Source organism: Conger conger, chromosome 1 (genome assembly GCF_963514075.1).
Source record: "Conger conger chromosome 1, fConCon1.1, whole genome shotgun sequence".
NCBI classification, from domain to species: Eukaryota; Metazoa; Chordata; class Actinopteri; order Anguilliformes; family Congridae; genus Conger; species Conger conger.
In genome coordinates, this window is record NC_083760.1 from 2,064,072 (window position 1) to 2,346,817 (window position 282,746).

Below are 282,746 nucleotides of genomic sequence, written 5' to 3' on the forward strand. Positions count from 1 at the left end.
ACAGGAACTTCTTATTTCAACTCTGTTCAATCACCAACCGTTACTCTTTCTGTGGACCAGGAAATACTCTGGGCCTCGTGCCCGGAAATATCTTTGTAAAGTTTCAAATGGCATGTCGCCATCTGCCGTTTAAACCTGCTGCGTGTAGTTGAACGTTACCTGAATATTTATTCTGGCGCTACGTCTGAAATTAGCTGACAATTTAGAATGCCAAAACGGTATTAGTATGTCCATACTTGCATAAAATAGTATACTAAACCCACATGTTTTTTGTTTTTTTCTCTTTCAAAAGATTAATGTCAAAAGGATTCGATAACAGATTTATGTAGAAGCGCAATGCTATGAAAAAGTCGTTTTCGCCCATCCAGGTTGTCCTCCATTATTGCATATTTTACATCTTTAGTCCAAAAGTCATATTAGACAAAGGGAACCTGAAAAAACACAGGACACATTAAATATATATATATTACTTAATTTATTTAATGGAAAATGTATCAAACAACCATGATAAAACGTAATGGGCCCCTTAAATGTAGTAAGTGGTTGCACCACTTTTAGCCTGTAATTTGATATAATTACATTACATTACAGTCATTTAGCAACCTTATATCCTTCACAGGTGGAGGTTCGTGTAGGACTTTTGACTATATACTGTGTTATCTTCTACTTCCCTGTTTGCCACCTTCTGATCCTTGCCTGTCCTTGCCCATCTGCCAATATTTCTATTGGAAATACTTCCGAGTTCGCTACTGGTTCGATTGTTCTGAAGCCTGACATTTAGTAGGTGTTACTTCTGGCTTCATATTCAGTGCCAGGTGCTACCCAGTTTATTGTACTGTAAGGTGCAGGTGTGGGAGTCAAGCTTGTTCTCCATGACTTTTGTAACCTGTCATTAGAGGATTCGAGGAGCTTAAACTAAGCCAGGAGGAATTTATGGCTAGCCAAAATAAACTGGAGGGATTTCCTGCCTTCACAAATCAGAAGGGTGCATTCTGATCACTTCATTCAAGGTATAATCTAGCCAGATCAGATTGATTAATACCAGTGTTGACAACTAACGTTAATGTTAGTATCCCGTTAGTAAAGCTGGGTAACATTAGTCGGCTGGTAACGTTAGCTAGCGTTCACAAACTTACGTGAACGTTAGCAGAGAGAGATCCTTATCTCAAAGGAGCACACTAGCCACTCTCCTAGTAATCTTGATTTGTCTTTCATATGGCTAAACAGCTCTGTGCCTCTAATAAATGTGTTGCAAGATTAATCAGCTACATTTATGATATCTCCCCTTTATTTCTCTTCATGTGAAGAAAAACGGTTTCGAAATGTGCAAGCACTAATTCCTGATGATTTAACCCTGGGCACCCAAGAGTTTAATCCGCACACAAAACATGCAAGTCAATGCTTTACATTCAATTTTATTTGATGCGCTACAAAGAAAATCAAACAGTAAATCGACTTAAAGAAAGAACAGGAGTAGAACTCCAGCAGGTGTTGCGTACATGAAAAGCAGGAAATAAAACTTGATCCCAAGATTGATTTCTTTACCCAATTTCTTACAGACTACACCGGGCTAAAGTGACCAGCCTTAAATGGGGTATCAGCCACAAAAGTCAGCGGGAGGAAGCAAAGCGTTCACTTCCACTTCACAGAGATGAAGGTAGTTCTCTCCTGGAAGGTGCACCGTCACGTAGCGTCCCAGCATTAGCCCGGGACAGGGAAAGGTTTTAGTCTCTCCTGCTGTCATAGTTTCAATCTTGCTGCACCTGCAAGAGGGAACAGAAAAAAGTTGCTAAGTGGCTTATTTTTAATAATAATTGTCTAATTATTAATAGTCCTAACTATGAATATGATGCTGCCTCGGTTACAGTAGCTAGCGTGTGATGAGGGGGAAGCTTATTGTGCGGATGGGCTGGTAATGGAAATGATCTGTCAGTGTGGGCTGGTCTGTACTCTGGTCTGTACTGCAGAGTTAAGTACCTGTTAAGCCCTGGCCATATTTTCAGAAAAAACGCCTAAAAAGACATACCCAAAGTAAATGAAGAATTGCTCCACAATAGTAAGGTTCATATGCATGTTCTTGGTGTCTATGGACATCTAGGGACCTCAGAGATGTATTCCCAATGTGTGAAAAGATTGTGACTGTTACTATGCCTGAGTAAATTGGAATAAACCAAAGGAGAAATGTGAAATTTCTATCCTCGCCTGTTTTCCCCCCCTATCTGACAGAGGATAACACCATGCCAACAATGATTCCATGTAGACAGATACCATTGTTCACCAAGTCCTTGACTACAAATGTACCACATTTAGATAGAATTTGAGCAAAGGGCAAAGCCTCCACAAAGGTTTTACTAAGGATACTACCAGACGGACACTCAATTTGGCACAATTTGGCACCAAAGTGTGCCAACTGGGTTATTTTCCACTTCCAATGGAAACTGGCTGGAAAATACAACTTATGTCCATTACAGGAGTCTATTGCCATCTACTGGAGCTTTTGGATATTACATTTACCTTGCACAGCCTTGTGCACAGTATAATATCAATAAAATAAAAAATAAAATGTATCATTTTGTCTCCAAATGGAGTAGTTTTATTATACCAACTAAATATAATATACAATAATATAATATCCAAATATAAAGTAAAAACGAATGCCAATGTGCAATATAAAATGTCCACTCCAATAATAGAATAACCAAATATAAACTGATCAATGTCAATGTGCAATTAGAAAAGAAAAATATCACAATTAGTGTAAACAATGTACTCTTGAAAACAACTATTGCACATTCAAATAACGTAAACAGGAACAGTCTTTGCGTTTGCCCACTGCACTCCGTGGCTGTTTCAGGCTCCACTGTAATAACATCCCCTCCCCCTCCCCCTCCCCCTAGGCCTGGGCTTTCTGGGACAGCCTAGTGCGAACAGGTCCTCCTCTTCTGAGGCGATTTCATTCGTAGTTGCCGAGTCTGACCGACTCATAATCTCCGCTAAAATCTCGGCCATGTCCTTGTCGGCGTTATACACTTTCACAGCGCCACAGCGTCGAAACACAGCGTCAAATAAAACTCTCTAAATCACCAAAAACTTTCGAAACGGCCGTGCGCTCCGACTTCTTCCTTTAGCTTGTTTTTTACGCACATGGAGTAGTGTCTTTACGCCTGGATGTGAGGTCAGCTGGGTATTGTAGTCTATAGAATGTTTTATCTCATTCGATTCAGTAGCTTCTCCCCTTTCAAAGGACAACAAACATGGCCGCACCGCAGCTGGCTGTTCGACGGTAAAACCATTTCTTTCTACTTGTCCGACATTTGTAAATATCGTGTATTTGCGGTTTTAAGGTTAAAAATCATTTCTAAATGCACTAAAATACACTTTCGATCGTGTTTTGTGACGAACATTTGAACATTAGGGTCTAAACTTTGAGCAACAGTTGAAAATAAACACCATTGCCCTGTTTTATTATGTTTTCTAGTGGATGGATCAAGCCGGTATTTTTTTAGGCCTGCCGGCCGATCCGGCTTAACAGGAACATTTAGTCCCTGCTGCTTTAATTATCATTTAAAAATACTTTAGTTTCTGCCCATAGAAAATGTTCCTTGTAAAGAGCAATCGGGTGTAGTCTGTCATTGGTTAATTTTCATGAGTATTACTGGCGTCCTCTGCAGGCTAAATAACGTGTTTACAACCCGGATTAACAAGGAGTAAATGGAGCATATACTTATACTGTACATGTCTATGGGTTTGAAAGAGTTGGGCTGCACAATGAAGTAATGTGACATTGTTGTACTCCTGCGAAGTACAGGTACTAGAGATGACGGAAAACTTATATTCAAAATTAAGGATCAGAAATTAACATTGAAGTAACAATGGAACTGTACTCCTGAAATCTGCACTTGCGACAACCCCGGCAAAATCCTAACGTCAATGTTAGCTATTGAACTGTTAACGTTAATTTAAACAGTGGCTAAAGCTGGCAAGCTTGTTATCTACCATAATGGCTGATTTTTTAATTAGGCTACTTTTAAAACGTGGCTTAAACCGAAAGTCATATTCTTTAAAATAAATAGCAAATAACCACACTAATGACTTAGTGACTTAGTTTTATTTAATTGTTGTAATTATATGTTGTACATATAATTTAATAGTTAGGGTTTCGCTTGGCATTTTGGCCGGGTTTAAGGTTAGCTAACTAGCTTGCTAGCTTCCAACCAGTAACGTTAGCTACCTGCTGTCGACGGAGGGAGCTAATGTGGCACCGATATTAGGACCAGTATGTAATTGCGAGACAGAATGCTTGTGAGACCTGTAACTACGCGAGGCTAGATGGTCCAGCAGTGTGTCTCCCACAAAGTTTAAATTAAACAAAACAGCGCCTACGGCTATCGTGGTACCCGGCTTCAGTAGCCAACCTGTGCTTGTCTCTGCTAGCGATAGCTAACGTAACTCACGTCAGTTTGTTTATTCAAGTTACCTTCGAACCTGGGCGATACGGGAGTGAATTCGAAGCGAGAGAAGTAAAGGGACCACCTAGAGTGTCGTAGGTTCAGACGTTTGACCGTCCGTATATACTCCAGGCTAAGGCGATCCGTCAGCACAATGAAAGGCTCTGGCCCCCTCCAGCCAATGTCTCCACTCCCAGAGGTTGTTTAAGCAGTTTAGGCCTGGCTTCAAGTGGTTCACAATTGAGCTGCTAGGCTTTTAACCATGAACAAATAAGATATCATACATTATCCTAATTCTAACTATATTACACATGTTACCAGTCGCTTGAGTCAAAATCGTATTCATTACTTACCCTCAGATACATCATTATTAGCCATTCCAGAGTCTAGGCTGAAGAAAAAGGGTGATCGTGCCATTTCAGTTACAGCCACTAGACTCTCGAACGGTCTCCCTCTGGTCATTAGAACAGCTGAGCCAGTTTCTTCTTTTACGACTAATCTGAGCACCCATTAAGCTTTTAATGGATTTGAATTTGTTTTATTTGATTTTTAATCTATAGATTAGCCTTTATTGGATTTTAATTTGGCTTTTCTTATTGTGCGCCTCTCCCGTGGAACAAATTGTCTGCTCATGTTCTGGGTGCAGACACTATCAGGCTTAAAACATATCCTTTTAGTCTATCCTATAGTTGAGGTGCAGGAGTGGGTGGCTTGCATAAGCTCTAGAGTCTCTGGTGGATTTAGCAGTCAGTGTTGTCACAGGATTATTGTTGGTAGTGCTGTGTTAAGCTGAACCAGTCATGGTCTGGGGGTGATTGTCTCAAGCCTGCCTTCATGGCTGTGTTGGCCACTGCCTCTGTTTCCCTGAGCCATGCTGCCATAGCCTTATTCTGCCTCTGTTTCCCTGAGCCATGCTGCCATAGCCTTATTCTGCCTCTGTTTCCCTCAGCTATGCTGCCATAGCCTTATTCTGCCAGGGTTCTCCTTCCCGTACGTACCTCTCTCTCCTACTGTGATTGATAAATTACCTGAACCCCCTAACAATGTTACTTTCCTCTGCTCCCCACTCCCTGCACCTGCCCAGAGCTCTAGCCCACCTTTACCTCTGCTTGGACTTTTAATTAATTTGGAATTCATTCGGATGTACTAATTAATCTGTTTATTTTTACAACCATTTTTCCAAAAAAACGATGTCAACCTGGGGCAGATGGGTTCCCCCTCTGAGTCAGGTTCTGCTCAAGGTTTCTTCCTGTCAGCCAGCTTTGTGACAAAGCCCCTTTGTTAAAAGCACTATGCAAATAAAAATTGATTGATTTTGGGGACACTTCAGGACAGTGTTTGGGAAATCTAATGTGGAATTTGAATGGTTGTCAATATTTTTTACACAAGTTGCATTAAGTTTGTGCACAAATATAATGTAGTTCTGGGTTGGTCCTTGACTTAGAAAAAATATTTAAACAATACATTTTGTAGTATTTTTATTTATTTGAATGGGACAAGCCTCTTCTTTAATTTCTCTTCTTTAAAGTCTTAAACCATGCATGTGCATTAAATAGTTTTTGAGATATTGACCGCTTTATAGGACTAGCACAAAACAGTTAGATATAATTGCCCTCTTGGGGGGCAAAGTGGAAACGGTTAATCATCTTAATGCAAAAGTGTTGAAGTAAATGGGAAATTTATTATTGAACAAACTGCAGCAAAAAACCCTGAACACATTGCGTCAGTAGTCCTATCTGTCTTGTCAGTTAGAAGCCAAATTTGTATTTGAAAGAGTTTCAGTGTAGGCGATCAGAAATAAATAATAGCCTAAGTAGGCTGGCTTATAGCCTCTGGTTTGGTCAATAGCCTCAGTCAGTCACAATTAAAGCAGAAAATGTTCAAGCAAGTAATTTCTTCATTTTCTCTTTACTTTTTGCACCAGATTTATACCAGATGAATTCCTGCCTGGCTTGGAACACATGTTGGCTAGCAGACACAACAGCGACTGGTCTCAGGCATGTTTTGTCTCACAGAAACAGAAAAGGCAGCCCCATATCTGCTCGTAGGTGTACCCTTTGGAACGCCCACTCATTCCACTTCTGGCCCAGAGTGAAGGCTTTTAAATACCGCAGAATGGGAGGCACGCCCAAAAAACCGGAAACTGATTAATCAACCCCCACTCATTCCGCTTCTGGTGCATGCCAAAAACAAAAGGTTACTTCACAATTCAAGCAGCAGTGCAAGTTAGACTTGCAAGTGTAGCGTTAAGCAAGTGAAGTATTGTGCATGAGAGGTGTTGGAAACACGGACCATTACCACAACAGTTTGATATAAAGCATTAACAAAATATTAGTCTGAAGTTTTGGCAGAATATCTGATTGTCCCTGCAAGGAAGCTAAGACTTGGTCATATTTTCCAGCAGGACAACAACTCCAAAGATACATCACAATCCACAAGAAATTATTAAGTGAGAACAACATATAAAGTAATAAACCAGGAGTGCCAATAATTGTGAAATCAGTTTTTTTGGGGAAACAAATTTTGTTTTGGAATAATGTACGACTTTTGTTGATTCCATTGAATCATTAATAATACTTTACACTTGTTCGAAAACATTAACAGATAATGTTAATGTAAATAACATTGTATTATTGTATTATTTGTTAGTTTGCAGTGTTTGTGTATGTACTGTAGGAAGCCACTGTATACACTTCCTTACATTAACGGGGGCTTGTGAGTTATGTATTGAAACACACAAAGCTGGGACTGTGTTCACATAGTGCAGCTTTCAGAGGCCTGTATGTAATAGCAGACTGCTGAACTCAAACAACCCCACTGTGTCACACAGATCATTGTTAACAATACAGTAAACAGAGCGCTGTAATACAATTCAGATTTTTGCTGCTGTTGTTGCCTATCCACTTTGAGGTTTGACGCATTGTGTGTTCAGAGATGCTCTTCATCATACCACTATTGTAATGCATGGTTATTTGTGTTACTGTCACCTTCATGTCAGCTACATTTTATGCTATATAAATATATTATTATTATTATTATTATTATTATTATTATTATTATTAATAATAATTGGGTTTATGAGTTGGAGGGAAAGGTTTGTCAGGCATAATATGAGTCTGATATGTGAAGCTGGCTTTCATGCTTAAACGTTTAGTGAACCAATAACATGAAGTTAAATTCCACAAGGTCTGATATTACTTCAGTTAAATCATGTCAGAGGCAATAGTATCTGAATTGAATTGTACATATATTCAAGTGGTAAAAACATTTGCCTTTGGTCAACATTTCCAAACACCAATTTTTTTATCTCACTCGGAACATTAATTTCAGACAACTGATCCAAATAGATATGGATAAAGATTGATGAAGACTTTTTCAGCGAAACACCTGTACGCTTTCATGTACAGGTGATTTCCATGGCAGTGCATGTGCATGGGGTGAAGTGTACCTTCTGTAAATCCTGGAGGAACTGAGCCTGGCTTGACGGCTGAAAGTTCCGCGATCTGAACAAGTAAGATTATCACCTTCATCCTGGAAAAGAGGGGAGAGATTGTAGAGCAGAGATCAACCAAGCAAGTACATTTTGGAATTATTCTGGGGAAAATGTACATCTTAAAACAAATATTGAGTTGACGTGGTTCTACATGGTGCTTCCTCAATTTCAGAGATTTCAAACAGAAATTTCAAACAGATTTTTCTTCCAATGCAAAGCATTATGAAGATAATGTGTGCTAGCTAACTTAGCTTAGGTAACCAGATAGCCAGCATGAACCACCAATGATGAGAACATTGAAGGAACATTGAACATACAAAATATTTTTTTACAAAGAGATTAACTCACTGTGAAGATCACGGGTTACCCCATTTAGGGTTAAGCAATTTGTAAACATAGGATACAACATTGCGTCATGGCTACATTTTCTCAGAGAAATAAACAGTGAAATCGAGTACAACTAATGTTCAATAAAATGTTTGAAAGCTTACAAAAGCTTCATCATTCATTTTTGAAAAATTGCTAATAGAGAGATTTTCAGGTGGATCTGCAGGTAGATCTAGTCTGTAAACTCACCTGTCAGTAAGGTAGCAGGTTCACAGGTAGATCTAGTCTTTCGAGAGCACACCACTGGGGTCGAACAGCCAGTGCGCCGGCGCCAAGCGCTGGGGAAAATAATTAACGGCGAATATTTTCCCCTGACGTATCTAAGAGCGGCACCGTGGAGAGAGGCCGGGAGGAGGGTCAGCACCGAGGACAGCGGCCCCGAGACGAGACGCGTGAGGAATGGGACGGGAAATTACTAACCTCCTCTAATTACACAGGCACAGCTGCGCCGAGTTCGCGGAAGGGCGCGGCAGCGTTTAAAAGGAGAAAAGAAACGCCAAGCGGGGCTCAGCACGGAGGAGGGTTACCTGGAGCCGGAGTGAGTAAAAACCCTACTAGGGAAGCCCGAGCTAAACCAGCAACAGGAGAAACGCCAAGAGCCTGGACGGACCGCGAGAGCCCAGGGGCACTGAACGAAAGTCCGCAAACGAAACCTGCAACAGCAAAGACGCACGTGAGGAAATCACCCCCCCCTAACCCCGCTAATCTCTCCCTCTCTGCATCCAGCACGACGCCTCCCGGACGGACGACTAGGCAGCCGGAAAGCCGCAGGACCCGCCCCAATCCCACGGACGGAGGAAAGACGCACCGAATTCCCGCGTCCCTAATTTTGTGGCCGATGACTTTTTTCCGGTCTTTTTTTCGTTTTGAGTTTTTGATTTTTTCCTTTTTGATTTTTGAGTTGTGGGACAAGAAAAAACCCCTGGCTGAGCTAAATAGCTTGGCAGTGCCCTGAAGGCACGTGTGAACAGAATAAAGCACTGTTTTGCACCAATTTTTCTCTCTCTCTCTCTCTCTCTCAACCAGCAGCCCGCCACATATGGTGGAGAATGCGGGCACAGTGAACCGAGCTACCACGAGAGAGAACCGGGCCGAAAGAAAGGTCAGACCCACTGACCATGGAGGAAGCGATGAACGCCCTACTGCGCTCCCAAGGCGCCCTGCAGAAGGCGGTGGCAGAACTGTGCCAGAAGGCGGGTACAGCCACCTTCCCCAGAGCTCCCAAGGATGTGCTGCTGAAGCAGACGCCGGATGACGAGGTCGAGGCGTATCTGGAGACATTCGAACGAACAGCACATCTGGAACAATGGCCCTGTGAGGCCTGGGGCTCTATCCTGGCTCCGTTTCTCAGCGGAGAGGCCCAGAAAGCCTACCGAGGCCTTCCCCCTCCTGAGGCTCATGACTACCCCACCCTGAAGGCTACCATCTTAGCCCAGTATGGCTACAGCCTACCAGCCCGGGCCCAGAGATTCCATCAGTGGGGATATGACCCCGCCCTCCCGGTGCGGGCCCAGGTGATGGACCTGGGGCGGCTGACCAAGAGCTGGCTGGTAGAGGGCGACGGACCATCCCTCCTCGACCGGGTGGTGCTGGACCGCTGTGTCCGGGCCCTGACCCCAGAGATTAAAAAGCATGTGGCCCAGCAGGGGCCCCGGACCATTGACAGCCTGATCAGACTCCTGGAGAACCACCAGGTGGCGCAAGAGATGATCCGGATGACCAAACCGGACAGCCCAAGAAGACTGCCAGCGGTGGTCCGACCTGAACCGCGGACCAGACCCCCGTGGAAGGAGAACGACCGGGGGGAGGCTGCCCGAAACAGGGAGATGAGGCGGTGCTTCGCCTGCGGCCGGGAGGGCCATCTGAGCCGGGACTGCCCCGGCCGGGAGGAATCCATGGCCACCGCCCCAGAGAGTGGCCGACCCTGCCATTACCTCACCACGTGCTGGGCTCACCAGGGCACGGGCGCCCCGAGACTACCCATCCGGATCGGGGGCCACGACGCTGAGGCCCTGTTGGACTCGGGGAGTGCCATCACGCTGGTGAGGCCCGCACTAGCGGGAGAGAGGCGAGGCGGCACAATCGCCGTCACCTGCATCCATGGTGACGTGCGCCACTACCCCACCACCGAGGTGACCATAACCACCCGTAGGGGGCAATTCACAGGGAAGGTGGGGGTGGTAGAGAATTTGCCAGTCGGGGTGTTGTTGGGGAGAGACTGCCCACTGTTCCGTACCTACTGGGATGAGGGGCCGACAGCAGAGAGACCAACCACCACCACCCCAACCCGCCGTAGGGGCCACAGGGAGCCCCACCCGGCCTGGGTAGCCCAGTCCGGGGAGAGTGACGCGGAGGAGACCCCAACCCCCGGGACGAGAAGACCGACATCCCGACCCCCCACAGGAACCACCGACACCGCCCCGGAGGGCCCGACCCCACCACCCCCCCTGGTGGCCGAGCCCAGCAGCACGGGAGAATTTTCCGAATTCCGACCCGAGGCAGAAAGGGCCCCAACGGATTTCGGCGCCGCCCAGCTACAAGACCCCAACCTTACACAGGCCTGGAAAACCGCCGCCTATGTCGAGGGTGTCCCACAAGAGGGGGTGAGTAGGCCGGCGTTACCCTACTTTCAAATCCAGAACGGGTTCCTATATCGGGTTTGTAGGGTGAACGAGGAGAAGGTGGAACAACTGCTGGTGCCCCAGACCCACACCGCCAAGGTCCTGTATCTGGCCCACACTCACCTGCTGGGGGCGCACCTGGGGCGGGAGAAGACCCAGGAGAGGATCCTGTCCCGGTTCTACTGGCCGGGGGTCAAGAGGGCCGTGGAGGATTATTGCCGGCAGTGTGCGACGTGCCAACTGCACAGCCCGAAGGTGACGTATCGAAACCCCCTAATACCCTTCCCCATCATAGATGTGCCGTTTCGCAGGATAGCCATGGACATCGTGGGACCCCTACCCAAGTCCAGCCGGGGCCACCGCTACATCCTGGTGATCCTGGATTACGCCACCCGCTACCCTGAGGCCGTGCCATTGCGGGCCGCGACAGGGAAAAGTGTCGCGAGGGAGCTTTTCCTGTTGTTCAGCCGGGTGGGGATAGCGGAGGAGGTGCTAACCGACCAGGGGTCGTGCTTCATGTCTGGGGTGATGAAGGAGATGTGTCGACTGCTCCAAATTAAGCAGCTACGGACCTCGGTCTACCACCCTCAGACCGACGGGTTGGTGGAGCGGTTCAACAAAACCCTGAAGGCGATGATGAGGAAGATGATCGACACAGACGGTAAGGACTGGGATCACTTACGACCCTATTTGCTGTTTGCTATCCGTGAGGTCCCCCAGGCATCTACCTGGTACGCCCCCTTCGAACTACTCTATGGGAGGCGACCCCGGGGCCTGTTGGACCTGGCGAAGGAGGCCTGGGAACAGCAGCCATCCAGACAGCGCTCCCTGGTGGAGCATGTGGTCGAGATGGACCACCGGATGGCGAGAATCTGGCCGATGGTCCGGGAGCACATGACCCAGGCCCAGGCGGAGCAGGCCCGGCTGTATAACAGGAATGCCCAGGTGCGTGAGTTCCGACCCGGAAACAAAGTGATGGTCCTAATCCCCACCAATGAGTGTAAGTTCCTGGCCAAATGGCATGGGCCCTATGAGGTGGTGGCCAAGGTAGGGCCAGTGAACTACACCATAAGACAGGTAGGGAGGAGACACACCCTCCAAAAATACCATATCAATTTGCTGAAAAGATGGCATGAGCCGGTGCACAATACGGCTCCATCCTGTCTGATAGTAGGGGGCGCCACCGGAACTCCAGAGGTGGCCATGGGAGACCTACTCACCGACCGACAGCGACAAGACCTCCGGGAGATGGTGAGTCAACACCCGGACGTGTTTTCCCCCCTCCCAGGCCGGACAACCCTGGTCCACCACGACATCGTCACCGAGGCCGGGAAGAAGGTACGGCTGCGACCCTACCGGATCCCGGAGGCTAGAAGGCAGGCTATCCGGGGGGAGGTGGCAAGGGGTGATTGAAGGGGTGATTGAAGAGTCACAAAGTGCCTGGTCCAGCCCGGTCGTGCTGGTGCCAAAACCAGATGGCAGCTGGCGTTTTTGTAATGATTTTAGACAGCTGAACGAAATCTCCCAGTATGATGCCTACCCCATGTCCCGGGTAGATGAACTGATTGAACGGCTGGGACCAGCCCGATACATCAGCACTCTAGACCTTACCCGAGGGTACTGGCAGGTACCCCTCACCCTGCGGGCGAGGGAGAAGACAGCCTTCGCCACCCCCGATGGTCTGTTCCAGTACCGAGTGCTACCGTTCGGAGTCCATGGAGCCCCCGCCACCTTCCAACGCCTTATGGACAAGATCCTGTGACCACACAGGGAGTATGCCGCCGCCTACCTGGATGACATTGTAATCCACAGCGCTGACTGGGAGAGCCACCTGAGGAGGCTGGAGGCTGTGCTGAGGGCCCTCCAGGAGGCTGGGCTAACTGCTAGTCCCGCTAAATGCCGCCTGGGTCTGGAGGAGGCTGACTACTTGGGCCACACGGTGGGACGAGGATGTGTTCGACCCCAGAGCCGGAAGGTGGACGGAATCGCTCACTGGCCACGACCCACCACCAAGAGGCAAGTCCGGGCGTTCCTGGGATTAGTGGGCTATTACAGGCAGTTCATCCGGGACTTTGCCACGAGAGCAGCCCCACTACACGAACTGACCAAAAAGGGCCGAGGCCATACCGTGAAGTGGTCGGAGGAGGCGGACCAAGCCTTCCTGGACCTGAGAGCGGCCCTGGGCCAGGAACCCGTTTTAACCACCCCTAACTTTACCCAGAAATTTGTGTTACAGACAGACGCCTCGGAGACAGGACTGGGAGCCGTCCTATCACAGGTCCAGGATACAACGGAGCACCCCATAACCTATATCAGCCGGAAACTGTTAAAACACGAGAGCAACTACAGCACCGTGGAGAAGGAGTGCCTGGCCATCAGGTGGGCTGTGGGCAAGCTCAGGTATTACCTCCTGGGGCGGGAGTTTGTCCTCGTCACTGACCATGCCCCCCTAACCTGGATGTATGGGTGCAAGGACACGAACGCCAGAGTGACCCGGTGGTTCCTGGAGTTGCAAAGCTTCAAGTTCAAGGTGGAACACAGAGCCGGGAAACTCCAGGGTAATGCGGACGCCCTGTCCAGAATGAATGAGGGCCTGTTTTGTAACGCTCCCGCCGAGGGCTGGGAGCTGAGGGGGAGGAAATGTGGTGGCCCGACCTGCGATCGGTACACCACTGGGGTCGAACAGCCAGTGCGCCAGCGCCAAGCGCTGGGGAAAATAATTAACGGCGAATATTTTCCCCTGACGTGTCTAAGAGCGGCACCATGGAGAGAGGCCGGGCGGAGGGTCAGCACCGAGGACAGCGGCCCCGAGACGAGACGCGTGAGGAATGGGACGGGAAATTACTAACCTCCTCTAATTACACAGGCACAGCTGCGCCGAGTTCGCGGAAGGGCGCGGCAGCGTTTAAAAGGAGAAAAGAAACGCCAAGCGGGGCTCAGCACGGAGGAGGGTTACCTGGAGCCGGAGTGAGTAAAAACCCTACTAGGGAAGCCCGAGCTAAACCAGCAACAGGAGAAACGCCAAGAGCCTGGACGGACCGCGAGAGCCCAGGGGCACTGAACGAAAGTCCGCAAACGAAACCTGCAACAGCAAAGACGCACGTGAGGAAATCACCCCCCCCTAACCCCGCTAATCTCTCCCTCTCTGCACCCAGCACGACGCCTCCCGGACGGACGACTAGGCAGCCGGAAAGCCGCAGGACCCGCCCCAATCCCACGGACGGAGGAAAGACGCACCGAATTCCCGCGTCCCTAATTTTGTGGCCGATGACTTTTTTTCCGGTCTTTTTTTGGTTTTGAGTTTTTGATTTTTTCCTTTTTGATTTTTGAGTTGTGGGACAAGAAAAAACCCCTGGCTGAGCTAAATAGCTTGGCAGTGCCCTGAAGGCACGTGTGAACAGAATAAAGCACTGTTTTGCACCAATTTTACTCTCTCTCTCTCTCTCTCTCTCTCTCAACCAGCAGCCCGCCACAATATATATATATATATATATATATATATATATATATATATATATATATATATATATATATATATATATATATTGATATAGCATAAATCATCGAGAGTTTTGGAGGAACCAGCCTGCTCATCAAGGTGGAGTCTGATTTTGACTTGTGATTGTTTATCATGCTTTTAGGAGGGAGATCTTTTGTTCTGTGAATTTCCCCCTACAATACTAACGGCTCCGGATCAGGGAGTAGACAACTGCACAGACTTAAGGAATGCAGTGATAGTAGAGAACAGGTTTCACTTCACAGAATTAAGGCAGCCAATCAGAGAACAGGGAGGTGGAGCTACAGAGCAGTGCAGAAATTGGGAGAATGTTAATATTTTAGTTACGTAATTAGTGAATATTAGTTTGCTAGTAAGATAATGTAGGGACTACAACTTCCACATTCCCACAGGAAAATTCTGCGACGTCCACCACGAATGACGTCTAACTTGGTTCAGCCAATCCCGTAATGGCGGGAGCAATAAACGGTCCCGTATAAGAGCAAGACACGTTCTTGGGATCTCTCTTCTGTCTCTTCTGGCTCTTCTGCTTCTTCTTCTGCTTCTTCTCTTCGACGCACCCTTTTTGGCCATTCGCTTCAGCTCATCTGCTCCGAGACTCGGACAGAGGCTGAATGCTGCACAGCACACTACCAGGCCTACGGACACACCCAGTTACCTCGCAGTAACTTCGTGGCCTATAGCGAGTGGAAACTGGTGTACGTGGAACGCTACATCAGTTTACTCCTGCAAAGCTCACAACAACGAAACAGCAACAAACTTTTACACCTGGAAAAGGACCAGCGGATCAGACGACAACGCGCTGCTAAGACGGGAACACCCCAGCCTGCGCATCTCTCCCGGACACCATTCACAGCACCATCTACAAGGACAGCATGTCTTTTGGATCCAGCAATGCGTATGGACTCAGTAAGAAAACAAACATTCAGGCATAGCCAGTGTTTAGTTTAGTCTTAACTGTTTTTGTGAATCTGTGTTTCAATATTTACCATCCAACCATTGTAATGTGTTTGGTTAGCTACATATATATGTACGTGAATTGATTCGCCGTCTTTTGCGCATATATAGAGTAAAACTACGCAAGTAGTCCCTTCTCACAGCTGACTCTAACTCATTACCACACCCAGAACTCTAGCTTACTCAAGCTAGCTACTCCCACCTTTCCTTTGTTCAAGCGCGCCACACACACACGCACACACACATACCCAACTAAATTTCTCTGCTAATTCCCGTTCGTTTATCTGTTATGTGTTTGTATGTTTGTTTAATAAATATATTTTATTAAACCCCGGTGTCCGTTTTGGAATATCATAGACATGAGAGCCGAGTTAAAGCAGTCTTTCGAAGAACTTCCAACCTTCAGGTTATCGGTATGTTTAATCATTAATATTGGTTATTTTAATTATTAATTAAAATACTAAATTTGTGGTTAGATATTTCTGATAATAGTAATTTTATTATAATATGTAGTTATACTGCTACACAACATTTAACTGGCGCCCCGGTTTCGTAGAGAGTAAAATCCCTGCGTTATTTGGCGGCCCGTGCGAGGACCCTACATAATTTGGAGTCCCGTGCGAGGACCCCTACAATAAACATATTAGTGTGTTAATATAATTGGTACTGAACAAATTCTATGTTAGTTGGGATTTGTAAATGAGTGCTATCTACAAACATGAATGCCGGGGAGAACAGAAGAACCTAAAGCAGACAGGGGTGCCGAAAAAATGGCAGGTTTAATTGCAAAAGCAGGGGTAGACAGAGTGGAGTCAAAAAACAGGCCAAGGTCAAAAACCAGGGGGTCAGTCCAACAAGGCAGAGGTACCGATATCCACAACAACCAAAGAAGAGTCCAGGGAAGCAGGCAGGGGTCAAAACCGGAAATCCAGATAAACAAGGGCAAGGACTCAGGAACAAGGGCAAGGAAATAAGGAGGCTAGAACTGGGGGAAGGAATAAAGGGCTCGGGACTCAGAAAACAGGACAAGATGAACCAGCAGTGTGCAACTGAAAAGGACAGGTATAAATACACAGGGGAATGAGACAAACTAGGCGGGGCATGGGAGTGATGTGTCTCACCTGAACTGAACATCAGGTGAGCACTTGAAAGGGTGATAGCACAATAACGAGGGGGAAATGAAAACGCGGACTGGATTCACAAAGACACACATGTAATACAAATGGCTCCAGACTAGAGAGTAGACTATTTGCAGAGAATCAGGAGAGGCAGAGATCTCTGACAGGTGCGAATACTTCGCTGAAACTAAACAAGTAATCAGTGATAGAATAGGGAGGCAGAGTTACAGAACAGAATTGAAACTGGAGAGGCAATTAGTAAGGTAGTGATTTAAATCAAAAATTCCCAAAACCTTTATTTATAAGCATACTGAATAATAATAAAATGTTTAGAGAATATATTTAGATGCCCATCTAAATATAGAACATAGAACATAGAATATAGAACATCTCAGAAGTATTCAATCCAAAATATTTTTTTTGTTGTAAAACATCAACCTTTTTTGGCATAAAATCTCAAGAAGTGTTTTTGAAATGTTACGCTGGCGAAAAAATGCTGTGTTGTTTTATGCAAGCCTAACAAATTATACACCGTTGGAAATGTAACGTGATTCGCTAAAATAGTCATCACTTCAATAACATGCCGGTAGTCAGTTCTTTGATGAGCTGAAATTATACTGAATTATCTTACACATGGATGGGGGTAACACATTTCTCTGCAACTATGTTACATTTTCCCTGTGCGACATGGCTCAGGCAGTAAGAGCAGTCGTCTGGCAGTCGGAGGGTTGCCGGTTCGATCCCCCGCCTGGGCTGTATCGAAGTGTCCCTGAGCAAGACACCTAACCCCCAAATGCTCCTGACGAGCTGGTCGGGGCCTTGTATGGCAGCCAATCACCGTCGGTGTTTGAGTGTGTGCATGAATGGGTGAATGGAGAAACATCAATTGTACAGCACTTTGGATAAAGGCGCTATATAAATGCCTGCCAGTTACAAATGGACGGTTGTAGTTGGGCATGTTCGTGAGAGCCAATAGAATGGATAAGCTAACTATATAACATTATTACCACTACTAAACACTGCACACCCTGTTTCCATCAGATACCCATGAAACCTGGGAATGTCATTTAAACTAAACTCGGAGCAGTGCAAAATAGTATACTGGATGATTTTTCCAAACCTGCATAAATTCATATCACATTAATAACTTGAAAATCCAGATCAAACGGAAGCCCCACAAATGACACATATGAGAAAGCTTACCTTGAATTCAGCAGAGACTCTGATATCGATGTGTGGTCTGTGCTCATTATATAGGCGATATGTTGACCCATTGTGTATCTAAGCTTTGGCAAATAGATATAATATTTGTTCAGTTGAGCTTTGACTATGCATTATTCTTCAGAAAAGTAACCGGAGACAGGAGATCCGGGCTGGGAGCTGGTGAATGAGTTTATTATTTTGAGCCTTTAATCCAACCCTTACACAACCTGTGGCAAGGAGATATTTGTTTAAGTCTTCAATTGCACTTTGATTTTGTGCAAATTCAGAAAAATAACAGGACATTTTTTGCATTAGAAATTGTGATTCACGGTGGTCCCTATGTTTAGGCCTTCTGGGATCATGTGTGACTTCCTGGATGAGTCATCGCTGGGTCCATTTGTCTGGCCAGCCACTCGCCACAGATAATGACTCTCACCAGGAAGTTCACTGGACCAAGACGTTCAACAGACAGCACACCAACCAGGACAAACAGGGAATGTTTGCCTCTGGAACATTGTGAAGAATTGACATGCCCCCATCTTGTGATCAGTTCAGATGGCATCACATAACATATCTATCAGGTGATCTCCCTTTATTCAAGGTGTGAATCCAACTGTATACTTCCTCCAATGAAAACCAGATCACCTAGCATAGAAGCAGATGGCGCAAGACGGCAGAACACAAACAGAATGTTTGCCATCACATGCCTATGCACATGTCTATCTGGTGACCTCCCTTTATTTATGGTGTTCAAGGTGTGAATCCATCCGTATACTTCCTCCAATGAAACCGGATCACCTAGCTTTGCAGCAGCAGTGAGAGGCCAGAGAAGCATTTGCTGAAATGATGCATGAGGCAGTATATCACAGATGACCTTGCCCATGACCACTGTGGAATGTGAACAGAGAATGTGGAATGAGGGTAAAGCCAGAAAAAAATATGGTGCAGAATCTTCAGAGAAGGACTTGAAAATGAAAATTGACTATTTATATATTTATTAATTTCCTGAAAAGATAGTCTTGCTTTCTTCAAAAAGCACAGCACTGTTATTTTACTAAATGTGTGCATATGCCCAGGCTTTTTTCAAATGTTTCATTGGCTCTAGCCAATTGATTTAATGATACAATTAAACACAATAATATCAGGAACATGGATCAAAAGAGACTGGAAGTTCTGATCACCCGGATGTGACTGCATAAGCCTCTGAAAAGTGGCAGGGGCATTACTCAACCCAAACGTCATTCTACTGAACTCATAGAGCCCCGTGAGTAAAAGTCACTGGGGTGCGATGGCACCAGCCAGTATCCACTGGTGAGGTCGAGGGTGGAAAAGAACCTGCCCTTCAAGAGCAGAGTGCAAGACTCTTCTATCGCGGGGCCAGGGGAAGGCATATTTGGAGGTTACAATGTTGAGTTTACGATAATCTATGAAAGACGTTAAAGTGCCATCTTTATTGGGCACTGAGACTATAGGTGATGCCCAAGAGCTGGTGGTCTTGCGGATCACTCCTGCCTCCAACATGCCTTGGATCAATGTACGCACCTCCTGGTAGAGATTTGGTTGGGTTTGTCAGTGGTGCCTGCCCTGTGGAGATTGGGTGAAACACTGCATCGGCCTGTACACAGTCATGGGCAGACATGGAGAACACCTCTTTGTGCTCGCATAGAAAAGCATTTACCTGCTGTGTCTGTTCTGGGGTATGGTCTGCTCCACTCAGGCCCGCTGGGATGTAGACATCACTTGGGGTTTGCTGGACATTATTTTCATGTGTTGTTGCAGAATACAATAAAATATGAGCACCTGGATATCACAAAGTGTCATTATTCAAGTGTGCAACAATAACTCGGGACAAGCAGGCAACCTTTTGATGCCGTTTCAGGTATACTGGCGCTGTACCCAGAGTGTTCAGCCTCACTGGCACCCTACCACCCTCAGCGTGGACCACAGCCCTGGCCACTAGTCAGGAACAGTCTTGCTTGGCTTGATCAGACAATGGCTCCACCAGGTCCAGGTACAAGTGTCCTCCAGCGCCCCCCCAAACCCTTCCCATGAATACTACTTCCTGCTTAGGTGGGGCAATAATATTGTACAGTGCACACACATACCCCACTTCACCATCTGATTGGGTAAACCTGGAGGCAGGCGGATAGCCAGCGCTTCTCTGCACGCTTGCTGGCCCACTGGGTTGGCGTGGAGGGCTAGTCCGGTCTTTAACGTGTCATCCTCCAGCTGCCTCGGATAATATTCTCTCCCAAGAGGCCTGGTGTCTGTAGGAGACAATGATCTTTCACAATAATAATGCCACATTTTGGAAGTAGAGTGGTGCCAGTGCCAAGATTTACCTCCATACAGCCAACACAAGGATCCTGTTGCCCATCGGCTGCCTTTAGCCTCAGCCAACACAAGGATCCTGTTGCCCATCGGCTGCCTTTAGCCTCAGCCAACACAAGGAGCCTGTTGGCCATCGGCTGCCTTTAGCCTCAGCCAAGCGGAGGGGCCTTGGAGGCCGGCTCCCAGCTCACCAAATAATTGACGGAATGTGCTTTGTTTGAGCATGGAGACTTGTGAGCCTGTATGAAGGATAAAGGGACTATCTTCTCCTGACATCATTACCTTGACAACTGGCCAGTCTCCACTGAGGCCTCTCTGCACACATTGTAAAAGGTCGGCGTTTATATAGCACCTTTATCCAAAGCGCTGTACAACTGATGATCCTCATTCACACACACACACTCACACAACAACAGCGATTGGCTGCCATGCAAGGCACCGACCAGCTCATCAGGAGCATTTTAGTGTTAGGTGACTTCCTTAGGGACACTTCGACACACCTAGGGTGGGATGGAACCAGTAACCCTCCGACTGGCAGCCAACAGATCTTAGCCAATGTCGCCTGTCGCCCTCATCTGTGGCCTCTGGCAGAGGGGATTAGTAGTTTAAAGGCGGCTGAGAAGAAGGCTGATTTCTCCGTCGTGGGCAAAAGCGCTGAATGTGTCCAGAGGTTTGACACTGGTTACGAAATTGGCCTTCCTTGCTCATCATACTGGAACTGGTTGACTGAGGGAGGGGGAGGGGTGCTCTGACTAGGCCCCTGATAAACACATCAGCACAAACTTCCTGGGTCATCCTACACCTCACACATTGCACAAATATTTGTCCTCAGTTTCAGATCTGTAGGGAGTGCACTCCCATTCTGGGGTATTTAAGAGGGTACGTTGCACTGGAGACCAAATAACTACCAACGATCTACCTGCGAACCTGCTGCCTTACTGACAGGTGAGTTTACAGACGAGATCTACCTGTGAACCTGCTGCCTTACTGACAGGTGAGGTTACAGAATAGATCTACCTGTGAACCTGCTGCCTTACTGACAGGTGAGTTTACAGACGAGATCTACCTGTGAACCTGCTGCCTTACTGACAGGTGAGTTTACAGACTAGATCTACCTGCAGATCCACCTGAAAAGCTCTCTATTAGCAATCTGACCAAAATTAATGATGAAGCTTTTGAAAGCTTTCAACCATTTAATTGAACATTAGCTGTGCTCAGTTTCACTGTTTATTTCTCTGAGAAAATGTAGCCATGACGCAATGTTGTGTCCTATGTTTATAAATTGCTTAACCCTAAATGGGGTAACCCGTGATCTTCACATTGAATTCATCTCTTTGTAAAAAAATATTTTATATGTTCAAGAGTTATGTTCCTTCAAGGGTCTCATCATTGGTGGTTCATGCTGGCTATCTGGTTACTTAAGCTAAGTTAGCTAGCACACATTACCTTCATAATGCTTTGCATTGGAAGAAAAATCTGTTGTGTCAAATTCATGAATTAAATTGAGGATGCACCACGTAGAACCACATGTCAACTCAATATTTGTTTGAAGATTTGACTTGTGAAATGTACATTTTCCCCAGAATACTTCCAAAATGTACTTGGTCTCTGCTCAATAATCTCTCCCCTCTTTTCCAGGATGAAGGTGATAATCTTACTTGTTCAGATCTTGGCACTTTCAGCCGTCAAGTCAGGCTCAGTTCCTCCAGGATTTACAGAAGGTACACTTCACCCCATGCAAATGCACTGCCATGGAAATTACCTGTACATGAAAGTGTACAGGTGTTTTGCTGAAAAAGTCTTCATCAATCTTTATCCATATCTATTTGGATCAGTTGTCTGAAATTAATGTTCTGAGTGAGATAAAAAAATTGGAGTTTGGAAATGTTGACCAAAGGCAAATGTTTTTACGACTTGAATATAAGTACAATTCAAGTCAGATACTATTGCCACTGACATGATTTAACTGAAGTAATATCAGACCTTGTGGAATTTAACTTCATGTTATTGGTTCACTAAACGTTTAAGCATGAAAGCCAGCTTCACATATCAGACTCATATTATGCCTGACAAACCTTTCCCTCCAACTCATAAACCCAATGAGCCAAAGTGATCCGATGGCCAGTGACTTACAGCCTCTGCCGTGGAGAAATTGGCTGAACACCCAAAGGCATGATGGGTAATTTCACAGTACTGCTGCAGTTGCACAGGACACAGAGTTTGTCCAGGGTGCTAATAAAGTAACAGCATTTTACAGCCATGTTGGCTCAATTGTGTTAATTTCCCCCTGCAGAGAACGTGGCTTTACGCGGCAAGGCCACTCAATCAAGGCTTCCATCAGGCCCTGGGGCAGTGTTCAGCCTGGCAGCCTATGCCATTGATGGAAACCGAGATTCTGATGCCAGGCATGGGTCCTGTGCCCACACCGCAATCGGTCCCAACGCCTGGTGGAGGGTGGACCTGCTGAAGTCCTACTTAATCACCTCCGTCACCATCACCACCCGAGGAGACTGCTGTGCAGAAAGGATCGGTGGAGCTCAGATCCTCATCGGCGACTCCCTGGAGAACAACGGCATCAATAATGCACGGTCAGTAGCCATCTTTACACGCAGAGCCTCATATTTACAAACACTTTTTTGAAATGCCTGGTCATCTTCATAATGTCTGTCTCACCTCTGCAATGCCCTCTTTCTATTTGGGGCAGAGCAGATAAGTGTGTCCTTCAGAGAGAGAGAGTGCTGCCAACAGCCCCCTCTGTACAGAGTACAGACCTTCCCACAATTTAACTCCGCAGAACAGACCAGAGTACAGACCTGCCCACACTTTAACTCTGCAGTACAGACCAGAGTACAGACCTGCTCACACTTTAACTCTGCACTACAGACCAAAGTACAGACCTGCTCACACTTTAACTCTGCAGTACAGACCAGAGTACAGACCTGCCCACACTTTAACTCTGCAGTACAGACCAGAGGACAGACCTGCTCACACTTTAACTCTGCAGTACAAACCAAAGTACAGACCTGCCCACACTTTAACTCTGCAGTACAGACCAGAGTACAGACCTGCTCACACTGACAGATCATTTCCATTACCAGCCCATCCGCATGATAAGCTTCCCCCTCATCACACGCTAGCTACTGTAACCGAGGCAGCATCATATTCATAGTTAGGACTATTAATAATTAGACAATTATTATTCAAAATAAGACCAAAGTCAATGAGCCACTTAGCAATTTTGTTCTGTTCCCTCTTGCAGGTGCAGCAAGATTGAAACTATGAGAGCAGGAGAGACTAAAACCTTTCCCTGTCCCGGGCTAATGGTGGGACGCTACGTGACGGTGCATCTTCCAGGAAAGAACTACCTTCAGCTCTGTGAAGTGGAAGTGAACGCTTTGCTTTCTCCCGCTAATGTGGCTGATACCACATTTAAGGCTGGTCATTTTAGCCCAGAGTAGTCTGTAAGAAATTGGGTAAAGAAATCAATCTTGGGCTCAAGTTTTATTTCCTGCTTTTCATGTACGCAACACCTGCTGGAGTTCTACTCCTGTTCTTTCTTTAAGTCGATTTACTGTTTGATTTTGTTTGTAGCGCATCAAATAAAATCTAATTTAAAGCATTGACTTGCATGTTGTGTGTGCGGGCATCGGGAATTAGTGCTAGCACATTTCGAAACCGTTTTTCTTCACATGAAGAGAAAAATAGTCCATAGCACATGGATAAAACAAAACTTAAAGCCACATCGATTTGCCTGGAAATAAAGGGGAGATATCATAAATGTAGCTGATTAATCTTACAACACATTTATTAGAGGCACAGAGCTGTTTAGCCATATGAAAGACAAATCAAGATTACTAGCAGAGTGGCTAGTGTGCTCCTTTGAAATAAGGATCTCTCTCTGCTAACGTTCACGTAAGTTTGTGAACGCTAGCTAACGTTAACCAGCCGACTAATGTTACCCAGCTTTACTAACGGGATACTAACATTAACGTTAGTTGTCAACACTGGTATTAATCAATCTGATCTGGCTAGATTATACCTTGAATGAAGTGATCAGAATGCACCCTTCTGATTTGTGAAGGCAGGAAATCCCTCCAGTTTATTTTGGCTAGCCATAAATTCCTCCTGGCTTAGTTTAAGCTCCTCGAATCCTCTAATGACAGGTTACAATAGTCATGGAGAACAAGCTTGACTCCCACACCTGCACCTTAGAGTACAATAAACTGGGTAGCACCTGGCACTGAATATGAAGCCAGAAGTAACACCTACTAAATGTCAGGCTTCAGAACAATCGAACCAGTAGCGAACTCGGAAGTATTTCCAATAGAAATATTGGCAGATGGGCAAGGACAGGCAAGGATCAGAAGGTGGCAAACAGGGAAGTAGAAGATAACACAGTATATAGTCAAAAGTCCTACACGAACCTCCACCTGTGAAGGATATAAGGTTGCTAAATGACTGTAATGTAATGTAATTATATCAAATTACAGGCTAAAAGTGGTGAAACCACTTACTACATTTAAGGGGCCCATTACGTTTTATCATGGTTGTTTGATACATTTTCCATTAAATTAATTAAGTAATATCCATCCATCCATTATCTGAACCCGCTTATCCTGATCAGGGTCGCAGGGGGGCTGGAGCCTATCCCAGCATACATTGGGCGAAAGGCAGGAATACACCCTGGACAGGTCGCCAGTCTATCGCAGGGCACACACACCATTCACTCACACACTCATACCTATGGGCAATTTAGACTCTCCAATCAGCCTAACGTGCATGTCTTTGGACTGTGGGAGGACACCGGAGTACCCGGAGGAAACCCACGCAGACACGGGGAGAACATGCAAACTCCGCACAGAGAGGCCCCGGCCGACGGGGACTCGAACCCAGGACCTCCTTGCTGTGAGGCGGCAGTGCTACCCACTGCACCATCCGTGCCGCCTAATTAAGTAATATATATATTTTTAATGTGTCCTGTGTTTTTTCAGGTTCCCTTTGTCTAATATGACTTTTGGACAACCTGGATGGGCGAAAACGACTTTTTCATAGCATTGCGCATCTACATAAATCTGTTATCGAATCCTTTTGACATTAATCTTTTGAAAGAGAAAAAAACAAAAAACATGTGGGTTTAGTATACTATTTTATGCAAGTATGGACATACTAATACCGTTTTGGCATTCTAAATTGTCAGCTAATTTCAGACGTAGCGCCAGAATAAATATTCAGGTAACGTTCAACTACACGCAGCAGGTTTAAACAGCAGATGGCGACATGCCATTTGAAACTTTACAAAGATATTTCCGGGCACGAGGCCCAGAGTATTTCCTGGTCCACAGAAAGGGTTGCTGATTGAACAGAGTTGAAATAAGAAGTTCCTGTTATAAAACGTTTTGATTGAGAATGGAAGTAATTTCTAACCAATGAATTACGTAATATTTTATCTCCGCCGGTTACAAAGAGAGAATTTACTGTCATGGTTACTACCCACATGTGTCTGCAGAAATACTAACATTTACTTCAATATGGTTACGGCTTAACCTGACTGAGGTTTTATCCATGGTTTTATACTGGCAAAACTCCCAGTCAGCATCTTAAAATACCTTTTGAATTCCAAATCACAAGAAAACATTTCACTATTTCACATTTAAAATGAGTTTGCAACACTATGAGTATTTCATTATACGGAGGGTGAGAGACATAGACGTTAAATAATAACTTGCTAATAATTTAATTCCACTGTAGTAGTTCATGGTATACATCAGTGTAAAGGATTGTTAGTCCCCTAATGTTTACTGATTTTTAAGAGGAGGATAATTTGTCACTGAATGAAAGTCCTGGATTATCGCGAACATGACGTAGCATAAATGTTTATTAAAAAAAAACACAGCTACTGCTTCTATGTTTACACCACTGGTGATTAATGATGGTTCAGCTTGTGACTTTGCAAGTGAGCATGTCTCTAATTTTGGTTTAAGAAGTTTAAAAGGAAGTGAACATTGACTGAGTATCTGAGCTGAGGGTGAGTGTGGAAGGTTCTGGTCTTTGTGAGTTTGTGACACCAGTCTGCGGGGTTGGTCTTAGACTCGCGCTCTCCCACACTGAAAGCACCATGCCTGGGGTCCTGTTCATGTGACGTCCTCCCCGGGTAGTATCCACGAACATGAACACAGGGAGATGTTTTCAAAGGCAGAAAAGATGTAATATTCTTCCATCTCGCCGCAGATGACAGCCAACTTTTCTCACTCATAATTATAGTATCCCAGCATGACGCTGCATTAGCTAATAATGATAATAATAACATATAATCACACATTCCATCCTTTTATCAAATTCAAACACAATTCATATCTTAGATAGCCGTAATTAATTGTAGTGTAGCCCCAGTTTACAAACAATGTAACACACTATAACCAGACGGTAGGTAATTTGTGTCTTGTAGAAAGCAGAGGTTGCCACATCATTGGCTGAGAGTGCATGAATCTGGCACTGATATGGTCATTCCATGACAGAAAGGCTCAACGACATGCTTTTATTTGTACATTGCAGTTTAATAAGGCTCAAGCAACTACCATAGTTAATAAAGGAGGTTGCTACTCAGATCAAGGTTCAAACATTTACATAGGTTTCAATTTTTTTTTTTTTTGCCATCGATGCTTTAAATGCTACTCTAAAAAAACTATGTTGTTGGTTTCTGCTCTTGATGAGGGTAGACTGCAGCACCCTCTATACCTTTGTGTGAGCGTATTTCTACGATGATATTTCACTTCAGCTCGTGCCAAAGAACCTGCAAACTGGCCGACTATAACAGGACACAGAATGATGGTTTCATGTTTCCTGCCGTGGCCGGGGCTCTCCTGCTCCTGTGGGGTGTCCGGCGCGGACAGTTTAAAGTTTTCTCGGTTGTAAACATCAGGGTGCCGCCGGCACTCATCGACACGCAACTCCCCTTCTCTGACCCCCCTCCCCCTCCGCCTGCCTCTGCTCTTAACCAATGTGATGAACATGCTCCCCCTTCGCCTGCCTCTGCTCTTAACCAGTGTGATGAACATGGGAGAGGGGCCCTGTGAGTCAACACACACCCACCACAGAATGTCTCACGCAGAACGTCTGCCGCAGAACATCTGATGCAGAACGTCAGCATTCTGTCTTCCAGCTGCTCTCACTGCTCTCTGTCCCAAACACACACACACACACACACCATATACATGTACACACACACACACACACACACACCATATACATGTACACACACACATCATATACATACACACACACACACACACACACACTGCTCTCTGTCCCAAACACACACACACCATATACATGTACACATGTACACACACACACCATATACATGTACACACACACACACCATATACATGTACACACACACACACCATATACATGTACACAAACACACACACTCACTGTTCTCTGTCCCAAACACACACACACACACACACACACACACACCATATACATGTACACACACACACACTCATGTTGTTTAGTTTATTTCTTGTTACGATTTATTTTCTCGTCATGTCTAGTTATGTTTCGTTACGATTATATTACCTTGTTATGTTGAATGGTTATCGTCTTAGTTTCCTTTTTTAATTTTTTTTTTGATTTATGTTTATTGTTACGTTAACTGGTCGTTGTTTATGCATACACTTTTACATGTCTTTCCGCAAACCTTGCGTTCCGCCTTTTCTCTCTCGCTCCTTCTGTCATTCACTCCCTAATTGTTTCCATTTGTCTATTTACTAAAACGACTAATGCTAGATCAGGATTGGGTAGAAACTAACAAAACTAATCATGTGTTCATGTTACCTTACGTTTCTCGTGCATGTCATTTACTAATTTACTAATGCTAGGGCAGGATAGGTTTATTACTAACGATTACTAATCTCCTTGTTAAACTTGTCATCCATCGCACCTGTTTTCCATTTCCTTGCTACAATCTAACTAATTGTCTACACCTGTCTACACCCGCATTTATAGCCCAGTCGCGCAACTGTTCTTCGCGAAATTGTCTGCCTCTAGTTTTACTACGCAACGCTTGAGAATTATTTTCTGATTGATTCACGTTAAGAGCCAAGCCTGGTTTACCGACCATCGTTATTGATTTCTGTTTCGTTGACCATTGTTTGTTTTTGACCACGTCCTCGCCTACCGTCTTTGTAGTTTTGCCTCGCTGATTGTTTTATGGTTTCGACTTCCGCATCGCCCTCGACTACGACTCTGCCTGCCGTCCGCCTGTACATCTGCCCCGCTGACAGCTCTCCTGCTACCGGACCTCCCTGCATGTTTGCCTCTTCCCTCGACACCGTGCTGTTTGTTTGTTTAATATTTGTTTGGCTGGATCTACGTGTATGGACATTGCTTGTTGTGACTACGCTCCTGGGATTCGTCCCGAATAAAGCCCTGATGGGACTTTATCTAACCTTTGTTTCTGAGTCGTGCATTTTGGGTCCAACCCCCACGCACCCGTCTCAGTTTAGACTCACATCCCCGGGCGCTGGCTGTATTAAAGCCTGGGGCTTAAATTTGGGTCTGCTGTGTGGATGAACACCCAGAAGCCATGTTAACTTGCTGAGAGAATATTTTGCTGTTCCATAGAAACTACATTCCATTCCAAATATTGACTTTAATGTTGTATTTACATGAAACACAGGACAGTGTCTAATTAATACCATTAACATGTTATAAATTGCATATTATTCAAGGACATGTAAAATGGTAAGCGCCTTTATATAGCGCCTTTATCCAAAGCGCTGTACAATTGATGCTTCTCATTCACCCATTCATACACACACTCATACATCAACTATGATTGGCTGCCATGCAAGGCACCGACCAACTTGTCAGGAGCATTTGGGAGTTGGGTGTCTTGCTCAGGGACACTTTGACAGCCTCGATCGAACTGGCAACCGCCAGATGACCATACACACACACCATATACCTCTTACCTCCTGAGCCAATGTCGTACAGGTAAACCACCTTTTTGATGAGCATGTGCATGGGCATATGTGTGTGTGTGTGGTTGTGCATGTATGTGTGTGAGTGTATGGTTGTGTGCCTGTGTATCCAGAATCCACAGTGAACGTTCTGGAAAGACCCCAGTGAACGTCCTGTAAGAGATTCTGATTTTCATTAAAAAGGGCTAAATCAGCAAATCAGCTATAATATAAATATATAATTATAATATAAAGTTATTTCCCACTGCCAGTCTCTTCACATTTCATTCAAAATAAACTGTCATTTAGGAAACAGAGAATTCCTGAGCTTTAAATGTAAAAAAACAGCGCCCTCTTCTGGTAACATTTGGAAGTACAGTCCTCCTGGGCGACAGAGCAGTGCTACTCAACCCCCACGTCCTACAGTGTCTCTGTATGCAGGATTGAAGCTAATAAAAGTTATATTTAAATGTGCAGGTTACACACAAACACCACAGCAATGGGAATTGGTCAGAACTAGTGGGATGTGTGTTGGGGTGCTAAGGAGATGTGTGCGGAGTGTGTAGGAATGATTATCAGGCATTCGATGGATGTCACTGTTGTATAGGTAGCAAGGTAATCTAAGCTAAGATACTGAGATACAAGGGTACACATGCAAGCTAACGATGAAGTCAAATCAGACATAATTCAATGGGAGAAACCAAATTGCCTAATAGGCTTCTTTTGGGCTCATAAACTAAAATAAAAAATAAAAAAAGTTTAAAAACAAAAATGACATTTCTCATTACATTACACTGCATTGCATTGGCTTAAAGACAATATTATCCTGACTTACAGAAGGGAAGAACATCAGCGTAACTCGTACAATCAACCGTGGTCTAGAATAGTCATACACTTACTTGTGCAATGCCAAACTTCATCCATAAGACGTCAGTCCATCTGCTGGTCAGGAGTCATGACTATGACCTCCAAGTGCTCAGGTTTAAACTGTGCATCCATTTTAACAGAAAACTGCATAAAATTAGTTTTTATTTCTGTTGCATTTTCAAAAAATAACTGCACTTGCCTGCAGCACTACATTGCACTCATCCTAGATCATCTGTTGTTTAAAAAAGCGCCTTATTTTTGCATGACTTGGATGGAAGACCCGTGATTGTCCAACACAGTCAGAACAGATGCTCTTATTTTTAGAGATGAAAATTATAATGATGTGATGGGGACTGAAACATTTCCTTTCTAACACTCAGCAATTACAATTTCAATTACAACCACAACCACCCCCAGTCCCTATCCCCTCCATCTCCACTTACGTTTTGACGTGCGTTTGTTTTGGCCCGCTGTGTGACCACAGCATGAAGGGGTGGGGGGGTGGGATCTCTGTGCCTGTGTGCTCAGGTGTACCGGGGGGTTGGGTTTCGGGTTGGGGGGTGGGATCTCTGTGCCTGTGTGCTCAGGTGTACCGGGGGGTTGGGTTTCGGGTTGGGGGGTGGGATCTCTGTGCCTGTGTGCTCAGGTGTACCGGGGGGTTGGGTTTCGGGTTGGGGGGTGGGATCTCTGTGCCTGTGTGCTCAGGTGTACCGGGGGGGTGGGTTTTGGGTTGGGGGGTGGGATCTCTGTGCCTGTGTGCTCAGGTGTACCGGGGGGTTGGGTTTCGGGTTGGGGGGTGGGATCTCTGTGCCTGTGTGCTCAGGTGTCCCGGGGGGGTGGGTTTTGGGTTGGGGGGGGGGGGTGCACGCCCCCCTCCCAGTCCTCCGCTTGAACGCATAGGTGGAAAAAAAGGCACAAAAATGAAAGGTGTGGTATGAGCAGGAGAGGGATGATCTCTGAACAGGAGGAGAGCAGTCAGTAAGAGCAGTCAGTAAGAGCAGTCGTCTGGCAGTCGGAGGGTTGCCGGTTCTGATGAGCTGGTTGGTGCCTTGCATGGCAGCCAATCGCCGTTGGTGTGTGAGTGTGTGTATGAATGGGTGAACGAGAAGCATCAATTGTACAGCGCTTTGGATAAAGGCGCTATATAAATGCCAACCAGAACCAGAGGAGGAGAGGGCTGATCTCTGAGCAGGAGGAGAGGGGTTGTCTCTGGGCAGGAGGAGAGGAGATCTCTGAGCAGGAGGAGACTCTGACAGTTCCTGCCTAAATTGGGGAGAAGAGCGGTGGAGCAGGGGCCCGAGGCTCGTCTTAGGGACAGTGTTTATGTTCGTGATGTTCTGGCCGGCTCCAGCAGCCTGACAGGAGACAGCTTGGTCTCACGTGTGCGCTGAATATACGCCACCTTTCTGTCGTCAGGGAAAGCAAAAAAGCGAGTTTGGTGTTGGGCCTTCAACAACAACTTCCACTTCAGTGGTCTTCCTCCGTCTTTTTTTTCTGGTTAATAATGAACCAGACTGTTGACTTGGGCATGCCCAGGGATACTGCAATGATCCTGATTGATTGATTTTAATTTCTGAGCCTCCTGACGGCAGCTTAATTTGCATCTTCCTTGTGTTGTCACATCCCAAACACAATCTCCAAAGGCAATTACAAAGTCTAGAATCAAGGCGAGACATCAACAGCTCTCTTCTGCATTCACTAATGACACAAATTATGTCTATGAAGCCAATTCGAAAAATACTTTTTGTACCTTAGAAATTGGGGTACCATGTACAAAAGGTGCTAAGCGGTTCGTTCGTTCATAAACTCAAATTAAAACTCACGGTCTGCACTTCAACCTCATTGCCACTGATTCCTTTCAAACTCAAAGGGCTAGAGTAGAGAACCAAAAAATGTGCCACTGTCCCATGAATTGTGGTGCTCGACGTATTGTCGAGGACCCGGCCCTAGGCCCTCCTGATGAGAGATTGACGGGGGATGGGTTAGAAAGGAATGCATTGTTAACCCCTCGCACACGCCATCGAGGTGGTAGTAAGAACGCCCGTAAGAAGAAAAATATGTGGTTCAGAGAATGAGCAGCCATGCTTGTCAGTAGAGGAGTCTGAAGTCGGGGGACTTAGATTTAGGGTTTTAAGGAGCAAGGTTAAAGTTCTGACTGAGAATACCCCAACCCTACAGGGGAGGGGCACAATGCCTGGCTAAAGAAAAACAAAAATAAGGAAAACGGAAGGGATGTCAATACCGAAAGAAAATTAATGATTAATGGCGGATGATTTACACTCAGCTATTAGCTGGATGTCCTTTGTAGATCCCTTAAGGCGCCACAAAAAGGGGCACCTGAAGAGGGTGTTGGGATGGTGGCAGGCTTTAACGTCTGGCTTACATGAAATCAAAGTTTGGAGGAAGTCAAGGAGAGATTATGAAACTGACACAGACACCAGTGATGAATAGGTTCATTAAAAACAACATAAGGGCTAGTGTTTTTCCACTCATATATTAAGATGGGGGAAATTCCCAAACCAGAGGGGCCCATGAAATAAAATATTGGGGACAGTTCTTTGGAGGTATGAGAAAATGACAATTGGAAAAACAGAAATAATTAATATGGTCATTAAAAAACAGGTTATATAAAAGATAAATGTCTTCCCGCTTGACATAATGGGGGCATTTCTTATCAAAAAAGGTACACTTTTGTATGCAAAAAAGATATATAAGGGATAAGTTTTTAGACCTTAGGGCAGGATCCCAGAATTTGGCTTCAGAAGATATCTACGAGCTGTTGAAGAGAGAGCAACGCAAGACAGTCAAGCTGGAGTGGCGCGCTCCCTCTGCGCGCCACTCCAGGATATGGATATGGAGAGAGGAGTGACGTACGCGGTGCGGACTCAGGTGAAGAAAGAGCCACGCAGAACAATTATAACAAAGCTGGAGTGGTAATTATAATCTATATTACTTGTAGAATTAGGAAAAGTAACATATTATAAGTTTACTTTTATATATCTTTTATTTCTTATTAGGATACTATATAGAGTAGAAAAATGTAGAGAAATTATCATATTTAGATAAATATAATATTATAGGAATAGTTTCTTTTTAAACGTCAAGAAGGGGGAGCTATAGGATAAGGCTAAGGCCAAAGAGGATGGATATAGGAAGGGTGTACCTTGATTTTTAAACATCGTGGTGGAAAGGTAATTTAGAAAGAGCTAAGAGGGGTATATGTAACTTGCATGTGATTAGCAAACTGCAAAAGATGATATGTACACTGTAATCTGTACAACTCTATTCTTTTGATTGATTATAATAAAATATATCTTACTATAATCATATGTGACAAAGAGTCTTTAGAGGAAATACATTGAATACAGGACATCGATTACCAGATTTGCATCACACCCTTCACTTCGAGACTGGGCTGGAAGTTCAGTAGAACTTACCAGGGCTCCAGGACGTTCGGAGTACTTGAGTTCGTCCCCGAGACACCTCATTGTGAGGTACTGCTCGTGGGAACGTGAGGTCTGAGCTCGGCAAGGGGTCCGTGGCTCACGACAATTTTGGCGCCCAACGTGGGGCTCGAGCAGCAGAGAATTGCTCACGGCCTATTGAGGCATTGTCCGAGTGGATTCCTACTCGAGGGTCTCGAGTTGATTACTGGCACTGAAGAGAAAGGTGATAGGCACCTAAGTAGTGAAACCGTAAATACTCGAACTCAAAAGGAATCGAAGTAATTTAGAATAAGTTACAATATTAGAAAACTGTATAGGACAGTAAATTCTAATAAAGTAATAGTATACATATCAATCTATAAATAGGTGGGAAAATGGCTGTCAGTGATATGCCAGACCCACATATAGAAGAATGGCCCATAGTAGGGATTAAACAAGTCGTGCCTCCGACAGAGGGAGAGGCGATGGTTCGGAAAATACATGAAGAAAATGGACATTTCTCTTATAATGTAATTAAGAACCAGTTGGAACAGAATAGGTTACATATACCCAAGCTGAAAGAGGTAGTGAAGGGAGTAGTTAAGAACTGCTCACAATGCCAGATGATTAATACACCACACGGCCTGTGGAGTGCTGGATTAACTATAAGGTCGGGAGTACCCTGGGGAAGTAGTTGCATGGACGTGGCCGGTCCTGTAGTACGATCCACAGGGGGGCACCGATACTTGCTGATAATAGTTGATTCGTGCACTGGGTACACCCTGGTCCATCCTCTGCGGCAAGGTACGGGGAGACAGATTCTAGCCAAGCTAGAAAGCACAGTAATGGCAATAGGAAAACCTAAAGAAATTAGATCAGACAATGGAGCACATTTCAAGAATACCCTTATCAATAAATGGTGTATCAAAAACAATATAGAAAGAATATTTTCCCCACCCTATCATCCCCAAGCAAATGGGATAGTAGAGAGGAAGATACAAACAGTGAAGAGATTAATAGCTAAAACTTGTAATAGCAAGGATTGGGATCAGAACCTCATAAAATTACATGAGCAGATAAATGACTATGACACTACGGGGGGGGGGCACGGCCTTTTATAAAATGTTCCAAAGGGAATATGAAACCAGAGAAACAGGGAGACCAGTAGTGAATACCGCTCCTCTGTGCCCCTTACAGGTAGGAGATCAAGTCAGAACTAGAAATCAAGGCCCACAACCAGGTGTCCCTGTAAAGGTGAGGTTTGGACCTATAGATAGGGTAGAGAAAGTGTTAGATAAAAACACGGTAGAATTAAAAAAGGGAGGAATAACCTCAGTAGCACAGTGTAAGAAAATATAATGGAGATAGGATCACAGAAATATTTACTGCCTAAAAGCTTGTTCCCTAAAGTCTGGGTCAAGGTGGTCAGACAGACAGAGGGAACATTTAGAGTTTTAACAGCTAGAAAAGGTCATGACCTGGCACAACATGGGGGCCAGAAATTAATAAAACCTTGTCCAGTGCTGGAAGAAATTAAAGGACCAGGCTGTTGCATCATGTGTTCATGTAATGAATTAAGGCCAGGATATCAGGGACCTGGTGGGGCAAGAGTACCCCCAAAAATAGAGGGGTTACCAGGGGACGCCCTATGGGGAATGACAACCCAGACAGGGCATTCTCCAGTAGTAATGATGCACAGATTAGTGGTCTGTGGACAGTGCAGGATTAGCATTGCGACAAATACCACTTTTCTCATGGCCAGAGAAATAGAGGGGCCTGAGAAGGGGGGGCAGCCTAGGAAAAAATGTAGCTGCCTTGAAACAGCAGAAGGGGAACTTGTGACATGTAATGAGTGCAGAGAACTCACTTTCGAGGGATCAGCTGTAGCAGCGGGCCTCACTCATGCATTGATCCCCTATGATAAAAATGAGACCTCCAAAGGTCAGGAAAAGTCAACATATGCCCAGCCCATTATGGGTAGACAAAGAGACGACCAACTAAGAAATGTTATTGAACAGACATACAATTATGGGCCCACCTGGCTGCTGATGGTTAACCGAAGGGGAGAGACAGATACCAGACCTATGAGGTTTAGGCGAAAAGCCATAAATAGAGAAGGAAGAGTAGTATGGAGATTAACAGATTATAAAGAGGAAGTTAAAAATTGTCTGTACCCACCAGAAGATGCTGAAATACTAGACATACCTTTTGGGGATTATAAAACCAGAGCATGGTACAGCAGTGATACAGATTTATTAATGAGAAAGTTCAAAGCTAAAGCACAAAAAGTAGGGCAAGTGGCATACTTCAGGTTACATGCTTTCCCTGTAGAGGGGATATTAAAAGGGGTGAGAAGACAATTAATTGTGTGTGCAGAAGGCCTAATTGATGATAAAGGGCAAGTGAGAGAAACAATTGTGGTTGAGGAATCTCGGAGGGGAGCCACAGGGCGGATAAACCCTCGCCGCAACCATTCTGATGATAAAGACGAGGCCACAGGGCCTCTTTACATACTAACCATAACAGTCACCACCAGAGTTGGGGTTGGCGAAGGTGTATACTCTGTTTCAGCTAGGCACTCAGTGGAACCCCTGTCTACAGACGCGGACGGAAAAGCAGCTGAACCTGTAGTTCCAGACCCCGAGCCAGAGTACAAGGACGTCCACGATTTTGCTACTACAATACCACTGAGAAATAACCCGAACAATGGAGGACCTAGAGATGCTTCTCAGCAACGATGCACAAGGAGGCCGAGAATGTCGTGCTTCAGCGGGTGTTTCCGATCAGGAAATGCTGACAGAGTACATGAAAATCCGAAATCAAAAGAAAAATCAACAAATCCTGCGCAGTGAGTCTTTGAAGAAGGGACAAAATCGGGAAAAGAAAGGGTTAGCAATACTAGGGTTAATAATTTTTGTAGTAGGAATAGGATTAGGAAATTATATAATGAAATATAGAGTCCCTTACCAATACACATGCGTTACTAAGGAAATAAATGTGATCTGGTGTGAATACAACATGACATCACCAGGAAGTGAAAATAGTACTGAAAATTGCGGTCAGGAAATGAAAAACGAAACATGCTGTCACTATTTGACTCAAGGAGGTCGGAAATCCAGTATGATAGAATGCGATGTCAGCTGTATCAACACAGACGGGAAACAGAAATGTTCAAGAGGCAGGCAAACTCGATATTATCCAAGCTCATTGGGGCATAAAGTAAAGCGGGAGGTCCCGACAAAAAATACTCAAAAGGCAAGGAGATGTGAGCTTAGATACCCCTTGCTTATAAGGAAAGGGTTACCGAGTTACACTGGACTTCGATGGTCACAATTAGAACAACGAGGAATAATATGGGGACCCACAACACCACTACTCACTAGTCTATATATAGGGGACCCGCAACAATATCCCAAAATAGATAAATCAATAAAGATGCAAAATGAACTAGGGTGGACAAATACATATGTATATCAGAATAGAACTTTACTGTGTACATTAGCCTATTGGAGTCAAGATAAATTTCGAAAGGGCATTTGGGCTGCTGATACAATCCAAGCAATGCCATCGTTATTGATTAAGACAGTAATACCTTCTCGAGAAATAGTAGAGAAGATACTTCAGAAAGAAAGGGAGATGATAGAAGAAATGAGACAGTATGCAATATCAGTATATATAGAAGACGAAAAAGATATAAGGGAAAAATCAATCTCTAAAAACGACATTAAAAAGGGTGTAATGACAATGGCATGCACCTGGGAAGATGATGAATACGTAACCTTCAGATATAGGCCCGTAGAAGAACAACTTAGGAATTGGATAAGTTGGTACTGGAACAAAGTTATGAAAGGAAAAGATCCTAAAACAGATTACAAGGAAGAATGGATTCATTATACGTTAATGAGTGGTTGGTTGGAGGCCGATGCTGGAGATAGAGGGAATAATGCACAAAACCAGGACTATTTTAAAAATTATGTCCCTGACCACTTCGTGCCACCGCTCAGAACTAAGCAAGAACAGGGAAGCAAGAACATGGAGCTAAGCCTCAACTAATATATTTTAATGACAAATTTGGGAAAAGGTTGTATATAGTAAATCAGACTTCTGGGGCCCTACTTAAAAATATGGGGGTCATAACCCCAGATAACACCTGTAAGAGAGGAAAAGAGTTAATATGGCAACAACCAGCTTGTGACCTTCGAGACGACTTGCGTCTGGTATGGAAAGCTTGGAAGGAGATGATTAATGCAGGACATGTATACGAAGGATATAAGTGGATGAGAAACTTAACTCTTTATAGCAATACAAGTAAACGTATTTTTATAGGGAGAGGAGGGGTCTCTAATGTGATCAGAGCAATCTGGACAGGAGTTAAACAAGGAGTGAATAATGGAGTAAATATGTTTAAAGAAACCACTCCTAATATCATGTCCTGGGGATGGGACACTATTAAATCCCTGTTTGGGCCCTGGGTATGGGTTATAGGAGTTGGAATATTAATCATAGGAATAATATATGTCATTTTTGTATGCTTAAGGTGCAGGCGTCATAGACAACAGTATGCATATCACAAGCTCGAGTCTCAAAAACAAGAGCATGAGCATCAGCGTACTTTTGCTGAAATCTTGACCCGACGACCCCGGCAAGAAATCACTAACTGTTAAGGGAGGCCTAAGATAGACATAAGGAAAAGATAGAGGGGTGAAGGATACTGACCTCAAAAACCAAAATGGCTACCCAAAACACAAACAGATAAGGTATAAAGCCTGGAACAGTCAGAGACACAGGTCACAGCAGAAAAACAACTGAGGCAAGCATATTGGAATAATGGCAACAGTTCCTATGAAACCATGAGCCTAATCGGGAATGTATCAGGGGAAGGAAATCTGGGAGTGCGGGATAACGGTGAAGCAATACCGTTAGCTCTATCCATGGTGAGTTCCCTCCTCCGAGCTCTTGATTTGAATCTTGGTAACATAGTAACAGTAATTAAACTCATTAGGAGTAAGAATTGTTAATTTAATTCTAAAATCAAAATATGGTTTTATTTGGAATGCGGATTTCAGGACAAGATTTCAGACAAAGATAACAAATGTAATTTGAATGCTGAATGAGATTTGATTTTTTGTCAATAACGGGCACCTTATGAATACAAATATGGAATTACAAATTTACTAAATGGCTAGTATTAACACAACATGCATTGGCTATGGGATATCTAAAGTCTAATTTTTTTAATAGGCAGGTATTAAGAAATAATATAAACGCTATACCTGATCATGCTTGTGTTCGATGGGTCACAAATAATAACAGTCCTCAGTTGTATGTCCATGGAAATGCAAATACTTGTGAATCCAAAATGTAGGGGTAGGAGCCCAAAGAATGATTTATATATCTTGTGTACTTAAAAATCAAAATTGACACCTGAGGCATAGGGCCTCCAAACAAAGAAGGGGATTCACAGGAATCCGCACACTGAAGTTACAAATTCAAAAATGAACTCCAAAGAGAGATGTCCCGTGTAAGAATAGTTGCATGGCCTCCTGCACCAAACCAGCAAACCGTATACATAAATCTACGCATCCAACAGAGATGTAACTTGATCCGTTGGACGTTTAAGATTGATTGGGAAAATCCTGCTGGTTAATAAATAACCATTCTCACAAGGAAAAGAGAAATCTTGTAGTGTATATCCATAAAAAAAGTAATAATAATAATAAACCCCTAAATAATTCACCGGGCCTAATCGAAACCGTGTAAATATATAAAAGAATTAAGTTCCTAGGGAATATAGATAATCAAAAGCTTATATATTTTAGTAGAGGTATGATGGAAAAAGAATATAAAATAAAGAAAAATTGTATTTGATCTCTTACAGAATAAAACCGGGAAATGGATTGTGGAAAAAGAACAAGTGGAAGCCAGTGAATCACAATTCCCAGTGACAGCCCTAAAAGAGGGGTTCGCAAATGAAACAGATACACCCAGAAATCCCATAGAATTAGGAGGGTATCGTAATCATATAGTGAATACTTTGTTTGCTTTTGGAGATAAGAAAAGGTTATTTAACACCTGCAACCTCAAATACCCCCCACTAGATTCCTGTCTGAACTGTGAGAAAACCGTGAGGTTTAGGAGGGGGGCCAGGGGCCTATACGGTAGTCTCTGCACCCCATGCTTTATCTTGAACAAGAATGAATGCATCAATATTATCAACCTAGACAATCACAGAGAAAAATTTGAAATTTTAGAGAATACAATGACTGTATATACAGACATTCCAAATTACCCATTGTCAGAGGGATTATTCACACCCATAACATGTATCAGCATGATTAAATTCTATCCTTATAATGAGGAAAAACAAGATATTGTGACAATACGCAGAAATATGTTTCCGTATATCTACGAAGACCTTGAAGGGAAACAACAAACTAAATATATAATCAAGAGAAAAAAAGTACCCTCTCGACAGCTGTAAAAACACTCGAACGGGGAGAACTATGTGGGGAAGGGGTTTGTATTATCTATATATTATTTTATTTTTAAAGACAGTTTGGGGTAAACCTCTGAAGGAGAAGTACCAACCAAGGACCGGAGGTGGTGATGTGTACAGAAAGGCTTTCCTGGAACAACAAGCCTTCCTCGATGGAAGGAACAGTTTCCAGATTACACGCTGTATCCCTGAACCTGAAGGAGGAAAGATCCCAAGGAGTCGGTGCATCATCTGCTTTGAGGATGTGAGAGACATTGCCCATTTCACGCTGCGAGGAGGCATGCGGGGATGCCTGGAATGCATCTGCTTCAACCTGAAGACAACGCTCAGGAATGAACAGGACTTTGGATATGAAGCCACTATTGAGGAGTGGCTGTATGACTTTGTGGACATGGGGGTGTTAGGAGAAAAAACTAGAGTACCTGAACAAATATTGTGCGATTTTATGTTGCCTACGAGAAAAAGAGTGTCGATAATTAAAACAAAAGGGGGACCCATGTTAGATATTGTTACACAAAGACTGACAGATGGGAGCCCAGTCAGTACTTGGTACTCCTTACCATTTGATCCCTGGATGATAAAGCTATGTGAGTTAATTGAGAAGCACTTACAGGCTAGGATTGGCTTAGTGCGAGGGGTTGAAGGGGGTGTCGAGGACCCGGCCCTAGGCCCTCCTGATGAGAGATTGACGGGGGATGGGTTAGAAAGGAATGCATTGTTAACCCCTCGCACACGCCATCGAGGTGGTAGTAAGAACGCCCGTAAGAAGAAAAATATGTGGTTCAGAGAATGAGCAGCCATGCTTGTCAGTAGAGGAGTCTGAAGTCGGGGGACTTAGATTTAGGGTTTTAAGGAGCAAGGTTAAAGTTCTGACTGAGAATACCCCAACCCTACAGGGGAGGGGCACAATGCCTGGCTAAAGAAAAACAAAAATAAGGAAAACGGAAGGGATGTCAATACCGAAAGAAAATTAATGATTAATGGCGGATGATTTACACTCAGCTATTAGCTGGATGTCCTTTGTAGATCCCTTAAGGCGCCACAAAAAGGGGCACCTGAAGAGGGTGTTGGGATGGTGGCAGGCTTTAACGTCTGGCTTACATGAAATCAAAGTTTGGAGGAAGTCAAGGAGAGATTATGAAACTGACACAGACACCAGTGATGAATAGGTTCATTAAAAACAACATAAGGGCTAGTGTTTTTCCACTCATATATTAAGATGGGGGAAATTCCCAAACCAGAGGGGCCCATGAAATAAAATATTGGGGACAGTTCTTTGGAGGTATGAGAAAATGACAATTGGAAAAACAGAAATAATTAATATGGTCATTAAAAAACAGGTTATATAAAAGATAAATGTCTTCCCGCTTGACATAATGGGGGCATTTCTTATCAAAAAAGGTACACTTTTGTATGCAAAAAAGATATATAAGGGATAAGTTTTTAGACCTTAGGGCAGGATCCCAGAATTTGGCTTCAGAAGATATCTACGAGCTGTTGAAGAGAGAGCAACGCAAGACAGTCAAGCTGGAGTGGCGCGCTCCCTCTGCGCGCCACTCCAGGATATGGATATGGAGAGAGGAGTGACGTACGCGGTGCGGACTCAGGTGAAGAAAGAGCCACGCAGAACAATTATAACAAAGCTGGAGTGGTAATTATAATCTATATTACTTGTAGAATTAGGAAAAGTAACATATTATAAGTTTACTTTTATATATCTTTTATTTCTTATTAGGATACTATATAGAGTAGAAAAATGTAGAGAAATTATCATATTTAGATAAATATAATATTATAGGAATAGTTTCTTTTTAAACGTCAAGAAGGGGGAGCTATAGGATAAGGCTAAGGCCAAAGAGGATGGATATAGGAAGGGTGTACCTTGATTTTTAAACATCGTGGTGGAAAGGTAATTTAGAAAGAGCTAAGAGGGGTATATGTAACTTGCATGTGATTAGCAAACTGCAAAAGATGATATGTACACTGTAATCTGTACAACTCTATTCTTTTGATTGATTATAATAAAATATATCTTACTATAATCATATGTGACAAAGAGTCTTTAGAGGAAATACATTGAATACAGGACATCGATTACCAGATTTGCATCACACCCTTCACTTCGAGACTGGGCTGGAAGTTCAGTAGAACTTACCAGGGCTCCAGGACGTTCGGAGTACTTGAGTTCGTCCCCGAGACACCTCATTGTGAGGTACTGCTCGTGGGAACGTGAGGTCTGAGCTCGGCAAGGGGTCCGTGGCTCACGACAGTATATCCCCTCTGTAATTAACAGCCGATTCTAACGCTACACGGAGCACGTCGTGGACGGCTGACAGGGAGAAGTCTGGAGTCTCCACTCATTGCAGAAACTACGTAGGAGTTGATCTATGGGCATAGTTTTCAATCAGCAAGAAAGTAAATATGCCGGGGATTACAAAGGCGACAGGATCTGAGAAACACTGAGAAACTGAGAAACTGAGAAACACCATAGTCAAAAATTATAGAAGCAAACAAACAGCCATTGCAGAAACTACGTATGAGCGATCTATGATCTATAGACATACATTTGACCCAGTTTGTGTCAGGTAGTCAATGACGGGGCCCCACTGGAAAACAAAACCAATCACTGGACAACAGTAGATTTAGCCGTCACGAAACGCCCTTCTTTTGAGTAGCCACTCAATGGATATCGATAGATTACAAATACAAAGATTCACTCATTATCTTGCATTGTACTCGGAGTACTGTATTTAACTGTGAAAGGTCTTTACACAACGGTATTTTAATGTTAAAATATTTTAAGGCAAACTTTGAATGTTTATTGTATTTTATATTCTCTAAAACCATTGCCATAAGCTACCTCAACAGACCAGCGGTCTATGTGTGAGTTTTGTTTTATCAGCGAATCTGTGGGAAAATCTAGAGCAAACACTCAAAAAAGAGTGCCATCATTTTTCCCAGTTATTTCAAACAGGCTACCAACTACAGGTCAGCGTTCACGTTATACTATAAAGTATGAAGAGCCATAACAATACCAACTAGATTAGGTTATTTAGAGATTCAGGCTACCATACTTCAGCGATCATCACCTAAAGTGATTCTCGAACGGAGAGACACAGTCGACAAGTCTCTGTTCCGAACGCTGAACTACCTTCGCCGTCTGCAGGTCGGGAGAGGCAGAGTTTGCGAACAGGGCGGGATCTTGTGACTCACGGACTTCCTCGACGGCGTAGTAGCGCACAGGATCAGTATATCATTATTCGTCATTGTCAAAGGTTAGAGGGAAAGAGAAGAAAGCAGACGCATTGTACGCCCATTTGCCACTCGCAGTAGCGACCAGGCTTTGCACACCGCTGGGTTTGAATGTCTGGAGACGGTGCGCGAAACGGGAAGGGCTGCTTTTCCAAAGAGGAGCTGGCTGAAGTGTCTGACGTTTCACCGGGTAAGAAAAAACATCACATTTAATACTTTAAGGGAAAAAAGTTTGTTGTCACAATACTCGCAAAGATCATGTTTGATCGCTTATTATCTGTAGTATAGAAACGTTACATTTCTGGGGATCTGCAGGGGATCTGCAGCACAGCCCTGGACTGGATCGAGCCCTACCTCTCAGGTCGCTCCTTCCAGGTTGCCTGGGCTGGTACAGTATTGACACCTCGGCCCCTTGCCACAGGAGTTCCCCAGGGCTCAGTCCTTGGCCCGCTTCATTTTTCCCTTTACACTAAATCCCTTGGCCATTATTACTGCTCATGGTTTGTCTTATCATTGCTATGCTGATGACACCAAACTGTTTTTCTCATTCTCACCATCTGACACAGGTTTCAGCCTGCATCTCTGCTTGTCTGAGTGACATCCAGAGTTGGATGGACAACCACCACCTACAGCTCAACCCAGGTAAGACAAAATGATCTTCATTTCTGCTCTAACCTCTCCCCTTCATGATTTCTCAATTTCCCTAGTGTGCCTCTCCAAGAACATTTGCGGCAGTGACCCTGTCCTGCAGATTCTTCCTATCCAACATCTGGAGAACCCCCCCGCCCCCTTCGCACCCCCTCCTCGAACCAGCTCCTGGTCCAAGTGATGGTACTGTCCCACCGGGACTACTGCAACTCTCTCTTGGCTGGCCTACTGGCCTCTGCCATCAGACCTCTCCAACTCATCCAGAATGCAGCAGCTCGTCTGGTCTTCAACCTTCCCAGATGCCTCCAACATCACCCCCTGCTCACTTCCCTCCCCTGGCTGCCTATCATGGCTCGCATCAAATTAAAAGCATCAAAAAAAAAAAAGAAAAGAAAAAAGATCATCAGCCCCTACACCCCTGCCAGACCTCTCCGTCCGGCCTCCACAGGCTGCCTGGCGCCTCCCCCTCTCCGCACTTCCATCGCCCGCTCACGACTGCTGTCTGTTCTGACTCCACGGTGGTGGAACAACCTCCCCGTGGAGGTCAGAACAGCAGAGACTTCTTCAAGCACAGACTGAAGACGCACCTCTTCTAGCTGCACCTCTCTCCTCCCCTCCCGACAATCTCTAATTAACTGTTAGCTGTTTAGCTATTCTTATTGCTGCTATGTAAGCTGTTTATTGTTGTCCCTACATGAGTGCATATTATTCTTTAGCATTGTGTTTTGTAAAACAGTTTTATAGATGTCATCGTTTGTCAGATTAATCTACAAGGCCCAAGGCCTTATCGTATCTTATTGTATTGTCAGCACTTGAAACTGTACTTCCCTCTACGGTCTTTCAGCGCACATGTCCCTGGTTATGGGTATGCATTTTGTTGTACGTCGCTCTGGATAAGAGCGCCTGCCAAATGCCAATAATGTAATGTAATGTAGGGGGGTAGTTGGGGCAGTAAGTGATGACCTCATTGCAGGGAACAGGGGCTCAGACAGGGAGGGGTGGGGCCAGACTCTGGTTTAAAACAACATCCCACAGGTGAGAAAGATCCGTGCTGTAGATCACCTTTCCCTCCTAAAAACTCTCTCACACCCAAGCCGCTTTGCAGCTTCGCCAGAGTCAATACTGGGCCCATCTGGAAACCCTTATAAAACAGTAGACAAATGAATTCCGGCCCGTATACTTTTGTTTATGTATATGCATATGGGTGTATGTATACAAATGTCTATGTATGTGTACTTGTACTGTATATATGGGTGATAATAGTTTGAAGCATAAGTACAAATACACTAATAAATATGAAATTACAAATTGGAACACCACCCAAATCAGGAGCCTTTCCGCTACACACTCTCTCCCTCTCTTTCCCCGACTTAAAAATGACCTTTAACCTTACAGAAAGTCACACTGGCCTGCACTGGATTTGGAGTGGGTTTATTTACTACATTCATTCCATTTTTTTTACAGTGAAATTTTCTATCAATGCAGTCACAGGATATACCATTAAAACTCAAGTTCTATCTCTATGAACTGTCTAACAATGCCAATGTTTTAGCAATGATGGCTCCTTATTTTGTAACATGCGGGGAAGCAAAACAAGCTTTGGGCAGTCCCCACCTTTGATTGTTTTGGAAATCCGCATACGGCATGAATCATGGTAAAGTCAGTATGCTTTTCAGAGCAAGCATCCAGTGTACAAAACCCAGAGCAGTTTTAAGGAAACATTTTGTGGGAAGGTGCTAGGAATTATCACTGTTGTCTGTTTCCTAAACACAATATACACGCTAAAGGTTGTAGAGGCTCTCTGGAACAAGACGAGACCAGCTAAAGGTTTCTCAGAGCAGTGCAAGCAACGACTCAACCATCCATTACAATACATTCTATTTAGCAGATGCTGTTATCCCAAGCAACGTACAAAACCATGCATATAAAGGACATTTGAACATACAGAGCAGGTTGGATAAGCTACAAATCACACAGAAACCACTGTATAGCCATGAACATCATTTCCAGTACACATGGCAAATAGGCCAAGGAATTAGGACCAAGACAGTACACAGAAATACAAATGCAAATACAATATAAATACAAATACAACTGCAACTATATTAGACTACAATGTAGTTTGCATGTGCATGTGTGTTTGTGTGTGTGTGCGTGTGCATCTGCAGAGTGTCTGTGTGTTCATGCATGCCTGTGCGTGAGTGTGTGTGTGTGTGTGTGTGTTATAGTATCCAAAATAGACAATCGCTGTGGATGGGTTGATGATACATACATAGAGCGGGTATTGTCATTCAATCAGAAACTCAATTTTTCAAACCTTTTCATACAGCCCTCAGATGACACAAAGTAAAAAAAGAAAAGAAAAAAGCCAAAATAATGAAAGCTGGCATGTATGAATTTTGCCATCTCTCTCTCCCTCTCCATCACTCTCTCTCTCCCTCTCCATCACTCTCTCTCTCTCGCTCCCTCTCTCTCTGCTGTAATCCAGCCCTGTGAGTTGGGTGAGGCTGCACACATGCTTGTCTCCTGCTGTAATGTGTTCCTGTATAAAGATTATTTCCTTTATTTTCTAATGTGAGCCAGGAGGAATACTATTACACAGTACTGCTGGGGACTCTCACACGCACACACACACTGAGACAGGCACACACACACAACACTGAGACAGGCACACACACACACACACACACACACACACACACACACTCACTCACACACACACAACACTGAGGCAGGCATACACACACACACACACAACACTGCGACAAGCACACACACACACACTCACTCACATACACACACAACACTGAGGAAGGCATACACACACACACACACACACACACAACACGCGCACACACTTGCATGCATGCACACACAGAGACACACACACATGCATAATCCAGACACTGTCTCTCCATAGCATTCTGCATTCTCCCCCCTGAGCACCAACATAAACACATCTGCCCCCCCCCCCCCCATTAACCCACCACCAATGCTCCCCTACTGCCCCCTAACAAAAATGCTTTGAGCATATTACTAGCTTCTCTCCATTGGCTACCCATTACATTTCACATTGTTTTCAAAGTAGTGCTCCTCACATTTAAGGAATGGGCTTGCCCTTCCCTATCTTAAAGGTACAATAGGTAAGATTTGTGTGTTAAAACATTGTTACAAGACCATTGTAAATCCCTTCCTATCATTGAAAAAGGCTCACTGACATGTTGACTCGCCCTCTACCGGGTTTCAAAATATGCAGTGACTGGCCGGCACTCTGTACCAACACATCTATAGCTGTACAATAATTCAAGCTCATTGGTTGAAAATTGGTTCTAACTGCCACAGCCAAAGGAGTTTCAACCTCAGCGCGTTCACGGGGAAGGGGGAGGGATAAACAGTGTTGTGGTTTGAGCGTATTTGTTGCTGCAATTCCTCTCTTGACCGTTAGAACTCCTAAATGACCTATTGTACCTTTAAGGTCTTTCTTCACCCTCGTATTCCCATTGACCCCTCTCCTGTGGAATGACTTACCCGGTGAGATTCAGGGAGCACTTTGCATCTTTAAATCTAGGCTCAAAACAGATTTTTCACCCACCCTATTATGAGCAGTCAAACAGGTTGTTATGGGTCCACAGATCGGAGTAGCTTGGGTTCCGTTAACTGGTTTGTTATTTATTATTTATCTGTACTTACGTAATCGTATAAAATGTGGGCTGGAATGACTATTCTGTGTGACTATAATGACACCTGGTGGCAGTTACAGGAATTACAGTTTAAAATGGCCGGAGAGCGACAGAAAAACACACAGGAAGGGTGTGAAGATGGCGTGCATCACTATCACATTCTCGGCCGGTTTAAGGGATCAGGGATCTCCACAGGAACCAAGACTGAATTCAGGTTTCACACGTAATAGACCAGGGCTTCAAAACTCCAGTCCCGCAGAGCCCCAGTGTCTGCTTGGTTTCGCTGCGTTTCAGCAAATGCATAAAATATAGGCCTCTGTCCCCTGGTGCTTTAATTATCATTTAAAAATACTTAAGTTTCTGCCCATAGAAAATGTTCCTTGTAAAGAGCAATCGGGTGTAGTCTGTCATTGGTTAATTTTAGTATTTAGTATTACTGGCGTCCTCTGCAGGCTAAATAACGTGTTTACAACCCGGATTAACAAGGAGTAAATGGAGCATATATACTTATACTGTACATGTCTATGGGTTTGAAAGAGTTGGGCTGCACAATGAAGTAATGTGACATTTTTGTACTCCTGCGAAGTACAGGTACTAGAGATGACGGAAAACTTATATTCAAAATTAAGGATCAGAAATTAACACTGAAGTAACAATGGAACTGTACTCCTGAAATCTGCACTTGCGGCAAACCCCGGCAAAATCCTAACGTCAGTGTTAGCTATTGAACTGTTAACGTTCACTGAAACAGTGGCTAAAGCTGGCAAGCTTGTTAGCTACCATAATGGCTGATTTTTTAATTAGGCTACTTTTAAAACGTGGCTAAAACCGAACGTCATATTCTTTAAAATAAATAGCAAATAACCACACTAGTGACTTTTAGTTTTATTTCATTGTTGTAATTACATGTTGTACATATAATTTAATAGTCACGGTTTCGCTTGGCATTTTGGCCGGGTTTAAGGTTCGCTAACTAGCTTGCTAGCTTCCAACCAGTAACGTTAGCTACCTGCTGTCGACGGAGGGAGCTAATGTGGCACCGATATTAGGACCAGTATGAAATTGCGAGACAGAATGCTTGTGAGACCTGTAACTACGCGAGGCTGGATGGTCCAGCAGTGTGTCTCCCGCAAAGTTTAAATTAAACTAAACAGCGCCTACGGCTATCGTGGTACCCGGCTTCAGTAGCCAACCTGTGCTTGTCTCTGCTAGCGATAGCTAACGTAACTCACGTCCGTTTGTTTATTGAAGTTACCTTCGAACCTGGGGGATACGAGAGTGAATTTGAAGCGAGAGAAGTAAAGGGACCACCTAGCGTGTCGTAGGTTCAGACGTTTGACCGTCCGTATATACTCCAGGTTTAGGCGATCCGTCAGCACAATGAAAGGCTCTTTGGCCCCCCCCCAGCCAATGTCTCCACTCCCAGAGGTTGTTTAAGCAGTTTAGGCCCGGCTCCAAGTGGTTCAAAATTTAGCTGCTCGGCTTTTAACCATGAACAAATAAGATATCATACATTATCCTAATTCTAACTATATTACACATGTTACCAGTCGCTTGAGTCAAAATCGTATTCATTACTTACCCTCAGATACATCATTATTAGCCATTCCAGAGTCAAGGCTGAAGAAAAAGGGTGATCGTGCCATTTCAGTTACAGCCACTAGACTCTCGAACGGTCTCCCTCTGGTCATTAGCTGAGTCAGTTTCTTCTTTTATGACTAATCTGAGCACCCATTAAGCTTTTAATGGATTTGACTTTGTTTTATTTGATTTTTAATCTATAGATTAGCCTTTATTGGATTTTAATTAGGCTTTTCTTATTGTGTGCCTCTCCTGTGGAACAAATTGTCTGCTCATGTTCTGGGTGCAGACACTGTCAGGCTTACAACATATCCTTGTAGTCTATCCTATAGTTGAGGTGCAGGAGTGGGTGGCTTGCATAAGCTCTAGAGTCTCTGGTGGATGTAGCATTCAGTGCTGTCACAGGATTATTGTTGGTAGTGCTGTGTTAAACTGAACCAGTCATGGTCTGGGGGTGACTGTCTCAAGCCTGCCCTCATGGCACAGTGTTTGTTTCCCTGCCACTGCCTCTGTTTCCCTGAGCTATGCTGCCATAGCCTTATTCTGCCTCTGTTTCCCTGAGCCATGCTGCCATAGCCTTATTCTGCCTCTGTTCCCCTGAGCCATGCTGCCATAGCCTTATTCTGCCTCTGTTCCCCTGAGCCATGCTGTCATAGCCTTATTCTGCCTCTGTTTCCCTCAGCTATTCTGCCATAGCCTTATTCTGCCTCTGTTCCCCTTAGCCATGCTGCCATAGCCTTATTCTGCCTCTGTTCCCCTTAGCCATGCTGCCATAGCCTTATTCTGCCTCTGTTCCCCTTAGCCATTCTGCCATAGCCTTATTCTGCCTCTGTTCCCCTTAGCCATGCTGCCATACCCTTATTCTGCCTCTGTTCCCCTTAGCCATGCTGTCATAGCCTTATTCTGCCTCTGTTCCCCTTTGCCATGCTGCCATACCCTTATTCTGCCTCTGTATCCCTGAGCCATGCTGCTATAGCCTTATTCTGCCTCTGTTCCCCTTAGCCATGCTGCCATACCCTTATTCTGCCTCTGTTCCCCTTAGCCATGCTGCCATACCCTTATTCTGCCTCTGTTCCCCTTAGCCATGCTGTCATAGCCTTATTCTGCCTCTGTTCCCCTTTGCCATGCTGCCATACCCTTATTCTGCCTCTGTATCCCTGAGCCATGCTGCTATAGCCTTATTCTGCCTCTGTTCCCCTTTGCCATGCTGCCATACCCTTATTCTGCCTCTGTTCCCCTTAGCCAAGCTGCCATAGCCTTATTCTGCCTCTGTTCCCCTTAGCCATGCTGCCATAGCCTTATTCTGCCTCTGTTCCCCTTAGCCATGCTGCCATACCCTTATTCTGCCTCTGTTCCCCTTTGCCATGCTGCCATACCCTTATTCTGCCTCTGTATCCCTGAGCTATGCTGCCATAGCCTTATTCTGCCTCTGTTCCCCTGAGCCATGCTGCCATACCCTTATTCTGCCTCTGTTCCCCTTAGCCATGCTGCCATAGCCTTATTCTGCCTCTGTTCCCCTTAGCCATGCTGCCATACCCTTATTCTGCCTCTGTTCCCCTTAGCCATGCTGTCATAGCCTTATTCTGCCTCTGTTCCCCTTTGCCATGCTGCCATACCCTTATTCTGCCTCTGTATCCCTGAGCCATGCTGCTATAGCCTTATTCTGCCTCTGTTCCCCTTTGCCATGCTGCCATACCCTTATTCTGCCTCTGTTCCCCTTAGCAAAGCTGCCATAGCCTTATTCTGCCTCTGTTCCCCTTTGCCATGCTGCCATACCCTTATTCTGCCTCTGTATCCCTGAGCCATGCTGCCATAGCCTTATTCTGCCTCTGTTCCCCTTAGCCATGCTGCCATACCCTTATTCTGCCTCTGTATCCCTGAGCTATGCTGCCATAGCCTTATTCTGCCTCTGTTCCCCTTAGCCATGCTGCCATAGCCTTATTCTGCCTCTGTTCCCCTGAGCCATGCTGCCATAGCCTTATTCTGCCTCTGTTCCCCTTAGCCATGCTGCCATAGCCTTATTCTGCCTCTGTTTCCCTGAGCCATGCTGCCATAGCCTTATTCTGCCTCTGTTTCCCTCAGCTATGCTGCCATACCCTTATTCTGCCTCTGTATCCCTGAGCTATGCTGCCATAGCCTTATTCTGCCTCTGTTCCCCTGAGCTATGCTGCCATAGCCTTATTCTGCCTCTGTTTCCCGCAGCTATGCTGCCATAGTCTTATTCTGCCAGGGTTCTCCTTCCCGTACGTACCTCTCTCTCCTACTGTGATTGATAAATTACCTGAACCCCCTAACAATGTTACTTTCCTCTGCTCCCCACTCCCTGCACCTGCCCAGAGCTCTAGCCCACCTTTACCTCTGCTTGGACTTTTAATTAATTTGGAATTCATTCGGATGCACTAATTCATCTGTTTATTTTTACAACCATTTTTCCAAAAATACGATGTCAACTTGGGGCAGATGGGTTCCCCCTCTGAGTCAGGTTCTGCTTAAGGTTTCTTCCTGTCAGCCAGCTTTGTGACAAAGCCCCTTTGTTAAAAGCACTATGCAAATAAAAATTGATTGATTTTGGGGACACTTCAGGACATCCATCCATCCATCCATTATCTGAACCCGCTTATCCTGATCAGGGTTGCAGGGGGGCTGGAGCCTATCCCAGCATACATTGGGTGAAAGGCAGGAATACACCCTGGACAGGTCGCCAGTCTATCGCAGGGCACACACACCATTCACTCACTCATACCTACGGGCAATTTAGACTCTCCAATCAGCCTAACCTGCATGTCTTTGGACTGTGGGAGGAAACCCACGCAGACACTGGGAGAACATGCAAACTCCGCACAGAGAGGCCCCGGCCGACGTGGATTCGAACCCAGGACCTCCTGTGAGGCGGCAGTGCTACCCACTGCACCATCCGTGCCGCCCACTTCAGGACAGTGTTTGGGAAATCTAATGTCTAGACTTCTCTTCTTTAAAGTCTTAAACCATGCATGTGCAGTAAATCGTTTTTGAGATATTTACAGCTTTATAGGACTAGCACAAAACAGTTAGATATAATTGCCCTCTTGGGGGGCAAAGTGGAAACGGTTAATCATCTTAATGCAAAAGTGTTGAAGTAAATGGGAAATTTATTATTGAACAAACTGCAGCAAAAAACCCTGAACACATTGCGTCAGTAGTCCTATCTGTCTTGTCAGTTAGAAGCCAAATTTATATTTGAAAGAGTTTCAGTGTATGCATCAGAAATAAATAATAGCCTAAGTAGGCTGGCTTATAGCCTCTGGTTTGGTAAATAGTCTCAGTCAGTCACAATTAAAGCAGAAAATGTTCAAGCAAGTAATTTCTTCATTTTCTCTTAACTTTTTGCACCAGATTTATACCAGATGAATTCCTGCCTGGCTTGGAACACATGTTGGCTAGCAGACACAACAGCGACTGGTCTCAGGCATGTTTTGTCTCACAGAAACAGAAAAGGCAGCCCCATATCTGCTCGTAGGTGTACCCTTTGGAACGCCCACTCATTCCACTTCTGGCCCAGAGTGAAGGCTTTTAAATACCGCAGAATGGGAGGCACGCCCAAAAAACCGGAAACTGATTAATCAACCCCCACTCATTCCGCTTCTGGTGCATGCCAAAAACAAAAGGTTACTTCACAATTCAAGCAGCAGTGCAAGTTTGACTTGCAAGTGTAGCATTATGCAAGTGAAGTATTGTGCATGAGAGGTGTTGGAAACACGGACCATTACCACAACAGTTTGATATAAAGCATTAACAAAATATTAGTCTGAAGTTTTGGCAGAAAACTGATTGTCCCTGCGAGGAAGCTAAGACTTGGTCATATTTTCCAGCAGGACAACAACTCCAAAGATACATCACTATCCACACAGAAATGATGAAGTGAAAACAACATATAAAGTAATGAACCAGGAGTGCCAATAATTGTGAAATCAGTTTTTTTGGGGAAACACATTTTTTTATTTGAATAATGTAAGACTTTTGTTGATTCCATTGAATCATTAATAATACTTTACACTTGTTGGAAAACATTAACAGATAATGTTAATGTAAATAACATTGTATTATTGTATTATTTGTTCGTTTGCAGTGTTTGTGTATGTACTGTAGGAAGCCACTGTTTACACTTCCTTACATTAACGGGGGCTTGTGAGTTATGTATTGAAACACACAAAGCTGGGACTGTGTTCACATAGTGCAGCTTTCAGAGGCCTGTATGTAATAGCAGACTGCTGAACTCAAACAACCCCACTGTGGCACACAGATCATTGTGAACAATACAGTAAACAGAGCGCTGTAATACAATTCAGATTTTTGCTGCTGTTGTTGCCTATCCACTTTGAGGTTTGACGCATTGTGTGTTCAGAGATGCTCTTCATCATACCACTATTGTAATGCATGGTTATTTGCGTTACTGTCACATTCATGTCAGCTACATTTTATGCTATATGAATATATTATTATTATTATTATTATTATTATTATTATTATTATTATGACTGAATGAAGTGCTCAGTGATTTAACCCTGGGGACCCAATCAGCACACACAACATGTAAGTCAATGCTTTAAATGATATGTTTATTTGACGCGCTACAAAGAAAATCAATCAATAAACGGACTTAGAGAAAGAACAGGAGTGCAAGTGTTCAGCAAGTGTTGCGTACATGAAAAGCAGGAAATAAAACTTGATCCCAAAATTGATTTCTTTACCCAATTTCTTACATACTACACCGGGCTAAAGTGACCAGCCTTAAATGTGGTATCAGCCACAAAAGTTAGCAGGAGGAAGCAAAGCATTCACTTCCACTTCACAGAGATGAAGGTAGTTCTTTCCTGGAAGATGCACCGTCACATAGCGTCCCACCATTAGCCCGGGACAGGGAAAGGTTTTAGTCTCTCCTGCTCTCATAGTTTCAATCTTGCTGCACCTGCAAGAGGGAACAGAACAAAGTTGCTAAGTGGCTCATTGACTTTGGTCTTATTTTGAATAATAATTGTCGAATTATTAATAGTCCTAACTATGAATATGATGCTGCCTCAGTTACAGTAGCAAGCGTGTGATGAGGGGGAAGCTTATCATGCGGATGGGCTGGTAATGGAAATGATCTGTCAGTGTGGGCCGGTCTGTACTCTGGTCTGTACTGCAGAGTTAAAGTGTGGGCAGGTCTGTCCTCTGGTCTGTACTGCAGAGTTAAAGTGTGGGCAGGTCTGTACTCTGGTCTGTACTGCAGAGTTAAAGTGTGGGCAGGTCTGTACTCTGGTCTGTACTGCAGAGTTAAAGTGTGGGCAGGTCTGTACTCTGGTCTGTACTGCAGAGTTAAAGTGTGGGCAGGTCTGTACTCTGGTCTGTACTGCAGAGTTAAAGTGTGGGCAGGTCTGTCCTCTGGTCTGTACTGCAGAGTTAAAGTGTGGGCAGGTCTGTACTCTGGTCTGTACTGCAGAGTTAAAGTGTGGGCAGGTCTGTCCTCTGGTCTGTACTGCAGAGTTAAAGTGTGGGCAGGTCTGTACTCTGGTCTGTACTGCAGAGTTAAAGTGTGGGCAGGTCTGTCCTCTGGTCTGTACTGCAGAGTTAAAGTGTGGGCAGGTCTGTACTCTGGTCTGTACTGCAGAGTTAAAGTGTGGGCAGGTCTGTACTCTGTGCTGTTGGCAGCACTCTCTCTCTCTCTGAAGGACATACTTATCTGCTCTGCCCCAAATAGAAAGAGGGCATTGCAGAGGTGAGACAGACATTATGAAGATGACCAGGCATTTCAAAAAAGTGTTTGTGAATATGAGGCTCTGCGTGTAAAGATGGCTACTGACCGTGCATTATTGATGCCGTTGTTCTCCAGGGAGTCACCGATGAGGATCTGAGTTCCATTGATCCTGTCTCCACAGCAGTCTCCTCTGTTGGTGATGGTGACAGAGGTGATTAAGTAGGACCTCAGCAGGTCCACCCTCCACCAGGAGTTGTGGCCGATTGAGGTGTGGGCACAGGACCCATGGTGGAAATCAGGATCTCGGTTTCCATCAATGGCATTGGCTGCCAGGCTGAACACTACCTCAAAGCCTGGTAGAAGCCCTGATTGAGTGGCCTTGCCGCGTAAAGCCACGTTCTCTGCAGGGGGAAATGAACACAACTGAGCCAACATGGCTGTAAAATGCTGTTACTTTATTAGCACCCTGGACAAACCCTGTGTCCTGTGCAACTGCAGCAGTACTGTGAAATTACCCATCATGCCTTTGGGTGTTCAGCCAAATTCTCCACGGCAGAGGCTGTAAGTCACTTTCATTGGGTTTATGAGTTGGAGGGAAAGGTTTGTCAAGCATAATATGAGTCTGATATATGAAGCTGGCTTTCATGCTTAACTGTTCGGTGAACCAATATCATGAAGTTTAATTCCGCAAGGTAAGATATTTCTTTAGTTCAATTATGTCACAAACAATATTATCTGAATTGAATTGCACTTATAGTTAACTGATGGTAAAAACACTTTGCCTTTGGTCAACATCTCGCTCTGAACATTAATTTCAGATAAATGATCCAAATAGATGTACATGTTAAAGGATAAAGATTGATGAAGGCTTTTTCAGAGAAACACCTGTATGCTTTCATGTACAGGTGGTTTCTATGGCAGTGCATGTGCATGGGGTGAAGTGTACCTTCTGTAAATCCTGGAGGAACTGAGCCTGGCTTGACAGCTGAAAGTGCCAAGATCTGAACAAGTAAGATTATCACCTTCATCCTGGAAAAGAGGGGAGAGATTGTAGAGCAGAGATCAACCAAGCCAGTACATTTTGGAATTATTCTGGGGAAAATGTACATCTTAAAACAAATATTGAGTTGACGTGGTTTCACTTAAACTCACCTGTCAGTAAGGTAGCAGGTTCCCAGGTAGATCTAGTCTTTCAAGAGTTTACACTGTGGTTTCTTGCGTTTTTATAAGCCCAGCTGTAACGAAAATGTTCTAGGTTCATAACAAGCAGCGTACATGTGATATATTGATTACAGGCAGTATTTATATATATATATATATATATATATATATATATATATATATATATATATATATATATATCCATCCCATCCATCCATTATCTGAACCCGCTTATCCTGAACAGGGTCGCAGGGGGGCTGGAGCCTATCCCAGCATACATTGGGCGAAAGGCAGGAATACACCCTGGACAGGTCGCCAGTCCAGCGCAGGGCACACACACCATTCACTCACACACTCATACCTACGGGCAATTTAGACTCTCCAATCAGCCTAACGTGCATGTCTTTGGACTGTGGGAGGAAACCGGAGTACCCGGAGGAAACCCACGCAGACACGGGGAGAACATGCAAACTCCGCACAGAGAGGCCCCGGCCGACGGGGATTCGAACCCAGGACCTCCTTGCTGTGAGGCGGCAGTGCTACTCACTGCGCCATCCGTGCCGCCTATATATATATATACAGTATATAATATATATATATATATATAAACCAGGGGGTCAGTCCAACAAGGCAGAGGTACTGATATCCACAACAACCAAAGAAGAATCCAGGGAAGCAGACAGGGGTCAAAACCAGAAATCCAGATAAACAAGGGCAAGGACTCAGGGGCAAGGGCAAGGGCAAGGGCAAGGGCAAGGGTAAGGGTAAGGGCAAGGGCAAGGGCAAGGGCAAGGGCAAGGGCAAGGAAACAAGGAGGCTAGAACTGGGGGAAGGAATAAAGGGCTCGGGACTCAGAAAACAGGACAAGACGAACTAGCAGTGTGCAACTGAAAAGGACAGGTATAAATACACAGGGGAATGAGTCAAACTAGGCCAGGCATGGGAGTGAGGGCGGTCTAACAAATAAACATCAGGTGAGACACATGAAAGGGTAATAGGACAATAACGAGGGGGAAACGAAAACGCGGACTGGATTCACAAAGACACACATGTAATACAAACGGCTCCGGACTAGAGAGTAGACAATTGCAAAGAGTCAGGAGATGCAGAGATACAGAGAGACAGGTGCGAATACTTCGCTGAAACTAAGCAAGTAATCAGTGATAGAATAGGGAGGCGGAGTTACAGAACAGAATTGAAACTGGAGATGCATTAGTAAGGTAGTTAAGTGATTTAAATAAAAAATTCCCAAAACCTTTATTTCTAAGCATACTGAATAATAATAAAATGTTTAGAGAATATATTTAGATGCCCACGAACATGGAACAACTCAGAAATATTCAATCCAAAATATTTTTTTTGTTGTTAAACATCAACCTTTTTTGGCATAAAATCTCAAGAAGTGTTTTTGAAATGTTACGCAGGCGAAAAAATGCTGTGTTGTTTTATGCAAGCCTAACAAATTATACACCGTTGGAAATGTAACGTGATTCGCTAAAATAGTCATCACTTCAATAACATGCCGGTAGTCAGTTCTTTGATGAGCTGAAATTATACTGAATTATCTTACACACGGATGGGGGTAACAAATTTCTCTGCAACTATGTTACATTTTTCCTGTGCGACATGGCTCAGGCAGTAAGAGCAGTCGTCTGGCAGTCGGAGGGTTGCCGGTTCGATCCCCCGCCTGGGCTGTGTCGAAGTGTCCCTGAGCAAGACACCTAACCCCCAAATGCTCCTGACGAGCTGGTCGGGGCCTTGTATGGCAGCCAATCACCGTCGGTGTGTGTGTGAGTGTGTGCATGAATGGGTGAATGGAGAAACATCAATTGTACAGCACTTTGGATAAAGGCGCTATATAAATGCCTGCCAGTGACAAATGGACGGTTGTAGTTGGGCATGTTTGTGAGAGCCAATACAATGGATAAACTAACTATATAACATTATTACCACTACTAAACACTGCACACCCTGTTTCCATCAGATACCCATGAAACCTGGGAATGTCATTTAAACTAAACTCGGAGCAGTGCAAGATAGTACACTGGATGATTTTTCCAAACCTGCATAAATTCATATCACATTAATAACTTGAAAATCCAGATCGAACGGAAGCCCCATAAATGACACATATGAGAAAGCTTACCTTGATCTCAGCAGAGACTCTGATATCGATGTGTGGTCTGTGCTCATTATATAGGCGATATGTTGACCCATTGTGTATCTAAGCTTCGGCAGATAGATATAATATTTGTTCAGTTGAGCTTTGACTATGCATTATTCTTCAGAAAAGTAACCCGAGACAGGAGATCCGGGCTGGGAGCTGGTGAATGAGTTTATTATTTTGAGCCTTTAATCCAACCCTTACACAACCTGTGGCAAGGAGATATTTGTTTAAGTCTTCAATTGCACTTTGAGTTTATGCAAATTCAGACAAATAACAGGACATTTTTTGCATTAGAAATTGTGATTCATGGTGGTCCCTATGTTTAGGTAAAATGGACTGCCTTGAAACCCTCTTGATCAAGAGTTACCATGGTTAAATGGTACCATTTGATTTATGACCATTTGAATGTGTTATTTTGGTTGTAGGGGGCATTTTTCTAACAAAGATAACTTTTGACCAATAACACCTGTAAGGGTAATTTTCTTAATTGATTCTTAATTGACAAGGTGTGTTAACATAAAGACAATTACATGATTACAAATAACCTTTTAGTGATAATCCTTATTACTATTAGACCACTTTCTGAATTAAGTGCTTACTATGAGTCTTTCTCTGTCTCTCTCCAGCAGACAGACAGCCTTTGACCTTAAGGTCTCTGCTTCTCAGCTAGCACATTCTGGTCTTACAGCAAGGTCAACAAGGGGTATTCAGAAGACAAATTACTGATAAATGTTCGTGGCCAGCTTCATGTCTTTTTGTTTTGGTAAAGCCCCCCCTTCTGGAAAAGTGTGTATAAGAGTCGTATTATGTCTGATTCAAATCAGAAAGCCGGTAAGCTTTCTCACTTTCTGTCATTTCTTTGCAAATAAATACGAAAGTTAAACTCAAGTATAGCTATTAATGTTTTTTACTGGATCTGTTTCATCGGACAATTCTCACCTGTGATATCTTATTTGTGCATTTTTCCCTGCACACACCACATATACTATGGTTCATAATGTATAAAACAAAAATCCACAGACAATTTATTATAGGAATATTAGTTCTGATATTAGTCCTTAATAGTCAGCTAATGTAATGAACAAGAACAAGAGACAATTGATACCTGATTGTGTAGGCTGCAGTTCCTTCATTTTTGGCAAAACATAATAACATAGCAGCATTTTTTACTCATCTGTCCATATAACATAATCCAAAAAGGCCTGGGGATCATCCAGGCACTCTGTTTGCGAATGTGAACTGAGCATTTAGGTTTCTTTCGGTCTTTTGCTTCTCTCCCATGAAGACCATTTTGCCCAGTCTATTTCTAATTGTGGAGTCAAGAACACTGGCCTTAGCTGAGGCTACAGAGGCCTGCAGGTCTTTGCATGTTCTTCTGGGATCTTGTGTGACTTCCTGGATGAGTCATCGCTGGGTCCATTTGTCTGGCCAGCCACTTGCCACAGATAATGACTCTCACCAGGAAGTTCACTGGACAAAGACGTTCAACATACAGCACACCAACCAGGACAAACAGAGAATGTTTGCCTCTGAAACATTCTGAAGAATTGACATGCCCCCATCTCAGATGGCATCACATGCCATATCTATCAGGTGATCTCCCTTTATTCAAGGTGTGAATCCACCTGCCAAATGCCAATAATGTAACTGTATACTTCCTCCAATGAAAACCAGATCACCTAGCATAGAAGCATTTGCCAAAATGATGCATAAGGTCATATATCACAGAAGACCTTGCTAATGACAATTCTACATACATCACCTGTAGAAATGTTGGTGTTATTTGTAAACTGGTAATCTCGATTGGTAACTTGTCCTGTAGCCGTGTGGACAACGATTCAAAGTTTTCAGCTGGAATGACAGAGTGGAATAATAAGGCTTGAAAAGACTGAAAACTCTGCCGTACAGACCGGAGTACAGACCTGCCCACACTTTAACTCTGCAGTACAGACCAGAGTACAGACATTGACTGAAAAGTTAAACATTTGAATATACAGGGTGGCCTCTCCCAGGGTGACTCAACCATTGCATTACATTACATGGCATTTAGCAGATGCTCTTATCCAGCGCGACGTACAACGAAGTGCAAATCAAACACAACTGTGAAGAGGACCTGAGAGGACAGTACAGTTCCGAGTCCAAGTGTAAACATACAGATAATCAGAACCCTTGAAGTGTACAATCAACTTCCAAACTAGCATACCACAGTTGGCAGCCAGAATACAACAATACAACAGCCAATAAAAAACAACAATATCTATACAAGTAACAATATCTATACAATCTATACATAAATGCCATGACAGTCTAAGGCTAATCATGGTGGTGAGTTAGGGAGGGAGGGCGGCCTTTAGCGTAGTGGTTAAAGTACATGACTGGGACCGCAAGGTTGGTGGTTCTAATCCCAGTGTAGCCACAATAAGATCCGCAGAGCCTTTGGCCATTGAGCAAGGCCCTTAACCCTGCATTGCTCCAGGGGAGGATTGTCTCCTGCTTAGTCTAATCAACTGTACGCCGCTCTGGATAAGACCCAAAATGCCAATAATGTAATATACTGTATTCCAGCACATGGCACAATAGTGTGTAAGAAAGAAGTTGAAATTGTACAATTCTGGGCTGTAACATGAAGTAGGGATGTCTGTGGCTCAGTGGCTGTAGAACAGTTTAGCAGCAGCAAATATAGAGCTTGTGAATAGCATCACTGACTCCCCTGAATGAGTTCAGAAATAAATATCAAAGAACAGTGTCGTATCACATTAAAAACAAAAAGGTATGCAATTTATCACAACATTTCCTTAATAACGTTACATATTCACCTCACACAGGTTGCATGTGTTGTGGCTTTCTATTTCTCCATTCCCTATATAAAGGCAATGTGAGTGTCATTAATGATTACTAAATGTGCTATAAATCCTTTTGGCAGGCCTGCCACTCCCCACAGATAATGACTCTCACCAGGAAGTTTACTGAACAAGGCAGCATCAGTACACCAAAAAGGACTCAGCCAACACAAACGGAGAATGTTTGCCATCACATGTCATGTCTATCTGGTGACCTCCCTTTATTTATGGTGTCCAAGGTGTGAATCCAACGGTATACTTCCTCCAGTGAAACCGGATCACCTAGCTTTGCAGCAGCAGCGAGAGGCCAGAGAAGCATTTGCTGAAATGATGCATAAGGCAGTATATCACAGATGACCTTGCCGATGACCATTGTGGAATGTGAACAGAGAATGTGGAATGAGGGTAAAGCTAGAAAAAAATATGGTGCAGAAAGATCTTCAAAGAAGGACTTGAAAATGAAAATGGACTATTTATATATTTATTAATTTCCTGAAAAGATAGTCTTGCAGTTCTCTAACTCTCTTCAAAAAGCACAGCACTGTTATTTTACTAAATGTGTGCATATACCCAGGCTTTTCTCAAATGTTTTATTGGCTCTAGCCAATTGATTTAATGATACAATTAAACACAATAATATCAGGAATATAGATCAAAAGAGACTGGAAGTTCTGATCACCCGGATGTGACTGCATAAGCCTCTGAAAAGTGGCAGGGGCATTACTCAACCCAAACATCATTCTACTAAACTCATAGAGCCCTGTGGGCTTTGTCAAAGTCACTGGGGTGCGATGGCACCAGCCAGTATCCGCTGGTGAGGTTGGAAAAGAACCTGCCCTTCGAGAGCAGAGTGCAAGACTCTTCTACCGCGGGGCCAGGGGAAGGCATATTTGGAGGTTACACTGTTGAGTTTACGATAATCTATGCAAGATCTTAAAGTGCCATCTTTATTGGGCACTGAGACTATGGGTGATGCCCAAGGGCTGAAGGTCTTGCGGATCACTCCTGCCTCCAACATGCCTTGGATCAATGTACGCACCTCCTGGTAGAGATTTGGTTGGGTTTGTCAGTGGTGCCTGCCCTGTGGAGATTGGGTGAAACACTGCATCGGCCTGTACACAGTCATGGGCAGACATGGAGAACACTTCTTTGTGCTCGCATAGAAAAGCATTTACCTGCTGTGTCTGTTCTGGGGTATGGTCTGCTCCACTCAGGCCCGCTGGGATGTAGACATCACTTGGGGTTTCAGGTCGCACCACCTGTTGCAGCTGGACACTCATGGTGTTCTGTGATTCCAAGATCAAGTCCACCCTCTCTGAGAAAAACATCAGTAGACATAATGTTAGCATAGCCACGTGGCTCAGCAGGGAGAACAACGTTAGACTAGTGAAGTTGGGAGTGAGCTGTTGTTTCTGGGTTTAAAGGCGCAGTATTGGTAATGTCACAGCATAAAAGTTAAACCGTGAATGTTATAAAATATGGTGCTAATAGTAGTAATAGCTGGATTATTGTTATTATTTCATTTTCTTGTTTTACTGAAATGGCTATGTCAGGATATGCGCATAGAGATTAATATCGGCTGAATGAAACTAATGACAGTATAAGCAACTGTGGTTTAGTTTCGTATAATAGTATATATTTAGCATTTTCCTAACAAAGATTACTTTTGACCAATAACACCACAGATATTACTATGGTTCATAATGTATAAAACAAAAATCCACAAGCAATTTATTATAGGAACATTAGTTCTAATATTAGTCCTTAATAGTCAGCTAATATAATGAACAAGAACAAGGGACAATTGATACCTGATTGTGTAGGCTGCAGTTCCTTCATTTTTGGCAAAACATAATAACATAGCAGCATTTGTGACTCATCTGTCCATAGAACATAATCCAAAAAGGCCTGGGGTTTGAAACTCAGGACTTTTCTTTGGAGTGTAATAATGTGCTGGAGACCATTTCCACTTCTGACCAGAGTCTTGGGGTGTGAGTTGACCCCTTTAAGATCCAGTCATTATTTAAACGATTATGCATAAAGAAATCCTCAGGCCCAGACGGCATCTCTGCCTTTCTTCTGAAAACCTGTGCAGAAGAACTCACTCCAGCATGGTGTCCCATCTTCCAGAGGTCAGTGGACTCACATATTGTCCCTGCATTCTGGAAGAGATCTATAATTGTTCCAGTCCCAAAGAAACCTTGCCCAACTGAAAATAATGACTATAGACCTGTGGCTTTAACTAGTATTGTTATGAAATGCTTTGAAAGGTATATGGTATCTGTGTTGAAGGAGGAGGTGAAAGATCAACTAGACCCATTCCAGTTTGCCTATCGGCAGGGGTGGGGCACAGACGATGCCATTAACAGCATCACCCACTTTGTTATTAAACACTTAGAAGACCCCAAGTCATACTCACATTTACTATTTGTTGACTTCAGCTCCGCCTTTAACACGATGCAGACACATCTACTGGTCACGAAACTGAAACATATGAGTGTTAACCCCTTTGTAATTAAATGGTTTTTTTTCTTTCTTAACCAATCGAATTCAGCAAGTCAGAGTCAACAACACCCTTTCGGGAGCTAAATCGATGAGTACAGGTGCCCCTCAGGGCTGTGTCAGTTCACCGGTTCTTTTCACATTATACACAAATGACTGCAGGAACAGCTGCCCCAGGAATCTTATTTTTAAATTCTCAGACGATACTGCTATCCTTAGCCTGCTGCACAAGGACACACGTCCCACAGCTTACTTTGATGAGATAGAGAAGTTTGTGCATTGGTGTGACACTAATCACCTCATCCTTAATGTGAGGAAGACTCAGGAGATGATCTTAGACCCCAAGCTAGTGGGGGAGCATAGTTCTGTAGTGATTCATAATGAACCAATTACTCAGGTCTGCTCATACAAGTATCTGGGTGTTCATTTAGACAACACATTCAGCTGGAATACACATTTGGAGAGTCTGTGCTCACGTCTCCAGCAGAGACTCTACTTTCTTCGTAGACTTAGAGTACATGGCGTAGACAACAGGATTATGTTTATTTTTTATCAAGCTGTGCTAGAGAGCATGGTCAGGTATGGGATGTCAGCATGGTATGGCAACCTGACAGTAAAATTAAAATCTAAGCTGATGCGTCTAGTACAGACTGCCATGAAGGTCATGGGGAGGAAGGAACAGTCTGTCTCTAGTCAGACGCAGAGAATACTGTCTGACCCATCCCATGTCCTCCATAGTGAATATGAGCTCTTGCCTCAGGCAGACGGTATAAGGTACCTAGATGGAAGCTTAACCGGTTAAGATATTTGTTTGTGCCTACTTCCATCAGATTTTTAAATACTGTATAGTTTGTCAGATTGTGTCATGTGTGTTTGTTAGATAGTGTCATGTGTATTCAAGAGATGGTGCAATATATGGGATGGTGCAATATAAGGATTGGTGCAATATATGGGATGGTGCAATATATTGCAATATAAGGGATGGTGCAATATATGGGATGGTGCAATATAAGGGATGGTATGTGTACTTTTTGTAATGTGTTGTCTGTTATCTTCTTTGTAGAGCCATTGATAAGCTGTATGTAGCCATGAGTCCAAGACAAATTTCCCTAAGGGGCTTTAATAAAGTGTATCGTATCGTACCTCTTTGTGCTCGCATAGAAAAGCATTTACCTGCTGTGTCTGTTCTGGGGTATGGTCTGCTCCACTCAGGCCTGCTGGGATGTAGACATCACTTGGGGTTTCAGGTCGCACAACCTGTTGCAGCTGGACATTATTTTCATGTGTTGTTGCAGAATACAATAAAATATGAGCACCTGGATATCACAAAGTGTCATTATTCAAGTGTGCAGGCAACCTTTTGATGCCGTTTCAGGTATACTGGCGCTGTACCCAGAGTGTTCAGCCTCTCTGGCACCCTACCACCATCAGTGTTGACCACAGCCCTGGCCACTAGTCAGGAACAGTCTTGCTTGGCTTAATCAGACAATGGCTCCACCAGGTCCAAGTACAAGTGTCCTCCAGCACCCCCCCAAACCCTTCCCATGAATACTACTTCCTGCTTAGGTGGGGCAATAATATTGTACAGTGCACACACATACCCCACTTCACCATCTGATTGGGTAAACCTGGAGGCAGGCAGATAGCCAGCGCTTCTCTGCACGCTTGCTGGCCCACTGGGTTGGCATGGAGGGCTAGTCCGGTCTTTAACGTGTCATCCTCCAGCTGCCTCGGATAATATTCTCTCCCAAGAGGCCTGGTGTCTGTAGGAGACAATGATCTTTCACAATAATAATGCCACATTTTGGAAGTAGAGTGGTGCCAGTGCCAAGATTTACCTCCATACAGCCAACACAAGGATCCTGTTGCCCATCGGCTGCCTTTAGCCTCAGCCAACACAAGGATCCTGTTGCCCATCGGCTGCCTTTAGCCTCAGCCAACACAAGGAGCCTGTTGGCCATCGGCTGCCTTTAGCCTCAGCCAAGCGGAGGGGCCTTGGAGGCCGGCTCCCAGCTCACCAAATAATTGACGGAATGTGCTTTGTTTGAGCATGGAGACTTGTGAGCCTGTATGAAGGATAAAGGGACTATCTTCTCCTGACATCATTACCTTGACAACTGGCCAGTCTCCACTGAGGCCTCTCTGCACACATTGTAAAAGGTCGGCGTTTATATAGCACCTTTATCCAAAGCGCTGTACAACTGATGATCCTCATTCACACACACACACTCACACAACAACAGCGATTGGCTGCCATGCAAGGCACCGACCAGCTCATCAGGAGCATTTTAGTGTTAGGTGACTTCCTTAGGGACACTTCGACACACCTAGGGTGGGATGGAACCAGTAACCCTCCGACTGGCAGCCAACAGATCTTAGCCAATGTCGCCTGTCGCCCTCATCTGTGGCCTCTGGCAGAGGGGATTAGTAGTTTAAAGGCGGCTGAGAAGAAGGCTGATTTCTCCGTCGTGGGCAAAAGCGCTGAATGTGTCCAGAGGTTTGACACTGGTTACGAAATTGGCCTTCCTTGCTCATCATACTGGAACTGGTTGACTGAGGGAGGGGGAGGGGTGCTCTGACTAGGCCCCTGATAAACACATCAGCACAAACTTCCTGGGTCATCCTACACCTCACACATTGCACAAATATTTGTCCTCAGTTTCAGATCTGTAGGGAGTGCACTCCCATTCTGGGGTATTTAAGAGGGTACGTTGCACTGGAGACCAAATAACTACCAACGATCTACCTGCGAACCTGCTGCCTTACTGACAGGTGAGTTTACAGACGAGATCTACCTGTGAACCTGCTGCCTTACTGACAGGTGAGGTTACAGAATAGATCTACCTGTGAACCTGCTGCCTTACTGACAGGTGAGTTTACAGACGAGATCTACCTGTGAACCTGCTGCCTTACTGACAGGTGAGTTTACAGACTAGATCTACCTGCAGATCCACCTGAAAAGCTCTCTATTAGCAATCTGACCAAAATTAATGATGAAGCTTTTGAAAGCTTTCAACCATTTAATTGAACATTAGCTGTGGTCAGTTTCACTGTTTATTTCTCTGAGAAAATGTAGCCATGACGCAATGTTGTGTCCTATGTTTATAAATTGCTTAACCCTAAATGGGGTAACCCGTGATCTTCACATTGAATTCATCTCTTTGTAAAAAAATATTTTATATGTTCAAGAGTTATGTTCCTTCAAGGGTCTCATCATTGGTGGTTCATGCTGGCTATCTGGTTACTTAAGCTAAGTTAGCTAGCACACATTACCTTCATAATGCTTTGCATTGGAAGAAAAATCTGTTGTGTCAAATTCATGAATTAAATTGAGGATGCACCACGTAGAACCACATGTCAACTCAATATTTGTTTGAAGATTTGACTTGTGAAATGTACATTTTCCCCAGAATACTTCCAAAATGTACTTGGTCTCTGCTCAATAATCTCTCCCCTCTTTTCCAGGATGAAGGTGATAATCTTACTTGTTCAGATCTTGGCACTTTCAGCCGTCAAGTCAGGCTCAGTTCCTCCAGGATTTACAGAAGGTACACTTCACCCCATGCAAATGCACTGCCATGGAAATTACCTGTACATGAAAGTGTACAGGTGTTTTGCTGAAAAAGTCTTCATCAATCTTTATCCATATCTATTTGGATCAGTTGTCTGAAATTAATGTTCTGAGTGAGATAAAAAAATTGGAGTTTGGAAATGTTGACCAAAGGCAAATGTTTTTACGACTTGAATATAAGTACAATTCAAGTCAGATACTATTGCCACTGACATGATTTAACTGAAGTAATATCAGACCTTGTGGAATTTAACTTCATGTTATTGGTTCACTAAACGTTTAAGCATGAAAGCCAGCTTCACATATCAGACTCATATTATGCCTGACAAACCTTTCCCTCCAACTCATAAACCCAATGAGCCAAAGTGATCCGATGGCCAGTGACTTACAGCCTCTGCCGTGGAGAATTTGGCTGAACACCCAAAGGCATGATGGGTAATTTCACAGTACTGCTGCAGTTGCACAGGACACAGGGTTTGTCCAGGGTGCTAATAAAGTAACAGCATTTTACAGCCATGTTGGCTCAGTTGTGTTCATTTCCCCCTGCAGAGAACGTGGCTTTACGCGGCAAGGCCACTCAATCAGGGCTTCCATCAGGCCCTGGGGCAGTGTTAAGCCTGGCAGCCTATGCCATTGATGGAAACCGAGATTCTGATGCCAGCCATGGATCCTGTGCCCACACCACAATCGGCCCCGACGCCTGGTGGAGGGTGGACCTGCTGAAGTCCTACTTAATCACCTCCGTCACCATCACCACCCGAGGAGACTGCTGTGCAGAAAGGATCGGTGGAGCTCAGATCCTCATCGGCGACTCCCTGGAGAACCACGGCATCAATAATGCACGGTCAGTAGCCATCTTTACACGCAGAGCCTCATATTCACAAACACTTTTTTGAAATGCCTGGTCATCTTCATAATGTCTGTCTCACCTCTGCAATGCCCTCTTTCTATTTGGGGCAGAGCAGATAAGTGTGTCCTTCAGAGAGAGAGAGTGCTGCCAACAGCCCCCTCTGTACAGAGTCCAGACCTGCCCACACTTTAACTCTGCAGTACAGACCAGAGTACAGACCTGCCCACACTTTAACTCTGCAGAACAGACCAGAGTACAGACCTGCTCACACTTTAACTCTGCAGTACAGACCAGAGTACAGACCTGCCCACACTTTAACTCTGCAGTACAGACCAGAGGACAGACCTGCCCACACTTTAACTCTGCAGTACAGACCAGAGGACAGACCTGCCCACACTTTAACTCTGCAGTACAGACCAGAGTACAGACCAGCTCACACTGACAGATCATTTCCATTAACAGCCCAACCGCACGATAAGCTTCCCCCTCATCACACACTAGCTACTGTAACTGAGGAAGCATCATATTCATAGTTAGGACTATTAATAATTTGACAATTATTATTCAAAATAAGCCCCTTAGCAACTTTGTTCTGTTCCCTCTTGCAGGTGCAGCGAGATTGAAACTATGACAGCAGGAGAGACTAAAACCTTTCCCTGTCCCGGGCTAATGCTGGGACGCTACGTGACGGTGCACCTTCCAAGAGAGAACGTCCTTCAGCTCTGTGAAGTGGAAGTGAATGCTTTGCTTCCTCCCACTAACTTTTGTGGCTGATACCACATTTAAAGCTGGTCACTTTAGCCCGGTGTAGTATGTAAGAAATCGGGTAAAGAAATCAATCTTGGGATCAAGTTTTATTTCCTGCTTTTCATGTACGCAACACCTGCTGAAGTTCTACTCCTGTTCTTTCTCTAAGTCGATTTACTGATTGATTTTCTGTGTAGCGCATCAAATAAAATCTCATTTAAAGCATTGACTTACATGTTGTGTGTGCTGATTACACTATTGGGTGCCCAGGGTTAAATCACTGAGCACTTCATTCAGTAGTAATAATAATAATAATAATAATAATAATTTATTTATATCGCATAAAATGTAGCTGACATGAAGGTGACAGTAACGCAAATAACCATGCATTACAATAGTGGTATGCTGAAGAGTATCTCTGAACACACAATGTGTCAAACCTCAAAGTGGATAGGCAAGAACAGCAGCAAAAATCAGAATTGTATTACACTGCTCTGTTTACTGTATTGTTCACAATGATCTGTGTGCCACAGTGGGGATGTTTGAGTTCAGCAGTCTGCTATTACATACAGGCCTATGAAAGCTGCACTATGTGAACACAGTCCCATCTTTGTGTGTGTTTCAATACACAACTCACAAGCCCCCGTTAATGTAAGGAAGTGTATACAGTGGCTTACTACAGTACATACACAACTAACAAATAATACAATAATACAATGTTATTTACATTAACATTATCTGTTAATGTTTTCCAACAAGTGTAAAGTATTATTAATGATTCAATGGAATCAACAAAAGTCTTACATTATTCAAATAAAAAAATGTGTTTCCCCAAAAAAACTGATTTCACAATTATTGGCACTCCTGGTTCATTACTTTATCTGTTGTTTTCACTTAATCATTTCTGTGTGGATAGTGATGTATCTTTGGAGTTGATGTCCTGCTGGAAAATATGACCAAGTCTTAGCTTCCTCGCAGGGACAATCAGATATTCTGCCAAAACTTCAGACTAATATTTTGTTAATGCTTTATATCAAACTGTTGTGGTAATGGTCCGTATTTCCAACACCTCTCATGCACAATACTTCACTTGCTTAACGCTACACTTGCAAGTCAAACTTGCACTGCTGCTTGAATTGTGAAGTAACCTGTTTTTGGCATGCACCAGAAGCGGAATGAGTGGGGGTTGATTAATCAGTTTCAGATTTGTAGGGCGTGCCTCCCATTCTGCGGTATTTAAAAGCCTTTACTCTGGGCCAGAAGTGGAATGAGTGGGGGTTCCAAAGGGTACACCTACGAGCAGATATGGGGCTGCCTTTTCTGTTTCTGTGAGACAAAACATGCCTGAGACCAGTCGCTGTTGTGTCTGCTAGCCAATATGTGTTCCAAGCCAGGCAGGAATTCATCTGGTATAAATCTGGTGCAAAAAGTAAAGAGAAAATGAAGAAATTACTTGCTTGAACATTTGCTGCTTTAATTGTGACTGACTGAGGCTATTTACCAAACCAGAGGCTATAAGCCAGCCTACTTAGGCTATTATTTATTTCTGATGCATACACTGAAACTCTTTCAAATACAAATTTGGCTTCTAACTGACAAGACAGATAGGACTACTGACGCAATGTGTTCAGGGGTTTTGCTGCAGTTTGTTCAATAATAAATTTCCCATTTACTTCAACACTTTTGCATTAAGATGATTAACCGTTGCCCCCCTAGAGGGCAATTATATCGAACTATTTTGTGCTCGTCCTATAAAGCTGTCAATATCTCAAAAACAATTTACTGCACATGTGTGGTTTAAGACTTTAAAGAAGAGAAATTAAAGAAGAGGCTTGTCCCATTCAAATAAAATAAAAATACTACAAAATTTATTTTTTTTTATTTATTTTTTCTAAGTCAAGGACCAACCCAGAACTACATTATATTTGTGCACAAACTTAATGGCAATGACAACCATTCAAATTCCACATTAGATTTCCCAAACACTGTCCTGAAGTGTCCCCAAATCAATCAATTTTTATTTGCTTAGTGCTTTTAACAAAGGGGCTTCGTCACAAAGCTGGCTGACAGGAAGAAACCTTGAGCAGAACCTGACTCAGAGGGGGAACCCATCTGCCCCTGGTTGACATTGTTTTTTTTGGAAAAATGGTTGTAAAAATAAACAGATTAATTAGTACATCCAAATTAATTCCAAATTAATTAAAAGTCCAAGCAGAGGTAAATAAGGCAGAATAAGGCTATGGCAGCATAGCTGAGGGAAACAGAGGCAGAATAAGGCTATGGCAGCATGGCTCAGGGAAACAGAGGCAGAATAAGGCTATGGCAGCATAGCTGAGGGAAGCAGAGGCAGAATAAGGCTATGGCAGCATAGCTGAGGGAAGCAGAGGCAGAATAAGGCTATGGCAGCATAGCTGAGGGAAGCAGAGGCAGAATAAGGCTATGGCAGCATAGCTGAGGGAAACAGAGGCAGAATAAGGCTATGGCAGCATGGCTCAGGGAAACAGAGGCAGAATAAGGCTATGGCAGCATAGCTGAGGGAAACAGAGGCAGAATAAGGCTATGGCAGCATGCCTCAGGGAAACAGAGGCAGAATAAGGCTATGGCAGCATAGCTGAGGGAAACAGAGGCAGAATAAGGCTATGGCAGCATGCCTCAGGGAAACAGAGGCAGAATAAGGCTATGGCAGCTTGGCTAAGGGGAACAGAGGCAGAATAAGGCTATGGCAGCATAGCTCAGGGGAACAGAGGCAGTGGCCAACACTGTGCCATGAGGGCAGGCTTGAGACAGTCACCCCCAGACCATGACTGGATCAGCTTAACACAGCACTACCAACAATAATCCTGTGACAGCACTGACTGCTAAATCCACCAGAGACTCTAGAGCTTATGCAAGCCACCCACTCCTGCACCTCAACTATAGGACAGACTAAAAGGATATGTTGTAAGCCTGACAGTGTCTGCACCCAGAACATGAGCAGACAATTTGTTCCACAGGAGAGGCGCACAATAAGAAAAGCCAAATTAAAATCCAATAAAGGCTAATCTATAGATTAAAAATCAAATAAAACAAATTCAAATCCATTAAAAGCTTAATGGGTGCTCAGATTAGTCGTAAAAGAAGAAACTGGCTCAGCTGTTCTAATGACCAGAGGGAGACCGTTCGAGAGTCTAGTGGCTGTAACTGAAATGGCACGATCACCCTTTTTCTTCAGCCTAGACTCTGGAATGGCTAATAATGATGTATCTGAGGGTAAGTAATGAATACGACTTTGACTCAAGCGACTGGTAACATGTGTAATATAGTTAGAATTAGGATAATGTATGATATTGTAGTGGCCACTCTTTAGCAGGACAGTGTGTTTCAGTGGTTTAGACTTCACTGCGATCTAGCCCTTGTTAACGTTACTATGCAACTACATTATCCATGTTCCTTAGCGGTAAAGACTTTCAGGAAGTGTTGCGAGAGAGGGTTCGTGTGTTGTGAGTTTTGAATGAGAGAATGCAATAAACAACACGTTTATTTTCTCCGTCCACAAAAAGCCTCCTTTGCACCTTTTTGTTCCCATACTCCCACAATATCTTATTTGTTCATGGTTAAAAGCCTAGCAGCTCAATTGTGAACCACTTGAAGCCAGGCCTAAACTGCTTAAACAACCTCTGGGAGTGGAGACATTGGCTGGAGGGAGCCAGAGTTGTGCTGACGGATCGCCTTAACCTGGAGTATATACGGACGGTCAAACGTCTGAACCTACGCTAGGTGGTCCCTTTACTTCTCTCGCTTCGAATTCACTCCCGTATCGCCCAGGTTCGAAGGTAACTTGAATAAACAAACTGACGTGAGTTACGTTAGCTATCGCTAGCAGAGACAAGCACAGGTTGGCTACTGAAGCCGGGTACCACGATAGCCGTAGGCGCTGTTTAGTTTAATTTAAACTTTGTGGGAGACACACTGCTGGACCATCTAGCCTCGCGTAGTTACAGGTCTCACAAGCATTCTGTCTCGCAATTTCATACTGGTCCTAATATCGGTGCCACATTAGCTCCCTCCGTCGACAGCAGGTAGCTAACGTTACTGGTTGGAAGCTAGCAAGCTAGTTAGCTAACCTTAAACCCGGCCAAAATGCCAAGCGAAACCCTAACTATTAAATTATATGTACAACATATAATTACAACAATTAAATAAAACTAAGTCACTAAGTCATTAGTGTGGTTATTTGCTATTTATTTTAAAGAATATGACTTTCGGTTTAAGCCACGTTTTAAAAGTAGCCTAATTAAAAAATCAGCCATTATGGTAGATAACAAGCTTGCCAGCTTTAGCCACTGTTTAAATTAACGTTAACAGTTCAATAGCTAACATTGACGTTAGGATTTTGCCGGGGTTATCGCAAGTGCAGATTTCAGGAGTACAGTTCCATTGTTACTTCAATGTTAATTTCTGATCCTTAATTTTGAATATAAGTTTTCCGTCATCTCTAGTACCTGTACTTCGCAGGAGTACAACAATGTCACATTACTTCATTGTGCAGCCCAACTCTTTCAAACCCATAGACATGTACAGTATAAGTATATGCTCCATTTACTCCTTGTTAATCCGGGTTGTAAACACGTTATTTAGCCTGCAGAGGACGCCAGTAATACTCATGAAAATTAACCAATGACAGACTACACCCGATTGCTCTTTACAAGGAACATTTTCTATGGGCAGAAACTTAAGTATTTTTAAATGATAATTAAAGCAGGCGGACCGAAAAAAATACATCCACTAGAAAACATAATAAAACAGGGCAATGGTGTTTATTTTCAACTGTTGCTCAAAGTCTAGACCCTAATGTTCAAATGTTTGTCACAAAACACGATCGTGTATTTTAGTGCATTTAGAAATGATTTTTAACCTTAAAACCGCATATACACGATATTTACAAATGTCGGACAAGTAGAAAGAAATGGTTTTACCGTCGAACAGCCAGCTGCGGTGCGGCCATGTTTGTTGTCCTTTGAAAGGGGAGAAGCTACTGAATCGAATGAGATAAAACATTCTATAGACTACAATACCCAGCTGACCTCACATCCAGGCGTAAAGACACTACTCCATGTGCGTAAAAAACAAGCTAAAGGAAGAAGTCGGAGTGCACGGCCGTTTCGAAAGTTTTTGGTGATTTAGATAGTTTTATTTGACGCTGTGTTTCGACGCTGTGACGCTGTTAAAGTGTATAACGCCGACAAGGACATGGCCGAGATTCTAGCGGAGATTATGACTAGGTCAGACTCGGCAACTACGAATGAAATCGCCTCAGAAGAGGAGGACCTGTTCGCACTAGGCTGTCCCAGAAAGCCCAGGCCTAGGGGGAGGGGGAGGGGGAGGGGGAGGGGATGTTATTACAGTGGAGCCTGAAACAGCCACGGAGTGCAGTGGGCAAACGCAAAGACTGTTCCTGTTTACGTTATTTGAATGTGCAATAGTTGTTTTCAAGAGTACATTGTTTACACTAATTGTGATATTTTTGTTTTCTAATTGCGCATTGACATTGATCAGTTTATATTTGGTTATTCTATTATTGGAGTGGACATTTTATATTGCACATTGGCATTCGTTTTTACTTTATATTTGGATATTATATTATTGTATATTATATTTAGTTGGTATAATAAAACTACTCCATTTGGAGACAAAATGATACATTTTGTTGTTTTTTTTAATGATGTTATACTGTGCACAAGGCTGTGCAAGGTGAATGTAATATCCAAAAGCTCCAGTAGATGGCAATAGACTCCTGTAATGGACATAAATTGTATTTCCCAGCCAGTTTCCATTGGAAGTGGAAAATAACCCAGTTATTTGCCAAATTGTGCCAAATTGAGTGTCCGTCTGGTAGTATCCTTAGTAAAACCTTTGTGGAGGCTTTGCCCTTTGCTCAAATTCTATCTAAATGTGGTACATTTGTAGTCAAGGACTTGCTGAAGGTGAACAATGGTATCTGTCTACATGGAATCATTGTTGGCATGGTGTTATCCTCTGTCAGATAGGGGGGAAAAACAGGCGAGGATAGATATTTCACATTTCTCCTTTGGTTTATTCCAATTTACTCAGGCATAGTAACAGTCACAATCTTTTCACACATTGGGAATACATCTCTGAGGTCCCTAGATGTCCATAGACACCAAGAACATGCATATGAACCTTACTATTGTGGAGCAATTCTTCATTTACTTTGCGTATGTCTTTTTAGGCGTTTTTTCTGAAAATATGGCCAGGGCTTAACAGGTACTTAACTCTGCAGTACAGACCAGAGTAAAGACCAGCCCACACTGACAGATCATTTCCATTACCAGCCCATCCGCACAATAAGCTTCCCCCTCATCACACGCTAGCTACTGTAACCGAGGCAGCATCATATTCATAGTTAGGACTATTAATAATTAGACAATTATTATTAAAAATAAGCCACTTAGCAACTTTTTTCTGTTCCCTCTTGCAGGTGCAGCGGAATTGAAACTATGACAGCAGGAGAGACTAAAACCTTTCCCTGTCCCGGGCTAATGCTGGGACATTACGTGACGGTGCACCTTCCAAGAGAGAACGTCCTTCAGCTCTGTGAAGTGGAAGTGAATGCTTTGCTTCCTCCCACTAACTTTTGTGGCTGATACCACATTTAAAGCTGGTCACTTTAGCCCGGTGTAGTATGTAAGAAATCGGGTAAAGAAATCAATCTTGGGATCAAGTTTTATTTCCTGCTTTTCATGTACGCAACACCTGCTGAAGTTCTACTCCTGTTCTTTCTCTAAGTCGATTTACTGATTGATTTTCTGTGTAGCGCATCAAATAAAATCTCATTTAAAGCATTGACTTACATGTTGTGTGTGCTGATTACACTATTGGGTGCCCAGGGTTAAATCACTGAGCACTTCATTCAGTAGTAATAATAATAATAATAATAATAATAATTTATTTATATCGCATAAAATGTAGCTGACATGAAGGTGACAGTAACGCAAATAACCATGCATTACAATAGTGGTATGCTGAAGAGTATCTCTGAACACACAATGTGTCAAACCTCAAAGTGGATAGGCAAGAACAGCAGCAAAAATCAGAATTGTATTACACTGCTCTGTTTACTGTATTGTTCACAATGATCTGTGTGCCACAGTGGGGATGTTTGAGTTCAGCAGTCTGCTATTACATACAGGCCTATGAAAGCTGCACTATGTGAACACAGTCCCATCTTTGTGTGTGTTTCAATACACAACTCACAAGCCCCCGTTAATGTAAGGAAGTGTATACAGTGGCTTACTACAGTACATACACAACTAACAAATAATACAATAATACAATGTTATTTACATTAACATTATCTGTTAATGTTTTCCAACAAGTGTAAAGTATTATTAATGATTCAATGGAATCAACAAAAGTCTTACATTATTCAAATAAAAAAATGTGTTTCCCCAAAAAAACTGATTTCACAATTATTGGCACTCCTGGTTCATTACTTTATCTGTTGTTTTCACTTAATCATTTCTGTGTGGATAGTGATGTATCTTTGGAGTTGATGTCCTGCTGGAAAATATGACCAAGTCTTAGCTTCCTCGCAGGGACAATCAGATATTCTGCCAAAACTTCAGACTAATATTTTGTTAATGCTTTATATCAAACTGTTGTGGTAATGGTCCGTATTTCCAACACCTCTCATGCACAATACTTCACTTGCTTAACGCTACACTTGCAAGTCAAACTTGCACTGCTGCTTGAATTGTGAAGTAACCTGTTTTTGGCATGCACCAGAAGCGGAATGAGTGGGGGTTGATTAATCAGTTTCAGATTTGTAGGGCGTGCCTCCCATTCTGCGGTATTTAAAAGCCTTTACTCTGGGCCAGAAGTGGAATGAGTGGGGGTTCCAAAGGGTACACCTACGAGCAGATATGGGGCTGCCTTTTCTGTTTCTGTGAGACAAAACATGCCTGAGACCAGTCGCTGTTGTGTCTGCTAGCCAATATGTGTTCCAAGCCAGGCAGGAATTCATCTGGTATAAATCTGGTGCAAAAAGTAAAGAGAAAATGAAGAAATTACTTGCTTGAACATTTGCTGCTTTAATTGTGACTGACTGAGGCTATTTACCAAACCAGAGGCTATAAGCCAGCCTACTTAGGCTATTATTTATTTCTGATGCATACACTGAAACTCTTTCAAATACAAATTTGGCTTCTAACTGACAAGACAGATAGGACTACTGACGCAATGTGTTCAGGGGTTTTGCTGCAGTTTGTTCAATAATAAATTTCCCATTTACTTCAACACTTTTGCATTAAGATGATTAACCGTTGCCCCCCTAGAGGGCAATTATATCGAACTATTTTGTGCTCGTCCTATAAAGCTGTCAATATCTCAAAAACAATTTACTGCACATGTGTGGTTTAAGACTTTAAAGAAGAGAAATTAAAGAAGAGGCTTGTCCCATTCAAATAAAATAAAAATACTACAAAATTTATTTTTTTTTATTTTTTTTTTCTAAGTCAAGGACCAACCCAGAACTACATTATATTTGTGCACAAACTTAATGGCAATGACAACCATTCAAATTCCACATTAGATTTCCCAAACACTGTCCTGAAGTGTCCCCAAATCAATCAATTTTTATTTGCTTAGTGCTTTTAACAAAGGGGCTTCGTCACAAAGCTGGCTGACAGGAAGAAACCTTGAGCAGAACCTGACTCAGAGGGGGAACCCATCTGCCCCTGGTTGACATTGTTTTTTTTGGAAAAATGGTTGTAAAAATAAACAGATTAATTAGTACATCCAAATTAATTCCAAATTAATTAAAAGTCCAAGCAGAGGTAAATAAGGCAGAATAAGGCTATGGCAGCATAGCTGAGGGAAACAGAGGCAGAATAAGGCTATGGCAGCATGGCTCAGGGAAACAGAGGCAGAATAAGGCTATGGCAGCATAGCTGAGGGAAGCAGAGGCAGAATAAGGCTATGGCAGCATAGCTCAGGGGAACAGAGGCAGAATAAGGCTATGGCAGCATGGCTCAGGGGAACAGAGGCAGAATAAGGCTATGGCAGCATAGCTCAGGGGAACAGAGGCAGAATAAGGCTATGGCAGCTTGGCTAAGGGGAACAGAGGCAGAATAAGGCTATGGCAGCATGGCTCAGGGAAACAGAGGCAGAATAAGGCTATGGCAGCATAGCTGAGGGAAGCAGAGGCAGAATAAGGCTATGGCAGCATAGCTCAGGGGAACAGAGGCAGTGGCCAACACTGTGCCATGAGGGCAGGCTTGAGACAGTCACCCCCAGACCATGACTGGTTCAGCTTAACACAGCACTACCAACAATAATCCTGTGACAGCACTGACTGCTAAATCCACCAGAGACTCTAGAGCTTATGCAAGCCACCCACTCCTGCACCTCAACTATAGGACAGACTAAAAGGATATGTTGTAAGCCTGACAGTGTCTGCACCCAGAACATGAGCAGACAATTTGTTCCACAGGAGAGGCGCACAATAAGAAAAGCCAAATTAAAATCCAATAAAGGCTAATCTATAGATTAAGAATCAAATAAAACAAATTCAAATCCATTAAAAGCTTAATGGGTGCTCAGATTAGTCGTAAAAGAAGAAACTGGCTCAGCTGTTCTAATGACCAGAGGGAGACCGTTCGAGAGTCTAGTGGCTGTAACTGAAATGGCACGATCAACCTTTTTCTTCAGCCTAGACTCTGGAATGGCTAATAATGATGTATCTGAGGGTAAGTAATGAATACGACTTTGACTCAAGCGACTGGTAACATGTGTAATATAGTTAGAATTAGGATAATGTATGATATTGTAGTGGCCACTCTTTAGCAGGACAGTGTGTTTCAGTGGTTTAGACTTCACTGCGATCTAGCCCTTGTTAACGTTACTATGCAACTACATTATCCATGTTCCTTAGCGGTAAAGACTTTCAGGAAGTGTTGCGAGAGAGGGTTCGTGTGTTGTGAGTTTTGAATGAGAGAATGCAATAAACAACACGTTTATTTTCTCCGTCCACAAAAAGCCTCCTTTGCACCTTTTTGTTCCCATACTCCCACAATATCTTATTTGTTCATGGTTAAAAGCCTAGCAGCTCAATTGTGAACCACTTGAAGCCAGGCCTAAACTGCTTAAACAACCTCTGGGAGTGGAGACATTGGCTGGAGGGAGCCAGAGTTGTGCTGACGGATCGCCTTAACCTGGAGTATATACGGACGGTCAAACGTCTGAACCTACGCTAGGTGGTCCCTTTACTTCTCTCGCTTCGAATTCACTCCCGTATCGCCCAGGTTCGAAGGTAACTTGAATAAACAAACTGACGTGAGTTACGTTAGCTATCGCTAGCAGAGACAAGCACAGGTTGGCTACTGAAGCCGGGTACCACGATAGCCGTAGGCGCTGTTTAGTTTAATTTAAACTTTGTGGGAGACACACTGCTGGACCATCTAGCCTCGCGTAGTTACAGGTCTCACAAGCATTCTGTCTCGCAATTTCATACTGGTCCTAATATCGGTGCCACATTAGCTCCCTCCGTCGACAGCAGGTAGCTAACGTTACTGGTTGGAAGCTAGCAAGCTAGTTAGCTAACCTTAAACCCGGCCAAAATGCCAAGCGAAACCCTAACTATTAAATTATATGTACAACATATAATTACAACAATTAAATAAAACTAAGTCACTAAGTCATTAGTGTGGTTATTTGCTATTTATTTTAAAGAATATGACTTTCGGTTTAAGCCACGTTTTAAAAGTAGCCTAATTAAAAAATCAGCCATTATGGTAGATAACAAGCTTGCCAGCTTTAGCCACTGTTTAAATTAACGTTAACAGTTCAATAGCTAACATTGACGTTAGGATTTTGCCGGGGTTATCGCAAGTGCAGATTTCAGGAGTACAGTTCCATTGTTACTTCAATGTTAATTTCTGATCCTTAATTTTGAATATAAGTTTTCCGTCATCTCTAGTACCTGTACTTCGCAGGAGTACAACAATGTCACATTACTTCATTGTGCAGCCCAACTCTTTCAAACCCATAGACATGTACAGTATAAGTATATGCTCCATTTACTCCTTGTTAATCCGGGTTGTAAACACGTTATTTAGCCTGCAGAGGACGCCAGTAATACTCATGAAAATTAACCAATGACAGACTACACCCGATTGCTCTTTACAAGGAACATTTTCTATGGGCAGAAACTTAAGTATTTTTAAATGATAATTAAAGCAGGCGGACCGAAAAAAATACATCCACTAGAAAACATAATAAAACAGGGCAATGGTGTTTATTTTCAACTGTTGCTCAAAGTCTAGACCCTAATGTTCAAATGTTTGTCACAAAACACGATCGTGTATTTTAGTGCATTTAGAAATGATTTTTAACCTTAAAACCGCATATACACGATATTTACAAATGTCGGACAAGTAGAAAGAAATGGTTTTACCGTCGAACAGCCAGCTGCGGTGCGGCCATGTTTGTTGTCCTTTGAAAGGGGAGAAGCTACTGAATCGAATGAGATAAAACATTCTATAGACTACAATACCCAGCTGACCTCACATCCAGGCGTAAAGACACTACTCCATGTGCGTAAAAAACAAGCTAAAGGAAGAAGTCGGAGTGCACGGCCGTTTCGAAAGTTTTTGGTGATTTAGATAGTTTTATTTGACGCTGTGTTTCGACGCTGTGACGCTGTTAAAGTGTATAACGCCGACAAGGACATGGCCGAGATTCTAGCGGAGATTATGACTAGGTCAGACTCGGCAACTACGAATGAAATCGCCTCAGAAGAGGAGGACCTGTTCGCACTAGGCTGTCCCAGAAAGCCCAGGCCTAGGGGGAGGGGGAGGGGGAGGGGGAGGGGATGTTATTACAGTGGAGCCTGAAACAGCCACGGAGTGCAGTGGGCAAACGCAAAGACTGTTCCTGTTTACGTTATTTGAATGTGCAATAGTTGTTTTCAAGAGTACATTGTTTACACTAATTGTGATATTTTTGTTTTCTAATTGCGCATTGACATTGATCAGTTTATATTTGGTTATTCTATTATTGGAGTGGACATTTTATATTGCACATTGGCATTCGTTTTTACTTTATATTTGGATATTATATTATTGTATATTATATTTAGTTGGTATAATAAAACTACTCCATTTGGAGACAAAATGATACATTTTGTTGTTTTTTTTAATGATGTTATACTGTGCACAAGGCTGTGCAAGGTGAATGTAATATCCAAAAGCTCCAGTAGATGGCAATAGACTCCTGTAATGGACATAAATTGTATTTCCCAGCCAGTTTCCATTGGAAGTGGAAAATAACCCAGTTATTTGCCAAATTGTGCCAAATTGAGTGTCCGTCTGGTAGTATCCTTAGTAAAACCTTTGTGGAGGCTTTGCCCTTTGCTCAAATTCTATCTAAATGTGGTACATTTGTAGTCAAGGACTTGCTGAAGGTGAACAATGGTATCTGTCTACATGGAATCATTGTTGGCATGGTGTTATCCTCTGTCAGATAGGGGGGAAAAACAGGCGAGGATAGATATTTCACATTTCTCCTTTGGTTTATTCCAATTTACTCAGGCATAGTAACAGTCACAATCTTTTCACACATTGGGAATACATCTCTGAGGTCCCTAGATGTCCATAGACACCAAGAACATGCATATGAACCTTACTATTGTGGAGCAATTCTTCATTTACTTTGCGTATGTCTTTTTAGGCGTTTTTTCTGAAAATATGGCCAGGGCTTAACAGGTACTTAACTCTGCAGTACAGACCAGAGTAAAGACCAGCCCACACTGACAGATCATTTCCATTACCAGCCCATCCGCACAATAAGCTTCCCCCTCATCACACGCTAGCTACTGTAACCGAGGCAGCATCATATTCATAGTTAGGACTATTAATAATTAGACAATTATTATTAAAAATAAGCCACTTAGCAACTTTTTTCTGTTCCCTCTTGCAGGTGCAGCGGAATTGAAACTATGACAGCAGGAGAGACTAAAACCTTTCCCTGTCCCGGGCTAATGCTGGGACATTACGTGACGGTGCACCTTCCAAGAGAGAACGTCCTTCAGCTCTGTGAAGTGGAAGTGAATGCTTTGCTTCCTCCCACTAACTTTTGTGGCTGATACCACATTTAAAGCTGGTCACTTTAGCCCGGTGTAGTATGTAAGAAATCGGGTAAAGAAATCAATCTTGGGATCAAGTTTTATTTCCTGCTTTTCATGTACGCAACACCTGCTGAAGTTCTACTCCTGTTCTTTCTCTAAGTCGATTTACTGATTGATTTTCTGTGTAGCGCATCAAATAAAATCTCATTTAAAGCATTGACTTACATGTTGTGTGTGCTGATTACACTATTGGGTGCCCAGGGTTAAATCACTGAGCACTTCATTCAGTAGTAATAATAATAATAATAATAATAATAATTTATTTATATCGCATAAAATGTAGCTGACATGAAGGTGACAGTAACGCAAATAACCATGCATTACAATAGTGGTATGCTGAAGAGTATCTCTGAACACACAATGTGTCAAACCTCAAAGTGGATAGGCAAGAACAGCAGCAAAAATCAGAATTGTATTACACTGCTCTGTTTACTGTATTGTTCACAATGATCTGTGTGCCACAGTGGGGATGTTTGAGTTCAGCAGTCTGCTATTACATACAGGCCTATGAAAGCTGCACTATGTGAACACAGTCCCATCTTTGTGTGTGTTTCAATACACAACTCACAAGCCCCCGTTAATGTAAGGAAGTGTATACAGTGGCTTACTACAGTACATACACAACTAACAAATAATACAATAATACAATGTTATTTACATTAACATTATCTGTTAATGTTTTCCAACAAGTGTAAAGTATTATTAATGATTCAATGGAATCAACAAAAGTCTTACATTATTCAAATAAAAAAATGTGTTTCCCCAAAAAAACTGATTTCACAATTATTGGCACTCCTGGTTCATTACTTTATCTGTTGTTTTCACTTAATCATTTCTGTGTGGATAGTGATGTATCTTTGGAGTTGATGTCCTGCTGGAAAATATGACCAAGTCTTAGCTTCCTCGCAGGGACAATCAGATATTCTGCCAAAACTTCAGACTAATATTTTGTTAATGCTTTATATCAAACTGTTGTGGTAATGGTCCGTATTTCCAACACCTCTCATGCACAATACTTCACTTGCTTAACGCTACACTTGCAAGTCAAACTTGCACTGCTGCTTGAATTGTGAAGTAACCTGTTTTTGGCATGCACCAGAAGCGGAATGAGTGGGGGTTGATTAATCAGTTTCAGATTTGTAGGGCGTGCCTCCCATTCTGCGGTATTTAAAAGCCTTTACTCTGGGCCAGAAGTGGAATGAGTGGGGGTTCCAAAGGGTACACCTACGAGCAGATATGGGGCTGCCTTTTCTGTTTCTGTGAGACAAAACATGCCTGAGACCAGTCGCTGTTGTGTCTGCTAGCCAACATGTGTTCCAAGCCAGGCAGGAATTCATCTGGTATAAATCTGGTGCAAAAAGTAAAGAGAAAATGAAGAAATTACTTGCTTGAACATTTTCTGCTTTAATTGTGACTGACTGAGGCTATTTACCAAACCAGAGGCTATAAGCCAGCCTACTTAGGCGATTATTTATTTCTGATGCATACACTGAAACTCTTTCAAATACAAATTTGGCTTCTAACCGACAAGACAGATAGGACTACTGACGCAATGTGTTCAGGGGTTTTCCTGCAGTTTGTTCAATAATAAATTTCCCATTTACTTCAACACTTTTGCATTAAGATGATTAACCGTTGCCCCCCTAGAGGGCAATTATATCGAACTATTTTGTGCTCGTCCTATAAAGCTGTCAATATCTCAAAAACAATTTACTGCACATGTGTGGTTTAAGACTTTAAAGAAGAGAAATTAAAGAAGAGGCTTGTCCCATTCAAATAAAATAAAAATTCTACAAAATTTATTTTTTTTTATTTTTTTTTTCTAAGTCAAGGACCAACCCAGAACTACATTATATTTGTGCACAAACTTAATGGCAATGACAACCATTCAAATTCCACATTAGATTTCCCAAACACTGTCCTGAAGTGTCCCCAAATCAATCAATTTTTATTTGCTTAGTGCTTTTAACAAAGGGGCTTCGTCACAAAGCTGGCTGACAGGAAGAAACCTTGAGCAGAACCTGACTCAGAGGGGGAACCCATCTGCCCCTGGTTGACATTGTTTTTTTTGGAAAAATGGTTGTAAAAATAAACAGATTAATTAGTACATCCAAATTAATTCCAAATTAATTAAAAGTCCAAGCAGAGGTAAATAAGGCAGAATAAGGCTATGGCAGCATAGCTGAGGGAAACAGAGGCAGAATAAGGCTATGGCAGCATGGCTCAGGGAAACAGAGGCAGAATAAGGCTATGGCAGCATGCCTCAGGGAAACAGAGGCAGAATAAGGCTATGGCAGCATGGCTAAGGGGAACAGAGGCAGAATAAGGCTATGGCAGCATAGCTCAGGGGAACAGAGGCAGTGGCCAACACTGTGCCATGAGGGCAGGCTTGAGACAGTCACCCCCAGACCATGACTGGTTCAGCTTAACACAGCACTACCAACAATAATCCTGTGACAGCACTGACTGCTAAATCCACCAGAGACTCTAGAGCTTATGCAAGCCACCCACTCCTGCACCTCAACTATAGGACAGACTAAAAGGATATGTTGTAAGCCTGACAGTGTCTGCACCCAGAACATGAGCAGACAATTTGTTCCACAGGAGAGGCGCACAATAAGAAAAGCCAAATTAAAATCCAATAAAGGCTAATCTATAGATTAAGAATCAAATAAAACAAATTCAAATCCATTAAAAGCTTAATGGGTGCTCAGATTAGTCGTAAAAGAAGAAACTGGCTCAGCTGTTCTAATGACCAGAGGGAGACCGTTCGAGAGTCTAGTGGCTGTAACTGAAATGGCACGATCAACCTTTTTCTTCAGCCTAGACTCTGGAATGGCTAATAATGATGTATCTGAGGGTAAGTAATGAATACGACTTTGACTCAAGCGACTGGTAACATGTGTAATATAGTTAGAATTAGGATAATGTATGATATTGTAGTGGCCACTCTTTAGCAGGACAGTGTGTTTCAGTGGTTTAGACTTCACTGCGATCTAGCCCTTGTTAACGTTACTATGCAACTACATTATCCATGTTCCTTAGCGGTAAAGACTTTCAGGAAGTGTTGCGAGAGAGGGTTCGTGTGTTGTGAGTTTTGAATGAGAGAATGCAATAAACAACACGTTTATTTTCTCCGTCCACAAAAAGCCTCCTTTGCACCTTTTTGTTCCCATACTCCCACAATATCTTATTTGTTCATGGTTAAAAGCCTAGCAGCTCAATTGTGAACCACTTGAAGCCAGGCCTAAACTGCTTAAACAACCTCTGGGAGTGGAGACATTGGCTGGAGGGAGCCAGAGTTGTGCTGACGGATCGCCTTAACCTGGAGTATATACGGACGGTCAAACGTCTGAACCTACGCTAGGTGGTCCCTTTACTTCTCTCGCTTCGAATTCACTCCCGTATCGCCCAGGTTCGAAGGTAACTTGAATAAACAAACTGACGTGAGTTACGTTAGCTATCGCTAGCAGAGACAAGCACAGGTTGGCTACTGAAGCCGGGTACCACGATAGCCGTAGGCGCTGTTTAGTTTAATTTAAACTTTGTGGGAGACACACTGCTGGACCATCTAGCCTCGCGTAGTTACAGGTCTCACAAGCATTCTGTCTCGCAATTTCATACTGGTCCTAATATCGGTGCCACATTAGCTCCCTCCGTCGACAGCAGGTAGCTAACGTTACTGGTTGGAAGCTAGCAAGCTAGTTAGCTAACCTTAAACCCGGCCAAAATGCCAAGCGAAACCCTAACTATTAAATTATATGTACAACATATAATTACAACAATTAAATAAAACTAAGTCACTAAGTCATTAGTGTGGTTATTTGCTATTTATTTTAAAGAATATGACTTTCGGTTTAAGCCACGTTTTAAAAGTAGCCTAATTAAAAAATCAGCCATTATGGTAGATAACAAGCTTGCCAGCTTTAGCCACTGTTTAAATTAACGTTAACAGTTCAATAGCTAACATTGACGTTAGGATTTTGCCGGGGTTATCGCAAGTGCAGATTTCAGGAGTACAGTTCCATTGTTACTTCAATGTTAATTTCTGATCCTTAATTTTGAATATAAGTTTTCCGTCATCTCTAGTACCTGTACTTCGCAGGAGTACAACAATGTCACATTACTTCATTGTGCAGCCCAACTCTTTCAAACCCATAGACATGTACAGTATAAGTATATGCTCCATTTACTCCTTGTTAATCCGGGTTGTAAACACGTTATTTAGCCTGCAGAGGACGCCAGTAATACTCATGAAAATTAACCAATGACAGACTACACCCGATTGCTCTTTACAAGGAACATTTTCTATGGGCAGAAACTTAAGTATTTTTAAATGATAATTAAAGCAGGCGGACCGAAAAAAATACATCCACTAGAAAACATAATAAAACAGGGCAATGGTGTTTATTTTCAACTGTTGCTCAAAGTCTAGACCCTAATGTTCAAATGTTTGTCACAAAACACGATCGTGTATTTTAGTGCATTTAGAAATGATTTTTAACCTTAAAACCGCATATACACGATATTTACAAATGTCGGACAAGTAGAAAGAAATGGTTTTACCGTCGAACAGCCAGCTGCGGTGCGGCCATGTTTGTTGTCCTTTGAAAGGGGAGAAGCTACTGAATCGAATGAGATAAAACATTCTATAGACTACAATACCCAGCTGACCTCACATCCAGGCGTAAAGACACTACTCCATGTGCGTAAAAAACAAGCTAAAGGAAGAAGTCGGAGTGCACGGCCGTTTCGAAAGTTTTTGGTGATTTAGATAGTTTTATTTGACGCTGTGTTTCGACGCTGTGACGCTGTTAAAGTGTATAACGCCGACAAGGACATGGCCGAGATTCTAGCGGAGATTATGACTAGGTCAGACTCGGCAACTACGAATGAAATCGCCTCAGAAGAGGAGGACCTGTTCGCACTAGGCTGTCCCAGAAAGCCCAGGCCTAGGGGGAGGGGGAGGGGGAGGGGGAGGGGATGTTATTACAGTGGAGCCTGAAACAGCCACGGAGTGCAGTGGGCAAACGCAAAGACTGTTCCTGTTTACGTTATTTGAATGTGCAATAGTTGTTTTCAAGAGTACATTGTTTACACTAATTGTGATATTTTTGTTTTCTAATTGCGCATTGACATTGATCAGTTTATATTTGGTTATTCTATTATTGGAGTGGACATTTTATATTGCACATTGGCATTCGTTTTTACTTTATATTTGGATATTATATTATTGTATATTATATTTAGTTGGTATAATAAAACTACTCCATTTGGAGACAAAATGATACATTTTGTTGTTTTTTTTAATGATGTTATACTGTGCACAAGGCTGTGCAAGGTGAATGTAATATCCAAAAGCTCCAGTAGATGGCAATAGACTCCTGTAATGGACATAAATTGTATTTCCCAGCCAGTTTCCATTGGAAGTGGAAAATAACCCAGTTATTTGCCAAATTGTGCCAAATTGAGTGTCCGTCTGGTAGTATCCTTAGTAAAACCTTTGTGGAGGCTTTGCCCTTTGCTCAAATTCTATCTAAATGTGGTACATTTGTAGTCAAGGACTTGCTGAAGGTGAACAATGGTATCTGTCTACATGGAATCATTGTTGGCATGGTGTTATCCTCTGTCAGATAGGGGGGAAAAACAGGCGAGGATAGATATTTCACATTTCTCCTTTGGTTTATTCCAATTTACTCAGGCATAGTAACAGTCACAATCTTTTCACACATTGGGAATACATCTCTGAGGTCCCTAGATGTCCATAGACACCAAGAACATGCATATGAACCTTACTATTGTGGAGCAATTCTTCATTTACTTTGCGTATGTCTTTTTAGGCGTTTTTTCTGAAAATATGGCCAGGGCTTAACAGGTACTTAACTCTGCAGTACAGACCAGAGTAAAGACCAGCCCACACTGACAGATCATTTCCATTACCAGCCCATCCGCACAATAAGCTTCCCCCTCATCACACGCTAGCTACTGTAACCGAGGCAGCATCATATTCATAGTTAGGACTATTAATAATTAGACAATTATTATTAAAAATAAGCCACTTAGCAACTTTTTTCTGTTCCCTCTTGCAGGTGCAGCGGAATTGAAACTATGACAGCAGGAGAGACTAAAACCTTTCCCTGTCCCGGGCTAATGCTGGGACATTACGTGACGGTGCACCTTCCAAGAGAGAACGTCCTTCAGCTCTGTGAAGTGGAAGTGAATGCTTTGCTTCCTCCCACTAACTTTTGTGGCTGATACCACATTTAAAGCTGGTCACTTTAGCCCGGTGTAGTATGTAAGAAATCGGGTAAAGAAATCAATCTTGGGATCAAGTTTTATTTCCTGCTTTTCATGTACGCAACACCTGCTGAAGTTCTACTCCTGTTCTTTCTCTAAGTCGATTTACTGATTGATTTTCTGTGTAGCGCATCAAATAAAATCTCATTTAAAGCATTGACTTACATGTTGTGTGTGCTGATTACACTATTGGGTGCCCAGGGTTAAATCACTGAGCACTTCATTCAGTAGTAATAATAATAATAATAATAATAATAATTTATTTATATCGCATAAAATGTAGCTGACATGAAGGTGACAGTAACGCAAATAACCATGCATTACAATAGTGGTATGCTGAAGAGTATCTCTGAACACACAATGTGTCAAACCTCAAAGTGGATAGGCAAGAACAGCAGCAAAAATCAGAATTGTATTACACTGCTCTGTTTACTGTATTGTTCACAATGATCTGTGTGCCACAGTGGGGATGTTTGAGTTCAGCAGTCTGCTATTACATACAGGCCTATGAAAGCTGCACTATGTGAACACAGTCCCATCTTTGTGTGTGTTTCAATACACAACTCACAAGCCCCCGTTAATGTAAGGAAGTGTATACAGTGGCTTACTACAGTACATACACAACTAACAAATAATACAATAATACAATGTTATTTACATTAACATTATCTGTTAATGTTTTCCAACAAGTGTAAAGTATTATTAATGATTCAATGGAATCAACAAAAGTCTTACATTATTCAAATAAAAAAATGTGTTTCCCCAAAAAAACTGATTTCACAATTATTGGCACTCCTGGTTCATTACTTTATCTGTTGTTTTCACTTAATCATTTCTGTGTGGATAGTGATGTATCTTTGGAGTTGATGTCCTGCTGGAAAATATGACCAAGTCTTAGCTTCCTCGCAGGGACAATCAGATATTCTGCCAAAACTTCAGACTAATATTTTGTTAATGCTTTATATCAAACTGTTGTGGTAATGGTCCGTATTTCCAACACCTCTCATGCACAATACTTCACTTGCTTAACGCTACACTTGCAAGTCAAACTTGCACTGCTGCTTGAATTGTGAAGTAACCTGTTTTTGGCATGCACCAGAAGCGGAATGAGTGGGGGTTGATTAATCAGTTTCAGATTTGTAGGGCGTGCCTCCCATTCTGCGGTATTTAAAAGCCTTTACTCTGGGCCAGAAGTGGAATGAGTGGGGGTTCCAAAGGGTACACCTACGAGCAGATATGGGGCTGCCTTTTCTGTTTCTGTGAGACAAAACATGCCTGAGACCAGTCGCTGTTGTGTCTGCTAGCCAACATGTGTTCCAAGCCAGGCAGGAATTCATCTGGTATAAATCTGGTGCAAAAAGTAAAGAGAAAATGAAGAAATTACTTGCTTGAACATTTTCTGCTTTAATTGTGACTGACTGAGGCTATTTACCAAACCAGAGGCTATAAGCCAGCCTACTTAGGCGATTATTTATTTCTGATGCATACACTGAAACTCTTTCAAATACAAATTTGGCTTCTAACCGACAAGACAGATAGGACTACTGACGCAATGTGTTCAGGGGTTTTCCTGCAGTTTGTTCAATAATAAATTTCCCATTTACTTCAACACTTTTGCATTAAGATGATTAACCGTTGCCCCCCTAGAGGGCAATTATATCGAACTATTTTGTGCTCGTCCTATAAAGCTGTCAATATCTCAAAAACAATTTACTGCACATGTGTGGTTTAAGACTTTAAAGAAGAGAAATTAAAGAAGAGGCTTGTCCCATTCAAATAAAATAAAAATTCTACAAAATTTATTTTTTTTTATTTTTTTTTTCTAAGTCAAGGACCAACCCAGAACTACATTATATTTGTGCACAAACTTAATGGCAATGACAACCATTCAAATTCCACATTAGATTTCCCAAACACTGTCCTGAAGTGTCCCCAAATCAATCAATTTTTATTTGCTTAGTGCTTTTAACAAAGGGGCTTCGTCACAAAGCTGGCTGACAGGAAGAAACCTTGAGCAGAACCTGACTCAGAGGGGGAACCCATCTGCCCCTGGTTGACATTGTTTTTTTTGGAAAAATGGTTGTAAAAATAAACAGATTAATTAGTACATCCAAATTAATTCCAAATTAATTAAAAGTCCAAGCAGAGGTAAATAAGGCAGAATAAGGCTATGGCAGCATAGCTGAGGGAAACAGAGGCAGAATAAGGCTATGGCAGCATGGCTCAGGGAAACAGAGGCAGAATAAGGCTATGGCAGCATGGCTCAGGGAAACAGAGGCAGAATAAGGCTATGGCAGCATGGCTCAGGGAAACAGAGGCAGAATAAGGCTATGGCAGCTTGGCTCAGGGAAACAGAGGCAGTGGCCAACACAGTGCCATGAGGGCAGGCTTGAGACAGTCACCCCCAGACCATGACTGGTTCAGCTTAACACAGCACTACCAACAATAATCCTGTGACAGCACTGACTGCTAAATCCACCAGAGACTCTAGAGCTTATGCAAGCCACCCACTCCTGCACCTCAACTATAGGACAGACTAAAAGGATATGTTGTAAGCCTGACAGTGTCTGCACCCAGAACATGAGCAGACAATTTGTTCCACAGGAGAGGCGCACAATAAGAAAAGCCAAATTAAAATCCAATAAAGGCTAATCTATAGATTAAGAATCAAATAAAACAAATTCAAATCCATTAAAAGCTTAATGGGTGCTCAGATTAGTCGTAAAAGAAGAAACTGGCTCAGCTGTTCTAATGACCAGAGGGAGACCGTTCGAGAGTCTAGTGGCTGTAACTGAAATGGCACGATCAACCTTTTTCTTCAGCCTAGACTCTGGAATGGCTAATAATGATGTATCTGAGGGTAAGTAATGAATACGACTTTGACTCAAGCGACTGGTAACATGTGTAATATAGTTAGAATTAGGATAATGTATGATATTGTAGTGGCCACTCTTTAGCAGGACAGTGTGTTTCAGTGGTTTAGACTTCACTGCGATCTAGCCCTTGTTAACGTTACTATGCAACTACATTATCCATGTTCCTTAGCGGTAAAGACTTTCAGGAAGTGTTGCGAGAGAGGGTTCGTGTGTTGTGAGTTTTGAATGAGAGAATGCAATAAACAACACGTTTATTTTCTCCGTCCACAAAAAGCCTCCTTTGCACCTTTTTGTTCCCATACTCCCACAATATCTTATTTGTTCATGGTTAAAAGCCTAGCAGCTCAATTGTGAACCACTTGAAGCCAGGCCTAAACTGCTTAAACAACCTCTGGGAGTGGAGACATTGGCTGGAGGGAGCCAGAGTTGTGCTGACGGATCGCCTTAACCTGGAGTATATACGGACGGTCAAACGTCTGAACCTACGCTAGGTGGTCCCTTTACTTCTCTCGCTTCGAATTCACTCCCGTATCGCCCAGGTTCGAAGGTAACTTGAATAAACAAACTGACGTGAGTTACGTTAGCTATCGCTAGCAGAGACAAGCACAGGTTGGCTACTGAAGCCGGGTACCACGATAGCCGTAGGCGCTGTTTAGTTTAATTTAAACTTTGTGGGAGACACACTGCTGGACCATCTAGCCTCGCGTAGTTACAGGTCTCACAAGCATTCTGTCTCGCAATTTCATACTGGTCCTAATATCGGTGCCACATTAGCTCCCTCCGTCGACAGCAGGTAGCTAACGTTACTGGTTGGAAGCTAGCAAGCTAGTTAGCTAACCTTAAACCCGGCCAAAATGCCAAGCGAAACCCTAACTATTAAATTATATGTACAACATATAATTACAACAATTAAATAAAACTAAGTCACTAAGTCATTAGTGTGGTTATTTGCTATTTATTTTAAAGAATATGACTTTCGGTTTAAGCCACGTTTTAAAAGTAGCCTAATTAAAAAATCAGCCATTATGGTAGATAACAAGCTTGCCAGCTTTAGCCACTGTTTAAATTAACGTTAACAGTTCAATAGCTAACATTGACGTTAGGATTTTGCCGGGGTTATCGCAAGTGCAGATTTCAGGAGTACAGTTCCATTGTTACTTCAATGTTAATTTCTGATCCTTAATTTTGAATATAAGTTTTCCGTCATCTCTAGTACCTGTACTTCGCAGGAGTACAACAATGTCACATTACTTCATTGTGCAGCCCAACTCTTTCAAACCCATAGACATGTACAGTATAAGTATATGCTCCATTTACTCCTTGTTAATCCGGGTTGTAAACACGTTATTTAGCCTGCAGAGGACGCCAGTAATACTCATGAAAATTAACCAATGACAGACTACACCCGATTGCTCTTTACAAGGAACATTTTCTATGGGCAGAAACTTAAGTATTTTTAAATGATAATTAAAGCAGGCGGACCGAAAAAAATACATCCACTAGAAAACATAATAAAACAGGGCAATGGTGTTTATTTTCAACTGTTGCTCAAAGTCTAGACCCTAATGTTCAAATGTTTGTCACAAAACACGATCGTGTATTTTAGTGCATTTAGAAATGATTTTTAACCTTAAAACCGCATATACACGATATTTACAAATGTCGGACAAGTAGAAAGAAATGGTTTTACCGTCGAACAGCCAGCTGCGGTGCGGCCATGTTTGTTGTCCTTTGAAAGGGGAGAAGCTACTGAATCGAATGAGATAAAACATTCTATAGACTACAATACCCAGCTGACCTCACATCCAGGCGTAAAGACACTACTCCATGTGCGTAAAAAACAAGCTAAAGGAAGAAGTCGGAGTGCACGGCCGTTTCGAAAGTTTTTGGTGATTTAGATAGTTTTATTTGACGCTGTGTTTCGACGCTGTGACGCTGTTAAAGTGTATAACGCCGACAAGGACATGGCCGAGATTCTAGCGGAGATTATGACTAGGTCAGACTCGGCAACTACGAATGAAATCGCCTCAGAAGAGGAGGACCTGTTCGCACTAGGCTGTCCCAGAAAGCCCAGGCCTAGGGGGAGGGGGAGGGGGAGGGGGAGGGGATGTTATTACAGTGGAGCCTGAAACAGCCACGGAGTGCAGTGGGCAAACGCAAAGACTGTTCCTGTTTACGTTATTTGAATGTGCAATAGTTGTTTTCAAGAGTACATTGTTTACACTAATTGTGATATTTTTGTTTTCTAATTGCGCATTGACATTGATCAGTTTATATTTGGTTATTCTATTATTGGAGTGGACATTTTATATTGCACATTGGCATTCGTTTTTACTTTATATTTGGATATTATATTATTGTATATTATATTTAGTTGGTATAATAAAACTACTCCATTTGGAGACAAAATGATACATTTTGTTGTTTTTTTTAATGATGTTATACTGTGCACAAGGCTGTGCAAGGTGAATGTAATATCCAAAAGCTCCAGTAGATGGCAATAGACTCCTGTAATGGACATAAATTGTATTTCCCAGCCAGTTTCCATTGGAAGTGGAAAATAACCCAGTTATTTGCCAAATTGTGCCAAATTGAGTGTCCGTCTGGTAGTATCCTTAGTAAAACCTTTGTGGAGGCTTTGCCCTTTGCTCAAATTCTATCTAAATGTGGTACATTTGTAGTCAAGGACTTGCTGAAGGTGAACAATGGTATCTGTCTACATGGAATCATTGTTGGCATGGTGTTATCCTCTGTCAGATAGGGGGGAAAAACAGGCGAGGATAGATATTTCACATTTCTCCTTTGGTTTATTCCAATTTACTCAGGCATAGTAACAGTCACAATCTTTTCACACATTGGGAATACATCTCTGAGGTCCCTAGATGTCCATAGACACCAAGAACATGCATATGAACCTTACTATTGTGGAGCAATTCTTCATTTACTTTGCGTATGTCTTTTTAGGCGTTTTTTCTGAAAATATGGCCAGGGCTTAACAGGTACTTAACTCTGCAGTACAGACCAGAGTAAAGACCAGCCCACACTGACAGATCATTTCCATTACCAGCCCATCCGCACAATAAGCTTCCCCCTCATCACACGCTAGCTACTGTAACCGAGGCAGCATCATATTCATAGTTAGGACTATTAATAATTAGACAATTATTATTAAAAATAAGCCACTTAGCAACTTTTTTCTGTTCCCTCTTGCAGGTGCAGCGGAATTGAAACTATGACAGCAGGAGAGACTAAAACCTTTCCCTGTCCCGGGCTAATGCTGGGACATTACGTGACGGTGCACCTTCCAAGAGAGAACGTCCTTCAGCTCTGTGAAGTGGAAGTGAATGCTTTGCTTCCTCCCACTAACTTTTGTGGCTGATACCACATTTAAAGCTGGTCACTTTAGCCCGGTGTAGTATGTAAGAAATCGGGTAAAGAAATCAATCTTGGGATCAAGTTTTATTTCCTGCTTTTCATGTACGCAACACCTGCTGAAGTTCTACTCCTGTTCTTTCTCTAAGTCGATTTACTGATTGATTTTCTGTGTAGCGCATCAAATAAAATCTCATTTAAAGCATTGACTTACATGTTGTGTGTGCTGATTACACTATTGGGTGCCCAGGGTTAAATCACTGAGCACTTCATTCAGTAGTAATAATAATAATAATAATAATAATAATTTATTTATATCGCATAAAATGTAGCTGACATGAAGGTGACAGTAACGCAAATAACCATGCATTACAATAGTGGTATGCTGAAGAGTATCTCTGAACACACAATGTGTCAAACCTCAAAGTGGATAGGCAAGAACAGCAGCAAAAATCAGAATTGTATTACACTGCTCTGTTTACTGTATTGTTCACAATGATCTGTGTGCCACAGTGGGGATGTTTGAGTTCAGCAGTCTGCTATTACATACAGGCCTATGAAAGCTGCACTATGTGAACACAGTCCCATCTTTGTGTGTGTTTCAATACACAACTCACAAGCCCCCGTTAATGTAAGGAAGTGTATACAGTGGCTTACTACAGTACATACACAACTAACAAATAATACAATAATACAATGTTATTTACATTAACATTATCTGTTAATGTTTTCCAACAAGTGTAAAGTATTATTAATGATTCAATGGAATCAACAAAAGTCTTACATTATTCAAATAAAAAAATGTGTTTCCCCAAAAAAACTGATTTCACAATTATTGGCACTCCTGGTTCATTACTTTATCTGTTGTTTTCACTTAATCATTTCTGTGTGGATAGTGATGTATCTTTGGAGTTGATGTCCTGCTGGAAAATATGACCAAGTCTTAGCTTCCTCGCAGGGACAATCAGATATTCTGCCAAAACTTCAGACTAATATTTTGTTAATGCTTTATATCAAACTGTTGTGGTAATGGTCCGTATTTCCAACACCTCTCATGCACAATACTTCACTTGCTTAACGCTACACTTGCAAGTCAAACTTGCACTGCTGCTTGAATTGTGAAGTAACCTGTTTTTGGCATGCACCAGAAGCGGAATGAGTGGGGGTTGATTAATCAGTTTCAGATTTGTAGGGCGTGCCTCCCATTCTGCGGTATTTAAAAGCCTTTACTCTGGGCCAGAAGTGGAATGAGTGGGGGTTCCAAAGGGTACACCTACGAGCAGATATGGGGCTGCCTTTTCTGTTTCTGTGAGACAAAACATGCCTGAGACCAGTCGCTGTTGTGTCTGCTAGCCAACATGTGTTCCAAGCCAGGCAGGAATTCATCTGGTATAAATCTGGTGCAAAAAGTAAAGAGAAAATGAAGAAATTACTTGCTTGAACATTTTCTGCTTTAATTGTGACTGACTGAGGCTATTTACCAAACCAGAGGCTATAAGCCAGCCTACTTAGGCGATTATTTATTTCTGATGCATACACTGAAACTCTTTCAAATACAAATTTGGCTTCTAACCGACAAGACAGATAGGACTACTGACGCAATGTGTTCAGGGGTTTTCCTGCAGTTTGTTCAATAATAAATTTCCCATTTACTTCAACACTTTTGCATTAAGATGATTAACCGTTGCCCCCCTAGAGGGCAATTATATCGAACTATTTTGTGCTCGTCCTATAAAGCTGTCAATATCTCAAAAACAATTTACTGCACATGTGTGGTTTAAGACTTTAAAGAAGAGAAATTAAAGAAGAGGCTTGTCCCATTCAAATAAAATAAAAATTCTACAAAATTTATTTTTTTTTATTTTTTTTTTCTAAGTCAAGGACCAACCCAGAACTACATTATATTTGTGCACAAACTTAATGGCAATGACAACCATTCAAATTCCACATTAGATTTCCCAAACACTGTCCTGAAGTGTCCCCAAATCAATCAATTTTTATTTGCTTAGTGCTTTTAACAAAGGGGCTTCGTCACAAAGCTGGCTGACAGGAAGAAACCTTGAGCAGAACCTGACTCAGAGGGGGAACCCATCTGCCCCTGGTTGACATTGTTTTTTTTGGAAAAATGGTTGTAAAAATAAACAGATTAATTAGTACATCCAAATTAATTCCAAATTAATTAAAAGTCCAAGCAGAGGTAAATAAGGCAGAATAAGGCTATGGCAGCATAGCTGAGGGAAACAGAGGCAGAATAAGGCTATGGCAGCATGGCTCAGGGAAACAGAGGCAGAATAAGGCTATGGCAGCATAGCTGAGGGAAACAGAGGCAGAATAAGGCTATGGCAGCTTGGCTAAGGGGAACAGAGGCAGAATAAGGCTATGGCAGCATAGCTCAGGGGAACAGAGGCAGTGGCCAACACAGTGCCATGAGGGCAGGCTTGAGACAGTCACCCCCAGACCATGACTGGTTCAGCTTAACACAGCACTACCAACAATAATCCTGTGACAGCACTGACTGCTAAATCCACCAGAGACTCTAGAGCTTATGCAAGCCACCCACTCCTGCACCTCAACTATAGGACAGACTAAAAGGATATGTTGTAAGCCTGACAGTGTCTGCACCCAGAACATGAGCAGACAATTTGTTCCACAGGAGAGGCGCACAATAAGAAAAGCCAAATTAAAATCCAATAAAGGCTAATCTATAGATTAAGAATCAAATAAAACAAATTCAAATCCATTAAAAGCTTAATGGGTGCTCAGATTAGTCGTAAAAGAAGAAACTGGCTCAGCTGTTCTAATGACCAGAGGGAGACCGTTCGAGAGTCTAGTGGCTGTAACTGAAATGGCACGATCAACCTTTTTCTTCAGCCTAGACTCTGGAATGGCTAATAATGATGTATCTGAGGGTAAGTAATGAATACGACTTTGACTCAAGCGACTGGTAACATGTGTAATATAGTTAGAATTAGGATAATGTATGATATTGTAGTGGCCACTCTTTAGCAGGACAGTGTGTTTCAGTGGTTTAGACTTCACTGCGATCTAGCCCTTGTTAACGTTACTATGCAACTACATTATCCATGTTCCTTAGCGGTAAAGACTTTCAGGAAGTGTTGCGAGAGAGGGTTCGTGTGTTGTGAGTTTTGAATGAGAGAATGCAATAAACAACACGTTTATTTTCTCCGTCCACAAAAAGCCTCCTTTGCACCTTTTTGTTCCCATACTCCCACAATATCTTATTTGTTCATGGTTAAAAGCCTAGCAGCTCAATTGTGAACCACTTGAAGCCAGGCCTAAACTGCTTAAACAACCTCTGGGAGTGGAGACATTGGCTGGAGGGAGCCAGAGTTGTGCTGACGGATCGCCTTAACCTGGAGTATATACGGACGGTCAAACGTCTGAACCTACGCTAGGTGGTCCCTTTACTTCTCTCGCTTCGAATTCACTCCCGTATCGCCCAGGTTCGAAGGTAACTTGAATAAACAAACTGACGTGAGTTACGTTAGCTATCGCTAGCAGAGACAAGCACAGGTTGGCTACTGAAGCCGGGTACCACGATAGCCGTAGGCGCTGTTTAGTTTAATTTAAACTTTGTGGGAGACACACTGCTGGACCATCTAGCCTCGCGTAGTTACAGGTCTCACAAGCATTCTGTCTCGCAATTTCATACTGGTCCTAATATCGGTGCCACATTAGCTCCCTCCGTCGACAGCAGGTAGCTAACGTTACTGGTTGGAAGCTAGCAAGCTAGTTAGCTAACCTTAAACCCGGCCAAAATGCCAAGCGAAACCCTAACTATTAAATTATATGTACAACATATAATTACAACAATTAAATAAAACTAAGTCACTAAGTCATTAGTGTGGTTATTTGCTATTTATTTTAAAGAATATGACTTTCGGTTTAAGCCACGTTTTAAAAGTAGCCTAATTAAAAAATCAGCCATTATGGTAGATAACAAGCTTGCCAGCTTTAGCCACTGTTTAAATTAACGTTAACAGTTCAATAGCTAACATTGACGTTAGGATTTTGCCGGGGTTATCGCAAGTGCAGATTTCAGGAGTACAGTTCCATTGTTACTTCAATGTTAATTTCTGATCCTTAATTTTGAATATAAGTTTTCCGTCATCTCTAGTACCTGTACTTCGCAGGAGTACAACAATGTCACATTACTTCATTGTGCAGCCCAACTCTTTCAAACCCATAGACATGTACAGTATAAGTATATGCTCCATTTACTCCTTGTTAATCCGGGTTGTAAACACGTTATTTAGCCTGCAGAGGACGCCAGTAATACTCATGAAAATTAACCAATGACAGACTACACCCGATTGCTCTTTACAAGGAACATTTTCTATGGGCAGAAACTTAAGTATTTTTAAATGATAATTAAAGCAGGCGGACCGAAAAAAATACATCCACTAGAAAACATAATAAAACAGGGCAATGGTGTTTATTTTCAACTGTTGCTCAAAGTCTAGACCCTAATGTTCAAATGTTTGTCACAAAACACGATCGTGTATTTTAGTGCATTTAGAAATGATTTTTAACCTTAAAACCGCATATACACGATATTTACAAATGTCGGACAAGTAGAAAGAAATGGTTTTACCGTCGAACAGCCAGCTGCGGTGCGGCCATGTTTGTTGTCCTTTGAAAGGGGAGAAGCTACTGAATCGAATGAGATAAAACATTCTATAGACTACAATACCCAGCTGACCTCACATCCAGGCGTAAAGACACTACTCCATGTGCGTAAAAAACAAGCTAAAGGAAGAAGTCGGAGTGCACGGCCGTTTCGAAAGTTTTTGGTGATTTAGATAGTTTTATTTGACGCTGTGTTTCGACGCTGTGACGCTGTTAAAGTGTATAACGCCGACAAGGACATGGCCGAGATTCTAGCGGAGATTATGACTAGGTCAGACTCGGCAACTACGAATGAAATCGCCTCAGAAGAGGAGGACCTGTTCGCACTAGGCTGTCCCAGAAAGCCCAGGCCTAGGGGGAGGGGGAGGGGGAGGGGGAGGGGGAGGGGATGTTATTACAGTGGAGCCTGAAACAGCCACGGAGTGCAGTGGGCAAACGCAAAGACTGTTCCTGTTTACGTTATTTGAATGTGCAATAGTTGTTTTCAAGAGTACATTGTTTACACTAATTGTGATATTTTTGTTTTCTAATTGCGCATTGACATTGATCAGTTTATATTTGGTTATTCTATTATTGGAGTGGACATTTTATATTGCACATTGGCATTCGTTTTTACTTTATATTTGGATATTATATTATTGTATATTATATTTAGTTGGTATAATAAAACTACTCCATTTGGAGACAAAATGATACATTTTGTTGTTTTTTTTAATGATGTTATACTGTGCACAAGGCTGTGCAAGGTGAATGTAATATCCAAAAGCTCCAGTAGATGGCAATAGACTCCTGTAATGGACATAAATTGTATTTCCCAGCCAGTTTCCATTGGAAGTGGAAAATAACCCAGTTATTTGCCAAATTGTGCCAAATTGTGCCAAATTGAGTGTCCGTCTGGTAGTATCCTTAGTAAAACCTTTGTGGAGGCTTTGCCCTTTGCTCAAATTCTATCTAAATGTGGTACATTTGTAGTCAAGGACTTGCTGAAGGTGAACAATGGTATCTGTCTACATGGAATCATTGTTGGCATGGTGTTATCCTCTGTCAGATAGGGGGGAAAAACAGGCGAGGATAGATATTTCACATTTCTCCTTTGGTTTATTCCAATTTACTCAGGCATAGTAACAGTCACAATCTTTTCACACATTGGGAATACATCTCTGAGGTCCCTAGATGTCCATAGACACCAAGAACATGCATATGAACCTTACTATTGTGGAGCAATTCTTCATTTACTTTGGGTATGTCTTTTTAGGCGTTTTTTCTGAAAATATGGCCAGGGCTTAACAGGTACTTAACTCTGCAGTACAGACCAGAGTAAAGACCAGCCCACACTGACAGATCATTTCCATTACCAGCCCATCCGCACAATAAGCTTCCCCCTCATCACACGCTAGCTACTGTAACCGAGGCAGCATCATATTCATAGTTAGGACTATTAATAATTAGACAATTATTATTCAAAATAAGCCACTTAGCAACTTTTTTCTGTTCCCTCTTGCAGGTGCAGCGAGATTGAAACTATGACAGCAGGAGAGACTAAAACCTTTCCCTGTCCCGGGCTAATGCTGGGACATTACGTGACGGTGCACCTTCCAAGAGAGAACGTCCTTCAGCTCTGTGAAGTGGAAGTGAATGCTTTGCTTCCTCCCGCTAACTTTTGTGGCTGATACCACATTTAAGGCTGGTCACTTTAGCCCGGTGTAGTCTGTAAGAAATTGGGTAAAGAAATCAATCTTTTATTTCCTGCTTTTCATGTACGCAACACCTGCTGGAGTTCTACTCCTGTTCTTTCTTTAAGTCGATTTACTGTTTGATTTTCTTTGTAGCGCATCAAATAAAATCTCATTTAAAGCATTGACTTGCATGTTGTGTGTGCGGATTAAACTCTTGGGTGCCCAGGGTTAAATCATCAGGAATTAGTGCGTGCACATTTCGAAACCGTTTTTCTTCACATGAAGAGAAATAAAGGGGAGATATCATAAATGTAGCTGATTAATCTTACAACACATTTATTAGAGGCACAGAGCTGTTTAGCTATATGAAAGACAAATCAAGATTACTAGCAGAGTGGCTAGTGTGCTCCTTTGAGATAAGGATCTCTCTCTGCTAACGTTCACGTAAGTTTGTGAACGCTAGCTAACGTTAACCAGCCGACTAATGTTACCCAGCTTTACTAACGGGATACTAACATTAACGTTAGTTGTCAACACTGGTATTAATCAATCTGATCTGGCTAGATTATACCTTGAATGAAGTGATCAGAATGCACCCTTCTGATTTGTGAAGGCAGGAAATCCTGCCTTCACAGGATTACACAGTATATAGTCAAAAGTCCTACACGAACCTCCACCTGTGAAGGATATAAGGTTGCTAAATGACTGTAATGTAATGTAATTATATCAAATTACAGGCTAAAAGTGGTGCAACCACTTACTACATTTAAGGGGCCCATTACGTTTTATCATGGTTGTTTGATACATTTTCCATTAAATAAATTAAGTAATATATATATTTTTTATGTGTCCTGTGTTTTTTCAGGTTCCCTTTGTCTAATATGACTTTTGGACTAAAGATGTAAAATATGCAATAATGGAGGACAACCTGGATGGGCGAAAACGACTTTTTCATAGCATTGCGCTTCTACATAAATCTGTTATCGAATCCTTTTGACATTAATCTTTTGAAAGAGAAAAAAACAAAAAACATGTGGGTTTAGTATACTATTGTATGCAAGTATGGACATACTAATACCGTTTTGGCATTCTAAATTGTCAGCTAATTTCAGACGTAGCGCCAGAATAAATATTCAGGTAACGTTCAACTACACGCAGCAGGTTTAAACAGCAGATGGCGACATGCCATTTGAAACTTTACAAAGATATTTCCGGGCACGAGGCCCAGAGTATTTCCTGGTCCACAGAAAGAGTAACGGTTGCTGATTGAACAGAGTTTAAATAAGAAGTTCCTGTTATAAAACGTTTTGATTGAGAATGGAAGTAATTTCTAACCAATGAATTACGTAATATTTTATCTCCGCCGGTTACAAAGAGAGAATTTACTGCCATGGTTACTACCCACGTGTCTGCAGAAATACTAACATTTACTTCAATATGGTTACGGCTTAACCTGACTGACGTTTTATCCATGGTTTTATACTGGCAAAACTCCCAGTCAGCATCTTAAAATACCTTTTGAATTCCAAATCACAAGAAAACATTTCACTATTTCACATTTAAAATGAGTTTGCAACACTATGAGTATTTCATTATACGGAGGGTGAGAGACATAGACGTTAAATAATAACTTGCTAATAATTTAATTCCACTGTAGTAGTTCATGGTATACATCAGTGTAAAGGATTGTTAGTCCCCTAATGTTTACTGATCTTTAAGAGGAGGATAATTTGTCACTGAATGAAAGTCCTGGATTATCGCGAACATGACGTAGCATAAATGTTTATAATAAATAAAAAAAACACAGCTACTGCTTCTATGTTTACACCACTGGTGATTAATGATGGTTCAGCTAGTGACTTTGCAAGTGAGCATGTCTCTAATTTTGGTTTAAGAAGTTTAAAAGGAAGTGAACATTGACTGAGTATCTGAGCTGAGGGTGAGTGTGGAAGGTTCTGGTCTTTGTGAGTTTGTGACACCAGTCTGCGGGGTTGGTCTTAGACTCGCTCTCTCCCACACTGAAAGCACCATGCCTGGGGTCCTGTTCATGTGACGTCCTCCCCGGGTAGTATCCACGAACATGAACACAGGGAGATGTTTTCAAAGGCAGAAAAGATGTAATATTCTTCCATCTCGCCGCAGATGACACCCAACTTTTCTCACTCATAATTATAGTATCCCAGCATGACGCTGCATTAGCTAATAATGATAATAATAATAATAACATATAATCATAAATTCCATCCTTTTATCAAATTCAAACACAATTCATATCTTAGATGGCCGTAATTAATTGTAGTGTAGCCCCAGTTTACAAACAATGTAACACACTATAACCAGACGGTAGGTAATTTGTGTCTTGTAGAAAGCGGAGGTTGCCACATCATTGGCTGAGAGTGCATGAATCTGGCACTGATATGGTCATTCCATGACAGAAAGGCTCAACGACATGCTTTTATTTGTACATTGCAGTTTAATAAGGCTCAAGCAACTACCATAGTTAATAAAGGAGGTTGCTACTGAGATCAAGGTTCAAACATTTACATAGGTTTCAATTTTTTTTTTTTTGCCATAGATGCTTTAAATGCTACTCTAAAAAAACTATGTTGTTGGTTTCTGCTTTTGATGAGGGTAGACTGCAGCACCCTCTATACCTTTGTGTGAGCGTATTTCTACGATGATATTTCACTTTAGCTCGTGCCAAAGAACCTGCAAACTGGCCGACTATAACAGGACACAGAATGATGGTTTCATGTTTCCTGCCGTGGCCGGGGCTCTCCTGCTCCTGTGGCATGTCCGGCGCGGACAGTTTAAAGTTTTCTCGGTTGTAAACATCAGGGTGCCGCCGGCACTCATCGACACGCAACTCCCCTTCTCTGACCCCCCTCCCCCTCCGCCTGCCTCTGCTCTTAACCAATGTGATGAACATGCTCCCCCTTCGCCTGCCTCTGCTCTTAACCAGTGTGATGAACATGGGAGAGGGGCCCTGTGAGTCAACACACACCCACCACACAATGTCTCACGCAGAACGTCTGCCGCAGAACATCTGATGCAGAACGTCAGCATTCTGTCTTCCAGCTGCTCTCACTGCTCTCTGTCCCAAACACACACACACACACACACACACACCATATACATGTACACACACACACACACACACACCATATACATGTACACACACTCATCATATACATACACACACACACACACACACACTGCTCTCTGTCCCAAACACACACACACCATATACATGTACACATGTACACACACACACCATATACATGTACACACACACACACACCATATACATGTACACAAACACACACACTCACTGTTCTCTGTCCCAAACACACACACACACACACACCATATACATGTACACACACACACTCATGTTGTTTAGTTTATTTCTTGTTACGATTTATTTTCTCGTCATGTCTAGTTATGTTTCGTTACGATTATATTACCTTGTTATGTTGAATGGTTATCGTCTTAGTTTCGTTTTGTATTATGTTTTGATTTATGTTTATTGTTACGTTAACTGGTCGTTGTTTATGCATACACTTTTACATGTCTTTCCGCAAACCTTGCGTTCCGCCTTTTCTCTCTCGCTCCTACTGTCATTCACTCCCTAATTGTTTCCATTTGTCTATTTACTAAAACGACTAATGCTAGATCAGGATTGGGTAGAAACTAACAAAACTAATCATGTGTTCATGTTACCTTACGTTTCTCGTGCATGTCATTTACTAATTTACTAATGCTAGGGCAGGATAGGTTTATTACTAACGATTACTAATCTCCTTGTTAAACTTGTCATCCATCGCACCTGTTTTCCATTTCCTTGCTACACTCTAACTAATTGTCTACACCTGTCTACACCCGCATTTATAGCCCAGTCGCGCAACTGTTCTTCGCGAAATTGTCTGCCTCTAGTTTTATTACGCAACGCTTGAGCATTATTTTCTGATTGATTCACGTTAAGATCCAAGCCTGGTTTACCGACCATCGTTATTGATTTCTGTTTCGTTGACCATTGTTTGTTTTTGACCACGTCCTCGCCTACCGTCTTTGTACTTTTGCCTCGCTGATTGTTTTATGGTTTCGACTTCCGCATCGCCCTCGACTACGACTCTGCCTGCCGTCCGCCTGTACATCTGACAGCTCTCCTGCTACCGGACCTCCCTGCATGTTTACCGACTACGAGTTTGCCTCTTCCCTCGACACCGTGCTGTTCGTTTGTTTAATATTTGTTTGGCTGGATCTACGTGTATGGACATTGCTTGTTGTGACTACGCTCCTGGGATTCGTCCCGAATAAAGCCCTGATGGGACTTTATCTAACCTTTGTTTCTGAGTCGTGCATTTTGGGTCCAACCCCCACGCACCCGTCTCAGTTTAGACTCACATCCCCGGGCGCTGGCTGTATTAAAGCCTGGGGCTTAAATTTGGGTCTGCTGTGTGGATGAACACCCAGAAGCCAACTTGCTGAGAGAATATTTTGCTGTTCCATAGAAACTACATTCCATTCCAAATATTGACTTTAATGTTGTATTTACATGAAACACAGGACAGTGTGTCTAATGCCATATTAACATGTTATAAATTGCATATTATTCAAGGACATGTAAAATGGTAAGCGCCTTTATATAGCGCCTTTATCCAAAGCGCTGTACAATTGATGCTTCTCATTCACCCATTCATACACACACTCATACATCAACTATGATTGGCTGCCATGCAAGGCACCGACCAACTTGTCAGGAGCATTTGAGAGTTGGGTGTCTTACTCAGGGACACTTTGACACAGCCTCGATCGAACTGGCAACCGCCAGATGACCATACACACACACCATATACCTCTTACCTCCTGAGCCAATGTCGTACAGGTAAACCACCTTTTTGATGAGCATGTGCATGGGCATATGTGTGTGTGTGGTTGTGCATGTATGTGTGTGAGTGTATGGTTGTGTGCCTGTGTATCCAGAATCCACAGTGAACGTCCTGTAAGAGATTCTGATTTTCATTAAAAAGGGCTAAATCAGCAAATCAGCTATAATATAAAGTAATTTCCCACTGCCAATCTCTTCACATTTCATTCAAAATAAACTGTCATTTAGGAAACAGAGAATTCCTGAGCTTTAAATGTAAAAAAACAGCGCCCTCTTCTGGTAACATTTGGAAGTACAGTCCTCCTGGGCGACAGAGCAGTGCTACTCAACCCCACGTCCTCCTGAGGTATTGAGTAGTGCTACTCAACCCCACGTCCTCCTGGGCGACAGAGCAGTGCTACTCAACCCCACGTCCTCCTGAGGTATTGAGTAGTGCTACTCAACCCCACGTCCTCCTGGGCGACAGAGCAGTGCTACTCAACCCCACGTCCTCCTGAGGTATAGAGCAGTGCTACTCAACCCCACGTCCTCCTGAGGTATAGAGCAGTGCTACTCAACCCCACGTCCTCCTGGGCGACAGAGCAGTGCTACTCAACCCCACGTCCTACAGTGTCTCTGAATGCAGGATTGAAGCTAATAAAAGTTATATTTAAATGTGCAGGTTACACACAAACACCACAGCAATGGGAATTGGTCAGAACTAGTGGGATGTGTGTTGGGGTGCTAAGGAGATGTGTGCGGAGTGTGTAGGAATGATTATCAGGCATTCGATGGATGTCACTGTTGTATAGGTAGCAAGGTAATCTAAGCTAAGATACTGAGATACAAGGGTACACATGCAAGCTAACGATGAAGTCAAATCAGACATAATTCAATGGGAGAAACCAAATTGCCTAATAGGCTTCTTTTGGGCTCATAAACTAAAATAAAAAATAAAAAAAGTTTAAAAACAAAAATGACATTTCTCATTACATTACACTGCATTGCATTGGCTTAAAGACACTATTATCCTGACTTACAGAAGTGAAGAACATCAGCGTAACTCGTACAATCAACCGTGGTCTAGAATAGTCATACACTTACTTGTGCAATGCCAAACTTCATCCATAAGACGTCAGTCCATCTGCTGGTCAGGAGTCATGACTATGACCTCCAAGTGCTCAGGTTTAAACTGTGCATCCATTTTAACAGAAAACTGCACAAAATTAGTTTTTATTTCTGTTGCATTTTCAAAAAATAACTGCACTTGCCTGCAGCACTACATTGCACTCATCCTAGATCATCTGTTGTTTAAAAAAGCGCCTTATTTTTGCATGACTTGGATGGAAGACCCGTGATTGTCCAACACAGTCAGAACAGATGCTCTTATTTTTAGAGATGAAAATTATAATGATGTTCCAGCAAGCGCCCCAAGTTCCACATCCCACAGGCCAGAGTCATTCCAAACCGTGCCCTCGGTCAGGACTGATCTCAGGTCAGCGCTCAGCGGTGGGAACGGGACAGCGGCTGCTCCCTACACCCCCATCCACTGATCTGGAGTCAGCGCTGCAGAGCGACAGTGCGAAGAACGTCTGGACATGGGTTTGGAATGCAGCCCTCATCTCCCTCTGGAGCGTAAACAGAGTGGTGCTCCGGGGAAGGCCACTCCAGCTCCTGCCCGCTGTATTGTCCCCGGATGAGACCGGGCCGCTTATTCCCCCAAACCTGCTTGTGCAGGGCTGGATCGTCCATATCAGAGTGTAAAATTGGAATTCATAACTGGTCGGGCTGGGGCACATTTTCCAATAGCAGGATATGGCATGGCAATCAAAACATATCAGGAAAGGACTCTCTATCCACATTCTCCTTCACCCATGGTGAGGTCACAAACAGGCGATTTGAACGTTGCTAACTGAACATTCTAATGCTGCTGATGTAACAATCACTGCTGGTGACTGAAAGCAACGGAGCTCTAGAACACTGGAACCTTGGAATTGGAATTTTTTTAATTTAAACATTCCAAAGAGCCGACTCTTCCAAAGGATGGACAAAAAACAACAGCAAAGCAACAAGATTCCCTCATACCCTCTCAGTAACAGGTAGCCCACAGGAGCCCACATGCATGGGACAGTGGGGTAGACAGGCATCGATCACCAGAAGGTCAATGAGCACTTTGACAGGATTCCTTTTCTCACAGCACAGTAGCAGTTTGTGCACATGGGCCACTAGCATCTGCTGCTAGACTGCCAGCTAATCTCCTCTCTGTGTAGGTTTGGGGGTGTTGGGGGTGTTGAGTGGGTGGGGGTGGGTGTTGGGGACTGAAACATTTTCTTTCTAACACTCAGCAATTACAATTACAATTACAATTACAACCACAACCACCCCCAGTCCCTATCCCCTCCATCTCCACTTACGTTTTGACCTGCGTTTGTTTTGGCCCGCTGTGTGACCACAGCATGAAGGGGTGGGGGGGTGGGATCTCTGTGCCTGTGTGCTCAGGTGTACCGGGGGGTTGGGTTTCGGGTTGGGGGGTGGGATCTCTGTGCCTGTGTGCTCAGGTGTCCCGGGGGGTTGGGTTTCGGGTTGGGGGGGTGGGATCTCTGTGCCTGTGTGCTCAGGTGTCCCGGGGGGTTGGGTTTCGGGTTGGGGGGGGTGGGATCTCTGTGCCTGTGTGCTCAGGTGTCCCGGGGGGTTGGGTTTCGGGTTGGGGGGTGGGATCTCTGTGCCTGTGTGCGCAGGTGTACCGGGGGGTTGGGTTTCGGGTTGGGGGGGGGGGGGGTGCACGCCCCCCTCCCAGTCCTCCGCTTGAACGCATAGGTGGAAAAAAAGGCACAAAAATGAAAGGTGTGGAATGAGCAGGAGAGGGATGATCTCTGAACAGGAGGAGAGCAGTCAGTAAGAGCAGTCAGTAAGAGCAGGCAGTAAGAGCAGGCAGTAAGAGCAGTCAGTAAGAGCAGTCGTCTGGCAGTCGGAGGGTTGCCGGTTCTGATGAGCTGGTTGGCGCCTTGCATGGCAGCCAATCGCCGTCGGTGTGTGAGTGTGTGTATGAATGGGTGAATGAGAAGCATCAATTGTACAGCGCTTTGGATAAAGGCGCTATATAAATGCCAACCAGAACCAGAGGAGGAGAGGGGAGATCTCTGAGCAGGAGGAGAGGGGTTGTCTCTGGGCAGGAGGAGAGGAGATCTCTGAGCAGGAGGAGACTCTGACAGTTCCTGCCTAAATTGGGGAGAAGAGCGGTGGAGCAGGGGCCCGAGGCTCGTCTTAGGGACAGTGTTTATGTTCGTGATGTTCTGGCCGGCTCCAGCAGCCTGACAGGAGACAGCTTGGTCTCACGTGTGCGCTGAATATACGCCACCTTTCTGTCGTCAGGGAAAGCAAAAAAGCGAGTCTGGTGTTGGGCCTTCAACAACAACTTCCACTTCAGTGGTCTTCCTCCGTCTTTTTTTTCTGGTTAATAATGAACCAGACTGTTGACTTGGGCATGCCCAGGGATACTGCAATGATCCTGATTGATTGATTTTAATTTCTGAGCCTCCTGACGGCAGCTTAATTTGCATCTTCCTTGTGTTGTCACATCCCAACAACAATCTCCAAAGGCAATTACAAAGTCTAGAATCAAGGCGAGACATCAACAGCTCTCTTCTGCATTCACTAATGACACAAATTATGTCTATGAAGCCAATTCGAAAAATACTTTTTGTACCTTAGAAATTGGGGTACCATGTACAAAAGGTGCTAAGCGGTTCGTTCGTTCATAAACTCAAATTAAAACTCACGGTCTGCACTTCAACCTCATTGCCACTGATTCCTTTCAAACTCAAAGGGCTAGAGTAGAGAACCAAAAAATGTGCCACTGTCCCATGAATTGTGGTGCTCGACGTATATCCCCTCTGTAATTAACGGCCGATTCTAACGCTACACGGAGCACGTCGTGGACGGCTGACAGGGAGAAGTCTGGAGTCTCCACTCATTGCAGAAACTACGTAGGAGTTGATCTATGGGCATAGTTTTCAATCAGCAAGAAAGTAAATATGCCGGGGATTACAAAGGCGACAGGATCTGAGAAACACTGAGAAACTGAGAAACTGAGAAACACCATAGTCAAAAATTATAGAAGCAAACAAACAGCCATTGCAGAAACTACGTATGAGCGATCTATGATCTATAGACATACATTTGACCCAGTTTGTGTCAGGTCGTCAATGACGGGGCCCCACTGGAAAACAAAACCAATCACTGGACAACAGTAGATTTAGCCGTCACGAAACGCCCTTCTTTTGAGTAGCCACTCAATGGATATCGATAGATTACAAATACAAAGATTCACTCATTATCTTGCATTGTACTCGGAGTACTGTATTTAACTGTGAAAGGTCTTTACACAACGGTATTTTAATGTTAAAATATTTTAAGGCAAACTTTGAATGTTTATTGTATTTTATATTCTCTAAAACCATTGCCATAAGCTACCTCAACAGACCAGCGGTCTATGTGTGAGTTTTGTTTTATCAGCGAATCTGTGGGAAAATCTAGAGCAAACACTCAAAAAAGAGTGCCATCATTTTTCCCAGTTATTTCAAACAGGCTACCAACTACAGGTCAGCGTTCACGTTATACTATAAAGTATGAAGAGCCATAACAATACCAACTAGATTAGGTTATTTAGAGATTCAGGCTACCATACTTCAGCGATCATCACCTAAAGTGATTCTCGAACGGAGAGACACAGTCAACAAGTCTCTGTTCCGTACGCTGAACTACCATCGCCGTCTGCAGGTCGGGAGAGGCAGAGTTTGCGAACAGGGCGGGATCTTGTGACTCACGGACTTCCTCGACGGCGTAGTAGCGCACAGGATCAGTATATCATTATTCCTCATTGTCGAAGGTTAGAGGGAAAGAGAAGAAAGCAGACGCATTGTACGCGCATTTGCCACTCGGAGTAGCGACCAGGCTTTGCACACCGCTGGGTTTGAATGTCTGGAGACGGTGCGCGAAACGGGAAGGGCTGCTTTTCCAAAGAGGAGCTGGCTGAAGTGTCTGACGTTTCACCGGGTAAGAAAAAACATCACATTTAATACTTTAAGGTAAAAAAGTTTGTTGTCACAATACTCGCAAAGATCATGTTTGTATATGTTAGTTGGAAGTCCTTCCTTGATCGCTTATTATCTGTAGTATAGAAACGTTACCCATCGTTCGTGGATGATTGCTGCGTGATTTTCTTGAATTCTGTAAACGGGTCGCAATTTCTTAAATTACTAGACTTGAAACTAACTGTCACTTAAATATGGTGTTTTGCAAACAAAATAAAATAAAACGTTTCTTTGGTTTAATACATGTCTGTAAGCAAGCATTTGCAAGATGTGCAATTTAATTTCATCAATGGGTTGACCCAAGCCTCCTGGAGTCGTGAACGCTGTGGACATAGTTTTCATCACCAGAAACTTAATATGCCGGGGATTACAGAGGCGACATGATCCAGACGAATCCACAGTACCCGAAGAATTTGGTTCACAATGAATGAGAAAAGAAAACAGCAACAAATATCACAGGATGTGCAAACGTGTAACGATACAGTTAAGAGTTAGAGTTAGAGTTCTCTAAATTCTCTAAGTTAGAGAATTTACTCGATCATTTCCATAAGATACTGTAATTCATTCCACGAAGTCCACATTGTATGGACAATCGGAGCGTGTATACATCAGTGCGTAGGTACACTGTAAAATGTAGGCTAGTGTGTCAAATAAACTCAAGAGTGATGATGATCGCATACGTTTCTGACTCGTGTTAAAGCTGTATACGGCTGCAAGCGTCGCCTAATAGCCCATTTCGTCGTTTTTGTGGACTAACTGTGCCAAAGACGAAGTTGTTGTTGGTAAAGAGAGGCAGCGCGTACTCTTACGTGTAACGGAGATTCTAGCCTATGGCAACGCGCACAAGTAAGGACACCAGACACCTTTTTTGTTTGTGGCGTGACGGGACCGCCGGTTGCGACCTGGAGCTGACGAGATCAAAGACGACTCTCTTTGATATACCCCGTACAGATTCAGTTTACACTTGACGGCCAATTACCTTTTTTCCCATTGTTAGAAAATTCCAACGCTGCCAAAAGTTTATCATTGTCCGTTATCAGGGAAAGGTCTGGAGTCTACCAGGCTGCACAGTTGTTGCGTCGTACAGCAATGCAAATGATATAGCCACGTATAAATCCCATTTTTCATGTACGAGACTCATGGTTTTTTTTCCCCAGGCCTCAGTCCTTGGCCTGCTTCTTTTCTCCCTTTACACTAAATCCCTTGGCCATTATTACTGCTCATGGTTTGATTTATCATTGCTATGCTGATGACACCCAACTGTTTTTCTCATTCTCACCATCTGACACAGGTTTCAGCCTGCATCTCTGCTTGTCTGAGTGACATCCAGAGTTGGATGGACAACCACCACCTACAGCTCAACCCAGGTAAGACAAAATGATCTTCATTTCTGCTCTAACCTCTCCCCTTCATGATTTCTCAATTTCCCTAGTGTGCCTCTCCAAGAACATTTGCGGCAGTGACCCTGTCCTGCAGATTCTTCCTATACAACATCTGGAGAGCCCCCCCGCCCCCTTCGCACCCCCTCCTCGAACCAGCTCCTGGTCCAAGTGATGGTACTGTCCCACCGGGACTACTGCAACTCTCTCTTGGCTGGCCTACTGGCCTCTGCCATCAGACCTCTCCAACTCATCCAGAATGCAGCAGCTCGTCTGGTCTTCAACCTTCCCAGATGCCTCCAACATCACCCCCTGCTCACTTCCCTCCCCTGGCTGCCTATCATGGCTCGCATCAAATTAAAAGCATCAAAAAAAAGAAAAGAAAAGAAAAAAGATCATCAGCCCCTACACCCCTGCCAGACCTCTCCGTCCGGCCTCCACAGGCTGCCTGGCGCCTCCCCCTCTCCGCACTTCCATCGCCCGCTCACGACTGCTGTCTGTTCTGACTCCACGGTGGTGGAACAACCTCCCCGTGGAGGTCAGAACAGCAGAGACTTCTTCAAGCGCAGACTGAAGACACACCTCTTCTAGCTGCACCTCTCTCCTCCCCTCCCAACAATCTCTTATCAACTGTTAGCTGTTTAGCTATTTTTAGTTCTCACAATTGTGTGAGATAATGAGGTTATTACTACAATTTTGTTTGCTAGGATGGTTTTATTGCTGCTTTGTAAGCTGTTTATTGTTGTCCCTACATGAGTGCATATTATTCTTTAGCATTGTGTTTTGTAAAACAGTTTTATAGATGTCATCGTTTGTCAGATTAATCTACAAGGCCCAAGGCCTTATCGTATCTTATTGTATTGTCAGCACTTGAAACTGTACTTCCCTCTAGGGTCTTTCAGCGCACATGTCCCTGGTTATGGGTGTGCACTTTGTTGTACGTCGCTCTGGATAAGAGCGCCTGCCAAATGCCATTAATGTAATGTAATGTAGGGGGGTAGTTGGGGCAGTAAGTGATGACCTCATTGCAGGGAACAGGGGCTCAGACAGGGAGGGGTGGGGCCAGACTCTGGTTTAAAACAACATCCCACAGGTGAGAAAGATCCGTGCTGTAGATCACCTTTCCCTCCTAAAAACTCTCTCACACCCAAGCCGCTTTGCAGCTTCGCCAGAGTCAATACTGGGCCCATCTGGAAACCCTTATAAAACAGTAGACAAATGAATTCCGGCCCGTATACTTTTGTTTATGTATATGCATATGGGTGTATGTATACAAATATCTACGCATGTGAACTTGTACTGTATATATGGGTGATAATAGTTTGAAGCATAAGTACAAATACACAAATAAATATGAAATTACAAATTGGAACACCACCCAAATCAGGAGCCTTTCCGCTACACACTCTCCCTCTCTTTCCCCGACTTAAACATGACCTTTAACCTTACAGAAAGTCACACTGGCCTGCACTGGAGCTGGAGTGGGTTTATTTACTACATTCATTCCATTTTTTTTACAGTGAAATTTTTCTATCAATGCAGTCGCAGGATATACCATTAAAACTCAAGTTCTATCTCTATGAACTGTCTAACAATGCCAATGTTTTAGCAATGATGGCTCCTTATTTTGTAACATGCGGGGAAGCAAAACAAGCTTTGGGCAGTCCCCACCTTTGATTGTTTTGGAAATCCGCATACGGCATGAATCATGTTAAAGTCAGTATGCTTTTCAGAGCAAGCATCCAGTGTACAAAACCCAGAGCAGTTTTAAGGAAACATTTTGTGCGAAGGTGCTAGGAATGATCATTGTTGTCTGTTTCCTAAACACAATATACACGCTAAAGGTTGTAGAGGCTCTCTGGAACAAGACGAGACCAGCTAAAGGTTTCTCAGAGCAGTGCAAGCAACGACTGTGTGTGTGTGTGCGTGTTATAGTATCCAAAATAGACAATCGCTGTTGATGATACGTACATAGAGCAGGTATTGTTATTCAATCAGAAACTCAATTTTTCAAACCTTTTCATACAGCCCTCAGATGACACAAAGTAAAAAAAAAAGAAAAGAAAAAAGCCAAAATAATGAAAGCTGGCCTGTATGAATTTTGCCATCACTCTCTCTCTCTCTCTCTCTCTCTCTCTCCATCACTCTCTCTCTCTCTCTCCCTCTCTCTCTGCTGTAACCCAGCCCTGTGAGTTGGGTGAGGCTGCACACATGCTTGTCTCCTGCTGTAATGTGTTCCTGTATAAAGATTATTTCCTTTATTTTATAATGTGAGCCAGGAGGAATACTATTACACAGTACTGCTGGGGACTCTCACACGCACACACACACTGAGACAGGCACACACACACACGCACACACACACACACACACTCACTCACACACACACAACACTGAGACAGCCAGACACACACACACACACTCACTCACACACACAACACTGAGACAGCCAGACACACACACACACACAACACTGAGGCAGGCATACACACACACACACACACACACAACACTGAGACAGGCACACACACACACACACACTCACTCACACACACACACACACACACACACAACACTGAGGAAGGCATACACACACACACGCAACACGCGCACACACTTGCATGCATGCACACACAGAGACACACACACATGCATAATCCAGACACTGTCTCTCCATAGCATTCTGCATTCTCCCCCCTGAGCACCAACATAAACACATCTGCCCCCCCCCCCCATTAACCCACCACCAATGCCCCCCTACTTCCCCCCAACTGCCCCCTAACAAAAATGCTTTGAGCATATTACTAGCTTCTCTCCATTGGCTACCCATTACATTTCACATTGTTTTCAAAGTACTCCTCCTCACATTTAAGGAATGGGCTTGCCCTTCCCTATCCTAAAGGTACAATAGGTAAGATTTGTGTGTTAAAACATTGTTACAAGGCCATTGTAAATCCCTTCCTATCATTGAAAAAGGCTCACTGACATGTTGACTCGCCCTCTACCTGTGATATAGCCCTTAAATCCGGGTTTCAAAATATGCAGTTGACTGGCCGGCACTCTGTACCAACACATCTATAGCTGTACAATAATTCAAGCTCATTGGTTGAAAATTGGTTCTAACTGCCACAGCCAAAGGAGTTTCAACCTCAGCGCGTTCACGGGGAAGGGGGAGGGATAAACAGTGTTGTGGTTTGAGCGTATTTGTTGCTGCAATTCCTCTCTTGACCGTTAGAAGTCCTAAATGACCTATTGTACCTTTAAGGTCTTTCTTCACCCTCATATTCCCATTGACCCCTCTCCTGTGGAATGACTTACCCGGTGAGATTCGGGGAGCACTCTCTCTCCCTATCTTTAAATCTAGGCTCAAAACAGATTTTTCACCCACCCTATTATGAGCAGTCAAACAGGTTGTTATGGGTCCACAGATCAGAGTAGCTAGGGTTCCGTTAACTGGTTTGTTATTTATTATTTATCTGTACTTACGTAATCGTATAAAATGTGGGCTGGAATGACTATTCTGTGTGACTATAATGACACCTGGTGGCATTTACAGGAATTACAGTTTAAAATGGCCGGAGAGCGACAGAAAAACACACAGGAAGGGTGTGAAGATGGCGTGCATCACTATCACATTCTCGGCCGGTTTAAGGGATCAGGGATCACCACAGGAACTAAGACTTAATTCAGGTTTCACACGTAATAGACCAGGGCTTCAAAACTTCAAGACCCCAGTGTCTGCTTGGTTTCGCTGCGTTTCAGCAAATGCATAAAATATAGGCCTCTGTCCCCTGCTGCTTTAATTATCATTTAAAAATACTTAAGTTTCTGCCCATAGAAAATGTTCCTTGTAAAGAGCAATCGGGTGTAGTCTGTCATTGGTTAATTTTCATGAGTATTACTGGCGTCCTCTGCAGGCTAAATAATGTGTTTACAACCCGGATTAACAAGGAGTAAATGGAGCATATACTTATACTGTACATGTCTATGGGTTTGAAAGAGTTGGGCTGAACAATGAAGTAATGTGACATTGTTGTACTCCTGCGAAGTACAGGTACTAGAGATGACGGAAAACTTATATTCAAAATTAAGGATCAGAAATTAACACTTAAGTAACAATGGAACTGTACTCCTGAAATCTGCACTTGCGATAACCCCGGCAAAATCCTAACGTCAATGTTAGCTATTGAACTGTTAACGTTAATTTAAACAGTGGCTAAAGCTGGCAAGCTTGTTATCTACCATAATGGCTGATTTTTTAATTAGGCTACTTTTAAAACGTGGCTTAAACCGAAAGTCATATTCTTTAAAATAAATAGCAAATAACCACACTAATGACTGAGTGACTTAGTTGTATTTAATTGTTGTAATTATATGTTGTACATATAATTTAATAGTTAGGGTTTCGCTTGGCATTTTGGCCGGGTTTAAGGTTAGCTAACTAGCTTGCTAGCTTCCAACCAGTAACGTTAGCTACCTGCTGTCGACGGAGGGAGCTAATGTGGCACCGATATTAGGACCAGTATGTAATTGCGAGACAGAATGCTTGTGAGACCTGTAACTACGCGAGGCTAGATGGTCCAGCAGTGTGTCTCCCACAAAGTTTAAATTAAACTAAACAGCGCCTACGGCTATCGTGGTACCCGGCTTCAGTAGCCAACCTGTGCTTGTCTCTGCTAGCGATAGCTAACGTAACTCACGTCAGTTTGTTTATTCAAGTTACCTTCGAACCTGGGCGATACGGGAGTGAATTCGAAGCGAGAGAATTAAAGGGACCACCTAGCGTGTCGTAGGTTCAGACGTTTGACCGTCCGTATATACTCCAGGTTAAGGCGATCCGTCAGCACAATGAAAAGCTCTTTGGCCCCCCCCAGCCAATGTCTCCACTCCCAGAGGTTGTTTAAGCAGTTTAGGCCTGGCTTCAAGTGGTTCACAATTGAGTTGCTAGGCTTTTTACCATGAACAAATAAGATATCATACATTATCCTAATTCTAACTATATTACACATGTTACCAGTCGCTTGAGTCAAAATCGTATTCATTACTTACCCTCAGATACATCATTATTAGCCATTCCAGAGTCTAGGCTGAAGAAAAATGGTGATCGTGCCATTTCAGTTACAGCCACTAGACTCTCGAACGGTCTCCCTCTGGTCATTAGCTGAGTCAGTTTCTTCTTTTACGACTAATCTGAGCACCCATTAAGCTTTTAATGGATTTGACTTTGTTTTATTAGATTTTTAATCTATAAATTAGCCTTTATTGGATTTTAATTTGGCTTTTCTTATTGTGCGCCTCTCCTGTGGAACAAATTGTCTGCTCATGTTCTGGGTGCAGACACTGTCAGGCTTACAACATATCCTTTTAGTCTATCCTATAGTTGAGGTGCAGGAGTGGGTGGCTTGCATAAGCTCTAGAGTCTCTGGTGGATTTAGCAGTCAGTGCTGTCACAGGATTATTGTTGGTAGTGCTGTGTTAAGCTGATCCAGTCATGGTCTGGGGGTGACTGTCTCAAGCCTGCCCTCATGGCACAGTGTTTGTTTCCCTGCCACTGCCTCTGTTTCCCTGAGCTATGCTGCCATACCCTTATTCTGCCTCTGTTCCCCTTAGCCATGCTGCCATAGCCTTATTCTGCCTCTGTTCCCCTTAGCCAGGCTGCCATAGCCTTATTCTGCCTCTGTTTCCCTCAGCTATGCTGCCATAGCCTTATTCTGCCTCTGTTCCCCTGAGCCATGCTGTCATAGCCTTATTCTGCCTCTGTTTCCCTTAGCCAGGCTGCCATAGCCTTATTCTGCCTCTGTTCCCCTTAGCCAGGCTGCCATAGCCTTATTCTGCCTCTGTTCCCCTTAGCCAGGCTGCCATAGCCTTATTCTGCCTCTGTTCCCCTTAGCCATGCTGCCATAGCCTTATTCTGCCTCTGTTTCCCTGAGGCATGCTGCCATAGCCTTATTCTGCCTCTGTTTCCCTCAGCTATGCTGCCATAGCCTTATTCTGCCAGGGTTCTCCTTCCCGTACGTACCTCTCTCTCCTGCTGTGATTGATAAATTACCTGAACCCCCTAACAATGTTACTTTCCTCTGCTCCCCACTCCCTGCACCTGCCCAGAGCTCTAGCCCACCTTTACCTCTGCTTGGACTTTTAATTAATTTGGAATTAATTTGGATGTACTAATTAATCTGTTTATTTTTACAACCATTTTTCCAAAAAAAACAATGTCAACCTGGGGCAGATGGGTTCCCCCTCTGAGTCAGGTTCTGCTCAAGGTTTCTTCCTGTCAGCCAGCTTTGTGACAAAGCCCCTTTGTTAAAAGCACTAAGCAAATAAAAATTGATTGATTTGGGGACACTTCAGGACAGTGTTTGGGAAATCTAATGTGGAATTTGAATGGTTGTCATTGCCATTAAGTTTGTGCACAAATATAATGTAGTTCTGGGTTGGTCCTTGACTTAGAAAAAAGAAATAAAAAAAAGAAATTTTGTCGTATTTTTATTTTATTTGAATGGGACAAGCCTCTTCTTTAATTTCTCTTCTTTAAAGTCTTAAACCACACATGTGCAGTAAATAGTTTTTGACATATTGACAGCTTTATAGGACGAGCACAAAATAGTTCGATATAATTGCCCTCTAGGGGGGCAAAGTGGAAACGGTTAATCATCTTAATGCAAAAGTCTTGAAGTAAATGGGAAATTTATTATTGAACAAACTGCAGCAAAACCCCTGAACACATTGCGTCAGTAGTCCTATCTGTCTTGTCGGTTAGAAGCCAAATTTATATTTGAAAGAGTTTCAGTGTATGCATCAGAAATAAATAATAGCCTAAGTAGGCTGGCTTATAGCCTCTGGTTTGGTAAATAGCCTCAGTCAGTCACAATTAAAGCAGCAAATGTTCAAGCAAGTAATTTCTTCATTTTCTCTTTACTTTTTGCACCAGATTTATACCAGATGAATTCCTGCCTGGCTTGGAACACATGTTGGCTAGCAGACACAACAGCGACTGGTCTCAGGCATGTTTTGTCTCACAGAAACAGAAAAGGCAGCCCCATATCTGCTCGTAGGTGTACCCTTTGGAACCCCCACTCATTCCACTTCTGGCCCAGAGTGAAGGCTTTTAAATACCGCAGAATGGGAGGCACGCCCTACAAATCTGAGACTGATTAATCAACCCCCACTCATTCCGCTTCTGGTGCATGCCAAAAACAAAAGGTTACTTCACAATTCAAGCAGCAGTGCAAGTTTGACTTGCAAGTGTAGCGTTAAGCAAGTGAAGTATTGTGCATGAGAGGTGTTGGAAACACGGACCATTACCACAACAGTTTGATATAAAGCATTAACAAAATATTAGTCTGAAGTTTTGGCAGAATATCTGATTGTCCCTGCGAGGAAGCTAAGACTTGGTCATATTTTCCAGCAGGACAACAACTCCAAAGATACATCACTATCCACACAGAAATGATGAAGTGAAAACAACATATAAAGTAATGAACCAGGAGTGCCAATAATTGTGAAATCAGTTTTTTTGGGGAAACACATTTTTTTATTTGAATAATGTAAGACTTTTGTTGATTCCATTGAATCATTAATAATACTTTACACTTGTTGGAAAACATTAACAGATAATGTTAATGTAAATAACATTGTATTATTGTATTATTTGTTAGTTGTGTATGTACTGTAGGAAGCCACTGTATACACTTCCTTACATTAACGGGGGCTTGTGAGTTATGTATTGAAACACACACAAAGATGGGACTGTGTTCACGTAGTGCAGCTTTCATAGGCCTATATGTAATAGCAGACTGCTGAACTCAAACATCCCCACTGTATCACACCAATCATTGTGAACAATACAGTAAACAGAGCAGTGTAATACAATTCAGATTTTTGCTGCTGTTGTTGCCTATCCACTTTGAGGTTTGACGCATTGTGTGTTCAGAGACACTCTTTAGCATACCACTATTGTAATGCATGGTTATTTGCGTTACTGTCACCTTCATGTCAGCTACATTTTATGCTATATAAATAAATAATAATAATAATAATAATTATTATTATTATTATTACTACTGAATGAAGTGCTCAGTGATTTAACCCTGGGCACCCAATAGTGTAATCAGCACACACAACATGTAAGTCAATGCTTTAAATGAGATTTTATTTGATGCGCTACACAGAAAATCAATCAGTAAATCGACTTAGAGAAAGAACAGGAGTAGAACTTCAGCAGGTGTTGCGTACATGAAAAGCAGGAAATAAAACTTGATCCCAAGATTGATTTCTTTACCCGATTTCTTACATACTACACCGGGCTAAAGTGACCAGCTTTAAATGTGGTATCAGCCACAAAAGTTAGTGGGAGGAAGCAAAGCATTCACTTCCACTTCACAGAGCTGAAGGACGTTCTCTCTTGGAAGGTGCACCGTCACGTAATGTCCCAGCATTAGCCCGGGACAGGGAAAGGTTTTAGTCTCTCCTGCTGTCATAGTTTCAATCTCGCTGCACCTGCAAGAGGGAACAGAACAAAGTTGCTAAGGGGCTTATTTTGAATAATAATTGTCAAATTATTAACAGTCCTAACTATGAATATGATGCTTCCTCAGTTACAGTAGCTAGCGTGTGATGAGGGGGAAGCTTATCGTGCGGTTGGGCTGTTAATGGAAATGATCTGTCAGTGTGAGCTGGTCTGTACTCTGGTCTGTACTGCAGAGTTAAAGTGTGGGCAGGTCTGTCCTCTGGTCTGTACTGCAGAGTTAAAGTGTGGGCAGGTCTGTACTCTGGTCTGTTCTGCAGAGTTAAAGTGTGGGCAGGTCTGTACTCTGGTCTGTACTGCAGAGTTAAAGTGTGGGCAGGTCTGGACTCTGGTCTGTTCTGCAGAGTTAAAGTGTGGGCAGGTCTGTACTCTGTACAGAGGGGGCTGTTGGCAGCACTCTCTCTCTCTAAAGGACACACTTATCTGCTCTGCCCCAAATAGAAAGAGGGCATTGCAGAGGTGAGACAGACATTATGAAGATGACCAGGCATTTCAAAAAAGTGTTTGTGAATATGAGGCTCTGCGTGTAAAGATGGCTACTGACCGTGCATTATTGATGCCGTGGTTCTCCAGGGAGTCGCCGATGAGGATCTGAGCTCCACCGATCCTTTCTGCACAGCAGTCTCCTCGGGTGGTGATGGTGACGGAGGTGATTAAGTAGGACTTCAGCAGGTCCACCCTCCACCAGGCGTTGGGACCGATTGCGGTGTGGGCACAGGACCCATGCCTGGCATCGGTTTCCATCAATGGCATAGGCTGCCAGGCTTAACACTGCCCCAGGGCCTGATGGAAGCCCTGATTGAGTGGCCTTGCCGCGTAAAGCCACGTTCTCTGCAGGGGGAAATTAACACAATTGAGCCAACATGGCTGTAAAATGCTGTTACTTTATTAGCACCCTGGACAAACCCTGTGTCCTGTGCAACTGCAGCAGTACTGTGAAATTACCCATCATGCCTTTGGGTGTTCAGCCAAATTCTCCACGGCAGAGGCTGTAAGTCACTGGCCATCGGATCACTTTGGCTCATTGGGTTTATGAGTTGGAGGGAAAGGTTTGTCAGGCATAATATGAGTCTGATATGTGAAGCTGGCTTTCATGCTTAAATGTTTAGTGAACCAATAACATGAAGTTAAATTCCACAAGGTCTGATATTACTTCAGTTAAATCATGTCAGTGGCAATAGTATCTGAATTGAATATTACTTATATTCAAGTGGTAAAAACATTTGCCTTTGGTCAACATTTCCAAACACCAATTATTTTATCTCACTCGGGGCATTCATTTCAGACAACTGATCCAAATAGATATGGATAAAGATTGATGAAGACTTTTTCAGAGAAACACCTGTACGCTTTCATGTACAGGTGGTTTCCATTTCAGTGCATGTGCATGGGGTGAAGTGTACCTTCTGTAAATCCTGGAGGAACTGAGCCTGGCTTGACGGCTGAAAGTGCCACGATCTGAACAAGTAAGATTATCACCTTCATCCTGGAAAAGAGGGGAGAGATTGTAGAGCAGAGATCAACCAAGCAAGTACATTTTGGAATTATTCTGGGGGAAAATCTTAAAACAAATATTGAGTTGATGTGGTTCTACATGGTGCATCCTCAATTTCAGAGATTTCAAACAGATTTTTCTTCCAATGCAAAGCATTATGAAGATAATGTGTGCTAGCTAACTTAGCTTAGGTAACCAGATAGCCAGCATGAACCACCAATGATGAGACCATTGAAGGAACATTGAACATCCAAAATATTTTTTTACAAAGAGATTAATTCACTGTGAAGATCACGGGTTACCCCATTTAGGGTTAAGCAATTTGTAAACATAGGATACAACATTGCGTCATAGCTACATTTTCTCAGAGAAATAAACAGTGAAATCGAGTACAACTAATGTTCAATAAAATGTTTGAAAGCTTACAAAAGCTTCATCATTCATTTTTGAAAAATTGCTAATAGAGAGATTTTCAGGTGGATCTGCAGGTAGATCTAGTCTGTAAACTCACCTGTCTGTAAGGCAGCAGGTTCACAGTTAGATCTCGGCTGTAAACTCACCTGTCACTAAGGTAGCAGGTTCACAGTGTAGGGTTCCTCGCACGGGACTCCAAATTATGTAGGGTCCTCGCACGGGCCGCCAAATAACGCAGGGATTTTACTCTCTACGAAACCGGGGCGCCAGTTAAACGTTGTGTAGCAGTATAACTGCAAAAAGTAATCAGTCTCATAAAATTACTATTATCAGAAATATCTAACCACAAATTTAGTATTTTAATTAATAATTAAAATAACCAATTTTAATGATTAAACATACCGATAACCTGAAGGTTGGAAGTTCTTCGAAAGACTGCTTTAACTCGGCTCTCATGTCTATGCGATTCCAAAACGGACACCGGGGTTTAATAAAATATATTTATTAAACAAACATACAAACACTTAACAGATAAACTAACGGGAAGTTAGTAAGGAAATTTAGTTGGGTATGTGTGTGTGCGTGTGTGTGGCATTGTCTGATCAAGCCAAGCACGACTGTTCCTGACTAGTGGCCAGGGCTGTGGTCAACACTGATGGTGGTAGGGTGCCAGAGAGGCTGAACACTCTGGGTACAGCGCCAGTATGCCTGAAACGGCATCAAAAGGTTGCCTGCTTGTCCCGAGTTATTGTTGCACACTTGAATAATGACACTTTGTGATATCCAGGTGCTCATATTTTATTGTATTCTGCAACAACACATGAAAATAATGTCCAGCTGCAACAGGTTGTGCGACCTGAAACCCCAAGTGATGTCTACATCCCAGCGGGCCTGAGTGGAGCAGACCATACCCCAGAACAGACACAGCAGGTAAATGCTTTTCTATGCGAGCACAAAGAGGTGTTCTCCATGTCTGCCCATGACTGTGTACAGGCCGATGCTGTGTTTCACCCAATCTCCACAGGGCAGGCACCACTGACAAACCCAACCAAATCTCTACCAGGAGGTGCGTACATTGATCCAAGGCATGTTGGAGGCAGGAGTGATCCGCAAGACCTTCAGCCCTTGGGCATCACCCATAGTCTCAGTGCCCAATAAAGATGGCACTTTAAGATCTTGCATAGATTATCGTAAACTCAACAGTGTAACCTCCAAATATGCCTTCCCCTGGCCCCGCGGTAGAAGAGTCTTGCACTCTGCTCTCGAAGGGCAGGTTCTTTTCCAACCTCACCAGCGGATACTGGCTGGTGCCATCGCACCCCAGTGACTTTGACAAAGCCCACAGGGCTCTATGAGTTTAGTAGAATGATGTTTGGGTTGAGTAATGCCCCTGCCACTTTTCAGAGGCTTATGCAGTCACATCCGGGTGATCAGAACTTCCAGTCTCTTTTGATCTATATTCCTGATATTATTGTGTTTAATTGTATCATTAAATCAATTGGCTAGAGCCAATAAAACATTTGAGAAAAGCCTGGGTATATGCACACATTTAGTAAAATAACAGTGCTGTGCTTTTTGAAGAGAGTTAGAGAACTGCAAGACTATCTTTTCAGGAAATTAATAAATATATAAATAGTCCATTTTCATTTTCAAGTCCTTCTTTGAAGATCTTTCTGCACCATATTTTTTTCTAGCTTTACCCTCATTCCACATTCTCTGTTCACATTCCACATTCTCTGTTCACATTCCACAAGGTCATCTGTGATGTGCTGCAGGGTTAAGGGCCTTGCTCAATGGCCAAAGGCTCTGCGGATCTTATTGTGGCTACACTGGGATTAGAACCACCGACCTTGCGGTCCCAGTCATGTACTTTAACCACTACGCTAAAGGCCGCCCTCCCTCCCTAACTCACCACCATGATTAGCCTTAGACTGTCATGGCACTTATGTATAGATTGTATAGATATTGTTACTTGTATAGATATTGTTGTTTTTTATTGGCTGTTGTATTGTTGTATTCTGGCTGCCAACTGTGGTATGCTAGTTTGGAAGTTGATTGTACACTTCAAGGGTTCTGATTATCTGTATGTTTACACTTGGACTCGGAACTGTACTGTCCTCTCAGGTCCTCTTCACAGTTGTGTTTGATTTGCACTTCGTTGTACGTCGCTCTGGATAAGAGCATCTGCTAAATGCCATGTAATGTAATGCAATGGTTGAGTCACCCTGGGAGAGGCCAACCTGTATACTCAAATGTTTAACTTTTCAGTCAATGTCTGTACTGCAGAGTTAAAGTGTGGGCAGGTCTGTACTCTGGTCTGTACTGCAGAGTTAAAGTGTGGGCAGGTCTGTACTCTGGTCTGTACTGCAGGGTTAAAGTGTGGGCAGGTCTGTACTCTGGTCTGTACGGCAGAGTTTTCAGTCTTTTCAAGCCTTATTATTCCACTCTGTCATTCCAGCTGAAAACTTTGAATCGTTGTCCACACGGCTACAGGACAAGTTACCGATCGAGATTACCAGTTTACAAATAACACCAACATTTCTACAGGTGATGTATGTAGAATTGTCATTAGCAAGGTCTTCTGTGATATATGACCTTATGCATCATTTTGGCAAATGCTTCTATGCTAGGTGATCTGGTTTTCATTGGAGGAAGTATACAGTTACATTATTGGCATTTGGCAGTTGGATTCACACCTTGAATAAAGGGAGATCACCTGATAGATATGGCATGTGATGCCATCTGAACTTTTCACAAGATGGGGGCATGTCAATTCTTCAGAATGTTTCAGAGGCAAACATTCTCTGTTTGTCCTGGTTGGTGTGCTGTATGTTGAACGTCTTGGTCCAGTGAACTTCCTGCTGAGAGTCGTTATCTGTGGCAAGTGGCTGGCCAGACAAATGGACCCAGCGATGACTCATCCAGGAAGTCACACAAGATCCCAGAAGAACATCCAAAGACCTGCAGGCCTCTGTAGCCTCAGCTAAGGCCAGTGTTCTTGACTCCACAATTAGAAATAGACTGGGCAAAATGGTCTTCATGGGAGAGAAGCAAAAGACTGAAAGAAACCTAAATGCTCAGTTCTTTTTCATTTACATTTACATTTTAATCATTTGGCAGACGCTTTTAATCCAAAGCGACTTACAAGTGCATAGGTTCTACCAAAAGTCAGAGCATCACATCCAGAAACTAGCAAAATACACAGGAAATGCTGTTCTAAACATAGTTGTCATCAGAAGTGCATTTTTTTTTTTTTTTGGGGGGGGGGGGGGGGGGGGGGGGGTTAGACAAGGATAGGGATATCAGAAAGGAGGGGCAGGGGAAATCAGGAGGGAGGACTAAGGTAGAGTTTGAAAAGGTGGGTTTTGAGTCTGGGTCGAAATAGGGGGAGGGATTCTGCTGTTCTGACAGTGGTAGGCAAGTCATTCCACCACTGAGGAACCAGAACGGAAAACAGGCGTGAACGTGCAGCTCGACCGCCAGGTGCACGTAGAGAGGGAACCGTAAGGCGACCAGAGCTGGCAGACCGGAGTGGTCTAGCTGGGGAGTAGGGAGTGATCAGGGATTGTATGTAAATTGGGGCAGTCCCCTTAGCAGCCTGAAATGCCAACACTAGGGCCTTGAAACGGATGCGTACGGCAATAGGAAGCCAGTGGAGGCCAATGAGAAGCGGAGTGACATGAGCCGACCTGGGCGGACTGGTGATCAGGCGGGCTGCAGCATTCTGGACCAGCTGGAGGGGCTAGATAGCACATGCTGGGAGACCGGCTAGGAGGGAGTTGCAGTAATCCAGGCGGGAAATGACGAGCGCCTGGACTAGGAGCTGGGTGGCTTTCTCAGTCAGGAGATGACGGATACGGCGTATATTATACAGAAAGAACCTGCAGGTTCTGGCAGTGGAGGATACTTGTGGAGCCAGGGTGAGGCAGTTATCAAGAGTCACCCCAAGATTCTTTGCCGTACGGGAGGAGGAAACTACAAAGTCCTCAACAGTCAATGAGAGGTCGATTGACGGAGAGGACTTAGCAGGGATGTAGAGAAGCTCAGTTTTGGCAAGGTTGAGCTTAAGGTGATGGGAAGTCATCCACGCAGAGATATCAGCCAAGCAGGCAGAGATCCGTGTGGTGATTTGGGTGTCGGGGGGGAAGGAAATGAAGAGTTGGGTGTCATCAGCGTAGGAATGATAAGAAAAGCCGTGGGAAGAGATAACAGAACCAAGAGACATGGTGTATAGCGAGAAGAGGAGAGGCCCAAGAACCGAGCCCTGCGGGACTCCAGTTCGTAGGGGGTGAGGGTCGGAGACTGCACCCCTCCAAGTCACCTGGTAGGAGCGACCAGAGAGGTAGGAGGAAAACCAAGCGAGTGCAGAACCTGTGACACCCATCCCAGACAGCGATGAGAGCAGAATCTCATGCTTGACTGTATCGAAGGCGGCTGACAGGTCGAGGAAGATGAGGACAGAGGAGAGGGTTTTTGCTTTAGCAGAGTGGAGTGCCTCAGTGACCGCGAGCAGGGCGGTTTCAGTGGAGTGGCAACTCTTGAAGCCAGACTGGTTGGGGTCATGGAGATTGTTCTGGAGAAGATAAGTGGACAGTTGGGAGCAGACCGCCCGTTCCAGAGTTTTAGCGAGAAAGGGAAGAAGAGAGACAGGCCGGTAGTTGTTCAGGGCAGAGGGGTCAAGAGTAGGTTTTTTGAGCAGGGGAGTGACTCTGGCCCTCTTCAGGGAAGAGGGCATGGTGCCGGAAGAGAGGGAGGTGTTGATTAGAGAGGAGAGAAAAGGGAGAATGTCATCAGATATAGATTGTAGGAGGGGAGAGGGGAAGGGGTCAAGAGGACAGGTGGTTTGGCGGTGGGAAGTAAGGAGTTTCAGTGTGTCGGCGTCAGAGAGGGGAGAAAAGGATAACTTTTTGGGGGTAGGAGGGTCAGCAGGGGTGGAGGGTTGGGAGAAGGAATTGCGAATAGCATCGACCTTCTTTTCAAAGAAGGAGACAAAGTCATCAGGTGTGAGTGATGAGGGGGGTGGGGGGGCCAGAAGAGAGGAGAAAGTTGAAAACAGTTTGCGGGGATTAGAGGCGGCCGCGTTAATTTTCGAGTGAAAGAAGGAAGATTTAGCTAGAGAGACAGAGGAATGGAAAGATGATAAGAGGGCATGGAAGGAAGCCATATCACTGGGGAGACAGGACCTTTTCCATTTTCTCTCCGCCGCCTGCAGTTCGGTTCGGACAGCTTGTAGAGCATCAGAAAGCCAAGGACTGGGGGGGGGAGGCCCGAGCTAATTTGGTCGTGAGGGGACACAGAGAATCAAAGGAAGATGAGAGGGAGGACATGAGAGTTGTAGCCGCATCATCGGGAGACAGTCGAGAGAAAGACTCCGCAGATGGTAGGGAGGAGAGGATTGTAGATGAGAGGGTGGAGGAAGACAGGTGGCGTAGGTTCCGTCGACAGGTGACAGTGGATGGTGGGAGAGATGGATGGGTGTTAGAGGAGAGTGGAAGAGAGAAAGAGATGAAGGAGTGGTCAGATATATGGAGTGGTGTTACAGAGAGGTTGGTTGTTGTGCAGCTCCTTGTGAAGATGAGGTCAAGAAGGTTGCCTGCTTTGTGGGTGGGAGGGGAAAGAGTGAAGGTAAGGTCAAAAGAAGAGAGGAGGGAGAGAAAGGTAGACTGGGTGGACTCTGAGTTGAGGTTGAAGTCACCCAGGAGGATCAGGGGGGTGTCATTGACAGGTGAGGAGCTGAGGAGGATGTCCATCTCATCCAAAAAGTTCCCCAGAGGACCCGGGGGGCGATAAACAACAATAATAAACAGTTTGCACGGCAGAGTAAGAGAAACCGCATGAAATTCAAAAGAGGAGAAGGAGAGGGATGAGGAGAAGACACTAGATCTCCATGAGGATGAGATTAGGAGACCTGTGCCACCTCCTCTGCCAGAGGATCTGGGTGTGTGGGAAAAAGAGAAGGCAGAGGAAAGGGCAGCCGGGGTGGCCGTGTTCTCTGGTGAGAGCCACGTTTCAGTTAAAGCAAGAAAGTCAAGGTTGAGGTGGGAGGCATAGGCAGATATGAAGTCTGCTTTCTGGACGGCGGACTGGCAGTTCCAGAGGCCACCAGCCACACAGAGATCAATACCAGGGGATCTGGGAGGAAAGATGAGGTTAGAGATATTCTGCCCATGTTGGCGGGAGGCGAACCTCCTACCTGACTGGGACCTGGGGAGAGGAGAGAGGACAGGGATGGGAAGGAAACACATGGAGGGAACTAGGGAGGACAAGGGGAATACTACACAGTGGAATGAGGGCAGGCAGCAAAAACAAAATCAAACATCAGGCTCTCGGACAGCCTCGATGGACACCCGTAGATAGACACCCTCGACTTTGTACACCTGCGACTTCGTACACCGAGGCAAGTAGAAGAGGCCGCCGCACACAGCTGCCGCTGGTGCGCTACACAACTGCTTAAATAACACTGACGCTGAATACAGAAAATGCAACCAACCCACTGCAGAACAATAATGCACACTGAAGTGAGTTCAGGTGTGCCAGTAATAATAGCCTGAGCAGGGTGCAAAGTATTGGCTCCTCCTACAACAAAAGCTGTGGCCTGCCAGCCAGTAAAACAATAGCCTAACTTAATAGCCTAGCTTACCTGAGAGAAACAAACACCTAACCCAGTTTCACTGAATCTAAATAAACACCACTTGTAATAGCTAACAAACAAACAAGTACACAACAGAACACTATAATGACAACTAAACTGAATTTAGAATCAGCAAGCAAACAAATAATACTTAACGAATCCAGGAGAAAATGCAACCAACCCACTGCAGAACAATAATGCACACTGTTCACATTCGCGATGATCCCCAGGCCTTTTTGGATTATGTTCTATGGACAGATGAGTCACAAATGCTGCTATGTTATTATGTTTTGCCAAAAATGAAGGAACTGCAGCCTACACAATCAGGTATCAATTGTCCCTTGTTCTTGTTCATTATATTAGCTGACTATTAAGGACTAATATTAGAACTAATGTTCCTATAATAAATTGCTTGTGGATTTTTGTTTTATACATTATGAACCATAGTAATATCTGTGGTGTTATTGGTCAAAAGTAATCTTTGTTAGGAAAATGCTAAATATATACAATTATACGAAACTAAACCACAGTTGCTTATACTGTCATTAGTTTCATTCAGCCGATATTAATCTCTATGCGCATATCCTGACATAGCCATTTCAGTAAAACAAGAAAATGAAATAATAACAATAATCCAGCTATTACTACTATTAGCACCATATTTTATAACATTCACGGTTTAACTTTTATGCTGTGACATTACCAATACTGCGCCTTTAAACCCAGAAACAACAGCTCACTCCCAACTTCACTAGTCTAACGTTGTTCTCCCTGCTGAGCCACGTGGCTATGCTAACATTATGTCTACTGATGTTTTTCTCAGAGAGGGTGGACTTGATCTTGGAATCACAGAACACCATGAGTGTCCAGCTGCAACAGGTGGTGCGACCTGAAACCCCAAGTGATGTCTACATCCCAGCAGGCCTGAGTGGAGCAGACCATACCCCAGAACAGACACAGCAGGTAAATGCTTTTCTATGCGAGCACAAAGAGGTGTTCTCCATGTCTGCCCATGACTGTGTACAGGCCAATGCTGTGTTTCACCCAATCTCCACAGGGCAGGCACCACTGACAAACCCAACCAAATCTCTACCAGGAGGTGCGTACGTTGATCCAAGGCATGTTGGAGGCAGGAGTGATCCGCAAGACCACCAGCTCTTGGGCATCACCCATTGTCTCAGTGCCCAATAAAGACGGCACTTTAAGATCTTGCATAGATTATCGTAAACTCAACAGTGTAACCTCCAAATATGCCTTCCCCTGGCCCCGCGGTAGAAGAGTCTTGCACTCTGCTCTCGAAGGGCAGGTTCTTTTCCAACCTCACCAGCGGATACTGGCTGGTGCCATCGCACCCCAGTGACTTTGACAAAGCCCACAGGGCTCTATGAGTTTAGTAGAATGATGTTTGGGTTGAGTAATGCCCCTGCCACTTTTCAGAGGCTTATGCAGTCACATCCGGGTGATCAGAACTTCCAGTCTCTTTTGATCTATATTCCTGATATTATTGTGTTTAATTGTATCATTAAATCAATTGGCTAGAGCCAATAAAACATTTGAGAAAAGCCTGGGTATATGCACACATTTAGTAAAATAACAGTGCTGTGCTTTTTGAAGAGAGTTAGAGAACTGCAAGACTATCTTTTCAGGAAATTAATAAATATATAAATAGTCCATTTTCATTTTCAAGTCCTTCTTTGAAGATCTTTCTGCACCATATTTTTTTCTAGCTTTACCCTCATTCCACATTCTCTGTTCACATTCCACAATGGTCATCGGCAAGGTCATCTGTGATATACTGCCTTATGCATCATTTCAGCAAATGCTTCTCTGGCCTCTCGCTGCTGCTGCAAAGCTAGGTGATCCGGTTTCACTGGAGGAAGTATACCGTTGGATTCACACCTTGGACACCATAAATAAAGGGAGGTCACCAGATAGACATGACATGTGATGGCAAACATTCTCCGTTTGTGTTGGCTGAGTCCTTTTTGGTGTACTGATGCTGCCTTGTTCAGTAAACTTCCTGGTGAGAGTCATTATCTGTGGGGAGTGGCAGGCCTGCCAAAAGGATTTATAGCACATTTAGTAATCATTAATGACACTCACATTGCCTTTATATAGGGAATGGAGAAATAGAAAGCCACAACACATGCAACCTGTGTGAGGTGAATATGTAACGTTATTAAGGAAATGTTGTGATAAATTGCATACCTTTTTGTTTTTAATGTGATACGACACTGTTCTTTGATATTTATTTCTGAACTCATTCAGGGGAGTCAGTGATGCTATTCACAAGCTCTATATTTGCTGCTGCTAAACTGTTCTACAGCCACTGAGCCACAGACATCCCTACTTCATGTTACAGCCCAGAATTGTACAATTTCAACTTCTTTCTTACACACTATTGTGCCATGTGCTGGAATACAGTATATTACATTATTGGCATTTTGGGTCTTATCCAGAGCGGCGTACAGTTGATTAGACTAAGCAGGAGACAATCCTCCCCTGGAGCAATGCAGGGTTAAGGGCCTTGCTCAATGGCCAAAGGCTCTGCGGATCTTATTGTGGCTACACTGGGATTAGAACCACCAACCTTGCGGTCCCAGTCATGTACTTTAACCACTACGCTAAAGGCCGCCCTCCCTCCCTAACTCACCACCATGATTAGCCTTAGACTGTCATGGCATTTATGTATAGATTGTATAGATATTGTTACTTGTATAGATATTGTTGTTTTTTATTGGCTGTTGTATTGTTGTATTCTGGCTGCCAACTGTGGTATGCTAGTTTGGAAGTTGATTGTACACTTCAAGGGTTCTGATTATCTGTATGTTTACACTTGGACTCGGAACTGTACTGTCCTCTCAGGTCCTCTTCACAGTTGTGTTTGATTTGCACTTCGTTGTACGTCGCGCTGGATAAGAGCATCTGCTAAATGCCATGTAATGTAATGCAATGGTTGAGTCACCCTGGGAGAGGCCACCCTGTATACTCAAATGTTTAACTTTTCAGTCAATGTCTGTACTCTGGTCTGTACTGCAGAGTTAAAGTGTGGGCAGGTCTGTACTCCGGTCTGTACGGCAGAGTTTTCAGTCTTTTCAAGCCTTATTATTCCACTCTGTCATTCCAGCTGAAAACTTTGAATCGTTGTCCACACGGCTACAGGACAAGTTACCAATCGAGATTACCAGTTTACAAATAACACCAACATTTCTACAGGTGATGTATGTAGAATTGTCATTAGCAAGGTCTTCTGTGATATATGACCTTATGCATCATTTTGGCAAATGCTTCTATGCTAGGTGATCTGGTTTTCATTGGAGGAAGTATACAGTTACATTATTGGCATTTGGCAGGTGGATTCACACCTTGAATAAAGGGAGATCACCTGATAGATATGGCATGTGATGCCATCTGAGATGGGGGCATGTCAATTCTTCAGAATGTTTCAGAGGCAAACATTCTCTGTTTGTCCTGGTTGGTGTGCTGTATGTTGAACGTCTTTGTCCAGTGAACTTCCTGGTGAGAGTCATTATCTGTGGCAAGTGGCTGGCCAGACAAATGGACCCAGCGATGACTCATCCAGGAAGTCACACAAGATCCCAGAAGAACATGCAAAGACCTGCAGGCCTCTGTAGCCTCAGCTAAGGCCAGTGTTCTTGACTCCACAATTAGAAATAGACTGGGCAAAATGGTCTTCATGGGAGAGAAGCAAAAGACCGAAAGAAACCTAAATGCTCAGTTCACATTCGCAAACAGAGTGCCTGGATGATCCCCAGGCCTTTTTGGATTATGTTATATGGACAGATGAGTAAAAAATGCTGCTATGTTATTATGTTTTGCCAAAAATGAAGGAACTGCAGCCTACACAATCAGGTATCAATTGTCTCTTGTTCTTGTTCATTACATTAGCTGACTATTAAGGACTAATATCAGAACTAATATTCCTATAATAAATTGTCTGTGGATTTTTGTTTTATACATTATGAACCATAGTATATGTGGTGTGTGCAGGGAAAAATGCACAAATAAGATATCACAGGTGAGAATTGTCCGATGAAACAGATCCAGTAAAAAACATTAATAGCTATACTTGAGTTTAACTTTCGTATTTATTTGCAAAGAAATGACAGAAAGTGAGAAAGCTTACCGGCTTTCTGATTTGAATCAGACATAATACGACTCTTATACACACTTTTCCAGAAGGGGGGGCTTTACCAAAACAAAAAGACATGAAGCTGGCCACGAACATTTATCAGTAATTTGTCTTCTGAATACCCCTTGTTGACCTTGCTGTAAGACCAGAATGTGCTAGCTGAGAAGCAGAGACCTTAAGGTCAAAGGCTGTCTGTCTGCTGGAGAGAGACAGAGAAAGACTCATAGTAAGCACTTAATTCAGAAAGTGGTCTAATAGTAATAAGGATTATCACTAAAAGGTTATTTGTAATCATGTAATTGTCTTTATGTTAACACACCTTGTCAATTAAGAATCAATTAAGAAAATTACCCTTACAGGTGTTATTGGTCAAAAGTTATCTTTGTTAGAAAAATGCCCCCTACAACCAAAATAACACATTCAAATGGTCATAAATCAAATGGTACCATTTAACCATGGTAACTCTTGATCAAGAGGGTTTCAAGGCAGTCCATTTTACCTAAACATAGGGACCACCATGAATCACAATTTCTAATGCAAAAAATGTCCTGTTATTTGTCTGAATTTGCATAAACTCAAAGTGCAATTGAAGACTTAAACAAATATCTCCTTGCCACAGGTTGTGTAAGGGTTGGATTAAAGGCTCAAAATAATAAACTCATTCACCAGCTCCCAGCCCGGATCTCCTGTCTCGGGTTACTTTTCTGAAGAATAATGCATAGTCAAAGCTCAACTGAACAAATATTATATCTATCTGCCAAAGCTTAGATACACAATGGGTCAACATATCGCCTATATAATGAGCACAGACCACACATCGATATCAGAGTCTCTGCTGAGATCAAGGTAAGCTTTCTCATATGTGTCATTTATGGGGCTTCCGTTCGATCTGGATTTTCAAGTTATTAATGTGATATGAATTTATGCAGGTTTGGAAAAATCATCCAGTGTACTATCTTGCACTGCTCCGAGTTTAGTTTAAATGACATTCCCAGGTTTCATGGGTATCTGATGGAAACAGGGTGTGCAGTGTTTAGTAGTGGTAATAATGTTATATAGTTAGTTTATCCATTGTATTGGCTCTCACAAACATGCCCAACTACAACCGTCCATTTGTCACTGGCAGGCATTTATATAGCGCCTTTATCCAAAGTGCTGTACAATTGATGTTTCTCCATTCACCCATTCATGCACACACTCACACACACACCGACGGTGATTGGCTGCCATACAAGGCCCCGACCAGCTCGTCAGGAGCATTTGGGGGTTAGGTGTCTTGCTCAGGGACACTTCGACACAGCCCAGGCGGGGGATCGAACCGGCAACCCTCCGACTGCCAGACGACTGCTCTTACTGCCTGAGCCATGTCGCACAGGAAAAATGTAACATAGTTGCAGAGAAATTTGTTACCCCCATCCGTGTGTAAGATAATTCAGTATAATTTCAGCTCATCAAAGAACTGACTACCGGCATGTTATTGAAGTGATGACTATTTTAGCGAATCACGTTACATTTCCAACGGTGTATAATTTGTTAGGCTTGCATAAAACAACACAGCATTTTTTCGCCTGCGTAACATTTCAAAAACACTTCTTGAGATTTTATGCCAAAAAAAGTTGATGTTTAACAACAAAAAAAATATTTTGGATTGAATATTTCCATGTTCGTGGGCATCTAAATATATTCTCTAAACATTTTATTATTATTCAGTATGCTTAGAAATAAAGGTTTTGGGAATTTTTTATTTAAATCACTTAACTACCTTACTAATGCATCTCCAGTTTCAATTCTGTTCTGTAACTCCGCCTCCCTATTCTATCACTGATTACTTGCTTAGTTTCAGCGAAGTATTCGCACCTGTCTCTCTGTATCTCTGCATCTCCTGACTCTTTGCAATTGTCTACTCTCTAGTCCGGAGCCGTTTGTATTACATGTGTGTCTTTGTGAATCCAGTCCGCGTTTTCGTTTCCCCCTCGTTATTGTCCTATTACCCTTTCATGTGTCTCACCTGATGTTTATTTGTTAGACCGCCCTCACTCCCATGCCTGGCCTAGTTTGACTCATTCCCCTGTGTATTTATACCTGTCCTTTTCAGTTGCACACTGCTAGTTCGTCTTGTCCTGTTTTCTGAGTCCCGAGCCCTTTATTCCTTCCCCCAGTTCTAGCCTCCTTGTTTCCTTGCCCTTGCCCTTGCCCTTGCCCTTGCCCTTGCCCTTGCCCTTGCCCTTGCCCTTACCCTTGCCCTTGCCCTTGCCCTTGCCCTTGCCCCTGAGTCCTTGCCCTTGTTTATCTGGATTTCTGGTTTTGACCCCTGTCTGCTTCCCTGGATTCTTCTTTGGTTGTTGTGGATATCAGTACCTCTGCCTTGTTGGACTGACCCCCTGGTTTATATATATATATATATATTATATACTGTATATATATATATAGGCGGCACGGATGGCGCAGTGAGTAGCACTGCCGCCTCACAGCAAGGAGGTCCTGGGTTCGAATCCCCGTCGGCCGGGGCCTCTCTGTGCGGAGTTTGCATGTTCTCCCCGTGTCTGCGTGGGTTTCCTCCGGGTACTCCGGTTTCCTCCCACAGTCCAAAGACATGCACGTTAGGCTGATTGGAGAGTCTAAATTGCCCGTAGGTATGAGTGTGTGAGTGAATGGTGTGTGTGCCCTGCGCTGGACTGGCGACCTGTCCAGGGTGTATTCCTGCCTTTCGCCCAATGTATGCTGGGATAGGCTCCAGCCCCCCTGCGACCCTGTTCAGGATAAGCGGGTTCAGATAATGGATGGATGGGATGGATATATATATATATATATATATATATATATATATATAAATACTGCCTGTAATCAATATATCACATGTACGCTGCTTGTTATGAACCTAGAACATTTTCGTTACAGCTGGGCTTATAAAAACGCAAGAAACCACAGTGTAAACTCTTGAAAGACTAGATCTACCTGGGAACCTGCTACCTTACTGACAGGTGAGTTTACAGACTAGATCTACCTGCAGATCCACCTGAAAATCTCTCTATTAGCAATCTTTCAAAAATGAATGATGAAGCTTTTGTAAGCTTTCAAACATTTTATTGAACATTAGTTGGACTCGATTTCACTGTTTACTTCTCTGAGAAAATGTAGCCATGACACAATGCTGTGTCCTATGTTTACAAATTGCTTAACCCTAAATGGGGTAACCTGTGATCTTCACATTGAATTCATCTCTTTGTAAAAATCTTTTGTATGTTCAATGTTCCTTCAATGTTCTCATCATTGGTGGTTCATGCTGGCTATCTGGTTACCTAAGCTAAGTTAGCTAGCACACATTATCTTCATAATGCTTTGCATTGGAAGAAAAATCTGTTTGAAATTTCTGTTTGAAATCTCTGAAATTGAGGAAGCACCATGTAGAACCACGTCAACTCAATATTTGTTTTAAGATGTACATTTTCCCCAGAATAATTCCAAAATGTACTGGCTTGGTTGATCTCTGCTCTACAATCTCTCCCCTCTTTTCCAGGATGAAGGTGATAATCTTACTTGTTCAGATCTTGGCACTTTCAGCTGTCAAGCCAGGCTCAGTTCCTCCAGGATTTACAGAAGGTACACTTCACCCCATGCACATGCACTGCCATAGAAACCACCTGTACATGAAAGCATACAGGTGTTTCTCTGAAAAAGCCTTCATCAATCTTTATCCTTTAACATGTACATCTATTTGGATCATTTATCTGAAATTAATGTTCAGAGCGAGATGTTGACCAAAGGCAAAGTGTTTTTACCATCAGTTAACTATAAGTGCAATTCAATTCAGATAATATTGTTTGTGACATAATTGAACTAAAGAAATATCTTACCTTGCGGAATTAAACTTCATGATATTGGTTCACCGAACAGTTAAGCATGAAAGCCAGCTTCATATATCAGACTCATATTATGCTTGACAAACCTTTCCCTCCAACTCATAAACCCAATGAAAGTGACTTACAGCCTCTGCCGTGGAGAATTTGGCTGAACACCCAAAGGCATGATGGGTAATTTCACAGTACTGCTGCAGTTGCACAGGACACAGGGTTTGTCCAGGGTGCTAATAAAGTAACAGCATTTTACAGCCATGTTGGCTCAGTTGTGTTCATTTCCCCCTGCAGAGAACGTGGCTTTACGCGGCAAGGCCACTCAATCAGGGCTTCTACCAGGCTTTGAGGTAGTGTTCAGCCTGGCAGCCAATGCCATTGATGGAAACCGAGATCCTGATTTCCACCATGGGTCCTGTGCCCACACCTCAATCGGCCACAACTCCTGGTGGAGGGTGGACCTGCTGAGGTCCTACTTAATCACCTCTGTCACCATCACCAACAGAGGAGACTGCTGTGGAGACAGGATCAATGGAACTCAGATCCTCATCGGTGACTCCCTGGAGAACAACGGCATCAATAATGCACGGTCAGTAGCCATCTTTACACGCAGAGCCTCATATTCACAAACACTTTTTTGAAATGCCTGGTCATCTTCATAATGTCTGTCTCACCTCTGCAATGCCCTCTTTCTATTTGGGGCAGAGCAGATAAGTATGTCCTTCAGAGAGAGAGAGAGTGCTGCCAACAGCACAGAGTACAGACCTGCCCACACTTTAACTCTGCAGTACAGACCAGAGTACAGACCTGCCCACACTTTAACTCTGCAGTACAGACCAGAGGACAGACCTGCCCACACTTTAACTCTGCAGTACAGACCAGAGTACAGACCTGCCCACACTTTAACTCTGCAGTACAGACCAGAGGACAGACCTGCCCACACTTTAACTCTGCAGTACAGACCAGAGTACAGACCTGCCCACACTTTAACTCTGCAGTACAGACCAGAGGACAGACCTGCCCACACTTTAACTCTGCAGTACAGACCAGAGTACAGACCTGCCCACACTTTAACTCTGCAGTACAGACCAGAGGACAGACCTGCCCACACTTTAACTCTGCAGTACAGACCAGAGTACAGACCTGCCCACACTTTAACTCTGCAGTACAGACCAGAGGACAGACCTGCCCACACTTTAACTCTGCAGTACAGACCAGAGTACAGACCTGCCCACACTTTAACTCTGCAGTACAGACCAGAGGACAGACCTGCCCACACTTTAACTCTGCAGTACAGACCAGAGTACAGACCTGCCCACACTTTAACTCTGCAGTACAGACCAGAGGACAGACCTGCCCACACTTTAACTCTGCAGTACAGACCAGAGTACAGACCTGCCCACACTTTAACTCTGCAGTACAGACCAGAGGACAGACCTGCCCACACTTTAACTCTGCAGTACAGACCAGAGTACAGACCTGCCCACACTTTAACTCTGCAGTACAGACCAGAGTACAGACCTGCCCACACTTTAACTCTGCAGTACAGACCAGAGTACAGACCTGCCCACACTTTAACTCTGCAGTACAGACCAGAGTACAGACCTGCCCACACTTTAACTCTGCAGTACAGACCAGAGGACAGACCTGCCCACACTTTAACTCTGCAGTACAGACCAGAGTACAGACCGGCCCACACTGACAGATCATTTCCATTACCAGCCCATCCGCATGATAAGCTTCCCCCTCATCACACGCTTGCTACTGTAACTGAGGCAGCATCATATTCATAGTTAGGACTATTAATAATTCGACAATTATTATTCAAAATAAGACCAAAGTCAATGAGCCACTTAGCAACTTTGTTCTGTTCCCTCTTGCAGGTGCAGCAAGATTGAAACTATGAGAGCAGGAGAGACTAAAACCTTTCCCTGTCCCGGGCTAATGGTGGGACGCTATGTGACGGTGCATCTTCCAGGAAAGAACTACCTTCATCTCTGTGAAGTGGAAGTGAATGCTTTGCTTCCTCCTGCTAACTTTTGTGGCTGATACCACATTTAAGGCTGGTCACTTTAGCCCGGTGTAGTATGTAAGAAATTGGGTAAAGAAATCAATTTTGGGATCAAGTTTTATTTCCTGCTTTTCATGTACGCAACACTTGCTGAACACTTGCACTCCTGTTCTTTCTCTAAGTCAGTTTATTGATTGATTTTCTTTGTAGCGCGTCAAATAAACATATCATTTAAAGCATTGACTTACATGTTGTGTGTGCTGATTGGGTCCCCAGGGTTAAATCACTGAGCACTTCATTCAGTCGTAATAATAATAATAATAATAATAATAATAATAATAATAATAATATATTCATATAGCATAAAATGTAGCTGACATGAATGTGACAGTAACGCAAATAACCATGCATTACAATAGTGGTATGATGAAGAGCATCTCTGAACACACAATGCGTCAAACCTCAAAGTGGATAGGCAACAACAGCAGCAAAAATCTGAATTGTATTACAGCGCTCTGTTTACTGTATTGTTCACAATGATCTGTGTGCCACAGTGGGGTTGTTTGAGTTCAGCAGTCTGCTATTACATACAGGCCTCTGAAAGCTGCACTATGTGAACACAGTCCCAGCTTTGTGTGTTTCAATACATAACTCACAAGCCCCCGTTAATGTAAGGAAGTGTAAACAGTGGCTTCCTACAGTACATACACAAACACTGCAAACGAACAAATAATACAATAATACAATGTTATTTACATTAACATTATCTGTTAATGTTTTCCAACAAGTGTAAAGTATTATTAATGATTCAATGGAATCAACAAAAGTCTTACATTATTCAAATAAAAAAATGTGTTTCCCCAAAAAAACTGATTTCACAATTATTGGCACTCCTGGTTCATTACTTTATATGTTGTTTTCACTTCATCATTTCTGTGTGGATAGTGATGTATCTTTGGAGTTGTTGTCCTGCTGGAAAATATGACCAAGTCTTAGCTTCCTCGCAGGGACAATCAGTTTTCTGCCAAAACTTCAGACTAATATTTTGTTAATGCTTTATATCAAACTGTTGTGGTAATGGTCCGTGTTTCCAACACCTCTCATGCACAATACTTCACTTGCATAATGCTACACTTGCAAGTCAAACTTGCACTGCTGCTTGAATTGTGAAGTAACCTTTTGTTTTTGGCATGCACCAGAAGCGGAATGAGTGGGGGTTGATTAATCAGTTTCCGGTTTTTTGGGCGTGCCTCCCATTCTGCGGTATTTAAAAGCCTTCACTCTGGGCCAGAAGTGGAATGAGTGGGCGTTCCAAAGGGTACACCTACGAGCAGATATGGGGCTGCCTTTTCTGTTTCTGTGAGACAAAACATGCCTGAGACCAGTCGCTGTTGTGTCTGCTAGCCAACATGTGTTCCAAGCCAGGCAGGAATTCATCTGGTATAAATCTGGTGCAAAAAGTAAAGAGAAAATGAAGAAATTACTTGCTTGAACATTTTCTGCTTTAATTGTGACTGACTGAGGCTATTTACCAAACCAGAGGCTATAAGCCAGCCTACTTAGGCTATTATTTATTTCTGATGCATACACTGAAACTCTTTCAAATATAAATTTGGCTTCTAACTGACAAGACAGATAGGACTACTGACGCAATGTGTTCAGGGTTTTTTGCTGCAGTTTGTTCAATAATAAATTTCCCATTTACTTCAACACTTTTGCATTAAGATGATTAACCGTTTCCACTTTGCCCCCCAAGAGGGCAATTATATCTAACTGTTTTGTGCTAGTCCTATAAAGCTGTAAATATCTCAAAAACGATTTACTGCACATGCATGGTTTAAGACTTTAAAGAAGAGAAGTCTAGACATTAGATTTCCCAAACACTGTCCTGAAGTGGGCGGCACGGATGGTGCAGTGGGTAGCACTGCCGCCTCACAGCAAGGAGGTCCTGGGTTCGAATCCACGTCGGCCGGGGCCTCTCTGTGCGGAGTTTGCATGTTCTCCCAGTGTCTGCGTGGGTTTCCTCCCACAGTCCAAAGACATGCAGGTTAGGCTGATTGGAGAGTCTAAATTGCCCGTAGGTATGAGTGAGTGAATGGTGTGTGTGCCCTGCGATAGACTGGCGACCTGTCCAGGGTGTATTCCTGCCTTTCACCCAATGTATGCTGGGATAGGCTCCAGCCCCCCTGCAACCCTGATCAGGATAAGCGGGTTCAGATAATGGATGGATGGATGTCCTGAAGTGTCCCCAAAATCAATCAATTTTTATTTGCATAGTGCTTTTAACAAAGGGGCTTTGTCACAAAGCTGGCTGACAGGAAGAAACCTTAAGCAGAACCTGACTCAGAGGGGGAACCCATCTACCCCAAGTTGACATCGTATTTTTGGAAAAATGGTTGTAAAAATAAACAGATGAATTAGTGCATCCGAATGAATTCCAAATTAATTAAAAGTCCAAGCAGAGGTAAAGGTGGGCTAGAGCTCTGGGCAGGTGCAGGGAGTGGGGAGCAGAGGAAAGTAACATTGTTAGGGGGTTCAGGTAATTTATCAATCACAGTAGGAGAGAGAGGTACGTACGGGAAGGAGAACCCTGGCAGAATAAGACTATGGCAGCATAGCTGCGGGAAACAGAGGCAGAATAAGGCTATGGCAGCATAGCTCAGGGGAACAGAGGCAGAATAAGGGTATGGCAGCATAGCTCAGGGATACAGAGGCAGAATAAGGGTATGGCAGCATGGCTCAGGGATACAGAGGCAGAATAAGGGTATGGCAGCATGGCAAAGGGGAACAGAGGCAGAATAAGGCTATGACAGCATGGCTAAGGGGAACAGAGGCAGAATAAGGCTATGGCAGCATGGCAAAGGGGAACAGAGGCAGAATAAGGCTATGACAGCATGGCTAAGGGGAACAGAGGCAGAATAAGGCTATGGCAGCATGGCTAAGGGGAACAGAGGCAGAATAAGGCTATGGCAGCATGGCTCAGGGGAACAGAGGCAGAATAAGGCTATGGCAGCATGGCTCAGGGAAACAGAGGCAGAATAAGGCTATGGCAGCATGGCTAAGGGGAACAGAGGCAGAATAAGGCTATGACAGCATGGCTCAGGGGAACAGAGGCAGAATAAGGCTATGGCAGCATGGCTCAGGGAAACAGAGGCAGAATAAGGCTATGGCAGCATAGCTCAGGGAAACAGAGGCAGTGGCAGGGAAACAAACACTGTGCCATGAGGGCAGGCTTGAGACAGTCACCCCCAGACCATGACTGGTTCAGTTTAACACAGCACTACCAACAATAATCCTGTGACAGCACTGACTGCTAAATCCACCAGAAACTCTAGAGCTTATGCAAGCCACCCACTCCTGCACCTCAACTATAGGATAGACTACAAGGATATGTTGTAAGCCTGACAGTGCTAGCTGATCGCCTTAACCTGGAGTATATACGGACGGTCAAACGTCTGAACCTACGACACGCTAGGTGGTCCCTTTACTTCTCTCGCTTCAAATTCACTCTCGTATCCCCCAGGTTCGAAGGTAACTTCAATAAACAAACGGACGTGAGTTACGTTAGCTATCGCTAGCAGCGACAAGCACAGGTTGGCTACTGAAGCCGGGTACCACGATAGCCGTAGGCGCTGTTTAGTTTAATTTAAACTTTGCGGGAGACACACTGCTGGACCATCCAGCCTCGCGTAGTTACAGATCTCACAAGCATTCTGTCTCGCAATTTCATACTGGTCCTAATATCGGTGCCACATTAGCTCCCTCCGTCGACAGCAGGTAGCTAACGTTACTGGTTGGAAGCTAGCAAGCTAGTTAGCGAACCTTAAACCCGGCCAAAATGCCAAGCGAAACCGTGACTATTAAATTATATGTACAACATGTAATTACAACAATTAAATAAAACTAAAAGTCACTAGTGTGGTTATTTGCTATTTATTTTAAAGAATATGACGTTCGGTTTTAGCCACGTTTTAAAAGTAGCCTAATTAAAAAATCAGCCATTATGGTAGCTAACAAGCTTGCCAGCTTTAGCCACTGTTTCAGTGAACGTTAACAGTTCAATAGCTAACACTGACGTTAGGATTTTGCCGGGGTTTGCCGCAAGTGCAGATTTCAGGAGTACAGTTCCATTGTTACTTCAGTGTTAATTTCTGATCCTTAATTTTGAATATAAGTTTTCCGTCATCTCTAGTACCTGTACTTCGCAGGAGTACAAAAATGTCACATTACTTCATTGTGCAGCCCAACTCTTTCAAACCCATAGACATGTACAGTATAAGTATATATGCTCCATTTACTCCTTGTTAATCCGGGTTGTAAACACGTTATTTAGCCTGCAGAGGACGCCAGTAATACTAAATACTAAAATTAACCAATGACAGACTACACCCGATTGCTCTTTACAAGGAACATTTTCTATGGGCAGAAACTTAAGTATTTTTAAATGATAATTAAAGCACCAGGGGACAGAGGCCTATATTTTATGCATTTGCTGAAACGCAGCGAAACCAAGCAGACACTGGGGCTCTGCGGGACTGGAGTTTTGAAGCCCTGGTCTATTACGTGTGAAACCTGAATTCAGTCTTGGTTCCTGTGGAGATCCCTGATCCCTTAAACCGGCCGAGAATGTGATAGTGATGCACGCCATCTTCACACCCTTCCTATCCCTTCCTATCCCTCCCCCTTCCCCGTGAACGCGCTGAGGTTGAAACTCCTTTGGCTGTGGCAGTTAGAACCAATTTTCAACCAATGAGCTTGAATTATTGTACAGCTATAGATGTGTTGGTACAGAGTGCCGGCCAGTCACTGCATATTTTGAAACCCGGTAGAGGGCGAGTCAACATGTCAGTGAGCCTTTTTCAATGATAGGAAGGGATTTACAATGGTCTTGTAACAATGTTTTAACACACAAATCTTACCTATTGTACCTTTAAGATAGGGAAGGGCAAGCCCATTCCTTAAATGTGAGGAGCACTACTTTGAAAACAATGTGAAATGTAATGGGTAGCCAATGGAGAGAAGCTAGTAATATGCTCAAAGCATTTTTGTTAGGGGGCAGTAGGGGAGCATTGGTGGTGGGTTAATGGGGGGGGGGGGGGGGGGGGGGCAGATGTGTTTATGTTGGTGCTCAGGGGGGAGAATGCAGAATGCTATGGAGAGACAGTGTCTGGATTATGCATGTGTGTGTGTCTCTGTGTGTGCATGCATGCAAGTGTGTGCGCGTGTTGTGTGTGTGTGTGTGTGTGTGTGTGTATGCCTTCCTCAGTGTTGTGTGTGTATGTGAGTGAGTGTGTGTGTGTGTGCTTGTCGCAGTGTTGTGTGTGTGTGTGTGTATGCCTGCCTCAGTGTTGTGTGTGTGTGAGTGAGTGTGTGTGTGTGTGTGTGTGTGTGTGTGTGCCTGTCTCAGTGTTGTGTGTGTGTGCCTGTCTCAGTGTGTGTGTGCGTGTGAGAGTCCCCAGCAGTACTGTGTAATAGTATTCCTCCTGGCTCACATTAGAAAATAAAGGAAATAATCTTTATACAGGAACACATTACAGCAGGAGACAAGCATGTGTGCAGCCTCACCCAACTCACTGGGCTGGATTACAGCAGAGAGAGAGGGAGAGAGAGAGAGAGAGTGATGGAGAGGGAGAGAGAGAGTGATGGAGAGGGAGAGAGAGATGGCAAAATTCATACATGCCAGCTTTCATTATTTTGGCTTTTTTCTTTTCTTTTTTTACTTTGTGTCATCTGAGGGCTGTATGAAAAGGTTTGAAAAATTGAGTTTCTGATTGAATGACAATACCCGCTCTATGTATGTATCATCAACCCATCCACAGCGATTGTCTATTTTGGATACTATAACACACACACACACACACACACACTCACGCACAGGCATGCATGAACACACAGACACTCTGCAGATGCACACGCACACACACACAAACACACATGCACATGCAAACTACATTGTAGTCTAATATAGTTGCAGTTGTATTTGTATTTATATTGTATTTGCATTTGTATTTCTGTGTACTGTCTTGGTCCTAATTCCTTGGCCTATTTGCCATGTGTACTGGAAATGATGTTCATGGCTATACAGTGGTTTCTGTGTGATTTGTAGCTTATCCAACCTGCTCTGTATGTTCAAATGTCCTTTATATGCATGGTTTTGTACGTTGCTTGGGATAACAGCATCTGCTAAATAGAATGTATTGTAATGGATGGTTGAGTCGTTGCTTGCACTGCTCTGAGAAACCTTTAGCTGGTCTCGTCTTGTTCCAGAGAGCCTCTACAACCTTTAGCGTGTATATTGTGTTTAGGAAACAGACAACAGTGATAATTCCTAGCACCTTCCCACAAAATGTTTCCTTAAAACTGCTCTGGGTTTTGTACACTGGATGCTTGCTCTGAAAAGCATACTGACTTTACCATGATTCATGCCGTATGCGGATTTCCAAAACAATCAAAGGTGGGGACTGCCCAAAGCTTGTTTTGCTTCCCCGCATGTTACAAAATAAGGAGCCATCATTGCTAAAACATTGGCATTGTTAGACAGTTCATAGAGATAGAACTTGAGTTTTAATGGTATATCCTGCGACTGCATTGATAGAAAATTTCACTGTAAAAAAAATGGAATGAATGTAGTAAATAAACCCACTCCAAATCCAGTGCAGGCCAGTGTGACTTTCTGTAAGGTTAAAGGTCATTTTTAAGTCGGGGAAAGAGAGGGAGAGAGTGTGTAGCGGAAAGGCTCCTGATTTGGGTGGTGTTCCAATTTGTAATTTCATATTTATTAGTGTATTTGTACTTATGCTTCAAACTATTATCACCCATATATACAGTACAAGTACACATACATAGACATTTGTATACATACACCCATATGCATATACATAAACAAAAGTATACGGGCCGGAATTCATTTGTCTACTGTTTTATAAGGGTTTCCAGATGGGCCCAGTATTGACTCTGGCGAAGCTGCAAAGCGGCTTGGGTGTGAGAGAGTTTTTAGGAGGGAAAGGTGATCTACAGCACGGATCTTTCTCACCTGTGGGATGTTGTTTTAAACCAGAGTCTGGCCCCACCCCTCCCTGTCTGAGCCCCTGTTCCCTGCAATGAGGTCATCACTTACTGCCCCAACTACCCCCCTACATTACATTACATTATTGGCATTTGGCAGGCGCTCTTATCCAGAGCGACGTACAACAAAATGCATACCCATAACCAGGGACATGTGCGCTGAAAGACCGTAGAGGGAAGTACAGTTTCAAGTGCTGACAATACAATAAGATACGATAAGGCCGATGACATCTATAAAACTGTTTTACAAAACACAATGCTAAAGAATAATATGCACTCATGTAGGGACAACAATAAACAGCTTACATAGCAGCAATAAGAATAGCTAAACAGCTAACAGTTGATTAGAGATTGTCGGGAGGGGAGGAGAGAGTTGCAGCTAGAAGAGGTGCGTCTTCAGTCTGCGCTTGAAGAAGTCTCTGCTGTTCTGACCTCCACGGGGAGGTTGTTCCACCACCGTGGAGTCAGAACAGACAGCAGTCGTGAGCGGGCGATGGAAGTGCGGAGAGGGGGAGGCGCCAGGCAGCCCGTGGAGGCCGGACGGAGAGGTCTGGCAGGGGTGTAGGGGCTGATGATCTTTTTTCTTTTCTTTTTTTTTTTTGATGCTTTTAATTTGATGCGAGCCATGATAGGCAGCCAGGGGACGGAAGTGAGCAGGGGGTGATGTTGGAGGCATCTGGGAAGGTTGAAGACCAGACGAGCTGCTGCATTCTGGATGAGTTGGAGAGGTCTGATGGCAGAGGCCAGTAGGCCAGCCAAGAGAGAGTTGCAGTAGTCCCGGTGGGACAGTACCATCACTTGGACCAGGAGCTGGTTCGAGGAGGAAAACAGTTTGGTGTCATCAGCATAGCAATGATAAGACAAACCATGAGCAGTAATAATGGCCAAGGGATTTAGTGTAAATGGAAAAATGAAGCGGGCCAAGGACTGAGCCCTGGGGAACTCCTGTGGCAAGGGGCCGAGGTGTCAATACTGTACCAGCCCAGGCAACCTGGAAGGAGCGACCTGAGAGGTAGGGCTCGATCCAGTCCAGGGCTGTGTTGCAGATCCCCTGCAGATCCCCAGAAATGTAACGTTTCTATACTACAGATAATAAGCGATCAAACATGATCTTTGCGAGTATTGTGACAACAAACTTTTTTCCCTTAAAGTATTAAATGTGATGTTTTTTCTTACCCGGTGAAACGTCAGACACTTCAGCCAGCTCCTCTTTGGAAAAGCAGCCCTTCCCGTTTCGCGCACCGTCTCCAGACATTCAAACTCAGCGGTGTGCAAAGCCTGGTCGCTACTGCGAGTGGCAAATGGGCGTACAATGCGTCTGCTTTCTTCTCTTTCCCTCTAACCTTCGACAATGACGAATAATGATATACTGATCCTGTGCGCTACTACGCCGTCGAGGAAGTCCGTGAGTCACAAGATCCCGCCCTGTTCGCAAACTCTGCGTCTCCCGACCTGCAGACGGCGATGGTAGTTCAGCGTACGGAACAGAGACTTGTTGACTGTGTCTCTCCGTTCGAGAATCACTTTAGGTGATGATCGCTGAAGTATGGTAGCCTGAATCTCTAAATAACCTAATCTAGTTGGTATTGTTATGGCTCTTCATACTTTATAGTATAACGTGAACGCTGACCTGTAGTTGGTAGCCTGTTTGAAATAACTGGGAAAAATGATGGCACTCTTTTTTGAGTGTTTGCTCTAGATTTTCCCACAGATTCGCTGATAAAACAAAACTCACACATAGACCGCTGGTCTGTTGAGGTAGCTTATGGCAATGGTTTTAGAGAATATAAAATACAATAAACATTCAAAGTTTGCCTTAAAATATTTTAACATTAAAATACCGTTGTGTAAAGACCTTTCACAGTTAAATACAGTACTCCGAGTACAATGCAAGATAATGAGTGAATCTTTGTATTTGTAATCTATCGATATCCATTGAGTGGCTACTCAAAAGAAGGGCGTTTCGTGACGGCTAAATCTACTGTTGTCCAGTGATTGGCTTTGTTTTCCAGTGGGGCCCCGTCATTGACTACCTGACACAAACTGGGTCAAATGTATGTCTGTAGATCATAGATCGCTCATACGTAGTTTCTGCAATGGCTGTTTGTTTGCTTCTATAATTTTTGACTATGGTGTTTCTCAGTTTCTCAGTTTCTCAGTGTTTCTCAGATCCTGTCGCCTTTGTAATCCCCGGCATATTTACTTTCTTGCTGATTGAAAACTATGCCCATAGATCAACTCCTACGTAGTTTCTGCAATGAGTGGAGACTCCAGACTTCTCCCTGTCAGCCGTCCACGACGTGCTCCGTGTAGCGTTAGAATCGGCCGTTAATTACAGAGGGGATATACGTCGAGCACCACAATTCATGGGACAGTGGCACATATTTTGGTTCTCTACTCTAGCCCTTTGAGTTTGAAAGGAATCAGTGGCAATGAGGTTGAAGTGCAGACCGTGAGTTTTAATTTGAGTTTATGAACGAACGAACCGCTTAGCACCTTTTGTACATGGTACCCCAATTTCTAAGGTACAAAAAGTATTTTTCGAATTGGCTTCATAGACATAATTTGTGTCATTAGTGAATGCAGAAGAGAGCTGTTGATGTCTCGCCTTGATTCTAGACTTTGTAATTGCCTTTGGAGATTGTGTTTGGGATGTGACAACACAAGGAAGATGCAAATTAAGCTGCCGTCAGGAGGCTCAGAAATTAAAATCAATCAATCAGGATCATTGCAGTATCCCTGGGCATGCCCAAGTCAACAGTCTGGTTCATTATTAACCAGAAAAAAAAGACGGAGGAAGACCACTGAAGTGGAAGTTGTTGTTGAAGGCCCAACACCAGACTCGCTTTTTTGCTTTCCCTGACGACAGAAAGGTGGCGTATATTCAGCGCACACGTGAGACCAAGCTGTCTCCTGTCAGGCTGCTGGAGCCGGCCAGAACATCACGAACATAAACACTGTCCCTAAGACGAGCCTCGGGCCCCTGCTCCACCGCTCTTCTCCCCAATTTAGGCAGGAACTGTCAGAGTCTCCTCCTGCTCAGAGATCTCCTCTCCTCCTGCCCAGAGACAACCCCTCTCCTCCTGCCCAGAGACAACCCCTCTCCTCCTGCTCAGAGATCAGCCCTCTCCTCCTCTGGTTCTGGTTGGCATTTATATAGCGCCTTTATCCAAAGCGCCATACAATTGATGCTTCTCATTCACCCATTCATACACACACTCATACACCGACGGCGATTGGCTGCCATGCAAGGCGCTGACCAGCTCATCAGAACCGGCAACCCTCCGACTGCCAGACGACTGCTCTTACTGACTGCTCTTACTGACCGCTCTTACTGACCGCTCTTACTGACCACTCTTACTGACCGCTCTTACTGACCGCTCTTACTGACCGCTCTTACTGACTGCTCTTACTGACTGCTCTCCTCCTGTTCAGAGATCATCCCTCTCCAGCTCATTCCACACCTTTCATTTTTGTGCCTTTTTTCCCACCTATGCGTTCAAGCGGAGGACTGGGAGGGGGGCGTGCACCCCCCCCCTCCCTACCCGAAACCCAACCCCCCGGGACACCTGCGCACACAGGCACAGAGATCCCACCCCCCCAACCCGAAACCCAACCCCCCGGGACACCTGAGCACACAGGCACAGAGATTCCACCCCCCAACCCGAAACCCAACCCCCCGGGACACCTGAGCACACAGGCACAGAGATCCCACCCCCCAACCCGAAACCCACCCCCCCGGGACACCTGAGCACACAGGCACAGAGATCCCACCCCCCAACCCGAAACCCAACCCCCCGGTACACCTGAGCACACAGGCACAGAGATCCCACCCCCCCACCCCTTCATGCTGTGGTCACACAGCGGGCCAAAACAAACGCACGTCAAAACGTAAGTGGAGATGGAGGGGATAGGGACTGGGGGTGGTTGTGGTTGTAATTGTAATTATAATTGCTGAGTGTTAGAAAGGAAATGTTTCAGTCCCCAACCCCAACCACCACCCACTCAACACCCCCAACACCCCCAAACCTACACAGAGAGGAGATTAGCTGGCAGTCTAGCAGCAGATGCTAGTGGCCCGTGTGCACAAACTGCTACTGTGTTGTGAGAAAAGGAATCCTGTCAAAGTGCTCATTGACCTTCTGATGTTCGATGCCTGTCTACCCCACTGTCCCATGCATGTGGGCTCCTGTGGGCTACCTGTTACTGAGAGGGTATGAGGGAATCTTGTTGCTTTGCTGTTGTTTTTTGTCCATCCTTTGGAAGAGTCGGCTCTTTGGAATGTTTAAATTAAAAAAATTCCAATTCCAAGGTTCCAGTGTTCTAGAGCTCCGTTGCTTTCAGTCACCAGCAGTGATTGTTACATCAGCAGCATTAGAATGTTCAGTTAGCAACGTTCAAATCGCCTGTTTGTGACCTCACCATGGGTGAAGGAGAATGTGGATGGAGAATGTTATTGGATATGTTTTGATTGCCATGCCATATCCTGCTATTGGAGAATGTGCCCCAGCCCGACCAGTTATGAATTCCAATTTTACACTCTGATATGGACGATCCAGCCTGCACAATCAGGTTTGGGGGAATAAGCGGCCCGGTCTCATCCGGGGACAATACAGCGGGCAGGAGCTGGAGTGGCGTTCCCCGGAGCACCGCTCTGTTTACGCTCCAGAGGGAGATGAGGGCTGCATTCCAAACCCATGTCCAGACGTTCTTCGCACTGTCGCTCTGCAGCGCTGACTCCAGATCAGTGGATGGGGGTGTAGGGAGCAGCCGCTGTCCCGTTCCCACCGCTGAGCGCTGACCTGAGATCAGTCCTGACCGAGGGTGCAGTTTGGAATGACTCTGGCCTGTGGGATGTGGAACTTGGGGCGCTTGCTGGAACATCATTATAATTTTCATCTCTAAAAATAAGAGCATCTGTTCTGACTGTGTTGGACAATCACGGGTCTTCCATCCAAGTCATGCAAAAATAAGGCGCTTTTTTAAACAACAGATGATCTAGGATGAGTGCAATGTAGTGCTGCAGGCAAGTGCAGTTATTTTTTGAAAATGCAACAGAAATAAAAACTAATTTTATGCAGTTTTCTGTTAAAATGGATCCACAGTTTAAACCTGAGCACTTGGAGGTCATAGTCATGACTCCTGACCAGCAGATGGACTGACGTCTTATGGATGAAGTTTGGCATTGCACAAGTAAGTGTATGACTATTCTAGAGTTACGCTGATGTTCTTCACTTCTGTAAGTCAGGATAATAGTGTCTTTAAGCCAATGCAATGCAGTGTAATGTAATGAGAAATGTCATTTTTGTTTTTAAACTTTTTTTATTTTTTATTTTAGTTTATGAGCCCAAAAGAAGCCTATTAGGCAATTTGGTTTCTCCCATTGAATTATGTCTGATTTGACTTCATCGTTAGCTTGCATGTGTACCCTTGTATCTCAGTATCTTAGCTTAGATTACCTTGCTACCTATACAACAGTGACATCCATCGAATGCCTGATAATCATTCCTACACACTCCGCACACATCTCCTTAGCACCCCAACACACATCCCACTAGTTCTGACCAATTCCCATTGCTGTGGTGTTTGTGTGTAACCTGCACATTTAAATATAACTTTTATTAGCTTCAATCCTGCATACAGAGACACTGTAGGACGTGGGGGTTGAGTAGCACTGCTCTGTCGCCCAGGAGGACGTGGGGTTGAGTAGCACTGCTCTATACCTCAGGAGGACGTGGGGTTGAGTAGCACTGCTCTATACCTCAGGAGGACGTGGGGTTGAGTAGCACTGCTCTGTCGCCCAGGAGGACGTGGGGTTGAGTAGCACTACTCAATACCTCAGGAGGACGTGGGGTTGAGTAGCACTGCTCTGTCGCCCAGGAGGACTGTACTTCCACATGTTACCAGAACAGGGCGCTGTTTTTTTACATTTAAAGCTCAGGAATTCTCTGTTTCCTAAATGACAGTTTATTTTGAATGAAATGTGAAGAGATTGGCAGTGGGAAATTACTTTATATTATAATTATATATTTATATTATAGCTGATTTGCTGATTTAGCCCTTTTTAATGAAAATCAGAATCTCTTACAGAACGTTCACTGTGGATTCTGGATACACAGGCACACAACCATACACTCACACACATACATGCACAACCACACACACACACACACACACACACACATATGCCCATGCACATGCTCATCAAACAGGTGGTTTACCTTTACGACATTGGCTCAGGAGGTAAGAGGTATATGGTGTGTGTGTATGGTCATCTGGCGGTTGCCAGTTCGATCGAGGCTGTGTCGAAGTGTCCCTGAGCAAGACACCCAACTCCCAAATGCTCCTGACAAGTTGGTCGGTGCCTTGCATGGCAGCCAATCGTAGTTGATGTATGAGTGTGTGTATGAATGGGTGAATGAGAAGCATCAATTGTACAGCGCTTTGGATAAAGGCGCTATATAAAGGCGCTTACCATTTTACATGTCCTTGAATAATATGCAATTTATAACATGTTAATATGGCATTAATTAGACACACTGTCCTGTGTTTCATGTAAATACAACATTAAAGTCAATATTTGGAATGGAATGTAGTTTCTATGGAACAGCAAAATATTCTCTCAGCAAGTTAACATGGCTTCTGGGTGTTCATCCACACAGCAGACCCAAATTTAAGACCCAGGCTTTAATACAGCCAGCGCCCGGGGATGTGAGTCTAAACTGAGACGGGTGCGTGGGGGTTGGACCCAAAATGCACGACTCAGAAACAAAGGTTAGGTAGTCCCGTCGGGACGAATCCCAGGAGCGTAGTCACAACAAGCAATGTCCATACACGTAGATCCAGCCAAACAAATATTAAACAAACAAACAGCACGGTGCCGAGGGAAGAGGCAAACTCGTAGTCGGTAAACATGCAGGGAGGTCCGGTAGCAGGAGAGCTGTCAGCGGGGCAGATGTACAGGCGGACGGCAGGCAGAGTCGTAGTCGAGGGCGATGCGGAAACCATAAAACAATCAGCGAGGCAAAAGTACATTACATTACATTATTGGCATTTGGCAGACGCTCTTATCCAGAGCGACGTACAACAAAGTGCATACCCATAACCAGGGATAAGTTCGCTGAAAGACCCTAGAGGTAAGTACAATTTCAACTGCTACCTGCACAACAAAGATAAGGACAAGGGCCATTTTTTTTTTTTTTTTTTTTTTTTTTTTGAACAAACAAACAAACAGAGCAAAAGTCACCAAAGTTAACTATCCAAACACTGCTTACCTAGCCAACTAAAATACCGATACACAAAGCAAGTCACAGAGACAACAATTAAGGTTCACAGGGAGGTAGGGAGGGATGGGGAGAGGTGCTGCTTGAAGAGGTGTGTCTTCAGCTTGCGCTTGAAGGTGGGGAGAGATTCTATAGTTCTGACCTCAACGGGGAGTTCGTTCCACCACCGTGGAGCCAGAACAGACAGTAGTCGTGAGCGTGAGGTGGAGGTTCTGAGAGGGGGAGGTGCCAAGCGGCCTGTGGAGGCTGAACGAAGAGGTCTGGCAGGGGTGTAGGGTCTGATGATTTTTTGCAGATAAGCTGGGGAAGACCCTTTAACTGCTTGGAAGGCTAGCACCAATGTTTTGAATTTGATGCGAGCCATGACAGGCAGCCAGTGGAGGGAAGTAAGCAGGGGGGTGACGTGTGAGTATTTGGGAAGGTTGAAGACCAGACGAGCTGCTGCATTCTGGATGAGTTGGAGGGGTCTGATGGCGGACGCTGGGAGGCCAGCCAAGAGGGAATTGCAGTAGTCCAGGCGGGACAGAACCATCGCTTGGACCAGGAGCTGGGTCGAGTAGGGGGTGAGAAAGGGGCGGATTCTCCGTATGTTGTATAGGAAGAACCTGCAAGACCGGGTCACCGCCGCAATGTTCTCGGAAAGGGACAGTCTGCTGTCCATCACCACGCCGAGGTTCCTTGCACTGGGTGACGGCGTGAGTGTGGTATCCCCGAGGGAAATGGAGAGATCCAGATGGGGAGAGGCATTAGCAGGGATGAATATCATTTCAGTTTTACCTGGGTTGAGCTTTAGATGGTGGTTGTCCATCCAGCTCTGGATGTCCCTCAGGCAAGCAGAGATACGGGCTGAAACCTGCGTATCAGACGGCGGGAACGAGACGAAGAGTTGGGTATCGTCCGCATAGCAGTGGTAGGATAGCCCATGTGCAGTGATCACAGGGCCAAGGGAGCGAGTGTAGAGAGAAAAAAGAAGTGGGCCAAGGACTGAGCCCTGGGGAACTCCTGTGGCGAGGGGCCGAGGTGTCGATACCGAACCAGCCCAGGCAACCTGGAAGGAGCGACCAGAGAGGTAGGACTCAATCCAGTCCAGGGCTGTGCCACAGATGCCCGTTGCTGACAGGGCAGACAGGAGGATGGAGTGATCCACAGTGTCGAAGGCAGCAGAGAGATCTAGAAGAATGAGGACAGAGGAGAGGGAGGCTGCTCGTGCGGCATGAAGTGACTCACTGATGGAGAGGAGCGCAGTCTCTGTCGAGTGGCCCGATCTGAAGCCAGACTGATGGGGGTCTAGCAGGTTGTTGTTAGAAAAGAAGGAAGAAAGTTGAGTAGAAGCGGCTCGTTCTATAGTTTTAGAAAGGAAAGGAAGAAGAGATACCGGGCGGTAGTTCTGGATGATGGAGGGATCCAGGGTAGGCTTTTTTAGCAGCGGAGTGATGTGGGCCCTCTTGGAGGATGCCGGAAAACAGCCGGAAGACAGGGAGGAGTTGACAAGGGAGGTGACAAATGGGAGAATGTCAGGTGTGATAGTTTGGAGAAGAGAAGAGGGGATAGGGTCAAGGGCACAGGTTGTAGGGCGGTGGCAGAGCAGGAGTTGAGAAACATCAGAGTCTGTAAGGGGGGAGAAAGTGGAAAAGGAAGGGATGGGCCTAGAGGGGGGGAAGGGCACAGTGAGGGGGGCGGTGGTTGTAAAGGATCTGCGGATGACTGTGACCTTCTCATCGAAGAAATCAGCAAAGTCATCAGCAGCGAAGGAGGACTGAGGAGGAGGAGGCGGTGCGTTGAGGAGAGAGGAGAAAATGGAGAAAAGTTTCCGGGGGTTAGAAGCAGAGTTCTGAATTTGCGTTTGATAGTATTTTGCTTTGGCGGCAGTGACATCGGAAGAGAATGCCGCCAGGAGAGACTGGTAAGTCATGAGGTCGGAAGCGTCTCTGGATTTCCCCCACTTCCTCTCCGCTGCGCGGAGGCTGGCCCTGGAGGTACGGAGGGTGTCAGATATCCAAGGACTGGGAGGGGATGTGCGAGGTGGCTTTGAGACAGGGGGACAGAGAGAGTCAAAGGCGGAGGAGAGAGATGAAAGGAGGGTGGCAGATGCAGAGTCAGCGGGGAGTTTGGAGAAGGGTTCGAGAGGAGGGAGTGAGGCGGTGACGGTGCTGGCAAAGGAAGAGGGTGAGAGGGAGCGGAGGTTACGGCGGGCTGAGGAAGTGTGGGTGGGAGGAGGGGGAGGAGGATGGGGAGGAAGAGGGAGGGAGAATGAGATGAAGTGGTGATCAGATGTATGCAGAGGGGTAACCGTGAAATCGGAGCATGAGCAGTTCCTTACAAAGACAAGGTCTAGGACATTGCCCGCGTTGTGGGTCGGAGGAGAGTGTTGCAGGGAGAGGCCGAAGGAGTGGATTAGCGGTAGGAAGGCAGCAGACTGGGAGGCTTCTAGGTGGATGTTGAAGTCTCCAAGGAGAATCAGTGGGGTGCCATCCTCAGGGAAGGAGCTGAGAAGGGTGTCTAGCTCATCAAGGAAGGTTCCCAGGGGCCCTGGAGGACGGTAGATAACTGCAATGAAAAGGTTAGTAGGGTAGGATACTGCAACAGAATGGAATTCAAAAGTGGATATGGACAGGTCAGAGAGGGGGAGAACAGAAAATTTCCACGAGGGGGAAATTAAAAGACCAGTACCACCGCCACGGCCGGAAGGCCGGGGAGTGTGCGAGAAGGAGAAGGAGGATGAGAGGGCAGCGGGAGTGGCGGTGTTGTCAGGAGTGATCCAGGTCTCAGTTAGGGCAAGGAATTGTAGGGACTGGAGGGAGGCATACGCAGGGATGAAGTCAGCCTTCCGAGTGGCAGACTGGCAGTTCCATAGTCCCCCTGTGACAGCAAAGTCCTCACAGGGGGTCAGCGGGGGATAGCTGAGGTTTGAGGGGTTCCGACGCCGTGGAGGCCCACGTCGCAGGGGGGGTCTTCGAGGGAGAGAGCAGACTGGGATGGGGAGAAACATAACATCACAAACGGGGACGGAGCGACGCTCTGACACGCCTATTTAAATGGCCTACAATTGCTCGCAAGCAATACCAAATCAAAGCTAATCTACTGATAAATTCCACAGCTATTTAAGTTACTTAAGACAAATGTTCAATCACTCTACAGGTATGCAACCAGTAGAAGTGATTAACAGGTAATAGACAAACAACCTGGCTCAAGCCCTAACCCTTGCTGTTCAAATGAGCAATTTAAAAAAATCAACGTTACCGCGTGTAGAGGAAACCCGCAGCGATACTAAACACCTGGTCAGAATGATGCACTTACTGACTAAGGACAACTTTCGCCAGTCTAATATACGCTAGCGTCGCTCTGACACGCCTATTTAAATGGCCTACAATTGCTCGCAAGCAATACCAAATCAAAGCTAATCTACTGATAAATTCCACAGCTATTTAAGTTACTTAAGACAAATGTTCAATCACTCTACAGGTATGCAACCAGTAGAAGTGATTAACAGGTAATAGACAAACAACCTGGCTCAAGCCCTAACCCTTGCTGTTCAAATGAGCAATTTAAAAAAATCAACGTTACCGCGTGTAGAGGAAACCCGCAGCGATACTAAACACCTGGTCAGAATGATGCACTTACTGACTAAGGACAACTTTCGCCAGTCTAATATACGCTAGCGTCGCTCTGACACGCCTATTTAAATGGCCTACAATTGCTCGCAAGCAATACCAAATCAAAGCTAATCTACTGACAAATTCCACAGCTATTTAAGTTACTTAAGACAAATGTTCAATCACTCTACAGGTATGCAACCAGTAGAAGTGATTAACAGGTAATAGACAAACAACCTGGCTCAAGCCCTAACCCTTGCTGTTCAAATGAGCAATTTAAAAAAATCAACGTTACCGCGTGTAGAGGAAACCCGCAGCGATACTAAACACCTGGTCAGAATGATGCACTTACTGTACAAAGACGGTAGGCGAGGACGTGGTCAAAAACAAACAATGGTCAACGAAACAGAAATCAATAACGATGGTCGGTAAAACAGGCTTGGATCTTAACGTGAATCAATCAGAAAATAATGCTCAAGCGTTGCGTAGTAAAACTAGAGGCAGACAATTTCGCGAAGAACAGTTGCGCGACTGGGCTATAAATGCGGGTGTAGACAGGTGTAGACAATTAGTTAGAGTGTAGCAAGGAAATGGAAAACAGGTGCGATGGATGACAAGTTTAACAAGGAGATTAGTAATCGTTAGTAATAAACCTATCCTGCCCTAGCATTAGTAAATTAGTAAATGACATGCACGAGAAACGTAAGGTAACATGAACACATGATTAGTTTTGTTAGTTTCTACCCAATCCTGATCTAGCGTTAGTCGTTTTAGTAAATAGACAAATGGAAACAATTAGGGAGTGAATGACAGAAGGAGCGAGAGAGAAAAGGCGGAACGCAAGGTTTGCGGAAAGACATGTAAAAGTGTATGCATAAACAACGACCAGTTAACGTAACAATAAACATAAATCAAAACATAATACAAAACGAAACTAAGACGATAACCATTCAACATAACAAGGTAATATAATCGTAACGAAACATAACTAGACATGACGAGAAAATAAATCGTAACAAGAAATAAACTAAACAACATGAGTGTGTGTGTGTACATGTATATGGTGTGTGTGTGTGTGTGTGTGTTTGGGACAGAGAACAGTGAGTGTGTGTGTTTGTGTACATGTATATGGTGTGTGTGTGTGTGTACATGTATATGGTGTGTGTGTGTGTGTACATGTATATGGTGTGTGTGTGTACATGTGTACATGTATATGGTGTGTGTGTGTTTGGGACAGAGAGCAGTGTGTGTGTGTATGTATATGATGTGTGTGTGTGTGTACATGTATATGGTGTGTGTGTGTGTGTGTGTGTGTACATGTATATGGTGTGTGTGTGTGTGTGTGTGTGTTTGGGACAGAGAGCAGTGAGAGCAGCTGGAAGACAGAATGCTGACGTTCTGCATCAGATGTTCTTCATCAGACGTTCTGCATCAGATGTTCTGCGGCAGACGTTCTGCGTGAGACATTCTGTGGTGGGTGTGTGTTGACTCACAGGGCCCCTCTCCCATGTTCATCACACTGGTTAAGAGCAGAGGCAGGCGAAGGGGGAGCATGTTCATCACATTGGTTAAGAGCAGAGGCAGACGGAGGGGGAGCATGTTCATCACATTGGTTAAGAGCAGAGGCAGGCGAAGGGGGAGCATGTTCATCACATTGGTTAAGAGCAGAGGCAGGCGGAGGGGGAGGGGGGTCAGAGAAGGGGAGTTGCGTGTCGATGAGTGCCGGCGGCACCCTGATGTTTACAACCGAGAAAACTTTAAACTTTAAACCGGACACGCCACAGGAGCAGGAGAGCCCCGGCCACGGCAGGAAACATTACACCATCATTCTGTGTCCTGTTATAGTCGGCCAGTTTGCAGGTTCTTTGGCACGAGCTAAAGTGAAATATCATCGTAGAAATACGCTCACACAAAGGTATAGAGGGTGCTGCAGTCTACCCTCATCAAGAGCAGAAACCAACAACATAGTTTTTTTAGAGTAGCATTTAAAGCATCTATGGCAAAAAAAATAAATAAATTGAAACCTATGTAAATGTTTGAACCTTGATCTCAGTAGCAACCTCCTTTATTAACTATGGTAGTTGCTTGAGCCTTATTAAACTGCAATGTACAAATAAAAGCATGTCGTTGAGCCTTTCTGTCATGGAATGACCATATCAGTGCCAGATTCATGCACTCTCAGCCAATGATGTGGCAACCTCTGCTTTCTACAAGACACAAATTACCTACCGTCTGGTTATAGTGTGTTACATTGTTTGTAAACTGGGGCTACACTACAATTAATTACGGCCATCTAAGATATGAATTGTGTTTGAATTTGATAAAAGGATGGAATGTATGATTATATGTTATTATTATTATCATTATTAGCTAATGCAGCGTCATGCTGGGATACTATAATTATGAGTGAGAAAAGTTGGGTGTCATCTGCGGCGAGATGGAAGAATATTACATCTTTTCTGCCTTTGAAAACATCTCCCTGTGTTCATGTTCGTGGATACTACCCGGGGAGGACGTCACATGAACAGGACCCCAGGCATGATGCTTTCAGTGTGGGAGAGAGCGAGTCTAAGACCAACCCCGCAGACTGGTGTCACAAACTCACAAAGACCAGAACCTTCCACACTCACCCTCAGCTCAGATACTCAGTCAATGTTCACTTCCTTTTAAACTTCTTAAACCAAAATTAGAGACATGCTCACTTGCAAAGTCACTAGCTGAACCATCATTAATCACCAGTGGTGTAAACATAGAAGCAGTAGCTGTGTTTTTTTTATTTATTATAAACATTTATGCTACGTCATGTTCGCGATAATCCAGGACTTTCATTCAGTGACAAATTATCCTCCTCTTAAAGATCAGTAAACATTAGGGGACTAACAATCCTTTACACTGATGTATACCATGAACTACTACAGTGGAATTAAATTATTAGCAAGTTATTATTTAACGTCTATGTCTCTCACCCTCCGTATAATGAAATACTCATAGTGTTGCAAACTCATTTTAAATGTGAAATAGTGAAATGTTTTCTTGTGATTTGGAATTCAAAAGGTATTTTAAGATGCTGACTGGGAGTTTTGCCAGTATAAAACCATGGATAAAACGTCAGTCAGGTTAAGCCGTAACCATATTGAAGTAAATGTTAGTATTTCTGCAGACACGTGGGTAGTAACCATGGCAGTAAATTCTCTCTTTGTAACCGGCGGAGATAAAATATTACGTAATTCATTGGTTAGAAATTACTTCCATTCTCAATCAAAACGTTTTATAACAGGAACTTCTTATTTCAACTCTGTTCAATCAGCAACCGTTACTCTTTCTGTGGACCAGGAAATACTCTGGGCCTCGTGCCCGGAAATATCTTTGTAAAGTTTCAAATGGCATGTCGCCATCTGCTGTTTAAACCTGCTGCGTGTAGTTGAACGTTACCTGAATATTTATTCTGGCGCTACGTCTGAAATTAGCTGACAATTTAGAATGCCAAAACGGTATTAGTATGTCCATACTTGCATACAATAGTATACTAAACCCACATGTTTTTTGTTTTTTTCTCTTTCAAAAGATTAATGTCAAAAGGATTCGATAACAGATTTATGTAGAAGCGCAATGCTATGAAAAAGTCGTTTTCGCCCATCCAGGTTGTCCTCCATTATTGCATATTTTACATCTTTAGTCCAAAAGTCATATTAGACAAAGGGAACCTGAAAAAACACAGGACACATAAAAAAAATATATATTACTTAATTTATTTAATGGAAAATGTATCAAACAACCATGATAAAACGTAATGGGCCCCTTAAATGTAGTAAGTGGTTGCACCACTTTTAGCCTGTAATTTGATATAATTACATTACATTACAGTCATTTAGCAACCTTATATCCTTCACAGGTGGAGGTTCGTGTAGGACTTTTGACTATATACTGTGTAATCCTGTGAAGGCAGGATTTCCTGCCTTCACAAATCAGAAGGGTGCATTCTGATCACTTCATTCAAGGTATAATCTAGCCAGATCAGATTGATTAATACCAGTGTTGACAACTAACGTTAATGTTAGTATCCCGTTAGTAAAGCTGGGTAACATTAGTCGGCTGGTTAACGTTAGCTAGCGTTCACAAACTTACGTGAACGTTAGCAGAGAGAGATCCTTATCTCAAAGGAGCACACTAGCCACTCTGCTAGTAATCTTGATTTGTCTTTCATATAGCTAAACAGCTCTGTGCCTCTAATAAATGTGTTGTAAGATTAATCAGCTACATTTATGATATCTCCCCTTTATTTCTCTTCATGTGAAGAAAAACGGTTTCGAAATGTGCACGCACTAATTCCTGATGATTTAACCCTGGGCACCCAAGAGTTTAATCCGCACACACAACATGCAAGTCAATGCTTTAAATGAGATTTTATTTGATGCGCTACAAAGAAAATCAAACAGTAAATCGACTTAAAGAAAGAACAGGAGTAGAACTCCAGCAGGTGTTGCGTACATGAAAAGCAGGAAATAAAACTTGAGCCCAAGATTGATTTCTTTACCCAATTTCTTACAGACTACACCGGGCTAAAGTGACCAGCCTTAAATGTGGTATCAGCCACAAAAGTTAGCGGGAGGAAGCAAAGCATTCACTTCCACTTCACAGAGCTGAAGGTAGTTCTCTCCTGGAAGGTGCACCGTCACGTAGCGTCCCAGCATTAGCCCGGGACAGGGAAAGGTTTTAGTCTCTCCTGCTGTCATAGTTTCAATTCCGCTGCACCTGCAAGAGGGAACAGAAAAAAGTTGCTAAGTGGCTTATTTTTAATAATAATTGTCTAATTATTAATAGTCCTAACTATGAATATGATGCTGCCTCGGTTACAGTAGCTAGCGTGTGATGAGGGGGAAGCTTATTGTGCGGATGGGCTGGTAATGGAAATGATCTGTCAGTGTGGGCTGGTCTTTACTCTGGTCTGTACTGCAGAGTTAAGTACCTGTTAAGCCCTGGCCATATTTTCAGAAAAAACGCCTAAAAAGACATACCCAAAGTAAATGAAGAATTGCTCCACAATAGTAAGGTTCATATGCATGTTCTTGGTGTCTATGGACATCTAGGGACCTCAGAGATGTATTCCCAATGTGTGAAAAGATTGTGACTGTTACTATGCCTGAGTAAATTGGAATAAACCAAAGGAGAAATGTGAAATATCTATCCTCGCCTGTTTTTCCCCCCTATCTGACAGAGGATAACACCATGCCAACAATGATTCCATGTAGACAGATACCATTGTTCACCTTCAGCAAGTCCTTGACTACAAATGTACCACATTTAGATAGAATTTGAGCAAAGGGCAAAGCCTCCACAAAGGTTTTACTAAGGATACTACCAGACGGACACTCAATTTGGCACAATTTGGCACAATTTGGCAAATAACTGGGTTATTTTCCACTTCCAATGGAAACTGGCTGGGAAATACAATTTATGTCCATTACAGGAGTCTATTGCCATCTACTGGAGCTTTTGGATATTACATTCACCTTGCACAGCCTTGTGCACAGTATAACATCATTAAAAAAAACAACAAAATGTATCATTTTGTCTCCAAATGGAGTAGTTTTATTATACCAACTAAATATAATATACAATAATATAATATCCAAATATAAAGTAAAAACGAATGCCAATGTGCAATATAAAATGTCCACTCCAATAATAGAATAACCAAATATAAACTGATCAATGTCAATGCGCAATTAGAAAACAAAAATATCACAATTAGTGTAAACAATGTACTCTTGAAAACAACTATTGCACATTCAAATAACGTAAACAGGAACAGTCTTTGCGTTTGCCCACTGCACTCCGTGGCTGTTTCAGGCTCCACTGTAATAACATCCCCTCCCCCTCCCCCTCCCCCTAGGCCTGGGCTTTCTGGGACAGCCTAGTGCGAACAGGTCCTCCTCTTCTGAGGCGATTTCATTCGTAGTTGCCGAGTCTGACCTAGTCATAATCTCCGCTAAAATCTCGGCCATGTCCTTGTCGGCGTTATACACTTTAACAGCGTCACAGCGTCGAAACACAGAGTCAAATAAAACTATCTAAATCACCAAAAACTTTCGAAACGGCCGTGCACTCCGACTTCTTCCTTTAGCTTGTTTTTTACGCACATGGAGTAGTGTCTTTACGCCTGGATGTGAGGTCAGCTGGGTATTGTAGTCTATAGAATGTTTTATCTCATTCGATTCAGTAGCTTCTCCCCTTTCAAAGGACAACAAACATGGCCGCACCGCAGCTGGCTGTTCGACGGTAAAACCATTTCTTTCTACTTGTCCGACATTTGTAAATATCGTGTATATGCGGTTTTAAGGTTAAAAATCATTTCTAAATGCACTAAAATACACGATCGTGTTTTGTGACAAACATTTGAACATTAGGGTCTAGACTTTGAGCAACAGTTGAAAATAAACACCATTGCCCTGTTTTATTATGTTTTCTAGTGGATGTATTTTTTTCGGTCCGCCTGCTTTAATTATCATTTAAAAATACTTAAGTTTCTGCCCATAGAAAATGTTCCTTGTAAAGAGCAATCGGGTGTAGTCTGTCATTGGTTAATTTTCATGAGTATTACTGGCGTCCTCTGCAGGCTAAATAACGTGTTTACAACCCGGATTAACAAGGAGTAAATGGAGCATATACTTATACTGTACATGTCTATGGGTTTGAAAGAGTTGGGCTGCACAATGAAGTAATGTGACATTGTTGTACTCCTGCGAAGTACAGGTACTAGAGATGACGGAAAACTTATATTCAAAATTAAGGATCAGAAATTAACATTGAAGTAACAATGGAACTGTACTCCTGAAATCTGCACTTGCGATAACCCCGGCAAAATCCTAACGTCAATGTTAGCTATTGAACTGTTAACGTTAATTTAAACAGTGGCTAAAGCTGGCAAGCTTGTTATCTACCATAATGGCTGATTTTTTAATTAGGCTACTTTTAAAACGTGGCTTAAACCGAAAGTCATATTCTTTAAAATAAATAGCAAATAACCACACTAATGACTTAGTGACTTAGTTTTATTTAATTGTTGTAATTATATGTTGTACATATAATTTAATAGTTAGGGTTTCGCTTGGCATTTTGGCCGGGTTTAAGGTTAGCTAACTAGCTTGCTAGCTTCCAACCAGTAACGTTAGCTACCTGCTGTCGACGGAGGGAGCTAATGTGGCACCGATATTAGGACCAGTATGAAATTGCGAGACAGAATGCTTGTGAGACCTGTAACTACGCGAGGCTAGATGGTCCAGCAGTGTGTCTCCCACAAAGTTTAAATTAAACTAAACAGCGCCTACGGCTATCGTGGTACCCGGCTTCAGTAGCCAACCTGTGCTTGTCTCTGCTAGCGATAGCTAACGTAACTCACGTCAGTTTGTTTATTCAAGTTACCTTCGAACCTGGGCGATACGGGAGTGAATTCGAAGCGAGAGAAGTAAAGGGACCACCTAGCGTAGGTTCAGACGTTTGACCGTCCGTATATACTCCAGGTTAAGGCGATCCGTCAGCACAACTCTGGCTCCCTCCAGCCAATGTCTCCACTCCCAGAGGTTGTTTAAGCAGTTTAGGCCTGGCTTCAAGTGGTTCACAATTGAGCTGCTAGGCTTTTAACCATGAACAAATAAGATATTGTGGGAGTATGGGAACAAAAAGGTGCAAAGGAGGCTTTTTGTGGACGGAGAAAATAAACGTGTTGTTTATTGCATTCTCTCATTCAAAACTCACAACACACGAACCCTCTCTCGCAACACTTCCTGAAAGTCTTTACCGCTAAGGAACATGGATAATGTAGTTGCATAGTAACGTTAACAAGGGCTAGATCGCAGTGAAGTCTAAACCACTGAAACACACTGTCCTGCTAAAGAGTGGCCACTACAATATCATACATTATCCTAATTCTAACTATATTACACATGTTACCAGTCGCTTGAGTCAAAGTCGTATTCATTACTTACCCTCAGATACATCATTATTAGCCATTCCAGAGTCTAGGCTGAAGAAAAAGGGTGATCGTGCCATTTCAGTTACAGCCACTAGACTCTCGAACGGTCTCCCTCTGGTCATTAGCTGAGTCAGTTTCTTCTTTTACGACTAATCTGAGCACCCATTAAGCTTTTAATGGATTTGACTTTGTTTTATTTGATTTTTAATCTATAGATTAGCCTTTATTGGATTTTAATTTGGCTTTTCTTATTGTGCGCCTCTCCTGTGGAACAAATTGTCTGCTCATGTTCTGGGTGCAGACACTGTCAGGCTTACAACATATCCTTTTAGTCTGTCCTATAGTTGAGGTGCAGGAGTGGGTGGCTTGCATAAGCTCTAGAGTCTCTGGTGGATTTAGCAGTCAGTGTTGTCACAGGATTATTGTTGGTAGTGCTGTGTTAAGCTGATCCAGTCATGGTCTGGGGGTGACTGTCTCAAGCCTGCCCTCATGGCACAGTGTTGGCCACTGCCTCTGTTCCCCTGAGCCAAGCTGCCATAGCCTTATTCTGCCTCTGTTTCCCTCAGCCATGCTGCCATAGCCTTATTCTGCCTCTGTTTCCCTCAGCTATGCTGCCATAGCCTTATTCTGCCTCTGTTCCCCTGAGCTATGCTGCCATAGCCTTATTCTGCCTCTGTTCCCCTGAGCCATGCTGCCATAGCCTTATTCTGCCTCTGTTTCCCTCAGCCATGCTGCCATAGCCTTATTCTGCCTCTGTTTCCCTCAGCTATGCTGCCATAGCCTTATTCTGCCTCTGTTCCCCTGAGCTATGCTGCCATAGCCTTATTCTGCCTCTGTTCCCCTGAGCCATGCTGCCATAGCCTTATTCTGCCTCTGTTCCCCTGAGCCATGCTGCCATAGCCTTATTCTGCCTCTGTTCCCCTTAGCCATGCTGCCATAGCCTTATTCTGCCTCTGTTCCCCTTAGCCAAGCTGCCATAGCCTTATTCTGCCTCTGTTCCCCTTAGCCAGGCTGCCATAGCCTTATTCTGCCTCTGCTTCCCTCAGCTATGCTGCCATAGCCTTATTCTGCCTCTGTTTCCCTCAGCTATGCTGCCATAGCCTTATTCTGCCTCTGTTTCCCTGAGCCATGCTGCCATAGCCTTATTCTGCCTCTGTTTCCCTCAGCTATGCTGCCATAGCCTTATTCTGCCTTATTTACCTCTGCTTGGACTTTTAATTAATTTGGAATTAATTTGGATGTACTAATTAATCTGTTTATTTTTACAACCATTTTTCCAAAAAAAACAATGTCAACCAGGGGCAGATGGGTTCCCCCTCTGAGTCAGGTTCTGCTCAAGGTTTCTTCCTGTCAGCCAGCTTTGTGACGAAGCCCCTTTGTTAAAAGCACTAAGCAAATAAAAATTGATTGATTTGGGGACACTTCAGGACAGTGTTTGGGAAATCTAATGTGGAATTTGAATGGTTGTCATTGCCATTAAGTTTGTGCACAAATATAATGTAGTTCTGGGTTGGTCCTTGACTTAGAAAAAAAAAATAAAAAAAAATAAATTTTGTAGTATTTTTATTTTATTTGAATGGGACAAGCCTCTTCTTTAATTTCTCTTCTTTAAAGTCTTAAACCACACATGTGCAGTAAATTGTTTTTGAGATATTGACAGCTTTATAGGACGAGCACAAAATAGTTCGATATAATTGCCCTCTAGGGGGGCAACGGTTAATCATCTTAATGCAAAAGTGTTGAAGTAAATGGGAAATTTATTATTGAACAAACTGCAGCAAAACCCCTGAACACATTGCGTCAGTAGTCCTATCTGTCTTGTCAGTTAGAAGCCAAATTTGTATTTGAAAGAGTTTCAGTGTATGCATCAGAAATAAATAATAGCCTAAGTAGGCTGGCTTATAGCCTCTGGTTTGGTAAATAGCCTCAGTCAGTCACAATTAAAGCAGCAAATGTTCAAGCAAGTAATTTCTTCATTTTCTCTTTACTTTTTGCACCAGATTTATACCAGATGAATTCCTGCCTGGCTTGGAACACATATTGGCTAGCAGACACAACAGCGACTGGTCTCAGGCATGTTTTGTCTCACAGAAACAGAAAAGGCAGCCCCATATCTGCTCGTAGGTGTACCCTTTGGAACCCCCACTCATTCCACTTCTGGCCCAGAGTAAAGGCTTTTAAATACCGCAGAATGGGAGGCACGCCCTACAAATCTGAAACTGATTAATCAACCCCCACTCATTCCGCTTCTGGTGCATGCCAAAAACAGGTTACTTCACAATTCAAGCAGCAGTGCAAGTTTGACTTGCAAGTGTAGCGTTAAGCAAGTGAAGTATTGTGCATGAGAGGTGTTGGAAATACGGACCATTACCACAACAGTTTGATATAAAGCATTAACAAAATATTAGTCTGAAGTTTTGGCAGAATATCTGATTGTCCCTGCGAGGAAGCTAAGACTTGGTCATATTTTCCAGCAGGACATCAACTCCAAAGATACATCACTATCCACACAGAAATGATTAAGTGAAAACAACAGATAAAGTAATGAACCAGGAGTGCCAATAATTGTGAAATCAGTTTTTTTGGGGAAACACATTTTTTTATTTGAATAATGTAAGACTTTTGTTGATTCCATTGAATCATTAATAATACTTTACACTTGTTGGAAAACATTAACAGATAATGTTAATGTAAATAACATTGTATTATTGTATTATTTGTTAGTTGTGTATGTACTGTAGTAAGCCACTGTATACACTTCCTTACATTAACGGGGGCTTGTGAGTTGTGTATTGAAACACACACAAAGATGGGACTGTGTTCACATAGTGCAGCTTTCATAGGCCTGTATGTAATAGCAGACTGCTGAACTCAAACATCCCCACTGTGGCACACAGATCATTGTGAACAATACAGTAAACAGAGCAGTGTAATACAATTCAGATTTTTGCTGCTGTTGTTGCCTATCCACTTTGAGGTTTGACACATTGTGTGTTCAGAGATACTCTTCAGCATACCACTATTGTAATGCATGGTTATTTGCGTTACTGTCACCTTCATGTCAGCTACATTTTATGCGATATAAATAAATTATTATTATTATTATTATTATTATTACTACTGAATGAAGTGCTCAGTGATTTAACCCTGGGCACCCAATAGTGTAATCAGCACACACAACATGTAAGTCAATGCTTTAAATGAGATTTTATTTGATGCGCTACACAGAAAATCAATCAGTAAATCGACTTAGAGAAAGAACAGGAGTAGAACTTCAGCAGGTGTTGCGTACATGAAAAGCAGGAAATAAAACTTGATCCCAAGATTGATTTCTTTACCCGATTTCTTACATACTACACCGGGCTAAAGTGACCAGCTTTAAATGTGGTATCAGCCACAAAAGTTAGTGGGAGGAAGCAAAGCATTCACTTCCACTTCACAGAGCTGAAGGACGTTCTCTCTTGGAAGGTGCACCGTCACGTAGCGTCCCAGCATTAGCCCGGGACAGGGAAAGGTTTTAGTCTCTCCTGCTGTCATAGTTTCAATCTCGCTGCACCTGCAAGAGGGAACAGAACAAAGTTGCTAAGGGGCTTATTTTGAATAATAATTGTCAAATTATTAATAGTCCTAACTATGAATATGATGCTTCCTCAGTTACAGTAGCTAGTGTGTGATGAGGGGGAAGCTTATCGTGCGGTTGGGCTGTTAATGGAAATGATCTGTCAGTGTGAGCTGGTCTGTACTCTGGTCTGTACTGCAGAGTTAAAGTGTGGGCAGGTCTGTCCTCTGGTCTGTACTGCAGAGTTAAAGTGTGGGCAGGTCTGTCCTCTGGTCTGTACTGCAGAGTTAAAGTGTGGGCAGGTCTGTACTCTGGTCTGTACTGCAGAGTTAAAGTGTGAGCAGGTCTGTACTCTGGTCTGTTCTGCAGAGTTAAAGTGTGGGCAGGTCTGTACTCTGGTCTGTACTGCAGAGTTAAAGTGTGGGCAGGTCTGGACTCTGTACAGAGGGGGCTGTTGGCAGCACTCTCTCTCTCTGAAGGACACACTTATCTGCTCTGCCCCAAATAGAAAGAGGGCATTGCAGAGGTGAGACAGACATTATGAAGATGACCAGGCATTTCAAAAAAGTGTTTGTGAATATGAGGCTCTGCGTGTAAAGATGGCTACTGACCGTGCATTATTGATGCCGTGGTTCTCCAGGGAGTCGCCGATGAGGATCTGAGCTCCACCGATCCTTTCTGCACAGCAGTCTCCTCGGGTGGTGATGGTGACGGAGGTGATTAAGTAGGACTTCAGCAGGTCCACCCTCCACCAGGCGTCGGGGCCGATTGTGGTGTGGGCACAGGATCCATGGCTGGCATCAGAATCTCGGTTTCCATCAATGGCATAGGCTGCCAGGCTTAACACTGCCCCAGGGCCTGATGGAAGCCTTGATTGAGTGGCCTTGCCGCGTAAAGCCACGTTCTCTGCAGGGGGAAATGAACACAACTGAGCCAACATGGCTGTAAAATGCTGTTACTTTATTAGCACCCTGGACAAACCCTGTGTCCTGTGCAACTGCAGCAGTACTGTGAAATTACCCATCATGCCTTTGGGTGTTCAGCCAAATTCTCCACGGCAGAGGCTGTAAGTCACTGGCCATCGGATCACTTTGGCTCATTGGGTTTATGAGTTGGAGGGAAAGGTTTGTCAGGCATAATATGAGTCTGATATGTGAAGCTGGCTTTCATGCTTAAATGTTTAGTGAACCAATAACATTAAGTTAAATTCCACAAGGTCTGATATTACTTCAGTTAAATCATGTCAGTGGCAATAGTACCTGAATTGAATTGTACTTATATTCAAGTGGTAAAAACATTTGCCTTTGGTCAACACTTCCAAACACCAATTTTTTTATCTCACTCGGAACATTAATTTCAGACAACTGATCCAAATAGATATGGATAAAGATTGATGAAGACTTTTTCAGCGAAACACCTGTACGCTTTCATGCACAGGTGATTTCCATGGCAGTGCATGTGCATGGGGTGAAGTGTACCTTCTGTAAATCCTGGAGGAACTGAGCTTGACTTGACGGCTGAAAGTGCCACGATCTGAACAAGTAAGATTATCACCTTCATCCTGGAAAAGAGGGGAGAGATTATTGAGCAGAGACCAAGTACATTTTGGAAGTATTCTGGGGAAAATGTACATTTCACAAGTCAAATCTTCAAACAAATATTGAGTTGACATGTGGCTCTACATTGTGCATCCTCAATTTAATTTATTTTATTTAGTTAATTCGACACAACAGATTTTTCTTCCAATGCAAAGCATTATGAAGGTAATGTGTGCTAGCTAACTTAGCTTAGGTAACCAGATAGCCAGCATGAACCACCAATGATGAGACCCTTGAAGGAACATAACTCTTGAACATATAAAATATTTTTTTACAAAGAGATGAATTCAATGTGAAGATCACGGGTTACCCCATTTAGGGTTAAGCAATTTATAAACATAGGATACAACATTGCGTCATGGCTACATTTTCTCAGAGAAATAAACAGTGAAACTGAGCACAGCTAATGTTCAATTAAATGGTTGAAAGCTTTCAAAAACTTCATCATTATTTTTGGTCAGATTGCTAATAGAGAGCTTTTCAGGTGCATCTGCAGGTAGATCTATTCAGTAAACTCACCTGTCAGTAAGGCAGCAGGTTCACAGGTAGATCGTTGGTAGTTATTTGGTCTCCAGTGCAGACGTACCCAGAATGAAGCCTCTTAAATACCCCAGAATGGGAGTGCACTCCCTACAGATCTGAAACTGAGGACAAATATTTGTGCAAGTGGGGTGTATGATGATCCATCAATGCAAAAAAAATGCATGAACAATGAGGCAACATCTTCATTTCATCCAGATTTCCAAGGAAGTTTGTGCTGATGTGTTTATCAGGGGCCTAGTCAGAGCACCCGTCCCCCTCCCTCAGTGACCGATTTCCAGTCAGTTGAGCAAGGAAGGCCAATTTCATAACCAGTGTCAAACCTCTGGACACATTCAGCGCTTTTGCCCACGACGGAGAAATCAGCCTTCTTCTCAGCCGCCTTTAAACTACTAATCCCCTCTGCCAGAGGCCACAGATGAGGGCGACAGGCGACATTGGCTAAGATCTGTTGGCTGCCAGTCGGAGGGTTACTGGTTCCATCCCACCCTAGGTGTGTGAAGTGTCCCTGAGGAAGTCACCTAACACTAAAATGCTCCTGATGAGCTGGTCGGTGCCTTGCATGGCAGCCAATCACTGTTGTTGTGTGAGTGTATGTGTGTGAATGAGGATCATCAGTTGTACAGCGCTTTGGATAAAGGTGCTATATAAACGCCGACCTTTTACCATGTGTGCAGAGAGGCCTCAGTGGAGACTGGCCAGTTGTCAAGGTAACGATGTCAGGAGAAGATACTCCCTTTATCCTTCACACAGGCTCACAAGTCTCCATGCTCAAGCAAAGCACATTCCGTGAACTATTTGGTGAGCTGGGAGCCGGCCTCCAAGGCCCCTCCGCTTGGCTGAGGCTAAAGGCAGCCGATGGCCAACAGGCTCCTCGTTGGCTGTATGGAGGTAAATCTGGGCACTGGCACCACTCTACTTCCAAAATGTGGCATTATTATTGTGAAAGATCATTGTCTCCTACAGACACCAGGCCTCTTGGGAGAGAATATTATCCGAGGCAGCTGGAGGATGACACGTTAAAGACCGGACTAGCCCTCCATGCCAACCCAGTGGGCCAGCAAGCGTGCAGAGAAGCGCTGGCTATCTGCCTGCCTCCAGGTTTACCCAACCAGATGGTAAAGTGGGGTATGTGTGTGCACTGTACAATATTATTGGCCCACCTAAGCAGGAAGTAGTATTCATGGAAAGGGTTTGGGGGGGTGCTGGAGGACACTTGTACCTGGACCTGGTGGAGCCATTGTCTGATCAAGCCAAGCAAGACTGTTCCTGACTAGTGGCCAGGGCTGTGGTCAACACTGATGGTGGTAGGGTGCCAGAGAGGCTGAACACTCTGGGTACATTGCCAGTATACCTGAAACGGCATCAAAAGGTTGCCTGCACACTTGAATAATGACACTTTGTGATATCCAGGTGCTCATATTTTATTGTATTCTGCAACAACACATGAAAATAATGTCCAGCTGCAACAGGTTGTGCGACCTGAAACCCCAAGTGATGTCTACATCCCAGCAGGCCTGAGTGGAGCAGACCATACCCCAGAACAGACACAGCAGGTAAATGCTTTTCTATGCGAGCACAAAGAGGTACGATACGATACACTTTATTAAAGCCCCTTAGGGAAATTTGTCTTGGACTCATGGCTACATACAGCTTATCAATGGCTCTACAAAGAAGATAACAGACAACACATTACAAAAAGTACACATACCATCCCTTATATTGCACCATCCCATATATTGCACCATCCCTTATATTGCAATATATTGCACCATCCCATATATTGCACCAATCCTTATATTGCACCATCCCATATATTGCACCATCTCTTGAATACACATGACACTATCTAACAAACACACATGACACAATCTGACAAACTATACAGTATTTAAAAATCTGATGGAAGTAGGCACAAACAAATATCTTAACCGGTTAAGCTTCCATCTAGGTACCTTATACCGTCTGCCTGAGGCAAGAGCTCATATTCACTATGGAGGACATGGGATGGGTCAGACAGTATTCTCTGCGTCTGACTAGAGACAGACTGTTCCTTCCTCCCCATGACCTTCATGGCAGTCTGTACTAGACGCATCAGCTTAGATTTTAATTTTACTGTCAGGTTGCCATACCATGCTGACATCCCATACCTGACCATGCTCTCTAGCACAGCTTGATAAAAAATAAACATAATCCTGTTGTCTACGCCATGTACTCTAAGTCTACGAAGAAAGTAGAGTCTCTGCTGGAGACGTGAGCACAGACTCTCCAAATGTGTATTCCAGCTGAATGTGTTGTCTAAATGAACACCCAGATACTTGTATGAGCAGACCTGAGTAATTGGTTCATTATGAATCACTACAGAACTATGCTCCCCCACTAGCTTGGGGTCTAAGATCATCTCCTGAGTCTTCCTCACATTAAGGATGAGGTGATTAGTGTCACACCAATGCACAAACTTCTCTATCTCATCAAAGTAAGCTGTGGGACGTGTGTCCTTGTGCAGCAGGCTAAGGATAGCAGTATCGTCTGAGAATTTAAAAATAAGATTCCTGGGGCAGCTGTTCCTGCAGTCATTTGTGTATAATGTGAAAAGAACCGGTGAACTGACACAGCCCTGAGGGGCACCTGTACTCATCGATTTAGCTCCCGAAAGGGTGTTGTTGACTCTGACTTGCTGAATTCGATTGGTTAAGAAAGAAAAAAAACCATTTAATTACAAAGGGGTTAACACTCATATGTTTCAGTTTCGTGACCAGTAGATGTGTCTGCATCGTGTTAAAGGCGGAGCTGAAGTCAACAAATAGTAAATGTGAGTATGACTTGGGGTCTTCTAAGTGTTTAATAACAAAGTGGGTGATGCTGTTAATGGCATCGTCTGTGCCCCACCCCTGCCGATAGGCAAACTGGAATGGGTCTAGTTGATCTTTCACCTCCTCCTTCAACACAGATACCATATACCTTTCAAAGCATTTCATAACAATACTAGTTAAAGCCACAGGTCTATAGTCATTATTTTCAGTTGGGCAAGGTTTCTTTGGGACTGGAACAATTATAGATCTCTTCCAGAATGCAGGGACAATATGTGAGTCCACTGACCTCTGGAAGATGGGACACCATGCTGGAGTGAGTTCTTCTGCACAGGTTTTCAGAAGAAAGGCAGAGATGCCGTCTGGGCCTGAGGATTTCTTTATGCATAATCGTTTAAATAATGACTGGATCTTAAAGGGGTCAACTCACACCCCAAGACTCTGGTCAGAAGTGGAAATGGTCTCCAGCACATTATTACACTCCAAAGAAAAGTCCTGAGTTTCAAACCCCAGGCCTTTTTGGATTATGTTCTATGGACAGATGAGTCACAAATGCTGCTATGTTATTATGTTTTGCCAAAAATGAAGGAACTGCAGCCTACACAATCAGGTATCAATTGTCCCTTGTTCTTGTTCATTATATTAGCTGACTATTAAGGACTAATATTAGAACTAATGTTCCTATAATAAATTGCTTGTGGATTTTTGTTTTATACATTATGAACCATAGTAATATCTGTGGTGTTATTGGTCAAAAGTAATCTTTGTTAGGAAAATGCTAAATATATACTATTATACGAAACTAAACCACAGTTGCTTATACTGTCATTAGTTTCATTCAGCCGATATTAATCTCTATGCGCATATCCTGACATAGCCATTTCAGTAAAACAAGAAAATGAAATAATAACAATAATCCAGCTATTACTACTATTAGCACCATATTTTATAACATTCACGGTTTAACTTTTATGCTGTGACATTACCAATACTGCGCCTTTAAACCCAGAAACAACAGCTCACTCCCAACTTCACTAGTCTAACGTTGTTCTCCCTGCTGAGCCACGTGGCTATGCTAACATTATGTTACTGATGTTTTTCTCAGAGAGGGTGGACTTGATCTTGGAATCACAGAACACCATGAGTGTCCAGCTGCAACAGGTGGTGCGACCTGAAACCCCAAGTGATGTCTACATCCCAGCGGGCCTGAGTGGAGCAGACCATACCCCAGAACAGACACAGCAGGTAAATGCTTTTCTATGCGAGCACAAAGAGGTGTTCTCCATGTCTGCCCATGACTGTGTACAGGCCGATGCTGTGTTTCACCCAATCTCCACAGGGCAGGCACCACTGACAAACCCAACCAAATGTATACCAGGAGGTGCGTACATTGATCCAAGGCATGTTGGAGGCAGGAGTGATCCGCAAGACCTTCAGCCCTTGGGCATCACCCATAGTCTCAGTGCCCAATAAAGATGGCACTTTAAGATCTTGCATAGATTATCGTAAACTCAACAGTGTAACCTCCAAATATGCCTTCCCCTGGCCCCGCGGTAGAAGAGTCTTGCACTCTGCTCTCGAAGGGCAGGTTCTTTTCCAACCTCACCAGCGGATACTGGCTGGTGCCATCGCACCCCAGTGACTTTGACAAAGCCCACAGGGCTCTATGAGTTTAGTAGAATGATGTTTGGGTTGAGTAATGCCCCTGCCACTTTTCAGAGGCTTATGCAGTCACATCCGGGTGATCAGAACTTCCAGTCTCTTTTGATCTATATTCCTGATATTATTGTGTTTAATTGTATCATTAAATCAATTGGCTAGAGCCAATAAAACATTTGAGAAAAGCCTGGGTATATGCACGCATTTAGTAAAATAACAGTGCTGTGCTTTTTGAAGAGAGTTAGAGAACTGCAAGACTATCTTTTCAGGAAATTAATAAATATATAAATAGTCCATTTTCATTTTCAAGTCCTTCTTTGAAGATCTTTCTGCACCATATTTTTTTCTAGCTTTACCCTCATTCCACATTCTCTGTTCACATTCCACAATGGTCATCGGCAAGGTCATCTGTGATATACTGCCTTATGCATAATTTCAGCAAATGCTTCTCTGGCCTCTCGCTGCTGCTGCAAAGCTAGGTGATCCGGTTTCACTGGAGGAAGTATACCGTTGGATTCACACCTTGGACACCATAAATAAAGGGAGGTCACCAGATAGACATGACATGTGATGGCAAACATTCTCCGTTTGTGTTGGCTGAGTCCTTTTTGGTGTACTGATGCTGCCTTGTTCAGTAAACTTCCTGGTGAGAGTCATTATCTGTGGGGAGCGGCAGGCCTGCCAAAAGGATTTATAGCACATTTAGTAATCATTAATGACACTCACATTGCCTTTATATAGGGAATGGAGAAATAGAAAGCCACAACACATGCAACCTGTGTGAGGTGAATATGTAACGTTATTAAGGAAATGTTGTGATAAATTGCATACCTTTTTGTTTTGAATGTGATACGACACTGTTCTTTGATATTTATTTCTGAACTCATTCAGGGGAGTCAGTGATGCTATTCACAAGCTCTATATTTGCTGCTGCTAAACTGTTCTACAGCCACTGAGCCACAGACATCCCTACTTCATGTTACAGCCCAGAATTGTACAATTTCAACTTCTTTCTTACACACTATTGTGCCATGTGCTGGAATACAGTATATTACATTATTGGCATTTTGGGTCTTATCCAGAGCGGCGTACAGTTGATTAGACTAAGCAGGAGACAATCCTCCCCTGGAGCAATGCAGGGTTAAGGGCCTTGCTCAATGGCCAAAGGCTCTGCGGATCTTATTGTGGCTACACTGGGATTAGAACCACCGACCTTGCGGTCCCAGTCATGTACTTTAACCACTACGCTAAAGGCCGCCCTCCCTCCCTAACTCACCACCATGATTAGCCTTAGACTGTCATGGCACTTATGTATAGATTGTATAGATATTGTTACTTGTATAGATATTGTTGTTTTTTATTGGCTGTTGTATTGTTGTATTCTGGCTGCCAACTGTGGTATGCTAGTTTGGAAGTTGATTGTACACTTCAAGGGTTCTGATTATCTGTATGTTTACACTTGGACTCGGAACTGTACTGTCCTCTCAGGTCCTCTTCACAGTTGTGTTTGATTTGCACTTCGTTGTACGTCGCGCTGGATAAGAGCATCTGCTAAATGCCATGTAATGTAATGCAATGGTTGAGTCACCCTGGGAGAGGCCACCCTGTATACTCAAATGTTTAACTTTTCAGTCAATGTCTGTACTCTGGTCTGTACTGCAGAGTTAAAGTGTGGGCAGGTCCGTACTCCGGTCTGTACGGCAGAGTTTTCAGTCTTTTCAAGCCTTATTATTCCACTCTGTCATTCCAGCTGAAAACTTTGAATCGTTGTCCACACGGCTACAGGACAAGTTACCAATCGAGATTACCAGTTTACAAATAACACCAACATTTCTACAGGTGATGTATGTAGAATTGTCATTAGCAAGGTCTTCTGTGATATATGACCTTATGCATCATTTTGGCAAATGCTTCTATGCTAGGTGATCTGGTTTTCATTGGAGGAAGTATACAGTTACATTATTGGCATTTGGCAGTTGGATTCACACCTTGAATAAAGGGAGATCACCTGATAGATATGGCATGTGATGCCATCTGAGATGGGGGCATGTCAATTCTTCAGAATGTTTCAGAGGCAAACATTCTCTGTTTGTCCTGGTTGGTGTGCTGTATGTTGAACGTCTTTGTCCAGTGAACTTCCTGGTGAGAGTCATTATCTGTGGCAAGTGGCTGGCCAGACAAATGGACCCAGCGATGACTCATCCAGGAAGTCACACAAGATCCCAGAAGAACATGCAAAGACCTGCAGGCCTCTGTAGCCTCAGCTAAGGCCAGTGTTCTTGACTCCACAATTAGAAATAGACTGGGCAAAATGGTCTTCATGGGAGAGAAGCAAAAGACCGAAAGAAACCTAAATGCTCAGTTCACATTCGCAAACAGAGTGCCTGGATGATCCCCAGGCCTTTTTGGATTATGTTATATGGACAGATGAGTAAAAAATGCTGCTATGTTATTATGTTTTGCCAAAAATGAAGGAACTGCAGCCTACACAATCAGGTATCAATTGTCTCTTGTTCTTGTTCATTACATTAGCTGACTATTAAGGACTAATATCAGAACTAATATTCCTATAATAAATTGTCTGTGGATTTTTGTTTTATACATTATGAACCATAGTATATGTGGTGTGTGCAGGGAAAAATGCACAAATAAGATATCACAGGTGAGAATTGTCCGATGAAACAGATCCAGTAAAAAACATTAATAGCTATACTTGAGTTTAACTTTCGTATTTATTTGCAAAGAAATGACAGAAAGTGAGAAAGCTTACCGGCTTTCTGATTTGAATCAGACATAATACGACTCTTATACACACTTTTCCAGAAGGGGGGGCTTTACCAAAACAAAAAGACATGAAGCTGGCCACAAACATTTATCAGTAATTTGTCTTCTGAATACCCCTTGTTGACCTTGCTGTAAGACCAGAATGTGCTAGCTGAGAAGCAGAGACCTTAAGGTCAAAGGCTGTCTGTCTGCTGGAGAGAGACAGAGAAAGACTCATAGTAAGCACTTAATTCAGAAAGTGGTCTAATAGTAATAAGGATTATCACTAAAAGGTTATTTGTAATCATGTAATTGTCTTTATGTTAACACACCTTGTCAATTAAGATTCAATTAAGAAAATTACCCTTACAGGTGTTATTGGTCAAAAGTTATCTTTGTTAGAAAAATGCCCCCTACAACCAAAATAACACATTCAAATGGTCATAAATCAAATGGTACCATTTAACCATGGTAACTCTTGATCAAGAGGGTTTCAAGGCAGTCCATTTTACCTAAACATAGGGACCACCATGAATCACAATTTCTAATGCAAAAAATGTCCTGTTATTTGTCTGAATTTGCATAAACTCAAAGTGCAATTGAAGACTTAAACAAATATCTCCTTGCCACAGGTTGTGTAAGGGTTGGATTAAAGGTTCAAAATAATAAACTCATTCACCAGCTCCCAGCCCGGATCTCCTGTCTCGGGTTACTTTTCTGAAGAATAATGCATAGTCAAAGCTCAACTGAACAAATATTATATCTATCTGCCAAAGCTTAGATACACAATGGGTCAACATATCGCCTATATAATGAGCACAGACCACACATCGATATCAGAGTCTCTGCTGAGATCAAGGTAAGCTTTCTCATATGTGTCATTTATGGGGCTTCCGTTCGATCTGGATTTTCAAGTTATTAATGTGATATGAATTTATGCAGGTTTGGAAAAATCATCCAGTGTACTATCTTGCACTGCTCCGAGTTTAGTTTAAATGACATTCCCAGGTTTCATGGGTATCTGATGGAAACAGGGTGTGCAGTGTTTAGTAGTGGTAATAATGTTATATAGTTAGTTTATCCATTGTATTGGCTCTCACAAACATGCCCAACTACAACCGTCCATTTGTCACTGGCAGGCATTTATATAGCGCCTTTATCCAAAGTGCTGTACAATTGATGTTTCTCCATTCACCCATTCATGCACACACTCACACACACACCGACGGTGATTGGCTGCCATACAAGGCCCCGACCAGCTCGTCAGGAGCATTTGGGGGTTAGGTGTCTTGCTCAGGGACACTTCGACACAGCCCAGGCGGGGGATCGAACCGGCAACCCTCCGACTGCCAGACGACTGCTCTTACTGCCTGAGCCATGTCGCACAGGAAAAATGTAACATAGTTGCAGAGAAATTTGTTACCCCCATCCGTGTGTAAGATAATTCAGTATAATTTCAGCTCATCAAAGAACTGACTACCGGCATGTTATTGAAGTGATGACTATTTTAGCGAATCACGTTACATTTCCAACGGTGTATAATTTGTTAGGCTTGCATAAAACAACACAGCATTTTTTCGCCTGCGTAACATTTCAAAAACACTTCTTGAGATTTTATGCCAAAAAAAGTTGATGTTTAACAACAAAAAAAATATTTTGGATTGAATATTTCCATGTTCGTGGGCATCTAAATATATTCTCTAAACATTTTATTATTATTCAGTATGCTTAGAAATAAAGGTTTTGGGAATTTTTTATTTAAATCACTTAACTACCTTACTAATGCATCTCCAGTTTCAATTCTGTTCTGTAACTCCGCCTCCCTATTCTATCACTGATTACTTGCTTAGTTTCAGCGAAGTATTCGCACCTGTCTCTCTGTATCTCTGCATCTCCTGACTCTTTGCAATTGTCTACTCTCTAGTCCGGAGCCGTTTGTATTACATGTGTGTCTTTGTGAATCCAGTCCGCGTTTTCGTTTCCCCCTCGTTATTGTCCTATTACCCTTTCATGTGTCTCACCTGATGTTTATTTGTTAGACCGCCCTCACTCCCATGCCTGGCCTAGTTTGACTCATTCCCCTGTGTATTTATACCTGTCCTTTTCAGTTGCACACTGCTAGTTCGTCTTGTCCTGTTTTCTGAGTCCCGAGCCCTTTATTCCTTCCCCCAGTTCTAGCCTCCTTGTTTCCTTGCCCTTGCCCTTGCCCTTGCCCTTGTTTATCTGGATTTCTGGTTTTGACCCCTGTCTGCTTCCCTGGATTCTTCTTTGGTTGTTGTGGATATCGGTACCTCTGCCTTGTTGGACTGACCCCCTGGTTTATATATATATATATATATATATATATATTATATACTGTATATATATATATAGGTGGCACGGATGGCGCAGTGAGTAGCACTGCCGCCTCACAGCAAGGAGGTCCTGGGTTCGAATCCCCGTCGGCCGGGGCCTCTCTGTGCGGAGTTTGCATGTTCTCCCCGTGTCTGCGTGGGTTTCCTCCGGGTACTCCGGTTTCCTCCCACATTCCAAAGACATGCACGTTAGGCTGATTGGAGAGTCTAAATTGCCCGTAGGTATGAGTGTGTGAGTGAATGGTGTGTGTGCCCTGCGCTGGACTGGCGACCTGTCCAGGGTGTATTCCTGCCTTTCGCCCAATGTATGCTGGGATAGGCTCCAGCCCCCCTGCGACCCTGTTCAGGATAAGCGGGTTCAGATAATGGATGGATGGGATGGATATATATATATATATATATATATATATATATATATATATAAATACTGCCTGTAATCAATATATCACATGTACGCTGCTTGTTATGAATCAAATGAACCTAGAACATTTTCGTTACAGCTGGGCTTATAAAAACGCAAGAAACCACAGTGTAAACTCTTGAAAGACTAGATCTACCTGGGAACCTGCTACCTTACTGACAGGTGAGTTTACAGACTAGATCTACCTGCAGATCCACCTGAAAATCTCTCTATTAGCAATCTTTCAAAAATGAATGATGAAGCTTTTGTAAGCTTTCAAACATTTTATTGAACATTAGTTGGACTCGATTTCACTGTTTACTTCTCTGAGAAAATGTAGCCATGACACAATGCTGTGTCCTATGTTTACAAATTGCTTAACCCTAAATGGGGTAACCTGTGATCTTCACATTGAATTCATCTCTTTGTAAAAATCTTTTGTATGTTCAATGTTCCTTCAATGGTCTCATCATTGGTGGTTCATGCTGGCTATCTGGTTACCTAAGCTAAGTTAGCTAGCACACATTATCTTCATAATGCTTTGCATTGGAAGAAAAATCTGTTTGAAATTTCTGTTTGAAATCTCTGAAATTGAGGAAGCACCATGTAGAACCACGTCAACTCAATATTTGTTTTAAGATGTACATTTTCCCCAGAATAATTCCAAAATGTACTGGCTTGGTTGATCTCTGCTCTACAATCTCTCCCCTCTTTTCCAGGATGAAGGTGATAATCTTACTTGTTCAGATCGTGGCACTTTCAGCCGTCAAGTCATGCTCAGTTCCTCCAGGATTTACAGAAGGTACACTTCACCCCATGCACATGCACTGCCATAGAAACCACCTGTACATGAAAGCATACAGGTGTTTCTCTGAAAAAGCCTTCATCAATCTTTATCCTTTAACATGTACATCTATTTGGATCATTTATCTGAAATTAATGTTCAGAGCGAGATGTTGACCAAAGGCAAAGTGTTTTTACCATCAGTTAACTATAAGTGCAATTCAATTCAGATAATATTGTTTGTGACATAATTGAACTAAAGAAATATCTTACCTTGCGGAATTAAACTTCATGATATTGGTTCACCGAACAGTTAAGCATGAAAGCCAGCTTCATATATCAGACTCATATTATGCTTGACAAACCTTTCCCTCCAACTCATAAACCCAATGAAAGTGACTTACAGCCTCTGCCGTGGAGAATTTGGCTGAACACCCAAAGGCATGATGGGTAATTTCACAGTACTGCTGCAGTTGCACAGGACACAGGGTTTGTCCAGGGTGCTAATAAAGTAACAGCATTTTACAGCCATGTTGGCTCAGTTGTGTTCATTTCCCCCTGCAGAGAACGTGGCTTTACGTGGCAAGGCCACTCAATCAGGGCTTCTACCAGGCTCTGAGGTAGTGTTCAGCCTGGCAGCCAATGCCATTGATGGAAACCGAGATCCTGATTTCCACCATGGGTCCTGTGCCCACACCTCAATCGGCCACAACTCCTGGTGGAGGGTGGACCTGCTGAGGTCCTACTTAATCACCTCTGTCACCATCACCAACAGAGGAGACTGCTGTGGAGACAGGATCAATGGAACTCAGATCCTCATCGGTGACTCCCTGGAGAACAACGGCATCAATAATGCACGGTCAGTAGCCATCTTTACACGCAGAGCCTCATATTCACAAACACTTTTTTGAAATGCCTGGTCATCTTCATAATGTCTGTCTCACCTCTGCAATGCCCTCTTTCTATTTGGGGCAGAGCAGATAAGTATGTCCTTCAGAGAGAGAGAGAGTGCTGCCAACAGCACAGAGTACAGACCTGCCCACACTTTAACTCTGCAGTACAGACCAGAGTACCGACCTGCCCACACTTTAACTCTGCAGTACAGACCAGAGGACAGACCTGCCCACACTTTAACTCTGCAGTACAGACCAGAGTACAGACCTGCCCACACTTTAACTCTGCAGTACAGACCAGAGGACAGACCTGCCCACACTTTAACTCTGCAGTACAGACCAGAGTACAGACCTGCCCACACTTTAACTCTGCAGTACAGACCAGAGTACAGACCTGCCCACACTTTAACTCTGCAGTACAGACCAGAGTACAGACCTGCCCACACATTAACTCTGCAGTACAGACCAGAGTACAGACCTGCCCACACTTTAACTCTGCAGTACAGACCAGAGGACAGACCTGCCCACACTTTAACTCTGCAGTACAGACCAGAGTACAGACCGGCCCACACTGACAGATCATTTCCATTACCAGCCCATCCGCATGTTAAGCTTCCCCCTCATCACACGCTTGCTACTGTAACTGAGGCAGCATCATATTCATAGTTAGGACTATTAATAATTCGACAATTATTATTCAAAATAAGACCAAAGTCAATGAGCCACTTAGCAACTTTGTTCTGTTCCCTCTTGCAGGTGCAGCAAGATTGAAACTATGAGAGCAGGAGAGACTAAAACCTTTCCCTGTCCCGGGCTAATGGTGGGACGCTATGTGACGGTGCATCTTCCAGGAAAGCACTACCTTCATCTCTGTGAAGTGGAAGTGAATGCTTTGCTTCCTCCTGCTAACTTTTGTGGCTGATACCACATTTAAGGCTGGTCACTTTAGCCCGGTGTAGTATGTAAGAAATTGGGTAAAGAAATCAATTTTGGGATCAAGTTTTATTTCCTGCTTTTCATGTACGCAACACTTGCTGAACACTTGCACTCCTGTTCTTTCTCTAAGTCAGTTTATTGATTGATTTTCTTTGTAGCGCGTCAAATAAACATCATTTAAAGCATTGACTTACATGTTGTGTGTGCTGATTGGGTCCCCAGGGTTAAATCACTGAGCACTTCATTCAGTCGTAATAATAATAATAATAATAATAATAATAATAATAATAATAATAATAATAATAATAATATATTCATATAGCATAAAATGTAGCTGACATGAATGTGACAGTAACGCAAATAACCATGCATTACAATAGTGGTATGATGAAGAGCATCTCTGAACACACAATGCGTCAAACCTCAAAGTGGATAGGCAACAACAGCAGCAAAAATCTGAATTGTATTACAGCGCTCTGTTTACTGTATTGTTCACAATGATCTGTGTGCCACAGTGGGGTTGTTTGAGTTCAGCAGTCTGCTATTACATACAGGCCTCTGAAAGCTGCACTATGTGAACACAGTCCCAGCTTTGTTACATTACATTACATTACATTATTGGCATTTGGCAGACGCTCTTATCCAGAGCGACGTACAACAAAGTGCTTACCCATAACCAGGGATAAGTTCGCTGAAAGACCCTAGAGGTAAGTACAATTTCAACTGCTACCTGTACAACAAAGATAAGGACAAGGGCCATTTTTTTTTTTTTTTTTTTTGAACAAACAAACAAACAGAGCAAAAGTCACCAAAGTTAACTATCCAAACACTGCTTACCTAGCCAACTAAAATACTGATACACAAGTCACAGAGACAACAATTAAGGTTCACAGGGAGGTAGGGAGGGATGGGGAGAGGTGCTGTTTGAAGAGGTGTGTCTTCAGCTTGCGCTTGAAGGTGGGGAGGGATTCTATAGTTCTGACCTCAACGGGGAGTTCGTTCCACCACCGTGGAGCCAGAACAGACAGTAGTCGTGAGTGTGAGGTGGAGGTTCTGAGAGGGGGAGGTGCCAAGCGGCCTGTGGAGGCTGAACGAAGAGGTCTGGCAGGGGTGTAGGGTCTGATGATTTTTTGCAGATAAGCTGGGGAAGACCCTTTAACTGCTTGGAAGGCTAGCACCAATGTTTTGAATTTGATGCGAGCCATGACAGGCAGCCAGTGGAGGGAAGTAAGCAGGGGGGTGACGTGTGAGTATTTGGGAAGGTTGAAGACCAGACGAGCTGCTGCATTCTGGATGAGTTGGAGGGGTCTGATGGCAGACGCTGGGAGGCCAGCCAAGAGGGAATTGCAGTAGTCCAGGCGGGACAGAACCATCGCTTGGACCAGGAGCTGGGTCGAGTAGGGGGTGAGAAAGGGGCGGATTCTCCGTATGTTGTATAGGAAGAACCTGCAAGACCGGGTCACCGCCGCAATGTTCTCGGAAAGGGACAGTCTGCTGTCCATCACCACGCCGAGGTTCCTTGCACTGGGTGACAGCGTGAGTGTGGTATCCCCGAGGGAAATGGAGAGATCCAGATGGGGAGAGGTATTAGCAGGGATGAATATCATTTCAGTTTTACCTGGGTTGAGCTTTAGATGGTGGTTGTCCATCCAGCTCTGGATGTCCCTCAGGCAAGCAGAGATACGGGCTGAAACCTGCGTATCAGACGGCGGGAACGAGACGAAGAGTTGGGTATCGTCCGCATAGCAGTGGTAGGATAGCCCATGTGCAGTGATCACAGGGCCAAGGGAGCGAGTGTAGAGAGAAAAAAGAAGCGGGCCAAGGACTGAGCCCTGGGGAACTCCTGTGGCGAGGGGCCGAGGTGTCGATACCGAACCAGCCCAGGCAACCTGGAAGGAGCGACCAGAGAGGTAGGACTCAATCCAGTCCAGGGCTGTGCCACAGATGCCCGTTGCTGACAGGGCAGACAGGAGGATGGAGTGATCCACAGTGTCGAAGGCAGCAGAGAGATCTAGAAGAATGAGGACAGAGGAGAGGGAGGCTGCTCGTGCGGCATGAAGTGACTCACTGACGGAGAGGAGTGCAGTCTCTGTCGAGTGGCCCGATCTGAAGCCAGACTGATGGGGGTCTAGCAGGTTGTTGTTAGAAAAGAAGGAAGAAAGTTGAGTAGAAGCGGCTCGTTCTATAGTTTTAGAAAGGAAAGGAAGAAGAGATACCGGGCGGTAGTTCTGGATGATGGAGGGGTCCAGGGTAGGCTTTTTTAGCAGCGGAGTGATGTGGGCCCTCTTGGAGGATGCCGGAAAACAGCCGGAAGACAGGGAGGAGTTGACAAGGGAGGTGACAAATGGGAGAATGTCAGGTGTGATAGTTTGGAGAAGAGAAGAGGGGATAGGGTCAAGGGCACAGGTTGTAGGGCGGTGGCAGAGCAGGAGTTGAGAAACATCAGAGTCTGTAAGGGGGGAGAAAGTGGAAAAGGAAGGGATGGGCCTAGAGGGGGGGAAGGGCACAGTGAGGGGGGCGGCGGTTGTAAAGGATCTGCGGATGACTGCGACCTTCTCATCGAAGAAATCAGCAAAGTCATCAGCAGCGAAGGAGGACTGAGGAGGAGGAGGCGGTGCGTTGAGGAGAGAGGAGAAAATGGAGAACAGTTTCCGGGGGTTAGAAGCAGAGTTCTGAATTTGCGTTTGATAGTATTTTGCTTTGGCGGCAGTGACATCGGAAGAGAATGCCGCCAGGAGAGACTGGTAAGTCATGAGGTCGGAAGCGTCTCTGGATTTCCCCCACTTCCTCTCCGCTGCGCGGAGGCTGGCCCTGGAGGTACGGAGGGTGTCAGATATCCAAGGACTGGGAGGGGATGTGCGAGGTGGCTTTGAGACAGGGGGACAGAGAGAGTCAAAGGCGGAGGAGAGAGATGAAAGGAGGGTGGCAGATGCAGAGTCAGCGGGGAGTTTGGAGAAGGATTCGAGAGGGGGGAGTGAGGCGGTGACGGTGCTGGCAAAGGAAGAGGGTGAGAGGGAGCGGAGGTTACGGCGGGCTGAGGAAGTGTGGGAGGGAGGAGGGAGAGGAGGATGGGGAGGAAGAGGGAGGGAGAATGAGATGAAGTGGTGATCAGATGTATGCAGAGGGGTAACCGTGAAATTGGAGCATGAGCAGTTCCTTACAAAGACAAGGTCTAGGACATTGCCCGCCTTGTGGGTCGGAGGAGAGTGTTGCAGGGAGAGGCCGAAGGAGTGGATTAGCGGTAGGAAGGCAGCAGACTGGGAGGCTTCTAGGTGGATGTTGAAGTCTCCAAGGAGAATCAGTGGGGTGCCATCCTCAGGGAAGGAGCTGAGAAGGGTGTCTAGCTCATCAAGGAAGTTTCCCAGGGGCCCTGGAGGACGTGTTTCAATGTGTGTTTCAATACATAACTCACAAGCCCCCGTTAATGTAAGGAAGTGTAAACAGTGGCTTCCTACAGTACATACACAAACACTGCAAACGAACAAATAATACAATAATACAATGTTATTTACATTAACATTATCTGTTAATGTTTTCCAACAAGTGTAAAGTATTATTAATGATTCAATGGAATCAACAAAAGTCTTACATTATTCAAATAAAAAAATGTGTTTCCCCAAAAAAACTGATTTCACAATTATTGGCACTCCTGGTTCATTACTTTATATGTTGTTTTCACTTCATCATTTCTGTGTGGATAGTGATGTATCTTTGGAGTTGTTGTCCTGCTGGAAAATATGACCAAGTCTTAGCTTCCTCGCAGGGACAATCAGTTTTCTGCCAAAACTTCAGACTAATATTTTGTTAATGCTTTATATCAAACTGTTGTGGTAATGGTCCGTGTTTCCAACACCTCTCATGCACAATACTTCACTTGCATAATGCTACACTTGCAAGTCAAACTTGCACTGCTGCTTGAATTGTGAAGTAACCTTTTGTTTTTGGCATGCACCAGAAGCGGAATGAGTGGGGGTTGATTAATCAGTTTCCGGTTTTTTGGGCGTGCCTCCCATTCTGCGGTATTTAAAAGCCTTCACTCTGGGCCAGAAGTGGAATGAGTGGGCGTTCCAAAGGGTACACCTACGAGCAGATATGGGGCTGCCTTTTCTGTTTCTGTGAGACAAAACATGCCTGAGACCAGTCGCTGTTGTGTCTGCTAGCCAACATGTGTTCCAAGCCAGGCAGGAATTCATCTGGTATAAATCTGGTGCAAAAAGTAAAGAGAAAATGAAGAAATTACTTGCTTGAACATTTTCTGCTTTAATTGTGACTGACTGAGGCTATTTACCAAACCAGAGGCTATAAGCCAGCCTACTTAGGCGATTATTTATTTCTGATGCATACACTGAAACTCTTTAAATTACAAATTTGGCTTCTAACTGACAAGACAGATAGGACTACTGACGCAATGTGTTCAGGGTTTTTTGCTGCAGTTTGTTCAATAATACATTTCCCATTTACTTCAACACTTTTGCATTAAGATGATTAACTGTTTCCACTTTGCCCCCCTAGAGGGCAATTATATCTAACTGTTTTGTGCTAGTCCTATAAAGCTGTAAATATGTCAAAAACTATTTACTGCACATGCATGGTTTAAGACTTTAAAGAAGAGAAGTCTAGACATTAGATTTCCCAAACACTGTCCTGAAGTGGGCGGCACGGATGGTGCAGTGGGTAGCACTGCCGCCTCACAGCAAGGAGGTCCTGGGTTCGAATCCACGTCGGCCGGGGCCTCTCTGTGCGGAGTTTGCATGTTCTCCCAGTGTCTGCGTGGGTTTCCTCCCACAGTCCAAAGACATGCAGGTTAGGCTGATTGGAGAGTCTAAATTGCCCGTAGGTATGAGTGAGTGAATGGTGTGTGTGCCCTGCGATAGACTGGCGACCTGTCCAGGGTGTATTCCTGCCTTTCACCCAATGTATGCTGGGATAGGCTCCAGCCCCCCTGCAACCCTGATCAGGATAAGCGGGTTCAGATAATGGATGGATGGATGGATGTCCTGAAGTGTCCCCAAAATCAATCAATTTTTATTTGCATAGTGCTTTTAACAAAGGGGCTTTGTCACAAAGCTGGCTGACAGGAAGAAACCTTAAGCAGAACCTGACTCAGAGGGGGAACCCATCTGCCCCAAGTTGACATCGTATTTTTGGAAAAATGGTTGTAAAAATAAACAGATGAATTAGTGCATCCGAATGAATTCCAAATGAATTAAAAGTCCAAGCAGAGGTAAAGGTGGGCTAGAGCTCTGGGCAGGTGCAGGGAGTGGGGAGCAGAGGAAAGTAACATTGTTAGGGGGTTCAGGTAATTTATCAATCACAGTAGGAGAGAGAGGTACGTACGGGAAGGAGAACCCTGGCAGAATAAGACTATGGCAGCATAGCTGCGGGAAACAGAGGCAGAATAAGGCTATGGCAGCATAGCTCAGGGGAACAGAGGCAGAATAAGGCTATGGCAGCATAGCTGAGGGAAACAGAGGCAGAATAAGGCTATGGCAGCATGGCTCAGGGAAACAGAGGCAGAATAAGGCTATGGCAGCATGGCTCAGGGAAACAGAGGCAGAAAAAGGCTATGGCAGCATGGCTAAGGGGAACAGAGGCAGAATAAGGCTATGGCAGAATAGCTGAGGGAAACAGAGGCAGAATAAGGCTATGGCAGCATGGCTCAGGGAAACAGAGGCAGAATAAGGCTATGGCAGCATGGCTCAGGGAAACAGAGGCAGAATAAGGCTATGACAGCTTGGCTAAGGGGAACAGAGGCAGAATAAGGCTATGGCAGCATAGCTGAGGGAAACAGAGGCAGAATAAGGCTATGGCAGCATGGCTCAGGGAAACAGAGGCAGAATAAGGCTATGGCAGCATGGCTCAGGGAAACAGAGGCAGAATAAGGCTATGACAGCATGGCTAAGGGGAACAGAGGCAGAATAAGGCTATGGCAGCATGGCTAAGGGGAACAGAGGCAGAATAAGGCTATGGCAGCATGGCTAAGGGGAACAGAGGCAGAATAAGGCTATGGCAGAATAGCTGAGGGAAACAGAGGCAGAATAAGGCTATGACAGCATGGCTCAGGGGAACAGAGGCAGAATAAGGCTATGGCAGCATGGCTCAGGGAAACAGAGGCAGAATAAGGCTATGGCAGCATAGCTCAGGGAAACAGAGGCAGTGGCAGGGAAACAAACACTGTGCCATGAGGGCAGGCTTGAGACAGTCACCCCCAGACCATGACTGGTTCAGTTTAACACAGCACTACCAACAATAATCCTGTGACAGCACTGACTGCTAAATCCACCAGAAACTCTAGAGCTTATGCAAGCCACCCACTCCTGCACCTCAACTATAGGATAGACTACAAGGATATGTTGTAAGCCTGACAGTGTCTGCACCCAGAACATGAGCAGACAATTTGTTCCACAGGAGAGGCACACAATAAGAAAAGCCTAATTAAAATCCAATAAAGGCTAATCTATAGATTAAAAATCAAATAAAACAAAGTCAAATCCATTAAAAGCTTAATGGGTGCTCAGATTAGTCGTAAAAGAAGAAACTGACTCAGCTAATGACCAGAGGGAGACCGTTCGAGAGTCTAGTGGCTGTAACTGAAATGGCACGATCACCCTTTTTCTTCAGCCTTGACTCTGGAATGGCTAATAATGATGTATCTGAGGGTAAGTAATGAATACGATTTTGACTCAAGCGACTGGTAACATGTGTAATATAGTTAGAATTAGGATAATGTATGATATCTTATTTGTTCATGGTTAAAAGCCGAGCAGCTAAATTTTGAACCACTTGGAGCCGGGCCTAAACTGCTTAAACAACCTCTGGGAGTGGAGACATTGGCTGGGGGGGGCCAAAGAGCCTTTCATTGTGCTGACGGATCGCCTTAACCTGGAGTATATACGGACGGTCAAACGTCTGAACCTACGACACGCTAGGTGGTCCCTTTACTTCTCTCGCTTCGAATTCACTCTTGTATCGCCCAGGTTCGAAGGTAACTTGAATAAACAAACTGACGTGAGTTACGTTAGCTATCGCTAGCAGAGACAAGCACAGGTTGGCTACTGAAGCCGGGTACCACGATAGCCGTAGGCGCTGTTTAGTTTAATTTCAACTTTGTGGGAGACACACTGCTGGACCATCTAGCCTCGCGTAGTTACAGGTCTCACAAGCATTCTGTCTCGCAATTACATACTGGTCCTAATATCGGTGCCACATTAGCTCCCTCCGTCGACAGCAGGTAGCTAACGTTACTGGTTGGAAGCTAGCTAGCTAGTTAGCTAAGCTTAAACCCGGCCAAAATGCCAAGCGAAACCGTAACTATTAAATTATATGTACAACATATAATTACAACAATTAAATACAACTAAGTCACTCAGTCATTAGTGTGGTTATTTGCCATTTATTTTAAAGAATATGACTTTCGGTTTAAGCCACGTTTTAAAAGTAGCCTAATTAAAAAATCAGCCATTATGGTAGATAACAAGCTTGCCAGCTTTAGCCACTGTTTAAATTAACGTTAACAGTTCAATAGCTAACATTGACGTTAGGATTTTGCCGGGGTTATCGCAAGTGCAGATTTCAGGAGTACAGTTCCATTGTTACTTCAGTGTTAATTTCTGATCCTTAATTTTGAATATAAGTTTTCCGTCATCTCTAGTACCTGTACTTCGCAGGAGTACAACAATGTCACATTACTTCATTGTTCAGCCCAACTCTTTCAAACCCATAGACATGTACAGTATAAGTATATGCTCCATTTACTCCTTGTTAATCCGGGTTGTAAACACATTATTTAGCCTGCAGAGGACGCCAGTAATACTCATGAAAATTAACCAATGACAGACTACACCCGATTGCTCTTTACAAGGAACATTTTCTATGGGCAAAAACTTAAGTATTTTTAAATGATAATTAAAGCAGCAGGGGACAGAGGCCTATATTTTATGCATTTGCTGAAACGCAGCGAAACCAAGCAGACACTGGGGTCTTGAAGTTTTGAAGCCCTGGTCTATTACGTGTGAAACCTGAATTCAGTCTTAGTTCCTGTGGTGATCCCTGATCCCTTAAACCGGCCGAGAATGTGATAGTGATGCACGCCATCTTCACACCCTTCCTGTGTGTTTTTCTGTCGCTCTCCGGCCATTTTAAACTGTAATTCCTGTAAATGCCACCAGGTGTCATTGTAGTCACACAGAATAGTCATTCCAGCCCACATTTTATACGATTACGTAAGTACAGATAAATAATAAATAACAAACCAGTTAACGGAACCCTAGCTACTCTGATCTGTGGACCCATAACAACCTGTTTGACTGCTCATAATAGGGTGGGTGAAAAATCTGTTTTGAGCCTAGATTTAAAGATAGGGGGAGAGAGTGCTCCCCGAATCTCACCGGGTAAGTCATTCCACAGGAGAGGGGCCAATGGGAATATGAGGGTGAAGAAAGACCTTAAAGGTACAATAGGTCATTTAGGACTTCTAACGGTCAAGAGAGGAATTGCAGCAACAAATACGCTCAAACCACAACACTGTTTATCCCTCCCCCTTCCCTGTGAACGCGCTGAGGTTGAAACTCCTTTGGCTGTGGCAGTTAGAACCAATTTTCAACCAATGAGCTTGAATTATTGTACAGCTATAGATGTGTTGGTACAGAGTGCCGGCCAGTCAACTGCATATTTTGAAACCCGGATTTAAGGGCTATATCACAGGTAGAGGGCGAGTCAACATGTCAGTGAGCCTTTTTCAATGATAGGAAGGGATTTACAATGGCCTTGTAACAATGTTTTAACACACAAATCTTACCTATTGTACCTTTAGGATAGGGAAGGGCAAGCCCATTCCTTAAATGTGAGGAGGAGTACTTTGAAAACAATGTGAAATGTAATGGGTAGCCAATGGAGAGAAGCTAGTAATATGCTCAAAGCATTTTTGTTAGGGGGCAGTTGGGGGGAAGTAGGGGGGCCTTGGTGGTGGGTTAATGGGGGGGGGGGGCAGATGTGTTTATGTTGGTGCTCAGGGGGGAGAATGCAGAATGCTATGGAGAGACAGGGAGAGAGAGAGAGAGAGAGAGAGAGAGAGAGAGAGTGATGGCAAAATTCATACATGCCAGCTTTCATTATTTTGGCTTTTTTCTTTTCTTTTTTTTTACTTTGTGTCATCTGAGGGCTGTATGAAAAGGTTTGAAAAATTGAGTTTCTGATTGAATGACAATACCCGCTCTATGTACGTATCATCAACAGCGATTGTTTATTTTGGATACTATAACACGCACACACACACACAGTCGTTGCTTGCACTGCTCTGAGAAACCTTTAGCTGGTCTCGTCTTGTTCCAGAGAGCCTCTACAACCTTTAGCGTGTATATTGTGTTTAGGAAACAGACAACAATGATCATTCCTAGCACCTTCGCACAAAATGTTTCCTTAAAACTGCTCTGGGTTTTGTACACTGGATGCTTGCTCTGAAAAGCATACTGACTTTACCATGATTCATGCCGTATGCGGATTTCCAAAACAATCAAAGGTGGGGACTGCCCAAAGCTTGTTTTGCTTCCCCGCATGTTACAAAATAAGGAGCCATCATTGCTAAAACATTGGCATTGTTAGACAGTTCATAGAGATAGAACTTGAGTTTTAATGGTATATCCTGCGACTGCATTGATAGAAAATTTCACTGTAAAAAAAATGGAATGAATGTAGTAAATAAACCCACTCCAAATCCAGTGCAGGCCAGTGTGACTTTCTGTAAGGTTAAAGGTCATGTTTAAGTCGAGGAAAGAGAGGGAGAGAGTGTGTAGCGGAAAGGCTCCTGATTTGGGTGGTGTTCCAATTTGTAATTTCATATTTATTAGTGTATTTGTACTTATGCTTCAAACTATTATCACCCATATATACAGTACAAGTACACATACGTAGACATTTGTATACATACACCCATATGCATATACATAAACAAAAGTATACGGGCCGGAATTCATTTGTCTACTGTTTTATAAGGGTTTCCAGATGGGCCCAGTATTGACTCTGGCGAAGCTGCAAAGCGGCTTGGGTGTGAGAGAGTTTTTAGGAGGGAAAGGTGATCTACAGCACGGATCTTTCTCACCTGTGGGATGTTGTTTTAAACCAGAGTCTGGCCCCACCCCTCCCTGTCTGAGCCCCCGTTCCCTGCAATGAGGTCATCACTTACTGCCCCAACTACCCCCCTACATTACATTACATTAATGGAATTTGGCAGGCGCTCTTATCCAGAGCGACGTACAATAAAATGCATACCCATAACCAGGGACATGTGCGCTGAAAGACCGTAGAGGGAAGTACAGTTTCAAGTGCTGACAATACAATAAGATACGATAAGGCCTTGGGCCTTGTAGATTAATCTGACAAACGATGACATCTATAAAACTGTTTTACAAAACACAATGCTAAAGAATAATATGCACTCATGTAGGGACAACAATAAACAGCTTACATAGCAGCAATAAGAATAGCTAAACAGCTAACAGTTGATTAGAGATTGTCGGGAGGGGAGGAGAGAGGTGCAGCTAGAAGAGGTGCGTCTTCAGTCTGCGCTTGAAGAAGTCTCTGCTGTTCTGACCTCAACGGGGAGTTCGTTCCACCACCGTGGAGCCAGAACAGACAGTAGTCGTGAGGTGGAGGTTCTGAGAGGGGGAGGTGCCAAGCGGCCTGTGGAGGCTGAACGAAGAGGTCTGGCAGGGGTGTAGGGTCTGATGATTTTTTGCAGATAAGCTGGGGAAGACCCTTTAACTGCTTGGAAGGCTAGCACCAATGTTTTGAATTTGATGCGAGCCATGACAGGCAGCCAGTGGAGGGAAGTAAGCAGGGGGGTGACATGTGAGTATTTGGGAAGGTTGAAGACCAGACGAGCTGCTGCATTCTGGATGAGTTGGAGGGGTCTGATGGCGGACGCTGGGAGGCCAGCCAAGAGGGAATTGCAGTAGTCCAGGCGGGACAGAACCATCGCTTGGACCAGGAGCTGGGTCGAGTAGGGGGTGAGAAAGGGGCGGATTCTCCGTATGTTGTATAGGAAGAACCTGCAAGACCGGGTCACCGCCGCAATGTTCTCGGAAAGGGACAGTCTGCTGTCCATCACCACGCCGAGGTTCCTTGCACTGGGTGACGGCGTGAGTGTGGTATCCCCGAGGGAAATGGAGAGATCCAGATGGGGAGAGGCATTAGCAGGGATGAATATCATTTCAGTTTTACCTGGGTTGAGCTTTAGATGGTGGTTGTCCATCCAGCTCTGGATGTCCCTCAGGCAAGCAGAGATACGGGCTGAAACCTGCGTATCAGACGGCGGGAACGAGACGAAGAGTTGGGTATCGTCCGCATAGCAGTGGTAGGATAGCCCATGTGCAGTGATCACAGGGCCAAGGGAGCGAGTGTAGAGAGAAAAAAGAAGCGGGCCAAGGACTCAGCCCTGGGGAACTCCTGTGGCGAGGGGCCGAGGTGTCGATACCGAACCAGCCCAGGCAACCTGGAAGGAGCGACCAGAGAGGTAGGACTCAATCCAGTCCAGGGCTGTGCCACAGATGCCCGTTGCTGACAGGGCAGACAGGAGGATGGAGTGATCCACAGTGTCGAAGGCAGCAGAGAGATCTAGAAGAATGAGGACAGAGGAGAGGGAGGCTGCTCGTGCGGCATGAAGTGACTCACTGATGGAGAGGAGCGCAGTCTCTGTCGAGTGGCCCGATCTGAAGCCAGACTGATGGGGGTCTAGCAGGTTGTTGTTAGAAAAGAAGGAAGAAAGTTGAGTAGAAGCGGCTCGTTCTATAGTTTTAGAAAGGAAAGGAAGAAGAGATACCGGGCGGTAGTTCTGGATGATGGAGGGATCCAGGGTAGGCTTTTTTAGCAGCGGAGTGATGTGGGCCCTCTTGGAGGATGCCGGAAAACAGCCGGAAGACAGGGAGGAGTTGACAAGGGAGGTGACAAATGGGAGAATGTCAGGTGTGATAGTTTGGAGAAGAGAAGAGGGGATAGGGTCAAGGGCACAGATTGTAGGGCGGTGGCAGAGCAGGAGTTGAGAAACATCAGAGTCTGTAAGGGGGGAGAAAGTGGAAAAGGAAGGGATGGGCCTAGAGGGGGGGAAGGGCACAGTGAGGGGGGCGGTGGTTGTAAAGGATCTGCGGATGACTGTGACCTTCTCATCGAAGAAATCAGCAAAGTCATCAGCAGCGAAGGAGGACTGAGGAGGAGGAGGCGGTGCGTTGAGGAGAGAGGAGAAAATGGAGAAAAGTTTCCGGGGGTTAGAAGCAGAGTTCTGAATTTGCGTTTGATAGTATTTTGCTTTGGCGGCAGTGACATCGGAAGAGAATGCCGCCAGGAGAGACTGGTAAGTCATGAGGTCGGAAGCGTCTCTGGATTTCCCCCACTTCCTCTCCGCTGCGCGGAGGCTGGCCCTGGAGGTACGGAGGGTGTCAGATATCCAAGGACTGGGAGGGGATGTGCGAGGTGGCTTTGAGACAGGGGGACAGAGAGAGTCAAAGGCGGAGGAGAGAGATGAAAGGAGGGTGGCAGATGCAGAGTCAGCGGGGAGTTTGGAGAAGGGTTCGAGAGGAGGGAGTGAGGCGGTGACGGTGCTGGCAAAGGAAGAGGGTGAGAGGGAGCGGAGGTTACGGCGGGCTGAGGAAGTGTGGGTGGGAGGAGGGGGAGGAGGATGGGGAGGAAGAGGGAGGGAGAATGAGATGAAGTGGTGATCAGATGTATGCAGAGGGGTAACCGTGAAATCGGAGCATGAGCAGTTCCTTACAAAGACAAGGTCTAGGACATTGCCCGCGTTGTGGGTCGGAGGAGAGTGTTGCAGGGAGAGGCCGAAGGAGTGGATTAGCGGTAGGAAGGCAGCAGACTGGGAGGCTTCTAGGTGGATGTTGAAGTCTCCAAGGAGAATCAGTGGGGTGCCATCCTCAGGGAAGGAGCTGAGAAGGGTGTCTAGCTCATCAAGGAAGGTTCCCAGGGGCCCTGGAGGACGGTAGATAACTGCAATGAAAAGGTTAGTAGGGTAGGATACTGCAACAGAATGGAATTCAAAAGTGGATATGGACAGGTCAGAGAGGGGGAGAACAGAAAATTTCCACGAGGGGGAAATTAAAAGACCAGTACCACCGCCACGGCCGGAAGGCCGGGGAGTGTGCGAGAAGGAGAAGGAGGATGAGAGGGCAGCGGGAGTGGCGGTGTTGTCAGGAGTGATCCAGGTCTCAGTTAGGGCAAGGAATTGTAGGGACTGGAGGGAGGCATACGCAGGGATGAAGTCAGCCTTCCGAGTGGCAGACTGGCAGTTCCATAGTCCCCCTGTGACAGCAAAGTCCTCACAGGGGGTCAGCGGGGGATAGCTGAGGTTTGAGGGGTTCCGACGCCGTGGAGGCCCACGTCGCAGGGGGGGTCTTCGAGGGAGAGAGCAGACTCGGATGGGGAGAAACATAACATCACAAACGGGGACGGAGCGACGCTCTGACACGCCTATTTAAATGGCCTACAATTGCTCGCAAGCAATACCAAATCAAAGCTAATCTACTGATAAATTCCACAGCTATTTAAGTTACTTAAGACAAATGTTCAATCACTCTACAGGTATGCAACCAGTAGAAGTGATTAACAGGTAATAGACAAACAACCTGGCTCAAGCCCTAACCCTTGCTGTTCAAATGAGCAATTTAAAAAAATCAACGTTACCGCGTGTAGAGGAAACCCGCAGCGATACTAAACACCTGGTCAGAATGATGCACTTACTGACTAAGGACAACTTTCGCCAGTCTAATATACGCTAGCGTCGCTCTGACACGCCTATTTAAATGGCCTACAATTGCTCGCAAGCAATACCAAATCAAAGCTAATCTACTGATAAATTCCACAGCTATTTAAGTTACTTAAGACAAATGTTCAATCACTCTACAGGTATGCAACCAGTAGAAGTGATTAACAGGTAATAGACAAACAACCTGGCTCAAGCCCTAACCCTTGCTGTTCAAATGAGCAATTTAAAAAAATCAACGTTACCGCGTGTAGAGGAAACCCGCAGCGATACTAAACACCTGGTCAGAATGATGCACTTACTGACTAAGGACAACTTTCGCCAGTCTAATATACGCTAGCGTCGCTCTGACACGCCTATTTAAATGGCCTACAATTGCTCGCAAGCAATACCAAATCAAAGCTAATCTACTGATAAATTCCACAGCTATTTAAGTTACTTAAGACAAATGTTCAATCACTCTACAGGTATGCAACCAGTAGAAGTGATTAACAGGTAATAGACAAACAACCTGGCTCAAGCCCTAACCCTTGCTGTTCAAATGAGCAATTTAAAAAAATCAACGTTACCGCGTGTAGAGGAAACCCGCAGCGATACTAAACACCTGGTCAGAATGATGCACTTACTGTACAAAGACGGTAGGCGAGGACGTGGTCAAAAACAAACAATGGTCAACGAAACAGAAATCAATAACGATGGTCGGTAAAACAGGCTTGGATCTTAACGTGAATCAATCAGAAAATAATGCTCAAGCGTTGCGTAGTAAAACTAGAGGCAGACAATTTCGCGAAGAACAGTTGCGCGACTGGGCTATAAATGCGGGTGTAGACAGGTGTAGACAATTAGTTAGAGTGTAGCAAGGAAATGGAAAACAGGTGCGATGGATGACAAGTTTAACAAGGAGATTAGTAATCGTTAGTAATAAACCTATCCTGCCCTAGCATTAGTAAATTAGTAAATGACATGCACGAGAAACGTAAGGTAACATGAACACATGATTAGTTTTGTTAGTTTCTACCCAATCCTGATCTAGCGTTAGTCGTTTTAGTAAATAGACAAATGGAAACAATTAGGGAGTGAATGACAGAAGGAGCGAGAGAGAAAAGGCGGAACGCAAGGTTTGCGGAAAGACATGTAAAAGTGTATGCATAAACAACGACCAGTTAACGTAACAATAAACATAAATCAAAACATAATACAAAACGAAACTAAGACGATAACCATTCAACATAACAAGGTAATATAATCGTAACGAAACATAACTAGACATGACGAGAAAATAAATCGTAACAAGAAATAAACTAAACAACATGAGTGTGTGTGTGTACATGTATATGGTGTGTGTGTGTGTGTGTGTGTTTGGGACAGAGAACAGTGAGTGTGTGTGTTTGTGTACATGTATATGGTGTGTGTGTGTGTGTACATGTATATGGTGTGTGTGTGTGTGTACATGTATATGGTGTGTGTGTGTACATGTGTACATGTATATGGTGTGTGTGTGTTTGGGACAGAGAGCAGTGTGTGTGTGTATGTATATGATGTGTGTGTGTGTGTACATGTATATGGTGTGTGTGTGTGTGTGTGTGTGTACATGTATATGGTGTGTGTGTGTGTGTGTGTGTGTTTGGGACAGAGAGCAGTGAGAGCAGCTGGAAGACAGAATGCTGACGTTCTGCATCAGATGTTCTTCATCAGACGTTCTGCATCAGATGTTCTGCGGCAGACGTTCTGCGTGAGACATTCTGTGGTGGGTGTGTGTTGACTCACAGGGCCCCTCTCCCATGTTCATCACACTGGTTAAGAGCAGAGGCAGGCGAAGGGGGAGCATGTTCATCACATTGGTTAAGAGCAGAGGCAGACGGAGGGGGAGCATGTTCATCACATTGGTTAAGAGCAGAGGCAGGCGAAGGGGGAGCATGTTCATCACATTGGTTAAGAGCAGAGGCAGGCGGAGGGGGAGGGGGGTCAGAGAAGGGGAGTTGCGTGTCGATGAGTGCCGGCGGCACCCTGATGTTTACAACCGAGAAAACTTTAAACTTTAAACCGGACACGCCACAGGAGCAGGAGAGCCCCGGCCACGGCAGGAAACATTACACCATCATTCTGTGTCCTGTTATAGTCGGCCAGTTTGCAGGTTCTTTGGCACGAGCTAAAGTGAAATATCATCGTAGAAATACGCTCACACAAAGGTATAGAGGGTGCTGCAGTCTACCCTCATCAAGAGCAGAAACCAACAACATAGTTTTTTTAGAGTAGCATTTAAAGCATCTATGGCAAAAAAAATAAATAAATTGAAACCTATGTAAATGTTTGAACCTTGATCTCAGTAGCAACCTCCTTTATTAACTATGGTAGTTGCTTGAGCCTTATTAAACTGCAATGTACAAATAAAAGCATGTCGTTGAGCCTTTCTGTCATGGAATGACCATATCAGTGCCAGATTCATGCACTCTCAGCCAATGATGTGGCAACCTCTGCTTTCTACAAGACACAAATTACCTACCGTCTGGTTATAGTGTGTTACATTGTTTGTAAACTGGGGCTACACTACAATTAATTACGGCCATCTAAGATATGAATTGTGTTTGAATTTGATAAAAGGATGGAATGTATGATTATATGTTATTATTATTATCATTATTAGCTAATGCAGCGTCATGCTGGGATACTATAATTATGAGTGAGAAAAGTTGGGTGTCATCTGCGGCGAGATGGAAGAATATTACATCTTTTCTGCCTTTGAAAACATCTCCCTGTGTTCATGTTCGTGGATACTACCCGGGGAGGACGTCACATGAACAGGACCCCAGGCATGATGCTTTCAGTGTGGGAGAGAGCGAGTCTAAGACCAACCCCGCAGACTGGTGTCACAAACTCACAAAGACCAGAACCTTCCACACTCACCCTCAGCTCAGATACTCAGTCAATGTTCACTTCCTTTTAAACTTCTTAAACCAAAATTAGAGACATGCTCACTTGCAAAGTCACTAGCTGAACCATCATTAATCACCAGTGGTGTAAACATAGAAGCAGTAGCTGTGTTTTTTTTATTTATTATAAACATTTATGCTACGTCATGTTCGCGATAATCCAGGACTTTCATTCAGTGACAAATTATCCTCCTCTTAAAGATCAGTAAACATTAGGGGACTAACAATCCTTTACACTGATGTATACCATGAACTACTACAGTGGAATTAAATTATTAGCAAGTTATTATTTAACGTCTATGTCTCTCACCCTCCGTATAATGAAATACTCATAGTGTTGCAAACTCATTTTAAATGTGAAATAGTGAAATGTTTTCTTGTGATTTGGAATTCAAAAGGTATTTTAAGATGCTGACTGGGAGTTTTGCCAGTATAAAACCATGGATAAAACGTCAGTCAGGTTAAGCCGTAACCATATTGAAGTAAATGTTAGTATTTCTGCAGACACGTGGGTAGTAACCATGGCAGTAAATTCTCTCTTTGTAACCGGCGGAGATAAAATATTACGTAATTCATTGGTTAGAAATTACTTCCATTCTCAATCAAAACGTTTTATAACAGGAACTTCTTATTTCAACTCTGTTCAATCAGCAACCGTTACTCTTTCTGTGGACCAGGAAATACTCTGGGCCTCGTGCCCGGAAATATCTTTGTAAAGTTTCAAATGGCATGTCGCCATCTGCTGTTTAAACCTGCTGCGTGTAGTTGAACGTTACCTGAATATTTATTCTGGCGCTACGTCTGAAATTAGCTGACAATTTAGAATGCCAAAACGGTATTAGTATGTCCATACTTGCATACAATAGTATACTAAACCCACATGTTTTTTGTTTTTTTCTCTTTCAAAAGATTAATGTCAAAAGGATTCGATAACAGATTTATGTAGAAGCGCAATGCTATGAAAAAGTCGTTTTCGCCCATCCAGGTTGTCCTCCATTATTGCATATTTTACATCTTTAGTCCAAAAGTCATATTAGACAAAGGGAACCTGAAAAAACACAGGACACATAAAAAAAATATATATTACTTAATTTATTTAATGGAAAATGTATCAAACAACCATGATAAAACGTAATGGGCCCCTTAAATGTAGTAAGTGGTTGCACCACTTTTAGCCTGTAATTTGATATAATTACATTACATTACAGTCATTTAGCAACCTTATATCCTTCACAGGTGGAGGTTCGTGTAGGACTTTTGACTATATACTGTGTAATCCTGTGAAGGCAGGATTTCCTGCCTTCACAAATCAGAAGGGTGCATTCTGATCACTTCATTCAAGGTATAATCTAGCCAGATCAGATTGATTAATACCAGTGTTGACAACTAACGTTAATGTTAGTATCCCGTTAGTAAAGCTGGGTAACATTAGTCGGCTGGTTAACGTTAGCTAGCGTTCACAAACTTACGTGAACGTTAGCAGAGAGAGATCCTTATCTCAAAGGAGCACACTAGCCACTCTGCTAGTAATCTTGATTTGTCTTTCATATAGCTAAACAGCTCTGTGCCTCTAATAAATGTGTTGTAAGATTAATCAGCTACATTTATGATATCTCCCCTTTATTTCTCTTCATGTGAAGAAAAACGGTTTCGAAATGTGCACGCACTAATTCCTGATGATTTAACCCTGGGCACCCAAGAGTTTAATCCGCACACACAACATGCAAGTCAATGCTTTAAATGAGATTTTATTTGATGCGCTACAAAGAAAATCAAACAGTAAATCGACTTAAAGAAAGAACAGGAGTAGAACTCCAGCAGGTGTTGCGTACATGAAAAGCAGGAAATAAAACTTGAGCCCAAGATTGATTTCTTTACCCAATTTCTTACAGACTACACCGGGCTAAAGTGACCAGCCTTAAATGTGGTATCAGCCACAAAAGTTAGCGGGAGGAAGCAAAGCATTCACTTCCACTTCACAGAGCTGAAGGTAGTTCTCTCCTGGAAGGTGCACCGTCACGTAGCGTCCCAGCATTAGCCCGGGACAGGGAAAGGTTTTAGTCTCTCCTGCTGTCATAGTTTCAATTCCGCTGCACCTGCAAGAGGGAACAGAAAAAAGTTGCTAAGTGGCTTATTTTTAATAATAATTGTCTAATTATTAATAGTCCTAACTATGAATATGATGCTGCCTCGGTTACAGTAGCTAGCGTGTGATGAGGGGGAAGCTTATTGTGCGGATGGAAATGATCTGTCAGTGTGGGCTGGTCTTTACTCTGGTCTGTACTGCAGAGTTAAGTACCTGTTAAGCCCTGGCCATATTTTCAGAAAAAACGCCTAAAAAGACATACCCAAAGTAAATGAAGAATTGCTCCACAATAGTAAGGTTCATATGCATGTTCTTGGTGTCTATGGACATCTAGGGACCTCAGAGATGTATTCCCAATGTGTGAAAAGATTGTGACTGTTACTATGCCTGAGTAAATTGGAATAAACCAAAGGAGAAATGTGAAATATCTATCCTCGCCTGTTTTCCCCCCCTATCTGACAGAGGATAACACCATGCCAACAATGATTCCATGTAGACAGATACCATTGTTCACCTTCAGCAAGTCCTTGACTACAAATGTACCACATTTAGATAGAATTTGAGCAAAGGGCAAAGCCTCCACAAAGGTTTTACTAAGGATACTACCAGACGGACACTCAATTTGGCACAATTTGGCACAATTTGGCAAATAACTGGGTTATTTTCCACTTCCAATGGAAACTGGCTGGGAAATACAATTTATGTCCATTACAGGAGTCTATTGCCATCTACTGGAGCTTTTGGATATTACATTCACCTTGCACAGCCTTGTGCACAGTATAACATCATTAAAAAAAACAACAAAATGTATCATTTTGTCTCCAAATGGAGTAGTTTTATTATACCAACTAAATATAATATACAATAATATAATATCCAAATATAAAGTAAAAACGAATGCCAATGTGCAATATAAAATGTCCACTCCAATAATAGAATAACCAAATATAAACTGATCAATGTCAATGCGCAATTAGAAAACAAAAATATCACAATTAGTGTAAACAATGTACTCTTGAAAACAACTATTGCACATTCAAATAACGTAAACAGGAACAGTCTTTGCGTTTGCCCACTGCACTCCGTGGCTGTTTCAGGCTCCACTGTAATAACATCCCCTCCCCCTCCCCCTCCCCCTAGGCCTGGGCTTTCTGGGACAGCCTAGTGCGAACAGGTCCTCCTCTTCTGAGGCGATTTCATTCGTAGTTGCCGAGTCTGACCTAGTCATAATCTCCGCTAAAATCTCGGCCATGTCCTTGTCGGCGTTATACACTTTAACAGCGTCACAGCGTCGAAACACAGCGTCAAATAAAACTATCTAAATCACCAAAAACTTTCGAAACGGCCGTGCACTCCGACTTCTTCCTTTAGCTTGTTTTTTACGCACATGGAGTAGTGTCTTTACGCCTGGATGTGAGGTCAGCTGGGTATTGTAGTCTATAGAATGTTTTATCTCATTCGATTCAGTAGCTTCTCCCCTTTCAAAGGACAACAAACATGGCCGCACCGCAGCTGGCTCTTCGACGGTAAAACCATTTCTTTCTACTTGTCCGACATTTGTAAATATCGTGTATATGCGGTTTTAAGGTTAAAAATCATTTCTAAATGCACTAAAATACACGATCGTGTTTTGTGACAAACATTTGAACATTAGGGTCTAGACTTTGAGCAACAGTTGAAAATAAACACCATTGCCCTGTTTTATTATGTTTTCTAGTGGATGTATTTTTTTCGGTCCGCCTGCTTTAATTATCATTTAAAAATACTTAAGTTTCTGCCCATAGAAAATGTTCCTTGTAAAGAGCAATCGGGTGTAGTCTGTCATTGGTTAATTTTCATGAGTATTACTGGCGTCCTCTGCAGGCTAAATAACGTGTTTACAACCCGGATTAACAAGGAGTAAATGGAGCATATACTTATACTGTACATGTCTATGGGTTTGAAAGAGTTGGGCTGCACAATGAAGTAATGTGACATTGTTGTACTCCTGCGAAGTACAGGTACTAGAGATGACGGAAAACTTATATTCAAAATTAAGGATCAGAAATTAACATTGAAGTAACAATGGAACTGTACTCCTGAAATCTGCACTTGCGATAACCCCGGCAAAATCCTAACGTCAATGTTAGCTATTGAACTGTTAACGTTAATTTAAACAGTGGCTAAAGCTGGCAAGCTTGTTATCTACCATAATGGCTGATTTTTTAATTAGGCTACTTTTAAAACGTGGCTTAAACCGAAAGTCATATTCTTTAAAATAAATAGCAAATAACCACACTAATGACTTAGTGACTTAGTTTTATTTAATTGTTGTAATTATATGTTGTACATATAATTTAATAGTTAGGGTTTCGCTTGGCATTTTGGCCGGGTTTAAGGTTAGCTAACTAGCTTGCTAGCTTCCAACCAGTAACGTTAGCTACCTGCTGTCGACGGAGGGAGCTAATGTGGCACCGATATTAGGACCAGTATGAAATTGCGAGACAGAATGCTTGTGAGACCTGTAACTACGCGAGGCTAGATGGTCCAGCAGTGTGTCTCCCACAAAGTTTAAATTAAACTAAACAGCGCCTACGGCTATCGTGGTACCCGGCTTCAGTAGCCAACCTGTGCTTGTCTCTGCTAGCGATAGCTAACGTAACTCACGTCAGTTTGTTTATTCAAGTTACCTTCGAACCTGGGCGATACGGGAGTGAATTCGAAGCGAGAGAAGTAAAGGGACCACCTAGCGTAGGTTCAGACGTTTGACCGTCCGTATATACTCCAGGTTAAGGCGATCCGTCAGCACAACTCTGGCTCCCTCCAGCCAATGTCTCCACTCCCAGAGGTTGTTTAAGCAGTTTAGGCCTGGCTTCAAGTGGTTCACAATTGAGCTGCTAGGCTTTTAACCATGAACAAATAAGATATTGTGGGAGTATGGGAACAAAAAGGTGCAAAGGAGGCTTTTTGTGGACGGAGAAAATAAACGTGTTGTTTATTGCATTCTCTCATTCAAAACTCACAACACACGAACCCTCTCTCGCAACACTTCCTGAAAGTCTTTACCGCTAAGGAACATGGATAATGTAGTTGCATAGTAACGTTAACAAGGGCTAGATCGCAGTGAAGTCTAAACCACTGAAACACACTGTCCTGCTAAAGAGTGGCCACTACAATATCATACATTATCCTAATTCTAACTATATTACACATGTTACCAGTCGCTTGAGTCAAAGTCGTATTCATTACTTACCCTCAGATACATCATTATTAGCCATTCCAGAGTCTAAGCTGAAGAAAAAGGGTGATCGTGCCATTTCAGTTACAGCCACTAGACTCTCGAACGGTCTCCCTCTGGTCATTAGATCAGCTGAGTCAGTTTCTTCTTTTACGACTAATCTGAGCACCCATTAAGCTTTTAATGGATTTGACTTTGTTTTATTTGATTTTTAATCTATAGATTAGCCTTTATTGGATTTTAATTTGGCTTTTCTTATTGTGCGCCTCTCCTGTGGAACAAATTGTCTGCTCATGTTCTGGGTGCAGACACTGTCAGGCTTACAACATATCCTTTTAGTCTGTCCTATAGTTGAGGTGCAGGAGTGGGTGGCTTGCATAAGCTCTAGAGTCTCTGGTGGATTTAGCAGTCAGTGCTGTCACAGGATTATTGTTGGTAGTGCTGTGTTAAGCTGATCCAGTCATGGTCTGGGGGTGACTGTCTCAAGCCTGCCCTCATGGCACAGTGTTGGCCACTGCCTCTGTTCCCCTGAGCTATGCTGCCATAGCCTTATTCTGCCTCTGTTCCCCTTAGCCATGCTGCCATAGCCTTATTCTGCCTCTGTTTCCCTGAGCTATGCTGCCATAGCCTTATTCTGCCTCTGTTTCCCTGAGCCATGCTGCCATAGCCTTATTCTGCCTCTGTTTCCCTCAGCTATGCTGCCATAGCCTTATTCTGCCTTATTTACCTCTGCTTGGACTTTTAATTAATTTGGAATTAATTTGGATGTACTAATTAATCTGTTTATTTTTACAACCATTTTTCCAAAAAAAACAATGTCAACCAGGGGCAGATGGGTTCCCCCTCTGAGTCAGGTTCTGCTCAAGGTTTCTTCCTGTCAGCCAGTTTTGTGACGAAGCCCCTTTGTTAAAAGCACTAAGCAAATAAAAATTGATTGATTTGGGGACACTTCAGGACAGTGTTTGGGAAATCTAATGTGGAATTTGAATGGTTGTCATTGCCATTAAGTTTGTGCACAAATATAATGTAGTTCTGGGTTGGTCCTTGACTTAGAAAAAAAAAATTAAAAAAAATAAATTTTGTAGTATTTTTATTTTATTTGAATGGGACAAGCCTCTTCTTTAATTTCTCTTCTTTAAAGTCTTAAACCACACATGTGCAGTAAATAGTTTTTGAGATATTGACAGCTTTATAGGACGAGCACAAAATAGTTCGATATAATTGCCCTCTAGGGGGGCAACGGTTAATCATCTTAATGCAAAAGTGTTGAAGTAAATGGGAAATTTATTATTGAACAAACTGCAGCAAAACCCCTGAACACATTGCGTCAGTAGTCCTATCTGTCTTGTCAGTTAGAAGCCAAATTTGTATTTGAAAGAGTTTCAGTGTATGCATCAGAAATAAATAATAGCCTAAGTAGGCTGGCTTATAGCCTCTGGTTTGGTAAATAGCCTCAGTCAGTCACAATTAAAGCAGAAAATGTTCAAGCAAGTAATTTCTTCATTTTCTCTTTACTTTTTGCACCAGATTTATACCAGATGAATTCCTGCCTGGCTTGGAACACATGTTGGCTAGCAGACACAACAGCGACTGGTCTCAGGCATGTTTTGTCTCACAGAAACAGAAAAGGCAGCCCCATATCTGCTCGTAGGTGTACCCTTTGGAACCCCCACTCATTCCACTTCTGGCCCAGAGTAAAGGCTTTTAAATACCGCAGAATGGGAGGCACGCCCTACAAATCTGAAACTGATTAATCAACCCCCACTCATTCCGCTTCTGGTGCATGCCAAAAACAGGTTACTTCACAATTCAAGCAGCAGTGCAAGTTTGACTTGCAAGTGTAGCGTTAAGCAAGTGAAGTATTGTGCATGAGAGGTGTTGGAAATACGGACCATTACCACAACAGTTTGATATAAAGCATTAACAAAATATTAGTCTGAAGTTTTGGCAGAATATCTGATTGTCCCTGCGAGGAAGCTAAGACTTGGTCATATTTTCCAGCAGGACATCAACTCCAAAGATACATCACTATCCACACAGAAATGATTAAGTGAAAACAACAGATAAAGTAATGAACCAGGAGTGCCAATAATTGTGAAATCAGTTTTTTTGGGGAAACACATTTTTTTATTTGAATAATGTAAGACTTTTGTTGATTCCATTGAATCATTAATAATACTTTACACTTGTTGGAAAACATTAACAGATAATGTTAATGTAAATAACATTGTATTATTGTATTATTTGTTAGTTGTGTATGTACTGTAGTAAGCCACTGTATACACTTCCTTACATTAACGGGGGCTTGTGAGTTGTGTATTGAAACACACACAAAGATGGGACTGTGTTCACATAGTGCAGCTTTCATAGGCCTGTATGTAATAGCAGACTGCTGAACTCAAACATCCCCACTGTGGCACACAGATCATTGTGAACAATACAGTAAACAGAGCAGTGTAATACAATTCTGATTTTTGCTGCTGTTCTTGCCTATCCACTTTGAGGTTTGACACATTGTGTGTTCAGAGATACTCTTCAGCATACCACTATTGTAATGCATGGTTATTTGCGTTACTGTCACCTTCATGTCAGCTACATTTTATGCGATATAAATAAATTATTATTATTATTATTATTATTATTACTACTGAATGAAGTGCTCAGTGATTTAACCCTGGGCACCCAATAGTGTAATCAGCACACACAACATGTAAGTCAATGCTTTAAATGAGATTTTATTTGATGCGCTACACAGAAAATCAATCAGTAAATCGACTTAGAGAAAGAACAGGAGTAGAACTTCAGCAGGTGTTGCGTACATGAAAAGCAGGAAATAAAACTTGATCCCAAGATTGATTTCTTTACCCGATTTCTTACATACTACACCGGGCTAAAGTGACCAGCTTTAAATGTGGCATCAGCCACAAAAGTTAGTGGGAGGAAGCAAAGCATTCACTTCCACTTCACAGAGCTGAAGGACGTTCTCTCTTGGAAGGTGCACCGTCACGTAGCGTCCCAGCATTAGCCCGGGACAGGGAAAGGTTTTAGTCTCTCCTGCTGTCATAGTTTCAATCTCGCTGCACCTGCAAGAGGGAACAGAACAAAGTTGCTAAGGGGCTTATTTTGAATAATAATTGTCAAATTATTAATAGTCCTAACTATGAATATGATGCTTCCTCAGTTACAGTAGCTAGTGTGTGATGAGGGGGAAGCTTATCGTGCGGTTGGGCTGTTAATGGAAATGATCTGTCAGTGTGAGCTGGTCTGTACTCTGGTCTGTACTGCAGAGTTAAAGTGTGGGCAGGTCTGTCCTCTGGTCTGTACTGCAGAGTTAAAGTGTGGGCAGGTCTGTCCTCTGGTCTGTACTGCAGAGTTAAAGTGTGGGCAGGTCTGTACTCTGGTCTGTACTGCAGAGTTAAAGTGTGAGCAGGTCTGTACTCTGGTCTGTTCTGCAGAGTTAAAGTGTGGGCAGGTCTGTACTCTGGTCTGTACTGCAGAGTTAAAGTGTGGGCAGGTCTGGACTCTGTACAGAGGGGGCTGTTGGCAGCACTCTCTCTCTCTGAAGGACACACTTATCTGCTCTGCCCCAAATAGAAAGAGGGCATTGCAGAGGTGAGACAGACATTATGAAGATGACCAGGCATTTCAAAAAAGTGTTTGTGAATATGAGGCTCTGCGTGTAAAGATGGCTACTGACCGTGCATTATTGATGCCGTGGTTCTCCAGGGAGTCGCCGATGAGGATCTGAGCTCCACCGATCCTTTCTGCACAGCAGTCTCCTCGGGTGGTGATGGTGACGGAGGTGATTTAGTAGGACTTCAGCAGGTCCACCCTCCACCAGGCGTTGGGACCGATTGCGGTGTGGGCACAGGATCCATGGCTGGCATCAGAATCTCGGTTTCCATCAATGGCATAGGCTGCCAGGCTTAACACTGCCCCAGGGCCTGATGGAAGCCCTGATTGAGTGGCCTTGCCGCGTAAAGCCACGTTCTCTGCAGGGGGAAATGAACACAACTGAGCCAACATGGCTGTAAAATGCTGTTACTTTATTAGCACCCTGGACAAACCCTGTGTCCTGTGCAACTGCAGCAGTACTGTGAAATTACCCATCATGCCTTTGGGTGTTCAGCCAAATTCTCCACGGCAGAGGCTGTAAGTCACTGGCCATCGGATCACTTTGGCTCATTGGGTTTATGAGTTGGAGGGAAAGGTTTGTCAGGCATAATATGAGTCTGATATGTGAAGCTGGCTTTCATGCTTAAACGTTTAGTGAACCAATAACATGAAGTTAAATTCCACAAGGTCTGATATTACTTCAGTTAAATCATGTCAGTGGCAATAGTATCTGAATTGAATTGTACTTATATTCAAGTGGTAAAAACATTTGCCTTTGGTCAACATTTCCAAACACCAATTATTTTATCTCACTCGGAGCATTCATTTCAGACAACTGATCCAAATAGATATGGATAAAGACTGATGAAGACTTTTTCAGAGAAACACCTGTACGCTTTCATGTACAGGTGGTTTCCATTTCAGTGCATGTGCATGGGGTGAAGTGTACCTTCTGTAAATCCTGGAGGAACAGAGCCTGGCTTGACGGCTGAAAGTGCTGCCATCTGAACAAGTAAGATTATCACCTTCATCCTGGAAAAGAGGGGAGAGATTATTGAGCAGAGATCAAGTACATTTTGGAAGTATTCTGGGGAAAATGTACATTTCACAAGTCAAATCTTCAAACAAATATTGAGTTGACATGTGGTTCTACATGGTGCCTCCTCAATTTAATTTATTTTATTTAGTTAGTTTGACGCAACAGATTTTTCTTCCAATGCAAGCATTATGAAGGTAATGTGTGCTAGCTAACTTAGCTTAGGTAACCAGATAGCCAGCATGAACCACCAATGATGAGACCCTTGAAGGAACATAACTCTTGAACTTACAATTTTTTTTTTTTACAAAGAGATGAATTCAATGTGAAGATCACGGGTTACCCCATTTAGGGTTAAGCAATTTATAAACATAGGACACAACATTGCGTCATGGCCACATTTTCTCAGAGAAATAAACAGTGAAACTGAGCACAGCTGATGTTCAATTAAATGTTTGAAAGCTTTCAAAAGCTTCATCATTAATTTTGGTCAGATTGCTAATAGAGAGCTTTTCAGGTGGATCTGCAGGTAGATCTATTCTGTAAACTCACCTGTCAGTAAGGCAGCAGGTTCACAGCTAGATGTCGTCTGTAAACTCACCTGTCAGTAAGGCAGCAGGTTCACAGGTAGATCTATTGTGTAAACTCACCTGTCAGTAAGGCAGCAGGTTCACAGGTAGATCGTTGGTAGTTATTTGGTCTCCAGTGCAGACGTACCCAGAATGAAGCCTTTTAAATACCCCAGAATGGGAGTGCACTCCCTACAGATCTGAAACTGAGTACAAATATGTACACAATAATGTGTGAGGTGTATGATGATCCATCAATGCAAAAAGAATGCACAAACAATGAGGCAACATCTTTATTTCGTCCAGATTTCCAAGGAAGTTTGTGCTGATGTGTTAGATATCTTTATCAGGGGCCTATCAGAGCACCCCTCCCCCTCCCTCAGTCAACCAATTCCAGTATGATGAGCAAGGAAGGCCAATTTCGTAACCAGTGTCAAACTTCTGGACACACTCAGTCCACGATGGAGAAACTTTAAACTACTAATCCCCTCTGCCAGAGGCCACAGATGAGGGCGACAGGCGACATTGGCTAAGATCTGTTGGCTGCCAGTCGGAGGGTTACTGGTTCCATCCCACCCTAGGTGTGTTGAAGTGTCCCTGAGGAAGTCACCTAACACTAAAACACTCCTGATGAGCTGGTCGGTGCCTTGCATGGCAGCCAATCGCTGTTGTTGTGTGAGTGTGTGTGTGTGTGTGTGAATGAGGATCATCAGTTGTACAGCGCTTTGGATAAAGGTGCTATATAAACTCCGACCTTTTACCAGGTGTGCAGAGAGGCCTCAGTGGAGACTGGCCAGTTGTCAAGGTAACGATGTCAGGAGAAGATGCTCCTCGTGTTGGCTGAAGCTAAAGGCAGCCGATGGCCAACAGGATCCTTGTGTTGGCTGTATGGAGGTAAATCTTGGCACTAGCACCACTGTACTTCCAAAATGTGGCATTATTATTGTGAAAGATCATTGTCTCCTACAGACGCCAGGCCTCTTGGGAGAGAATATTATCCGAGGCAGCTGGAAGATGACACATTAAAGACCGGACTAGCCCTCCACACCAACCCAGTGGGCCAGCAAGCGTGCAGAGAAGCGCTGGCTGTCTGCCTGCCTCCAGGTTTACCCAATCAGATGGTAAAGTGGGGTACGTGTGTGCACTGTACAATATTATTGGCCCACCTAAGCAGGAAGTAGTATTCATGGGAAGGGTTTGGGGGGGCGCTGGAGGACACTTGTACCTGGACCTGGTGGAGCCATTGTCTGATCAAGCCAAGCAAGACTGTTCCTGACTAGTGGCCAGGGCTGTGGTCCACGCTGAGGGTGGTAGGGTGCCAGAGAGGCTGAACACTCTGGGTACAGCGCCAGTATACCTGAAACGGCGTCAAAAGTTTGCCTGCTTGTCCCGAGTTATGTCTACTGATGTTTTTCTCAGAGAGGGTGGACTTGATCTTGGAATCACAGAACACCATGAGTGTCCAGCTGCAACAGGTTGTGCGACCTGAAACCCCAAGTGATGTCTACATCCCAGCAGGCCTGAGTGGAGCAGACCATACCCCAGAACAGACACAGCAGGTAAATGCTTTTCTATGCGAGCACAAAGAGGTGTTCTCCATGTCTGCCCATGACTGTGTACAGGCCGATGCAGTGTTTCACCCAATCTCCACAGGGCAGGCACCACTGACAAACCCAACCAAATCTCTACCAGGAGGTGCATACATTGATCCAAGGCATGTTGGAGGCAGGAGTGATCCGCAAGACCTTCAGCCCTTGGGCATCACCCATAGTCTCAGTGCCCAATAAAGATGGCACTTTAAGATCTTGCATAGATTATCGTAAACTCAACAGTGTAACCTCCAAATATGCCTTCCCCTGGCCCCGCGGTAGAAGAGTCTTGCACTCTGCTCTCGAAGGGCAGGTTCTTTTCCAACCTCACCAGCGGATACTGGCTGGTGCCATCGCACCCCAGTGACTTTGACAAAGCCCACAGGGCTCTATGAGTTTAGTAGAATGATGTTTGGGTTGAGTAATGCCCCTGCCACTTTTCAGAGGCTTATGCAGTCACATCCGGGTGATCAGAACTTCCAGTCTCTTTTGATCTATATTCCTGATATTATTGTGTTTAATTGTATCATTAAATCAATTGGCTAGAGCCAATAAAACATTTGAGAAAAGCCTGGGTATATGCACACATTTAGTAAAATAACAGTGCTGTGCTTTTTGAAGAGAGTTAGAGAACTGCAAGACTATCTTTTCAGGAAATTAATAAATATATAAATAGTCCATTTTCATTTTCAAGTCCTTCTTTGAAGATCTTTCTGCACCATATTTTTTTCTAGCTTTACCCTCATTCCACATTCTCTGTTCACATTCCACAATGGTCATCGGCAAGGTCATCTGTGATATACTGCCTTATGCATCATTTCAGCAAATGCTTCTCTGGCCTCTCGCTGCTGCTGCAAAGCTAGGTGATCCGGTTTCACTGGAGGAAGTATACCGTTGGATTCACACCTTGGACACCATAAATAAAGGGAGGTCACCAGATAGACATGGCATGTGATGGCAAACATTCTCCGTTTGTGAGTCCTTTTTGGTGTACTGATGCTGCCTTGTTCAGTAAACTTCCTGGTGAGAGTCATTATCTGTGGGGAGCGGCAGGCCTGCCAAAAGGATTTATAGCACATTTAGTAATCATTAATGACACTCACATTGCCTTTATATAGGGAATGGAGAAATAGAAAGCCACAACACATGCAACCTGTGTGAGGTGAATATGTAATGTTATTAAGGAAATGTTGTGATAAATTGCATACCTTTTTGTTTTGAATGTGATACGACACTGTTCTTTGATATTTATTTCTGAACTCATTCAGGGGAGTAAGTGATGCTATTCACAAGCTCTATATTTGCTGCTGCTAAACTGTTCTACAGCCACTGAGCCACAGACATCCCTACTTCATGTTACAGCCCAGAATTGTACAATTTCAACTTCTTTCTTACACACTATTGTGCCATGTGCTGGAATACAGTATATTACATTATTGGCATTTTGGGTCTTATCCAGAGCGGCGTACAGTTGATTAGACTAAGCAGGAGACAATCCTCCCCTGGAGCAATGCAGGGTTAAGGGCCTTGCTCAATGGCCAAAGGCTCTGCGGATCTTATTGTGGCTACACTGGGATTAGAACCACCGACCTTGCGGTCCCAGTCATGTACTTTAACCACTACGCTAAAGGCCGCCCTCCCTCCCTAACTCACCACCATGATTAGCCTTAGACTGTCATGGCACTTATGTATAGATTGTATAGATATTGTTACTTGTATAGATATTGTTGTTTTTTATTGGCTGTTGTATTGTTGTATTCTGGCTGCCAACTGTGGTATGCTAATTTGGAAGTTGATTGTACACTTCAAGGGTTCTGATTATCTGTATGTTTACACTTGGACTCGGAACTGTACTGTCCTCTCAGGTCCTCTTCACAGTTGTGTTTGATTTGCACTTCGTTGTACGTCGCTCTGGATAAGAGCATCTGCTAAATGCCATGTAATGTAATGCAATGGTTGAGTCACCCTGGGAGAGGCCAACCTGTATACTCAAATGTTTAACTTTTCAGTCAATGTCTGTACTGCAGAGTTAAAGTGTGGGCAGGTCTGTACTCTGGTCTGTACTGCAGAGTTAAAGTGTGGGCAGGTGTCGAGGACCCGGCCCTAGGCCCCCCTGATGAGAGATTGACGGGGGATGGGTTAGAAAGGAATGCATTGTTAACCCCTCGCACACGCCATCGAGGTGGTAGTAAGAACGCCCGTAAGAAGAAAAATATGTGGTTCAGAGAATGAGCAGCCATGCTTGTCAGTAGAGGAGTCTGAAGTCGGGGGACTTAGATTTAGGGTTTTAAGGAGCAAGGTTAAAGTTCTGACTGAGAATACCCCAACCCTACAGGGGAGGGGCACAATGCCTGGCTAAAGAAAAACAAAAATAAGGAAAACGGAAGGGATGTCAATACCGAAAGAAAATTAATGATTAATGGCGGATGATTTACACTCAGCTATTGGCTGGATGTCCTTTGTAAATCCCTTAAGGCGCCGCGGAGAGGGGCACCTGAAGAGGGTGTTGGGATGGTGGCAGGCTTTAATGTCTGGCTTACATGAAATCAAAGTTTGGAGGAAGTCAAGGAGAGATTATGAAACTGACACAGACACCAGTGATGAATAGGTTCATTAAAAACAACATAAGGGCTAGTGTTTTTCCACTCATATATTAAGATGGGGGAAATTCCCAAACCAGAGGGGCCCATGAAATAAAATATTGGGGACGGTTCTTTGGAGGTATGAGAAAATGACAATTGGAAAAACAGAAATAATTAATATGGTCATTGAAAAACAAGTTATATAAAAGATAAATGTCTTCCCGCTTGACATAATGGGGACATTTCTTATCAAAAAAGGTACACTTTTGTATACAAAAAAGATATATAAGGGATAAGTTTTTAGACCTTAGAGCAGGATCCCAGAATTTGGCTTCAGAAGATATCTACGAGCTGGTGAAGAAAGATCCACGCAGAACAATTATAACCAAGCTGGAGTGGTAATTATAATCTATATTACTTGTAGAAGTAGGAAAAGTAACATATTATAAGTTTACTTTTATATATCTTTTATTTCTTATTAGGATACTATATAAAGTAGAAAAATGTAGAGAAATTATCATATTTAGATAAATATAATATTATAGGAATAGTTTCTTTTTAAACGTCAAGAAGGGGGAGCTATAGGATAAGGCTAAGGCCAAAGAGGATGGATATAGGAAGGGTGTACCTTGATTTTTAAACATCGTGGTGGAAAGGTAATTTAGAAAGAGCTAAGAGGGGTATATGTAACTTGCATGTGATTAGCAAACTGCAAAAGATGATATGTACACTGTAATCTGTATAACTCTATTCTTTTGATTGATTATAATAAAGTATATCTTACTATAATCATATGTGACAAAGAGTCTTTAGAGGAAATACATTGAATACAGGACATCGATTACCAGATTTGCATCACACCCTTCACTTCGAGACTGGGCTGGAAGTTCAGTAGAACTTACCAGGGCTCCAGGACGTTCGGAGTACTTGAGTTCGTCCCCGAGACACCTCATGGTGAGGTACTGCTCGTGGGAACGTGAGGTCTGAGCTCGGCAAGGGGTCCGTGGCTCACGACACAGGTCTGTACTCTGGTCTGTACTGCAGGGTTAAAGTGTGGGCAGGTCTGTACTCTGGTCTGTACGGCAGAGTTTTCAGTCTTTTCAAGCCTTATTATTCCACTCTGTCATTCCAGCTGAAAACTTTGAATCGTTGTCCACACGGCTACAGGACAAGTTACCGATCGAGATTACCAGTTTACAAATAACACCAACATTTCTACAGGTGATGTATGTAGAATTGTCATTAGCAAGGTCTTCTGTGATATATGACCTTATGCATCATTTTGGCAAATGCTTCTATGCTAGGTGATCTGGTTTTCATTGGAGGAAGTATACAGTTACATTATTGGCATTTGGCAGTTGGATTCACACCTTGAATAAAGGGAGATCACCTGATAGATATGGCATGTGATGCCATCTGAACTTTTCACAAGATGGGGGCATGTCAATTCTTCAGAATGTTTCAGAGGCAAACATTTTCTGTTTGTCCTGGTTGGTGTGCTGTATGTTGAACGTCTTGGTCCAGTGAACTTCCTGCTGAGAGTCGTTATCTGTGGCAAGTGGCTGGCCAGACAAATGGACCCAGCGATGACTCATCCAGGAAGTCACACAAGATCCCAGAAGAACATCCAAAGACCTGCAGGCCTCTGTAGCCTCAGCTAAGGCCAGTGTTCTTGACTCCACAATTAGAAATAGACTGGGCAAAATGGTCTTCATGGGAGAGAAGCAAAAGACTGAAAGAAACCTAAATGCTCAGTTCTTTTTCATTTACATTTACATTTTAGTCATTTGGCAGACGCTTTTAATCCAAAGCGACTTACAAGTGCATAGGTTCTACCAAAAGTCAGAGCATCACATCCAGAAACTAGCAAAATACACAGGAAATGCTGTTCTAAACATAGTTGTCATCAGAAGTGCATTTTTTTTTTTTTTGGGGGGGGGGGGGGGTGGGGGAGGGGTTAGACAAGGATAGGGATATCAGAAAAGAGGGGCAGGGGAAATCAGGAGGGAGGACTAAGGTAGAGTTTGAAAAGGTGGGTTTTGAGTCTGGGTCGAAATAGGGGGAGGGATTCTGCTGTTCTGACAGTGGTAGGCAAGTCATTCCACCACTGAGGAACCAGAACGGAAAACAGGCGTGAACGTGCAGCTCGACCGCCAGGTGCACGTAGAGAGGGAACCGTAAGGCGACCAGAGCTGGCAGACCGGAGTGGTCTAGCTGGGGAGTAGGGAGTGATCAGGGATTGTATGTAAATTGGGGCAGTCCCCTTAGCAGCCTGAAATGCCAACACTAGGGCCTTGAAACGGATGCGTGCGGCAATAGGAAGCCAGTGGAGGCCAATGAGAAGCGGAGTGACATGAGCCGACCTGGGCGGACTGGTGATCAGGCGGGCTGCAGCATTCTGGACCAGCTGGAGGGGCTAGATAGCACATGCTGGGAGACCGGCTAGGAGGGAGTTGCAGTAATCCAGGCGGGAAATGACGAGCGCCTGGACTAGGAGCTGGGTGGCTTTCTCAGTCAGGAGATGACGGATACGGCGTATATTATACAGAAAGAACCTGCAGGTTCTGGCAGTGGAGGATACTTGTGGAGCCAGGGTGAGGCAGTTATCAAGAGTCACCCCAAGATTCTTTGCCGTACGGGAGGAGGAAACTACAAAGTCCTCAACAGTCAATGAGAGGTCGATTGACGGAGAGGACTTAGCAGGGATGTAGAGAAGCTCAGTTTTGGCAAGGTTGAGCTTAAGGTGATGGGAAGTCATCCACGCAGAGATATCAGCCAAGCAGGCAGAGATCCGTGTGGTGATTTGGGTGTCGGGGGGGAAGGAAATGAAGAGTTGGGTGTCATCAGCGTAGGAATGATAAGAAAAGCCGTGGGAAGAGATAACAGAACCAAGAGACATGGTGTATAGCGAGAAGAGGAGAGGCCCAAGAACCGAGCCCTGCGGGACTCCAGTTCGTAGGGGGTGAGGGTCGGAGACTGCACCCCTCCAAGTCACCTGGTAGGAGCGACCAGAGAGGTAGGAGGAAAACCAAGCGAGTGCAGAACCTGTGACACCCATCCCAGACAGCGATGAGAGCAGAATCTCATGCTTGACTGTATCGAAGGCGGCTGACAGGTCGAGGAAGATGAGGACAGAGGAGAGGGTTTTTGCTTTAGCAGAGTGGAGTGCCTCAGTGACCGCGAGCAGGGCGGTTTCAGTGGAGTGGCAACTCTTGAAGCCAGACTGGTTGGGGTCATGGAGATTGTTCTGGAGAAGATAAGTGGACAGTTGGGAGCAGACCGCCCGTTCCAGAGTTTTAGCGAGAAAGGGAAGAAGAGAGACAGGCCGGTAGTTGTTCAGGGCAGAGGGGTCAAGAGTAGGTTTTTTGAGCAGGGGAGTGACTCTGGCCCGGAAGAGAGGGAGGTGTTGATTAGAGAGGAGAGAAAAGGGAGAATGTCATCAGATATAGATTGTAGGAGGGGAGAGGGGAAGGGGTCAAGAGGACAGGTGGTTGGGCGGTGGGAAGTAAGGAGTTTCAGTGTGTCGGCGTCAGAGAGGGGAGAAAAGGATAACTTTTTGGGGGTAGGAGGGTCAGCAGGGGTGGAGGGTTGGGAGAAGGAATTGCGAATAGCATCGACCTTCTTTTCAAAGAAGGAGACAAAGTCATCAGGTGTGAGTGATGAGGGGGGTGGGGGGGCCAGAAGAGAGGAGAAAGTTGAAAACAGTTTGCGGGGATGAGAGGCGGCCGCGTTAATTTTCGAGTGAAAGAAGGAAGATTTAGCTAGAGAGACAGAGGAATGGAAAGATGATAAGAGGGCATGGAAGGAAGCCATATCACTGGGGAGACAGGACCTTTTCCATTTTCTCTCCGCCGCCTGCAGTTCGGTTCGGACAGCTTGTAGAGCATCAGAAAGCCAAGGACTGGGGGGGGGAGGCCCGAGCTAATTTGGTCGTGAGGGGACACAGAGAATCAAAGGAAGATGAGAGGGAGGACATGAGAGTTGTAGCCGCATCATCGGGAGACAGTCGAGAGAAAGACTCCGCAGATGGTAGGGAGGAGAGGATTGTAGATGAGAGGGTGGAGGAAGACAGGTGGCGTAGGTTCCGTCGACAGGTGACAGTGGATGGTGGGAGAGATGGATGGGTGTTAGAGGAGAGTGGAAGAGAGAAAGAGATGAAGGAGTGGTCAGATATATGGAGTGGTGGGAGGGGAAAGAGTGAAGGTAAGGTCAAAAGAAGAGAGGAGGGAGAGAAAGGTAGACTGGGTGGACTCTGAGTTGAGGTTGAAGTCACCCAGGAGGATCAGGGGGGTGTCATTGACAGGTGAGGAGCTGAGGAGGATGTCCATCTCATCCAAAAAGTTCCCCAGAGGACCCGGGGGGCGATAAACAACAATAATAAACAGTTTGCACGGCAGAGTAAGAGAAACCGCATGAAATTCAAAAGAGGAGAAGGAGAGGGATGAGGAGAAGACACTAGATCTCCATGAGGATGAGATTAGGAGACCTGTGCCACCTCCTCTGCCAGAGGATCTGGGTGTGTGGGAAAAAGAGAAGGCAGAGGAAAGGGCAGCCGGGGTGGCCGTGTTCTCTGGTGAGAGCCACGTTTCAGTTAAAGCAAGAAAGTCAAGGTTGAGGTGGGAGGCATAGGCAGATATGAAGTCTGCTTTCTGGACGGCGGACTGGCAGTTCCAGAGGCCACCAGCCACACAGAGATCAATACCAGGGGATCTGGGAGGAAAGATGAGGTTAGAGATATTCTGCCCATGTTGGCGGGAGGCGAACCTCCTACCTGACTGGGACCTGGGGAGAGGAGAGAGGACAGGGATGGGAAGGAAACACATGGAGGGAACTAGGGAGGACAAGGGGAATACTACACAGTGGAATGAGGGCAGGCAGCAAAAACAAAATCAAACATCAGGCTCTCGGACAGCCTCGATGGACACCCGTAGATAGACACCCTCGACTTTGTACACCTGCGACTTCGTACACCGAGGCACACAGCTGCCGCTGGTGCGCTACACAACTGCTTAAATAACACTGACGCTGAATACAGAAAATGCAACCAACCCACGGCAGAACAATAATGCACACTGAAGTGAGTTCAGGTGTGCCAGTAATAATAGCCTGAGCAGGGTGCAAAGTATTGGCTCCTCCTACAACAAAAGCTGTGGCCTGCCAGCCAGTAAAACAATAGCCTAACTTAATAGCCTAGCTTACCTGAGAGAAACAAACACCTAACCCAGTTTCACTGAATCTAAATAAACACCACTTGTAATAGCTAACAAACAAACAAGTACACAACAGAACACTATAATGACAACTAAACTGAATTTAGAATCAGCAAGCAAACAAATAATACTTAACGAATCCAGGAGAAAATGCAACCAACCCACTGCAGAACAATAATGCACACTGTTCACATTCGCGATGATCCCCAGGCCTTTTTGGATTATGTTCTATGGACAGATGAGTCACAAATGCTGCTATGTTATTATGTTTTGCCAAAAATGAAGGAACTGCAGCCTACACAATCAGGTATCAATTGTCCCTTGTTCTTGTTCATTATATTAGCTGACTATTAAGGACTAATATTAGAACTAATGTTCCTATAATAAATTGCTTGTGGATTTTTGTTTTATACATTATGAACCATAGTAATATCTGTGGTGTTATTGGTCAAAAGTAATCTTTGTTAGGAAAATGCTAAATATATACTATTATACGAAACTAAACCACAGTTGCTTATACTGTCATTAGTTTCATTCAGCCGATATTAATCTCTATGCGCATATCCTGACATAGCCATTTCAGTAAAACAAGAAAATGAAATAATAACAATAATCCAGCTATTACTACTATTAGCACCATATTTTATAACATTCACGGTTTAACTTTTATGCTGTGACATTACCAATACTGCGCCTTTAAACCCAGAAACAACAGCTCACTCCCAACTTCACTAGTCTAACGTTGTTCTCCCTGCTGAGCCACGTGGCTATGCTAACATTATGTCTACTGATGTTTTTCTCAGAGAGGGTGGACTTGATCTTGGAATCACAGAACACCATGAGTGTCCAGCTGCAACAGGTGGTGCGACCTGAAACCCCAAGTGATGTCTACATCCCAGCGGGCCTGAGTGGAGCAGACCATACCCCAGAACAGACACAGCAGGTAAATGCTTTTCTATGCGAGCACAAAGAGGTGTTCTCCATGTCTGCCCATGACTGTGTACAGGCCAATGCTGTGTTTCACCCAATCTCCACAGGGCAGGTACCACTGACAAACCCAACCAAATCTCTACCAGGAGGTGCGTACATTGATCCAAGGCATGTTGGAGGCAGGAGTGATCCGCAAGACCACCAGCTCTTGGGCATCACCCATAGTCTCAGTGCCCAATAAAGACGGCACTTTAAGATCTTGCATAGATTATCGTAAACTCAACAGTGTAACCTCCAAATATGCCTTCCCCTGGCCCCGCGATAGAAGAGTCTTGCACTCTGCTGTCGAAGGGCAGGTTCTTTTCCAACCTCACCAGTGGATACTGGCTGGTGCCATCACACCACAGTGACTTTTACAAAGCCCACAGGGCTCTATGAGTTTAGTAGAATGATGTTTGGGTTGAGTAATGCCCCTGCCACTTTTCAGAGGCTTATGCAGTCACATCCGGGCGATCAGAACTTCCAGTCTCTTTTGATCTATGTTTCTGATATTATTGTGTTTAATTGTATCATTAAATCAATTGGCTAGAGCCAATAAAACATTTGAGAAAAGCCTGGGCATATGCACACATTTAGTAAAATAACAGTGCTGTGCTTTTTGAAGAGAGTTAGAGAACTGCAAGACTATCTTTTCAGGAAATTAATAAATATATAAATAGTCCATTTTCATTTTCAAGTCCTTCTTTGAAGATCTTTCTGCACCATATTTTTTTCTAGCTTTACCCTCATTCCACATTCTCTGTTCACATTCCACAAGGTCATCTGTGATATACTGCCTTATGCATAATTTCAGCAAATGCTTCTCAGGCCTCTCACTGCTGCCTCATGCATCATTTCAGCAAATGCTTCTCAGGCCTCTCACTGCTGCTGCTGCAAAGCTAGGTGATCCGGTTTCACTGGAGGAAGTATACCGTTGGATTCACACCTTGGACGCCATAAATAAAGGGAGGTCACCAGATAGACATGGCATGTGATGGCAAACATTCTCTGTTTGTGTTGGCTGAGTCCTTTTTGGTGTACTGATGCTGCCTTGTTCAGTAAACTTCCTGGTGAGAGTCATTATCTGTGGGGAGTGGCAGGCCTGCCAAAAGGATTTATAGCACATTTAGTAATCATTAATGACACTCACATTGCCTTTATATAGGGAATGGAGAAATAGAAAGCCACAACACATGCAACCTGTGTGAGGTCAATATGTAACGTTATTAAGGAAATGTTGTGATAAATTGCATACCTTTTTGTTTTGAATGTGATACAACACTGTTCTTTGATATTTATTTCTGAACTCATTCAGGGGAGTCAGTGATGCTATTCACAAGCTCTATATTTGCTGCTGCTAAACTGTTCTACAGCCACTGAGCCACAAACATCCCTACTTCATGTTACAGCCCAGAATTGTACAATTTCAACTTTCTTACACACTATTGTGCCATGTGCTGGAATACAGTATATTACATTATTGGCATTTTGGGTCTTATCCAGAGCGGCGTACAGTTGATTAGACTAAGCAGGAGACAATCCTCCCCTGGAGCAATGCAGGGTTAAGGGCCTTGCTCAATGGCCAAAGGCTCTGCAGATCTTATTGTGGCTACACTGGGATTAGAACCACTGACCTTGCGGGTCCCAGTCATGTACTTTAACCACTACGCTAAAGGCCGCCCTGTATACTCTAATGTTTAACTTTTCAGTCAATGTTTAAAACTTAAACATTTACAGTGTACCCTCTGATGTATTGATTATAATCACTTGATATCTTGTCCCCACAGTAATTTGGATTATTATAAAGATTCCTTTATCAAGTTGCATTGGCGGAATGTTGCTTTTGACATGTACGTCTGACCCCAAAGGACATGTCATCACCTAATCATCACATCACTCCAAATTAAGGCAGAAACCAGAAATGTTTTTATGATTTATTGTGGACATGTTGCTTGACATTTTGGAAGGATCAAATATATTATCATTAAGATATTAATGAAAGTATACAATCAGTGAGCCCCTTATTAGGTATTTATCATACTTATTCTTTAGACTTATTAAGTCTTCTGCTGCTGTAGCCTATCCATTTAAGATTTGACGCATTGTGTGTTCAGAGATGTAAAGTGTGGGCATGTCTGTACTCTGGTCTGTACTGCAGAGTTAAAGTGTGGGCAGGTCTGTACTCTGGTCTGTACTGCAGAGTTAAAGTGTGGGCAGGTCTGTACTCTGGTCTGTACTGCAGAGTTAAAGTGTGGGCAGGTCTGTACTCTGGTCTGTACTGCAGAGTTAAAGTGTGAGCAGGTCTGTACTCTGGTCTGTACTGCAGAGTTAAAGTGTGGGCAGGTCTGTACTCTGGTCTGTACTGCAGAGTTAAAGTGTGGGCAGGTCTGTCCTCTGATCTGTACTGCAGAGTTTTCAGTGTTTTCCAGCCTTATTATTCCACTCTGTCATTCCAGCTGAAAACTCTGATTCATTGTCCACACTGCTACACTGCTACAGGACAAGTTACCAATCGTCTTCAAATAACACCAACATTTCTACAGGTGATGTATGTAGAATAGTCATTAGCAAGGTCTTCTGTGATATATGACCTTATGCATCATTTTGGCAAATACTTCTATGCTAGGTGATCTGGTTTTCATTGGAGGAAGTATACAGTTGGATTCACACCTTGAATAAAGGGAGATCACCTGATAGATATGGCATGTGATGCCATCTGAACTTTTCACAAGATGGGGGCATGTCAATTTTTCAGAATGTTTCAGAGGCAAACATTCTCTGTTTGTCCTGGTTGGTGTGCTGTATGTTGAACGTCTTGGTCCAGTCTTCCTGCTGAGAGTCTTTATCTGTGGCAAGTGGCTGGCCAGACAAATGGACCCAGCGATGACTCATCCAGGAAGTCACACAAGATCCCAGAAGAACATCCAAAGACCTGCAGGCCTCTGTAGCCTCAGCTAAGGCCAGTGTTCTTGACTCCACAATTAGAAATAGACTGGGCAAAATGGTCTTCATGGGAGAGAAGCAAAAGACCGAAAGAAACCTAAATGCTCAGTTCACATTCGCAAACAGAGCGCCTGGATGATCCCGAGGCCTTTTTGGATTATGTTCTATGGACAAATGCTGCTATGTTATTATGTTTTGCCAAAAATGAAGGAACTGCAGCCTACACAATCAGGTATCAATTGTCCCTTGTTCTTGTTCATTATATTAGCTGACTATTAAGGACTAATATTAGAACTAATGTTCCTATAATAAATTGCTTGTGGATTTTTGTTTTATACATTATGAACCATAGTAATATCTGTGGTGTTATTGGTCAAAAGTGATCTTTGTTAGAAAAGTTGTAAAACTTCCCCCCCCCCCCCAAAAAAACCAAAATAACACATTCAAATGGTACTTAATCAAGAGGGTAATCAAGGCAGTCCATCTTACCTAAACATAGGTACCACCATGAATAACAATTTCTAATGCAAACAATGTCCTGTTATTTTTCTGAATTTGCATATACTCAAAGTTCAATTGAAGACTTAAACAAATATCTCCTTGCCGCGGGTTGTATACGGTTGGATTAAAGGATTAAAATAATGCAAGTTATTCAAAGTTGAACTGAACAAATATTATATCTGCCAAAGTTTTGATACACAATGGGTCAACATATCGCCTTTATAATGAGCACAGACCACACACCGATATCATAGTCTCTGCTGAGATCAAGGTAAGCTTTCGCCTATGTGTCATTTATGGGGCTTCCGTTATGTGACTTCCATTTGATCTGGATTTTCAAGTTATTAATGTGATATGAATTTATGCAGGTTTGGAAAAATCGTCCAGTATACTATCTTGCACTGCTCAAAGTCGAGTTTAAATGACATATTCCCAAGTGCCCAGTTTCCTGGGTATCTGATGGAAACATCATATTTGTAGACGATTAAGTTTAAAATGAAAATATTTTCTCATTAGAACATGGAATGCTAAATGAGTTTCAGAATGGTTTTAGAAATATACATAGCATTGTTGCCGCTATAATCAAGGGTTCCTACGATATGACCAATGCTCCTGACTGAAATGAATACTGTGCTGCAGTATTCTGAGACCTACCTGAAGCTTTTAACACAGCTGACCATTTGGTTATGATACAGAGGCTGGGTAATCTTTCGTAACCCCTGAAGTCTCACCGGTCTCGGGTTGCCCCGGTGGTATTCATTCCCTTTTTCAGGGCACAATTTTCAATCACTATGGTAACAGGATATACTGTTGGAAAGCATTAAAACTCACAGTTCTATCACTAGATGCCATTGCTTTAGCGACAATGGTTCCTTATTTTGCAACATGTGGGTGGTAAAACAAGTGTGGGGGGACCTCACCTTCTCTGCATTTTGGAAATCCACATACTACAAGAAATAAGGTAATGTCAATGTCCTTTTCCAGCAGACCAAATGCATAATAGTTTCTCATTCTAAAAATGTGCTTGGAGAGACACTCATATAATATCATTGTTGTTTGTTTCACCTTTGTATACTTCTAAAAAAGTACTTGTAGAAATTTTATTATCTATGCATTGTATTGGCTCTCACGAACATGCCCAACTACAACCATTTGTAACGTACTTGCAGAGAAATTTGTTACCCCCATCCATGTGTAAGATATGTGTAATTCAGTATAACTCCAACTCATCAAAGAACAGACTACCGGCATGTTATTGAAGTGATGACTAATTTAGCGAATAGTCAATTTATTTATAATTTGTTAGGCTTGCATAAAACAACACAGCATTTTTTCACCTGCGTAACATTTCAAATACACTCAATATTTTGGATTGAATATTTCTGAGATGTTCCATGTTCGTGAGCATCTACATATATTCTCGAAATATTTAATTATTATTCAGAATACTTATAAATAAAGAGCCAGCCAGCCTTTGAATACTAAGTAGCATGTGACATTCTGGAATGTGTTTGACTTGTTTATGGGGGTTGACAAAAATCAATGGACCTCATTGAATATATCCGTTATATTATATCGTCAAGGTATTATTGTGATTATAGGAAGAAGCAGGAAAAAGGAAAGGTTTGTCCAAACTTTTGACAAACCTTTTTTGCCACCTAAAATTGTACTCCCAGGGAGCAATATATAATTAATTTGTACCTTTTTTGCTTGGAAAACATATCAATGTGTACCCAAAGACCACATTACTGTACTTTGAGGGTACATTTGGGAAATTTGATCCTTGAAGAACAAAAATGTACCTCCAGTGCAGTGTGTTTGTTTTGGATTTATTTGAGTCTTTTATTGATGTTGTTCATGTTGATCTGCCAAATGCCAAATGTAATGTAATGATTGTTTTTGTCATACAGGAAAGAATGATGAAGTCCGGAAAAGTCTTCCTCGCTGTGCTCTATCTCCTGCTGTACAGCAGCTTCTCAACTGCCAATCTCGACCCAGATGTTGTAGATCAAGTGGAGAAGGGTATCAGCACCACTGTTGAATTGTCAGAAATCCTGAATGAGCTGGTAGAGTGGGCTTCAAAAGCCGAAAAAGGGGGAAAGATTATCCAGAAAGCCATTGGCATCTTTGGCAAGCTTGGGAAGATTGCAGCTAATCTAGGTCCTCTTGGAGCAGTGGTGGGTTTAATCTTTGCTTTTATTCCAAAAGAGGACCCATTGTTAGAGTTCATGAAGGTCCAGTTTTCAGAGGTCAACAGGAAACTGGACTCCATGGCACTGCAAATAAACACTCTGGGAAAGGAAATTGAATGGGCAGCATATGCCAGCGCCTACTCCCGTGACGAGAACAACATAAAGAATGCCTGGATTAAACTGAGAGAGTTCATAGACCATGCTGCTGAAGCAAAGACAAAAGAGGAGAAGATGAGAGTGGCTGAAAGATTTGTCACTTTCTACGAGACAACTGGAACAGAGAGCAGTGTTTTTAACTTTCACAGATACCTGACTGAGAACAACCCAACCAGCCTGAATCAGAACCTTTTAGTTCTTGTCACTCAAAAGTCTAAAGGGGATTTTAAGACCCTTGTGCAATTCACTTCATATTTTACTTCCCTGATGGTCACTGGCCTGCAGCTGAATCTGTATTATTATGCCTTAAAGGGATATGATGGTAAGCTTAAAGCGAAAGAGGCAGTCACACAGCTATCCAACATCCAAGAAAAGATACAGGACGTCTTGATTGAGTGCACAGACAACTTTGAGGTGTGGGCAGAGAAGGATGTCCAGCAAATAGGGACCAATCCTTTGCCAGATAATATAAATCTTGCCTACAGGATCAAGAAGCATTTGGACAAGAAGTTCAACTGGTTTGAGTGGACAGTCATTGTACATGAGAAAAAAGATGGAGAAGAGAGGACTAATGGAAACTCCATTAAAGTTATCGCTCAAGACAAAGTAGTGATACACCTCCTACACAGGGAGAAAGGGTTCACTGTAAAAGGGGGCATTAAAACCGCAATGAAACAGGAATGGAATAGAAATGGAAAACTCTGTGCAAACAAAATTTCCAAGTGGCCCATTATTTTTTCAAGTGTCGCTATGAAGCATGTAGAATACATTCATGAGCCTTCAGATTATGATCAAACAGTCGATAATGAGTTAGTGAAACTAGAATGTCCAATGACGATGATGATTCTATCTGGACATGTGCAATACACAGGCTACACAACATTTACAATATATTTAAGGAGTCAGAAACTTGTTGAAAACCGTCCTTGTTCTGATGTGAACTGTAACAATGGTAAATGTAGACAAATTAAGGACACGTCAGGTGGAATCTGTAAGTGTGAGAAAATGTTCTATGGCCCAACCTGTGAGGGAAGTGTACAGAATGACATTGACTTTGCAGCCGTGGAGAGTGAGCTCATTGGTATCACTTTCCAGCCTGTGCCAGACTTGACTGCTATTTATTTTGATCTTCGGGAAATGAAAGAATATATAGGAGCCCAGCTGGACAACCTACGGCAAGACATCCAGTGGACACACATATTCGTTAAATACGATACTGTCATTAAGAAATTCACATATTTGGCAAAAGTGCACAATTTTCTTAAAAAGGAAAGAATGTCACAGGATAAGTATGTCTTAGAGGTCAAAACCATTTTTACTGAAGGCACCACATTCCCTTTCATGCTGCACAAGTTTGATCTGATGATGCAGGGAAAAGGCTTTGGAGATAAAGCAAATATCCTGGACATTCTTCGGCAATTACTACTCACAGAATCAGCTGATCATTCAAATCCTATAACAGCATGCTCTAAATCCTACAGTGAGAGAATTGATTATTTTGTTCGCATTATGTTTGCTATGGAGCAGGAAGCTGTCTTAGGCTGGCAGAAATATTTGTTGATCAAACACAAGTCACAAAAGCCAGTGACTCCAGAAGAACTGCAGCTTGGCCCTAAAGCTGTACAAAATATGGTACACAGACGTGCACATATGAGGTCCAATGAATATGTGATCAATTTGTTTAAAGAGTATATATCTCAGCAGTGGAGGCTGTTCAACAGGAATGGCTGTGGCCCACTCAAGGCAGAGCTCCTCTCCAACAGTTACTGTGAGAAGCCCTATCACAGCACAGACCAGCAGGAGGTCCCACTATCATGCCAGAATGATTACCAGCCCTTTCCAGAGACGGAGCAGTGCTCTAAAGGAAAATGGAGAGTCCTTCCTGTCTGCTACGCTCATCCTGAGAGGGGGAGCACCGTGTGTACACCTGAGAAAGGAGCTACAGTCTGTACATCCTCCTGTCATGGGGGTTGGGCCTCCGCCAAAGGGCAGACCAGTGACACCTACCGATGCACCCAGCAGCCCTGTCCTTCATTCACTCCCCCAGCTTGTGACAGATGTATCAAGGACAGTGCGTGTGGACAAAGTGAGGTCTGCCGCAATGGTGAATGTGTGGACGGATGCAGTGTGTTTCGCTGTGGGGTAAATGCACAATGTTCCACCACAAACCACGTCCGGAGCTGTTCCTGCGTGAGTCCTTGGGTTCTGTGGGAAGGACATGATGCACACTCACAGGGATGCCGCTACCAGAACCTGAGATGGGTTCCTCGTTCCCAGAATGATGGTATTCCACAACGTACGTATCTTAATCAGGGTGCATCAGGGTTGAGTTTTTGAGGATATTATTGTTGTAAAATTTCACTACAAAGAGCTGTCAAGTAAGCATTCAAAGACCTCACTATAGCAAAGTCATAGCACCTAATAGATGTTCATGAATTCTCCCTATAACCTACTTGGATACTCTTTACTATAGGGGGTGTCAATGATGCATTCATAAAACCACAGTTAGCACAGTCATAGCACCTTTATAGATGTTCATGAATCCTTAAGTAAATTAATACGTACAGTCCTGTGATTCTATGAATGCTTCAATGACACCCCCCTATAGTAACACATTACACTAAGTTTGTAGTGAAAATAATAATTAGCATAGACTTGAAGGTTAAACACTCCACATGGTGGTCAAGCATTATTCAGTGCCAACATTATGTAAAGTAAGACCCTTTTGAAGTCAATGGCCCGGTTACCTAATCTTGGCCCTGAAATCCAAATGTGGACCCACTTTTATCTTCATGTTGGTAATTAACAGACAAATGAATGTACTTGATGGGCTCCTAGGTAAGAGGAGAGCAGACAATCTGCCCTTCAGGACCATGAAGCCCTGTGCACTATATTGATGAGATCACAGGCAGCACTAAGCATGAATGTAAATCCTCAATGACAGCTCATCAGCTTGATAGAAATGAGTGAGAGTTCTCCGTTTGCTGTCCTTTGACAGATACTGTGAAATCTCGAACCGAACACCATATTTGTCGAGCTAGAGGCCCAGATGGTGGATGGCATGGAGGATGGATCTGGATCCATAGTGTCAACACCTGCAATTATGAATATGATTGGAAGGAGAGGAGGGCTACCAGTTTTCAGGTATGTTGTGAGCGTATATGTGAGTGTATGTATGTGTGAGTGTGTGTATGTGTGACTGTATGCGTGAGTGTGTGTATGTGTGTGTGAGTTTATGTGTATGTATTTGTGTGTGCGTATGTTTGTGAATGTATGTGCTTTTTCTCTTGATTGTTACTCTGTTTTGGTCATCATCAGCAGCCATGATAATGATAACAATAACAAAAACAATAAGAAATTCAACTACAATAAATATTTTCACCTCACTAGTGTTGGTCTTGTTGCAGACTAGATTGGCTAGTTTCCAAAAGCTTGTTAAGTCAGGTTAAGGGCGCATGTACATTTCAGATTTTCTCAGGGGTTATAAAATCGGGAGCTTGGATGGCGTCTCACACTTGGAGGGGTCTGATCGTGACAACCGTAAACCAGTGGTCACCAACCCTGTTCCTGGCAATCTACCATCCTGTAGATTTTCATTTCAACCCTAATTTGGCATAATTAATATCAGCTGAACAGGATCTCTAGCTAATGAATGAAGTTGGTTACCCCTGGCATAGACTATATGGGCTCTGGAACTGATCTGAAAAACATAAACGGAGTCGGCAATGGGAATCAAAACACAGAATCTGCTCACAGGGCCTCTCACACCTGACAAATTCAAGTCAAGCCACGTCAAACAAACAATCCAGAGCCTGTCAGCCAGTTGGATCAAATCAGAATGATATCTCACACCCACAGAGTAGCAATGTTGAGAAATTCTTTGGTCCCGATCTGAAAAGAACAATCAGTATCCCGCAAGTCATATAATGTACAGTACGCCTGCCCTAAGTCAGTGACTTCTAATGTCGATGGGACGCTAAGGAAATAGTCTACAATTGTCTACGATGTCATCACTGTGTGACTGTATGAGGCCTGATGTCATCACTGTGAGACTGTATGAGGCCTGTTAGTGAGGGGCTGATGTCATCACTGTGTGACTGTATAAGGTCTGATGTCATCACTGTGTGACTGTAAGAGGGTTGTTTCTGCAGGTGCTGGTGGACCCCTGTGGGAGCAGCGGAGTGCAGTGGTTGAGTGGAGGGATATACCACAACACTGTAGAGATTGGCCAGGCTATTTCATGGCCCTGGATTACATACCTGGTGTGCAGGTGAGTCTTCGTACAGCTTTAATATTGGTTTCAGTCACAGGTGGACGATAACACAGCAGCTTTCACAAACTGCAAACGTATGAAGGGAGTCCACATGCACACGCACACATGCAGTTACTTACTTGCTTAAGGTAACCTGTTGTGTCTGAGGTTGACCCCTACTGCTTGTTATGGGTTGGCTTGTGACTGTAAAGTCTGATGTGGGATGCACACTGCTTGCCACAGACAGTGCACATGAAAACCTACCGTGTTCTGTCAGTTGCAGCCATGGTTTCAAAGCCTCCTTTGCTTCTTCACCAAGTACTTTTCAGCCTGTTTTCCTTTACCCCGTCATGAGATGACCTACACCAACTGGTCCAGTCAGAGGTAATTTTCTCCAGTGCATCAGCGTCTAGTCCACACTTCTGGAGGGAGCTCTTCAGTTGGTCTTTGTAGCGTTTCTTTTGTCCACCAGCAGAGAGATGACCCAGTCTCATGTGTCTGTCAAGGATTCTCTGGGGCAGGTGGTGCTGTGGTATTCTGATGGTGGCCAAACCATCTCAGCTGGTGGTCCACCATGGTAGCTTTGACACTTCTGCTGTTGTTAGTCGGACGATCTGAGATGCAGGACACTTTCAAAATGTGCTAAAGCCATTTCACATGTAATATGTACAGACCTGTGGCCTGAAACACTGCGACTTTGCTGGTAAGGTACAGGTTGCTGATCTGATCCCTGAGGCGTCCAAAGGAGGATGAGGCCTGTTTGATCTGGTTCTGGATGTCCAGGTAGATGTTGCAGTGAGAGGATGCCCCCAAGGTATTTGAAGTGTGGAGAGTCAGAGATGGGGAAGATGGGATGTTCAATTGGGATACCACATGACCAAGGGCAGAGGACTTCTGTTTTGTGGATGTTAACAGACAGCCCCATTCTGCTGTATGCTCTCACCGCTGCTGTAAGAGTGGGGTGTCATCAGCATATTATAGCTCAAATATGCATGCATGCATGAGTTTTGTGGTCGTATGAAACCTCCTGATATCAAAGAGGTTCCTGTCCAGCCGGAAGTCAAGGTTCCCCCAATCCCTACTCCCCCCGTCCCTGTGCAGGAGTTGTGACAGAGGAGAAAGATGTTAAAGAGCACACAACCTTGTCTAACGCCGGTGCCAACACTGAACGGCTCTGACTCGTCTCCCTATCATCACCGTGGCACTTATTCCCACATGGACCGGCTGCAAGATGTTCACAAACTCCCTGGGGCAGCCACGGTGCAGGAGGACTTTCCAGAGAAGGTCACGGTGAACAGCGTCAGGCTTTTCAGAGGTCCACAAAGGTCATGAACAGACCTTCTTTTTGTTCCAGTTACTTTTCCTACAGCTGGCGTGCAGTGAAGATCATGTCCACAGTGCTTCTGTTCTTTCTGACACCACACTGGGGTGCTGGGAGAATATCCTCAGTGATGTTCTCAATGAGTCTGCAAAACATGACCTTCACCAGGACTTTGTTGTACGTCACTCTGGATAAGAGCATCAAATGCCATTAATGTAATGTAAAAGAGAAGACTTACAGACAGGGCTGCTTCCCTGTTCACCATATGGGCAAGCCAGTGGCAGCAAGCTGTAAGCTAGAGGGTACTAGACACATCACAAAACCCTGTGGGGTCCCTCCCCACTCACACACTACACACACACAATAACTTATTGTGGGAGCGGTTTCACATTTGACTTTTAATAACTGTTTTTCTGTTTCTAGTCAGAAGAGCAATCCAGGCATTCCAGGAAAACTCTTTCGAACGAGGCATGGACTGATGTGTCACTACGGCTATAGAGACAGCGGGAAACGTGACAGCAATTTCTACTCTCTTGTGAAGAAACAATGTATTTAAACTTGTTGAATCCTTATTTTTTTTCTTTCCAAAGCAGTCAATTATAGATATTAGTTATTAGTAATTGAGAAAAAAATGATTTGTGTTATCCGGCATTGTGCAGCATAGATTGTGTCACATAATTTTTTAATCATTAGAGATATGTTTTAATTGAATCTTTAAAAAAAAATTTTTTTTATTTAGGCTATAAAATATTTCAAAAATCATAATAAATTAATTTACCAATTACTGTCTGTGTAAGACTGCTTAGCTTGTTTTAACAAAATCTGTCTAGTCTAATCTTATTCTTATCAATGAATCTACTGTATCTATTATGTATGGGAATAAACATGCAAGGCAAAAGTCTGCAGGGATGTGAATATATTATTTGATGGATGGCATCTCGATGACATTGTTAGGCTTAATTTGGATATTAAAAATGACAAAACACCATTACACCGTTACCATGAAGTCTAGGCTTATTTTCCCACCCTTTGAAATATCGGTGACACCCATTTTGCTGAGGAGCGCTGATGCTGTGCGCAAATGGAAAACCAAAAGGAAGCAGGCGGATGAGAATGATAGCCGGTTTACTGATTGCCTACATGGACGCGCTTGCAACAGGAGAAATCTCTGGAATCTGGCAGATCTCAGCTAGCACATTGCAACGTTTGTGAAACAAGCCCCTGGCCACCAGTTAACACAGTAAACAAAGCATACAATACAAAATAAAGTAGTAAGTAAGAAGTAAAATGAAGTGCAATAAAAGTTATAGGTCTTCAGTATACAACAGTACCAGCGGATCTGGGAGGGAAGATGAGGTTTGAGATATTCTGCCCATGTTGGCGAGAGGCGAACCTCCTACCTGACTGGGACCTGGGGAGAGGAGAGAGGACAGGGATGGGAAGGAAACACATGGAGGGAACTAGGGAGGACAAGAGGAATACTACGTAGTGAAATGAGGGCAGGCAGCGAAAACAAAAACACTCATCAGGCTCTCAGACAGCCTGGATGGACATCCGTAGATAGACATTTGTATACTGCATATCAGTAACAGGAGCACACATCATGCATAAGACTGTTAACATTTCAGTAAAGCTGGAGCTTTGACTGAAGATCATTCCAACAAAGCACTGCAAAGCACTCAAATGCCTTTTTTAAATCAAAAAACTGTTCTGATTCCAGGGACTTTTATATGAACACAGGACTGTGATCTTAAACAGTAGTGAATATTTGGAGGGTGGCCAAGTAAGAGAGCAGTTTACCAATAATTAAATGTAAATAAACGTTTATCGGTCTTCTGGTAGCTAATGAATTTCTGGTACAGAACACAGTGGTGAGTTAATGATCTGGAGGTTATAAAAATGTTGGCTGAACACCTGCTGAACAACTCTTTCAACCCTGATCAATCCTTGATTCATGTCGCTTTCCAGCTAACTCATCCTTAGCCCATAACACAAAGCACAGCTGGGTATGGGTGCGGTTTTAATAAAAAATGCACAATGCTTAGCACGGTGAAAATAAGTGGTTTGACTGTTTCTGAGTGAATTTACTGGTGAGTTAAGTACCCCTTATGAAGCTGTTCTAGAAGCTCTCCAAAAGGACATGTTTGATTACAATACATGATTTGTTTTTTTGGGTTCCAGAGGGTCCCTCCCTCAATGTTGGTGCCATTTGGATTTTGTGGAAAACATACTACATTTTACTTCGTTGAGCTTTCTAGTCCTAACCCAGCAAAAATGAAATGCCGGCCAATTTTTCATAGATCAAAATGACAGACACTCTAAAGAACTCTGAATGTACAATCCTACGAATATCAATAGTATCCACTGGTGAGGTCGAGGGTGGAAAAGAACCTGGCCTTCGAGAGCAGAGTGCAAGACTCTTCTATCGCGGGGCCAGGGGAAGGCATATTTGGAGGTTACACTGTTGAGTTTATGATAATCTATGCAAGACCTTAAAGTGCCATCTTTATTGGGCACTGAGACTATGGGTGATGCCCAAGAGCTGGTGGTCTTGCAGATCACTCCTGCCTCCAACATGCCTTGGATCAATGTACGCACCTCCTGGTAGAGATTTGGTTGGGTTTGTCAGTGGTGCCTGCCCTGTGGAGATTGGGTGAAACACAGCATCGGCCTGTACACAGTTATGGGCAGACATGGAGAACACCTCTTTGTGCTCGCATAGAAAAGCATTTACCTGCTGTGTCTGTTCTGGGGTATGGTCTGCTCCACTCAGGCCCGCTGGGATGTAGACATCACTTGGGGTTTCAGGTCGCACAACCTGTTGCAGCTGGACATTATTTTCATGTGTTGTTGCAGAATACAATGAAATATGAGCACCTGGATATCACAAAGTGTCATTATTCAAGTGTGCAACAATAACTCGGGACAAGCAGGCAACCTTTTGATGCCGTTTCAGGTATACTGGCACTGTACCCAGAGTGTTCAGCCTCTCTGGCACCCTACCACCCTCAGCGTGGACCACAGCCCTGGCCACTAGTCAGGAACAGTCTTGCTTGGCTTGATCAGACAATGGCTCCACCAGGTCCAGGTACAAGTGTCCTCCAGCGCCCCCCCAAACCCTTCCCATGAATACTACTTCCTGCTTAGGTGGGGCAATGATATTGTACAGTGCACACACATACCCCACTTCACCATCTGATTGGGTAAACCTGGAGGCAGGCAGATAGCCAGCGCTTCTCTGCACGCTTGCTGGCCCACTGGGTTGGCGTGGAGGGCTAGTCCGGTCTTTAACTTGTCATCCTCCAGCTGCCTCGGATAATATTCTCTACCAAGAGGCCTGGTGTCTGTAGGAGACAATGATCTTTCACAATAATAATGCCACATTTTGGAAGTAGAGTGGTGCCAGTGCCCAGATTTACCTCCATACAGCCAACGAGGAGCCTGTTGGCCATCGGCTGCCTTTAGCCTTGGAGGCCGGCTCCCTGCTCACCAAATAATTGACGGAATGTGCTTTGCTTGAGCATGGAGACTTGTGAGCCTGTGTGAAGGATAAAGGGACTATCTTCTCCTGACATCATTACCTTGACAACTGGCCAGTCTCCACTGAGGCCTCTCTGCACACATGGTAAAAGGTCGGCGTTTATGTAGCACCTTTATCCAAAGCGCTGTACAACTGATGATCCTCATTCACACACACACACTCACACAACAACAGCGATTGGCTGCCATGCAAGGCACCGACCAGCTCATCAGGAGCATTTTAGTGTTAGGTGACTTCCTCAGGGACACTTCAACACACCTAGGGTGGGATGGAACCAGTAACCCTCCGACTGGCAGCCAACAGATCTTAGCCAATGTCGCCTGTCGCCCTCATCTGTGGCCTCTGGCAGAGGGGATTAGTAGTTTAAAGGCGGCTGAGAAGAAGGCTGATTTCTCCGTCGTGGGCAAAAGCGCTGAATGTGTCCAGAGGTTTGACACTGGTTATGAAATTGGCCTTCCTTGCTCAACTGACTGGAAATCGGTCACTGAGGGAGGGGGACGGGTGCTCTGACTAGGCCCCTGATAAACACATCAGCACAAACTTCCTTGGTAATCTGGACGAAATGAAGATGTTGCCTCATTGTTCATGCATTTTTTTTGCATTGATGGATCATCATACACCCCACTTGCACAAATATTTGTCCTCAGTTTCAGATCTGTAGGGAGTGCACTCCCATTCTGGGGTATTTAAGAGGCTTCATTCTGGGTACGTCTGCACTGGAGACCAAATAACTACCAACGATCTACCTGTGAACCTGCTGCCTTACTGACAGGTGAGTTTACAGAATAGATCTACCTGCAGATCCACCTGAAAAGCTCTCTATTAGCAATCTGACCAAAATTAATGATGAAGCTTTTGAAAGCTTTCAACCATTTAATTGAACATTAGCTGTGCTCAGTTTCACTGTTTATTTCTCTGAGAAAATGTAGCCATGACGCAATGTTGTATCCTATGTTTATAAATTGCTTAACCCTAAATGGGGTAACCCGTGATCTTCACATTGAATTCATCTCTTTGTAAAAAAATATTTTATATGTTCAAGAGTTATGTTCCTTCAAGGGTCTCATCATTGGTGGTTCATGCTGGCTATCTGGTTACCTAAGCTAAGTTAGCTAGCACACATTACCTTCATAATGCTTTGCATTGGAAGAAAAATCTGTTGCGTCAAATTAACTAAATAAAATAAATTAAATTGAGGATGCACCATGTAGAGCCACATGTCAACTCAATATTTGTTTGAAGATTTGACTTGTGAAATGTACATTTTCCCCAGTATACTTCCAAAATGTACTTGGTCTCTGCTCAATAATCTCTCCCCTCTTTTCCAGGATGAAGGTGATAATCTTACTTGTTCAGATCGTGGCACTTTCAGCCGTCAAGTCATGCTCAGTTCCTCCAGGATTTACAGAAGGTACACTTCACCCCATGCACATGCACTGCCATGGAAATCACCTGTGCATGAAAGTGTACAGGTGTTTCGCTGAAAAATCTTCATCAATCTTTATCCATATCTATTTGGATCAGTTGTCTGAAATTAATGTTCCGAGTGAGATAAAAAAATTGGTGTTTGGAAGTGTTGACCAAAGGCAAATGTTTTTACCACTTGAATATAATTACAATTCAATTCAGATACTATTGCCACTGACATGATTTAACTGAAGTAATATCAGACCTTGTGGAATTTAACTTCATGTTATTGGTTCACTAAACGTTTAAGCATGAAAGCCAGCTTCACATATCAGACTCATATTATGCCTGACAAACCTTTCCCTCCAACTCATAAACCCAATGAGCCAAAGTGATCCGATGGCCAGTGACTTACAGCCTCTGCCGTGGAGAAATTGGCTGAACACCCAAAGGCATGATGGGTAATTTCACAGTACTGCTGCAGTTGCACAGGACACAGTTAGTCCAGGGTGCTAATAAAGTAACAGCATTTTACAGCCATGTTGGCTCAGTTGTGTTCATTTCCCCCTGCAGAGAACGTGGCTTTACGCGGCAAGGCCACTCAATCAGGGCTTCTACCAGGCCCTGTGGCAGCGTTCAGCCTGGCAGCCAATGCCATTGATGGAAACCAAGAACCTGATTTCTACCATGCGTCCTGTGCCCACACCTCATTCAGCCCCAACTCCTGGTGGAGGGTGGACCTGCTGAAGTCCTACTTAATCACCTCCGTCACCATCACCAACAGAGGAGACTGCTGTGGAGACAGGATCAGTGGAGCTCAGATCCTTATCGGCGACTCCCTGGAGAACAACGGCATCAATAATGCACGGTCAGTAGCCATCTTTACACGCAGAGCCTCATATTCACAAACACTTTTTTGAAATGCCTGGTCATAATGTCCTTCTCACCTCTGCAATGCCCTCTTTCTATTTGGGGCAGAGCAGATAAGTGTGTCCTTCAGAGAGAGAGAGGGTGCTGCCAACAGCACAGAATACAGACCTGCCCACACTTTAACTCTGCAGTACAGACCAGAGTACAGACCTGCCCACACTTTAACTCTGCAGTACAGACCAGAGGACAGACCTGCCCACACTTTAACTCTGCAGTACAGACCAGAGTACAGACCTGCCCACACTTTAACTCTGCAGTACAGACCAGAGGACAGACCTGCCCACACTTTAACTCTGCAGTACAGACCAGAGTACAGACCAGCTCACACTGACAGATCATTTCCATTACCAGCCCATCCGCACAATAAGCTTCCCCCTCATCACACGCTAGCTACTGTAACCGAGGCAGCATCATGTTCATAGTTAGAACTCTTAATAATTAGACAATTATTATTCAAAATAAGCCACTTAGCAACTTTTTTCTGTTCCCTCTTGCAGGTGCAGCAAGATTGAATCTATGAGAGCAGGAGAGACTAAAACCTTTCCCTGTCCCGGGCTAATGCTGGGACGCTACGTGACGGTGCACCTTCCAGGAAAGAACTACCTTCATCTCTGTGAAGTGGAAGTGAACGCTTTGCTTCCTCCCGCTAACTTGTGTGGCTGATACCACATTTAAGGCTGGTCACTTTAGCCCGGTGTAGTCTGTAAGAAATTGGCTAAAGAAATCAATCTTGGGATCAAGTTTTATTTCCTGCTTTTCATGTACGCAACACCTGCTGGAGTTCTACTCCTGTTCTTTCTTTAAGTCGATTTACTGTTTGATTTTCTTTGTAGCGCATCAAATAAAATCAAATGTAAAACATTGACTTGCATGTTGTGTGTGCGGATTAAACTCTTGGGTGCCCAGGGTTAAATCATCAGGAATTAGTGCTTGCACATTTCGAAACCGTTTTTCTTCACATGAAGAGAAATAAAGGGGAGATATAAATGTAGCTGATTAATCTTACAACACATTTATTAGAGGCACAGAGCTGTTTAGCCATATGAAAGACAAATCAAGATTACTAGGAGAGTGGCTAGTGTGCTCCTTTGAGATAAGGATCTCTCTCTGCTAACGTTCACGTAAGTTTGTGAACGCTAGCTAACGTTAACCAGCCGACTAATGTTACCCAGCTTTACGAACATTAACGTTAGTTGTCAACACTGGTATTAATCAATCTGATCTGGCTAGATTATACCTTGAATGAAGTGATCAGAATGCACCCTTCTGATTGGTGAAGGCAGGAAATCCCTCCAGTTTATTTTGGCAAGCCATAAATTCCTCCTGGCTTAGTTTAAGCTCCTCGAATCCTCTAATGACAGGTTACAATAGTCATGGAGAACAAGCTTGACTCCCACACCTGCACCTTACAGTACAATAAACTGGGTAGCACCTGGCACTGAATATGAAGCCAGAAGTAACATTTACTAAATGTCAGGCTTCAGAACAATCGAACCAGTAGCGAACTCTAAGTGTTTCCAATAGAAATATTGGCAGATGGGCAAGGACAGGCAAGGATCAGAAGGTGGCAAACAGGGAAGTAGAAGATAACACAGTATATAGTCAAAAGTCCTACACGAACCTCCACCTGTGAAGGATATAAGGTTGCTAAATGACTAATGTAATTATATCAAATTACAGGCTAAAAGTTGTGCAACCACTTACTACATTTAAGGGGCCCATTACGTTTTATCATGGTTGTTTGATACATTTTCCATTAAATTAATTAAGTAATATATATATTTTTTCACATGTGTCCTGTGTTTTTTCAGGTTCCCTTTGTCTAATATGACTTTTGGACTAAAGATGTAAAATATGCAATAATGGAGGACAACCTGGATGGGCGAAAACGACTTTTTCATAGCATTGCGCATCTATATAAATTATCGAATCCTTTTGACATTAATCTTTTGAAAGAGAAAAAAACAAAAAACATGTGGGTTTAGTATACTATTTTATGCAAGTATGGACATACTAATACCGTTTTGGCATTCTAAATTGTCAGCTAATTTCAGACGTAGCGCCAGAATAAATATTCAGGTAACGTTCAACTACACGCAGCAGGTTTAAACAGCAGATGGCGACATGCCATTTGAAACATTACAAAGATATTTCCGGGCACGAGGCCCAGAGTATTTCCTGGTCCACAGAAAGAGTAACGGTTGCTGATTGAACAGGGTTGAAATAAGAAGTTCCTGTTATAAAACGTTTTGATTGAGAATGGAAGTAATTTCTAACCAATGAATTACGTAATATTTTATCTCCGCCGGTTACAAAGAGAGAATTTACTGTCATGGTTACTACCCACATGTGTCTGCAGAAATACTAACATTTACTTAAATATGGTTACGGCTTAACCTGACTGACGTTTTATCCATGGTTTTATACTGGCAAAACTCCCAGTCAGCATCTTAAAATACCTTTTGAATTCCAAATCACAAGAAAACATTTCACTATTTCACATTTAAAATGAGTTTGCAACACTATGAGTATTTCATTATACGGAGGGTGAGAGACATGGACGTTAAATAATAACTTGCTAATAATTTAATTCCACTGTAGTAGTTCATGGTATACATCAGTGTAAAGGATTGTTAGTCCCCTAATGTTTACTGATCTTTAAGAGGAGGATAATTTGTCACTGAATGAAAGTCCTGGATTATCGCGAACATGATGTAGCATAAATGTTTATTAAAAAAAAAACCACAGCTACTGCTTCTATGTTTACACCACTGGTGATTAATGATGGTTCAGCTTGTGACTTTGCAAGTGAGCATGTCTCTAATTTTGGTTTAAGAAGTTTAAAAGGAAGTGAACATTGACTGAGTATCTGAGCTGAGGGTGAGTGTGGAAGGTTCTGGTCTTTGTGAGTTTGTGACACCAGTCTGCGGGGTTGGTCTTAGACTCGCTCTCTCCCACACTGAAAGCACCATGCCTGGGGTCCTGTTCATGTGACGTCCTCCCCGGGTAGTATCCACGAACATGAACACAGGGAGATGTTTTCAAAGGCAGAAAAGATGTAATATTCTTCCATCTCGCCGCAGATGACACCCAACTTTTCTCACTCATAATTATAGTATCCCAGCATGACGCTGCATTAGCTAATAATGATAATAATAATAACATATAATCATACATTCCATCCTTTTATCAAATTCAAACACAATTCATATCTTAGATGGCCGTAATTAATTGTAGTGTAGCCCCAGTTTACAAACAATGTAACACACTATAACCAGACGGTAGGTAATTTGTGTCTTGTAGAAAGCAGAGGTTGCCACATCATTGGCTGAGAGTGCATGAATCTGGCACTGATATGGTCATTCCATGACAGAAAGGCTCAACGACATGCTTTTATTTGTACATTGCAGTTTAATAAGGCTCAAGCAACTACCATAGTTAATAAAGGAGGTTGCTACTGAGATCAAGGTTCAAACATTTACATAGGTTTCAATTTTTTTTTTTTTTTTGCCATAGATGCTTTAAATGCTACTCTAAAAAAACTATGTTGTTGGTTTCTGCTCTTGATGAGGGTAGACTGCAGCACCCTCTATACCTTTGTGTGAGCGTATTTCTACGATGATATTTCACTTTAGCTCGTGCCAAAGAACCTGCAAACTGGCCGACTATAACAGGACACAGAATGATGGTGTAATGTTTCCTGCCGTGGCCGGGGCTCTCCTGCTCCTGTGGCGTGTCCGGCGTGGACAGTTTAAAGTTTTCTCGGTTGTAAACATCAGGGTGCCGCCGGCACTCATCGACACGCAACTCCCCTTCTCTGACCCCCCTCCCCCTCCGCCTGCCTCTGCTCTTAACCAATGTGATGAACATGCTCCCCCTCCGCCTGCCTCTGCTCTTAACCTATGTGATGAACATGGGAGAGGGGCCCTGTGAGTCAACACACACCCACCACAGAATGTCTCACGCAGAACGTCTGCCGCAGAACATCTGATGCAGAACGTCTGATGAAGAACATCTGATGCAGAACGTCAGCATTCTGTCTTCCAGCTGCTCTCACTGCTCTCTGTCCCAAACACACACACACACACACACACACACACCATATACATGTACACACACACACACACACACACACACCATATACATGTACACACACACACACATCATATACATACACACACACACTGCTCTCTGTCCCAAACACACACACACCATATACATGTACACATGTACACACACACACCATATACATGTACACACACACACACACCATATACATGTACACACACACACACACCATATACATGTACACAAACACACACACTCACTGTTCTCTGTCCCAAACACACACACACACACACACACCATATACATGTACACACACACACTCATGTTGTTTAGTTTATTTCTTGTTACGATTTATTTTCTCGTCATGTCTAGTTATGTTTCGTTACGATTATATTACCTTGTTATGTTGAATGGTTATCGTCTTAGTTTCGTTTTGTATTATGTTTTGATTTATGTTTATTGTTACGTTAACTGGTCGTTGTTTATGCATACACTTTTACATGTCTTTCCGCAAACCTTGCGTTCCGCCTTTTCTCTCTCGCTCCTTCTGTCATTCACTCCCTAATTGTTTCCATTTGTCTATTTACTAAAACGACTAACGCTAGATCAGGATTGGGTAGAAACTAACAAAACTAATCATGTGTTCATGTTACCTTACGTTTCTCGTGCATGTCATTTACTAATTTACTAATGCTAGGGCAGGATAGGTTTATTACTAACGATTACTAATCTCCTTGTTAAACTTGTCATCCATCGCACCTGTTTTCCATTTCCTTGCTACACTCTAACTAATTGTCTACACCTGTCTACACCCGCATTTATAGCCCAGTCGCGCAACTGTTCTTCGCGAAATTGTCTGCCTCTAGTTTTACTACGCAACGCTTGAGCATTATTTTCTGATTGATTCACGTTAAGATCCAAGCCTGTTTTACCGACCATCGTTATTGATTTCGGTTTCGTTGACCATTGTTTGTTTTTGACCACGTCCTCGCCTACCGTCTTTGTACTTTTGCCTCGCTGATTGTTTTATGGTTTCCGCATCGCCCTCGACTACGACTCTGCCTGCCGTCCGCCTGTACATCTGCCCCGCTGACGGCTCTCCTGCTACCGGACCTCCCTGCATGTTTACCGACTACGAGTTTGCCTCTTCCCTCGGCACCGTGCTGTTTGTTTGTTTAATATTTGTTTGGCTGGATCTACGTGTATGGACATTGCTTGTTGTGACTACGCTCCTGGGATTCGTCCCGAATAAAGCCCTGACGGGACTATCTAACCTTTGTTTCTGAGTCGTGCATTTTGGGTCCAACCCCCACGCACCCGTCTCAGTTTAGATTCACATCCCCGGGCGCTGGCTGTATTAAAGCCTGGGTCTTAAATTTGGGTCTGCTGTGTGGATGAACACCCAGAAGCCATGTTAACTTGCTGAGAGAATATTTTGCTGTTCCATAGAAACTACATTCCATTCCAAATATTGACTTTAATGTTGTATTTACATGAAACACAGGACAGTGTGTCTAATTAATGCCATATTAACATGTTATAAATTGCATATTATTCAAGGACATGTAAAATGGTAAGCGCCTTTATATAGCGCCTTTATCCAAAGCGCTGTACAATTGATGCTTCTCATTCACCCATTCATACACACACTCATACATCAACTACGATTGGCTGCCATGCAAGGCACCGACCAACTGGTCAGGAGCATTTGGGAGTTGGGTGTCTTGCTCAGGGACACTTCGACACAGCCTCGATCGAACTGGCAACCGCCAGATGACCATACACACGCACCATATACCTCTTACCTCCTGAGCCAATGTCGTAAAGGTAAACCACCTGTTTGATGAGCATGTGCATGGGCATATGTGTGTGTGTGTGTGGTTGTGCATGTATGTGTGAGTGTATGGTTGTGTGCCTGTGTATCCAGAATCCACAGTGAACGTTCTGTAAGAGATTCTGATTTTCATTAAAAAGGGCTAAATCAGCAAATCAGCTATAATATAAATATATAATTATAATATAAAGTTATTTCCCACTGCCAATCTCTTCACATTTCATTCAAAATAAACTGTCATTTAGGAAACAGAGAATTCCTGAGCTTTAAATGTAAAAAAACAGCGCCCTCTTCTGGTAACATGTGGAAGTACAGTCCTCCTGGGCGACAGAGCAGTGCTACTCAACCCCACGTCCTCCTGAGGTATTGAGTAGTGCTACTCAACCCCACGTCCTCCTGGGCGACAGAGCAGTGCTACTCAACCCCACGTCCTCCTGAGGTATAGAGCAGTGCTACTCAACCCCACGTCCTCCTGAGGTATAGAGCAGTGCTACTCAACCCCACGTCCTCCTGGGCGACAGAGCAGTGCTACTCAACCCCCACGTCCTACAGTGTCTCTGTATGCAGGATTGAAGCTAATAAAAGTTATATTTAAAAGTGCAGGTTACACACAAACACCACAGCAATGGGAATTGGTCAGAACTAGTGGGATGTGTGTTGGGGTGCTAAGGAGATGTGTGCGGAGTGTGTAGGAATGATTATCAGGCATTCGATGGATGTCACTGTTGTATAGGTAGCAAGGTAATCTAAGCTAAGATACTGAGATACAAGGGTACACATGCAAGCTAACGATGAAGTCAAATCAGACATAATTCAATGGGAGAAACCAAATTGCCTAATAGGCTTCTTTTGGGCTCATAAACTAAAATAAAAAATAAAAAACGTTTAAAAACAAAAATGACATTTCTCATTACATTACACTGCATTGCATTGGCTTAAAGACACTATTATCCTGACTTACAGAAGTGAAGAACATCAGCGTAACTCTAGAATAGTCATACACTTACTTGTGCAATGCCAAACTTCATCCATAAGACGTCAGTCCATCTGCTGGTCAGGAGTCATGACTATGACCTCCAAGTGCTCAGGTTTAAACTGTGCATCCATTTTAACAGAAAACTGCATAAAATTAGTTTTTATTTCTGTTGCATTTTCAAAAAATAACTGCACTTGCCTGCAGCACTACATTGCACTCATCCTAGATCATCTGTTGTTTAAAAAAGCGCCTTATTTTTGCATGACTTGGATGGAAGACCCGTGATTGTCCAACACAGTCAGAACAGATGCTCTTATTTTTAGAGATGAAAATTATAATGATGTTCCAGCAAGCGCCCCAAGTTCCACATCCCACAGGCCAGTCATTCCAAACCGCACCCTCGGTCAGGACTGATCTCAGGTCAGCGCTCAGCGGTGGGAACGGGACAGCGGCTGCTCCCTACACCCCCATCCACTGATCTGGAGTCAGCGCTGCAGAGCGACAGTGGGAAGAACGTCTGGACATGGGTTTGGAATGCAGCCCTCATCTCCCTCTGGAGCGTAAACAGAGCGGTGCTCCGGGGAACGCCACTCCAGCTCCTGCCCGCTGTATTGTCCCCGGATGAGACCGGGCCGCTTATTCCCCCAAACCTGATTGTGCAGGCTGGATCGTCCATATCAGAGTGTAAAATTGGAATTCATAACTGGTCGGGCTGGGGCACATTCTCCAATAGCAGGATATGGCATGGCAATCAAAACATATCCAATAACATTCTCCATCCACATTCTCCTTCACCCATGGTGAGGTCACAAACAGGCGATTTGAACGTTGCTAACTGAACATTCTAATGCTGCTGATGTAACAATCACTGCTGGTGACCGAAAGCAACGGAGCTCTAGAACACTGGAACCTTGGAATTGGAATTTTTTTAATTTAAACATTCCAAAGAGCCGACTCTTCCAAAGGATGGACAAAAAACAACAGCAAAGCAACAAGATTCCCTCATACCCTCTCAGTAACAGGTAGCCCACAGGAGCCCACATGCATGGGACAGTGGGGTAGACAGGCATCGAACATCAGAAGGTCAATGAGCACTTTGACAGGATTCCTTTTCTCACAACACAGTAGCAGTTTGTGCACACGGGCCACTAGCATCTGCTGCTAGACTGCCAGCTAATCTCCTCTCTGTGTAGGTTTGGGGGTGTTGGGGGTGTTGAGTGGGTGGTGGTTGGGGTTGGGGACTGAAACATTTCCTTTCTAACACTCAGCAATTATAATTACAATTACAACCACAACCACCCCCAGTCCCTATCCCCTCCATCTCCACTTACGTTTTGACGTGCGTTTGTTTTGGCCCGCTGTGTGACCACAGCATGAAGGGGTGGGGGGTGGGATCTCTGTGCCTGTGTGCTCAGGTGTACCGGGGGGTTGGGTTTCGGGTTGGGGGGTGGGATCTCTGTGCCTGTGTGTTCAGGTGTCCCGGGGGGTTGGGTTTCGGGTTGGGGGGTGGAATCTCTGTGCCTGTGTGCTCAGGTGTCCCGGGGGGTTGGGTTTCGGGTTGGGGGGGGTGGGATCTCTGTGCCTGTGTGCTCAGGTGTCCCGGGGGGTTGGGTTTCGGGTTGGGGGGTGGGATCTCTGTGCCTGTGTGCTCAGGTGTCCCGGGGGGTTGGGTTTCGGGTTGGGGGGTGGAATCTCTGTGCCTGTGTGCTCAGGTGTCCCGGGGGGTTGGGTTTCGGGTTGGGGGGTGGGATCTCTGTGCCTGTGTGCTCAGGTGTCCCGGGGGGTTGGGTTTCGGGTTGGGGGGTGGGATCTCTGTGCCTGTGTGCTCAGGTGTCCCGGGGGGTTGGGTTTCGGGTTGGGGGGTGGGATCTCTGTGCCTGTGTGCTCAGGTGTCCCGGGGGGTTGGGTTTCGGGTTGGGGGGGGTGGGATCTCTGTGCCTGTGTGCGCAGGTGTCCCGGGGGGTTGGGTTTCGGGTAGGGGGGGGGGGGGTGCACGCCCCCCTCCCAGTCCTCCGCTTGAACGCATAGGTGGGAAAAAAGGCACAAAAATGAAAGGTGTGGAATGAGCTGGAGAGGGATGATCTCTGAACAGGAGGAGAGCAGTCAGTAAGAGCAGTCAGTAAGAGCGGTCAGTAAGAGCGGTCAGTAAGAGCGGTCAGTAAGAGCGGTCAGTAAGAGTGGTCAGTAAGAGCGGTCAGTAAGAGCAGTCAGTAAGAGCGGTCAGTAAGAGCGGTCAGTAAGAGCAGTCGTCTGGCAGTCGGAGGGTTGCCGGTTCTGATGAGCTGGTTGGCGCCTTGCATGGCAGCCAATCGCCGTCGGTGTGTGAGTGTGTGTATGAATGGGTGAATGAGAAGCATCAATTGTACAGCGCTTTGGATAAAGGCGCTATATAAATGCCAACCAGAACCAGAGGAGGAGAGGGCTGATCTCTGAGCAGGAGGAGAGGGGTTGTCTCTGGGCAGGAGGAGAGGAGATCTCTGAGCAGGAGGAGACTCTGACAGTTCCTGCCTAAATTGGGGAGAAGAGCGGTGGAGCAGGGGCCTCGAGGCTCGTCTTAGGGACAGTGTTTATGTTCGTGATGTTCTGGCCGGCTCCAGCAGCCTGACAGGAGACAGCTTGGTCTCACGTGTGCGCTGAATATACGCCACCTTTCTGTCGTCAGGGAAAGCAAAAAAGCGAGTCTGGTGTTGGGCCTTCAACAACAACTTCCACTTCAGTGGTCTTCCTCCGTCTTTTTTTCTGGTTAATAATGAACCAGACTGTTGACTTGGGCATGCCCAGGGATACTGCAATGATCCTGATTGATTGATTTTCATTTCTGAGCCTCCTGGCGGCAGCTTAATTTGCATCTTCCTTGTGTTGTCACATCCCAGCAACAATCTCCAAAGGCAATTACAAAGTCTAGAATCAAGGCGAGACATCAACAGCTCTCTTCTGCATTCACTAATGACACAAATTATGTCTATGAAGCCAATTCGAAAAATACTTTTTGTACCTTAGAAATTGGGGTACCATGTACAAAAGGTGCTAAGCGGTTCGTTCGTTCATAAACTCAAATTAAAACTCACGGTCTGCACTTCAACCTCATTGCCACTGATTCCTTTCAAACTCAAAGGGCTAGAGTAGAGAACCAAAAAATGTGCCACTGTCCCATGAATTGTGGTGCTCGACGTATATATCCCCTCTGTAATTAACGGCCGATTCTAACGCTACACGGAGCACGTCGTGGACGGCTGACAGGGAGAAGTCTCGAGTCTCGACTCATTGCAGAAACTACGTCGGAGTTGATCTATGGGCATAGTTTTCAATCAGCAAGAAAGTAAATATGCCGGGGATTACAAAGGCGACAGGATCCAGACGGAATTACATTACATTACATGATTACATTCCATTACATTTACATACAATTGTCACAAAACATCAGCACATATAGCAGAATGTGTAAACGAGCCTGTACCATTAAAACTACTGAGAAACACCATAGTCAAAAATTATAGAAGCAAACAAACAGCCATTGCAGAAACTACGTATGAGCGATCTATGATCTATAGACATACATTTGACCCAGTTTGTGTCAGGTAGTCAATGACGGGGCCCCACTGGAAAACAAAACCAATCACTGGACAACAGTAGATTTAGCCGTCACGAAACGCCCTTCTTTTGAGTAGCCACTCAATGGATATCGATAGGTTACAAATACAAAGATTCACTCATTATCTTGCATTGTACTCGGAGTACTGTATTTAACTGTGAAAGGTCTTTACACAACGGTATTTTAATGTTAAAATATTTTAAGGCAAACTTTTAATATTTATTGTATTTTATATTCTCTAAAACCATTGCCATAAGCTACCTCAACAGACCAGCGGTCTATGTGTGAGTTTTGTTTTATCAGCGAATCTGTGGGAAAATCTAGAGCAAACACTAAAAAAAGAGTGCCATCGTTTTTCCCAGTTATTTCGAACAGGCTACCAACTACAGGTCAGCGTTCACGTTATACTATAAAGTATGAAGAGCCATAACAATACCAACTAGATTAGGTTATTTAGAGATTCAGGCTACCATACTTCAGCGATCATCACCTAAAGTGATTCTCGAACGGAGAGACACAGTCAACAAGTCTCTGCTCCGTACGCTGAACTACCATCGCCGTCTGCAGGTCGGGAGAGGCAGAGTTTGCGAACAGGGCGGCATCTTGTGACTCACGGACTTCCTCGACGGCGTAGTAGCGCACAGGATCAGTATATCATTATTCGTCATTGTCGAAGGTTAGAGGGAAAGAGAAGAAAGCAGACGCATTGTACGCGCATTTGCCACTCGGAGTAGCGACCAGGCTTTGCACACCGCTGGGTTTGAATGTCTGGAGACGGTGCGCGAAACGGGAAGGGCTGCTTTTCCAAAGAGGAGCTGGCTGAAGTGTCTGACGTTTCACCGGGTAAGAAAAAACATCACATTTAATACTTTAAGGGAAAAAAGTTTGTTGTCACAATACTCGCAAAGATCATGTTTGATCGCTTATTATCTGTAGTATAGGAACGTTACATTTCTGGGGATCTGCAGGGGATCTGCAGCACAGCCCTGGACTGGATCGAGTCCTACCTCTCAGGTCGCTCCTTCCAGGTTGCCTGGGCTGGTACAGTATTGACACCTCGGCCCCTTGCCACAGGAGTTCCCCAGGGCTCAGTCCTTGGCCCGCTTCATTTTTCCCTTTACACTCAATCCCTTGGCCATTATTACTGCTCATGGTTTGTCTTATCATTGCTATGCTGATGACACCAAACTGTTTTTCTCATTCTCACCATCTGACACAGGTTTCAGCCTGCATCTCTGCTTGTCTGAGTGACATCCAGAGTTGGATGGACAACCACCACCTACAGCTCAACCCAGGTAAGACAAAATGATCTTCATTTCTGCTCTAACCTCTCCCCTTCATGATTTCTCAATTTCCCTAGTGTGCCTCTCCAAGAACATTTGCGGCAGTGAACCTGTCCTGCAGATTCTTCCTATCCAACATCTGGAGAACCCCCCCGCCCCCTTCGCACCCCCTCCTCGAACCAGCTCCTGGTCCAAGTGATGGTACTGTCCCACCGGGACTACTGCAACTCTCTCTTGGCTGGCCTACTGGCCTCTGCCATCAGACCTCTCCAACTCATCCAGAATGCAGCAGCTCGTCTGGTCTTCAACCTTCCCAGATGCCTCCAACATCACCCCCTGCTCACTTCCCTCCCCTTGCTGCCTATCATGGCTCGCATCAAATTAAAAGCATCAAAAAAAAAAAAGAAAAGAAAAAAGATCATCAGCCCCTACACCCCTGCCAGACCTCTCCGTCCGGCCTCCACGGGCTGCCTGGCGCCTCCCCCTCTCCGCACTTCCATCGCCCGCTCACGACTGCTGTCTGTTCTGACTCCACGGTGGTGGAACAACCTCCCCGTGGAGGTCAGAACAGCAGAGACTTCTTCAAGCGCAGACTGAAGACGCACCTCTTCTAGCTGCACCTCTCTCCTCCCCTCCCGACAATCTCTAATCAACTGTTAGCTGTTTAGCTATTCTTATTGCTGCTATGTAAGCTGTTTATTGTTGTCCCTACATGAGTGCATATTATTCTTTAGCATTGTGTTTTGTAAAACAGTTTTATAGATGTCATCGTTTGTCAGATTAATCTACAAGGCCCAAGGCCTTATCGTATCTTATTGTATTGTCAGCACTTGAAACTGTACTTCCCTCTACGGTCTTTCAGCGCACATGTCCCTGGTTATGGGTATGCATTTTGTTGTACGTCGCTCTGGATAAGAGCGCCTGCCAAATGCCAATAATGTAATGTAATGTAGGGGGGTAGTTGGGGCAGTAAGTGATGACCTCATTGCAGGGAACAGGGGCTCAGACAGGGAGGGGTGGGGCCAGACTCTGGTTTAAAACAACATCCCACAGGTGAGAAAGATCCGTGCTGTAGATCACCTTTCCCTCCTAAAAACTCTCTCACACCCAAGCCGCTTTGCAGCTTCGCCAGAGTCAATACTGGGCCCATCTGGAAACCCTTATAAAACAGTAGACAAATGAATTCCGGCCCGTATACTTTTGTTTATGTATATGCATATGGGTGTATGTATACAAATGTCTATGTATGTGTACTTGTACTGTATATATGGGTGATAATAGTTTGAAGCATAAGTACAAATACACTAATAAATATGAAATTACAAATTGGAACACCACCCAAATCAGGAGCCTTTCCGCTACACACTCTCTCCCTCTCTTTCCCCGACTTAAAAATGACCTTTAACCTTACAGAAAGTCACACTGGCCTGCACTGGATTTGGAGTGGGTTTATTTACTACATTCATTCCATTTTTTTTACAGTGAAATTTTCTATCAATGCAGTCGCAGGATATACCATTAAAACTCAAGTTCTATCTCTATGAACTGTCTAACAATGCCAATGTTTTAGCAATGATGGCTCCTTATTTTGTAACATGCGGGGAAGCAAAACAAGCTTTGGGCAGTCCCCACCTTTGATTGTTTTGGAAATCCGCATACGGCATGAATCATGGTAAAGTCAGTATGCTTTTCAGAGCAAGCATCCAGTGTACAAAACCCAGAGCAGTTTTAAGGAAACATTTTGTGGGAAGGTGCTAGGAATTATCACTGTTGTCTGTTTCCTAAACACAATATACACGCTAAAGGTTGTAGAGGCTCTCTGGAACAAGACGAGACCAGCTAAAGGTTTCTCAGAGCAGTGCAAGCAACGACTCAACCATCCATTACAATACATTCTATTTAGCAGATGCTGTTATCCCAAGCAACGTACAAAACCATGCATATAAAGGACATTTGAACATACAGAGCAGGTTGGATAAGCTACAAATCACACAGAAACCACTGTATAGCCATGAACATCATTTCCAGTACACATGGCAAATAGGCCAAGGAATTAGGACCAAGACAGTACACAGAAATACAAATGCAAATACAATATAAATACAAATACAACTGCAACTATATTAGACTACAATGTAGTTTGCATGTGCATGTGTGTTTGTGTGTGTGTGCGTGTGCATCTGCAGAGTGTCTGTGTGTTCATGCATGCCTGTGCGTGAGTGTGTGTGTGTGTGTGTGTGTTTTATAGTATCCAAAATAGACAATCGCTGTGGATGGGTTGATGATACATACATAGAGCGGGTATTGTCATTCAATCAGAAACTCAATTTTTCAAACCTTTTCATACAGCCCTCAGATGACACAAAGTAAAAAAAGAAAAGAAAAAAGCCAAAATAATGAAAGCTGGCATGTATGAATTTTGCCATCTCTCTCTCCCTCTCCATCACTCTCTCTCTCCCTCTCCATCACTCTCTCTCTCTCTCTCCCTCTCTCTCTGCTGTAACCCAGCCCTGTGAGTTGGGTGAGGCTGCACACATGCTTGTCTCCTGCTGTAATGTGTTCCTGTACAAAGATTATTTCCTTTATTTTATAATGTGAGCCAGGAGGAATACTATTACACAGTACTGCTGGGGACTCTCACACGCACACACACACTGAGACAGGCACACACACACAACACTGAGACAGGCACACACACACACACACACACACACACACACTCACTCACACACACACAACACTGAGGCAGGCATACACACACACACACACAACACTGCGACAAGCACACACACACACACTCACTCACATACACACACAACACTGAGGAAGGCATACACACACACACACACACACACACAACACGCGCACACACTTGCATGCATGCACACACAGAGACACACACACATGCATAATCCAGACACTGTCTCTCCATAGCATTCTGCATTCTCCCCCCTGAGCACCAACATAAACACATCTGCCCCCCCCCCCCCCCCCATTAACCCACCACCAATGCTCCCCTACTGCCCCCTAACAAAAATGCTTTGAGCATATTACTAGCTTCTCTCCATTGGCTACCCATTACATTTCACATTGTTTTCAAAGTAGTGCTCCTCACATTTAAGGAATGGGCTTGCCCTTCCCTATCTTAAAGGTACAATAGGTAAGATTTGTGTGTTAAAACATTGTTACAAGACCATTGTAAATCCCTTCCTATCATTGAAAAAGGCTCACTGACATGTTGACTCGCCCTCTACCGGGTTTCAAAATATGCAGTGACTGGCCGGCACTCTGTACCAACACATCTATAGCTGTACAATAATTCAAGCTCATTGGTTGAAAATTGGTTCTAACTGCCACAGCCAAAGGAGTTTCAACCTCAGCGCGTTCACGGGGAAGGGGGAGGGATAAACAGTGTTGTGGTTTGAGCGTATTTGTTGCTGCAATTCCTCTCTTGACCGTTAGAACTCCTAAATGACCTATTGTACCTTTAAGGTCTTTCTTCACCCTCGTATTCCCATTGACCCCTCTCCTGTGGAATGACTTACCCGGTGAGATTCAGGGAGCACTTTGCATCTTTAAATCTAGGCTCAAAACAGATTTTTCACCCAACCTATTATGAGCAGTCAAACAGGTTGTTATGGGTCCACAGATCAGAGTAGCTAGGGTTCCGTTAACTGGTTTGTTATTTATTATTTATCTGTACTTACGTAATCGTATAAAATGTGGGCTGGAATGACTATTCTGTGTGACTATAATGACACCTGGTGGCAGTTACAGGAATTACAGTTTAAAATGGCCGGAGAGCGACAGAAAAACACACAGGAAGGGTGTGAAGATGGCGTGCATCACTATCACATTCTCGGCCGGTTTAAGGGATCAGGGATCTCCACAGGAACCAAGACTGAATTCAGGTTTCACACGTAATAGACCAGGGCTTCAAAACTCCAGTCCCGCAGAGCCCCAGTGTCTGCTTGGTTTCGCTGCGTTTCAGCAAATGCATAAAATATTGGCCTCTGTCCCCTGGTGCTTTAATTATCATTTAAAAATACTTAAGTTTCTGCCCATAGAAAATGTTCCTTGTAAAGAGCAATCGGGTGTAGTCTGTCATTGGTTAATTTTCATGAGTATTACTGGCGTCCTCTGCAGGCTAAATAACGTGTTTACAACCCGGATTAACAAGGAGTAAATGGAGCATATATACTTATACTGTACATGTCTATGGGTTTGAAAGAGTTGGGCTGCACAATGAAGTAATGTGACATTTTTGTACTCCTGCGAAGTACAGGTACTAGAGATGACGGAAAACTTATATTCAAAATTAAGGATCAGAAATTAACACTGAAGTAACAATGGAACTGTACTCCTGAAATCTGCACTTGCGGCAAACCCCGGCAAAATCCTAACGTCAGTGTTAGCTATTGAACTGTTAACGTTCACTGAAACAGTGGCTAAAGCTGGCAAGCTTGTTAGCTACCATAATGGCTGATTTTTTAATTAGGCTACTTTTAAAACGTGGCTAAAACCGAACGTCATATTCCTTAAAATAAATAGCAAATAACCACACTAGTGACTTTTAGTTTTATTTAATTGTTGTAATTACATGTTGTACATATAATTTAATAGTCACGGTTTCGCTTGGCATTTTGGCCGGGTTTAAGGTTCGCTAACTAGCTTGCTAGCTTCCAACCAGTAACGTTAGCTACCTGCTGTCGACGGAGGGAGCTAATGTGGCACCGATATTAGGACCAGTATGAAATTGCGAGACAGAATGCTTGTGAGATCTGTAACTACGCGAGGCTAGATGGTCCAGCAGTGTGTCTCCCGCAAAGTTTAAATTAAACTAAACAGCGCCTACGGCTATCGTGGTACCCGGCTTCAGTAGCCAACCTGTGCTTGTCGCTGCTAGCGATAGCTAACGTAACTCACGTCCGTTTGTTTATTGAAGTTACCTTCGAACCTGGGGGATACGAGAGTGAATTTGAAGCGAGAGAAGTAAAGGGACCACCTAGCGTGTCGTAGGTTCAGACGTTTGACCGTCCGTATATACTCCAGGTTAAGGCGATCCGTCAGCACAATGAAAGGCTCTTTGGCCCCCCCCAGCCAATGTCTCCACTCCCAGAGGTTGTTTAAGCAGTTTAGGCCCGGCTCCAAGTGGTTCAAAATTTAGCTGCTCGGCTTTTAACCATGAACAAATAAGATATCATACATTATCCTAATTCTAACTATATTACACATGTTACCAGTCGCTTGAGTCAAAATCGTATTCATTACTTACCCTCAGATACATCATTATTAGCCATTCCAGAGTCAAGGCTGAAGAAAAAGGGTGATCGTGCCATTTCAGTTACAGCCACTAGACTCTCGAACGGTCTCCCTCTGGTCATTAGCTGAGTCAGTTTCTTCTTTTACGACTAATCTGAGCACCCATTAAGCTTTTAATGGATTTGACTTTGTTTTATTTGATTTTTAATCTATAGATTAGCCTTTATTGGATTTTAATTTGGCTTTTCTTATTGTGTGCCTCTCCTGTGGAACAAATTGTCTGCTCATGTTCTGGGTGCAGACACTGTCAGGCTTACAACATATCCTTGTAGTCTATCCTATAGTTGAGGTGCAGGAGTGGGTGGCTTGCATAAGCTCTAGAGTTTCTGGTGGATTTAGCAGTCAGTGCTGTCACAGGATTATTGTTGGTAGTGCTGTGTTAAACTGAACCAGTCATGGTCTGGGGGTGACTGTCTCAAGCCTGCCCTCATGGCACAGTGTTTGTTTCCCTGCCACTGCCTCTGTTTCCCTGAGCTATGCTGCCATAGCCTTATTCTGCCTCTGTTTCCCTGAGCCATGCTGCCATACCCTTATTCTGCCTCTGTTCCCCTGAGCTATGCTGCCATAGCCTTATTCTGCCTCTGTTCCCCTTAGCCATGCTGCCATACCCTTATTCTGCCTCTGTTCCCCTTAGCCATGCTGCCATAGCCTTATTCTGCCTCTGTTCCCCTTTGCCATGCTGCCATACCCTTATTCTGCCTCTGTTCCCCTTAGCCATGCTGCCATACCCTTATTCTGCCTCTGTTCCCCTTTGCCATGCTGCCATACCCTTATTCTGCCTCTGTTCCCCTTAGCCATGCTGCCATACCCTTATTCTGCCTCTGTTCCCCTTTGCCATGCTGCCATACCCTTATTCTGCCTCTGTTCCCCTGAGCTATGCTGCCATAGCCTTATTCTGCCTCTGTTCCCCTGAGCCATGCTGCCATACCCTTATTCTGCCTCTGTTCCCCTGAGCTATGCTGCCATAGCCTTATTCTGCCTCTGTTCCCCTGAGCTATGCTGCCATAGCCTTATTCTGCCTCTGTATCCCTGAGCCATGCTGCCATAGCCTTATTCTGCCTCTGTTTCCCGCAGCTATGCTGCCATAGTCTTATTCTGCCAGGGTTCTCCTTCCCGTACGTACCTCTCTCTCCTACTGTGATTGATAAATTACCTGAACCCCCTAACAATGTTACTTTCCTCTGCTCCCCACTCCCTGCACCTGCCCAGAGCTCTAGCCCACCTTTACCTCTGCTTGGACTTTTAATTAATTTGGAATTCATTCGGATGCACTAATTCATCTGTTTATTTTTACAACCATTTTTCCAAAAATACGATGTCAACCTGGGGCAGATGGGTTCCCCCTCTGAGTCAGGTTCTGCTTAAGGTTTCTTCCTGTCAGCCAGCTTTGTGACAAAGCCCCTTTGTTAAAAGCACTATGCAAATAAAAATTGATTGATTTTGGGGACACTTCAGGACATCCATCCATCCATCCATTATCTGAACCCGCTTATCCTGATCAGGGTTGCAGGGGGGCTGGAGCCTATCCCAGCATACATTGGGTGAAAGGCAGGAATACACCCTGGACAGGTCGCCAGTCTATCGCAGGGCACACACACCATTCACTCACTCATACCTACGGGCAATTTAGACTCTCCAATCAGCCTAACCTGCATGTCTTTGGACTGTGGGAGGAAACCCACGCAGACACTGGGAGAACATGCAAACTCCGCACAGAGAGGCCCCGGCCGACGTGGATTCGAACCCAGGACCTCCTTGCTGTGAGGCGGCAGTGCTACCCACTGCACCATCCGTGCCGCCCACTTCAGGACAGTGTTTGGGAAATCTAATGTCTAGACTTCTCTTCTTTAAAGTCTTAAACCATGCATGTGCAGTAAATCGTTTTTGAGATATTTACAGCTTTATAGGACTAGAACAAAACAGTTAGATATAATATCCCTCTTGGGGGGCAAAGTGGAAACGGTTAATCATCTTAATGCAAAAGTGTTGAAGTAAATGGGAAATTTATTATTGAACAAACTGCAGCAAAAAACCCTGAAGACATTGCGTCAGTAGTCCTATCTGTCTTGTCAGTTAGAAGCCAAATTTGTAATTTAAAGAGTTTCAGTGTATGCATCAGAAATAAATAATAGCCTAAGTAGGCTGGCTTATAGCCTCTGGTTTGGTAAATAGCCTCAGTCAGTCACAATTAAAGCAGAAAATGTTCAAGCAAGTAATTTCTTCATTTTCTCTTTACTTTTTGCACCAGATTTATACCAGATGAATTCCTGCCTGGCTTGGAACACATGTTGGCTAGCAGACACAACAGCGACTGGTCTCAGGCATGTTTTGTCTCACAGAAACAGAAAAGGCAGCCCCATATCTGCTCGTAGGTGTACCCTTTGGAACGCCCACTCATTCCACTTCTGGCCCAGAGTGAAGGCTTTTAAATACCGCAGAATGGGAGGCACGCCCAAAAAACCGGAAACTGATTAATCAACCCCCACTCATTCCGCTTCTGGTGCATGCCAAAAACAAAAGGTTACTTCACAATTCAAGCAGCAGTGCAAGTTTGACTTGCAAGTGTAGCATTATGCAAGTGAAGTATTGTGCATGAGAGGTGTTGGAAACACGGACCATTACCACAACAGTTTGATATAAAGCATTAACAAAATATTAGTCTGAAGTTTTGGCAGAAAACTGATTGTCCCTGCGAGGAAGCTAAGACTTGGTCATATTTTCCAGCAGGACAACAACTCCAAAGATACATCACTATCCACACAGAAATGATGAAGTGAAAACAACATATAAAGTAATGAACCAGGAGTGCCAATAATTGTGAAATCAGTTTTTTTGGGGAAACACATTTTTTTATTTGAATAATGTAAGACTTTTGTTGATTCCATTGAATCATTAATAATACTTTACACTTGTTGGAAAACATTAACAGATAATGTTAATGTAAATAACATTGTATTATTGTATTATTTGTTCGTTTGCAGTGTTTGTGTATGTACTGTAGGAAGCCACTGTTTACACTTCCTTACATTAACGGGGGCTTGTGAGTTATGTATTGAAACACACAAAGCTGGGACTGTGTTCACATAGTGCAGCTTTCAGAGGCCTGTATGTAATAGCAGACTGCTGAACTCAAACAACCCCACTGTGGCACACAGATCATTGTGAACAATACAGTAAACAGAGCGCTGTAATACAATTCAGATTTTTGCTGCTGTTGTTGCCTATCCACTTTGAGGTTTGACGCATTGTGTGTTCAGAGATGCTCTTCATCATACCACTATTGTAATGCATGGTTATTTGCGTTACTGTCACATTCATGTCAGCTACATTTTATGCTATATGAATATATTATTATTATTATTATTATTATTATTATTATTATTATTATTATTATTACGACTGAATGAAGTGCTCAGTGATTTAACCCTGGGGACCCAATCAGCACACACAACATGTAAGTCAATGCTTTAAATGATATGTTTATTTGACGCGCTACAAAGAAAATCAATCAATAAACTGACTTAGAGAAAGAACAGGAGTGCAAGTGTTCAGCAAGTGTTGCGTACATGAAAAGCAGGAAATAAAACTTGATCCCAAAATTGATTTCTTTACCCAATTTCTTACATACTACACCGGGCTAAAGTGACCAGCCTTAAATGTGGTATCAGGCACAAAAGTTAGCAGGAGGAAGCAAAGCATTCACTTCCACTTCACAGAGATGAAGGTAGTTCTTTCCTGGAAGATGCACCGTCACATAGCGTCCCACCATTAGCCCGGGACAGGGAAAGGTTTTAGTCTCTCCTGCTCTCATAGTTTCAATCTTGCTGCACCTGCAAGAGGGAACAGAACAAAGTTGCTAAGTGGCTCATTGACTTTGGTCTTATTTTGAATAATAATTGTCGAATTATTAATAGTCCTAACTATGAATATGATGCTGCCTCAGTTACAGTAGCAAGCGTGTGATGAGGGGGAAGCTTAACATGCGGATGGGCTGGTAATGGAAATGATCTGTCAGTGTGGGCCGGTCTGTACTCTGGTCTGTACTGCAGAGTTAAAGCGTGGGCAGGTCTGTCCTCTGGTCTGTACTGCAGAGTTAAAGTGTGGGCAGGTCTGTACTCTGGTCTGTACTGCAGAGTTAATGTGTGGGCAGGTCTGTACTCTGGTCTGTACTGCAGAGTTAAAGTGTGGGCAGGTCTGTACTCTGGTCTGTACTGCAGAGTTAAAGTGTGGGCAGGTCTGTACTCTGGTCTGTACTGCAGAGTTAAAGTGTGGGCAGGTCTGTCCTCTGGTCTGTACTGCAGAGTTAAAGTGTGGGCAGGTCTGTACTCTGGTCTGTACTGCAGAGTTAAAGTGTGGGCAGGTCTGTCCTCTGGTCTGTACTGCAGAGTTAAAGTGTGGGCAGGTCTGTACTCTGGTCTGTACTGCAGAGTTAAAGTGTGGGCAGGTCTGTACTCTGTGCTGTTGGCAGCACTCTCTCTCTCTCTGAAGGACATACTTATCTGCTCTGCCCCAAATAGAAAGAGGGCATTGCAGAGGTGAGACAGACATTATGAAGATGACCAGGCATTTCAAAAAAGTGTTTGTGAATATGAGGCTCTGCGTGTAAAGATGGCTACTGACCGTGCATTATTGATGCCGTTGTTCTCCAGGGAGTCACCGATGAGGATCTGAGTTCCATTGATCCTGTCTCCACAGCAGTCTCCTCTGTTGGTGATGGTGACAGAGGTGATTAAGTAGGACCTCAGCAGGTCCACCCTCCACCAGGAGTTGTGGCCGATTGAGGTGTGGGCACAGGACCCATGGTGGAAATCAGGATCTCGGTTTCCATCAATGGCATTGGCTGCCAGGCTGAACACTACCTCAGAGCCTGGTAGAAGCCCTGATTGAGTGGCCTTGCCGCGTAAAGCCACGTTCTCTGCAGGGGGAAATGAACACAACTGAGCCAACATGGCTGTAAAATGCTGTTACTTTATTAGCACCCTGGACAAACCCTGTGTCCTGTGCAACTGCAGCAGTACTGTGAAATTACCCATCATGCCTTTGGGTGTTCAGCCAAATTCTCCACGGCAGAGGCTGTAAGTCACTTTCATTGGGTTTATGAGTTGGAGGGAAAGGTTTGTCAAGCATAATATGAGTCTGATATATGAAGCTGGCTTTCATGCTTAACTGTTCGGTGAACCAATATCATGAAGTTTAATTCCGCAAGGTAAGATATTTCTTTAGTTCAATTATGTCACAAACAATATTATCTGAATTGAATTGCACTTATAGTTAACTGATGGTAAAAACACTTTGCCTTTGGTCAACATCTCGCTCTGAACATTAATTTCAGATAAATGATCCAAATAGATGTACATGTTAATGGATAAAGATTGATGAAGGCTTTTTCAGAGAAACACCTGTATGCTTTCATGTACAGGTGGTTTCTATGGCAGTGCATGTGCATGGGGTGAAGTGTACCTTCTGTAAATCCTGGAGGAACTGAGCATGACTTGACGGCTGAAAGTGCCACGATCTGAACAAGTAAGATTATCACCTTCATCCTGGAAAAGAGGGGAGAGATTGTAGAGCAGAGATCAACCAAGCCAGTACATTTTGGAATTATTCTGGGGAAAATGTACATCTTAAAACAAATATTGAGTTGACGTGGTTCTACATGGTGCTTCCTCAATTTCAGAGATTTCAAACAGAAATTTCAAACAGATTTTTCTTCCAATGCAAAGCATTATGAAGATAATGTGTGCTAGCTAACTTAGCTTAGGTAACCAGATAGCCAGCATGAACCACCAATGATGAGACCATTGAAGGAACATTGAACATACAAAAGATTTTTACAAAGAGATGAATTCAATGTGAAGATCACAGGTTACCCCATTTAGGGTTAAGCAATTTGTAAACATAGGACACAGCATTGTGTCATGGCTACATTTTCTCAGAGAAGTAAACAGTGAAATCGAGTCCAACTAATGTTCAATAAAATGTTTGAAAGCTTACAAAAGCTTCATCATTCATTTTTGAAAGATTGCTAATAGAGAGATTTTCAGGTGGATCTGCAGGTAGATCTAGTCTGTAAACTCACCTGTCAGTAAGGTAGCAGGTTCCCAGGTAGATCTAGTCTTTCAAGAGTTTACACTGTGGTTTCTTGCGTTTTTATAAGCCCAGCTGTAACGAAAATGTTCTAGGTTCATTTGATTCATAACAAGCAGCGTACATGTGATATATTGATTACAGGCAGTATTTATATATATATATATATATATATATATATATATCCATCCCATCCATCCATTATCTGAACCCGCTTATCCTGAACAGGGTCGCAGGGGGGCTGGAGCCTATCCCAGCATACATTGGGCGAAAGGCAGGAATATACCCTGGACAGGTCGCCAGTCCAGCGCAGGGCACACACACCATTCACTCACACACTCATACCTACGGGCAATTTAGACTCTCCAATCAGCCTAACGTGCATGTCTTTGGAATGTGGGAGGAAACCGGAGTACCCGGAGGAAACCCACGCAGACACGGGGAGAACATGCAAACTCCGCACAGAGAGGCCCCGGCCGACGGGGATTCGAACCCAGGACCTCCTTGCTGTGAGGCGGCAGTGCTACTCACTGCGCCATCCGTGCCGCCTATATATATATATACAGTATATAATATATATATATATATATAAACCAGGGGGTCAGTCCAACAAGGCAGAGGTACCGATATCCACAACAACCAAAGAAGAATCCAGGGAAGCAGACAGGGGTCAAAACCAGAAATCCAGATAAACAAGGGCAAGGACTCAGGGGCAAGGGCAAGGGCAAGGGCAAGGGCAAGGGCAAGGGCAAGGGCAAGGGCAAGGGCAAGGAAACAAGGAGGCTAGAACTGGGGGAAGGAATAAAGGGCTCGGGACTCAGAAAACAGGACAAGACGAACTAGCAGTGTGCAACTGAAAAGGACAGGTATAAATACACAGGGGAATGAGTCAAACTAGGCCAGGCATGGGAGTGAGGGCGGTCTAACAAATAAACATCAGGTGAGACACATGAAAGGGTAATAGGACAATAACGAGGGGGAAACGAAAACGCGGACTGGATTCACAAAGACACACATGTAATACAAACGGCTCCGGACTAGAGAGTAGACAATTGCAAAGAGTCAGGAGATGCAGAGATACAGAGAGACAGGTGCGAATACTTCGCTGAAACTAAGCAAGTAATCAGTGATAGAATAGGGAGGCGGAGTTACAGAACAGAATTGAAACTGGAGATGCATTAGTAAGGTAGTTAAGTGATTTAAATAAAAAATTCCCAAAACCTTTATTTCTAAGCATACTGAATAATAATAAAATGTTTAGAGAATATATTTAGATGCCCACGAACATGGAACAACTCAGAAATATTCAATCCAAAATATTTTTTTTGTTGTTAAACATCAACTTTTTTTGGCATAAAATCTCAAGAAGTGTTTTTGAAATGTTACGCAGGCGAAAAAATGCTGTGTTGTTTTATGCAAGCCTAACAAATTATACACCGTTGGAAATGTAACGTGATTCGCTAAAATAGTCATCACTTCAATAACATGCCGGTAGTCAGTTCTTTGATGAGCTGAAATTATACTGAATTATCTTACACACGGATGGGGGTAACAAATTTCTCTGCAACTATGTTACATTTTTCCTGTGCGACATGGCTCAGGCAGTAAGAGCAGTCGTCTGGCAGTCGGAGGGTTGCCGGTTCGATCCCCCGCCTGGGCTGTGTCGAAGTGTCCCTGAGCAAGACACCTAACCCCCAAATGCTCCTGACGAGCTGGTCGGGGCCTTGTATGGCAGCCAATCACCGTCGGTGTGTGTGTGAGTGTGTGCATGAATGGGTGAATGGAGAAACATCAATTGTACAGCACTTTGGATAAAGGCGCTATATAAATGCCTGCCAGTGACAAATGGACGGTTGTAGTTGGGCATGTTTGTGAGAGCCAATACAATGGATAAACTAACTATATAACATTATTACCACTACTAAACACTGCACACCCTGTTTCCATCAGATACCCATGAAACCTGGGAACGTCATTTAAACTAAACTCGGAGCAGTGCAAGATAGTACACTGGATGATTTTTCCAAACCTGCATAAATTCATATCACATTAATAACTTGAAAATCCAGATCGAACGGAAGCCCCATAAATGACACATATGAGAAAGCTTACCTTGATCTCAGCAGAGACTCTGATATCGATGTGTGGTCTGTGCTCATTATATAGGCGATATGTTGACCCATTGTGTATCTAAGCTTTGGCAGATAGATATAATATTTGTTCAGTTGAGCTTTGACTATGCATTATTCTTCAGAAAAGTAACCCGAGACAGGAGATCCGGGCTGGGAGCTGGTGAATGAGTTTATTATTTTGAGCCTTTAATCCAACCCTTACACAACCTGTGGCAAGGAGATATTTGTTTAAGTCTTCAATTGCACTTTGAGTTTATGCAAATTCAGACAAATAACAGGACATTTTTTGCATTAGAAATTGTGATTCATGGTGGTCCCTATGTTTAGGTAAAATGGACTGCCTTGAAACCCTCTTGATCAAGAGTTACCATGGTTAAATGGTACCATTTGATTTATGACCATTTGAATGTTGGTTGTAGGGGGCATTTTTCTAACAAAGATAACTTTTGACCAATAACACCTGTAAGGGTAATTTTCTTAATTGATTCTTAATTGACAAGGTGTGTTAACATAAAGACAATTACATGATTACAAATAACCTTTTAGTGATAATCCTTATTACTATTAGACCACTTTCTGAATTAAGTGCTTACTATGAGTCTTTCTCTGTCTCTCTCCAGCAGACAGACAGCCTTTTACCTTAAGGTCTCTGCTTCTCAGCTAGCACATTCTGGTCTTACAGCAAGGTCAACAAGGGGTATTCAGAAGACAAATTACTGATAAATGTTCGTGGCCAGCTTCATGTCTTTTTGTTTTGGTAAAGCCCCCCCTTCTGGAAAAGTGTGTATAAGAGTCGTATTATGTCTGATTCAAATCAGAAAGCCGGTAAGCTTTCTCACTTTCTGTCATTTCTTTGCAAATAAATACGAAAGTTAAACTCAAGTATAGCTATTAATGTTTTTTACTGGATCTGTTTCATCGGACAATTCTCACCTGTGATATCTTATTTGTGCATTTTTCCCTGCACACACCACATATACTATGGTTCATAATGTATAAAACAAAAATCCACAGACAATTTATTATAGGAATATTAGTTCTGATATTAGTCCTTAATAGTCAGCTAATGTAATGAACAAGAACAAGAGACAATTGATACCTGATTGTGTAGGCTGCAGTTCCTTCATTTTTGGCAAAACATAATAACATAGCAGCATTTTTTACTCATCTGTCCATATAACATAATCCAAAAAGGCCTGGGGATCATCCAGGCACTCTGTTTGCGAATGTGAACTGAGCATTTAGGTTTCTTTCGGTCTTTTGCTTCTCTCCCATGAAGACCATTTTGCCCAGTCTATTTCTAATTGTGGAGTCAAGAACACTGGCCTTAGCTGAGGCTACAGAGGCCTGCAGGTCTTTGCATGTTCTTCTGGGATCTTGTGTGACTTCCTGGATGAGTCATCGCTGGGTCCATTTGTCTGGCCAGCCACTTGCCACAGATAATGACTCTCACCAGGAAGTTCACTGGACAAAGACGTTCAACATACAGCACACCAACCAGGACAAACAGAGAATGTTTGCCTCTGAAACATTCTGAAGAATTGACATGCCCCCATCTCAGATGGCATCACATGCCATATCTATCAGGTGATCTCCCTTTATTCAAGGTGTGAATCCAACTGCCAAATGCCAATAATGTAACTGTATACTTCCTCCAATGAAAACCAGATCACCTAGCATAGAAGCATTTGCCAAAATGATGCATAAGGTCATATATCACAGAAGACCTTGCTAATGACAATTCTACATACATCACCTGTAGAAATGTTGGTGTTATTTGTAAACTGGTAATCTCGATTGGTAACTTGTCCTGTAGCCGTGTGGACAACGATTCAAAGTTTTCAGCTGGAATGACAGAGTGGAATAATAAGGCTTGAAAAGACTGAAAACTCTGCCGTACAGACCGGAGTACAGACCTGCCCACACTTTAACTCTGCAGTACAGACCAGAGTACAGACATTGACTGAAAAGTTAAACATTTGAGTATACAGGGTGGCCTCTCCCAGGGTGACTCAACCATTGCATTACATTACATGGCATTTAGCAGATGCTCTTATCCAGCGCGACGTACAACGAAGTGCAAATCAAACACAACTGTGAAGAGGACCTGAGAGGACAGTACAGTTCCGAGTCCAAGTGTAAACATACAGATAATCAGAACCCTTGAAGTGTACAATCAACTTCCAAACTAGCATACCACAGTTGGCAGCCAGAATACAACAATACAACAGCCAATAAAAAACAACAATATCTATACAAGTAACAATATCTATACAATCTATACATAAGTGCCATGACAGTCTAAGGCTAATCATGGTGGTGAGTTAGGGAGGGAGGGCGGCCTTTAGCGTAGTGGTTAAAGTACATGACTGGGACCGCAAGGTTGGTGGTTCTAATCCCAGTGTAGCCACAATAAGATCCGCAGAGCCTTTGGCCATTGAGCAAGGCCCTTAACCCTGCATTGCTCCAGGGGAGGATTGTCTCCTGCTTAGTCTAATCAACTGTACGCCGCTCTGGATAAGACCCAAAATGCCAATAATGTAATATACTGTATTCCAGCACATGGCACAATAGTGTGTAAGAAAGAAGTTGAAATTGTACAATTCTGGGCTGTAACATGAAGTAGGGATGTCTGTGGCTCAGTGGCTGTAGAACAGTTTAGCAGCAGCAAATATAGAGCTTGTGAATAGCATCACTGACTCCCCTGAATTAGTTCAGAAATAAATATCAAAGAACAGTGTCGTATCACATTCAAAACAAAAAGGTATGCAATTTATCACAACATTTCCTTAATAACGTTACATATTGACCTCACACAGGTTGCATGTGTTGTGGCTTTCTATTTCTCCATTCCCTATATAAAGGCAATGTGAGTGTCATTAATGATTACTAAATGTGCTATAAATCCTTTTGGCAGGCCTGCCACTCCCCACAGATAATGACTCTCACCAGGAAGTTTACTGAACAAGGCAGCATCAGTACACCAAAAAGGACTCAGCCAACACAAACGGAGAATGTTTGCCATCACATGCCATGTCTATCTGGTGACCTCCCTTTATTTATGGCGTCCAAGGTGTGAATCCAACGGTATACTTCCTCCAGTGAAACCGGATCACCTAGCTTTGCAGCAGCAGCGAGAGGCCAGAGAAGCATTTGCTGAAATTATGCATAAGGCAGTATATCACAGATGACCTTGCCGATGACCATTGTGGAATGTGAACAGAGAATGTGGAATGAGGGTAAAGCTAGAAAAAAAGGTGCCGAAAGATCTTCAAAGAAGGACTTGAAAATGAAAATGGACTATTTATATATTTATTAATTTCCTGAAAAGATAGTCTTGCAGTTCTCTAACTCTCTTCAAAAAGCACAGCACTGTTATTTTACTAAATGTGTGCATATACCCAGGCTTTTCTCAAATGTTTTATTGGCTCTAGCCAATTGATTTAATGATACAATTAAACACAATAATATCAGGAATATAGATCAAAAGAGACTGGAAGTTCTGATCACCCGGATGTGACTGCATAAGCCTCTGAAAAGTGGCAGGGGCATTACTCAACCCAAACATCATTCTACTAAACTCATAGAGCCCTGTGGGCTTTGTCAAAGTCACTGGGGTGCGATGGCACCAGCCAGTATCCGCTGGTGAGGTTGGAAAAGAACCTGCCCTTCGAGAGCAGAGTGCAAGACTCTTCTATCGCAGGGCCAGGGGAAGGCATATTTGGAGGTTACACTGTTGAGTTTACGATAATCTATGCAAGATCTTAAAGTGCCGTCTTTATTGGGCACTGAGACTATGGGTGATGCCCAAGAGCTGGTGGTCTTGCGGATCACTCCTGCCTCCAACATGCCTTGGATCAATGTACACACCTCCTGGTAGAGATTTGGTTGGGTTTGTCAGTGGTGCCTGCCCTGTGGAGATTGGGTGAAACACTGCATTGGCCTGTACACAGTCATGGGCAGACATGGAGAACACCTCTTTGTGCTCGCATAGAAAAGCATTTACCTGCTGTGTCTGTTCTGGGGTATGGTCTGCTCCACTCAGGCCTGCTGGGATGTAGACATCACTTGGGGTTTCAGGTCGCACCACCTGTTGCAGCTGGACACTCATGGTGTTCTGTGATTCCAAGATCAAGTCCACCCTCTCTGAGAAAAACATCAGTAGACATAACTCGGGACAAGCAGGCAAACTTTTGACGCCGTTTCAGGTATACTGGCGCTGTACCCAGAGTGTTCAGCCTCACTGGCACCCTACCACCCTCAGCGTGGACCACAGCCCTGGCCACTAGTCAGGAACAGTCTTGCTTGGCTTGATCAGACCACCAGGTCCAGGTACAAGTGTCCTCCAGCGCCCCCCCAAACCCTTCCCATGAATACTACTTCCTGCTTAGGTGGGCCAATAATATTGTACAGTGCACACACATACCCCACTTCACCATCTGATTGGGTAAACCTGGAGGCAGGCAGATAGCCAGCGCTTCTCTGCACGCTTGCTGGCCCACTGGGTTGGCGTGGAGGGCTAGTCCGGTCTTTAACGTGTCATCCTCCAGCTGCCTCGGATAATATTCTCTCCCAAGAGGCCTGGCGTCTGTAGGAGACAATGATCTTTCACAATAATAATGCCACATTTTGGAAGTAGAGTGGTGCTAGTGCCAAGATTTACCTCCATACAGCCAACACAAGGATCCTGTTGGCCATCGGCTGCCTTTAGCTTCAGCCAACACGAGGAGCATCTTCTCCTGACATCGTTACCTTGACAACTGGCCAGTCTCCACTGAGGCCTCTCTGCACACCTGGTAAAAGGTCGGAGTTTATATAGCACCTTTATCCAAAGTGCTGTACAACTGATGATCCTCATTCACACACACACACTCACACAACAACAGCGATTGGCTGCCATGCAAGGCACCGACCAGCTCATCAGGAGCATTTTAGTGTTAGGTGACTTCCTTAGGGACACTTCGACACACCTAGGGTGGGATGGAACCAGTAACCCTCCGACTGTCAGCCAACAGATCTTAGCCAATGTCGCCTGTCGCCCTCATCTGTGGCCTCTGGCAGAGGGGATTAGTAGTTTAAAGTTTCTCCATCGTGGGCAAAAGCGCTGAGTGTGTCCAGAGGTTTGACACTGGTTATGAAATTGGCCTTCCTTGCTCATCATACTGGAACTGGTTGACTGAGGGAGGGGGAGGGGTGCTCTGATAGGCCCCTGATAAAGATATCTAACACATCAGCACAAACTTCCTTGGAAATCTGGACGAAATAAAGATGTTGCCTCATTGTTTGTGCATTCTTTTTGCATTGATGGATCATCATACACCTCACACATTGCACAAATATTTGGACTCAGTTTCAGATCTGTAGGGAGTGCACTCCCATTCTGGGGTATTTAAAAGGCTTCATTCTGGGTACGTCTGCACTGGAGACCAAATAACTACCAACGAGCTACCTGTGAACCTGCTGCCTTACTGACAGGTGAGTTTACAGAATAGATCTACCTGTGAACCTGCTGCCTTACTGACAGGTGAGTTTACAGACGACATCTACCTGTGAACCTGCTGCCTTACTGACAGGTGAGTTTACAGACTAGATCTACCTGCAGATCCACCTGAAAAGCTCTCTATTAGCAATCTGACCAAAATTAATGATGAAGCTTTTGAAAGCTTTCAAACATTTAATTGAACATCAGCTGTGCTCAGTTTCACTGTTTATTTCTCTGAGAAAATGTGGCCATGACTCAATGTTGTGTCCTATGTTTATAAATTGCTTAACCCTAAATGGGGTAACCGTGATCTTCACATTGAATTCATCTCTTTGTAAAAAAAAAATTTGTATGTTCAAGAGTTATGTTCCTTCAAGGGTCTCATCATTGGTGGTTCATGCTGGCTATCTGGTTACCTAAGCTAAGTTAGCTAGCACACATTACCTTCATAATGCTTTGCATTGGAAGAAAAATCTGTTGCGTCAAATTAACTAAATAAAATAAATTAAATTGAGGATGCACCATGTAGAGCCACATGTCAACTCAATATTTGTTTGAAGATTTGACTTGTGAAATGTACATTTTCCCCAGAATAATTCCAAAATGTACTTGATCTCTGCTCAATAATCTCTCCCCTCTTTTCCAGGATGAAGGTGATAATCTTACTTGTTCAGATCGCAGCACTTTCAGCCGTCAAGCCAGGCTCAGTTCCTCCAGGATTTACAGAAGGTACACTTCACCCCATGCACATGCACTGAAATGGAAACCACCTGTACATGAAAGCGTACAGGTGTTTCTCTGAAAAAGTCTTCATCAATCTTTATCCATATCTATTTGGATCAGTTGTCTGAAATGAATGCTCCGAGTGAGATAAAATAATTGGTGTTTGGAAATGTTGACCAAAGGCAAATGTTTTTACCACTTGAATATAAGTAATATTCAATTCAGATACTATTGCCACTGACATGATTTAACTGAAGTAATATCAGACCTTGTGGAATTTAACTTCATGTTATTGGTTCACTAAATGTTTAAGCATGAAAGCCAGCTTCACATATCAGACTCATATTATGCCTGACAAACCTTTCCCTCCAACTCATAAACCCAATGAGCCAAAGTGATCCGATGGCCAGTGACTTACAGCCTCTGCCGTGGAGAATTTGGCTGAACACCCAAAGGCATGATGGGTAATTTCACAGTACTGCTGCAGTTGCACAGGACACAGGGTTTGTCCAGGGTGCTAATAAAGTAACAGCATTTTACAGCCATGTTGGCTCAATTGTGTTCATTTCCCCCTGCAGAGAACGTGGCTTTACGCGGCAAGGCCACTCAATCAGGGCTTCCATCAGGCCCTGGGGCAGTGTTAAGCCTGGCAGCCTATGCCATTGATGGAAACCGAGATTCTGATGCCAGGCATGGGTCCTGTGCCCACACCACAATCGGCCCCGACGCCTGGTGGAGGGTGGACCTGCTGAAGTCCTACTAAATCACCTCCGTCACCATCACCACCCGAGGAGACTGCTGTGCAGAAAGGATCGGTGGAGCTCAGATCCTCATCGGCGACTCCCTGGAGAACAACGGCATCAATAATGCACGGTCAGTAGCCATCTTTACACGCAGAGCCTCATATTCACAAACACTTTTTTGAAATGCCTGGTCATCTTCATAATGTCTGTCTCACCTCTGCAATGCCCTCTTTCTATTTGGGGCAGAGCAGATAAGTGTGTCCTTCAGAGAGAGAGAGAGTGCTGCCAACAGGCCCCTCTGTACAGAGTACAGACCTGCCCACACTTTAACTCTGAAGTACAGACCAGAGTACAGACCTGCCCACACTTTAACTCTGCAGTACAGACCAGAGTACAGACCTGCTCACACTTTAACGCTGCAGTACAGACCAGAGTACAGACCTGCCCACACTTTAACTCGGCAGTACAGACCAGAGTACAGACCTGCCCACACTTTAACTCTGCAGAACAGACCAGAGTACAGACCTGCCCACACTTTAACTCTGCAGTACAGACCAGAGTACAGACCTGCTCACACTGACAGATCATTTCCATTACCAGCCCATCCGCACAATAAGCTTCCCCCTCATCACACACTGGCAGCATCATATTCATATTTAGGACTATCAATAATTAGACTATTATTATTCAAAATAAGACCAAAGTCAATGAGCCACTTAACAACTTTGTTCTGTTCCCTCTTGCAGGTGCAGCGAGATTGAAACTATGAAAGCAAGAGAGACTAAAACCTTTCCCTGTCCCGGGCTAATGCTGGGACGCTACGTGACGGTGCACCTTCCAAAAGCGAGCTTCCTTCAGCTCTGTGAAGTGGAAGTGAACGCTTTGCTTCCCTCCGCTAACTTTTGTGGCTGATACCACATTTAAGGCTGGTCACTTTAGCCCAGTGTAGTCTGTAAGAAATTGGGTAAAGAAATCAATCTTTATTTCCTGCTTTTCATGTACACAACACCTGCTGGAGTTCTACTCCTGTTCTTTCTTTATGTCGATTTACTGATTGATTTTCTGTGTAGCGCATCAAATAAACATCTCATTTAAAGCATTGACTTACATGTTGTGTGTGCTGATTGGGTCCCCAGGGTTAAATCACTGAGCACTTCATTCAGTCGTAATAATAATAATAATAATAATAATAATAATAATAATAATAATTTATATAGCATAAAATGTAGCTGACATGAAGGTGACACTAACACAAATAACCATGCATTACAATAGTGGTATGATGAAGAGCATCTCTGAACACACAATGCGTCAAACCTCAAAGTGGATAGGCAACAACAGCAGCAAAAATCTGAATTGTATTACAGCGCTCTGTTTACTGTATTGTTCACAAGGATCTGTGTGCCACAGTGGGGTTGTTTGAGTTCAGCAGTCTGCTATTACATACAGGCCTCTGAAAGCTGCACTATGTGAACACAGTCCCAGCTTTGTGTGTTTCAATACATAACTCACAAGCCCCCGTTAATGTAAGGAAGTGTATACAGTGGCTTCCTACAGTACATACACAAACACTGCAAACTAACAAATAATACAATAATACAATGTTATTTACATTAACATTATCTGTTAATGTTTTCCAACAAGTGTAAAGTATTATTAATGATTCAATGGAATCAACAAAAGTCTTACATTATTCCAAAAACAAAATGTGTTTCCCCAAAAAAACTGATTTCACAATTATTGGCACTCCTGGTTCATTACTTTATATGTTGTTCTCATTTCTGTGTGGATAGTGATGTATCTTTGGAGTTGTTGTCCTGCTGGAAAATATGACCAAGTCTTAGCTTCCTCGCATGGACAATCAGATATTCTGCCAAAACTTCAGACTAATATTTTGTTAATGCTTTATATCAAACTGTTGTGGTAATGGTCCGTGTTTCCAACACCTCTCATGCACAACACTTCACTTGCATAACGCTACACTTGCAAGTCAAACTTGCACTGCTGCTTGAATAGTGAAGTAACCTTTTGTTTTTGGCATGCACCAGAAGTGGAATGAGTGGGCGTTCCAAAGGGTACACCTACGAGCAGATATGGGGCTGCCTTTTCCGTTTCTCTGAGACAGTCGCTGTTGTGTCTGCTAGCCAACGTGTGTTCCAAGCCAGGCAGGAATTCATCTGGTATAAATCTGGTGCAAAAAGTAAAGAGAAAATGAAGAAATTACTTGCTTGAACATTTGCTGCTTTAATTGTGACTGAGCATTTTAGTGTTAGGTGACTTCCTCAGGGACACTTCGACACACCTAGGGTGGGATGGAACCAGTAACCCTCCGACTGGCAGCCAACAGATCTTAGCCAATGTCGCCTGTCGCCCTCATCTGTGGCCTCTGGCAGAGGGGATTAGTAGTTTAAAGGCGGCTGAGAAGAAGGCTGATTTCTCCGTCGTGGGCAAAGGGTTTGATATTGGTTACAAACTGCCCTTCCTTGCTCATCATACTGGAACTGGTTGACTGAGGGAGGGGGAGGGGTGCTCTGACTAGGCCCCTGATAAACACATCAGCACAAACTTCCTTGAAAATCTGTTGCGTCAAATTAACTAAATAAAATAAATTAAATTGAGGACGCACCATGTAGAACCACATGTCAACTCAATATTTGTTTGAAGATGTACATTTTCCCCAGAATACTTCCAAAATGTACTTGGACTCTGCTCTACAATCTCTCCCCTCTTTTCCAGGATGAAGGTGATAATCTTTCTTGTTCAGATCGTGGCACTTTCAGCCGTCAAGTCAGGCTCAGTTCCTCCAGGATTTACAGAAGGTACACTTCACCCCATGCACATGCACTGCCATGGAAACCACCTGTACATGAAAGCGTACAGGTGTTTCTCTGAAAAAGTCTCTTCGTCAATCTTTATCCATATCTATTTGGATCAGTTGTCTGAAATTAATGCTCCGAGTGAGATAAAAAAATTGGTGTTTGGAAATGTTGACCAAAGGCAAATGTTTTTACCACTTGAATATAAGTACAATTCAATTCAGATACTATTGCCACTGACATGATTTAACTGAAGTAATATCAGACCTTGTGGAATTTAACTTCATGTTATTGGTTCACTAAACGTTTAAGCATGAAAGCCAGCTTCACATATCAGACTCATATTATGCCTGACAAACCTTTCCCTCCACGTAAGTTTGTGAACGCTAGCTAACGTTAACCAGCCAACTAATGTTACCCAGCTTTACTAACGGGATACTAACATTAACGTTAGTTGTCAACACTGGTATTAATCAATCTGATCTGGCTAGATTATACCTTGAATGAAGTGATCAGAATGCACCCTTCTGATTTGTGAAGGCAGGAAATCCCTCCAGTTTATTTTGGCTAGCCATAAATTCCTCCTGGCTTAGTTTAAGCTCCTCGAATCCTCTAATGACAGGTTACAATAGTCATGGAGAACAAGCTTGACTCCCACACCTGCACCTTACAGTACAATAAACTGGGTAGCACCTGGCACTGAATATGAAGCCAGAAGTAACACCTACTAAATGTCAGGCTTCAGAACAATCGAACCAGTAGCGAACTCGAAGTGTTTCCAATAGAAATATTGGCAGATGGGCAAGAACAGGCAAGGATCAGAAGGTGGCAAACAGGGAAGTAGAAGATAACACAGTCTATAGTCAAAAGTCCTACACGAACCTCCACCTGTGAAGGATATAAGGTTGCTAAATGACTGTAATGTAATGTAATTATATCAAATTACAGGCTAAAAGTGGTGCAACCACTTACTACATTTAAGGGGCCCATTACGTTTTATCATGGTTGTTTGATACATTTTCCATTAAATAAATTAAGTAATATATATATATTTAATGTGTCCTGTGTTTTTTCAGGTTCCCTTTGTCTAATATGACATTTGGACTAAAGATGTGAAATATGCAATAATGGAGGACAATCTGGACAATCTATATAGCATTATATATATAACATATATAACATTAATCTTTTGAAAGAGAAAAAAACAAAAAAACATGTGGGTTTAGTATACTATTTTATGCAATTATGGACATACTAATATCGTTTTGGCATTCTAAATTGTCAGCTAATTTCAGACGTAGCGCCAGAATAAATATTCAGGTAACGTTCAACTACACGCAGCAGGTTTAAACAGCAGATGGCGACATGCCATTTGAAACTTTACAAAGATATTTCCGGGCACGAGGCCCAGAGTATTTCCTGGTCCACAGAAAGAGTAACGGTTGCTGATTGAACAGAGTCGAAATAAGAAGTTCCTGTTATAAATTGAGAATGGAAGTAATTTCTAACCAATGAATTACGTAATATTTTATCTCCGCCGGTTACAAAGAGAGAATTTACTGTCATGGTTACTACCCACATGTGTCTGCAGAAATACTAACATTTACTTAAATATGGTTATGGCTTAACCTGACTGACGTTTTATCCATGGTTTTATACTGGCAAAACTCCCAGTCAGCATATTAAAATACCTTTTGAATTCCAAATCACAAGAAAACATTTCACTATTTCACATTTAAAATGAGTTTGCAACACTTTGAGTATTTCATTATACGGAGGGTGAGAGACATAGACGTTAAATAATAACTTGCTAATAATTTAATTCCACTGTAGTAGTTCATGGTATACATCAGTGTAAAGGATTATTAGTCCCCTAATGTTTACTGATCTTTAAGAGGAGGATAATTTGTCACTGAATGAAAGTCCTGGATTATCGCGAACATGACGTAGCATAAATGTTTATAAAATAAAAAAAACCACAGCTACTGCTTCTATGTTTACACCAATGGTGATTAATGATGGTTCAGCTTGTGACTTTGCAAGTGAGCATGTCTCTAATTTTGGTTTAAGAGGTATAAAAGGAAGTCAACATTGACTGAGTATCTGAGCTGAGGGTGAGTGTGGAAGGTTCTGGTCTTTGTGAGTTTGTGACACCAGTCTGCGGGGTTGGTCTTAGACTCGCTCTCTCCCACACTGAAAGCACCATGCCTGGGGTCCTGTTCATGTGACGTCCTCCCCGGGTAGTATCCACGAACATGAACACAGGGAGATGTTTTCATAGGCAGAAAAGATGTAATATTCTTCCATCTCGCCGCAGATGACACCCAACTTTTCTCACTCATAATTATAGTATCCCAGTATGACGCTGCATGAGCTAATAATGATAATAATAATAACATATAATCACACATTCCATCCTTTTATCAAATTCAAGCACAATTCATATCACACACACCATATACATGTACACAAACACACACACTCACTGCTCTCTGTCCCAAACACACACACACACACCATATACATGTACACACACACACACATCATATACATACACACACACACTCACTGCTCTCTCACTCTCTCTCTCTCTCTCTCTCTCTCTCTCTCTCTCACAAACACACACACCCTGTGCTGTGAAGCAGAGCCTTCGCACGGTTCTCCTCCACTTCCTGACACCACTTGTGCCTGTCAGGACAAACCCCACGTGCACACAGCCGCGGCCAGACTCCATCCGGCTCTGGGGACTGCCACAGAAAAAACACGTACACACACGACGACACACACACACACACACACACACACACACAGAGTGCGAGACACACACACACAACGGCACACACACAAGAGTACAAGTATGAGTCTGTTTTTTTTAAAGGTAGCAGACCCCACAGTGGAATCTGCATTTGTACACACACCGGCTCATAACGTCGTTTAGACTCACATCCCCGGGCGCTGGCTGTATTAAAGCCTGGGGCTTAAATTTGGGTCTGCTGTGTGGATGAACACCCAGAAGCCATGTTAACTTGCTGAGAGAATATTTTGCTGTTCCATAGAAACTACATTCCATTCCAAATATTGACTTTAATGTTGTATTTACATGAAACACAGGACAGTGTGTCTAATTAATGCCATATTAACATGTTATAAATTGCATATTATTCAAGGACATGTAAAATGGTAAGTGCCTTTATATAGCGCCTTCATCCAAAGCGCTGTACAATTGATGCTTCTCATTCACCCATCTTACACACACTCATACATCAACTACGATTGGCTGCCATGCAAGGCACCGACCAACTCGTCAGGAGCATTTGGGAATTAGGTGTCTTGCTCAGGGACACTTCGACACAGCCTCGATCGAACTGGCAACCGCCAGATGACCATACACACACACCATATACTTCTTACCTCCTGAGCCAATGTCGTACAGGTAAACCACCTTTTTGATGAGCATGTGCATGGGCATATATGTGTGTGTGTGTGTGTGTGGTTGTTCATGTATGTGTGTGAGTGTATGGTTGTGTGCCTGTGTATCCAGAATCCACAGTGAACGTCCTGTAAGAGATTCTGATTTTCATTAAAAAGGGCTAAATCAGCAAATCAGCTATAATATAAATATATAATTATAATATAAAGTAATTTCCCACTACCAATCTCTTCACATTTCTTTCAAAATAAACTGTAATTTAGGAAACAGAGAATTCCTGAGCTTTAAATGTAAAACAACAGCGCCCTCTTCTGGTAACATGTGGAAGTACAGTCCTCCTGGGTGACAGAGCAGTGCTACTCAACCCCACGTCCTCCTGAGGTATAGAGTAGTGCTACTCAACCCCACGTCCTCCTGGGCGACAGAGCAGTGCTACTCAACCCCACGTCCTCCTGGGCGATAGAGCAGTGCTACTCAACCCCACGTCCTCCTGAGGTATAGAGCAGTGCTACTCAACCCCACCTCCTACAGTGTCTCTGTATGCAGGATTGAAGCTAATAAAAGTTATATTTAAATGTGCAGGTTATACACAAACACCACAGCAATGGGAATTGGTCAGGACTAGTGGGATGTGTGTTGGGGTGCTAAGGAGATGTGTGCGGAGTGTGTAGGAATGATTATCAGGCATTCGATGGATGTCACTGTTGTATAGGTAGCAAGGTAATCTAAGCTAAGATACTGAGATACAAGGGTACACATGCAAGCTAACGAAGTCAAATCAGACATAATTCAATGGGAGAAACCAAATTGCCTAATAGGCTTCTTTTGGGCTCATGAACTAAAATAAAAAATAAAAAAAGTTTAAAAACAAAAATGACATTTCTCATTACATTACACTGCATTGCATTGGCTTAAAGACACTATTATCCCGACTTACAGAAGTGAAGAACATCAGCGTAACTCGTACAATCAACCGTGGTCTAGAATAGTCATACACTTACTTGTGCAATGCCAAACTTCATCCATAAGACGTCAGTCCATCTGCTGGTCAGGAGTCATGACTATGACCTCCAAGTGCTCAGGTTTAAACTGTGCATCCATTTTAACAGAAAACTGCATAAAATTAGTTTTTATTTCTGTTGCATTTTCAAAAAATAACTGCACTTGCCTGCAGCACTACATTGCACTCATCCTAGATCATCTGTTGTTTAAAAAAGCGCCTTATTTTTGCATGACTTGGATGGAAGACCCGTGATTGTCCAACACAGTCAGAACAGATGCTCTTATTTTTAGAGATGAAAATTATAATGATGTTCCAGCAAGCGCCCCAAGTTCCACATCCCACAGGCCAGAGTCATTCCAAACCGCACCCTCGGTCAGGACTGATCTCAGGTCAGCGCTCAGCGGTGGGAACGGGACAGCGGCTGCTCCCTACACCCCCATCCACTGATCTGGAGTCAGCGCTGCAGAGCGACAGTGGGAAGAACGTCTGGACATGGGTTTGGAATGCAGCCCTCATCTCCCTCTGGAGCGTAAACAGAGCGGTGCTCCGGGGAACGCCACTCCAGCTCCTGCCCGCTGTATTGTCCCCGGATGAGACCGGGCCGCTTATTCCCCCAAACCTGCTTGTGCAGGGCTGGATCGTCCATATCAGAGTGTAAAATTGGAATTCATAACTGGTCGGGCTGGGGCACATTTTCCAATAGCAGGATATGGCACGGCAATCAAAACATATCAGGAAAGGACTCTCCATCCACATTCTCCTTCACCCATGGTGAGGTCACAAACAGGCGATTTGAACGTTGCTAACTGAACATTCTAATGCTGCTGATGTAACAATCACTGCTGGTGACTGAAAGCAACGGAGCTCTAGAACACTGGAACCTTGGAATTGGAATTTTTTTTATTTAAACATTCCAAAGAGCCGACTCTTCCAAAGGATGGACAAAAAACAACAGCAAAGCAACAAGATTCCCTCATACCCTCTCAGTAACAGGTAGCCCACAGGAGCCCACATGCATGGGACAGTGGGGTAGACAGGCATCGAACATCAGAAGGTCAATGAGCACTTTGACAGGATTCCTTTTCTCACAGCACAGTAGCAGTTTGTGCACATGGGCCACTAGCATCTGCTGCTAGACTGCCAGCTAATCTCCTCTCTGTGTAGGTTTGGGGGTGTTGGGGGTGTTGAGTGGGTGGTGGTTGGGGTTGGGGACTGAAACATTTCCTTTCTAACACTCAGCAATTACAATTACAATTACAACCACAACCAGGTTGGGGGGTGGGATCTCTGTGCCTGTGTGCTCAGGTGTCCCGGGGGGTTGGGTTTCGGGTTGGGGGGTGGGATCTCTGTGCCTGTGTGCTCAGGTGTCCCGGGGGGGTGGGTTTCGGGTTGGGGGGTGGGATCTCTGTGCCTGTGTGCTCAGGTGTCCCGGGGGGGTGGGTTTCGGGTTGGGGGGTGAGGGGGGTGCACGCCCCCCTCCCAGTCCTCCGCTTGAACGCATAGGTGGAAAAAAAGGCACAAAAATGAAAGGTGTGGAATGAGCAGGAGAGGGATGATCTCTGAACAGGAGGAGAGCAGTCAGTAAGAGCAGTCAGTAAGAGCAGTCAGTAAGAGCGGTCAGTAAGAGCGGTCAGTAAGAGCGGTCAGTAAGAGCAGTCAGTAAGAGCGGTCAGTAAGAGCGGTCAGTAAGAGCAGTCATTAAGAGCGGTCAGTAAGAGCAGTCAGTAAGAGCAGTCAGTAAGAGCAGGCAGTAAGAGCAGGCAGTAAGAGCGGTCAGTAAGAGCGGTCAGTAAGAGCGGTCAGTAAGAGCGGTCAGTAAGAGCAGTCAGTAAGAGCGGTCAGTAAGAGCAGTCAGTAAGAGCGGTCAGTAAGAGCAGTCAGTAAGAGCAGTCAGTAAGAGCAGGCAGTAAGAGCAGTCAGTAAGAGCGGTCAGTAAGAGCAGTCAGTAAGAGCGGTCAGTAAGAGCAGTCAGTAAGAGCGGTCAGTAAGAGCAGTCAGTAAGAGCAGTCAGTAAGAGCGGTCAGTAAGAGCAGTCAGTAAGAGCAGTCGTCTGGCAGTCGGAGGGTTGCCGGTTCTGATGAGCTGGTCAGCGCCTTGCATGGCAGCCAATCGCCGTCGGTGTGTGAGTGTGTGTATGAATGGGTGAATGAGAAGCATCAATTGTATGGCGCTTTGGATAAAGGCGCTATATAAATGCCAACCAGAACCAGAGGAGGAGAGGGCTGATCTCTGAGCAGGAGGAGAGGGGTTGTCTCTGGGCAGGAGGAGAGGAGATCTCTGAGCAGGAGGAGACTCTGACAGTTCCTGCCTAAATTGGGGAGAAGAGCGGTGGAGCAGGGGCCTCGAGGCTCGTCTTAGGGACAGTGTTTATGTTCGTGATGTTCTGGCCGGCTCCAGCAGCCTGACAGGAGACAGCTTGGTCTCACGTGTGCGCTGAATATACGCCACCTTTCTGTCGTCAGGGAAAGCAAAAAAGCGAGTCTGGTGTTGGGCCTTCAACAACAACTTCCACTTCAGTGGTCTTCCTCCGTCTTTTTTTCTGGTTAATAATGAACCAGACTGTTGACTTGGGCATGCCCAGGGATACTGCAATGATCCTGATTGATTGATTTTAATTTCTGAGCCTCCTGGCGGCAGCTTAATTTGCATCTTCCTTGTGTTGTCACATCCCAGCAACAATCTCCAAAGGCAATTACAAAGTCTAGAATCAAGGTGAGACATCAACAGCTCTCTTCTGCATTCACTAATGACACAAATTAATAGACCTGCCTAATGAAACACGTCTATGAAGCCAATTCGAAAAATACTTTTTGTACCTTAGAAATTGGGGTACCATGTACAAAAGGTGCGAAGCGGTCCTTTCGTTCATAAACTCAAATTAAAACTCACGGTCTGCACTTCAACCTCATTGCCACTGATTCCTTTCAAACTCAAAGGGCTAGAGTAGAGAACCAAAAAATGTGCCACTGTCCCATGAATTGTGGTGCTCGACGTATATATCCCCTCTGTAATTAACGGCCGATTCTAACGCTACACGGAGCACGTCGTGGACGGCTGACAGGGAGAAGTCTCGAGTCTCGACTCATTGCAGAAACTACGTCGGAGTTGATCTATGGGCATAGTTTTCAATCAGCAAGAAAGTAAATATGCCGGGGATTACAAAGGCGACAGGATCCAGACGGAATTACATTACATTACATGATTACATTCCATTACATTTACATACAATTGTCACAAAACATCAGCACATATAGCAGAATGTGTAAACGAGCCTGTACCATTAAAACTACTGAGAAACACCATAGTCAAAAATTATAGAAGCAAACAAACAGCCATAGCAGAAACTACGTATGAGCGATCTATGATCTACAGACATACATTTGACCCAGTTTGTGTCAGGTAGTCAATGACGGGGCCCCACTGGAAAACAAAACCAATCACTGGACAACAGTAGATTTAGCCGTCACGAAACGCCCTTCTTTTGAGTAGCCACTCAATGGATATCGATAGATTACAAATACAAAGATTCACTCATTATCTTGCATTGTACTCGGAGTACTGTATTTAACTGTGAAAGGTCTTTACACAACGGTATTTTAATGTTAAAATATTTTAAGGCAAACTTTGAATGTTTATTGTATTTTATATTCTCTAAAACCATTGCCATAAGCTACCTCAACAGACCAGCGGTCTATATGTGAGTTTTGTTTTATCAGCGAATCTGTGGGAAAATCTAGAGCAAACACTCAAAAAAGAGTGCCATCATTTTCCCCAGTTATTTCAAACAGGCTACCAACTACAGGTCAGCGTTCACGTTATACTATAAAGTATGAAGAGCCATAATAATACCAACTAGATTAGGCTATTTAGAGATTCAGGCTACCATACTTCAGCGATCATCACCTAAAGTGATTCTCGAACGGAGAGACACAGTCAACAAGTCTCTGCTCCGTACGCTGAACTACCATCGCCGTCTGCAGGTCGGGAGAGGCAGAGTTTGCGAACAGGGCGGGATCTTGTGACTCACGGACTTCCTCGACGGCGTAGTAGCGCACAGGATCAGTATATCATTATTCGTCATTGTCGAAGGTTAGAGGGAAAGAGAAGAAAGCAGACGCCTTGTACGCGCATTTGCCACTCGGAGTAGCGACCAGGCTTTGCACACCGCTGGGTTTGAATGTCTGGAGACGGTGCGCGAAACGGGAAGGGCTGCTTTTCCAAAGAGGAGCTGGCTGAAGTGTCTGACGTTTCACCGGGTAAGAAAAAACATCACATTTAATACTTTAAGGGGAAAAAGTTTGTTGTCACAATACTCGCAAAGATCATGTTTGTATATGTTAGTTGGAAGTCCTTCCTTGATCGCTTATTATCTGTAGTATAGAAACGTTACCCGTCGTTCGTGGAAGATTGCTGCGTGATTTTCTTGAATTCTGTAAGCGGGTCGCAATTTCTTAAATTACTAGACTTGAAACTAACTGTCACTTAAATATGGTGTTTTGCAAACAAAATAAAATAAAACGTTTCTTTGGTTTAATACATGTCTGTAAGCAAGCATTTGCAAGATGTGCAATTTAATTTCATCAATGGGTTGACCCAAACCTCCTGGAGTCGTGAACGCTGTGGACATAGTTTTCATCACCAGAAACTTAATATGCCGGGGATTACAGAGGCGACATGATCCAGACGAATCCACAGTGCCCGAAGAATTTGGTTCACAATGAATGAGAAAAGAAAACAGTAACAAATATCACAGGATGTGCAAACGTGTAACGATACAGTTAAAACTATTGAGAAACACCATAGTAAAAAATTATAGAAGCAAACAAACACCCACACAAGCAAATACATGAACAAAAGAACGTTGGACTATGCAGAAAGAGTTAGAGAATTTACTCGATCATTTCCATAAGATACTGTAATTCATTCCACGACGTCCACATTGTATGGACAATCGGAGCGTGTATACATCAGTGCGTAGGTACACTGTAAAATGTAGGCTAGTGTGTCAAATAAACTCAAGAGTGATGATGATCGCATACGTTTCTGACTCGTGTTAAAGCTGTATACGGCTGCAAGCGTCGCCTAATAGCCCATTTCGTCGTTTTTGTGGACTAACTGTGCCAAAGACGAAGTTGTTGTTGGTAAAGAGAGGCAGCGCGTACTCTTACGTGTAACGGAGATTCTAGCCTATGGCAACGCGCACAAGGAAGGACACCAGACACC

The 282,746-nt window shown here is 43.6% G+C and overlaps 10 protein-coding genes and 3 pseudogenes across 11 annotated transcripts in view; 8 read left to right on the forward strand and 5 right to left on the reverse strand.

Moving 5' to 3' along the window:
- Positions 1-20,979: 20,979 nt before the first annotated feature.
- LOC133133720 (fucolectin-1-like) lies at positions 20,980-23,533 on the forward strand (the record flags this gene model as incomplete). The annotated part of the gene is made up of 4 exons (XM_061249887.1): positions 20,980-21,020; positions 21,714-21,796; positions 22,369-22,663; positions 23,335-23,533. Coding segments are annotated over 4 exons (618 nt in total), but the record flags the coding sequence as incomplete, so codon positions are not given.
- A 30,236-nt stretch (positions 23,534-53,769) lies between these two features.
- On the reverse strand, positions 53,770-58,022 carry LOC133133761 (fucolectin-1-like). The gene is made up of 5 exons (XM_061249954.1): positions 58,011-58,022; positions 55,856-55,938; positions 55,650-55,732; positions 54,810-55,104; positions 53,770-53,935 (listed from the first exon to the last, which is right to left on the reverse strand). Exons 3-5 carry the CDS (start codon positions 55,729-55,731, stop codon positions 53,770-53,772), a joined length of 543 nt encoding a protein of 180 aa, XP_061105938.1. The 5' UTR covers position 55,732; positions 55,856-55,938; positions 58,011-58,022.
- An 8,817-nt stretch (positions 58,023-66,839) lies between these two features.
- Positions 66,840-68,735, forward strand: LOC133123818 (fucolectin-1-like). Its single transcript, XM_061234429.1, has 3 exons — positions 66,840-66,921; positions 67,494-67,788; positions 68,403-68,735. Exons 1-3 carry the CDS (start codon positions 66,840-66,842, stop codon positions 68,566-68,568), a joined length of 543 nt encoding a protein of 180 aa, XP_061090413.1. The 3' UTR covers positions 68,569-68,735.
- Positions 68,736-110,365: 41,630 nt separating this feature from the next.
- LOC133123832 (fucolectin-1-like) lies at positions 110,366-238,802 on the forward strand. Of its 2 annotated transcripts, XM_061234450.1 has the most exons (6): positions 110,366-110,520; positions 111,850-111,925; positions 236,343-236,467; positions 237,024-237,106; positions 237,676-237,970; positions 238,530-238,802. In XM_061234450.1, the coding sequence occupies exons 4-6, from the start codon at positions 237,025-237,027 to the stop codon at positions 238,693-238,695; spliced, it is 543 nt and encodes a 180-aa protein (XP_061090434.1). In that variant the 5' UTR covers positions 110,366-110,520; positions 111,850-111,925; positions 236,343-236,467; position 237,024; the 3' UTR covers positions 238,696-238,802. The 2 variants fall into 2 exon arrangements, with proteins under 2 accessions (XP_061090434.1, XP_061090443.1); XM_061234459.1 differs by lacking the exons at positions 110,366-110,520; positions 111,850-111,925 and having other exon boundaries at positions 236,305-236,467.
- On the reverse strand, positions 120,104-121,949 carry LOC133123841 (fucolectin-1-like; annotated as a pseudogene).
- On the forward strand, positions 133,992-139,057 carry LOC133133839 (fucolectin-1-like). The gene is made up of 5 exons (XM_061250082.1): positions 133,992-134,003; positions 136,056-136,138; positions 136,675-136,757; positions 137,303-137,597; positions 138,892-139,057. The coding sequence occupies exons 3-5, from the start codon at positions 136,676-136,678 to the stop codon at positions 139,055-139,057; spliced, it is 543 nt and encodes a 180-aa protein (XP_061106066.1). The 5' UTR covers positions 133,992-134,003; positions 136,056-136,138; position 136,675.
- Positions 168,156-170,746, reverse strand: LOC133123815 (fucolectin-1-like). Its single transcript, XM_061234414.1, has 4 exons — positions 170,609-170,746; positions 169,970-170,052; positions 169,103-169,397; positions 168,156-168,488 (listed from the first exon to the last, which is right to left on the reverse strand). The coding sequence occupies exons 2-4, from the start codon at positions 170,049-170,051 to the stop codon at positions 168,323-168,325; spliced, it is 543 nt and encodes a 180-aa protein (XP_061090398.1). The 5' UTR covers position 170,052; positions 170,609-170,746; the 3' UTR covers positions 168,156-168,322.
- LOC133133912 (fucolectin-1-like) lies at positions 181,336-183,213 on the forward strand. The gene is made up of 3 exons (XM_061250208.1): positions 181,336-181,417; positions 181,963-182,257; positions 183,048-183,213. Exons 1-3 carry the CDS (start codon positions 181,336-181,338, stop codon positions 183,211-183,213), a joined length of 543 nt encoding a protein of 180 aa, XP_061106192.1.
- LOC133133977 (fucolectin-1-like) lies at positions 208,137-209,865 on the reverse strand (annotated as a pseudogene).
- Positions 223,594-233,004, forward strand: LOC133134014 (uncharacterized). The gene is made up of 6 exons (XM_061250368.1): positions 223,594-223,964; positions 226,144-227,756; positions 228,708-228,877; positions 229,580-229,725; positions 230,733-230,851; positions 232,578-233,004. Exons 2-6 carry the CDS (start codon positions 226,150-226,152, stop codon positions 232,708-232,710), a joined length of 2,175 nt encoding a protein of 724 aa, XP_061106352.1. The 5' UTR covers positions 223,594-223,964; positions 226,144-226,149; the 3' UTR covers positions 232,711-233,004.
- Positions 238,803-258,771: 19,969 nt separating the features above from the next.
- Positions 258,772-260,649, reverse strand: LOC133134119 (fucolectin-1-like). Its single transcript, XM_061250551.1, has 3 exons — positions 260,568-260,649; positions 259,728-260,022; positions 258,772-258,937 (listed from the first exon to the last, which is right to left on the reverse strand). Exons 1-3 carry the CDS (start codon positions 260,647-260,649, stop codon positions 258,772-258,774), a joined length of 543 nt encoding a protein of 180 aa, XP_061106535.1.
- Positions 260,650-268,762: 8,113 nt separating this feature from the next.
- On the forward strand, positions 268,763-271,186 carry LOC133134257 (fucolectin-1-like; annotated as a pseudogene).
- Positions 271,187-281,605: 10,419 nt separating this feature from the next.
- LOC133139017 (four and a half LIM domains protein 3-like) overlaps positions 281,606-282,746 on the forward strand; it is a 34,747-nt gene continuing 33,606 nt past the window's right edge. Inside the window, exon 1 of the mRNA XM_061258258.1 lies at positions 281,606-281,779. Coding sequence (XP_061114242.1) covers positions 281,701-281,779 — 79 coding nt within the window. The 5' untranslated portion in view covers positions 281,606-281,700. The remainder of the gene's footprint in view (positions 281,780-282,746) is intronic.

Bases quoted from the DNA above. Each gene is read 5' to 3' on its own strand.
- LOC133133912 (XM_061250208.1), top strand. From the start codon at position 181,336: ATGAAGGTGATAATCTTACTTGTTCAGATCGTGGCACTTTCAGCCGTC. The intron at 181,418-181,962 runs GTACACTTCACC...TTCCCCCTGCAG, and splicing joins TCCTCCAGGATTTACAGAAG to AGAACGTGGCTTTACGTGGC. The intron at 182,258-183,047 runs GTCAGTAGCCAT...TCCCTCTTGCAG, and splicing joins AACGGCATCAATAATGCACG to GTGCAGCAAGATTGAAACTA.
- LOC133134119 (XM_061250551.1), bottom strand. From the start codon at position 260,649: ATGAAGGTGATAATCTTACTTGTTCAGATCGTGGCACTTTCAGCCGTC. The intron at 260,023-260,567 runs GTACACTTCACC...TTCCCCCTGCAG, and splicing joins TCCTCCAGGATTTACAGAAG to AGAACGTGGCTTTACGCGGC. The intron at 258,938-259,727 runs GTCAGTAGCCAT...TCCCTCTTGCAG, and splicing joins AACGGCATCAATAATGCACG to GTGCAGCAAGATTGAAACTA.
- LOC133123818 (XM_061234429.1), top strand. From the start codon at position 66,840: ATGAAGGTGATAATCTTACTTGTTCAGATCTTGGCACTTTCAGCCGTC. The intron at 66,922-67,493 runs GTACACTTCACC...TTCCCCCTGCAG, and splicing joins TCCTCCAGGATTTACAGAAG to AGAACGTGGCTTTACGCGGC. The intron at 67,789-68,402 runs GTCAGTAGCCAT...TCCCTCTTGCAG, and splicing joins CACGGCATCAATAATGCACG to GTGCAGCGAGATTGAAACTA.
- LOC133123832 (XM_061234450.1), top strand. From the start codon at position 237,025: ATGAAGGTGATAATCTTACTTGTTCAGATCGTGGCACTTTCAGCCGTC. The intron at 237,107-237,675 runs GTACACTTCACC...TTCCCCCTGCAG, and splicing joins TCCTCCAGGATTTACAGAAG to AGAACGTGGCTTTACGCGGC. The intron at 237,971-238,529 runs GTCAGTAGCCAT...TCCCTCTTGCAG, and splicing joins AACGGCATCAATAATGCACG to GTGCAGCAAGATTGAATCTA.
- LOC133133839 (XM_061250082.1), top strand. From the start codon at position 136,676: ATGAAGGTGATAATCTTACTTGTTCAGATCTTGGCACTTTCAGCTGTC. The intron at 136,758-137,302 runs GTACACTTCACC...TTCCCCCTGCAG, and splicing joins TCCTCCAGGATTTACAGAAG to AGAACGTGGCTTTACGCGGC. The intron at 137,598-138,891 runs GTCAGTAGCCAT...TCCCTCTTGCAG, and splicing joins AACGGCATCAATAATGCACG to GTGCAGCAAGATTGAAACTA.
- LOC133134014 (XM_061250368.1), top strand. From the start codon at position 226,150: ATGATGAAGTCCGGAAAAGTCTTCCTCGCTGTGCTCTATCTCCTGCTG. The intron at 228,878-229,579 runs GTACGTATCTTA...GTCCTTTGACAG, and splicing joins GAATGATGGTATTCCACAAC to ATACTGTGAAATCTCGAACC. The intron at 230,852-232,577 runs GTGAGTCTTCGT...TTCTGTTTCTAG, and splicing joins ATTACATACCTGGTGTGCAG to TCAGAAGAGCAATCCAGGCA.
- LOC133123815 (XM_061234414.1), bottom strand. From the start codon at position 170,051: ATGAAGGTGATAATCTTACTTGTTCAGATCGTGGCACTTTCAGCCGTC. The intron at 169,398-169,969 runs GTACACTTCACC...TTCCCCCTGCAG, and splicing joins TCCTCCAGGATTTACAGAAG to AGAACGTGGCTTTACGCGGC. The intron at 168,489-169,102 runs GTCAGTAGCCAT...TCCCTCTTGCAG, and splicing joins CACGGCATCAATAATGCACG to GTGCAGCGAGATTGAAACTA.
- LOC133133761 (XM_061249954.1), bottom strand. From the start codon at position 55,731: ATGAAGGTGATAATCTTACTTGTTCAGATCTTGGCACTTTCAGCTGTC. The intron at 55,105-55,649 runs GTACACTTCACC...TTCCCCCTGCAG, and splicing joins TCCTCCAGGATTTACAGAAG to AGAACGTGGCTTTACGCGGC. The intron at 53,936-54,809 runs GTCAGTAGCCAT...TCCCTCTTGCAG, and splicing joins AACGGCATCAATAATGCACG to GTGCAGCAAGATTGAAACTA.